We start from the raw sequence: 288,358 nt of genomic DNA on the forward strand, positions 1-288,358 counted from the left end.
CGAGACGGACGAGGTCGGGAAGAGCCGGAGACTGAGGAGGAGGCGGGGCGGCGGCGGAGGCGGGGCGATCCCGGTCGGGAGCGCCGCCGACTGGCAGCTGCGGCGACTCCCCCCTTTGTGTCTCCTCTGCCCGGAGCCACTGGAAGTGCTTCCCGGAGGGGCGCTGCGTGCCTCGCCGCCTCGCCCGCCGCCTCCCCTCCCCAGCCGTCTACATCCGCTCTTCCGCCGCCCCCCGCCCGCGGCCTCGACGCCCCAGCTGCGCCCGGAGCCCAGAGCTGCGGGCTGACGAGGCGGCGGCGGCGGCTGCTGCTTCGGGGCTTGTGATTCGCTGGTCCCCGGAGCCATTGACGGGCGAAGACGCGGCTTCCATGGTGGCATTTACCTCAGGCGAGACCGAGCGGCCGCAGTAGGAAAAGAGCGAGCGAGTCGCGCACCGGGCGGGCTGGGAAGGGCAGCCGCCGGCTCCTCGCCTCCGCCCGCGCTCTCGGGGGGCGCCGGGCCCAGCCTGCGGCCCCCCCGGCCCCCACTCCCCGCCGCCCTCCGGCCAGACCCTCACGGGATTCTTCCGCGGAGGCTGCGGACTCGTCCATGGAGCCAGACCCCCGTTGCCGCCCGTTTGAGAAGGAGGGTTTGTTGTCGTTGAAGCCGGAGTGAAGGCAGCGCCGGAGCGAAACTCGGCCAGGAATCCTGCGCTCCCGGAGCCGCGGGCGATGCGCCTCGGGCCGCCGGGGGCCGCCGCCTTCACCCGCCGGGCTTCGCCTTCGCCTTCGCCTTCGCCGCCGGGAACGAACTAGTCGCGTCCCTCGGCCCCCCACCCCGCGGCGCCCCGGCTATGTCTTCTCCCCGACCCGGCTGCTTCTTCGACATCGTGAAACTCCGAGGGAAATAATCGCGGCGGCTCGCTTCTCGTCCCCCGGCGTCTCCCCCCACGGACATGCCTTCCGCTCGGGGGGCCGAGGCACCCCGTCCCCGGCGAAGGAACGCCCCCGGCCGCGAGGGCGAGGACTGAAACGGGGATCCCCGCGGCGGCATGAGCGCTCTGCGGCCCGGCCCTCCCGCCTGCCGAGCGTCCTTCCAGACGGCGCTGTGACCCGGCCGGCCAGTCCGGCGGGGAAGGCGAGCCTCCCGGGCGGCCCGCGCCTGCGCCCGCCTCTCCTCCTTCCCGTGTTTCCTCGCTCCGCGCTCCCGCTTCGGGGCTCACCGCCCGGGGATGACGGCCTCGCGGCTGCGGCCCCGGCGGGTGCCCTGGCTGCTGGGGGCCGTCCTGCTGGTCAGCGCTGCGGCCGGTGAGTAGCCCGGCGGGCGCGTCGGGGCCACTCGTCCCGGGGTTGGGGGGGCGGGTGCGGGGGAGAAGGGGGGGCGCCCGCAGAGGCCGCGGCCTGCGCTCGCCCTTCGCGGCGCCCCGGGCCGGTGGGGAGGGAGCCGCGGGCACCGTGCTCCCTGCGCTCCTCGCCCATCCCTCCGGGGGGTCACCTTGTCGGGGGTCCTGTCGTTTCGAGTCTCCACTCCCCCCATTTCCCACCCCCTCCCACCTCCGTCGGCGGGGAAAAGACATGTTGGGTGTGGTTTCTTGACATTTTTAGCCGTGAGGTAATGCAAGGATTAAAAATAATATTTTAATCACCAGTGGATGGTGTCTATGATGAGGTCTTTGGGAACAGAGCTGTAGTTCGTTGTGGTGGTTGTTTTTTTTAAATTGAATATAAAGAAAGCGGATTTGGCTTACAGGAAAAAGGACATCGGCGATGGAGCACACACTGGAACCTTAGTTTTAGGTTTATTTAGATCACCCTTGGGGAATCCATGTTCCTTTCATTATTCAAACATGTTACTGAATGGGTTGAGGACAGCGTTGAGGAAGCCATGACTGCGAGGTTCCTAATAGGTCGGATAGTACTGTGAAGTGTAGTATCGTTAGCGTTACTTTACTCCAGAGCATTTGAGTCATAGTATGTCCCTCTTTCGGTCCGGACCCTGGTGTTTTCTATGCTTTGGGAATTGCTGTTGGGTTTAAAAGGGTGTTCGATCTCTTTACATTTAGTTGTCTGGCATTTATTGGCCGTCTTGTCAGTGGGACAACTTTGACCTCGCATCAGACTTCTTAGGAGATTTGAGTCTGAAAGTTCTTTGTCATTTTACCGAATTGTAAAGGGAAATGGTAGCCATCCTTCCCTTAGGATAGTTTGCTTTTAGTCCTAAGACACCTTAAAGAAAGCCTCATGTTCTTTTTTCAAGCAGTCTTTTGGTGATAGGTTTTTTTAGAAAATTTCAGGAGTAAATTGTACATATAATCCTTCAATTTGGTTTAGGGTGGCCAAATGGATTATGCCTTTAAAAATGAGTCAAGGACAACATGACAGTTTTCAATTACTTTCTTATTTTTATAAGTGTACTTTTCAAATTCAATAAATTTCTCATCGCCATGTTAGACAGGGATTGCTTGCTTATTTCCATTTAAAAAAATCTGCATTGAGAAAATACTAAAAGAAAATTTGAAGTTTCCTTTTGTGCTGTTGATATTTTTTTATTAATGTCTATTATGTTTATGACACATCTATATAGTTGTGTTAAAATAATTGGAATTTCTGAATTGAATATATTTGGGAACTTATATTTTAATATTATTAGCCACTACAAGTTCTTTTGGGATTAAAAAAATGATTTTTTATTAGATTTCTTTATATTGTGTTAGCTATTTAAATTCTCTAGGCATAGGTCACGTGGTTGCCGTAAAATATGTAGTGAGTAAAAGGCCTTAAGCTTAAGCAGTCATTCTAAGAGCAGAAATCTCACAGCACAGACTTTTAAGTGTTCTTTGTTATTTTTTACCTTTTTAGCATCTAGATTCTCATTTATTTTGTGATCAGAACTGATAAAATAAGAGAAAGAACATTGATTTAAAAATAAACTTAATGTCTATTTGGTAAATAAAATATTAGAATAATGTCCCTTAAAAGGGATGGATTAAAAGAATCACTGTTTAAAAAGTGGTTTAGACTTCTTTTTTCTTTAGTATTACATAGCAGCAGATGCCCACATTTGTGAAGCTGGATTTCAGAATTATAATAATAATAAAGCAGCTAGTATTTATTAAGTGCTTGCTGTGTGCCAGCAACTATTCTAATAGCTTGACAGGTATTTTCTCATTTCATCCTCAATTCTATACTGCAGGCTTAATTATGCTCTTTTTACAGAGAAGGTGAGTGAAGAACAGAGAATTTAAATAACTCTCCACACAGTCAGTAAATTGTGGAGTCAGGATTATAGCCTGGACTCTTACTTACAACATTAATGATAACAACTTCTCACTCTAATTGGGAACATGAGATAGAGTAGTGCCTTCACCAGATCAGCCTTTGCAAAGAAGTAGAGACACTTGACATGGTCTTTGTACTGCAGTGATTATGCATGGTTCTAAATGTGTAAAAGTTTGCTTTGCTTAATATTGGAGTGGCTAGTGCAGTTTCATAAAATGCAGGTAACTAAAGAGGGGCTGTGTAGATTTGGGGATACATAGATGCAGTGATGTAACCAAACAGGTATAAATAGTGCAGCTGAAAGGAAAAAATACTGGAAGGCACACTGATACCACATTCATCTTTGGGAGTCATGGTTAAATCTTTTATTTATTTACTAGAGGCCTGGTGCATGAAATTCGTGCGCGGGTAGGGTCCCTAGGCCTGACTGGTGATCAGGGCCGATCTGTGGGATGACCAGTGGGGTGATTGGGGACCACTGCTAGCACCCGCCTTGGCTGGTCTGGCACTGCCTGCTCGCCGGTACCGCCCCTGGCCGCAGCTGCCTTTCGCCTCCTTCTATGGGGCAACTGGCAGGGTTATCGGGGGGGGGGGGGGGGGGGGGGCCCTGCTTGCACCTGCCTTGGCTGGCCTGGGGCCTGTGGGATGGGGGAAGTTCCTGTTTTAAGCGTCTGCTCCCTGGTGGTCAGTGTGCATCATAGTGACTGGTTGTTCCGCCAGTCTTTTCGCTGTTCAGCCGATTTGCATATTAGGCTTTTATTATAAAGGATTTATTTATTTAAAATATATTTTTATTTATTTCAGAGAGGAAGGAAGAGGGAGAGAGAGTTAGAAATATTAGTGATGAGAGGGAATCATTGGTTCGCTGCCTCCTTTATGCCCCCCACTGGGGATTGAACCCACAACCCAGGCATATGTACCCTTGACTGGAATCGAATCTGAGACCTTTCAGTCTGTAGGCTGATGCTCTGTCCACTGACCCAAACCAGCCAGGGCAATCCTTTATTTAATTTGAATCCCTCTTTCCCACTTACTCTATCTAGTTCTTGGCTTCCTTAATTCTAAACAATGTCTATTCAAAACATTAGAATTTATAAAAATATGATGTGCTTTCTTGGTTTATAAATGAATTCTTTATTTTAATAAAAAGATACAGTACTTGCCCTAACCGGTTTGGCTCAGTGGATAGAGTGTCGGCCTGTGGACTGAGGGGTCCCGGGTTCGGTTCCGGCCAAGGGCATGTACCTTGGTTGCGGGCACATCCCCGGTGGGAGGTGTGCAAGAGGCAGCTGATCGATGTTTCTAACTCTCTATCCCTCTCTCTTCCTCTCTGTAAAAAAATCAATAAAATATATTTTAAAAAAGAAAAAGATACAGTACAATACCATACTTATTTAAGGGTCAGCTTCTGTAAGAAAAAAATTTTCTTTCTTTGAGAAAAAAAAGTTGTCACGCTTTATTTAGGTGGTAATAGTTACAGATAACATATCTAACTCTATATCCCACCCCACTCGATGCAATCCCTTGTGCAGGTTTAATTACCCTTTACTTCCAGTCTTAGTTCCTGTCCTTCTTATTCTTGACATTGTCAGGGCTTAGGAAACTTCTTTTTATCCCTTTAGTTGGCTTGTTGAATAATTAAAATGATTTACGAGAAAGTAATATTTTAGTACATGTGCATGGTAAATTCACATAAGCATGAAAATTCTGAAGACAGGCAAATGAGGTATATATGTCATTCTTTTTTAAAAATTGATTTTAGAGCGGAAGGGAGAGGGAGAGAGAGATACAAACATCAGTGATGAGAGAGAATTACTGATTGGCTGCCTCCTGAACGTCCCCCTACTGGGGACTGAGCCTGCAACCTGGGCATGTGCCCTTGATCAGAATTGAACCTGGGACCTTTCAGTCCGCAGGCTGACACTCTATCCACTGAGCCAAACCGGCTAGGGCTATATGTTATTCTGAACTAAGGAGGGGGGAAGTAGACAATTCATAAATGCTAAGGTTCCCTTCCTGAAGCAGGTTTTTCTATCTGAATCTTTTTAGGCAGGTAAAGGGGTGGTAAACTCTTTTTGAGTTTGTTGGGCTTTAATTATATCGAAATAATCAGTATGCTAAGGTGGCTCATTTTGGGGAGACTCACTCCTGACTCCTACACCATCCTTGGTCATCTAGGAGGCTAGGAAGCCCATGGCATTCTTTTTCCCCATGGCATTTTGAGTGGCCTCATTGTTGGGATCCATACGTGGAAGGGTCTCCAAGACACTCTTAAGGAACTCAGGGTCCTACATCACATCATAATTCTCTTCCTTCTTGACTAGCTCAGATGTGTCCATGGCTGAATTGGCATCAATGTCAGCTGATTCTTCCTGCATTTGAAAGAATTCACTTGACAGGTTTCAGTTTTAGATACATTTTTTAATGAACACATACATTCTCAAAAAAGATTAACTTATTTAGTTAGTGCTCTTGAGCAGTTAATGAATATTGTTGAGGAACTGGAAATTTAGTATTTTTTATTTTAGTGTTTTCAAGATGTGGGCACTACAACAGGATCACCTTTGCTTTTTTAAAAAAATATATGTTTATTGATTTTAGAGAGAAAGGGAGAGGGGGAGAGAGATTGAAACATCAATGCTGAGAGAGAATCATTGATCTGCTGCCTCTGCACTCCCCACACTGGGAATCAAACCAACAACCTGGACATGTATGCTGACCAGGAATTGAACCATGACCTCCTGGTTAATAGGTTGACTCTCAACCACTGAGCCATGCCAGCTAGGCACCTTTACTTCTTTTTTTAAATACATTTTATTGATTTTTTACAGAGAGGAAGGGAGAGGGATAGAGAGCCAGAAACATCGATGAGAGAGAAACATCAATCAGCTGCCTCCTGCACACTCCCCACTGAGCACATGCCTGCAACCAAGGCACATGCCCCTGACCGGAATCGAACCCGGGACCCCCGAGTCTGCAGGACGACACTATCCATTGAGCAAAACTGGTTAGGGCCACCTTTGCTTCTTAATAAAATGTGTATTCCTGGCCCCACAGTAGATGTACTGAATGGATCTCTCTGGGGCCTATATATATTTTTAAAACTTAAACCCCTAAAGATTCTCACTCAGGCAAGTTTGAGGACCACTGCTGTATATAATTAATTAATCTTATTTGGACTTTGAAATATTGTGATATTTTATCAGCTTTTGCTGGATAATAATTGGAAACCACAAAATCATAGTGGTATATACAACAATAAGCATTTGTTTTGCTTCGCTTGTCTCATTCTGGGGCCCAGGCTGGAGGGAAGGGTAACATCTCTCTGGGGAAACCTGTCTCATGGCAATGATAGTACAAGAGGATAAGCCCAGTCCCACCAGCCATTTCCAGACTCTGGTCCTATAACCTCTCATTGGCAAAGCCCAAAGACAAGGGGTAGCAAAGTACACTTTGCCTATAAGGAGGCCGTGGTATTATATGGATGTATGATACTATTGTGGGGGAATGAGGAAATGGGACCTTTGATCTACCACATATGATCAGGACTATGGTCCAGAAGGGGAGCTTCTCTTTACCATTTGAACAGTCAAACTCTTAATTAGGCCTTTGCATAAAAATTATATCCACTTGGGTCTCTACAAAGCTATACATGCTTGTGGGATGTTGTGCTGGTAGTGATATAATTGTTGGTTGTATGAAACATGGGGAGAGAGATACTTATTCCAACCTTTACTAAAGGTGAACCTTCTTATCAGTGAAAGGGGAGAATTTGTATTTTTCTCTAGTGAATAAATTCTAGCTACAAATAAAAGATACAGAGTGAAGTCAGTGTAAATTGGTTAATTTTATAATTGGCCAAAACACTTATTTTGGCACTCATATATTGCCTTGCTGTTGAATATCAGTTTTATGTATTTTCCTTGTCCTCCTAACTGATAATTGCTTCTAGAGGACAGGGTTCATATCTTAGACTAGAGGCCCAGTGCACGAATTTGTGCATGAGTGGGGTCCCTTGGGGTAGCCTGCAGGGATAGGGCCCTAGCTTGCACCCCCAGGCTCGCAGCCGCACCTTGCGCCCCCAGCCTTGCAGCTCTGCAGCCCTGCCTGGCACCCTGCTGTGGCCTGACGCTGCCCCCTCACTTGCCCCACCATCCCACCTGCAGGGGCGATCAGTTGGGGTTGGAGCCTCCTGCCTGGCTCCCTTAGCACCTGGGAGCCGGGTGGCGGCCCTGCCCCCTGCCGCCGCTGCTGGTCGCCATCTGTGGGGCGATTGGCGGGGCGATCAGGCCCCAGCTTGCACCCACCTTGGCCTGGCACTGCTCGCTCACCTGCTCCATCATCCTCCCTCGATCCTTCTCTTGTTGGGGCCCATGAGGGCTGGCAGTGCTGCCACTGCCACCCGCTGTCAGCGGTGCACCACTGACGTCTGCCATGTTCCATTCCTCTCTCTGGTGGTCAGTGCACATCATAGTGAGCAGTTGAACTCCTCCTGGTCGAACTTCTGAATGAATGACCGCCTGAGGGGACAATTTGCATATTAGGCTTTTATTATATAGGATTGTTTTGTAATCTACCATCTTGTTATGCACATAGATGTTTAAAAAATACTAAATGAAGCTCGGCTGGAGTGGCTCAGTGGTTGAGTGTCAGCCTATCAACCAGGAGATCAAGGTTTGATTCCTGGTCCGGACATATGCCTAGGTTGCAGCCTTGGTCCCCAGTGTGGGACATGCGGGAGGGAGCCGATCAGTGATTCTCTCTCATCATTGATATTTCTCTCTCTCCTTGTCCTCTCTGAAATCAATAAAAATGTCTTTAAAATTACTAAATGAATAAATAATAAAAAAGGAATTGGAGCCAGGAAGTAATCTAAGATTGCCCATTTACTCAAATAATGGTTTAGTAATTCTTTGTTCCTTCAACTGTAAGGTAGTTTTAAGTGGAGTAGTAGGAAGACCATTGTCTTGAGTTAATGAGACCTGGATTCTATGTGACTCTACGCAAATAGATTACTTAATATAGTTTTCTCAATTGTAATATTATGGGGTTGAACTAGATTGTTTGAAATGCAGATTCTTGCACCACCCCAGACCCACTTAATCTGAATATATGGACAGTGAGTTTTAGAATCTACATCTTAAAACAAACATTTCCCAAGTAAATTTTATGTACTCTAAAGTTTGAGAACTATTATATCTAAGATTCCTTTTAACTATCAGGTTTTACTTTATTTTATTTTTTACTTTTTGTGCTAATTATAACCTATTCTGGATCTTTTATGCAGTCAACATTTGTATCAGATATTTCTTATTTTATGCTTTAGGCAACTAGCATGTAATTCAGTGTTTTTGTTTTTTTTAATAAAATTTTTATTGATTTTTAGAGAGAGGAAGGGAGAGGGAGAGAGAAACATCAATGTGTGAGAGCAAACCATCCATTGACTGCCTCCTCTATGTTCCCCAGGGGGATCAAGGGTGAACCCGGGCATGTGCCCTGACTGGGAATCCAACCAGCAAGCTTTCATTTCAGTGCACTGGTCGACACCCAACCAACTGAGCCACACAGGCTGGGGTTCTTGCAGGAAATCTTTTAATGAACTTTTTTCATGTATTAAAACTAATGTTTCAGAACATATCTATATTTAAATCCTCATCCTTCTCTCCCCTCCCCTTCCACCTTCTCTCTTCTCTTTTCACATTCACCAGTAGTCAGATAGCAAAAACTTTTGGCTCCACCTTTAAAATATATTTAGAGTCTACCTCCTTTTTACCACCTTCATTGCTTCCACATAATCTAAAATCCATCATCTTCCTGTCACTTGTTACTTTTTTCAGTAGTCTGTTTTCTCTAAAATCTTTGCTTTATTACAGTTGCTTTCTTTTTTCTTTTTATATTTTTAATCCTCACTGGAGGATATGCTCTCATTGATTCTTAGAGAAGGATGAAGAGGGAGAAAGAAATAGGGAAACATCGATGTAAAAGAGAAACTTTGATTGGTTGCCTCCCGTACACACTGGGACTTGAGGTTGAACTCGAAATCTAGGTATGTGTCCTGACCTGAATTGAACCCACAACCTTTTGTTGCACCAGAAGAGGCTTCAACCTACAAGCCACCTGACCAAGGCTACAGTTACTTTTCAATATGTATTCTGGGTCATCCTTTTCAACCATAACAGATCATGACATTTCTCTGCTTAAAACTCTCCAGTGTCTCCCCATCTCACTCAGAATAAAAGTCATAATCATTAAAAATATTCTACACAAGCAGGCCCCTACTACTTTTTTTTCCTAAGGAGGAGAAATTAATATATTTTAAAAAATGTAACTATGAAAAAGTAGTAACAGTATATAAATGGAGAGTTTTCTGAGTTTATAGAATCTGTTATTCTTCACGCCTCAGTTTCCACCCAGTTTTTGTGGGTACAATTTTCATATATAACATTTGTAAATGAATTTGAAACCTCTTAGGACAGCCTTGCCTTTTCGGTTTGTCATGTCCTGGGCAGTCAGTCCTATTGGGACATGGAGCTGTCTGGGTCCAGGTTCTTCTCTAGGACACAGAGAATGAATGTCCTGTGGCATCTTGGCAGTGGCTCCTACTACTTTTGACCGCATCTGCTGATTTCTCTTCTTGCTAAACTTTTATTGTGCTTTTAACTTTACAAGAATTACAAATTCAGAAAATTAAATGTACTTGAATAGGTTAGATTTAAGACACTTTATATAATTTGATAGTGGCTATAATTAGTAAATCTACATATTGGGAGATAAGAGAGGAGATAACATGAACATTTCTTGAGACTTTGATATAGGGGGGAGCAAAAGTAGGTTTACAGTTGTGAGTATGGGGTAGTTTATTCTTGTATTATTTATTAATTATTGTATATCCCATATGTAAACCCACTTTTGCCCCACCCTGTATATCCATAAGTGTTTACTCTGTTATCTCATTAACCTCTGAACCAGTGGTTCTCAACCTTCCTAATGCCACGACCCTTTAATTCAGTTCCTCATGTTGTGGTGACCCCCAATTTCATGGTTACAAATTGAACATAATTAAAGCATAGTGGTTAATCACAAAACAATATGTAATTATATATGTGTTTTCCGATGGTCTTAGGTGACCCCTGTGAAAGGGTCGTTTGACCCCCAAAGGGGTCGCGACCCACAGGTTGAGAACCACTTCTCTAAACAGCCTGATTAGAACTATTATTTTCCCTTATTTTAGAGAGGAGTAAACTGAGTAAAAGGGAGACTTGGAATTCAGGCTCAGGCCTCTATAACTCAAAAGCAGAGCATTAATATAATATGTACAGTGTTAGCCCGAAGGTATAAAATACTCGGAATATTTTAGGCATCTGAAAATCTTATTGACATTTTGATCATTCAGCATTGCTTGCCCAGACTGAACTCTGCCTCAGTTATGGTTTCTTATTTGGCTGTAAATGACAACAGATGTTTTAGGTTTTGTGTGCACTGTTCAAATGTTGATGGATAATAAAAATTTCACTGAAGATTCAAAGCTTCAGTTTTGGGAAGAAGCATCAGTTAGATGAGAAGAGTGATGATGACATATTTAGTTGAGGATAAGTGTTTAATGTTTCCATCTGTTGTTAGTGATTAGAATCCCTAGGGGCCTTTTTAGTGTGAAGAGTAAATTTTTATATTTAGTTACTACACAAAGGGCCATATTGTGGTGACAAGAAAGGCAAGATGAAAAACAGCCAAATGATATCAAGAGATGAAATTATTCATGTTACTTACTGAAACAACGTTTTTTTGTGGGAGATAATTTTTCTGGGATATTTAATTATTTTCCCCCCTTTTCCAATGTGTTAGCTAGATGAAATGTCATGAAAAATGTTGATCTATAAATTCATTTAGCCTTTAGCATCAACTTTTTCCGTTTATCCAGCTCTTCCTTAGTAATCATTGTTTTATCCATTTATTTAGGTTTATCAGATATTCAGTTTTACTGATCCTTGCTGCTAATAAGAGCAAAATAGTAGTCTTAGATTTGTACTAAGTCAGTTTAGATTTTACGCTAAATAGCTAATAGGCTTTATATTTCACATCACCCTGTTAATGAAAATTAATTAAATTCATTAACTGAAAATAGATTAAATTCTAGTTATTTGCAAGTAAAAGCCAGTGTGTTAAGGCATGGTTTATGGAAGTTTATTAATTGCATTGGCTAGGTTATTCTAAGATAGCAGCGGTTATTTCTTTTTCTTATTCTTTTTTTAAAAAATATTTTTGTTGCCCTGGCCGGTTTGGCTCAGTGGATAGAGCGTTGGCCTGCGGACTGAAAGGTCCCAGGTTCGATTCTGGTCAAGGGCATGTGCCTTGGTTGTGGGCACATCCCCAGTGGGAGGTGTGCAGGAGGCAGCTGATCAGTGTTTCTCTCTCATTGATGTTTCTAGCTCTCTATCCCTCTCCCTTCCTCTCTGTAAAAAATCAATAAAATATATTTAAAAAATATATTTTTGTTGATTTCAGAGAGAAAGGGAGTGGGAGAGAGAGATAGAAACATCAATGATGAGAGAGAATCATTGATCGGCTGCCTCCTACACGTCCCCCACTGGGGATCGTCCCGCAACCCCGGGTATGTGCCCTTGATCAGAATCGAACCTGGGACCCTTCAGTCCGCAGGCTGATGCTCTATCCACTGAGCCAAACCAGCTAGGGTGCAGTGGTTATTTCTTGCTCACCCATTGAGGACTGGTAGGGTACTCTGTTCATCATTCAGGAATCTGGGATGATAGAGTGTCACCATCTTGAAAGTTGCTTGTTGCTGTGCCACAGGTAAAAAACAATGTATAAGAAAATCTTGCATGACAATTATGTGCTCTGCCCAGAAAAAAATTCATATCGCTTCTATTTACAACTCACTATTCAGCCTCATGGTCTCCCCCAACCTCTAGCAAATGTGATCTTTCTATTTGTAAAAGGAGTTTGGGACATAGAACTAATGGTGACTGTAGGAAATAATAAGATAAATTTGTATTCGCTTTGTTTTTTAAGATTTGTTTTTTGCTTTTGGGACTTTGACTTTATTTCTTTAATTTTTTTTTTTTTTACAATCCTGAAGTTGTAATACAAAATCTTTGAAATGATAATGAAAATAAAAAGACCCATTCCTTCTTTACTTTTTCTCTAATCCCATTCTGATGTAGCCACTGTTAACAGTTTGGTGTATAATCTCTCATACTTTTTTGGTATGCACTATAAATAAACATTTTTGTATAATTAGAGGTTGTTTTTTATTTTATTTTTAAAATTAAAATTATTGGGCTAACATTGGTTAATAAGATTATATAGGTTTCAAGTGTAGATTTCTATGATACATGATGTGCATTGAGTGCTCAATACCCAGAGTCAAATCATCCTCCATCACCGTATATTTGGCCCCCTTACCCTTTTCATCACCAGTCACAATTCGATGCAAAAAAGACTTTCTTTTGTGCCGTTGAAGCAACATTTTACTGATAACTTTTTGGGTTTCCATTTGTCTTTCGTTCAGTTGATATGGCACTCATTTTCCTTCCTTTAAAATCTTTCCCATTGCTTGTAAATGATCGGAAACTGTTTGCTGAGCAATGTGTACTCTTTCTGCAAATTGTTTTTGAGTTTGACTCGCATTTTCATCCAATAATGCTTTTAATTGTTGGTCTTCAAACTTTTTTGGTTGGCCTGGACGTTCTTTGTCTTTCACATCGAAATCATTACTTTTAAAGCATTTAAACCAGCGTTCACAAGTATCTTGAGATGGAGCATGTTCACCACAAGCTTCCCGAAGTACACGATAACTTTTTCTTCAAAATAAAGTAATGAATTAAAACTTCGCGCACATGCTCTTTTTTGGGGCACAAAATTCTACATTTTTTTTTTTTTTTTTAAATATATTTTATTGATTTTTCACAGAGAGGAAGGGAGAGAGATAGAAAGCTAGAAACATCAATGAGAGAGAAACATCGATCAGCTGCCTCCTGCACATCTCCCACTGGGGATGTGCCCGCAACCCAGGTACATGCCCTTGACCGGAATCGAACCTGGGACCCTTCAGTCCGCAGGCCGACGCTCTATCCACTGAGCCAAACCGGTTTCGGCCAAAATTCTACATTTTTAAGTGTAAAAATATCTATGATGTTAACACCTTCAGCAAATTTGACATGAAGTTTTGAAGCTTGTTGTCAATACAACAAAATAACATATCAAATCGCATATATATCAACATATGTGTAATTCCATCTATTGAAAAAATCCGCATTATTAACTGGTACACCTACTATATTGAAAAGAGAACTCTGAACAGTTAAGTAAATGGCAGTATCAGAGGGAAGTTTATACAGTCAGCAGTACTACAATTACTGTGGGTTGCATTTTTCATCCTGTTACTTGGGTGAGCTGATTCTTGAAATCTTTTCAGCTCATTTTACTTATTTAGGTCACTAATTAGAGAATTTGTTGTCTAGAAGGTGGCATCTAATTAAGGTGTTTGGAAAGATTCCTGTGAGACTCGAGTCATGTCCTCAATAATTATCTTGAGAATTATGTTGGAGAAGCATTAAATTTCGGTAGCTAATGAATATTTCATTACTGCTTAAAGAAACCTATTGTATAAAAAATTTATGAAAAATATGTGACATTAATAAAATAATACTTGAATACAGAGGATTATATTAAATGCTATTGCAAGTAACAAAATGAAATAGCTGTTTAATAACAGTAACATCCCTCTTTATGAATGCCTACTGCATATCAATCATAACAGTATTTTTACATATATTCTTTTCTAATCAGAGTAGTTGAAAGGTAGAAATTTTTTCTATTTTAGAATTAGGAAAACAGACTAAATCAGGGGTGGGCAAACTTTTTGACTCGAGGGCCACAATGGGTTCTTTTTTTTAAATCAGTCATTTTTGTTTTGTTTGTTTGTTTGTTTTTTTAATATATTTTATTGATTTTTTACAGAGAGGAAGGGAGAGAGATAGAGAGTCAGAAACATCGATGAGAGAGAAACATCGACCAGCCGCCTCCTGCACATCCCCCACCGGGGATGTGCCCGCAACCCAGGTACATGCCCTTGACCGGAATCGAACCTGGGACCTTTCAGTCCGCAGGCCGATGCTCTATCCACTGAGCCAAACCGGTTTCGGCCACAACGGGTTCTTAAACTGGACTGGAGGGCCGGAACAAAAGCATGGATGGAGTGTTTGTGTGAACTAATATAAATTCAAAGTAAACATCATTACATAAAAGGGTACGGTCTTTTTTTTTTTTAGTTTTATTCATTTCAAACGGGCCGGATCCAGCCCGCGGGCCGTAGTTTGCCCACGGCTGGACTAAATACTTTGTCTAGTAATGTATACTTCTAGTAATCACTAATTACTTACTGAATTATTTATTGAATACCTCCTTGTGACAGGCATTATGCTAAGTTTTTTAACTTTATTTCATGTGATCCTTACATCAGCTTTGCTGAAATAGATATTATTTTTTTTTCTTTGATGAGGAAACTGAGGTGCACAGAGGTTAAATAAATCACCCAAAGCCATATACTTAGAAAGTGGCAGGACTAGAATTCAAGCCAAGTTCTTCTTAATTTCTGAGAGTCTCTACTCTCAACCATATTTTCTCTCAAGATTGTTTTGTGTCATCAGAGAGAATCAATCACATTGAGATGCCTTTCAAATTTGAAATTCTGTGAATTGTTCTCTGTAAAGTAATAAGGTTAGGATAAATTAATAACTTTACATCAGTTGTGTAAATAAGTGTAATAAAAATATTTGATTCATTAAGAGAGACTTGATCACTTCTGTTTTCCTGTGATATACATTGAATATGAATACCTCAACTGTGTTAGGGTATGAAGAAGTATGAATCATGGTGCCAGTATCTGACAAAGTTACCCTGTTATAGGACAACACCATAAATACAATGGTGTATGCTCAATTGCTGACAGGATCAAAAATGCAAATTTGAAATAAGATATACAGAATGCATATAGGCAGTAATAAAAAAAAAGGGATAATTTGAGCAATGGTAAGTCATTGTGGCTGTAGAGCTCACAGTTCTCTTGAGGGTGGGCTAAGGGAACTAGCCTGATTATGGAGATACTTTTTAGAAGAGCAGCCAGGTGGCCGGCATGGTGACCTAATGTGTGGTAAATATAGGTGTGAGCAGGGACAGAGACTGAGAGGCCTAGTCAAATGGGCCTGACGGTATGAAAAATGAGGAGGGGAAATTCAGCAACCTGGGTAAATCCTCTGTCATTCTACTGAGCCCTGGATGAGCTGAGGGTGGTGGTTAAGGATGAGGTTATTTGGTGTGTATATATTGTGCCTTATTTAAGATTGGCTCAGTTCTGCTCAGCTCTGAAGACTTGAGATCTGCCTAATGTGTATCATCGTTTGTGTGGTAAGGCTTGTGAGGGGAGTATAGATGGTTAAGGAGGTAACAATAAAAGTAGTGGTCCCGAACAGAGGTATGCATGTAAGAGCTTGCTGATACTGTTTAGAGTTGTAATTACCAGCTGTGTTTCTCTCACTGCTTTTATTCTTGATAGTTGGAGTTTTGGGGATATCTTGCTACATCTACTTGTTTGACCTCAGAATTTAAATCAGATAAGAAAGAGGAAACACTTGAAATGAAAAACAAATAATAATAGACACAGGCTATCATAAAGAGATGTAGGAAAAGAAGTTCCATTTTAATTATTAGGTAATGTGTTTTATGATATATATTAAATGGTTCATCAGAGATATTGTATGCTTGAATTTTTGGGATTTTACAGATACAGCAACAATATATTTCCTTGAGGTGAGTGCCTTACAGTTTTCTTGAGCACAAAACTTTTTTTTATATTTTTTTTTATATATATTTTTTTTATTGATTTTTCACAGAGAGGAAGGGAGAGAGATAGAAAGTTAGAAACATCGATGAGAGAGAAACATCGATCAGCTGCCTCCCGCACATCTCCCACTGGGGATGTGCCCGCAACCCAGGTACATGCCCTTGACCGGAATCGAACCCGGGACCCTTCAGTCCGCAGGCTGACGCTCTATCCACTGAGCCAAACCGGTTTCGGCGAGCACAAAACTTTTGATATCTTAAATCTTTAGTATACTAAGGTTGAGAACAGAGTAAATAACTTTCCCCCTAAAAAGTACCATGTTTCACTAAACTTGAAAATGTTTTAAAAAATATTTTTAAATTCATTTTTAGACAGAGAGGAAGGGAGAGAAAGAGAGAGGAACATTAATGTGAAAGTGAAACATAGATCAGCTGTCTCCTGCATATCCCCCTACCAGGAATTCAGCTGAAATTCAGGCATGTGCCCTGATCAGGAATCAGATTGGCAACTTTTGGTGTGTGGGGCAACACCCAACCAACTGAGCCATACCGGCCAGGGGTAAACTTGAAAACTTTTGATCTATAATCTCAGGTAAGCAGATCAAAATAATAAGAGAAAACGATTCTTTGGTTTCAGTGTCTTATGACTACCTTTCTACAGAGAAAAATGTAGATAATTTAAATTAAAAACGCTCTATCCACTGAGCCAAACCGGCTTCGGCTCTTGGTGTTAACTTTCATTGCTTGGTTAAGGTGATATCTGACAGATTAAATTACAATTTTTTTCTTTGTAATTAAAAAGCAACTTGTAAAGAGATATTTAAGACTATGTGACTTGTTTCTTATCAGACTAGTTTCAGCATTCATTGGTGATTCTTGTCTAAACCTAATATTCCTTCTACATTTATTTTTTTATTTTATTTTTATTTTTTATTTTTTTAAATATATTTTATTGATTTTTTTTTACAGAGAAGAAGGGAGAGAGATAGAGAGTTAGAAACATGGATGAGAGAGAAACATTGATCAGTTGCCTCCTGCACATCTCCCACTGGGGATGTGCCCGCAACCCAGGCACATGCCCCCGACCGGAACCGAACCCGGGACCCTTCAGTCTGCAGGCCAACGCTCTATCCACTGAGCCAAACCGATTTCGGCTACATTTATTAATTGTCATGCTACCATAAGGAAAAACCATCCTTCCTCCTCAATTATTTTATTCATTTATTTAATGGTTATATTAAATCTAAGAAGAAATTTTAAATTTGTGTTTTATTCTTACATGGTGACTTTCATAACAAATGATACTGTGCCCAAGTCTCAAAATAAATGAACAAAGTAGTGTGTTTAGTTTTAAATTAAAAAAAAATTATTATTTATTTTTTAATCCTTACCCGAGGATATTTTTCCATTAATTTTTATCTTCTTTTTTAAAATATTTTTTTAAAAATTGATTTTCAGAGAGTGGAAGGGAGAGGGAAAGACAGAGAGAAATATCAATGTGAAAGTTATTTTTGATTAATTTTTATGTGTCCTTTTATTGAGGTAAAGCAGTTCAAACTTTTTATTTAAATTAATTCTACTTCTATAATCTATAATTCTAATACCAAATTTTGAACTCCTCAGTTAGGCTTGATTTAGGTAAAATAGTTTTGAACTAGTAACTTAAAAAAATACAACTATTTCAAAATAATACACATACATAAACAAATGAATTCAAATTGTATGAAAGGGCATACAATGATAGGAACATTTTATAACATTCTTATTATCTAAGCCAGGCAAAAGTTGGCATCTTTCTTTTAATTAGATGTCACTCAACCTATCAGGTATGCAAATGTCTTTTGTTTGCTTACAATCTAGGTCAGGGGTGGGCAACCCCTGGCACGAGTGCCAAACATGGCATGCCAGTAACTTTTGCTGGCACACGAAACCCTCTCTTATAATCTTCCATTTACAATTTTTGTCAACATTTGAATGACTTAAATGTTAAATTACAAGGAACTGGCAAGACACTTGATGTTATGTTTGGTTACATAAAGGCTTTTGAAAAGAAACTGGAAGTCTTTAAGAGGGATGTGGATGGTGAGAGATTTAGATATTTCCCAAACCTCAAGAGGCACATCAAAGACCTCCCAAAAGATGACAGAACAGACTGTCAAAGCCTTCAAAAGCTGTTTTTAAACATCATTGAGTCAACTATTGAGCAGTTCTTCTCAAGATTTGCTAAATTCAGAGAACTGGAAGAGACAGCAAAATTCATGAGGTTTCCAGACAGCGTGAAACTAGAGGAACTAAACTTACAAATGTTTTCATGCATAGACATGGCTGACTTTGAAATGCAGTTGATTGAATTTCAGAGTAGCTCAATTTGGAAGCAGAAATTTATTGACCTTAGAGTTGACTTGGAAAACATTGAAAACGATTAGAGACAGGAGTACCAGAGAGAAGTGTCGAAAACGAACTATTGAGGACTTGGAATGCCATTCCAGAAATTTTTTTCTGTTTAAAAAACTTTGCAGCAGCATTACTCTCCATGTTTTCATCCACATACGCTTGTGAATCTTTGTTCTCAGTGATGAATTTTGTTAAGTCTCGTAATAGGAGTAGCCTGACGGATGAAAGTAGTAGCTCGTGCATATCTCTGAAGGTCACAAAATATAAACCTGCTGTAAAATCTCTGTCATCAGTGGTGCAGCAGCAGAAGTCCCACTGATAATATCAAACGGCGTCATAAAGTTTTCTGTTGGACTATCAGTGTACATGTATACATTAAAAAATAAATGTATTTTTCATCATCATACACTGTGTTTTTGTTGCTCAAATGAATTTTTTTATTTCTTCAAGGTTCTTCACATACGTACACCTTAAGAGATATCAAGTTGGCGTAACATGTTCTCAAAAAATTAGGGTTGGCACGCAGAAGAACTTTGAGTCAGAGATTTTGCTGGTTTTGGCACGCACTCACAAAAAGGTTGCCCACCCCTGATCTAGGTCAACTATAGAGTGAGGGGGAAATGGTGAAGATTGCCAACAGTGCCTCACATCTCATCTCTCCTTTGTGTGTAATCATAAAGTTGGATGGCACGTGGTGGCAATAAGGAACATGTTCTAAAAGTGAGTTAAATGAATTAAAGTGTTTTTTTTTAATCAGTTGTCAATTTTTTTATTTTTTTACTGTATACTAAGAACATTGCTGAAGCATTTCAAAGCAGAGGTATTGCAAAAGAGAATAGATAACGAATGACTTTATTTTGTTAATGAATTTTGGAGCTATCTTTCAGTAAGGCCACATTTCCTTCCAAGTTTTGCATACTAATTAAAATGGCTTCATCTATATAGGTTGCTAATTTTTAATTTATTATGCATATTTAGTCAATGTTTTCTTTGGTATAAGTCAGTAAGGTGATAAATCTTAATTATCTAACATTTTAAGTTGATATAAATCAACAGTATTTTCAGTTTTACTTGCAAAGCAAGAAAGTGAGCCAAAATGTTAATCTTTAACAATAGTACATATAGTTTACAAAAATTTATTGAACTAACAGATTATGTGGCAGTAACCAAGGAGTCTCAACATGTTAATTAAACCAGCTTCTTCTTTTTTTTTTTTTTAATATATTTTATTGATTCTTTACAGAGAGGAAGGGAGAGGGATAGAGAGTTAGAAACATCGACATCGATCAGCTGCCTCCTGCACACCCCCTACTGGGGATGTGCCCGCAACCAAGTCACATGCCCTTGATCAGAATCGAACCTGGGACCTTTCAGTCCGCAGGCCGACGCTCTATCCACTGAGCCAAACTAGTCAGGGCTAAACCAGCTTCTTAAAAAATAAATATAATTTAATTTTTATCATTGAATGATTTTAAGACTATCTACATTTTCCTTTTAGGGTTGTTCTGTAATTATGATGCAGTAAAATGTTGGAAATCACAGTGGTTGTTTAAAATGAACGTGCAGCAAAAAGGATTTAAGGGTGCTTTTTGTAAAGAGTTCTGTTGTTAGCACAATTTTGCCTGTGGTTCTTCTCTTTTAGGAGAAGGCTGTAATGCCTCAAATTTGCCAGGACTTCATTAAGCTAATGTTGGATTTACAGTCAAACATTCAGTTAGTCAAGACCCCAGCCAGCCTCCTGAGATCCAAGAGGAGCAGGTGGGAAAAGGAGTGAGGTAGGAGTGGGAAGTAGTAACTTGTGTATTTATTATGTCAAGTGGGGTTTGTAGACTTTTAGAAATTAATTTAAATCTTTAAAGCCCTCTAAACTTTTCTACATTAGCATTTTTATGATTGGCCTTTCTGTTTCTTCAGTTAATGAGAAACAATATTGATGGAAAGATTTGCATTTTTTCTTATGTGGTTTTCAACAAACTAATATTTATTTTTTACTTTAAATTGGAATTCTGATTAGATTGATACTGTAGAAAGTTAATTTTTAATTCATTTTAAGAAAGTAAGAGTATAACAAGGAAATCTTATTCAGATTCCTGGGATTTTATACACACACACACTCTTAAAGAATTTTTGAAATTGACTTTTAGAGAGAGGGATAGGAAGGGAGAGGGAGAGGGAGAGGCAAAGAGTGAGAGAAGGAGAGAGAGAGAGAGAGAGAGAGAGACAGACATTGATCAGCTCCACCCCTGGACGGCCCCCATCAGGTATGAAGCTCAAAACCCTGGCATGTGCCTTGACCAGAATTGAACCAGTGGCCCCTTAGTGCATGGGGTGACGCTCAACTTAGCCCTATCAGCCAGGGCTGTTTTCTTGAATTTGAATGAAGTGATATTGTGATTTCTAGGGAATCAACTGAAAGAATTTATTACCAGTAATAAAATTTGAGCTTTCAAAGTAAAAAAATACTAGTAGAGTTGTGAAAAACTTGTATCTCTCATCAAGATGTTGATAAGTAGTTAAAGACTTTTTTAGAGACTTCCAGTCAAGACAACAGAGTAGGTAAACTCTGTGCTCATCTCCTCCCATGACTTCATGAAAATTACAACTGAATTTTAAAACAACCATCATTTAGAACAGTGGTTCTCAACCTGTGGGTCGCGACCCCTTTGGTGGTCAAATGACCCTTTCACAGGGGTCGCCCAAGACCATCCTGCATATCAGATATTTACATTACGATTCATAACAGTAGCAACACTACAGTTATGAAGGAGCAACGAAAATAATTTTATGGTTGGGTCACAACATGAGGAACTGTATTTAAAGGGCCAGAAGGTTGAGAACCACTGATTTAGAACCATCTGAAGACTAGCTGAACAGAATTCTTATAATTCTATATAATAAAATCGTAGTATGCAAATTATCCCCTCGACCTGGAGGTTGTCTGAGAGTTCAACCAGGGGGCGGGGCCGGCTGGGGGAAGGGAAGGAGGCCCTGGTCAGTGGCAGCGGTGGCAGGTGGCCAGGAGAAGGGAGGGAGGCCCTGGCTGATGGTGGCTGCTGGGGGGAAGGGAGGGAGTACTCAGCCGGCAGCCGCTAGGGACCCTACCAGTGCTCAAATTTCGTGCACTGGGCCTCTAGTGAAGGATATAAACAAGAAGCCACGTTGAGACTGGTAGAATGGTTTTACTCCTGTGGTGATTAAGCAGTAGGAGGGATATCTCAACTGTGAAGATTTACCCTGAGGAGTGAGGGGCTCCAGCCCCACACTAGGTTCCCCAAATCGGGCCATCAGTGCCATGAAAAGGAGTCCCCATGACATCTTGCTGTGCAAATCAGCCAGTATTGCATGTGAGAAAGACAAAGGGCTGTGGGAAACCAAGGTGTTGGTCTTAAAGGGATCTTGCACAGACTCACTTGCTCACAAATTCACTTGCTTTAAGCTCCAGTGCAGGGGTAGCAGCTCAAAAAGTGTCAGGGACATACTAAAGTGATATAGGGGAGGAATTAAATTGACCAGGTTCAGGGTGAGGGCTAGAGGGGCCATTGTTCCTTTGTTGAGCCCTCCCCGCAACCAGCTTGCCAGGTGCAGGTGGACACCAAATCTTTGCTTCTCCATTAACCTGATTAATCCTCTTTACCCTGTCCTGGTGATTCCCTGCGGCCCCGACTCCCTCAACTCTAACGAGAGCTCTCGGGTTCCTCTACACAAGCAGGCATGCCTTGGCTCACTGTTTGGACTTTCCCTAAGTCTCTCAAAGGTCCACAAACACCAGACAAGTGGCAGCCTGCCTCAGTGTGCCTTGTTGATCTTGCTAAGTGGCCCCAAGCCCAGCACAAACAGTGACTGGTCTCAACTTGCATTGTAACTCCCATTAGGCGGCCCCAAGCCTGGCGTTAAGTGGCAGTCAGTCTTAGCCTGGAACGTGGTTTTAACTAGGTGGCCACAAACCCAGCACAAGTGGCCGCTGGCCTCATCTCACATCATGGTGTTCTCCAAAGGGTCCCAAGCCCAACATAAGTGGAAGCTGGCTTCAGTTCACAGTATCTCCGAGTCCAGCACAGGTGGCAAGCAATCATATATTACTTTGTAGCTCCTACCAAGTGATCCCAAGCCCCACACAAGTGGCTGCTGATTTTGGCTTTCATCAGAGCCCCTCCCTGGGGCTACAGGCCCAATATACCCAGGGCCTGCTTCAGACCATACCAGAGCACCACCCAACCAAGTAACACACCCAAAAGTGGACTTGGCTGTCACCAGAGCCCCACTAAGCGACTCCTTCTTTGTGGGGTTACTCCCCATAAAACAGCTTATCCACTGTATTGGCCAGCCCTCACAGCAGCCACCTAGAGGGTCCACCTCACCCATTGACATGCAAACAGAAATGGAGGCCCAATTATAACAGAAAGTCACAGAACCCACACAAGGGACACCCCTGGAGGATCCATCTCAGGTGACCAGGGAGACTGTGCCTCTGGGCTCCACAGGAGACTTCTCCATAAGGCCATTCTGTCAAGACCAGGAGAAATAAACACAGGGAGTGGACCATAATCAGGAGACAAAGGACATGCCCCAAATGAAAGAACAAGACAAGCCCTAGCTTGTTTGGCTCAGTGGAGAGAGTGTTGGCCTGCAGGCTGAAAGGTCCTGGGTTCGATTCTGGTCAAGGGCACATGCTTGGGTTGCAGGCTTGATCCCCAGTAGGGGGCATGCGGAAGGCAGCCGATCAATGATTCTCATCATTGATATTTCTTTCTCTCTCTTCCTCTCGCTCTAAAAATAAATAATAATATAAAAAAAAGAATAAGACAGAAATCCAGAAAAAGAGCTAAATGAAATGGAGACAAGCAATCTACCAGATACAGAGTTCAAAACACTGGTTACGGTGAGTTCGGGACGGCCCCGGTGAGGTTGAAACGGCCCTGATGAGGTCAGGACGGCCCCGGTGAGGTCGGGACGCCCCCGGTGAGGTTGAAACAACCCTGGTGAGGTTGAAACGGCCCCGGTGAGGTCGGGACGGCCCTGGTGAGATTAAAACGGCCCCAGTGAGGTCGGGACGGCCCCGGTGAGGTTGAATCGACCCCGGTGAGGTCGGCATGGCACCGGTGAGGTTGAAACGGCCCCGGTGAGGCTGAGACGGCCCCAGTGAGGTTGGGACTGCTCCAGTGAGGTTGGGACAGATAATGGGGACCAGTATAGACTGATGAACAGGGGTAGATGCAGAGGCAGAGCAACATTGAACAGACTGTCAAACTACAGTGGGAAGCCTGGGGAGGGTTTGGGAAGGAGGGGATTAAGAGATCAACCAACGGACTTATATACATGCATATAAGATTAACCAATGGACACAAGACACGGGGGGTGGGGGGGGTGGGTAGGGGCCGGGGGAATGTCAGGGGGGTGATGGGGAAGGAGACATATGTAATACTCTTTGTAATACTTTAAGAAATAAAAATTATAAACAAAACAAAACAAAAAAACACTGGTTAAAAGGGTTTTAATGAACTTAGAGGAAGAATAGATGAACTCAGTGAAAAGTTCAACAAAGAGAACACATAAAAAAGAACCAGTTAGAAATGAAGAAGGAGGGAGTCAGTAGTTGATTAGATGAAGCAACAGATCAAATCAGCTATCTGGAAGACAAGGTAACAGAAAACACCCAATCTGAACAGCAGAAAGAAAATATAATTTTTAGAAAATGAGATTTATTATTATTTTTTTTAATATATTTTATTTTTTACAGAGAGGAAGGGAGAGAGATAGTCAGAAACATCGATGAGAGAGAAACATCGATCAGCTGCCTCCTGCACACCTCCCACTGGGGATGTGCCCGCAACCCAGGTACATGCCCTTGACCGGAATCGAACCTGGGACCCCCCAGTCCGCAAGCCGACGCTCCATCCACTGAGCCAAACCGGTTTCGGCTAGAAAATGAGATTTTAAAGGGCCTCTGGGACAACATCAAGTTTATCAACATTCACATCACCAGGGTACCAGAAGGAGAAGAGAGAGCACAAGGATTGAAAACCTAGTTGAAGAAATAACTACTGAAAACTTCCCTAATCCTGGAAAGGAAATAGATATACAAGTCTGGGAAGTACAGAAAGTCCCAAACTAGATAAACCCAAAGAGGCCTGCAATTACAGAAGTAACAAAGGATCTGATAGGGTTCCTTGGTTGTTCATGTTTCTTAGAACACATTGCCTTCTGTAGCCTCTTGAGGTTGTGAACACCCTCCTCCCAGGATGGGAATTAATATAATTTTCTTTATATTTGTGGCTGGGGAAGAGATTTGTTTTTCTAAGGATCCTTGCTCGTCTTTTTTTGTAGATCATCATCATAAGGACCCCATGTTATAACCAATGAGTTAAGGAAATTGATTATGTGCTATTAACCATTTGCACAGAATAAAATTGATTAATAGGAATATAAAACCAGTCCAGAACAGGAGACTTACTGTGCTGTTTTCTGGGACATGAACATAATTTCATGAGTGTGGAATATTTTTAGCAAGTTAAAATTGCACTCTAGCTACAGCTAACTAATCCGTTATGGTTTGACCCTCGTTTTAAGGGGAGATCATATAAAGCATCAATGAATAAATAAACCTCTGTGCCGGAGATTGGCAGACTTTTTGGATTGTGGTGTCATTCCAACTTAGAGTTTAGTACATGTTAGGGGCTATGACTTGGTAATTCAAGTGTTTCACTTTATTACTATTGTGCCCTGGCTGCTATGCAAGGATGGCAAGAATGGTCTAATAAACTTAGAGATGTGGTGATGCTGTAATTGATATTAGTAGTAGCTGGGGTGTGGGTTAGTATACCTGAGCAGTCCTGTTCAGTCATCCTTTTCCATGCTTATATTTGTCCATTTGAGACAAGTTGTTGGTTATTGTAAATATACTGGTATGATCAAACTAGTTCAGGTACTTCATCCCCGCCCCTACCTCCCCCCCCCCCCAATATATTTTTATTGATTTTAGAGAGGAAGGGAGAGGGAAAGAGATAGAAACATCAATGATGAGAGAAAATAATTGATTGGCTGTCTCCTGCATGCCCCACACTGGGGATCAAGCCCACATCCCAGGCATATGCCCTGACTGGGAATCGAACCGTGACCTCCTGGTTCATAGGCCAATGCTCAACCACTTAACCATGCCCACTGGGCTAGTTCAGGCACTTAAAAAAAAATTCGTTATTATTGAAAGTATTATAGATGTCTCTGTTTTCCCCCATTAACCCTCTTCTGCCCACCCATTCCCCCAGTTCAGGTACTTATTAATACTGTTTTTACATTGTATTCTGCTTATATATTATACACTGGAGTTGTACAACTAGTGTTTTTTTGTTGTTGTTGTTAATCCTCACCTGATATTTTTCCATTTAATTTTAGAGAGAGTAGAAGGGAGAGGCAGAGACAGGGAGAGAGAAACATCCATGTGAGAGAGACACATTGATTGGTTGCCTTCCACATGTGCTCTGGGGATCCTGCTCTTGATAAGGAATCAAATCCGGGACCCTTCAATCCGTGGGCCAACACTCTATCCACTAAGCCAAACCAGCTAGGGTAACTAGTGGATTCTTTTAACTCAGAATTTCATAAGGAAAACATAGAGGATTGATTGAGAAAAAATTAGTCTATTTTATAAAAATAAAGTATAACTCTTGACTATAATAGTATTTGGGATGATGAGTAAAATGCTGAAAGATTTAATGGCTGGGTCTTGATGTCCAAAAGTTTGTGGGTTATAAAATACCTTCTGTGAAGTACTTTTTAAAAGCTTTGCAGTTTTAGGTGGCAAAATAATTTCATATGCTCATTTCCTCACAGAAACCAGTATTATGGTTTCTTCTTAGCTCTAACTATCCAATATTCACCCGTCTGCACCAGTAGGTTCAGTTGCTTCTCATAAAATATGGGTTTTGACAAATCTTTGCTGTTAGCTTTTCATTATCACTAGATGTTGATTGTACTGGCATAATAGTATATAAAATCTAGGGAGAAAACAAATCAATTTGAACCATAACAGAATTAATGGGTCTTCCCAAATGCTCTCATTTAATTAGATAAATGTATGTAAAATATTTATCACTGCCTGGGACAGCAGATGCATGCAGCAAGTTTTTTAAAATAAACATTTAGATTCTTTTAGACATTAGTATTAATTATATTAGGATTTTCAGGCACTAATCAGTGTTCTATCTTTGAGATTTGAAAGAAGCAGGAAATAGGGCGTAGGACCTACAAGGAAATAGGAAGTCTACCAATGTTTTTATTTCACATTCCACTTCAACTATCTTGGAAACACAGGGTAAGACATCAAACAATGGTTTTATAAGTTTTTTGTTTGTTTCTTTTTATCTATCTCTTTATCTACTTTGCATTATATTTTTATTTTAGGATACTGGGGATGGAATATCCTATGTCTAGACATGTCTGGAATGTCTTGAATTGATTCATTAATATCAGGAACAGTATGAGTGTTTCTTTGTCAAGGAGATGAGTTTTCTTCCTATTCCCATTCATTAGTCAAAGAAACAAAGTACTCTTCTTTTTTTATTTCTTTTATTTTTTTATTGTTTAAAGTATTACAAATAGTAGTACATATATCTCTTTTTTTTTTCCCAATTGACCTTCCCCCAGCCTCCCCTACCCCCTGGCACATGCCCTCACCCCTTTCCTTGTGTCTTGCGTCCATTGGTTATGCTTATGTGCATATAGTACAAGTCCTTCAGTCCATCTGTTACCTCCCCCCGCCCCCCAACCCTCCCCAGCCTTCCTGCTGTCGTTTGACAGTTTGTTTGATGCTTCTCTGCCTCTGTATCTATTTTTGTTCATCAGTTTATAATGTTCTTTATTATTCATAAATGAGTGAGATCATGTGGTATTTTTCTTTCACTGACTGGCTTATTTCACTTAGCATAATGCTCTCCCAAAGTACTCTTCTTCAATGTTCATTAAAACAGATGTGTGATTCAAAAAATAAATAAGTCATTCAGATCAAACAGGATATGAAGAGAACGAAAAAAATATGTCAATAATAACAAAGGAACCTAATTGTCCTGTAAATGAATAATATAATAACACCGAAGAGGGTTAAGAAGTAAAGAACTAGCCTAAGTTTCTTTCTGAAAGAGGCATGGGTTAGCATTTCTGTTTTTTTTTTTTTTAAATATATTGTATTGATTTTCTACAGAGAGGAAGGGAGAGAGATAGAGAGCTAGAAACATCGATGAGAGAGAAACATCGATCAGCTGCCTCCTGCACATCTCCCACTGGGGTTGTGCCTGCAACCCAGGTACATGCCCTTAACCGGAATCGAACCTGGGACCCCTCAGTCCACAGGCCGACGCTCTATCCACCAAGCCAAACCGGTTTCGGCAGCATTTCTGAATTGTTATTAGCAATTCTACTTTAATATATACTTTTATTGAACAAATAAATAAAAATATTGTGGATAATAAGATCTAGGTTTTTAAATCTCCCCACTGAGAGGTAACAGTACTACAGAAACAGTGAACACACTGCTGCCCAGATCTTGGTTTCTAAATAACATTCTCCAATAAAAGGAATCCTGGAGAAATGACTGGTCCCAGGTCTGGGTCAGGGGAATAAAGAAGAACCTGGAATATTTAATGGAACCAGAATATAATGATGAGGGTATGTTAGAAAGATATAGCCAGATTGAAAGCACTTGCACTGTTCAGAGCTGGGATGAAATATGTAATGATAGCTTTGGATCAAAATCCATATAATAAACTATGAGTCCACACTATCATAAGAATACAATGGAGGAACAGCTCTTTTTATTTAAAAAAATAATAAAATTCACATTTTAGAGCAGTTTTAGGTTCATAGTAACATTGAGGGACAGCTCTTTTTAAATAGAATTCCAGTCAATAAGTGGAGAATGAATGATGGAAATAAAAATGTCATCGTTGTGAATAGAGAGTATTTTCAACCTAGAGAGGAGAGGTGCTGTATTAGAGTACGGAAAGCAAATGGTTGAGAAGAAAGAACATCTAGATGTTTGAGCCATGTAAATGAGAGAGATGAGATTAGTAATTAGGACCTCTAGGTGGAATGGTTTGAGGTTGTGGGGGAAAATTGGGAATATTTAACTTGCTGGTGTAGAGACTGCAGGATAAGATGGAGACTCAAGTTGTAAGGAAAGTTTTAAAATAAGACAGAGGAGAGAGCAAGCTGGAGGGAACTTCTGTGGGATATGTTGATCAAAGAAAGGTTTCGCTTAGAGAAGCTAAATATACGTTTCTTTTTAAAATATATGTACTTTTTTTTATTGATTTCAAAGAGGAAGGGAGAGAGAGATAGAAACATCAGTGATGAGAAAATCATTGATCAGCTGCCTCCTGCCTGCCCCCTACAGGAGATTGAGCCTGCAACCTGGGCATGTGACCTAACCGGGAATCGAACCACAACCTCCTGGTTCATAGTCAATGTTCAGCCACTGAGCCATACCAGCCGGGCCTGAATATGCGTTTCTGAGTATAATAAAGACCAGTCAAGGAATTTCTAAGAGAATTGTCTGTGTCAGAAATTTTTGAAAAGCAAGTTTAACCTGAAAACAAAAAAAGAATTAAATCAGTAAATCAGACATTATAAGACTCTACCTGGCATGTCAAACATTATAGATGGCTTCTCTTGTACACATTTATAGGTGCTTTTGTGCTACATCTTTGTCATTTTAGGATGGCTAAAATAAAAGCCTTTGAAAAACTTTGTGCTTTGGTATGGTATCCGTGCACAACATGAGTCATCTTCCCATTATAGTTAAGATTTTAAAAGAAAAAAAAAGAGAACTCACAGACATTGTCACTAGTATGGTGATTGCAGGGATGGGCGGTGGTGGAGGTGGAAGAGGGCATAGAGGGGATAAATGGTGATGGAAAGAAAAGATGCTTTTTTTTGTGCTAAATCTCACAAATCTTGGTGTTTCCAACTGTCACTGATTTACCAGTTTCTGTTTGATGCAAGAATCATTATAGATATTGAAATCTATACTTACTTTTCTGTTGTCTTTGTTTACATAGGCTTTTTTTCAGTTTAACTTGAAATTTTAGATTGAGGGATCTGTCACATGTTGCAAGCATAGAATGATATTGTAGGGAAAGAAAAATGTTTTCCTTCTATTTTTCTAGGTTCTCTGCTCACACTTTGTAACAAAAAAACAGATAAATTAGAAAAGCATACAAACTTAACATGAAACTTGAGCCTTTGTAAGGAAATGAAAGCCCAAAGAAGGTTTGATAGAAGAGTAGAAAGTTGAAAAAATGTGATAGGACAAAAGGAAAGAGCTAAATGTAATAACTTGAGGGAAACGTAGCAAAGGCCTATCTGTTTGGATTCCTCTTGGTGTCCCTCTGTCTGTAGAAATAAGGATGCTTCTTTACTAAAGGGAGGGTACCTCTCACATGAGGGTCTTATGATCTGCTTCAGGGGATACAGGGCAAGTCAGAGAGTCCTTTCTACACCTGCCACTTCTAAAATTTCTTCAGCTTAAAATGTTCAATATGCCAAGGTACCATATTTTGGAATAGCATGTCCCAACCCCATCAATATCACAGATGACAAATACTGTTTATGGTCAGCAACTTAGAACTCTTCACATTAGACTATTGGCCCAAAGACAGGTCATTGGAGTATAACTATTATTCCATAAGTTATGTATTACTAATTTAGTGTTATATATACTAAAATTCCTCTATGTTGGCACCTTTCTGTCTAATACCTTTGGCTCTAGCTTTATTTACTTACTAGAGGCCTGGTGCACAAGAATTTGTGCACTCGGGGGGGTCCCTCAGCCCGGCCTATGTCCTCTTGCAGTCTGGGACCCCTTGGAGGATGTCCACCTGCTGGTCTAGGCCTGCTCCCTGGGGGATCAGGCCCAAGCTGGCAGTCAGACATCCCTCTGGCAGCCTGGCAGCCCTCAGGGGATGTCTACTTACCAGCAGGGAGCAGACCTAAGCTGCAGTTGGACATCCTTATCGCTGCTGAGGGGGAGAAGATTCAAGATGGCGGCGGTATAGGCAGACTCGTCCCAGGTCCTGTCCCGGAGCAAATGGAGCAAGCAGCTGAAACTAATAACACCCACCCCGAATTGGCGAAATTACACAGCTGGTGAGACAGTTTGCAGCTGGGAAGGGCAGAGCTCCCCTGGAAAGGTAAAAAACCAGGGATCTGGGCAGGAAAGTTTGCCAGATCTTTGAACCCAGAGGGGCACAGGGAGACCGTGTGGCAGACAGCCGCGTCTCCTGGGACAGGCACAGCCCCTGCCTGGGGAAAGGAGATCCGAGGGACTGTTGGCGCCGGGGGATTTGAGATCTGGGTTCTGTAATTACGGAGGACTGAGCCTAAAAGGGGCAGCCTGAAGAGCTGACCAGACCATGCTGTGCCAGTAAGAGAGGAGCTTATAGAGACTCAGCCTTCCCCGTTTCCGCCGCCGGTGTTTGTTTGTTTTCACTGACCCCTGTTCATAGGACATTTTGGATACAGACACTCACCTGTGCTGACGAGAGGGAGAAGGTGCAGACGAGTGGAATCTGGGGAGAGGCTGAGGAGAGAAGGGGGGCCAGGAAAGGTGGCAGTGAATTGAGTGTTGAGTCACCCCTGAGCCCAGGACTAGGGCAGCCATTCTCTCTGGAGGTTAGAATTCTTCCCCCCAGCCCCCAGGCAAGGAGCACAGCCACACCTAGATTCCGCCCTAAATGAGATGAAGGATTAAACTAATATGATTAGTCCCTGGGAGTTAACAGGGTCTGGCCTATAGAGGGACTTTCAGTCCCAGCAACAACACAGAGCAGGGTACCAGCTCTGGGCAGTGGACTTCCCCAAACCAGTTTTAAGTGCAATAGAGAAGATAAACCCAAGCTACTGGATAGAGAGGCCATATAGCCTTGGAGGCCAATCCAGAAACACTGCCACCCAGAGGCTGAGCTGCAAACTGACTCTTAGGTAAATACAAATTAAGGCAGTCTGTGACACAAATACGGCCTGCTTTAAAATCAGGACTGTGGTTTACAACACGGAGGAACAGTGTATCGCAGGGAAATTCAACATTCTCCTGAATACCTGGCAGGACTAAGGCGAGTCAGACTGAAGAGTAGAAGAAGCGAAGGACCTTCACTACTGAAAATTTTTATTTATTTATTTTATTCTTTTTTCACCTTTTAACTAAGAAACCAATTTCTTTTTCTTTTTCCATCACCTGATTTTACCCTTTTAATTACTACATTTTTATTTTTAACCAGTATTATTACTGCTACCATTTTACCATTTTTTTAAAGTGTCATTTTATCTTCTCTTTATTTTATTTTGGGATTAGTGTTCTATATTCTATTTTCATCATTCCTTCAGCATCATTTTTATCTACCTCAATTTTACCTTTATGCTAAAACCCTCTCCCTCACTTTCCCCCTTTTGTTGTCCTGTTTCTCTTACTCTATTCCTGCTTTAGATTTTCCCTATTCCTTCTTTTTACCCCCTGTCAAAATTTCACCCTACTTATATATCCTATTTCCAATCCACTGCTCTAAATCCTTATACACCTCTCCCTTTCTTCACTATCCAAAATTTTTTTTCTTTTTTTATCTTTCTATTGTTTTGTTGCTGTTTGCTTGATTGTTGAGTATATTGTTTTTTTTTTTTAGGATTGGTTGTGAGGTTGTTTTGCTTTTTCTTTTTATTTTTTTCTGCTGCTTCCCCCCTCCCGGTTATTTTTGTGCTTCTGTTTTCCTTTGCCTCACTTGATATTATTGGTTGTTTGTAGTTTGCATTCATCTCCAGGGATCTGTTGCTGGAATTTGTTGGGATTAGTGGTGGTTTTATCGGAGTCTTCTCCTCATATAAATAGTCTCTTCCCCTCTTCTACTTCATTCTCTCTTTTCGCTCATTTTTTTTTCTCCCCCCCCCCCTTTTTTCCCAATTTCATTTTTGCACTCCTTTTTCTTTTCGTTTCTTTTTCCTCTTTTATCTTTTTCTCTTCTTTCTTCTTTATCCCCTAATTCTCTTAATTTGGGTGGTCACCTTTATTTGGGGTTATTAATATTGTGAATACATTTGTGTTCAGTGCCTGGTACATTGTGCCTTGTTGTGTTGTATTTTGTGCCTTAGCACTGCTGAGGAGGTGGGAGAGGCTCCCACCACCACCGCTGTGCTGGCAGCCATCAGCCTGGCTTGTGGCTGAGCAGAGCTCCTACTGTGGGAGCGCACTGACAACCAGGGGGCAGCTCCTGCATTGAGCATCTGCCCCCTGGTGGTCAGTGTGTGTCATAGTGACCAGTCATTCCCAGTGGTTCTGCTGTTAGGGTCAATTTGCATATTACCCTTTTATTATATAGGATAGAGGCCTGGTGCATGGGTGGGGGCCAGCTGGTTTGCCCTGAAGGGTGTCCCGGATCAGGGTGGGGGTCCCGCTGGGGTGCCTGGCCAGCCTGGGTGAGAGGCTGATGGGTGTTTGCAGGCTGGTCACACCCCCTTCACAGTGGGGGTCCTCACTGGGGTGCCTGGCCAGCCTGGGTGAGGGGCTGATGGCTGTTTGCAGGCTGGTCACACCCCCTTCACGGTGGGGGTCCTCACTGGGGTGCCTGGCCAGCCTGGGTGAGGGGCTGATGGCTGTTTGCAGGCTGGTCAAGCCCTCCCCAGTGGGGACCCTCACCGCATGGAGGTTTGGCCAGCCTGGGTGGGGGGCTGATGGCTGTTTTCAGGCTGGCCACACCCCCTTTAGTGTGGGGGGTCCTCACTGGGGTGCCTGGCCAGTCTGGGTGAGGGGCTGAGGGCCGTTTTCAGGCTGGCCAAGCCCCCCGGTGGCGGAAGCGCCCAGCCTCGTTTTTTCTTTTTTTTCTTTCTGGGATTTATTTACCTTCTGTAATCGAAACTTTGTAGCCTTGAGTGAAGCTCAGAGCGGCCAGGACAGGTGGGAAGCTTGGCTTCCTCCATCGCCAAGGGCAACCCAAGCCTCCTGCTTGCTCCAGCTTCGTGGCCATGGCTGGCTGAAAGCAGGTTTCTCGGGTTTATTTATCTTCTTAATTGAAACTTTGTTGCCTTGAGTGGAGCTCAGAGCTGGCTGCAGCAGGCAGGAGGCTTGGCTTCCTGCATCACTGGGGCAACCAAGCCTCCTGCTTGCTCCAGCTCTGTGGCTGCTGGCCGCCATCTTGGTTGGGTTAATTTGCATATAGCCGCTCTGATTGGTTGGTGGGCGTGGCTTAAGGCATAGCAAAGGTACAGTCAATTTGTGTGTTTGTCTTTTATTAGTGTGGATTTATTTTTATTAAATTCATTGGGGTGACATTAGTTAATAAGATCATAAGGTTTCAGGTGTACATTTCTGTGATATGTGATTTGCTTATTGCATTGTGTGCCCAGCACCCAGTCAAATCATCTTCCACCACCATATATTTGTCCCCATTTTCCCTTTTCTCCCCCCAAACCCCTTTACTCTGGTAACCACCATACTGTTTTCTGTGTCTATGAGTTTAAGTTTTATAGCCTTATACTAGGGGCCCAGTGCACGTATTCATGCACCTTGAAAGGAACTGTGGGCTGCGAGGCTGTGGTGGGCACAGGGGCAGGTCTTGGCCATCCTCCGTGCACCCACCCGGCCCCTCCCTCCATGGCCCCCGGTCCCCTGTTTGCCAGCAGCTCCACTCCCGCCACCGCCACCGCTCCCACGTGCTGACAGTGCTGGCCCGCACTGCTGACAGCACGGAGCAATTGGGGCCAGTGCCAGCAGTGGGTGCAAGTGGGATTGGCGCCATCAGTGGGTACGAGCAGCAGCTGCTGCCCTGATCACCCCTCAGGAGCAGGGGGAGGTAGAGAAGCCCGCAGGGGCAATTAGGGCCAGCAGCCGCCACTCGCACCTGCTGATGGCGCCAAGCGATCGGGACTGGTGCCGGGCACTTGCAGCGGGTGTGAGCGGCGGCTCTGATGCTGGCAGCGGGTGCAAGCAGGGCCAGTGCTGGCAGCAGGTGCAAGTGCCAGGTGGGACTGCGGCATGTGGGCCAAAGAATTTTCAGTAACCACTAGAGGCTCGCCCCGATGACAGCAACCAGCACTCCGATTTGGTCTGGTGCCCCCGCTCACCTGCTCCACCATCCTGCTGCAGCAGACGCCCGGCATGTTCCGCATGCAACCCCTGGTGGTCAGCACATGTCATACCAGCCGGTTGTTTGGTTGTTCTGCTGTTTGGTCTTTTTGCATATTAGGCTTTTATATATATAGATGAGTGAGCTTTTTCCGACTGACTTATTTTGCCTAGCATAATATTCTCAAGGTCTATCCATATTGTTACAAATGGCAATATTTCATCTTTTGTTATGGCTGAGTAGTATTCCATAGTGTATATGTACCCCATCTTTATCTGATCCTTTATTGAAGGACACTTTTGTTGTCTCCATGTCTTGACCACCATGAATAATGCTGCAATGAATATAGGGGTGCATATATCTTTGAGAATAAATGTTTTTGAGTTTCTCGGGTACATACCCAGAAGAGGAATTGCTGGGTCATGTGGTAACTCATATTCTTAAATTTTTGAGGAACCTCCATACTGGTTTCCATAGTGGCTGTACCAGTTTACATTCCCACCAGCAGTGAATGAGGGTTCCTTTTTCTCCACAACTTCTCCAATACTTGTTCTTACTTGTCTTGTTGATAATAGTCATTCTAACAGGTGTGACATAGTATCTCATTGTTGTTTTTATTTGCCATTTCCCTAATAGCTGGTAAAATTGAACATCTTTTCATATATCTGTTGGCCATTTGTCTGTCTACTTGGAAGAGGTTTCTGTTCAGGTCCTCTGCCCATTTTTTAATTAGATTGTTTGGTGTTGAGTTATGAGTTTTTTATATATTTTGGATATTAATCCCTTGTTGGAACTGTTTGCAAATATCTCCCATTCGGTTGCTTGCCTTTTTGTTTTGTTGTCAGTTTCTTTTGTTGGACAGAAACTTTTTAGTTTGATATAGTCCCATTCATTTATTTTTGCCTTTACTTCTCTTGCCTTTGGGGTCAGATTCATAAAATGTTCCCAAAGCCAAGGTCCAAAAAGTTTAGTACCTGTGTTTTCTTCTATGTTATTTATTGTTTTAGATCTTATATTTATGTCTTTGATCTATTTTGAATTAATTTTTGTACATGTGGACAAACTGTAATCTAATTTCATTTTTTTGCATGTGGTTTTCCAATTTTCCCAGCATGATTTATTGAAGAGTTTTCTTTTCTCCATTGTGTGTCTTTGGCTTCTTGGTCTAAAATTATTTGGCTCAGTGAATAGAGCGTCAGCCTGTGGACCAAAGGGTCCAGGGTTCGATTCTGGTCAAGGGCATATACCTTGGTTGCAGGCTCCTCCCTGGCCCCAGCCCTGGTCAGGGCACGTGTAGGAGGCATCCAATCAATGTGTTTCTCTCACATCAATATTTCTCTCTCTCTTCCACTTTGTAAAAATCAATGGAAAAATATCCTCGGGTGAGATTTAAAAAAATAAATAAATAAAAAATTTATTTGCCCATATATATGCAGTTTTATTTCTGGGTTCTCAATTTTGTTCCATTGGCCTGTGTATGTATTGCTTTTTTTCTTTTATCAGTACCATGCTGTTTTAATTGTTATAGCTCTGCAGTATAATTTGAAGTCAGGTAGTATGATACTTCCAGCTTTGTTCTTTTTTCTGAGGATTGCTTTGGCTTTGGGGTCTTTTGTGGTTCCATACAAACCGGATGATTTAATGTTATATGCACTAAAATTGCTCTATGTTGGCACGTTTCTGTTTAACACTGTTAGCTCCAGCTTTAGAGTAGAATTTTGTTGGAGCCTGTCTGGGTATGCAAATGTAGTTTTCTGAATAGTCTCAATAGTGAGCCAACATCTTCTACTTGTTACAGTGTTACTTAAATGCCTGTGGAAATGGACTCCAGCATAGTTCAGGCTTCTTCATTATCTACTAACTTAATTTTGAAATGGCTAATTTGTAACAGTGCTACCTTCCTATTGGCTTTATGCAAATAGGGTGAGTTTTCTTACTTTTAGCTTAGAATGTTTGTCTTTTTATATTTGAAGTTATATAAAATATCTATTCTAGGGAACTTTGCTAAGATTAAAGATTATCACTTTGAATTTTAGTAGCATTTTATAGTATTCAAAATGTTCTTACAGCTGAACTGGTTTGGCTCGGTGGATGGAGCATCGGCCTGCGGACTCAGGGGTCCCGGGTTCGATTCCGGTCAAGGGCATGTACCTTGGTTGCGGGCACATCCCCACTGGGGGGCGTGCGGTAGGCAGCTGATCGATCTCTCTCATCGATGTTTCTGGCTCTCTATCCCTCTCTCTTCTTCTCTGTAAAAAAATCAATAAAATATATTTAAAACACACACACACACACAAAAACCCCAAAATGTTCTTACATGTATTTTTTCATTTTTGTATTGTTAATGCACATAACCTAGTTTATTTTGACTCATGCAAAGGAAGTAAATGACTTTGAGACTGCAGTGAGGATAGGCTTAAGTATATGCCCTAGTATACCTTTAAATTATTATGTACTTGTATTACCTATTTAAAAAAGTACAATTAGCCCTAGCTGGTTTGCCTCAGTGGCTAGAGCATCAGCTTGCAGACTGAAAGATCCCAGGTTCAATTCCAGTCAAGGGCACATGCCTGGGTTGTGGGCTTGATCCCCAGCAGAGGGCGTGCAGGAGGCAGCCAATCAATGATTCTCTCTCATCGTTGATGTTTCTTTTTCTCTCTCCCTCTCCCTTTCTCTCTGAGATCAATCAAAATATATATTTTTTTAAAAAAGTACAATTACTATGGTTCCCATATAGAGACTTGTTTATGAGAGGATGTGGAAAAATTAGTAAATAGACTATCAAAGTTGTTCAGGCGAAAGATGAGGATAGCCAAAACTAGAATGGCGCATTGGATAGAGATTGATATATATACATGAAATCTAGAGGTATTTTGGAGGTAAAATTCATTGCACTTGGTGATTAATTGGATGTTATGTATTTCTGCAATGGAAGTTTTATAGTGAGCATGTAATCCTTTTGTATGCCCAAAATGAAGTTAAGTAAAAAGGAAAGAACTTCTAGCTAAATGCCTATAACAAGGTTTCATTATCTCCTGAGGCTTGAAACTTTTTCATTCCTATATTATCATTTCTCTGGGATAATTTCATTTCTTCACTTCACTTGTAACTTTATTTCCATTCTCATAGCACCTCTCCAGTTAAGAATTTTATTATGGCTCCACTGCATCATTATACGACATACCTTTTATTATTGCTTCACGCAGCATCTATTTATTCCCACTCTAGTTCTTCCATATTTTGAGCAGTCTAATGTTCCGTAGGTGTAATTGCAGTGTCAGTTTTTACATGCTCCAAGAACTATAGCAGCCTCCTATCTAAAGTCCAAAGTTTAGGATAGAGTATAACATTCTACCTTACTAACCTTACCTTTTCCTGTTACTCCTTCCCTTAACACATACACACCCCTCACACTCTCTATAGTTCATCAGAATTTAATGATTTATTGTTCTTTTTCTCTTTATTGATTAAGGTATTACAAATGTGTCCTTATCTCCTCATTGTCCCCCATCCCCCCAGTCCTGCCCTCACCCTCACCCTCACCCCGTTGTCTGCGTCCATCGCTTATGCTTATATGCATGCATACAAGTCCTTTGGTTGATCTCTCCCTCTTACCCCACCCTCCCTTAGCTTCCCTCTGAGCATCTGATCAGTGTTTCTCTGTCTAAAAATATGGAATGCTTCACAAATTTGCGTGTCATCCTTGCACAGTGGCCTTGCTAATCTTCTCTGTATCGTTCCAATTTTAGTATATGTGCTGCCGAAGCGAGCACGATTTATTGTTCTTATTCTGGTGGTTTTCTTTTCATAATGTCCTTGAATGCCTTTGTACCTCTTTTTAGTGATAGGTACTTATTTATTGCCACTTTTATTCTTTATGCCTATGTTTCTCTCCATCTCTGTTAAAATATTTTATTATTGATTGATAGAGAGAAAGGAAGGAAGGGGGGGGGGAAGAGAGAGAGAGAGAGAGAAGAGAAGAGAGAAACATTGATTTGTTTTTCCATGTAATTATGCATTTATTGGTTGATTCTTATATGTGCCCTGACCAGGGATCAAACCTGCAACCTTGGTGTATCCAGACAATGGTCTAACCCAGTGGTCGGCAAACTGCGGCTCGCGAGCCACATGCGGCTCTTTGGCCCCTTGAGTGTGGCTCTTCCACAAAATACCACGTGTGGGCGCGCATGTACAGTACGATTGAAACTTCGTGTCCCATGCGCAGAAGTTGGTATTTTGTGGAAGAGCCACACTCAAGGGGCGAAAGAGCTGCATGTGACTCGCGAGCCGCAGTTTGCCGACCACTTGTCTAACCAATTGAACTAACTGACCAGGGTGCCTTTTTACCTCTTGGCTGTTTTTTTGGGTTCATCACAAATCCTCCATCTTTCCTCATGCCTTAGCTATAAGTTTTTGTTTGTGCCTATATTATTTTATTTACTTCTGTCATGGTACTTTTCCTTCCAAAACTATTCTTTCATTTCCTAGCTAAATTATTAACATGACTACTTACCCTATAGCCTAGGCCACAAACACAGGGCTGATATTGGGGTCTTGATTATTCTCTTAATTTTCATTCCTGTTTTCAGAAGAATGTCCAACTAGAAACCAAGGTAATTCTATCATTATTAAACTCAATAGTATATGTGGCATACAGAAGTTATTTTCTTAACTCTTACAATAACTCTTAGGAATTTTTAAAATTCCCATTATACAGATAAGGAAACTAAAATTCAAAGAGAGTAAGTAAGATTAAATGTTAATTTTTTTGTGTGACTTCAAGGCCTGTGCAAAATTCATTTGACCCCCCATAAATATTTCTCTAAACCTTCTCTTCTCCTTTTTTCTCTCTGTTCCTCCCTTTATCATTTTTCTGTCTGGATTATTCCAGCAATAGCTTTCTAACTGGTACAATGCCTCTCTTCTTTCCCTCCCCCAATCTTTTTTTCATACTCTGCCAAATACAAAGCTGTTCATTTTATTCCCCTGCTTAAAATTCCTCAGTGGTTCCCTGTGGCCCACAAAATGAAGATCAGACTCCCTATCATGGCACATCCATCATTTGGTTCCTGCTTACATTTTCAGCATCATTTCTTACTACTTTCCCATTATGGCAATATTGAACTATTTATGGTTATTGGAACTTAACGAGTTCTCTCCAAGCTTTTGCTTTTGGAATTTTCCTCTTGCTTGAAATTTCCTTCTCTCCTGCTCTGCCTTTGGGAATCCTTCCTTAGCTACTACAATTCATTTTAAACAGTATTTCTGTGATGTGGACATTTAAAAATATTCCTTGATATTCTTTAGAAGGATGAGGCAGTATTAGGCTTGTCTAAGTCCTCTATTTTTTATTTTTATTTTTTTGCTTCTAGGAGAGCATTTATCACATTGTACTCTTACCTGTTAGAGAGTGGAATCCTTAAAAGCAGAATTTTTTTCTTGAGCTCAGGATGAGTATCTTTTAACTCTAGTCCCTAATGTTGTTTCTGACATGTATTTGTATTGATCTGCTTAATACAAAATTACATAACAAAGTAAGTACCATAGACTGGGTGGCTTAAACAACAGAAACTTATTTTTCTACAGTTCTGGAGGATTGAAGTCTGAGACCGGGTGCCAGCATGGTCAGGTTCTGGTGAGGGCTCTGTGTTCACTGTGTGCCGCCGTGGCCTTTCCTTGGTATGTGTGTGTAGAGAGAGGAATTGTTCTTTTCTTATACGACCAACAATGCTATTGGATTAGGACCCTACCTTTATGATCTCATGTAACTTTATCCTAAAAGCCCTATCTCCAAATACAGTCACAGTGGGGGTTTTACTGAATTTTGGGGGGTTTCACCACAGTTAGTATTCAATATTTGTTAAAATAATTGTTAAATTCTTTTTATTTTGTGATTCACTGTTTACACGATTGTCTTTGCCATTAGATTATACATTTCTTTTTTTAAAAATATATTTTACTGATTTTTTACAGAGAGGAAGGGAGAGAGATAGAGAGTTAGAAACATCGATGAGAGAGAAACATCGATCAGCTGCCTCCTGCACATCTCCTACTGGGGATGTGCCCGCAACGAAGGTACATGCCCTTGACCGGAATCGAACCTGGGTCCCTTCAGTCCACAGGTTGACGCTGTATCCACTGAGCCAAACCGGTTTAGGCTATACATTTCTTTTTTTTTTTTTTTAAATATATTTTATTGATTTTTTACAGAGAGGAAGGGAGAGAGATAGAGAGTTAGAAACATCGATGAGAGAGAAACATCGATCAGCTGCCTCCTGCACATCTCCCACTGGGGATGTGCCCGCAACCCAGGTACATGCCCTTGACCGGAATCGAACCCGGGACCCTTGAGTCCGCAGGCCGACGCTCTATCCACTGAGCCAAACCGGTTTTGGCTAGGCTATACATTTCTTAAGAGGAGGGAGGTACTGTTTCTACTTTTTGTATATTTTGGACTTTGAATATATAGATTTTCAAGAGTTGTTGAATGAGCTAAGTTAATTGCATTATAGAATGAGATTGATATTGTGTTATTTAAGTCAGGTGCCTAACAAGGGCTTCTGGGTTCCTAATTTTCAGTGACTTTTTTTTCTACTCCAAATCTCTTATTCTTTGTCTTCATATTTCAAGGTAATTATTGGTACCACTTTCTTACATCCTTTCAGATGTATCCTATTTATATATAAGTATTATACATATTTATCACTGTAGGGCAGTGGTTCTCAACCTTCCTAATGCCTTGACCCTTTAATACAGTTCCTCATGTTGTGGTGACCCCCAACCATAAAATTATTTTCGTTGCTACTTCATAACTGTAATTTTGCTACTGTTATGAATCGTCATGTAAATATCTGATATGCAGGACGTATTTTCATTGTTACAAATTGAACATAGTTAAAGCATAGTGATTAATCACAAAAACAATATCTAGCCCTAGCCGGTTTGGCTCAGTGGATAGAGCGTCGGCCTGCAGACTGAAAGGTCCCAGGTTCGATTCCGGTCAAGGGCATGTACCTGGGTTGCGGGCACATCCCCAGTAGGAGGTGTGCAGGAAGCAGCTGATCGATGTTTCTAAATATCCCTCTCCCTTCCTCTCTGTAAAAAATCATTAAAATACATTAAAAAAAACACACACAAAAAACCCCAATATCTAATTATATATGTGTTTTCTGATGGTCTTAGGCGACCCCTGTGAAAGGGTCGTTTGACCCCCAAAGGGGTCGCGACCCACAGGTTGAGAACCACTGCTGTAGGGTTTTTAATCATTAAAGATAATAAGTTATAGGAAATAATTAGCATGATGTAGTATAGTATAGTAGATTTTATATAAAAAATGTTAGTTTTCTTCCATTTCCTTCCAGGAAGAAGTGGCTTCTTAAGGAGAAAATTCCTTTAGGATTTATTTTCATTTTATAGTTTAAAATATTCTTAATTTTCAGTCTACAAAGGTTCTCCATATTCACATATAAGTAGAAAGTAACACCTAATATAAGGTAATGACTTACTTCTTACCAGTTATTTGAAGTTATTCTGTATCATGATGTTTCATTTTATTAGCACAGTGCTTGGTACTAAACCAGGGGTGATTTTTGTTCCTAGGACAGCGGTTCTCAACCTGTGGGTCGCGACCCCTTTGGGGGTCGAACGACCCTTTCACAGAGGTCGCCTAAGACCATCAGAAAACATATATATTATTATATATTGTTTTTGTGATTAATCACTATGCTTTAATTATATTCAATTTGTAACAATGAAAATACATCCTGCATATCAGATATTTACATTACGATTTATAACAATAGCAAAATTACAGTTATGAAGTAGCAACGAAAATAATTTTATGGTTGGGGGTCACCACAACATGAGGAACTGTATTAAAGGGTTGCGGCATTAGGAAGGTTGAGAACCACTGTCCTAGGACATTTGGCAGTATTTGGAGACATTTTTCGGTTGTAACAACTAGGGGATGCTGTTGACATTTATTTATTGGATAGAAGTCACAGATGCTGCCAAACATTTTACAAGATGCAGGACAAACCGCCACAGCAAAGAATTATCTGGCCCAAAATACCGGAAATGCTGAGATAGAAAAACACTGCATTAGCATTAATTGACTATAAGTCGTGGCCTCTCTTATTCTTTCTGTAATTGTTGTCTGTGTTGACTATTCATTTTGTAATTTTATAATTTTAAATCTAATGTGATACCAAATTAGATAATATTTAATATGTAACAGATATGTACATGTTTCTCAGATTTTAATTTAAAATCATTTTATCAGATAGTGTTGGCATTTGCTTTGCAAGTTTTCACTTTAATTAAAAAAACATACTAAAGGCAGCAGCAGGTCTGTTTTTCTTAAATTAAAATGATAAAGTGATTCTTAACTGTTCATTGTACTTTGCTACTTTGAAGTTTGACCTGACCATATTCTATAGCCCAGTGAGGTTGAAATTATATAACCATCTGCCAGCTAGGTAAGGCAGCAGCTGTCTAGGATGTTTAAGAGTGTTGCTTTACTGGATTGGAAGCAAGCAAGGTTTATGTGTAAATGTTATCTTTATTGGACCTCCAGGTTCTTTAGGGCTATGAAGTGTAATTTTTTCATTGGATATTGTCCTTTTGGTGAAGGTGGTTCCTGGTGGAAATGAAATCATGAGGACTAGGTGACAGGAACATCTCTAGGTTGATTTTCAAGAAAATGAGAATTTCAGGGGGAAAATGAGGGAATAGATAGAGGCAGAGACTAATGATGTCAACCTATATAATAAAAGCCTAATATGCTAAATGTCCAGTCAACCTGTTGGCCATTCAACCAATCAAAGAATAATATGCTAATGATATGCTAAGGCTGCTCAACCACATGCTATAATGTGCACTGACCACCAGGGGCAGACACTCTAACTGGTAGTTTAGCTTGCTGCTGGGGTCTGGCCGATCTATCAGGACTGAGTGAGATGGGCCAGACATGCCCTGGAGTCCTCCTGCGGTCCCTCCCCAGTTGGCCAATCTCCTGTGTCTCTCCTGTGGGGTCCCTCGGCCTGGTCTGTGCCCTCTCGCAATCCAGGACCCCTTGGAAAGTCGGAGAGCTGGTTTTGACCTGATCCTGTAGGCCAGGCCAAGGTATCCCACTGGCACACGAATTCATTTCATGGGCCTCTAGTATAATATTTGGCTTAATTTTTGCTTTGAGAAAGATATACTGCTAAAACTATAATGTCACACAACTAGTAACTGAGGAACTGAGATTTAAATCCATGCAATCTAGCTCTAACGTCTATGCTCTTAACCTTAACACAACACTGTACTCCCTGGCAGTTATCATCCTCCCTATGACCTTTTCACACCTCCCTGCCCCCCCATCTCCATTTGAAAACGGAGAGAGAGGGAAAATGATGAATTCATTGTGGAAAATTCTGAGTGTAAGGTGGTTTATGAATTACTAAGTTAAAACATCTGAACAACCCATGCCGGTTTGGCTCCATGGATAGAGCATTAGCCTGTGGACTGAAGGGTTCCAGGTTTGATTCTGGTCAAGGACACATGCTTGGGTTGCAGGCTCAATCCCCACTAGGGGTTGTGCAGGAGGCCGCTGATCAGTGAGTGATTCTCTCATCATTGATGTTTCTCTTTCTCCCTCTTCCTCCCTCTCTGAAATCAATAAAAATATTAAAACAAACAAACCAAAACAGAACATCTGAACAGTTATTTAATATACTAATCTGGAGTTCAGGAAAAAGGTTTAACTTTGAGATTTTAAATCATTAGTGAACAGTTAGGGAGTTGTTCAGAGGATGAAATGTAGAGTAAATAAAAAACAATTCAGAGTAGAACCCTGGAGATTATCAACATTTAGCAAGTTCATAGAGTTGGTGGAGGAGCTTGAAAAATAGGTTAAGAAGTGGCCAGAGAGGTAAGAAAATCAAGATTAAAAATTAAGGTTAAAAGCCTAGAAGGAATGTATGATGCCAGATGTCTTAAAGGCATGCCCTGCTGGCGTGGCTCAGTGGTTGAGAGTTGACCTATGAACTAGGAAGTCACATGGTTCGATTCCCCGTTAAGGCACATACTCAGGTTGTGGGTTTGATTTTCGGTCCAAGTGCATAGAGGGAACAACTCATCAAACATTCTCTCTCTCTCTCTCTCTCTCTCTCTCTCTTCCTCTCTCTCCCTCTCTCTCTCCTTCTCCCTCCCCCCTCCTCTTTCTCTAAGAATCAATAAAAAATAATATCCTCGGGTGAGGGATTAAAAAAAAATTTGAAAGGCAATTTGGGGGCTTAAGAGCATCCATATTTAATTTTTTTTTATATAAAACACCAAGTTGCTCTCTAGGAAAGCTGTGGCTAATTATGTAGATAAAGAATATTTTTAAGATATTCTATAATTTACTTTTCTTCTAAGAGTAGCTACTGAGAATGACCACTGATTGTAACATGAGAGAAAAACTGAGTCATCCAAAGCCTTCCCATGAAATTCTTATATATTTATTTGTTTATAATTTTCAGGGCCAGGAAACTTACCCTTTATCCTTTAGTTCCTCTGGCAAGTCAAATAATTTAAATGACATATAGCAAATTAATAGGAGAAAATAAAATTTTAATACATGTGCATGGGGCATTCATGTAAGCATTAAATTCCAAAGACAGTGAGGCAAAAAGAGGTATATGTGTCACTTTGGACAAAGGAGAAAAGTAGGGAAGAGGTTCCAGATTTGAAAGGGGCAGTAGACAATTCACAGGTAGCCAACTCAGAAACAGTGGGATAGAGGGGAATCCAGGGAACAGATATTTGCATAGAACTTTCCAGCCTGTCATATTAATTCATATGTGCTAAAGTGAATATGCTGTGGTGATTATGCTAAGGTTCCTTTCTTGAAGCAGATTTTTCAATCTAACTCTCTTTAAGAAGGAAATAGAGAGGTAAAAAACTCTTCCTGAGTTTGTTGGACTTTAATTGTTTTCAGCCAGAATAATCTGTCTGCCAGGGTGGTACTGTGGGAGACTCACTCCCGATTCCCACACAGTGTTATAACTTGTCTCTATTACTAGGACTTAAGAACTTTGAGAGTGGGGGCACTGTCTGTTTTGTTACGTATATAAACTGCATCTTATTACCATCATATCTCCAGGTTTAGGATAGTCCCTGGCATAGCTATAATAATAAAAGCGTAATGTGCTAATTAGACTAGGTAGCTGAACGACCTTCTGGACTTCCTTCCAGATGAACCTGCTGCAGCGGGGGCCGAAGTAGAGGTGGTTAGGGGTGATCAGGCAGGCAGGCAGAGTGGTTAGGGGCGATCAGGCAGGCAGGCAGGCAGGCAGGCAGGCAGGTGAGCGGTTAGGAGCCACCTATCCTGGATTGCAAGAGAGATGTCCAACCACAGGCGGGATCGGACCTAAACCGGCAATCGGACATCCCCTGAGGGGTCTTGGATTGTGAGAGGGTGCAGGCTGGGCTGAGGGACTCCTCCCCCCGCCCCCCCCCCCCAGGCCTCTAGTAACTTAATAAATATTGGACTGACTCTTTAGTAACTGATTGCCACTAAAGAATCAGGCCCCAGGATATATAAGTCTCTCGGAGGCTTGGGCCTAATTTATCTACAGTTTGCTGTTGCTCTGAATTAGGGGAGAGCAATCTGTCTCATCACTGTTTGGGAGAGCTTGGATTACCTGACATTTTATCAGCTCAGAGTTGTCGTTGAGTATGTGGGTTTTTGTTTGTTTTAATCAGCTTTTGGTTGCCTTTCTCTTTAGTTATGTATGCATGATGGAGTTAACATAGCAGACTTGCTATCCTTAGAAAGATCTGCTTACAAGATTGGCCCTTGACTGGCATCTGAGAAATTGGATTTTGGGAGCATTCCCACCATTTCATAACCGATAAGGGTTGTTTACTATGCCTGAACTGTTTGTACAAACAATATGATTTATTTTGAGCACCTCCTTTTCTTCCGAGAGTCTGGAACTTTTGTATGTGCTAGGCAGAGAAATGCCTACATAACCAGTCTCCCAATAAAAACTTGGAATACTGAGTCTCTAATGAACTTTCTTAGTTAGACAACATTTTACATGTGTTGTCACAATTTAGTGCTGGATGAATTAAGTGCATTCTGTAGGGCTCCATCAAGAAATGACTCTTGGAAGCTTGTACTTGGTTTCCTCTGGACATAACCTCATATGGCTTTTCCCTTTGCTGATTTTAGTTTGTTATTATTTTGCTGTAATAAATCATAGCCTGAGCACAGTGATGTGCTGAGTCCTGTGGGTCTTCCCAGTGAATCACCAACTCTGGGCTGGTTTCAGGGACTCCTGACATAGCATAAAATTTAGAAACATCCCAAAGAAGCGTCTTATGAAGACTGTAATCTTCTCACTGTACTCTCTCCTTGATATTATCAGAATACTCAGCAGAATGATGGTTTAACCTGTTGTAATCTGGATGTAAAAATATATACATTAAGGGACAATTATTTCATATTTGAAAGATTGGAAAATAAGGAACTTCCTTATTTGATTTATTATAATTGAATTTAGAAATTTGAGTTTACACCAAATTGTATATGGACATTTTTATTAAGTTAAGACACTTCATAATTTTCGTAATAGAATTGTAGTGATACTTTGAAATCTCAGTTGTGTTTGTCCTGAGAAAGTTGTGTTCTAGGAAAGGGATACTATTGCTTCAGTTATTCAGTTATGCGTTCCATTACTGCAGAGTTCCTGTGTTGTGTATTTTAGATAGTTTATTTTGACACTTAGATAAACAGAAGCCAAACACATGCATATCCAGAATTAGTCCCTGAACTTTGTTCCAGGGTAAAGATAAGGCATTTAGACTTCTCCAGTGCGGATAAATACATTATTGCTACTGAAAAATGAGTGTTATGTGATTCTTGGGTTGTTTAGATAGACAGTGAAGGTCTTAAAAAATTCCTGCCAACAAAACTTAAGGAAAATTTATATTCATCCATAAAACCTGCTTTTAAGAGGAGTATAGGTTAGGCACGAGATTCTGTAACCCAGTAAAACATTTCTCTATATAATTTGTTTACAACATGCATGAAAAATTCACCTGAAAGATGTTGTCCTGTTCTTGTTCAGCTTTATATTATGTTTCTGCCTTTTTAAACATGGATTAGTTAAGGTATAAATTGCATATGTTTAAGCTGTACAGTTTGATAAATTTTTATAGTTTGTAATGCTTGTGAAAACCCCCACCACAGCCAGCATACAAAACATTTTCTTTCCTTTCTTTTTTTTAACTAAAAAAACGCTATTTTACTTTTTTTCAAGTATTATTCTAAATATGTGTTTTACAGACAAGAGTCAATATGGGTCATAAATGTACTATAGAAGAAAGTGTTTTTATAGACATTGAAAATAATTTTTTAAAAAGAAAACACTCATATTTATCTAGATGTGGCTATGTTACACAGGAAGATTTCAGCATCCAAAGTACAAAGACAAAACGACTGTGGCTTTTCTTGCCACACAAAATATTGACAGTCTCCCCTGTAGCCTACTCTTAATTGTTAGTTGGGATGCCAAATAGACAACATACTGACCTCTAGGGCTCCATTGGACAGACAGGGCTCAAACATCAGAATGAATTCCACTTATGAACAACCTGGCCTTGAACCCAAGCAAATCCAGAGTCCAGCCAGAGGCCCATTAGAGATAAATACTAGTACAATTGTAGTGTCACTTTTTCAAGCAAGATATTTTTATCGTCCCCCAAAGATTGCACTTTGTAGTCTGTTTCCCCCCTGCCCTAGCACCAGGCAACCACTGATGTGCTTTAGATTACTTTGTATTTTCTATAAATTGTATCATATGATAGAGACTTCCGTGTAGTGTCTTGCATTCAGCATAGTGATATTGAGATTTATCCATCTTGTTACATGTATCAGTAGTTGATTCCTTTTACTGCCCAATAGTATTTTATAGATATACTAGAGGGCTGGTGCACAAAAATTTGTGCACTCGGCAGGGGGTGGGGGGCCCTCAGCCCGGCCTGTGCCCTCTCACAGTCTGGGACTCCTTGGGAGATAATGACCTGCTGGCTTAGACCTACTCCCGGGTGGCAGAGGGCAGGCCCAATCCCTAGGTGCAGCCCCTGGTTGGGCTCAGAGCAGGGCCGATTGGGGAGTTGGGGCGCCGCCCCCTGTCATGCACAGAGCAGGGCGGATTGGGAGGTTGCGATGCCACCCTCAGTCACACTCAGGGTGCACCGCCCCCTGTCACTCAAGGCAGAGTCGATGGGGAGGTAGTGGTGCCACCCCCTGTCAAGCACAGAGCAGGGCCAATCAGGGGGTTGGGGTGCTGCCCCCTGTCACGCACAGAACAGGGCCGATCAGGGGGTTGGGGCGCTGCCCCCTGTCACGCACAGAGCTGCAGGGCAATCAAGGTATTTGGGCGCTGCCCCCTGTCACACTGATCCCGGTGCCGGGAGGCCTCTCAGCTCTGCTGATCCCAGTGCTGGGAGGCATATTACCCTTTTACTATATAGAATAGAGGCCTGGTGCACGGGTGGGGGCCGGCTGGTTTGCCCTGAAGGGTGTCCTGGATCAGGGTGGGGGTCCCCACTGGGGTGCCTGGCCAGCCTGGATGAGGGGATGATGGCTGTTTGCAGCTGGTCGCACACCCTTCAGGGTGGGGGTCCCCACTAGGGTGCCTGCCCAGTCTGGGTGAGGGGCTGAGGGCTGTTTTCAGGCTGGGACTGAAGCTCCCAACTGCTCCTTTCTTTCTTTCTTTCTTGTTTTTTTTTTTTATTCTGGGTCAGCTTTAGCTCTGAGGCTCCAGCTCTTAGGCCTCCGCTCCTGAAAGCAGGTATCTGGTTTGTTTCGGTTCTCGAAACTCTGTATCAACTCCAGCTCTGAGATCCCAGCCGGCTGAAAGATGGTTTCCGGGGTTTTGTTTAGCATCTATTTTTGTTACAATGTTTGAAACGTCAGGCTCAGAGGCCTGCAGTGGCCGGCGGAGAACGTTGGAGTCCTCCGTCACTGAAGCAAGCAAGCCTCATGTTAGTTTCAAGCTGCCTGGCTGCCGGCCGCCATCTTGGCTGACAGTTAATTTGCATATTGCCCTGATTAGCCAATGGGAAAGGTAGCGGTCATACGCCAATTACCATGTTTCTCTTTTATTAGTGTAGATTTTGTTGAATCTGTCACCAATTTATGGGTACTTGAATTACTGGTATTTCCATTTTGTGACTGTTGTAAATAAATCTATTGTGTTCGTTTTTGCATGGACATAGAGTTTCATTTTGTTGGTGTGTCCTACCCTTTTTTATTTAAAAAATTAATGCCAGTAATCCTTTTTGTCCCTGGCAAAACAAGGTGAAGATAACACATCAATCATTCACTTATTCAATAAACATATATTAAATGCCAGGTATAATGCAGTGTGCTGAAGACACAGTGGTGCACAAGAGCTAAAGCCCTTTTCTCATAGAGCTCATAATTTGGTGAATAAGCCAGGCACATTATAAGTACTAAAAAGTGTGGAAATTGTCTGAAGTATAGAACGCTATGGAACATATGATAGATGTTGTACACTCCCTGGTCTGGGTTGATTAGGAAAAGAGTCTTTGAAGAAGAAATATTAATATAAATAGGAGTTAAGTACATAAGCATTCTAGTTAAGGGGAAGAGAGTGCACGAAGGCTCCTAAGAGGAGTGAGTTATTCCGTCCATTAGATTTACTTTGTGGATGTGACTTTCAAAGAGTAAGCCTAGTTTATATTAAGAAGAATGTTTTATGGGGAATTTTTCCATACAGCTTCAGGCTTTACTTTTGTGATATTTAGGACTTGTATAGTAGAATTAAATGTTTGTATGACTATCTCTGAGGAAATTGGCATGCTGAACATTTGTGGTAATAAGAAAGAAGTTGCCCTAGTCGGTTTGGCTCAGTGGATAGAGCATCAGCCTGCAGACTGAAGGGTCCTGGGTTCGAGTCTGGTCAGGGGCACATATACTTTGGTTGCAGGCTTCTCCCTGGCCTGGGCCCTGGTTAGGGCTCATGCAGAAGGCAACCAATCGATGTGTTTCTCTCACATCGATATTTCTCTCTGTTTTTCCCTCTCTCTTCCACTCTCCCTAAAAATCAGTGGAAAAAATATCCCTGGGTGAGGATTTAAAAAAATAATAATAAAGAGGTTGATGTGAGGAAGAGATAAAGAGAGATGAATGGAGTGTGAGAAGGATAAAGTGTATGGTTGGATATTTTGGTCTCTTATCTATCACTGATTATTACAACAGAAAGGATGCTCAATTTCACTAGTTATAAGGGAAATGCACATCAAAACCATAATGATATACCATCTCACATCTGTTAAAATGGCTGTTATCAGTAAGACAAGAAATAATAAGTGTTGGAGAGAATGTGGAGGGAGAAAGGGGAACCCCCTTGTACATTGCTGGCGGGAATATAAATTGGTGCAGCCTCTATAGAAAACAGTATGGAGGTTCCTCAAAAAATTAAATATAGAGTTACCATATGATCTAGTGATTTCTTTTTTGGGTATTTACCCCCAAAATTTGAAAACACTTATTTGTAAAGATATTTATGCCCTTTTGTTCATTGCACTTTTCTTCAAAATAGTCAAGACATAGAAATACCCTAAGTGTCCTTCAACTGATGATGATTGGATAAAGAAGTGGTGTATATACACAATGGAATACTAACTCATAAAAAAGATGAAATACTCCCATTTGCGACAACATGGATGGATCTCATCTCAGATATTTAATGACATATTTAGATGGTATTTATTTTGCCACATTTTACTTTGCTTAAATATAAGGAATATTACATGAATAATTCTTTAACCCAAGATTCCATAGCAAAGCCAGTTTCTCCCAGTACTAGAAGTACTTGATCTGAGGAAGTTAAGGAGTTTGTATGTTTTGTAAATGGACAAATGTATATGATGGGACACAATGTATTTTGTTTGTAGAGCACACGGTCTTAATTGCTTTTTGCAGACGTCATACTTTATTTTTCAAGGAAATTATTCTTATTTTAAATAAACAAAATTTCTGTTAAAATAGAAATATACACAAATGTTTATAGCAGTTTTATTTCTAATAGCCCCAAACTGGAAACTACCCAAATGACCTTCAAAGGGTGAAAAGTTAAACAGATTGTGGTATAACCATACCATGAATATTACTCCATGAAAATTAATGAACTATTCATACATGCAACAACTTGGATGAACCTCCAGGAAATTTTGCTTGGTGAAAAAAGCCAATCTCAAATAGATATGTATTGAATGGTTTCATTTTTGTAACAATCATGAAATAACTTAATTATCCAGTTGGAGAACAAATTGGTGGTTGCTCTTGGTTAGGAATGGGATGAAGAGATGGTGACTATAAAGTTTTAACATAAGGGAGTCGTGATAATACAGTTAAGTATTTTGATTGTAATAATGTGTGACAGAATTGCATATATTTACAGATATTCACATATACAGATGAGTGCTTGTATAATGTGAAATCTGGATAAGCTCAATGGATTGTGCTAATGTCAATTTCGTGATTTTGATACTGTACAGTTACTGTGTCAGATGTTCACACTGAGGAGAGATGCATTGGACTTTTGTCAGTATCTATTTCATTTAAACTACCTATGAATTTGTAGATATTTCAAAATGAAAAAAATTGGATGTAAAAGTAAGTAATTCAAGGACACCTTTGATTTTGATATATATATATATAATACATGACTATATTTTCATGAAAATTCAAGTAATGTAAGCTTACTTGGTAAAAAGGGGAAAGAGCAAATAGTTAACATTTTCAGGATAAGCATTTTTTTCTTCTCTCATAAAAGGAAATAAGTATTTTTCATTATATGCATAATATTTATTATAGATTTATGTCTGTACTGACAGTTAACGGATACAGACATGATCAAATTATGCTATACCTTTACACACTACTTTCTTGGTAGTGTTGTAGCATGCAGTGGGAAATTCAAGATAGCTGAGTATTCTAGATATGTTGCATCTGTTCCTGGGAATTAAATGCTGCATATGATTAGCAAATACTGATTCAGTAAGCATATGTAAACAAAAAATGATTACTTTATTCTCAGTAATTTGGCTAGATATGAGAGGGAAAATAATATTGCCTCTACATTCATACTACATTTACTGTTTCATTTATTGTAGTATGGTAGAAGGATGAGATGATTATTGCTTAGATTTTGGTAACATTTGAATGGGAATGTGCTATTGCGTACAATATATGTAGATATGAAAACTGTCTGCTCGTAACACTGTTGGAGATTAGTGCTATACAAAATGAGTTAAATAAACCCTATCTTGCTCTTGGAACAAATGAAGTCAGCCTCTGGCTTGGTTGGGGAGGCATATAGGTTAACAGATAAAATATAATGCTGAAACATATATGAGTTAAGTTTTGGGAATGCAGCACATCATTTAATAGTCTATAGACTTCACTGAAGAGCAGGGAAAATGGCATTTGGATAGTGAGAACATTATAGTAGGTCAGGAAAGGCCTTGGCATATTATGTGGTGGGAACTGAGCATAAAGAAGTGAGATGAATGGCAAAAGGTAGGATACCCATTAAGACTGTAGGCACAGCCCTGTGATCCCACTTCTAGGAATATATCCCAAGAAACCAGAAACACCAATCAGAAAGGATATATGCACCCCTATGTTCATAGCAGCACAATTCACCATAGCTAAGATCTGGAAACAGCCTAAGTGCCCATCAGTAGATGAATGGATTAGAAAACTGTGGTACATCTACACGATGGAATACTATGCTGCTGTAAAAAGGAAGGAACTCTTACCATTTGCAACGTCATGGATGGAACTGGAGAGCATTATGCTAAGTGAAATAAGCCAGTCAATGAAGGAAAAATACCACATGATCTCACTCATTCATGGATAATAGAGACCATTATAAACTTTTGAACAATAATAGATACAGAGGCAGAGCAGCCTCAAACAGATTGTCAAACTGCAGCAGGAAGGCAGGGGAGGGTTGGGGGGCAGGAGGTAGGGGGGTAAGAGATCAACTAAAGGACTTGTATGCATGCATATAAGCATAACCAATGGACATAAGACACTGGGGGATAGGGGAGGCTAGGGGACTGTCTAGGGCGGGGTGATAAAATGGACACATATGTAATACCCTTTGTAATACTTTAAGCAATAAAAAAAAAAAAAAAAAAATAAATGCGATTTTAATAAAAATTGTTTTTGAGAGGAAAAAAAAAAAAAAAAAAAAAAAAAAGACTGTAGGCACAGGGACAAAGACCCACAGTATTTGTGGCGGGCCATGAAAATATTTTAATTTCTTTTAAAATCAGAAGGAAAAATGGACTTCTAGGTTAAAGAAAATGTTTTAGTATATAATACTACTACATTCTCTTTATTTATTTTTAATTAAATCTTTATTGTTCAGATTATTACAATTGTTCCTCTTCCCCCCCGCCCCCCATAGCTCTCCTCCACCCAGTTCCCACCCCACCCTCTGCCCTTACCCCTCCCACTGTCCTCATCCATAGGTGTACGATTTTTGTCATTTTTGTCCAGTCTCTTCCTGCACCCCCACACCCCTTTCCCCCCAAGAATGGTCAGTCCACTCCCTTTTCATGCCCCTGGTTCTATTATATTCACCAGTTTACTCTGTTCATCAGATCCTTTATTCACTTGATTTTTGATTCACTTGTTGATAGATATGTATTTGCTGTTCATAATTTTTATCTTTACCTTTTTCTTCTTCCTCTTCTTAAAGAATACCTTTCAGCATTTCATATAATGCTGGTTTGGTGGTGATGAACTCCTTTAGTTTTTTCTTATCTGTTAAGCTCTTTATCTGACCTTCAATTCTGAGTGATAGCTTTGCTGGATAAAGTAATCTTGGTTGTAGGTTCTTGCCATTCATCACTTTGAATATTTCTTGCCACTCCCTCCTGGCCTGCATAGTTTATGTTGAGAAATCAGCTGACAGTCATATGGGTACTCCCTTGTAGGTAACTGACTTTTTTTCTCTTGCTGCTTTTAAGATTCTCTCTTTGTCTTTTGCTCTTGGCATTTTAATTATGATGTGTTTTGGTGTGGTCCTCTTTGGATTCCTTTTGTTTGGGGTTCTCTGCGCTTCCTGGACTTGTAAGTCTATTTCTTTCACCAGGTAGGGGAAGTTTTCTGTCATTATTTCTTCAAATAGGTTTTCAATATCTTGCCCTCTCTCTTCTTCTGGCACCTCTATAATTCTGATGTTGGTACGCTTGAAGTTGTCCCAGAGGCTCCTTACACTATCTTCATATTTTTGGATTCTTTTTTCTTTTTTCTTTTCTGGTTGGGTATTTTTTGTTTCTTCGTATTTCAAATCTTTGACTTGATTCTTGGGATCCTCTTATGTGCTGTTGGATCTCTGTATAATATTTTTATTTCAGTCAGTGTATGTTTAATTTCTAGTTGGTCTTTTTTCATACCCTCCAGGGTCTCATTAAATTTATCCATGGTTTCCAGAAAATTCTTGAAAAACTTTATAACTGTGGTTTTGAACTCTATATCCAGTTGTTTGCTTTCCTGCATTTCTGTCATTTGTGACCTGTTTCTTTGTCTTGGCATTTTTTATGCTTCCCTGTGTTGGTAGAGTGGCTTTGTGTGCTAGGTGTCCTGTAGGGCCCAGTGGCTCAGCCTCCCCAGTTACCTGAGGTGGACACTCTTGGTGCATCCCTTTGTGGGCTTTGTGCACAGTCTTGTTATAGTTAAGCCTTGATTGTTGTAGGTATCACTGGGAGAATTGACCTCCAGGCCAATTGTCCTTGAGAATCAGCTGTGTCTGCAGTGGGAGAACTTCTGTGCTGAAGACACCATTCTGGGGCAAGACTTGCTTCAGTGGGGCTTTGGTGCTCACTGAGTCTGCCCCCTGAGAGTGTCCCTTATGGATCTGAGGAGTTGTAATCTGGATGGTCCCACTCTGACCACTGGGTACACTGGCTCTTGGATTTAAGGAGGTGCTAATTTAGCCTCTGCCTGAGGCTACCCAGCATGAACTACGAAGAGATCTGCAGATTCCCCTTCCTTTTTGGGGGTTTGGAGGTGCCCAGATGAGGCCCAGCTGTGAAGCAGTGAAAGCCGCTGTGGGGCCTTGGGCCTTCTCTTGGAAGCTCTGGGTCTGTCTGGCCCAGCTGCAGTTTGTTAGGTAATTTTCAGATTGCAAAGGGCCAGGGCATTCATATGCAAAAGCCTCTGCCGCAGCCTGGGTGGGGCGGGGTCTCAGGGAATCAACAGGGCGGAGCAAGCAGCTATGGCTGATCCTCAGCCCTGCCCTAAGGGGCCCCGCGTTTCAGTGTCCCGGTAATCGCTGCAAGCACCTCTGAGGGAAAGCCGCCCTCAAGTTTCGAGTTCTGCCCGCTGCCATACAGTTTAGTTTCTCCCTGTATGAGTCCTGGGTCCCCAGAGACTTCCGGGAACTGGAGTTCAGAGCAGTCAGGAGCTTGTGACTCCCTCCCGATTCAAACAGACAGCGGTGTCCTCAGGTGCCAGCCCCTTTCCGCGCGCTCTCTCGAGCCTCCCTACCTCTGCACTTTACTTCCGCACCTCCTCTGAGTCTCAGTGTGCCTTTCTCTTTCCTTCTAGTTGTAGAATTTCCACTCAGCCAGCCTTCCTGTAGTTCTGGATTATGTCCGTTTTGTCTTTTAGTTGTATTTTTTAAGTTGTTGTGGGAGGCAGCAATTTCCGGTGTTTACCTATGCCACCATCTTGGTTTCTCTTCTAATACATTCTCTTTATACCAATGCATTTATAAAATATAATTTTTAAAAAATATAATTTTTAATAGTTTTTATGGAGAAAGGGACTTATGGAAACAGAAATTCCCAGGCCTCTAAAGTGATCAAGTAGCTCTGTTGGATATCCTCCTATATAATAAAGAGATAATATGTAATTAGACCAAACAGCAGACGACTGTCCAGACGACACTGGGGCTGCGAGGCAGCCGGGGTTGTGAGGGCTGAGCCCCTTGCATGAATTTCATGCATTGGGCCTCTAGTATATCATAAAGGACCTTATATGCACACATAGTGTTTGGATTTTATTCTAGGAGCATCAGGGAGCTAACAGATTTTTAGCATGATCAGCTCAGCTCTGTCTTTTATGATGATGCCTCTATCAGCAGTTTGGATGAGATTCTTTTTAGTTTAATGTAGTTATGTTAATCAAAATTGTTTTAGTGCTTATTATAACCAAATACCACCTGTTTAAAATGAGAATAATTAAAAAATAAATCCATCTCTAATCAGTATACCTGGTTAAGGATGTCCCTTAAAAGAGCTAATCGACCATACTTGACTGAATAAAGTTTGTCTAGCTGTTAACAAATTTAGAACACTGACTTGTAAATGATTAGGTCTCTGTATGTGATCTGTGACAATATAATGCTAGGCTATACTGTTTCTTGTACTCTTTGTCTCATCCCTACTTTTCCTACATTATTTATGAAGAATTCAAAACTTTGTACAGAGATATAGCTAAGACTCATTCCACAAAGAGCATTTAAAAAGCTACAAACACTGTTTTACAAAGTAATCTTTCTTTGTTTTGACCAGGGCAGTTTAGTTAGAATTCTTGCTAGAATACCTTTATATTGTATAAGAATTTGCTGAATCATAATTTGGAAGGTTACTCTTAAAATATCACATTATAATTGACCTGTACTAATGTCACTATCATAAAATAATTCCTGAAAAGTAGGCTCATGTTATTTTAAGAAAAAAATTATTTAGTGAAAACTGAGGGATATTAAAGATATAATTTAGTCCCTTCCAATTGTATCTCTATTGCTTTGATAATCAATTCAGCTTAGTTGGGGGCGGAGCAGGGGAGAGGGAAACACAGGGGAGATTGGATTTGCTTATTTTTGACTTTTTTTATAAGGAGGAATTTTAGGTTTCAATCATCAAATTATTTAATAAGTAGAGGTCCGATGCACAAAATTTGTGCAAGGGCTCGGCCTTGACTGCCGCCGCGGCAGCCAGTCCTCTACCTTGGTCCCTGCCCACTGCAGCGGCTGCCTCGGCCCTCGCAGCCAGGCTTTGTCCGGAAGGTTGTCTGGAAGGATGTCCGAAAGAATGTCTGGTCTAATTAGTATATTATGCTTTTATTATTATAGATGTCACTAAAAAGTTTTGATGTATTCAGGCCTTTAGCTACTTTTCAGTTGTAAAGGAGATCCAGGAAAAGCAAAAATTTTCATTTTTGTATCTATTCTTTCACAAGGATATACATTTTCTTTTTCTTTTTAAATTAAATGAGGCACTTATTTATGTATGATCTTTATACTTCCAAGTACAGTTAGATTCATTAACTCAGTAGTCAACGCAAAGTTCTAGTCAAAATGGATAGCAGAAAAAGAGAAGGGAAAACAGGATATTTTGGTTGTGGAAAACAAGAGATATTGAGTTCAGAAATTTATTCTGTCCTTTCTAACAATCAAGACAACAATCAAGACAAAAAGAGAAAACGAGTGGGTTTATAGCTTCACTATCTGGTATTAGGTAAGAAGCATTTAACTTAAGATATGGAGTGGGGAGTAGTACCTTCCCGCCTGGATGACCGGATTTCCCGTGCTGCACCACGGCCTCCACGTTCTCTTCCTGTCCCTGGGCGTCCGGTCACTGGGGGTCTGCGGGCTTCGGTGCAGAGATGGCCAAGTCCAAGAACCACACCACACACAAGCAGTCCTGAAAATGGCACAGAAACGGCATCAAGAAACCCCACCACAAAGATACGAATCTCGAATCTCGGGGAGGGTGGGAGGGCAGGAGGGGGGTGGGTGAGAGATCAACCAAAGAACTTCTATGCATGCATATAAGCATAACCAATGGACATAAGACACTGGGGGGTAGGGGAGGCCAGGGGATTGTCAAGGGCGGGGGGAAAAAAAAGGAGACATATGTAATACTTTTTGTAATACTTTAAGCAATAAAAAAAAAGAAAGAAAAAAAAAAGATACGAATCTCTTAAGGGAGTAGACCCCAAGTTCCTAAGGAACATGGCGCTTTGCCAAGAAGCACAACAAGAAGGGCCTGAAGAAGATGCAAGCCAACAAGGCCATGAGCGCATGCGCTGAGGCCATCAGGCCTGGTCAAGCCCAAGGAGATCAGGCCCAATATCCCAAAGGGCAGCAGCTGCGAGCTCAGTTGACTTGCCTGCATCGCTCACCCCAAACTTGGGAAACGTGCTTGTGCCCGCATTTCCATGGGGCTCAGGCTCTGCCGGCCAAAGGCCAAGGCCGAAACCAAGCCTCAGGTTGTGGGTGCAGCTGCAGCTCAGGCTCCCAAAGTGCCCAGGCTCTTGCTCCCAAAGGCCCCCAGGCCCCCAAGAAGGCTGCACAGTAGAAGCCTCTGACTGCCAATGTGAGGACAGAAGGACTGGTGGGACCCCTGGGCTGCTGACTGCATGGAGCTGGTGTCCTCCTGTGCTATTTGTACCAATAAACCTGAGGCAGGATCTGTCTGTCAAAAAAGAAAAGAAATGGAGTAGGACAGGGAAAAGAAGTTATGCCTCATAGGCATGTTTTTTCACATTACAGAGTTTATGTTTGTAGTTTGAATCTTTTAAGTATGAATTTGTGTTATATGTACTTTGTATGTAGAAATATTTTTAATTTTTATAATTTGGTAAAGTTTACAAATTAGGGGATAATCTAAGGAAATACTGGTATTTAATGTATAAGATAATCTAAAATATAATTAAGATTGTCATTAAAGGAATTTGAATATGTGAGTACATTTGGTTAAAAATATGGTAGAATCATAATTAGGTTAATACCTTAGAGTTATTTTTTACTATATTTTCTGGACATTTAGTTGAGATTAATAAATATCTTCTAGAAGATTGCCTGAAGTGGTTTTAAATTGTTGAAATCAAGTCACATTTATTTTTCAGTAATTATCATCTGATTACTAAATTTAATAATTATTGTCTGTGTCCAAAAAGACCATTATAAGCACTTGAGAACTCTGTATTACCTACTTGTGAATACCCTAGTGGTGTAGCTCAACACTTTGAAGGTGCTTTCTGTTGTGATATGACAGGGCTAGGAGTCTAAATTGGCTTGGGCACACAGTTGTTGGCTCTTTCATTCCTTCTCCAGAGTTTGGTCCTTGGTTTTGTGGGTTCAGAAACATTTTAATGAATCATCTCCAGTGCTAAGGTGCTAGTGAATTAAGCCACACTAAATAAGATACACCCAAAATTAAGAAATAAATCAGAAGCCCATGAGGAATATATTGGCCAAGTGTAATAGTTCTGGCTAGTTAAACACATTAGGAAAGTCTACTTTAAGAAACCAAATAAAGATCAGCTGTTGCTTTTGAAAACCTTTTACTTCTTTGGTATTCTCAGTAATGTTGGTAAATATTTGTTAGCTGATGAATTATGTGGCAAATGTTCTCTTGAAATTAGTTAAATTAGATTATGTTTATGGAAAAAGATTGATTGGTATTAAAACTAAATTGGGTTGTCCCTTCAGTATAAGGGATTATTGAGCATTTCTTCTTGCTATCATACTGATATTTTTAATAACAAAGTCATTTTCTTTTGATCACTAGTAGTCATAGCTTTTTAAAAATACATATATTTTTATTGATTTCAGAGAGGAAGGGAGAGAGAGAGAGAGAGAGAAACATCAATGATGAGAGAATCATTGATGGGCTGCCTCCTGCATGCCCCCTACTGGGGATCTAGGCTGCAATCCGGGCATGTGCCCTTGACCAGAATCGAACCTGGGACCCTTCAGTCCACAGGCCAACACTATACTGGTATCTACTGAGCCAAACCGGCTTGGGCAGTAGCCATAGTTTTTAAAAACAAATATATTAAGATATAATTTATATATATTGCCGAAACCGGTTTGGCTCAGTGAATAGAGCGTCGGCTTGCGGACTGAAAGGTCCCAGGTTCGATTCCGGTCAAGGGCATGTACCTGGGTTGCGGGCACATCCCCAGTAGGAGGTGTGCAGGAGGCAGCTGATCGATGTTTCTCTCTCATCGATGTTTCTAACTCTATCTCTCTCCCTTCCTCTCTGTAAAAAATCAATAAAAAAAAATATATTAAAAAAAAAAAGAATAGTGCTCAATTTTCAAAAAAAAAAAAAAGATATAATTTATATAACATGAAATTCACTCATTTTAGGTGAACAATTACTTTTTATAAATTTATTTCTTTAGTTATTTTTAAATACGTTTTTTTGTTGATTTTGGGGGAGGAAGGGAGAGGAAGAGATAGATAGAAACCTGGGGATTGAGTCTGCAACAGGGCATGTGCTCTGACTGGGAATCAAACTGACCTCTTGGTTCATAGGTCAATGCTCAACCACTGAGCCATGCCAGCCAGGCACTTTTTGTAAATTTATAGAGTTGTGCAACCATTACTACAGTCTAATTTTAGAACATTTTCATGTCCCCCAAAGGAAATCATATATCCATTTGTAGTCACTCTTCTCATCCTTAGTTTTCCATGTCTAATGATGCATATTTAGCTTCCCATAGCTGACTGTAAAATATGAGAAAAGTGAATATTATAGAATTTCCCAAAATTATTTAGCCTTCTTGGCTGGTTCATTTGTTTGTTTTAGAGGTTTGATAATTCAGAGCATGGACATTTTTTGTTGATGTTAATTCTCACTGGAAGATAATTTTTCCATTGATTTTTTTTTTTAAGAGGGTATAAGGCGGGGTGGGGAAGAAAGGAGAGAGAGATAGAGAGGAGAAACGGGAGGAGAACATCGATTTGAGATACCTCTATTGGTTGCCTGCAGCATGTACCCCGACCAGGGTGGGATGTGCCTTTGACCAGGAATCGAAGCCGAGATCCTCTGATGCACAGTCCAGCACTCTAACCACAGAGCCACACTAGCCAGTGCTAGAGCATGGACATTTTTTTTTTTTTTTTTTAAATATATTTTATTGATTTTTTACAGAGAGGATGGGAGAGAGATAGAGAGTTAGAAACATCGATGAGAGAGAAACATCGATCAGCTGCCTCCTGCACATCTCCCACTGGGGATGTGCCCGCAACCCAGGTACATGCCCTTGACCGGAATCGAACCTGGGACCTTTCAGTCCGCAGGCCGACGCTCTATCCACTGAGCCAAACCGGTTTCGGCCATTTTTTTTTTTTAATATATTTTATTGATTTTTTTACAGAGAGGAAAGGAGAGAGATAGAGAGTTAGAAACATCGATGAGAGAGAAACATCGATCAGCTGCCTCCTGCACATCTCCTACTGGGGATGTGCCCGCAACCCAGGTACATGCCCTTGACCGGAATCGAACCTGGGACCTTTCAGTCCACAGGCCGACGCTCTATCCACTGAGCCAAACTGGTTTCAGCGAGCATGGACATTTTTTTAAAAAAAAGTTTTTATTGATTTCAGAGAGGAAGGGAGAGTGGGAGAGAGAGAGAGAGAGAAACATCAATGATGAGAGAGAATCATTGATTGGCCACCTACTGCACACCCCCTACTGGGGATCGAACCTGCAACCCAGGCATGTGCCCTTGACTGGAATCGAACCCGGGACACTTCAGTCCGCTGGCCGATGCTCTATCCACTGAGCCAAACCAGCTAGGGCCATGGATATTTTTGGATATTTATTTATTCAGATACCAAAATTATTTAATAGGAGAAAGTGGTAATAATTTGTGTAAGAGTGGAGTTGCTTTTGGGAAATGAATTTTCAAGTTTGCTTCTTGTTTGGAGGTTATAAATTAATTAATGGAAAGAGAGAAGTAATTGAATAAATATGAAACTACAAATTTATTCGACCCTTGTTAGGAATTTAGTAGGAAACTTTACAATGCCTTTTAAAAAGACTTAAGATTTTACATAATAATGTTTTGCAAATTTTACCATAAAATTAATGTCATTCTTTTATTTATTTTAATTTAGCTTCTCAGAATCAAGAACGTCTATGTGCATTTAAAGATCCATATCAACAAGACCTTGGGATAGGCGAGAGTCGAATCTCTCATGAAAATGGAACCATATTATGCTCAAAAGGTAGTACCTGCTATGGACTCTGGGAGAAGTCAAAAGGGGACATCAATCTCGTAAAACAAGGCAAGTTCTACTTTTCTTACCTGAAATAACTTTGTGTTTTATAAAATTGAAGTTTATCTGAAAAGCATGGAGGTAGGTTAAAACCCTCTCCTGGAAAACAGTAATTTAAAAGTATATATCCATGTATATATATTCACTCACAAAGCCCAAATTTATAAATGGAATTGATTTTTAGGTGATTTAAATAATATCTTTCTTATTATAATAGTCTTATTGTATGAAATTTAGAAAATACAGAAAACTAAGAAAAACAAATACGTACAATTTCATACTCCTAAGAATTTTTTAAATTCTACTAATTTATTCTATTAGGTGTGTTTTCTGTGTCCCTCTATGTTTATATGTGTGTGTACTTTTTGTTACCCAAAGTTAGGATAAACTATAAATAATTTCACACCAATTATTCATATTTTTTAAAAAATTTTTATTGATTGATTTGGGAGAGTTATATCATGAATGTTTCCCCAAGACCGTGAGTGTGTGTGTGTGTGTATGTGTATATATAAAGCATCTTTAACCTCTGCACAATATTTCATTGTATACACATATGGCAGTTTACTTACACATTACTCTGTTGGTCATTATGTTTTCTGGTTTTCACTATAATACATACTACTTCAGTGAACATCTTTGAACATAAATCTTTGATCTTATCTAATTATTTCTTTGGAATAGATACCTCAAAGTAGAATTATTAGATTTTAAAACATGAATATTTTAAAGGCTTTTTAGAAAAATTGCCATCTGGTTTTCCAGAAATGCTATATACATTTACATTCCCTCCAATAGTGTGTGAGAGTGTTATTGATTCCTTGTTACAGTAGTATATTATTACTTTTTAAACTTAGATCAATTTAATGTAGACAAAAATGAAATCTACTGTTGCTTTAATAATTCTTATATTAATGATGCAGTTAAACATTTTGTTGTTGGCTCCCCCGCCCCATGAAATGCCTATTTAAAATTTGCCATTTTCCTATTATTTGAAAAAATTGTCTCCTATTGATTTGCAAAAGTATTTTATAACTGATGAGTACTCACTCTAACATTGATTGCAATTATTTCAGTTATTTCTTAGTTTGTTGTTTTCATTTAATTTTGTTTATCGTATTGACCCTTAACATTATAAGGGTCAATGTTTACATTTATATCAATTTGTAGGATGTTGGTCTCACCTTGGAGATCCTGAAGAGTGTCACCATGAGGAATGCATTGTAACTACCACCCCTCCCTCAATTCAGAATGGAACATATCGTTTCTGCTGCTGTAGCACAGACTTGTGTAATGTCAACTTTACCGAGAATTTTCCACCTCCAGATACAACACCACTAAGTAAGTAACTAAAGTAACTTATTTTTCCTTGTAACTCCTTTCTCAAGAAATTTGCAAAATTAAAAAATATATACAAACAGCCATGGCTGGTTTGGTTCAGTGGATTGAGCAATTGGCCTGTGGACTGAAGGGTCCCAGGTTCGATTCCAGTCAAGGGCACAAACCTCAGTTGCAGGCTCCTCCCTGGCCCGGGGCCCTGGTCAGGACATGTGTAGGAGACAACCAGTCTATGTGTTTCTCTCACATTGTGTTTTTCTCTATCTTTCCCTCTCTTTTCCACTCTCTCTAAAAATCAATGGGAAAATATCCTTAGGTGAGGATATATAGATAGATATATCATTCAGGTTTGGCAGGAGTGAGAGGGAGAGTTCCAGCATCATGAGACTATATTTAGATACACCTGAAATCCAAAAGCAGTGCACCAGGATTTCCAAGGTTTTGGTATATTACCAAGTGAGTCAACATATAGTACATTCCAGCCCCTGAGGAGGAGAGTTTGGCAATATTAAGAAAACTGCATGTGTGCTTACTCTTTCATCCAGTACCCCCATTTGTTAAGAATTTGAAGAGACACCTCCAATAGTATGAAAATATATATGCATAGTGTCATCCATTGCAGTATTATTTGTAACTGCATAATGGAAATTTTCCAAATGTCTAAGAATAGCAGATTACTTGAAATATATTACGGTACATACCTGTAATGGAGTACTAACTATGCAGCTGTAAGAAAAAAAATTAGTAAGATCTTTATGAACTGATATGGAGTGATTTCTAGAGATAATGTTAGATGAATAAAAAGCATATACAGTATGCTGTCTTTCATGAAGGTCAGTCAGAAAGCTTATCTTTACAAAAAGAAGCAAAGAAAGGATAAGCCAGAAAATAATGAAGTTTATTACTTACAAGGGATAGAGGGGGTGGAGTGGAAAGGATACAGGAAGTAGTGACAGTTCTCTGAGTATAGCCTTTTATATGTAGTTTTGACTTTTGGAATCATGTTACATATATATATATATATATATATATATATATATATATATGTAAAAAATTAAATTAAATCAATAAGGAAAGGAAGGGGGGAACCCCCAAACTAAAATAAAACTGAAACAAATGAGCCCAATTGTATCATAATCACACTTAAGGAAAAAGGAAAGAACTAATATACGGATTTTTGCAAAGATAATTTTGGCTATATATATTCTTTTGGGTGAGATGGGATATAAGAGATGGCGGAAGAACTGCAAACAAATACTGAACTCTTTTTAGGTTTGTTTTCAGTAATGTGGACAAAGCAATTCTAAAACATTTGTGGATGTATTATATTATAGGATTAAGAAAATGACTAGCCCTAGCTGATTTGGCTCAGTGGATAGTGTCAGCCTGGGGACTGAAGGGTCCTGGGTTCGATTCCAATCAAGGGCACATGCACAGGTTGTGGGCTCCATCCCCAGTAGGGGGGCGTGCAGGAGACAGCCAATCAATGATTCTCTCTCGTCAGTTATGTTTCTCTCTCTCTCTCGCTATCTCCCCCTCCCTCCCTTCCTCTCTGAAATCAATAAAAATATATATATATAAAATGACTATATGTGTTGATGTTCTTGGAGCCAGTGTTCTTACTGAAGAAGAGGAACACAGTTATATATGGGGAAGACAAGAGAATATTATGAGAATAGATTTTAATTCAAGGTGTCAGTATGGGTTTATGACTTTTAAAAATATGTATATGTATATATTATATGCATGTATATGTGGTCATGTATATATGTATATGTGTACATATATATTTGTGTATATATTTAAATACGTGTGTATGTAATATATGCATATATATATATTCACATATATTTCTTAGTTCAATTTGTTGAAAAGGACAAGAAGCAAAAGCACCCTAGTAGCAATGAACATATATGAAACCCTAATTTAGTTTCTAATACAACTAACTCTCCACTCAAAGAAACTTGGACTTCTTGGAAAAGTGGCTTATTTTAGGACAAGAGTAGGATAGATGCTAGATCAGTCTGAAACAGCTTCTAACATTAGAAAGTAAGGAAAGAAATGCCCCCAAATAGGATGGACACTTGTCACAAGGACACAGGAGCCAGCTTGAAGGAACTCCCACTGGCCAAATTAGAGATAATTTGAGTGCTAAAACAGTACAGTAATAAATTGTAAGCTATTGGAAGGAAAACAAATTAATGAGTCTATGCTGGTAGTAGAGAAGGGAAAAGAGAGAGCACTTGCTTATAGTAGAATGCCAAGTGCCAATGGATAGATGGAGGAGGGCAGCAGTTGGAAAATTATTATTCTGCTAATATCATTGTAAGGTCTGGATTAGGCAGCAATCATCGAAAGATCCAAATTTATGGGCAGGAGGATATTTGCATTGTTCTAAAGTATTTCCCACATATTAACAGAAAAAATTTAGTAATTATAAAGTGAGGAAATTGGACAACAGCATGATGAGGTAGTTAAGATTAACACAATTAATACAGGGCAGATGAACATCCGTGATATCCAGAGCAAGCCACAGTGTCGCTCATATAGTACTATTTTTTAGCCAAGAATACATACCCTGAATCTAATCATGAGGGAATATTAGACATATATTTGTATATATAAAATTAAATTACAATTTCCAGAATTGTAATTTCTGTATCTGATAACAAAAATGATGCCGGAAGCGTATATAGCATACTGTTCTTAATATGTTTGCTCCCCTTAGCGCTGTGTGTTTTAACCAAGGTCACCTCTCCGAGAAAGGTTGTTTCCCCAGGTAGGAACTTTTCCCTGAAGTCAGGGAGGGGATGCCTCTCCTAGAAAGGTTTTTTCCCCAAGTAGGAATTTTTCCCTGAAGTTAGGGAGGGGATGAAACTCCTTAACTAAGTGCCAGGCGGGTAGTTAATCACTTCAACTACAAACAATCATGCTTAAGCTACATAATCTTTACTCCCTGGAATGGAGATAAGATACGCCCTAACCTTTGTAATAGAAATTGACAGGATTAAAATCAACTGGTATAAATACAGATGTAACAAAACAATAAACAGCAGAACCTCTCTGGAGATCGAGACCAGAACTTGGCTGGAGATCCTGGCTAGGCTGCTGATCAACTGAACGCTGTCTCCGTGACATTCCTTCTTCGCCGACTCCGTCCACACCTTTGGGGACCCCTGGACCCGCTGGGGTTGGACCCCGGCAAAATAATAAAGTTCCTCATACATTATCAAATAGCTTTTGGTAAAAACAGTTCATATTTCCATCAGTGGTATACAAGAGTGCATATTTCATTTATTTTTATCAGCACTAGTATGAAAATAAAACTTTGCTGTGATCATTTTGAAAAATGATTTGCTTTGTTTTTATTAGTGAGGTTCATATATTTTTTGTTTTCTATTTTAAATTTTCTTTTTTTTTTTAAAATATATTTTATTGATTTTTTACAGAGAGGAAGGTAGAGAGATAGAGAGTCAGAAACATCGATGAGAGAGAAACATCGACCAGCTGCCTCCTGCACATCCCCCACCGGGGATGTGCCCGCAACCTAGGTACATGCCCTTGACTGGAATCGAACCTGGGACCTTTCAGTCCGCAGGCCGACGCTCTATCCACTGAGCCAAACCGGTTTCGGCAAATTTTCTTATATTTATTGCCCATTTGTACTGTTATTTTTCAAGAAGGAAGCTAACTAGCTTTGAAATAAATGATTTAAAATAGTCTGAAATCTAGTCATTTCATCCCTTCCTTGCCTGTTTCTGTTGATACTGATAGTTTCTGTTGATAGGGATAACAGGAGCTACATTTTAAATAATAATGTAATATGTTCTCCCATTCAGTGGGTTGTCTTTCATTTTGTTGATAATTTCCTTCGTTGTGCAAAAACTCTTTAGAGAACATATTCACCAGTGATACATCTGATAAGGGGTTAGTATCCAAAATTTATAAAGAACTTACGAAACTCAACACGAAAACCAAACAATCCAATTTTAAAAATGGGCAAAAGACCCGAATACACACTTCTCCAAAGAGGATATACAGATGGCCAATAGACATAAGAAAAGATGCTCACGTTACTAATCATCAGAGAAATGCAAATTAAAACCACAATGAGATACCACCTCACACCTATCAGAATGGCTATCATCAGTAAATTAACAAACAAGTGTTGGTTAGGATATAGAGAAAAGGGAACCCTTGTGCACAATAATTTTTAAAACATGCAACACCTAACTGTTTATTCAGGGACACTGATCTCTTTTCCCTTGATGGTCAAATAAAAAAAATGACAATAGCCAACACAACAATAGCTGTCCAGTGTGAATGAATCAAAATTATACCTATGTTTTTTGTCAAGTTGGCAAAAATATGTCTTTTCTGGGGAGCTGCAGAATTTTAGTTATTAGTTTATGTGTGCCATGAGATGGAAAAGGTTGAAAACTACTGCTCTAGGGAACAACAGAGGATACCTAATGTTCTCTGTTAATCTTTTTATGTCTCTACATTGCTTTCAGATGAACAGTTTACTTGCTGACTTCAAGCCATTCATTGCATTAGTGGAATTATATTTTTCTCATTAAGTATGCATTTACACAATATCCACCATCACATTTACTTGCCTTCTCACCGCTAGAACTTGCACATCCAGTAGGGTCAGACCCAGTAGCAATGGAGGAATGTACGGATGGCTGAGAATAACAAGATATAGCTCTCTTCCCTCAGAAAAATGTTGTTTTGTGTGTTTCTTTCCCACACACGGTTGCAGGTGAAGATCATTAGATACGTAAGTAATATAAACCAAAGCATATGGTAGCAGTGGATCTTTAAGAATAATGAGGAGGAATTGTCAGGGAAAACCTGACAGACTAACCACATGACCATAAGTGAATGTATTTTGTTGAGCCACAGAATTTCACATTAAAATCATTCAAGGATTACTTTGATGTAGAATTAGGGGATTGAAGCAAGATTACTCCACTTTCGTCCAGTTCTAAATTTTTTTTTCTTAATTACAGATTTTGTGTAGTCTTAAGAACTACCTTACATAGTTTTTTTGGAGGTAATTAGGGCACAAATAAATGAAATCTCCTTAGACTATTTATTCTGGCTGTTGTTTCCTAAAAAATTTAACAAAATGGGAAGTCTGATGCTTTTTGTTGAGACATGAATGAAATGTCTGTTTAAACATAATTAAATAATTAATTATTAAGGTTGGAAAAAGGTATGTGAGCATTGTTATGTACCATAAAAATTAAGGTTCTATTTGAACCATAAATCACCAATGACTTCTGGCAACGAGCTCTCTGTTCTCAAAAAAAGCTTTTTCCTCCAATCTCAGCATCTGAAGTAGACTATACATGTTGTTTTCCTCCATTTAGAAGAATTATTACCCTTTAAAATAAAAAGGGAAATAATGGAAAAAGAACTTCTGTGCTGGGGTCCAACCCCAGCGGGTCCAGGGGTCCCCAAAGGTGTGGATGGAGTTGGCGAAGAAGGAAAGACATGGGGACAGCGTTCAGTTGATCAGCAGCCTAGCCAGGATCTCCAGCAAAGTTCTGGTCTGGATCTCCAGCGAAGTTCTGTTTAGGATCTCCAGCCAGGTTCTGTGTCCATGGTCTCTTGCTAGGTTCTCCAGCCAGGTTCTCCAAGTTCTCCAGCCAGGTTCTGTCACCAGGTTCTAGTCAGGTTTAGGTTCTCTTGCCAAATTCTGTAGTCAGGTTCAGTCCAGGATCTTTTGCCATGTTCTCTCCAGCGAAGTTCTTCTGTCTCTAGAGAACGTTCTGTGTAGGTTCTGTGCCTAGGTTCTGACTTCTCTCTTCTGTCTCCTAAGTTCTGTCTGCTGTTGTCTTGTTTCAACTGTATTTATACCAGTTGATTCCAATCCTATCAATCTCTATTACAAAGGTTAGGGCGTTTCTTATCTCCATTCCAGGGAGTAAAGATTATGTAGCTTAAGCATGATTATTCGTAGTTAAAGTGATTAATTACCCGCCTGGCACTTAGTTAAGGGATTTTATTCCCTCCCTAACTTCAGGGGAAAATCCCTACTTGGGGAAACAACCTTTCTCAGAGAGGCGACCTTGGTTAAAACACATAGTGCCAAGAAGGTGAGCAAACATATTAAGAACAGTATGCCATATATACCAGGTCCCTTGAAACAGCAAGCATGGACCGGCTCCCGGCACTTCTGATATTTAGAAATAGATGCCAGTTGTTTTGCCAATCTGAGGTTCAGGTCTGAGGTTTCCATCAGAGTCCTTATAGCATGTGTTCAGCCAGAAACCACATTATCAGATAATTCTCCCAAGACAAAACTGACTATAAGTGAGGAGATTTATGGATTGATAACTCATATTCTAGGTCTTAATACCTCCATTATTATTTTTTCAAAGATTTCCTCTTATAATAGCAACTTTAAAAAATACTTGCTAGTAGTTCTGTGCCTATTTAGAATATAGTTAGAAGTAGACCTGAATCTACATATAATTTTGGAATTAAAGGAGATTAGGTACTTTTCTTCTTTTGAGATCTTATTTTCTGAGGCCTTTATTTTTTCTTAGAAAACCATTCCTCTTTGTATCCAGTATGACTTGGGAACCTTTTCAGGCACTGTTCTTCCTTTCCCCATCAACAAATGCTGTTCTTAGTTCTCTTTCCCCTTGGCCTGAAGATACTGGTGTTAGGTATTTATTTAATGGGTCTTGCTTCATAAAATACAAGTAAATGTAAGATTCTTAGGAAATATTATTCCAGATCGGATAAATCTAGTAGTGAAATTGTAACTCACTTTATCAGGATTATAATTATTAGACAGAATGAGCAGGCTTTTTAAAGTAAGCATAAAGGGAATTCAGGCATTTAATATATAGCGAAATCAATACTAAGTAACATTTTGAGCACTCAGTGTGTGCTTATATCAGTGTGTGCTTACGGTCTTCTTCTATATGCCTTAAACCTTTCTACTTAACCCTTACAGAAGCATATGAGATGGTTACTCTTATGTTCTTATTTTATGTTGCGAACACTTAGGCACAAATACATAATTTACCAAGTCATACAGCTAGTAAGTGGTAGAGCCAAAATTAAAATCTAGATGTTTTGCCTCCAGAGTATGTTATTAGCCATTACTTTCTATTTGTTTAGCCATTACTCTGTATACGCAGTTGTTATATAACCACTTAAACAGGGGACCTGTTTATATTTGTTTGTTAATTCATTTGGGAGGGGGAGAAAAAGGATATTTTGAAAATACTTGATTACATTTCCTAAAATTCAAGGACCACTTTATGATTTCTTCACATTACAAAGGTTTTCTATATTTACATTACACATTATTTAATATTTTTGTTTGATCATCTCATTAAAAAGCATATATTTTAAAGGGAAACATCATCATACTGTAATGTAAAGCCAATATCATAAATAGAGGGTAACTTTATAAAGTATTTATTTAAAAATTAGTAAGATGAAAACAAAACCCTCATATTAACTAGCCAGATATTGTTGCTTGCCAAATTGTATGATACGTAAAGCTCCCTTTCTCTGTTAAAAGGGAGAATAGCAAATGTTTGAAAGTTATAGAGATCCACTGTTACCAGGTTGAGATTTTCTACCTCAGTAAGTGGACAAAAGAGAGAAAACTTTTACTGATACATGTCCACATACTACCTAAAACCAGAAATCTGACACTTTAGGAAAGTGAACTGTTCCCTGCCAGTGTGGATCAGTGGTAGAGTGTGGACCTGTGAACCAGGAGGTCACGGTTCAATTCCCAGTCAGGGCACATGTCTGGGTTGCAAGCTTGATCCCAAATAAGGGGTGTGCAAGAGGCAGCCCATTGATGATTCTCTCTCATTATTGATGTTTCTATCTCTCTTTTCCTCTTCCTTCCTTTCTCTGAAATCAATAAAAACTTTTTTTTTTTTTTTTTTTAAAGGAAAGTGGGCCCTGACCAGTTTGGCTCAGTGGATGGAGCGTCGGCCTGCGGACTGAAGGGTCCCAGGTTCGATTCCAGTCAGGGGCATGTACCTTGGTTGCGGGCACAACCCCAGTGGGGGGTGTGCAGGAGGCAGTTGATCGATGTTTCTCTCTCATTGATGTTTCTATCTCTCTCCCTTCCTCTCTGTGAAAAATCAATAAAATGTATTTTTTTAAAAATAAAAAATAAAAAAGGAAAGTGAGCTGTATTATTATTCGAAGTCTCTTCCAACCATGAGAGACTTTGCAGTACCTACTCTGTTTAAAAAGAAAGTCAGCCTTTAGTTTAAATAAATGAATTTATATCTGCAGTATTCTTTCACTTGCTTAATTCATCCTAATGTGTTTGTAACTTTCCAGAGTAGAAAGAAGTGTATAATATTGCAAGATTTGGACACTTATTTTGTAACAATTCTTGATAAGATTTCTGGAGTTGGTATAATTAACCTCCCTAACTATAAAGTAAACAAAATAACCAAGTTAGAAAAGCTGGCAGAAAATTTGTCTTTTATAAAAGACAAACTAAATAAACCCAGTTCATTGCATTTAGTGTTAAAGGTTTTTGGATGACCGTAGTATAAGAATATACTTGTATTTTAAAAGAAAATTATTCATTAAGTTGATGAGGAAAGATTGAATTGCATCTAGAACTGGGTTTAAGAAATCACATTCTCATTTACGCTGTGCCGTTAAGATTAGAAATTCCAATCCCAGTGTCTGGCAGCAGATGTCTTCATCTCACGCTGAGCTGGAAAGAAAGCCTACGAGAAGCTGATGTTGGCAGAGCCTCAGATAGGCTTGTAGCTATTGTGAATATAGAATAATTGTTCAGTTTTTACTGCTTCTGTGATTGCTTTAAACTGATTGAATAGATAGGAAATGGCTAAGTATAGCTAAAAAAAAGACTTTGCTTAGTACTTTATGAAGCATTTTAGCAAGAGGCAAAATAAAATGTTTCTTTTTATACTTGTTAAAAGTATTAGAGGAGAATGTACAAGAGAAATAAAGAAGAGTATGTATCCTTTGAAGATATTCTTTAATGCAGTAGTAGCAAGATTCTATTTACACGTGTTATGTAGTGTTGGTCAGACAGCTTTCATTCTGAAGTTTTGTTAGCTCTGTGCTATTGAATATCAATTCCGCCCCATACCTACCTGCTTTGCTCCTATTTTCTCAAAAAAGAGAGTGGAAAGGAGAAAGGAAGAGTGAGAGAGAGAAAAAAACATCAGTGTGAGAGAGAGACATTGATTGGTTGCTTCCCAGACTTGCCGGGGATAGAACCTGCAACCTAGGTACGTGTCCTTGACTGGGAATCGAACCCTCGACCCATCGGTGTGTGGGCTGACACTCTATCCACTGAGTCACATCGATTAGGGCAGTAATTTTTCTTTTTTGTTAGGTCAGTGTTTTTAGTTGATGATTTTTGAAAGTGTTGGATCTATCAAAGTATTAGAGCTATTGAAGAATCACTCATTTAAAAAGATTAATGTGGTTTGTGTTGCAATTTGATGTAAAATATTTTTTTAACTTGAATTGCTTTTATCTCACCTTTACCTCACAAAGATTGTAACTGAGGTTTTTTGTTTGAAAACCATGAAAAAGTTGGACTGAAAAGAAAACTTCCTGGAATTGCTTCATTGCTTTTAAGCAGGACACGTGGGTGCCTGTAGGACAGGTTTTCAGACAGGAATATATACAGGGACAAAGAAGGGAACATAAAATAGTTAAGTTAAAAAGAGAGAGCTCAGGTTGAAGAACTAATGGGATGGGAAAAAGCAGTGCCTATGTTGGAGAATGATACAGTCCCAGCAACAATAATTCTAAACTCCGTTTGTCTCACCACTGCCCTAGATTTTCTCTCACTTTAACTCTCTACTCTTGCTACATACGGAGTGGGATTTGTAGGAACTGAGGATTTATTTATGGACAGTCTGGGTTAGAATCATCAATGGTGATCTGATGAAAACACTATCCCTTTTACTGTCCTTTCATGGAACACCAGATGTGTATGTTTAGAAGGTCCCCTTTAAAGAATTGTCAGATGAGGGTAGGGGATAACAGAACAACCTGGGAACTATGGAAGAGATGAATTTCAAGGATTCCAATGGTTTCAGATAAAGATTTCCTCTGCTATCTGAAAGTATAGTGTTCCTATGAAATATTTTGTAGGCCGAACTGGTGTAAAGCAAAGAAGCAATTACCTTAGGACACATCTTGTTGCTAACAGATGCACAAAATAAATCAAGGTAAAGCACAGATGTTCACAGACATGGTTCAGAGCTATGGCAGTTGATGCTGAGCTGCTGAGTGTAGTTCCCGAGGAAGGAGGTTAGAGTGCCACTCCCCGCTCAGGTCTGCGCTGCCTCTGTAACGGCTCACTGCACAACAGACGCTGGGCTCTATATTCACTTACTGGCTTTTTCATAAAAGTGAAAATCCTCTTCAGATTTCTTTTGGCTAATGAAAACAGGTATTAATGTAAACATTTTGTAAAAGTAGAGTGGCATAAAGCAAACTTTAAAAAAGCTTTTATTTCTGCTCAGTCCCTATCCAAGAGTGCATCTTATATTAACTCTGGCTTTCTTGGCTCCTAGCTACTGCCTCTGCTGCCCCAAAATTAGAAACAGCAAGAGGATGTGCAGTCTTTTCATGTGTCTGCTTTGTTTAATATTTTTCTCTTACCAACAAAATTGGATACTTTAAAAGTACTGAATAGAACAAACTAAATATATTCATTTATGGAATGTTTCTATGATGCTTAATAGGGATTAGCTGTAGTGATTATTTAATTAGCATTATAAATTCCAGATTCATTACAAGGAAAAATAACTGCATTTGTTACATAGAAAAGAAACCCTGATTGAATTTTATATGCACACAGCAGCATGATTAACTCTTCAAAGCATTATTAAACAAAAAGCAAGGCACAGAAATTCCATTTACATAGAATTCAGAAATAGGCAAACTTAAGCACACAGAGAATGTAATATTATTAAGAAAAGTGAGAAAAAATGGTTAGCACAAGTCCGGATAGTGGCTATCTCTGGGGAGGAGGAAAGCTGTTATGACCAAGAAGGAGCAGGTAGTTGGGAAGGTGGTTTTGGGGATTATGGATGTTCTATTTCTTGGCCCAGCTGGTAGCTATGTGAGTGTTTATTTACTTCATAATAATTTATTAAACTGTACATTTGTATTATAAACACTTTTATGTGTATGGCTTATGTTTTATAATTTAAAAATGCTTTGAAAGAAGGAACAATATGGGAAAAACTAGAAAACTAATTTTTTTCTACATGTAGTCATGCTTTCCTTATCAAAGTGAGTACAAGTTGTTATAATTTAAAGAACATCAAATGGGGGAGGTAGTTATGTGTACAGTGCCAAACATATTTTTTGGTCTAGTCAGCAAATAACTAGAAAATATAACTTCCATTTTTTATAGTCAAATTATTTCATGGTCATTTTCTGAGAATAATGGCTTTTTGTATGATACTTTTTAAGTATCATTTTTATATAGACCAGTTAGGAAATTTGACTAGGGATCTCTGAATGATTAAATTCTTTGGTTTGATTTTGTATTCTGAGGATTTTTATTTGATTTTAATAACGAATAGCGCAGTGATTAGATTTCTATTTTTCCTAATTATAATGGATTTTTAAAAAATGTAGCATAGGCTGCAGATTAATCTTTATCTTCTATTTTTTGTTTTTACTAAAAATTCTTTTATATATATATATTATTGATTTTTTTTACAGAGAGGAAGGGAGAGGGATAGAGAGAGTCAAAAACATCGATGAGAGAGAAACATTGATCAACTGCCTCCTGCACACTCCCCACTGGGTATGTGCCCGCAACTGAGGTACATGCCCTTGACCGGAATCAAACCTGGGACCCTTGAGTCTGCAGGCCAACGCTCTATCTACTGAGCCAAACTGGTTAGGGTTTTATAAAAATTCTTAATCTATTTGCTTAAATGCTCTTTTTACACTTACTTAATGACTTTATTCTGATGAAATATAATTAACTTTGTTGGTTTTAATCTGTTCTTGAATAAAAGAAATACAATGCTGAAATTCAATCTCTTTTAATCACAAAACACCTATTTTAAAGAAATTAAAATTATAAACCTTACTAAGCTAGAAGTTAATAAGAAAGCTAGGCATTGAATGTCTTTCCTGTTGTCTTTTTAAACTTTTTGTTGTTGTTTAATTCAACTGTTTCTCTCTCCCTTAGTTTTACATTTTATAATTCAGCCATAAAATGTCTGGGCTTAGCAGATTATGGACTGTTTTTGTTTATTGTTGTTATTTGTTTTTTACAAACAAAGTCTATTCATAATGATTGAGGCAAGTTAACTTTAAGTCTTAAGTAGTATTAAATACCAACTTGAAAAAAAGAAATATGCCTCCTATTAATTTGTTTTTAGGACATTAAACATAAACATTACTGTGATCATGATTGCTGTATATTTGCCATTCTAAACATAATAATTAAAATAAAATTGTTTATTTCTTATAGAAATATTTGTTCAAAACATTGAACTGTATAATATATCATTATCACAGAAACAATATTTGGCAATCTAAATTATTTTGCTAAGGAATTCATTTAATTGTAATCACATTAATTGTTTTGATTTTAATGTTTTCCCTCTGCTTTTATGAAAAGTACATTGCTTAAAAAATTAAAAACAAGAACAAATTCCTAATTTGCTTTTTCATGCAGAGTTGTAAAAGATTTAGGAGCCAAATAACCATCAGTTATTTAAGAATTCTTTTGTTGCTTGCTGCACATGCAACGATGTTGTTCTTTCTTTGACACAGACCCAGACAAAGGCTGAGTGTAGCAAGGAAGCAAACAGCACTGCCTCCAGTAGTGGCCCCTGCCTGGCTCCAGGGTTTGTAAACAGAAACATCCTAGGCTCCAATGAGGCAGACAGCAGTTCCCTGTCTGTTCTGCGTTCAGGAAGCGCTTGCTTGTATAATCGGAGCCATTGCACGCAGGCATACATAGCAGTGTTTACATTTGGCTGAGTATTTAACTGAGAGAGCTAATAGGGAGGAAGGAGAGGGTTTATTAGAGCTAGGGGAACAAAACAATTTCAGACATAGTGTATATATAGCATATATGCAAAAAAAGAAAGAATTTTAAAAAGGAACAAAAAATAAAGAGTTTTCTGGTTAAAGGCCTCTTTTATTGCACACATATATGAATATACACTGAAATATTTTTTTCTGGCAGTTTTTCAGGGGTCTCATATTTTTAGACCATGTGACATATCCTGGAAAGTTTTCCATTTGAAATATTTAACCACTAGCATGTGTGTTTTTTTAAAAAAAATATGTTTAAAGATCTACTTAACACTTTTTCATCCTCCCTGTATATGAATTAATATTTCCTACTTCAGATTTTGGGTTAATGAATATTTTATGTAAAAGTTATGTTGCATTTTCTTTGTAAATTTGGGAATAAAAGTAAAGAGAATACTGAGGTTCAAGAAACATTAAAAGAGTTATACAGGATTTTGGGATTAGAAGGACCTTAAAGTCACCTAGCATAATCAACTTTAAAAAAATAGTTTAATAGGGGGGCAGGCAGTGGTGGGGAAGAAAAAAAAAGTAGTTTAATATGTTTTAATAGTGAAGTTATAGGAACAGCATAGAAGAAAAACATTAAAGACATCTAGTTGCATGTAGGAAAACTCAGGAAAAGTATAGTGAATGGACAGAATCGATGTTATGATAAAAATGCTACTTAGTTGCTGTCATTAAGAAATTTAATTGTTTTTAAAAATCCAGTTGTTGTCATTCTCTAGAAACATTTATGGGAGTGGGGGGAAGGATGGGGGTGGAGGGTGGGTTCCAGGTGCAGCTGGAGGTCAAAATTTTCTCCTATGCTTCTGCTGTATGCTTTGTGGTTTTGGTCTGCTGTCTGGGTAAAGCAACTCAGTATCTTGTTAGAAACAGGATAGGTCCACTTTGAGATAGGTCTGTGGTTACACAGTTGACCTTCCATATTCCTAGATTTTACATCTGCAGATTCAACCAACCATCGATCAAAAACAGTATTTTCTGTCTGCTGTTCTTGGAACACTCACTAATTGGATCATGTTATTCTTTTTAGCTACAAATGTATTTTTCCACATGAAGACGGCTATCGTATACTCTTAAATTTTCTCTTTTTGTATACCAGACACTTCCATTTTTCTCTACCCATCACATTTCAGTGTTCTCATACCTTCATGTCTTCTGGACATACTCCAGTTTGTGGACATCCATCCTAAAGGGTGTTTCTCTGGGCATGATCTGATTCATGGAAGGAACTAACACATAAAATGGTGTACCTGCTCATAATAGCCCTGTGATTTAGATATGTATGTTCCCTTCCTGCAAGTGAATAAACTTAGGCTCAGAGAGGTGAAGAAATTTTCTGAAGGTCATACAATAAGTGGAAGAACTGAGTTTTCTTTGTGTTTAAGATAATTGATTTCAGAGAGGGAGGGTAAGGGAGAGAAAGATAGAAACATCAATGATGAGAGAGAATCATTGATAGGCTGCCTCCTGCACACCCCCCAACCTCCCACTGGGGATTAAGCCTGCAACCTGGGCATGTGCCCTTGATCAGAATTGAACCCAGGACCCCTCAGTCCGCAGGCCAACACTATCCACTAAGCCAAACCGATGAGGGCGAAGAACTGAGTTTTAAGTCCAGTTCAGGTTTAACTACCAGCAAAGCCACACTCTCTTAATCATAATATTAATATTAGTAAACATAACTACTATTATTGCATAGATAATACATTCTCAACACTATACTGAGTACTCAGATTTCCATCTAAGCCACATAGAAGATTTGTGAGGTAGAGATTATTATTTTTACAAATGTGAGAATTGAATATCAGAAAAGTCAAATAACTTGCTAAAGGCCACTGAGAGAGTGGTGTAGAGTCAAGATTTAAACCCAAATGTGAGTCCAGCCGGAGTGGCTCAGTTGGTTGAGCATCTCCCCATGAGCCGAAGGTCACTGGTTTGATTCCTGAACAGGACCTCTGCCCAGGTTGTGGGTTCAGTCCCCAGTAGGGGGTGCTCAGGAGGCAACCAATAAATGTTTCTCTCTCACATTGATGTTTCTGTCTCTCTGTACCTCTCCCTTCCTCTCTCTAAAATCTTATTAGAAAAAGACACCAAATGTGATTCCAAGACTATTCTGTTAAATATACTCTTCTGTCTGTGCTGTTCCATGATGTAGTTAATCCATAGTAATAAAAGCATAATATGCTAATTAGACCAGACGTCCTTCCAGAAGACCTTTTGGACAAAGTCGGGGCTGCGAGGGAAGCCTGGGTCCTGGGTGCCAGAGGGAGGCTGGTGCTGGCAGCCGGGGGAAGGAAGGCCTACTCTTGCATGAATTTCGTGCATTGGGCCTCTAGTATTTAGGAATGTAACTAACAGGTATTTCAGTGTCCTAAATATATATAATCTTATAAAATAATCTGATGAAATATATACTTTTCAGTTATTAAAATTTATTAATTTTTTATTTCCTTTGATGCAAAAACATTGCAGATTCAACTATATAGTGATACAGTCTTTCTGTCACTATTTAACAAAATACTAAAAAAAAATAACTATATTTTTACATTAAAAATTTTTAAATTACATTTGACATTCACTATTATATTAGTTTTAGGTGTACAGCATAGTAGTTAGACATTTATATAACTTATGAAGTGATCCCCCAATAAGTCAGCTACCTACATGACACCATACTTAGCTATTATAATATTATTAACTATATTTCTTATGCTATATTTTAAATCACTGTGACTATTTTGTAACTGCCAATTTTTACTTATTTCCTTTACCATATTTTTGTTTTGTTAATCCTCACCTGAGGATGTTTTCCCAATGATTTTTTTTTAAAAAAATATACTTTATTAATTTTTTAGAGAGGAAGAGAGATAGAGAGTTAGAAACATCGATGAGAGAGAAACACCGATCAGCTGCCTCCTGCACACCTCCTACTGGGGATATGCCCGCAACCAAGGTGTACATGCCCTTGACCGGAATCGAACCTGGGACCTCTCAGTCCACAGACCGATGCTCTATCCACTGAGCCAAACCGGTTTCGGCTCCCAATGATTTTTAGAGAGAGTGGAAGGGATGGGGAGAGACAGAGAGAGAGAAACATTGATGTGAGACATATCGATTGGTTGCTTTCCGCATGCCTTGACCAAGGCCCGGGATCCAGCCTGCAACCAAGGTACATGCCCTTGACCGGAATCAAACCCGGGTCCCTTCAGTCCATGGGCCCAATGCTCTCTCCACTGAGCCAAATTGGCTAGGGCTCCATCACTATTTTAATCATCCCTCTCAAACCCCTCTTCCATCTGGCAACCATCATTTTTTTCTCAGTATTTGAGTTTATTTCTGTTTTGTTTATTTCGTTTTTTAGATTCCACTTATAAATGAAGTAACATGGTATTTGTCTTTGTCTGACTTATTTCCCTTAGCGTAATACCCTCTAGGTCCACCCACCTATCACAAATGGCAAGATTTCATCCTTTTTTTTTTAATGACCAAGTAATATTCTATTGTAAATATGTACATCTTCTTTAATGATAACTATATTTAAAATTTTTTTTTCTTTTAGGTCCACCTCATTCATTTAACCGAGATGAAACAATAATCATTGCTTTAGCATCAGTCTCTGTATTAGCTGTTTTGATAGTTGCCTTATGCTTCGGATACAGGATGCTGACAGGTAAAAATATAACTTCTTATTCTGTTGTTTATTAAACATGCCATTTAGTTGATACTTATTTTCTCCTTTTTAAAATCTTTATACTAAAAAACATTCTGTGGTACAGTAGCTCCCATTTTTCTCTCTTAACAATCCTTTTCCCTTTAGTGTTTATGAAAAGTTTCAAACATATACAAAATACTTATCACCCAATTGCAACAATTATCACATCTATACATCATCCATCTATAGCCCCACTCACTACACCTTTCTATGCCACTGGATTATTTTTAAAAAATCACATGCCATCTATGTATAAATACTTCAGTATTATTGCTGAAATAGAAGGACTTAAAATATATATAACCACAATACCGTTTCCAAATTTTAAAAAGTAACAGTAATTTCTCAGTATTATCAAATGTTCAGTTGTTTCTAATAAACTTTAGGTTCTATGAACTTTTAGGAAATCAGCACTCATTCATTTATTTGAATAACTAATAAAACTACCTTTAATGTCTTGGCAGTATTTTTGAAGGTTTTAAACTAGGTCTGTTACTGGAATCATCTTCCAGAATTCAGATTTCATGTTATTCATCACTTATCTTAATTTATAGATAATTCTTAGTTTACTAAATAGTTTTACACCCATTGACATTAGGTATAAGCCTTGCTGCCTACGCTTCTGTAGCTCTTCTTTTTAATGGTAATATAGTAAAAAGTATAGTAAAATCTTCACTTTAAGAGAAGCACACAGTAACTACTTCTGCCTATTCCTATAGGAGACCGTAAACAAGGTCTGCACAGTATGAACATGATGGAGGCAGCAGCATCAGAGCCTTCTCTTGACCTAGATAATCTGAAACTGTTGGAGGTAAGATTGCTCTTAGATTATGGACCATTCTTTTGCTCCCATATCTGAAACAGTGACTTTATTCACTCACTGAATCATTTGTTTATTTATTCAATAAGCATTTATTGAATATCAGTTTAGTGCCAAGACTATTCTAGGCACTGAGAATGTAGCTAAACAATATAGATAACCCTCTTGAGACTTACATTGTAGTGGGAGAGAGTCTATAAACAGGTAAACCAATGTATATTATTTCAAGTAATAGTAAGTGCTATGGAGAAAAATAAAATGGACAAGAAGGTTAGAAAGTTATGGAAAAGGGGTTATTAAAGAAAGTATACTTAGAAAGGAATTGACCTTTGAGTACAGACTTCAACAGAGTTTGGGAATAAGGATGTGAAATTCTGAGAAGTATGTGCCAGGCAAGGAATCCATATTAGATTCAAGTAAATATTCCTTGTCTGTGAATATATTATATATTTGTATAGGTTCATGGGACTATTATATAATCTATAGAACTTAATTTTTATTTGGCAATTTCTCAGAAGTTATGTTAAAAGTTAATTTTTTTTCTTTTAATTTCAGAGAGGAAGGGAGAGGGATAGAGAGATAGAAACATTAATGATGAAAGAGAATCATTGATCGGCTGCCTCCTGCACTACCCCACACTGGGGATCAAACCTGAAACCCGGGCATATGCCTTGACCAAGAATTGAACTGTGACCTGGTTCATAGGTCGGTGCTCAACCACTGAGCCATGCTGGCTGGACTATGTTAAAAGTTTTATCATTATGAATGTTTTATTCTTTATTAGGATAAATAAATAAACTATGATCCCCAAACCAGAGACTGTAATATAATAGATATATAAATCTGATCCTCAAACTACAGAGACTGTTAAATAGTAGACATGGTAGATTTGATAATGTAAAACTTTTTAAGAACCTTACATTTGGGAGAAAAATATAAAAACAAAGTTAAAAGCCAGGTACAAAAAAAGTATTTCAACACAGAAACAAAGAATTACTACAGAGCTAGTATAAGTCATATGAAGAAATAATTCATTAAAAAAATGGACAAAGAAATGAACTGTCAATTCACAAAATAAATGTGGCTAGTAAATGTATTATAATTAAATGTACAATTTACTACATTGGAAAAAAAAAACTTATTAAAAACCATAGGATTTTATCCTGGATTTAGCAAAAAGACACTCCCGAACATTGCTGATTTAACCAGGTATTGATAAACCTTTCTAAAGAACAGTCTGTTTGTTAAATTTTAACTTAGAAACAGTGAGTGAAATATAACAAATATCCTTAAATTAATGATAGTAAATCCCTAACCTATTTCAATAAAAAAGTGAGGCGCGTGTGGACACCTGCCCGGCCCCCGCCTGGGCGCAGCCTGGGGGCGGCCGTGGGGTCCAAAAAAAAAAAAAAGTGAGAGAAATCCCCAGAAGCCAAAAAATGAAGAGGACAGGTTGCATTTTGCTGGTTTGTTGTGCATTTAGTAACTTTTAATTTTATATCATGGGTATTGTGAATATGAATATGCTACAGACCCTATGTTCTTTAGATTCTTCTGAAGTGTGTTTACTTTCAATGTTTGTTTTAGTAGGCAGTTATCTTGGTTGGACACACTGCAAACTCTTAGACTGAAGCTCAAATCTCAGTTCAGTTACTTTGTCTCTAGCAGGAATTTGTCCCATGCATTCACTCCATTTCCCTTTCTCTGATTCTCCTTTCTGAAAATTTCCCTTCACTTTCCAGCAGCTGTGATTACCCCAAATTCTGTCCTCTGGTTCCTGGGGCCAGAAAGATTATAGATTTTCTATTCTGTTTTTAGCTCCAATGCACAGAGCTGACTGCAGCCTGCCCTCAGGCTAAAAGCTATAAAAGGGGGTAACTCGTGCCATTCCTTTCTTCTAAGTGTTGACTCCCCTCACCTATCTAACTCCTTTTCTTCATTCTCCAGCACTTTTAGTTTCTTTTTACATTTTTTTTCAGAGTTTCTTGTTGCTGTCTTTGGGAAGGCTGGGTCTAGTAGTTGCTTCCTGAGCCATATAAAATGTGGACTTGATTAGTTCCTTGTCAGTGGCATAATTTAACCTTTAAGCAATAGAGAACTGTGGCACACTTAGGGATGTACACTTTATTTAGTAAATTTGATTTTTCCATTGTGATTTGAATTAATACCTTGCTTGCTTCAAAAACAAATTTGCAGCTGATTGGCCGGGGTCGATATGGAGCAGTATATAAAGGTTCCTTAGATGAGCGTCCAGTTGCTGTAAAAATGTTTTCCTTCGCAAACCGTCAAAATTTTATCAATGAAAAGAACATTTACAGAGTGCCTTTGATGGAACATGACAACATTGCTCGCTTTATAGTTGGAGATGAAAGAGTCACTGCTGATGGACGCATGGAGTATTTGCTTGTGATGGAGTACTATCCCAATGTAAGTTCTTCATTCAAATAAACTGAGATTTATACAAGTAGTTAATCAGATATTCAGTAGAACATCGCTGGTTTGCAAACTAGTTTAAGGGTCTGCAATGAGAAAGGGATCTCACACAGAATGTGAATTAACTGTCACTAGTTAACTGTTCAGTACCCCCTTATCTCTCCATCCCTTCCCTTCCCCGACCCTCTCACCCTTCCACAAGACTTTCTTGATGAAGGAAGCAGTGCTTTGATTGACATTCATTCTGGTGCAAGCTCCATATCCCAGGCTGGTTGATAATTAATACCTTGTGGACGAGCACTTTGAGTAGCACTGGCACATACATATTTACAAAAATTTCCTATTCCCTATTTATAAAACATAACAATATAATTTGTATTTGTACTGATAAGAGATATAGTGTAAAGAAAGAGTCTAAAAGACTCATTTTCTATCTTAATTTGAAATTAAAGAAGTATTTAAAATGAAATAACTTCATAATTTTAAATATTGGAAAAATCAATATTGATCATGTTTAAATTCTTTTTTTTCTTTCTCTCTACCCAAGGAAATGTCTTACTCCTTCGAGATCCTGAAATGCCATAATTTATTAGATATCCATGGAATCCTAACCTATGCAAGTCCTTTATAAGACTTATAACTTATCTTCTAATCAAGTAAATTAATTGCAGTTTTTTTCTCTTTTTTTATTTTATTTTGTCTTCTAAATAGGGATCTCTATGCAAGTATCTTAGTCTCCATACAAGTGATTGGGTAAGCTCTTGCCGTCTGGCTCATTCTGTGACTAGAGGACTGGCTTATCTTCATACAGAATTACCACGAGGAGGTAAGACAGTGAATAGAAGAGGAATGATACTCATGTGGAGTCCAAATTAAAGGGAAATTTTATTCGTATCTTCAAAGTAAAAGTGTATTTTATATATAGCAGATTTATTAGCCAGCCATTTGAAAGATCTGACATGAGAACTGTATTTTAAATCTAATAGAAAGAATGAGAAAAATAATTTCAGAACTCTAGAGGGGTCATGGATACCATTAAGAATTTGATTAAAGCTCTGAACACTGTCCCTGCAAAGATACCCGTATAGGTATACTTTAAAAAATGTTCTTGTAATACAATTGCTCCCTGGCTGGCATGGCTCAGTGGTTGACCATAGACCTATGAACCAGGAGGTCATAGTTTGATTCCTGGTCAGGGCACATGCCCAGGTTGTAGGCTCAATCCCCAGTGTGGAGCATGTAGGAGGCAGCTGATTAATGATTCTCTCTCATCACTGATGTTTCTGTCTGTCTTTCCTTCTCCCTTCCTCTCTGAAATCAATAAAAAAATACATTTGTTTTCTGACTTTGTTACAAAATACACCTCATATCATAGGCAGCTCTAAATTAGCTTTGCTGTGAAACTGTCTTTGTGCTTTCTCAAGCTTTCATCCCTTACAGCATTTTCCTGTCGTAATACAGCCCAGAACATTGTTTTTTCAGTGTCTCTGACCTCTGTAGTGAAGAGAATTCTTAATGTATCAATTTCTTAGATCTTTTTCCAATGTATAATAGCATGGGTCGTCTTTTCTAGCTGCTGCTTCATATATAAATAATTGCTCCTGAATAATTTAGCAATTCATTTATCTTGACATCTTGCTTTTCCTGAATACAGAATTGACCAGTGTTATTACCTGTGTAGCAACTTGATGCACTCACTCACTTTAGTGCTTTAGCACATTAACCATTTGGACTGTGTTTCCTTATTCTTACTCTTAAATATTGTTATAGCTCCTTTAATAAGCTGGCTTAGCACAGAACTTAAAAATATCTTCCTAATCAATCTTGTCAAGGCTTTCAAGTCAAACATTGGCTGAAAAGAAGGATTGCCATCAAGTAAGAGTTTTATTTAAGTGCATATCTTAGTCTTAAACATTACTTAATATTTTCACGAGTTTACCTTTAAAAAAAAATGAATATATATGTATATGCTATTGCAAGAAAGTATGGTAGCTGTGTGAACTTAAGATTTTACCTATTATTTTAAAAATAGTCCAACTATACTATACTATTTCAAAACATGAGGTATTGAGTTAAAATTTTGATTTCTTATGTTCTTTTTTGTTATTAGGAAATAAATAGGTAGAAAAAAAAACACCACTACCTTTTATAGTTATGTTGTAGTCCCTGTTACTTGCATACTCATTTCATGTCCAGTAGTGCTATTTAAGCATTAATGAATATTTGAAATTATCCAAACAGATCATTATAAACCTGCAATTTCCCATCGAGATTTAAACAGCAGAAATGTCCTGGTGAAAAATGATGGAACTTGTGTTATTAGTGACTTTGGGTTGTCCATGAGGCTGACTGGAAATAGACTGGTACGCCCAGGAGAAGAAGATAATGCAGCCATAAGTGAGGTGCGTGTATACAAGAAGAATCATACAGACATACTTTGAAAACATTATGAATTGCATTTAAGAATCCACTACCTTGATAACTCCTCATGATAATTATCCTTATACTAGGGGCCCAGTGCACGAATTCGTGCACCTTGAAAGGAACTGTGGGCAGTGAGGCTGTGGTAGGCACAGGGGCGGGTCTCGGCCCATCCTCCACACCCCTGCCTGGCCCCTCCCGCTGTGGCCCCTGGTCCCCTTTTTGCCGGCAGCCCCACTCTTACCGCCGCCGCACCCATTTGCTGACAGCGTTGGCCCTGCTTGTACCCTGAAGGCACGGAGCGATTGGGGCCAGCGCCAGCAGCAGTGAGAGCAGGGCCGGTGCTGTCAGCGGGTTCGAGCGGCAGCTGCTGCCTCGATCGCCCCTCAGGAACAGGGGAGGTGGGGAGAAGCTCTCAGGGGTGGTCAGGGCCATCACCCGCCACTCACACCCACTGATGGCGCCGAGCGATTGGGACCAGCATTGGGCACCGGCAGCGGGTGCAAGCGGGGCTGGCACTGGCAGTGGGTGTGAGTGGCGGCTCCGGCACTGTGCGAGTGGGGCCGTTGCCGGCAGCAGGCAGGAGAGGTGGCTGCCAGCCCTGATCTCCCTTCAGGAGCAGGGGGAGGTAGAGAAGCCCTGAGGGGTGATCTTGGCCGGGAGCCGCTGCTCTCACCCATTGACGGCACCCAGCGATTGGCACCGAGTGGGGCTGGTACCAGCAGTAGGTGCAAGTGCCAGGCCGGACCATGGTGCACAGGAGCAAAGAATTTTTAGTAACAACCAGAGGCTCGCCCTGATGGCAGTGACCAATGCCCCGCCTTGGTCTGGCGCCCCTGCTCACCCGCTCCACCATCCTGCCATGACCGACGCCTGCCATGTTCCGCGCACATCCTCTGGTGGTCAGTGCACGTCATAGCTACTGGTTGTTCAGTTGTTCCGCCGTTCGTTCTGTTTGCATATTAGCCTTTTATTATATAAGGATTCCACCAATTATAGCATTTTAGAAATTACAAAATTAAGAAATACCAAAGACACTGCATAGAGTTCATCAGTTTATTATGGAAGTCACTGCCATTCAAGTTCATTTTTTATAAGCATTAGGAAGAAATTTATAGGAACTGATTTTTGAAGTAGGAGTAAAATTATCAAGGTGAGACAGGACCTAGTCACCTTCTGATAAATCACTATTACAATGTGGAGCATATCCTTCTGTGGCCTTTTTCTCTGCATTTACATATATAAGTCTATACATACATTTATATTTTTTGTGACTTTTTAAAAATATTAAGTGGTATACATATTGTTTTGCATTTTTCTCACTGTGTCTTAAAGGTGTTGTTTTTTATGTTGATATGCAATGGAAGATCTAGCTCATTATTTTTTATTGATTCTGTGCAATAGGATGTATTGACCACAGTGTAATTATTCAAGGGCATTTTATAGATTAAAAAAATCAGGTATGAACAGTTTCAGTAACATAGTTAGGGTACAATAACTTACTAACATCTTGTTGATATGAAATGGATGTATAATTTCTGTCTAATGCAGCCGTGGGCAAACTACGGCCCGTGGGCCGGATTTGGCCCGTTTGAAATGAATAAAACTAAAAAAAAAAAAAAGACTGTACCCTTTTATGTAATGATGTTTACTTTGAATTTATATTAGTTCACACAAACACTCCATCCATGCTTTTGTTCCGGCCCTCTGGTCCAGTTTAAGAACCCATTGTGGCCCTCGAGTCAAAAAGTTTGCCCACCCCTGGGACTCTAATGTATGTCCTTCATTCTCATTCCGAAAATTGTTGCTCTAATTTTTCAGGTTGGTACAATCAGATATATGGCACCAGAAGTTCTAGAAGGAGCTGTGAACCTGAGGGACTGTGAATCTGCTTTGAAACAAGTAGACATGTATGCTCTTGGACTAATCTATTGGGAGATATTTATGAGATGTACAGACCTCTTCCCAGGTAAGAGATCTATCAAAAATTTATATATGAATTTTATGCAAAGCAGTTATATCTGCTTTTTCTACCTATATTAAAAAAAGTCAACTTTGTGTTTTTACTCTCTCTTTTTTAATGTTTTTTTGTTGTTGATGGTATTACAGATTTTTACTTGCATTTAAACCTTTAGTTTAGTGCCATCTAGTGTTCAGAAACATTATTAGCCAGAAGGAAAAACTTACTAAAAGGACTCCATGTTTGTATTGAGTGCAATTTAATTAATTGCTCACAATAGCTTATCTAACCATATTTAGTTTGGTCTCTGATTGCTTTAGCAGTCATAATTTTCCTTATGCACCCTCAGAGCATTTGATAAGCTACACTTACATTCTGTCCTAAATTGACTCAATAAGGAATTAGAAGCAATGAATAAACCACTGGAACACTTTTTTCTTTCTGTCTGTTTTTTTATTCTCTCTTCATGCCTTCCTACATTCCTTCATCCTTTCAGTGAAAGAACATTCATCTAATGTGAATGCTATGCTTTATTTGAGGCTTACTTGAATTAACCAGATGAATTTATGTTTTTTCCTTTTGTTAGTATTTTTTACATCACTGTCATGTAGAATCGTAACTGCATAGGGTACAGAATGATTTGATATAAATGGTCTCTATTTTATAAGAATAACACTATTAAAAATATAGAGAAAGGAAAAACAGACAATTGAATCACCATTGGACAAATTTATGAAATGGAACTATTTCATAAAAACAGATTAATAGTAGAGTTGAAATTTTTTGCTTTAAAAACAGTAAGTATTTAACAATAGTTTATAATTCTAAAAGAGGGGTGGGCAAACTTTTTGACTCGAGTGCCACAGTGGGTTCTTAAACTGGACCAGAGGGCCGGAACAAAAGCATGGATGGAGTGTTTGTGTGAACTAATATAAATTCAAAGTAAACATCATTACATAAAAGGGTACGGTCTTTTTTTTTTTTTTTTCAGTTTTATTCATTTCAAACGGGCCGAATCTGGCCCGCGGGCTGTAGTTTGCCCACGGCTGTTCTAAAATATGATGAAATTAATTATTTAGATTAACCAGGGTCTGTCATTTCTTATTTGGAAGTATATTTTTTAGTTAATTGGAAGTACAGTGTACTCAGTTGAAGTGTTTTTCTGCAAATTGTAGGAACTGTAGTAGAATCATAGTATTATTGGAACTTTGGAACTTTTTATTTCTAGTATTGAAACTTAGGCCACAGATTTTTAAAAATATCCTAACCCAGAATTATTGTTTTATAGAAGTATGTCTGACTAAATGACACTGCCATCGCAACATTTTTAAGCAACTACTGCATTCAAAGAATAACTATTGCTTTTCATCTGGTAAATAATAAAGAACAATATTAGATGTTTATAAAGGGGAAAGGCAAAATTTTGGAAGAATTATAATAGAACTAGAAGGAGTTTTTAAAAGAAAAAAGAGATAGGGTATTACTGTTTAGTAATACAGAGTTTCAATTTGGAAAGATAAAAAAAATTCTGGAGATTGATGGTAGTGATGGTTGCACATCATGAATATTCTTAGTGCCATAGAACTGTACACTTGAAAATGGTTTAAATGGTCAATTTTATGTTATATATATTTAACCACAATAAAAAAAATAAAGGAAAAAAAAGAGAGTTGCATTAAGATACCTTATAATCTTGAATATAGAAATGAGGAAGAAGATGCACATGTGAGAGAAAAGGTAGAAGAGGAATCTGTGGTTTTAATTAACAGAAGAAAGTTTAAGGAATTGAGAAATATTCAGAGATATGAGAAATAGTGAGGATGGCAGTCAGGAACTTAGGAAAAATCCTGGCTTACACTGGAAAGATGAGTAAATTATGGAGGCTTTTGGATAAAGTATTGAAGACAACTTAAGAAAAATTTTAAAAGCATTTAAAAGAAGAGGCTATTGATAGAACTAAGGTTAAAATGATTATTTAAGAATTGTCTACACCAGTGGTTCTTAACCTTCTGGCCCTTTAAATACAGTTCCTCATGTTGTAACCCAACCATAAAATTATTTTTATTGCTACTTCATAACTGTAATGTTGCTACTGTTATGAATCGTCATGTAAATATCTGATATGCAGGATGGTCTTAGGCGACCCCTGTGAAAGGGTGGTTCGACCACCAAAGGGGTCGCGACCCACAGGTTGAGAACCGCTGGTCTACACGGACCTGGTCATTGGGAACTTAAGAGTGGATGTACTCCTTTAAGAGAACATATGAAGAGAGGAAAAATTGTTGAATAAAGACTGAATATTGCCTGGCTGGCATGGCTCAGTAGTTAAGCGTGGACATATGAACCCATTCAGGGCATATGCCCGGGTTGTGGGCTTGATCCCCAGTGTGGGGCATGCAAGAGGCCAGTGAGTCTCTCTTATCATTGATCTCTCTCTCTCTCTCTCTCTCTCTCTCTCTCTCTCTTTCTTCCTTCCTCTCTGAAACAAAAATATATATATTTTTTAAAAGACTGAATATTAGGCCCTCCCCAAATAGGTTAGTTATGAAGACATATGGTCAGAAAAAGTGAGAAAACTGAGAAATTATAGTATCTGAAAAGTCAGTGTTAGAAAGTGTTAAGAACCAAGATTGATAGCAATAAATGTAATTGTAAGGTCAAAAGGAAATAGAACTGACAAATAATCTTTGAATTTGAATAATAGGTCACTGGTATTCTCAGAGGAGTTTCTGTGAAATAGAGAAGATAAATACTACAGAGTATAGGAGGGGAACATATTAATAAAGCACAGATAGAGGATACAGGGCACTTAAGTTTTAACAGTGAAATGGGGTGGAAGTTAAAAAAAGAAAGAAGCCGAAACTGGTTTGGCTCAGTGAATAGAGCGTCGGCCTGCGGACTGAAGGGTCCCAGGTTCGATTCCGGTCAGGGGCATGTACCTGGGTTGCGGGCACATCCCCAGTGGGGGATGCGCAGGAGGCGGCTGATCGATGTTTCTGACTCTCTATCCCTCTCCCTTCCTCTCTGTAAAAAATCAATAAAATATATATATAAAAAAAGAAAGAATACCCTAAACCAAGCCACATCCACCAGCCAATCAGGAGCAAATATTCAAATTAACTCGACTAAGATGGCAGCGGCCATGGAGCTGGAGAGAGCAGGAGGCTTGGATTGCCCCAGGCGATGGAAAAAGCCAAGCTTCCCGCCTGCCCTGCAGGCCCTGAGCTCTGCTCAAGGCTACAAAGTTTCAATTATAGAAGATAAATAAATCCCAGATACCTGCTTCTAGCCCGCGGCCATGGCCAGCCTGAAAACGGCCATAAGCCCCTCACTCAGGCTGGCCAGGGACCCCAGTAGGGCCCCCCCACCCTGAAGGGGCTGTGGCCAGCCTGAAAACAGCCCTCAGCTCCTCACCCAGGCTGGCCACACCCCCATGGGGTGAGGGTCCCCACTGGGGTGCTTGGCCAGCCTGCAAACAGCCATCAGCCCCTCACCAAGGCTGGCCAGGCACCCCAGTGGGGACCCCCACCCTGATCCAGGACACCCTTCAGGGCAAACCAGCCGGCCCCCACCCGTGCACCCGGCAGCCCTCGGGGGATGTCCACTTGCCAGCAGGGAGCAGGCCTAACCTACAGTTGGACATCCTTAGCACTGCTGAGGCGGCAGGAGAGGCTCCCACCACCACCGCTGTACTGCCAGCCATAAGCCTGGCTTGTGGCTGAGTAGAGCTCCTCCCATGTGAGAGCGCACTGACCACCAGAGGGCAGCTCCTGCATTGAGCATCTGCCCCCTGGTGGTCAGTGTGTGTCATAGTGACCAGTCATTCCCAGTTCTTCTGCTGTTAGGGTCAGTTTGCATATTACCCTTTTACTATATAGGATAGAGGCCTGGTGCACAGGTGGGGACCGGCTGGTTTGCCCTGAAGGGTGTCCTGGATCAGGGTGGGGGTCCCGCTTGGGTGCCTGGCCAGTCTGGATGAGGGGCTGATGGCTCTTTCCAGCTGGTCACACCCCCTTCAGGGTGGTGGTCCCCATTGGGGTGCCTGGCCAGTCTGGGTGAGGAGCTGAGGGCCGTTTTCAGGCTGGCGGGTGATTGAAGCTCCTAATCTCTCCTTTTTTTCTATGGGATTTATTTACCTTCTATGGCTGTCACTGGAACTGAGAGCCCGCTTTAGCTCTGAGGCTCGGCTCCAGCTCTGAGACCTCGGCTGCTGAAATCAGGTATCTGGGTTTGTTTGGCTTCTATAATTGAAACACTGTTGCAGCTACAGCTCTAAGGCCCGGCTGGCTGAAAGCAGGTTTCTGGAGTTTGTTTCGCATCTATAATTGCAACATTGTTTTTTAGAGTGCAGCTCAGAGGCCGGCAGCGGCAGGTGGGGAACCTTGGCTTCCTCCACCTCTGGAGCAAGCAAGCTTCCTGTTCACTTCAGCTGCCTGGCTGCCGGCCACCATCTTGGTTGGCAGTTAATTTGCATATCGCCCTGATTAGCCAATGGGATGCATGTCGGAGGTATGGTTAATTACCATGTTTGTCTATTATTAGATAGGATGGACACACTATGGAAGCTGATTGCAAAATACAGGTGGAGGAGGGTAGAGGGGGATAAATGGTGAAGGATGGACTTGGAGGGGTGAATATGCAATATAGTATACAGATGATGTGTTGTAGAATTGTGCACCTGAAACCTGTATAATTTTGTTAACCAGTGTCACTCCAGTAAATTCAATAAAAGGGAAAAAATATTAGCAAAACAAATGAATAAGGTATTTCTATTACAAAGGAAGAATGAAATGCTGCCAAGTTTATACTCAGGAGGGAGAAAGGAGAAAAAAGGAAGGCAAGAGAAATAAAAAAGAAAGAGAAAAGTATAATTTAAGTTAGGGACTAAAATTCCTAACTGCTTAGAGGCATAATTAACAAGTAGCAAGTGTTGTGAGAAGCAAGGAATGGCATCTGATAGTCTTAGATATTTATCTATTTTGGACAGTTTGAGAGAAAATAGGATTATAAAACTTCCCTTAAGCAATTCAGTGATTATAAAGTTTAAGGCAGTCATTCCAATGCCTAATACAAAGTTAGCTCTACACAACTAACTATGAAACAATTAGATTTAGAACCATGAAAATTTAGTAGAAATTTAATAATTCTTAATGTTATTCAAATCACAAGACAAAATTGTGCCTCAGATTCATTTAGCAAGTTTTCTCATTGTTATTTAGACCTGATTAAAAAAATTAGTAAAATTGTGTATTTTTACTTGTTCTACCAAATCAATATTTGAAGAAAAAAATAGCTAATAAATAACACTGGGAGGGTATTATGTGGGTTGTGTATATATGTCAAAGAGATATACTAGTAAATATCTTACAGTTCAAAGGTGGTATGGATTGAGGTTTTATCATATGAGGATTCATGAAAGTTTTATACTAACTGGCAATGTTAAGTCCTTTAGTTTTGTCTTTCAAGTTCATTGTTGATGGTTATTGATAAAAAAATAAGTATCAGCTGAAATGTTTAGAGTATGTGAAAATATCACTTGTATTTATAGATAGTGCAATATTCCAAAAAATTTTGGGCTATGCTTCATAGATTATAGAATTATTCTTTGTAAATATCCTATATAATAAAAGCATAGTATGCGAATTGCCCCCTCGACCTGGAGTTCATTCGGGAGTTTGACCAGGGGGCGGGGCCAGCCAGGGGAAGGGAGGGAAGCCCTGGCCTGCGGCTGTGGTGGTGGTGGCAGGTGACTGGGGGAAGGGAGGGAGGCCCCAGCAGGCAGCCTCTAGGGACCCTACCGGTACATGAATTTCCTGCACTGGGCCTCTACTGTATATATATATAAAAGCCTAAGTGACCAGCTGGTAGCTGTGACATGCACTGACCACCAGGGGGCAGACACTCAACGCAGGAGCTGCCGAGCAACAGCAACTTTGTAGAGTGCCCTCTCGCACTCGGGGGATGTTGGACTGCTGGTTTCGGCCCAATCCCTGCAGGCCAGGCCGTAGGACCACACCTCTAGTTTCTTAATATTGGTGGAGGATAGTGTTTATAAGTTCTTTTTAGTATTCAAATTGAAACATAAAACTTAAATTACATGTTTTTTCTATCTCAGTCATTATAACTTTTGTATTATTTCTAAGTGTGTGAAATAAGGAAGGTGAATATTGCCATTTTGCTAAGGAGAAAACGGAAACACAGAACAGTTAAAAATGACTTTTGCAAGGTAGAAAGGAAGCCAAGATTAGGAACTAAATGCCTTATCATGGTGTCTTCCTTCTAAATTATCCTGTCATTTTAATTGGGGTGGGGGTTGGGGAGGGGGGTGGCAGTGGCGAGGAGACAGAAAGGTCTCTATTTCCCCAGAGGTATTTGCCAAGATTTTTACTAGATGATTTGTTTTCTGAATGTTGGTCCCAGAGGTCTTCTGTGTAGCTCAATATGTTTATTAAGTTTACTTTGATCACATTTTGTAAAAATTATAAGCCTCTCATTACAAGCCCCGGATTGTGCTTCTTGGGCAGTGGTAGAATACTTAATGATACTTAAAAATCCTTGCTCTAAAAAGGAAAGAAAAATCCTTGATCTAGAAACTGTTTGATAAGAAACTGTTTAAATGCTTTTAAAGATCAGTATATTGATTTCCCTGTCAAATGGTCATTGTCATACAAGTTTTTGTGACATTTGAAACAGATTTTATCAATCTAGCTGTATTATAATAGAGCAAATGATATAATTAGATATAATTAGATGACTGTACAACCCTCCCAGTTATGTTCGTGTTTGTTGTGCTAGATCCTGGGCATCTCCTCATATTCAGTATCCTTGATCCCTATATGCAATAAGAATTCAAGCATATTAATATGTATATATGAAAAAATCTCTTCCCTCCAAATTTTGTAATGCTAGAACCATTTAAAAATACCTTTTCAACATTGAAAGTACTGTTTAACTTATTATTATTATTATTTTTTTTTTAGGTAGTAGCAAAAATTTACTTAGCTACAGTTACATACTTGTCTGTTTCCCTCACATAGTAATAGCCAGGTTCTTTAGGTATTGAACTTGGAATTTATTTATTTTTTTTGTTTAACTTATTAAAAAACATTTAATTTACCAGAGACTATTCTAAGTGAAACATTTATTAATACTGCATTAAACCCACAAAGGGGTTTCTTCAGAATTTCCAAATATGGGAAAGGATTAAGAAAAAAAAGAGTGTGAGTTTCTTTGCTTGCTTAGTATCTAATACTCCTGTAATTATATCATTTTATGATAATTGGACATTTTACTCTGTCCTTTTAAAAAAATTCACAGGTGAATCTGTACCTGAATACCAGATGGCTTTTCAGACAGAAGTTGGAAACCATCCCACTTTTGAAGATATGCAGGTTCTGGTGTCTAGGGAAAAACAGAGACCTAAGTTCCCAGAAGCTTGGAAAGAAAATAGCCTGGTAAGAAAAACTAATTATTAAAAACATGACTTAACGACTATGTTTTAATGTTGTTTGAAGCAAAAAAGGACGGTTAATAATGTTAATAGTTTTTTAGACTTGTCTAATGCCAAAATTCCAACCTACTTGATTTTATTTTTAAATCAATTTACTTGATTTTTGTTGTTAGGTGTTTTAAAATTTTTCAGTATAAAAAGTCCCCCTTTTTGGTTCAGTTTCAGTTTTTTCCAAGTATAAAATAGTATTTAAAGAGTCTATTATGTGTTGTTTGTCAGAATGGGTAACAACTGGAATAATTAACAAGTTAATATTTGAAATGTTATTGAAATTCCATCTTACTCTCTTGAGAATGGTACTAAAAGTGTTTAATTAGTGCAGACTTACCAATTCAGTGGCTAAGGGAAATTTAAGCTGCACCAAAAAGAAAGCAAGGTACAGCCTATAAATACTGCATATTAAATGCAGCTCACAACATTGAAATATCTTCAGAGGCTCCTATCATTTCAGTAGATTATTGCCATGATACTAAAAACATCTTACAAACATTTACATACACACACATACCCACTCTCTGTCTCATATAAGTTTTTTACATAAGTGGGAGTATCTCATTATTTACTATCATTTCTGAAGCTTTATTCTTTTAATATGGACAGTTTTCATGTCAGTACATATAGATGTTTCTCTTTATCCCCATTTGACAGTATGCTATTGTGTGCTATATCATAATTACCCCTTATTGATGACAGTACCCTGGATTTCATATTTTAAACAGTTTTTTTTAAAAGAATTAAAATTATGCTTATGTATAGTAAACAAAACCCAATTAAATAGAAGGATATAAAAAAGAAAATGGAAAAGACTACCCGTCCCCACCACCATTCTTCAAAAATAACTCTCATTAACATTGTTCTGAAGTTTTTGTTCTATTTATTTATTTATTTATTTATTTATTTATTTATTTATTTATTTATTGTTTTTAATTTTCTCTTCTAGAAGTTACCATTATAATGCTACTATATTTATTCTTATTTCTTTTTAAAAAATAAGTCTTCATTCAGATTATTACAGTTGTTCCTCTTTTTTCTCCCCATATCTCCCCTCCACCCAGTTCCCACCCAACCCCATGCCCTTACCCCCCCCCCCATTGTCCTCGTCCATAGGTGTTAGATTTTTGTCCAGTCCCTTCCCGCACCTCCCACACCCCCTTCCCCCGAGAATTGTCAGTCCACTCCCTTTCTGTGCCCCTGATTCTATTATATTCACCAGTTTATTCTGTTCATTATATTTTTTATTCTCTTGATTTTTAGATTAACGTGTTGATAGATATGTATTTGTTGTTACTTTGTTGTTCATAATTTTTATCTTTTACCTTTTTCTTCTTTCTCCTCTTCTTAAAGAATACCCTTTAGCATTTCATATAATACCAGTTTGGTGGTGATGAACTCCTTTAGCTTGTTCTTTTTTTTTTTTTTAATAAATCTTTATTGTTCATATTATTACAGATGTTCCTCTTTTTTCTCCCCATAGCTCCCCTCCACCTGGTTCCCACCCCAACCCATGCCCTTAACCCCCGCCACTGTCCTCATCCATAGGTATAAGATTTTTGTCCAAACTCTTCCTGCACCCTTCACACCCCCTTCCCCCTGAGAATTGTCAGTCCACTCCCTTACTATGCCCCCACTTCTATTATATTCACCAGTTTATTCTGTTCATCAGATTTTTTTTATTGACTTAATTTTTAGATTCACTTGATGATAGATATGTATTTGTTGTCCCTTTGTTGTTTTGTTGTTCCTAATTTTTATCTTTACCTTTTTCTTCTTCCTCTTCTTAAGGAATAACCTTCAGCATTTCATATAATCCTGGTTTGGTGGTGATGAACTCCTTTAGTTTTTTCTTATCTGTGAAGCTCTTTATCTGACCTTCAATTCTAAATGATATCTTTGCTGGGTAGAGTAACCTTGGTTGTAGGTTCTTACTATTCATCACTTTGAATATTTCTTGCCACTCTCTTCTGGACTGCATGGTTTCTGTTGAGAAATCGGCTGACCGTCGTATGGGTACTCCCTTGTAGGTAACTGTTTTTCTCTTGCTGCTTTTAAGATTCTCTCTTTGTCTTTTGCCCTTGGCATTTTAATTATGATGTGTCTTGGTGTGGTCATCTTTGGATTCCTCTAATTTGGGGTTCTCTTCACTTCCTGAACTTGTAAGTCTATTTCTTTCACCAGGGGAAGTTTTCTGTCATTATTTCTTCTAATAGGCTTTCAATATCCTACTCTCTCTCTTCTTCTGGCACCCCTATAATTCAGATGTTGATATGTTTGAAGTTGTCCCAGAGGCTCCTTACACTATCTTCATATTTTTGGATTCTTTTTTCTTTCTGCTTTTCCAGTTGGGTGTTTTTTGCTTCTTCATATTTCAAATCTTTGACTTGATTCTTGGAATCCTCTGGTCTGCTGTTGGGTGTCTGTATATTATTCTTTATTTCAGTCAGTGTATGCTTAATTTCTGACTGGTCCTTTTCCATTTTTTTTTGCATTCTCATTAAGATCCTTGAAGGTCTCACTAAGTTCCTCGGAGGTTTGTAGAAGATTATTGAGTAACCTTATAACTGTGTTTTTGAACTCTAAATCCAGTAATTTGCTTTCCTCCATTTCTTTCATTTGTGACATGTTTCTTTGTCTCTGCATTTTTTATGCTTCCCTGTGTTGATACAGTGGCTTTGTGTGGTAGGTGTCCTATTGGGCCCAGTAGCTCAGCCTCCCCAATCACCTGAGGTGGAAACTCTTGGTGCACCCCTTTGTGGTCTTTGTGCACAGTCTTGTTGTAGTTAAGCCTTAATTGCTGTTGGTATCCCTGGGAGGAAATGACCTCCAGGCCAATTGATTGCAAGGACCTGCTGTGTCTATAGTGGAAGAACTGCTGTGCTGGAGACACCCTTATGGAGCAGGACTTGCTTCAGTGGGGCTTTGGTGCTCACTGAGTCTGTCCCTGAGTGTGTCTCTTATGGATCTGAAGAGTTGTAAGCTGGTGTGGCCTCACTTTGACCACTGGGTACACTGGCTCTTGGATTTCCAAGGAGGTGCAAAGTCAGCCTCTTCCTGAGGCCACCCAGCAGGAGCTACAGAGATATCTGCTGATTCCTCCTCTTTGTTTGGGGTTTGAAGGTGCCCAGGTAAGGCACAGCTGTGAAGCAATGCAGGCTGCTGACGAGCCTTAGTCCTTCTTTTGGAAGCTCTGGGATTCTCTGACAAGGCTACAATTTGACAGGTTTTTAGGCGGAGAAAGGCTAGACCATTTGTATGCAAAAGCCTCTGTACACAGCTTGGGTGGGGTTGTAAATTGGGTGGGGTGGGGTTTCAGGGAATCACTGGGTAGTGCAAACCGCAATGGTTACCCATAGACCAGGGGTGGGCAAACTTTTTGACTCGAGGGCCACAATGGGTTCTTAAACTGGACCAGAGGGCCGGAACAAAAGCATGGATGGAGTGTTTGTGTGAACTAATATAAATTCAAAGTAAACATAATTACATAAAAGGGTACGGTCTTTTATTTCAATAGTTTTATTCATTTCAAATGGGCCGGATCCGGCCCGTGGGCCGTAGTTTGCCCACAACTGCCATAGACCCTGCCCTGGATAGGTCCCTGGGTCTCTGTGTCCTGTGGCCCCATTGTAGGAACAATGAACGCTGTGAGCACCTCAGAGAAAGCTGCCCTCGTGGTCCGGTCAATGCCAGACAGTCCAGTTTCTCCCCATATGAGCCTGGGTCCCCAGAGACTCCCTCTGGACTGAAGAAGACCTCAGTTGCCAGCTCTTTCTGCGTGCCTCCCTACTTCTGCACTTTACTTCCGCACCTCCTCTGAGTCTCAGTTTGCTTTTCTTTTTCCTTCTAGCTGTAGAATTTCCACTCAGCCAGTCTTCCTGTGGTTCTGGATGATGTCTGTTTTGTCTTTTAGTTGTATTTTTTTTTTCCTATGTCCCTGATTCTATTATGATCACCAGATTATTTATTCACTTGATTCTTAGATTCACTTGTTGATAGATGCATATTTGTTGTTCATAATTTGTATCTTTACCTTTTTCTTCTTCTTCCTCTTCTTAAAGGATACCTTTCAGCATTTCATATAATACTGGTTTGGTGGTGATGAACTCCTTTAGCTTTTCCTTATCTGTGAAGCTCTTTATCTGACCTTCAGTTCTGAATGATAGCTTTGCTGGATAAAGTAATCTTGGTTGTAGGTTCTTGGTATTCATCACTTTGAATATTTCTTGCCACTCCCTCCTGGCCTGCAAAGTTTATGTTGAGAAATCAGCTGACAGTCCTATGGGTATTCCCTTGTAGGTAACTGGGTTTCTTTCTCTTGCTGCTTTTAGGATTCTCTCTTTGTCTTTTGCTCTTGGCATTTTAATTATGATGTGTCTTGGTGTGGTCCTCTTTGGATTCCTTTTGTTTGGGGTTCTCTGCGCTTCCTGGACTTGTAAGTCTATTTCTTTCACCAGGTGGGGGAAGTTTTCTGTCATGATTTCTTCAAATAGGTTTTCAATATCTTGCTCTCTCTCATCTTCTGGAACCCCTATAATTCAGATGTTGGTACGTTTGAAGCTGTCCCAGAGGCTCCTTACACTATCTTCGTAATTTTGGATTCTTTTTTCATTTTGCTTTTCCAGTTGGGTGGTTTTTGCTTCTTTGCGTTTCGAGTCTTTGACTTGATTCTTGCGCTCCTCTGGTCTGCTGTTGGGTGTCTGTATAATATTCTTTATTTCAGTCAGTGTATGCTTAATTTCTAGTTGGTTCTTTATCACAACATCGAGGGTCTCATTAGATTTCTTGAGGATCTCACTACATTTATCGTTGATCTCACCAGTCTTTTCGAGGGCCTTACTAAGTTTATCGGCAGCTTCTAGACAGTTCTTGAGAGACCTTAAAAGTGTGGTTTTGAGCTCTATATCTTCCATTTCTGACATTTGCGTCCTGTTTCTTTGTCTCTGCATTTTTTTATCTTTTCTTGGTGCACCCCCTAGTGGTCTTTGTGCACAGTCTTGTTGTAGTTAAGCCTTGATTGTCGGCAATACCAGGGGTGATTTGACCTCCAGGCTAACTGGCTATGAGAGTCCTGTTTTGTCTTTTAGTTGTATTTTTGAAGTGGCTGTGCGAGGCAGCAATTTCAGGTGTTTACCTATGCCGCTATCTTGGTTTCTCACATTCATGAATTTTTTGAAGTTCCTTTTAAAATAATGTGTGTTAGTTATGCACATGGGTAGTAAACATTATGAATCCTTGCACATTAAAAAGTGTTTCTATCTTGTCCTCACATTTGAGTAATAATTTGGCTAGGTAATAGTTTCAAGATCAAAATCATTTCCTCACAACTTTGAAACCACTACTCACTTGTCCTCTAGCATCCAGATGTGATAATGAGAATTCCAGCACCAACTAGTATCATTCAATTGCTTTTTGTTTTCTTCTCTTATTTTCTTTTCTCTATAAGCTTTTAAGCCTTTTACTTCATCATTGGAATTATGTAGGCATGGATCTTTTCACACCTTTCGCTTTACACTGGACAGGTTTTCAGCTTGAAAATTTGGAAGTTCCTTCAATTCAGAGGAATTTTTTTACATGATTAAAAAAATTATTTCCTCTTTATTTCTGCCTTATGGAATTCTCATTAGACAAATATTGGACCACCTGCCATTTAGGTCTCAGTTCTTCTCCTTGCATTTTTCAATTTTTTGTTGTTGTAAATTATTTAAATTTACTCAGCTTTACCTTTGAAATCATTTATTTGTTTTCACCTTTTCCATTCTACTTGTTATCTGTTCATTAAAATTTTACTTTCCACAGTCATACGTATAATTTCTAGATATTTTTATTGTTTGCTTTTTCCAGAGCAATCTGTTCTTGTTTTAAGAATATAATAGGAATTTTATTATTTCTGAGGGTGTACATTTGAATTTTTTTTTTTATATATATTTTATTGATTTTTTACAGAGAGGAAGGGAGAGGGATAGAGAGTTAGAAACATCGATGAGAGAGAAACATCGATCAGCTGCCTCCTGCACATCTCCTACTGGGGATGTGCCCGCAACCCAGGTACACGCCCTTGACCGGAATCGAACCCGGGACCCTCCAGTCCGCAGGCCGACGCTCTATCCACTGAGCCAAACCGGTTCCGGCTACATTTGAATTTTTGACACTTTATGCAGTTTTCTTGATGTATAATTAAAGAACAAAAATGAAAACATTTTAATTATGTAATTTAAATCTTTTTACTATGTATTTTCACATTTTAATTTTAGGTTGTCTTGGTAGGATTAGAATATTTTCATTCTGGCCCTGTCTGGTTTGGCTCAGTGGCTAGAGCTTTGGCCTGCAGTCTGAAGGGTCCTGGGTTCGATTCCGGTAAAGGGCACATGCTCTGGTCGTGGGCTTGGTCCCCAGTGGGGGGCGTGCAGGAGGCAACCGAACATGATTCTCTCTTATCATTGGTGTTTCTGTCTCTCTCCCCCTCTTCCTGCCTCTCTGAAATCAATTAAAAAATATTTTTAAAAGAATATTTTCATTCTGGATCATGACTTATATGGGGTGTTGGCACATCAGAGAGAGGCTAGAAAGATGTTATATGTTTCCATACAGATTTAGATTAAATATTTTCTCCATTGGTCATCTTTGTCAGTAGATTACCTTCAAGGAAGGCTTCTGCTTCAAATGAGATTGCAATTTTCTTTAAGTATGAGGGAATTAAAGACCTATTGCCAATCACGTATGCCCAAGATTGCCTCCAAACTGGAGTCCTGCTATAGGAAGTGGGACAGAACTTAAAGAGGTCCCTGGCAGCAGGTGAGAGGCTGAATCCTTTACAGCCTCACAACAGAGCACCCCTCAAAGAAAAAAATCTCGTGAAATTTTACCTCATCAAATACTTCATCTTCTTTAACTTGTTTATTTCACCAGAGAAATTGGACTCTGATTTTGAAGTATTTCTTGGCAACCCTACCATTATGGGATATGCATCATATGCATATTTACTTGAAAACTTTTTACTCCAAATTTAGACTAGGTTTCTAAGTAAGGGATGAAGTAATTCTTGGTTCAGTTCCAATGAATCCATTTAATGTGTTACAGTCTGTAGATCTGCCTGTCTGCAGTGACAATCCAGTACTAGAGTTATATAGCAAGTGCATGGTTTATAAAAATAGAGAGGAATTCCCCTGTGTGGAAAAGAAAACACCTTTGCTTCATAGTTGCATTGAAATAAAAACACACACATTTTTATAGTAACAAAACTCAAGACTCTTGCCAGAACCGGTTTGGCTCAGTGGATAGAGCGTCGGCCTGCGGACTCAAAGGTCCCAGGTTCGATTCCAGTCAAGGGCATGTACCTTGGTTGCGGGCACATCCCCAGTGGGGGGCGTGCAGGAGGCGGCTGATTGGTGTTTCTCTCTCATCGATGTTTTTACCTCTCTATCCCTCTCCCTTCCTCTCTGTAAAAAATCAATAAAATATATTTTAAAAAAACAAAACAACTCAGACTCTTTCAAATATTAATGAATGTAAAAACTAGTTTTAAAAACTACCAGAGACCCAAGCATAGTTCAGTCAGTAATTGGGGGAAGAATAATTTTCTGATTAAAATGAAAGTATAGAAAATACTTTCTGAGAAAACTATATGAAAATGTTAGCTATAGTTACCACTGAATATTAGATTTATGAATAACTTTTCCCCCTATACTTTTAGAATTTATAGTAAAAATGAACTATTGTAACAATCACACAAGTAGTTTAAGGCTGCTTTTTATATTAAAATATTTTAAATTAGGAAAACAAAAAATTATAGGTCCTAGTTTTTTAAATAACTTTTTCTTTCATATGTAAAACAATAAAAATATTTATTTAAGAAAAGAATATTAGTTTCAGTTTTATAGTAAGAGTACCAGCTCAGTTAAAGGCCTGGTTTCAAATCTTGGCTCTACTTGCTAGTGATAAATTAAAAGATCTGTTTTTACTTATCACATTAACAAAGTGTTGGTGATGGGAAAGCAGATACTTTTTTTGTTGTTGGGAGTGCCATCAATTTGGAGGGTAATCTGGCAATAACAAATTTTAAATGTATTTTACCCTTTGATCCAGCAATAATATCTCCAGGAATTTGTTCCTCAACTGCACTTACACACATGTAGAAAAATGCATGTGTAAGATGTTCAATGCAGTGTCATTTATACCAGCAAAAACTGGAAACTATCCTCTTATAAGGATCAGGCTAAAAACTTATGATATAATGGATACTATGCAGCATTAAAAGAATTAGGAATATGTATATGTTCCTGATTGCTAAATAAAAGTAGTATGGCTAAGTGAGTATAGTAATTCTCATTTGTATGTTAGAAAAAAAATATTAAAAAACATGTAGCCTTGTAATGCATAGAGCTTGCTCTTATGTATATTTCTTCAAGGAGTTACGTTAAAGCTTCCATGCTTACTTGCTACTCACCATTTCAGAAATGTGACCCTTTATAAATCTCTGAAGTCTAAAAAGTTTTATTATATTTATGTAAAATATTTGTTAAATAAAAATACTTTTATCCTACTTCATATCATTAAAAACTCAATACTTTTTTCGTTAAAGATACACTGTTTGACATGTGCTTTTTTACAGGCAGTGAGGTCACTCAAGGAGACAATCGAAGACTGTTGGGACCAGGATGCAGAGGCTCGGCTTACTGCACAGTGTGCTGAGGAGAGGATGGCTGAACTTATGATGATATGGGAAAGAAACAAATCCGTGAGCCCAACAGTCAATCCGATGTCTACTGCAATGCAGAATGAGCGGTAAGATCCACAGGGATTGGCATCCATCAGTCAGTATTGAAAACTGAGACCAAACAGAATAGGAAATAAACATTTTTATCAGTATAATAGTGCAGTGATTAACTAATCCAATCTAAAGTCAAAATTTTTCTTTCAATATTCTTGCTATTTTACTGAAGATTTTTGATATAAATGCAAGATGGAATCTGTGGGGTTTTTAGTATCTTAAAGATACAGTGAAAGAGGTTAGTTTTTCCTCTATTAATGCACCAACTTCCCTACAATAATAAAGGTAAAACGTTTTCGTAGTTCCAAAAGTTTATAAGCACTTCCTCAGATATTATATTTATTCTTTGTTATTAATCCTCCTGTCCCTGCTGTTCGTTTGTTTAATGAAAATGGAATATGATCTTGCCTATGTATTGAACCTGTTTCATTGGAGACGATTATTTCCAGACTTCTTTTTTTTTTTTTTTTTTAAATATATTTTATTGATTTTTTACAGAGAGGAAGGGAGAGAGATAGAGAGTTAGAAACATCGATGAGAGAGAAACATCGATCAGCTGCCTCCTGCACATCTCCTACTGGGGATGTGCCGCAACCCAGGTACATGCCCTTGACCGGAATCGAACCTGGGACCTTTTAGTCCGCAGGCCGACGCTCTATCCACTGAGCCAAACCGGTTTCGGCTATTTCCAGACTTCTTATCCAATGTTCTTTCTTATAGAATATACTACTACTTTTATAGGAGAGCAGTTCATAAGGTCTTTCTATCCCGGCATGAACATTATTTTATACTTGTGTTTTTGTTAGAGCTATGGTGTTTGGTTCTAAATAAAAGGGCTATTTATTTATTTATTTATTTATTTTAGCAAAGGTGGAAATTTATTGAAGAACAGGTACAGACTCCCTCGTGGGGAAGAGGAAAGACTCTCACAGCAGAGACTTGCACGTGGGGAGGGGGAGTCCCCTAAAAGCGCTTATTAAAAGATTCCTAAAACTTGGAACTTTCAGACTATATCACCTGTGTTTCTTTGTTTCATGTTTGGGGAAAAGTGTTCTCACAAATTTGTCATTTTATCTAATATATGTTAAAAATGTTTAGAGAGGCATCAAAGAAAAAGTTACCAGAGAAAATTGAGATAAAAGTATACTTGAGGCCCTGGCTGGGTAGTTCAGTTGGTTAGAGCGTCGTCCTGATAAGCCAGGGTTGCAGGTTTGATCTCCTGGTCAAGGCCCAAACAAAACAAGGAACCAATGAATGCATAAATGGGTGGAACAACAAATCTCTCTCCTCTCTCTCTCTCTCTCTCTCTCTCTCTCTCTCTCTCTCTCTTTCTCTCTCTCTCTCTCTCCCCCTCCCTTCTTCCCTCCTTCCCTCCCTCTCACCCTCCTCCCTTCTCTCCCTCCCCCCTCCCCTTCTTTCTAAAAAAGCAATCAATAAATAAAAAAATACACCTGATTCTTGAATAATTTTCTGTGCTCTTTTCTATTACAATTTTAAGACCAATTTGAATAGACCTCAAATTGGGTTTACACTACTTATAATTAGGTAAATTAACTTCAGCATATAAACCCTTATGCTTTATATATCAGCCAGTCAAGGAAGGTCGAGACTAGCAATTCTAAGTATACATTTTCTCACTTTATACATACCTAAAGGTAGATAATCTGCTTGCTTCTCACCTTACCTTTGTCTTATCTGTGTGCTCTAGTATGCTATTTGTCTCTCTCTCAAGAGTCAGCTACTTTTAAGTGTTTTTGAACTTTTCTTGAATTGTAAGAAGAAACCCTTGATGCTCCCCTTTGCTTTGCCATTTTTTTTTTTTTTTTTTTGCCTTCTGTGTCATTTAGTTCTACTCCTTACATGCGTTCTCTCATGCCCTGTCCCTTCTAAGTAGTTTCCCCTGAATTGTAGTTCATGCCATCATATTCCACTCTAGGTTTCATTGTATTGACTCTTACCTTCCATACTTCCTAGACTTCCTTTTCTTGTTCAGTACAACACCTTTTTACTTCTCCCCTTCCTGTCACTCCCCTCACAACCTCATCAGTCTTTCTTTGTAGTACTTCCTCCTTTAGCTGTTGCTTTTCTCCTACAACACTTGTATCAATGTTCCCAATGTTTATACTTTTATTGTTAAAGCTACCCCTGGTTTTTTATTTTAAATAACATACACATATTACAGTGATGCTCAAGAACCATCACTTTCAAGGTGTGATGATGACTGAAGAACCCTTGATAACTGGAGAACATTTCTGAATCTTTGATCATTTATCTGAGTGTCACATTAATACTCTAGGACAGTGATGGTGAACCTATGACATGCGTGTCAGAGGTGACATGCGAACTCAGTTTTTTGGTTGATTTTTCTTTGTTAAATGGAATTTAAATATATAAAATAAATATCAAAAATATAAATCTTTGCTTTACTATGGTTGCAAATATAAAAGAAAAAATTCTATATGTGACACGGCACCAGAGTTAAGTTAGGGTTTTTCAAAATGCTGACACGCCGAGCTCAAAAGGTTTGCCATCACTGCTCTAGGATCTAGGGCTTTCATTGATATGGCTCAGTCTACCCCAAGAGAATACATTCTATTGCTAGGCTAAGCCTCCTCATAGAAGCATTTTGGAACAACCTATTAGTTGTTGCTGTTTGGTCATTGGAACTTAACTGGTAACCTATTCGTAGAGTAGCCACTATCTATATAGAATTGTGATAGCACAAAGGGAACATATGCCATGGTTCCTTCTTTCATGAAACTTTGTTGTGCACATATACAGTTCATAAAGATAATTTGGTAATGTTCTAAAACTATAGGAGAGATTTTTTTTTAAAAGATATTTTTATTGATTTCAGAGAGAAAGGGAGAGGGATAGAGAGAGAGAGAGAAACATCATTGATGAGAGAGAATCATTGATAGGCTGCCTCCTGCACGCCCCCAACTGGGGACAGAGCCCACAACCCAGGCATGTGCCCTTGACTGGAATTGAACCCAGGACCCTTCAGTCTGCAAGTTGACGCTCTATCCACTGAGCCAAACCAGCTAGGGCTAGGAGAGATTTTATAAGCCAAAGTAATGAACACCCATAAAAATCATATCTAGATCCATATAGGTTTTTCAGTAGGCTCAAATAATATAAAGCATTTAGTAAGTTATCGACAATTGATTATTTGATTAGAATTTTTAAATAACTTTGAGGATGATGTGGGTTAGAAATAAAATAAAAAGCAGTTTATACTTTAAAAACAGAGATGTTAGATGAGGAGAACCAGTTTGTCATAAATGTACATTCTCAATGTCGCACTTTTTTCTTTGTTTAAGCAATCTGTCACACAGTAGGCGTGTGCCAAAGATTGGCCCTTATCCAGATTATTCTTCTTCCTCATACATTGAAGACTCTATCCATCACACTGACAGCATTGTGAAGAATATTTCCTCTGAGCATTCGATGTCTAGCACACCTTTGACCACAGGGGAAAAGAACCGAAACTCAATTAACTACGAACGACAGCAAGCACAAGCTCGAATTCCCAGCCCTGAAACAAGTGTCACCAGCCTGTCCACCAACACAACCACCACCAACACCACTGGCCTCACTCCAAGCACTGGCATGACCACTATATCGGAGATGCCATACCCAGATGAAACAAATCTTCATGCCACCAATGTTTCACAGCCAATTGGGCCAACCCCTGTCTGCTTACAGTTGACAGAAGAGGACTTGGAGACCAACAAGCTAGACCCTAAAGAAGTTGATAAGAACCTCAAAGAAAGTTCTGATGAGAATCTCATGGAGCATTCTCTTAAGCAGTTCAGTGGGCCAGACCCCCTGAGCAGTACCAGCTCTAGCCTGCTTTACCCACTAATAAAGCTTGCAGTAGAAGTCACTGGGCAGCAGGACTTCACACAGGCTGCCAATGGCCAAGCATGTTTAATTCCTGATGTCCCACCTGCGCAGCTCTATCCTCTCCCCAAGCAACAGAACCTTCCCAAGAGACCTACTAGTTTGCCTTTAAACACCAAAAATTCAACAAAGGAGCCCCGGCTGAAATTTGGCAGCAAGCACAAATCAAACTTGAAACAAGTAGAAACTGGAGTTGCCAAGATGAACACCATCAATGCTGTAGAACCTCATGTGGTTACGGTTACCATGAATGGCGTGGCAGGTAGAAATCACAGCGTTAACTCCCATGCTGCCGCTGCTCAGTATGCGAATGGGGCAATACCATCTGGCCAGACAGCCAACACAGTGGCACACAGGGCCCAAGAAATGCTGCAGAATCAGTTCATTGGTGAGGACACCAGGCTGAATATTAATTCCAGTCCTGATGAGCATGAACCTTTATTGAGGCGAGAGCAACAGGCTGGCCATGATGAAGGTGTTCTGGATCGTCTTGTGGACAGGAGGGAACGGCCGCTGGAAGGTGGCCGAACTAATTCTAATAACAACAACAGTAATCCATGTTTAGAGCAAGATGTTCTTACACAGGGTGTTCCAAGCACAGTAGTAGATCCTGGACCATCAAAACCCAGAAGAGCACAGAGACCTAATTCTTTAGATCTTTCAGCCACAAATATCCTTGATGGCAGCGGTTTGCAATGTAAGTGAGGGGGTTGTGTAATCTCTCCTGCTTGTCTTTTGGGACCATTTAAGTAACTACTTAGAATCAGATTGTGTTTCAACTAACAATTATCTAGTTTTATACTTTCAGAAATAAAATAAGCCATTTGGCTGGACCTAAAAAGTAATTAGACTATTGTAAAGAAAAAAAAAAATTTGTTATTGATAATTAAAAAATCAGTGTCACAATAGAATAATTACCAATTCAATATGTGTCTTAAGTAGCTACTAGTTTATAATGCAACTCATATTTGCAGTGAATGATTAAGATTAAATAAATATCATTTTAAAACCTCCAAGTAAAATGATGCCAGTACAACTTTTGAAAGTTTGTTGAGCATATTAATATCTATTATATACACATTTAGATTTTACCAGACTTAAAAAATCTTAAAAGTCCAGAGAGAATTCAGAAAAGTCACTATAAAGTTGCTCTTGGTTTTTTAGTGTCATTTTTTTCAAGAGTTATGTATTGAGTCTCCCACATGCCTACAGCATTGTGCTATGGGCCCCCTAACAATTTAAACAAATAACTTAAACAACTTGATACTTAGTTTCTGGCCCTAAAAGGATTATAACACAAAACAAGAGAGCTCACCAAAATCTTTAACAGTCATTTACAAAATAATTTCTCTTTTAGACAGACAGCACTTATGAAGAAAAACAAAGTCATGTTTTATGTTGTCAAAGACTACAAAATGGGCTGAAAGGGATTTAGCTCTCAAAAATCAATCAGTAGAATCTAGCCCGTGCTTGAGTGGTTTCTATTGTAGACCACTTGACCTATGGCAGGGCTCCACGTCAGTAAAATGTTTTGCTGTGTATGGGGAATTACTAGAAAATTTGTATTCTAGGACTTCTGTCATTCTTCTGTAAACTGTCATGTGCCAGTGCCTTAGTCATTTGATGCACTTTGAACATTAAATAGAATGATTAAATGCATTTTGCTAAGTTAGGATTGATACCAGTAACCAAAGGACTTGAGAATGCAGCTAAGAACTTTGCATTTTCTCCTCTTTTTGCTTTTAGTGGCTTTTAAATATTTTCTTCATTGTCCTATAGAATAATTCAATTATAAAAACATTAGGCTTAAAGAGCCTCAAAAATAATTTAAGGTTCGCCTCGAAAAATACTGCCTGGAGTCATCAACTTTAAGAAATGTCTATTAGGACCTCCTGTAGACATTAGTTTGATCTCTTCTTGAATTGCAACTCTAAGTTTTTACTTTTTTAGTACTTTCTTTATATATAGTTCATTTTTCTGTACTTTTATTTTTAGTAGGTGAGTCAACACAAGAAGGCAAATCAGGATCTGGTGAAAAGATCAAGAAACGTGTGAAAACTCCGTATTCTCTTAAGCGGTGGCGCCCCTCCACCTGGGTTATCTCCACTGAACAGCTGGACTGTGAGGTCAACAACAATGGCAGTGACAGGGCAGCCCATTCCAAATCTAGCACCACCGTTTACCTTGCAGATGGAGGCACTGCCACCACCATGGTGTCTAAAGATGTAGGAATGAACTGTCTGTGAAATGTTTTCAAGCCTATGGAGTGAAATTATTTTTCGCATCATTTAAACCTGCAGAAGACGTTTTTTAAGAACTGCTTTATCCTCCTGTCAGTACCCCACCCCTGCAACAGGACTTGCTTTAAATAGATTTCAGCTATGCAGAAAATTTAGCTTATGCTTCCATATTTTTTAATTTTGTTTTTTTAAGTTTTGCACTTTTGTTTAGTCTCACTAAAGTTATATTTGTCTGTTATGACCACAGAATTATATGTGTGTGTATCAAAAGTGGTCTTAAAATATTTTTTTAAGAAAAAAAAGCAAAAACAATGTATTGCTGATAATCAGTTTGAAACAGTTTCTAAAGGTCATTAAAACAGAAGCAAATTAAGACAGATTTGACTTCAGTGGTGTCCGGTATCCATGTTTTATTTCTGGGCACAAGCTAGTTTATTTTATATGTTGATCCGTTCCTAACATATTATCTGTTGGACATTCTTTTCTCTTGTGTTTTGTTTGAATGTGCAATAGTCTGTAGCCACAAATAAGCTTTCTTGTAAGCTCTCTTCCTAACAGAGCACACATTCTTCCATTATATGAACATTTTTCTCCCCCCAACTTTTGTCAGGTTTGTTTTATGACAGTGAATTTTGCAGAAGAGAAAGCAACTACCTGATTTTTTGCTTTCTCTCTCCTTGTGGAAAATGCAGAAACATTGTCTCAAAGGGCTCTAAAGAAGGAACAACCAAAACCTAATTTGAAATGCTATTTCTTTTAACCTTCCAAATCCTAAATGTTTCCTTCCAGGCATTTTAACAAATGTATTTGGTTCTGGTTTTAGAAGTTCATAAGAGAGCATAGAACAAAGTAGAAGTCCTAATATTAGCCTTTTTCCATTTTATTTTATTTTTATATGTATGGTATGTTCCATTTTCATTTATTTAAGAAGCACATTTTTATCAGAAAACTTATAGAGCTATACTTATATGGAATTTTTAAGTAGGTAGATGGTTAAGACAATATAGTGTTATATCCTTTATTCTCTAAGTAGGCCACCTTTGACTCAAATAAAATTACATTTCCTGATTAAAATAACTTCAAAAGTAATTCCTAGTTTTGAACCTACAGTGTCTTTTTATCCTCTTCACAAGCAAAGCCCGATGACTGTCTGAAAAAGATTCCTCTCCTCTCCCTGTGACCTGTCACACTGTGTGGAAAAAATTGTTTGACTGGCATGCCAAATCCCGGTGGAAGGAAGGGTTGCTGCCAAACCTGTCATCTCTGAGCAGACTTAGACTTCCCTCTCTCTTTTCAAAACTGGGTGTGTGTTTTTTTCACTAATCCTATTTTCATAAATTCTCCTTTTGCCAATTTTTCACATGATTTTTGATATGTGAACAGCATTTGTTATTTACATTATATTCAGAATATACCTTTTAGTGATAACATGTTATGTATCCAAGTCATGTTGTTTTTAAAGCTTCTTTTGCCTCTTCATTACTCATAATCATTTCTAAAACAACAACCTCCGCATTTTTAAAAATAAAGCACTTTATGTCAAATAAGGGACTGTTTTTTATAAGCACAAATTATTTTCTATCAATTTGCAAACAGCGATGATCTCACTTATTTTTTACAGATTCTCAGAGTACTTAGTACTTATTATCTAATTAAGTTCTGTGATTTCTCTGGGAGATAAAAAGCTACGAGACAAACAAAAATTCTGAACAATATTTTCTCATCCAGATTCCTCTGTCTTCATCATTTAGCTAAAAACAACCTAAATTTCCCAGTTTGACTTATATCAGATTTCCAAAACACTTGACTTGTATATAAGCCTTTTCTTGTTTGCCATCTGCGATGGTCTTGAGTTGGGTGTTACAGCACTTACCATTTATTCAGCTAGATGGCTGAGCACAGTTTTGAATTCTTAGAATGAAGATTCTTTTACTAGTGCCCAGGATTTCCAGCTTTTGTGTTTTAATGGCCCTTATCTTGATTCAGACCCTTAACATATTTTTCAGTCTACGGCATAAAATATTTTTCATCCAGTTAGTCTTTTATAATGTAACAAATTATTTATATCTTTCCCAGGAAATTTTACTTCGTTCCCTTGCTTTTAAATGTCTTTCAATTGTGTTTCAGGGCATTATTTTCAAACATTTGTAGGACATCTTTGAATAAAAATAAACGATAGTCCTTCTTCAGTAGGAGGGTAAGTGACCATGTGAAGTCTGACTGATTTTTTCCTGACAGAAGAAGAGTTACCATACATTATACTGTACTTTGTGCTCAAGCAAGTCGATTGTTTTTCAGCATTTTTTGATACTTAGTAATAAAATACTTTTAAAAGTTAACATACCAAATTAAAAAACTCCTATAGTTTCCCATTTTCCATGATGTTTAAAACAAATAATTTCCTTTCCCAATTTGTTTAATAGACTCCTGAAAAAGTAGAAAGTGTAGGTCATTTTAATAAATTTTAAATTAAATTGTAGATCAGACTCATTTACTTTTAGGATCTATTTATAATATACAAGCAAACAAAATTACTTAAAATGCTTGTTTGCCAATTTTTTTCATCTAATATTAAAGGTGTCTTAAAGCTAATATTTAACTGCTATCACACATTTTGCATGTATAAAAACATTTGATTCCTTTTGAATAAAAGGCTGTTAATGAAAAAATATTAAATTCATTTGCAGGATAGTATTACAATCTTAAAAACATTATAATAGGTAATTAAAGAATAATATTAATTCCCTTAACTATTGTTATTATATGTCAGAACTAAGCCCTTGAAAGAACCTGATTTGAATTGTGTTTAGTCAAAAATGACTTAATTATAATTCTTAAAAGTGGTCCCCCTTTAAAAATGTATAATTCGGGGGAAACCCTGATATCAGTGTAAAAAGTTTTGGGAAGGTGCAGGAGTGAAATAATACTAATTGACCATTTGTTGTAGACTGAATGTTGGGATATACATACACCATCTCTTTTAGTCCTCATAGCAACTATATAAGAATTACAGTTAATATATCCCCTTTACAGATGAGTAAACTGAAGCTAGGAGAAACTAAGTAATTTGCCCAAGGTCCACACCTAGTAATAGGCAAAGATGGATTTTAACTTAGGTTTGCCTGTCTCCACATCTCTCATCCATACCGTATTGCCTACACACTATGACAGGATGTATAATGTCCTGACATTTTGTAAGAAATTAGTCATTATGGCTTATATATAAGCCAAACCCAGATACCTTAATGATTTTAAAAGTCAGGCAACCATAAGACGACGTGTGGACATATCTATGTTGATTGTGCTTGAGAAGTAATTACTAATTCAAGACAAAATTCATCCCACCTCTGCCATCATGAATCTTCAAATCACTTCAATCCTAACATCTTTATATTGAAGAACTAAGGTAAAGTAAAATTTAAGGGAAAAGTGAAGATGGCTTATGGGAACAGACACTTTTTCATAGATTTCATAGTATGGATTCCATACTTGATTTGGAGAAGTTGATTTAACATAGACTTTTAATCTTATCAACCCTTTGTCTCCACCTTGAAAATTTCTGCTTTTAGTGACTTTGGAAAATGTTACTAATCCAGAAAACGAGTTAAGGGGGATGTAGGAAGGTTACAAGGATAATGTCCTAATAAAGCAATTTGTATAGTTTTCTTATATGTATCCACATGTTCCAGAAAATGTACGTTGATTCTGAATGTGAAAACAATTAAAAAAAGGTAGGAACACGTAAAGTACGTGTTTCAGTGGGAATTATCACAAAATTTGGGAAGTATTTTCTTTAAAAGATTTTAAAATTTAGATTCTATAGCCAAATGAAATACCTGGTAGGCTTAAGCTCTTTACTGAACTTTCCATTCCCTGTAAACCTCTTTTCAAAGTCACTTACAATGGAAAAATATTTCAATAAACTTTTTGGTGTTTTCTCATATTTATGGAGATAAATATTTCATTGGCGGTAGTTAGATTTTAGAACTTGAGATTACTTGCATTTCTATACATTTTATAAATTTATGTTGAACTTATTACCAATTAAATGCAGGTTATTACATAACTATTCACAGATTGCTTTATATAATACTTTCTCTTCCAAGCTGACTCCTTAAAGTTACAATCAACATTAGTTGATTGTCTAGATTAGTGACTCTAGAAATTACATAACAGTCCTACGTACGCCCCAGGAGTCTTTTTCAGACTAGGATGTTTCTAAATATTCATACCTTTTACTGTCAATTTGCTCTTCAGCAGGTAAAATTGCATTTTAACTTTTAGATTCTGAACTATGCAAACTTCGGCCAAAAGTACCTTGCGTGACCCGCTCCTACATATACTTTAGTAAATCTGGCAAATCACAGTTTGAGCTAGTTACGCAGATGTTACTATCAAAAGAAGGTTTTTCTGTAGGTTCCCAGATTAAACTTACATCGAGGAAGGAAGGCCCAGGGCCCTCTGGTGCGCCAACACATTGCTTTCCATCAGTCACCTTAGTTTGTATCTGACTGACTCTATCCCTTGGTTATCTGACTTGTGATCTGTGTCAGGAAAGGGTTTTTAAAAATATATATATATTCTGCTTATCTCCTGTTTTTATTTTTTATCCATTTTTCTTATCCAGTAGTTAAAAAAAAAAAATGTTGGTTATCTTCTTCAACATTGTTATTCTTCAATATGCTTCAGGCATCTCATTTAACACCCAAGTCTCAGTTTTTCAGACAAAATTGCTTTAGTTTCTTTAGCATTTTATCCTCAGTCCTATTTCAATAACTATTTATATTTAAGAACACCTAAAATTATATTTTGTTATATTCAAGTTTATTACTCTAGTTAATAGTTCAATAGGATGGAATTGAGAATTAAGATGTTACCATTTGACAATGGATCCAACCATCAGATTGTCAGAAAATCACTGAGTTCAAGTTTTGTATCTAACATTTTCTCAGTTGCTGAGTTTTATGATTTTATATTCTAATTAGTTACAACTAATGCATACAGAATTGTATATAATTTTCCATTAAAAAATTCTAACCTCTATTACAGCAAGCTTAGCCTTATGATTGAGCCACACAAAACGTATGTTTTACATATTTCTTTGTATCAAATATTAAGACACAAAGTGCAACTTTAAGTTTAAAAAGCAAACCCTACAATATCAGGTATTATCTATGAACATTTTTGCAGACCATTTTTGAAATATTTACCATTGTTTTGCAACATAGACTAGACAATAACTTTCATTTAACTTTTAAGTGACTGGTTAAATTGAGTGTGTGTGCATGTAAAATTTAGGATTTTATCTCATGGCTGATACATTTGAAAGTAAATACTTAAGAATGTATGCTGTGTATTAAAATTATGCCCCAAATAAATCTATTATGTCTTGAAAATTCCAATTCCGTTATTACTGTGAGGTTCGTAGTATTACTATGAAGCATGTGACAGTCATTTTCTAAACTTAACTTGAAACCCAGATTTTAAAATCTGGGTAAGAGAGGAGGAATCTTTAGAAATAAATCATGTCATTAGGGTATCCAGTTTATGATTGAATTTTAAAGCAAATAACTTTTAAACTACAACTTGAGGTTGTTTTTTGTTTTGTTTTAAAAGATAATGTGGGTTTAGATTTCAGAAACATCTTCATGTTTAGACTCACTCTATAGACATAATATTACTTAAAAACTCAGGGCCCTTTCATCCCTCTGCACATTGCAAAACTTCAATTGGTAGTAAACAAGCAATTAGATCCAGTTGAATATTTAAAATGTTTGTTGTACACACAATTCATTTAATGTTTCATCTTATGATTTGACTTAATTTACATATAGACAATATCAGATTTCATTAATCATAAAATGTGCCCAATTCTATAATTACTGAAGAGAAATGGAAACAGTCCAACTAGTTGACTACATACTGCAGCATATTTATGTCTAGAGTTAAAGCATCGTCTTCAAACTAATGTCCTTTGGTCAAATGGTTATCATGATGTGACAAATTATTTTATTTTATATTATTTTTTAATGGGAGAACTTAGTAACATAGTTCCTCTGAGATAAAACATTTTTTCAGGAGGTAAACAGTATAAAACTGTGTTCTAAAAGTGAACTAAAGACTTTATAGCTTCAGTAATAGCTTGGGTGATTTTGAGAAGGTAACCTATAGTAACCTATTAGGTCCAAATGGAATTTTTCTTTAAATCAGTTAAGTTCAAGCTCCAAATTGGTATGATGTACACTTAAAATCCTAGCAGTGAAGTTATTTGTAACCAGTCTCTTGTCTCAGGCTCTCCACCTTATTACCAATTCTTATAAGTATGGTAGGAAAGCATTTTTAAAGAAACTTAATAAGAAAACTAAATTACTAAAAGATGCAATTCAAAGATAAGTTCTGGTTTAACATTGAATTGCTTGGCTTCTGTGGCTTTTCTTTTTCTGGTCACATTTATTTATTTAAACAGTTTTGTATGCCTTGTTGTCATGGAGATTATATTGTATAAGTGTTTGTATAAGCTGGAATCATCCTTAATTTTCTGTTGGTAATTTTTCAGATGAAGATAAGGGGATAATTGTATAATACACTAATGTAGGGTGTTGTAGCTGAAACATGGAGATGTGTAGCTACTATGCTTTTTTCTGAGTAGACAGGAGAAACAAGCTACAGAGTATTCATTTCTGAGGATGCTTTTCTGGAATAAGAAAGGCTGAAAAATATTGTCAATTCCTCAGAACCATCTTTCTTGTTAACGGGTAACTTTTGTTGGTGTGTTTTGCTCTTACATTACAGATAGAACATCATATATGAATTTGTGAATCAGTTCAGTTATTTTGCTTTTGTATAAGCTGTCTGAGACCTTGCTATGCTGTATAAGTTGTGTTTGATGGATCAGTGTATGAAATAAAGCAAATCACTTTTCTTTTGTATTACCTATGGATGCCACTATGAAAGCTGACATTAAGCCACTAAAGAGTTTTCTATGAATAATTGTAAGTAAATGCTTTGCTATATATAAACCTAAATAAAAAGGTTGTATTGATACAGACACATTGGAGAAGGAGATTTTAAGACAGTTCTTTAGGTTTAAAAAAGGCTTGCTGTAAATGGTGCATTATTCCATTTATTAAAGATCATATTAATGACAACAGTAATCGTATCTTTTTTTTTTTAATCCTCACCTGAGGATATGTTTTACTGATTTTAGAGAGAGGTGAAAGGAGAGGGAAGGAAGGAGGGAGGGAGGGAAAGAGAGAGATCCATGCATAAGAGAAACATCAACCAGTGCCCCCCACCGTACTCACCCCCACCAGGGATTGAACCAACAACCTTTCTGTGCATGGGAGGACACTCCAAACAACTGAACCACACCAGCCAGGGCAGTAACTGTATCTTTTGATTTTATCATGTCACCGGAAGTTATGATTGTTAGTGTGATATTTTAGGTATTTTACAACTAATATTAAGTGTTCTAATATGACTTTTCATTCAGTATGATACATAAAAAATCACCTAACATTACAGTAATAGTTGTATACCTACTATATGCCAGACACTGTTAGTTATTTTATATATGTTGTTAATTCTCACAGTAATCCTACAAAATACATATTACTGTCCCCATTTTATAAATTAAAAAACTGAGGCTCAGAGAAGTTAAATACATTACCTTAAGCCACAGAACTGGTAAAGATGAGATTCTAATGTATTTTCCATTTTGCTTTGAACTACAGTTTTCAAGCTCTGGTTATGGCACAAGAAACTCAAAAATGAAAATGGCTCGGTGGTAGTATCCAAGAACATGAAGCAATTTGAGGTTACTGAAATGCAACCAGGTACAAAAACAACTGTCTCTATTGGTCCAACATTCTGTTTGTGCTTCACACCATTAAATAATCCTTTTAGATTTTTGTACCTTTAGGGGGCCTTATTAAAACGGAATATGAGTTTGTGAAGGCAACACATTGTTTCTGACTCTAGATTAATTCAGTATATTAACTAAGTGTCCTGGAGTAGAATCCTATATCAATTCACAGGACAACCATGATTTAAGAGTTCTGGACCACTCTTACCTAGAGGCCAAGGGAATTTTTGTTTGAGGAAAAGCATGGCCTACTCCCATAGACTCTGTTGTCACCTGAAATAATCTAGTATTTTAGAGATAATAGATCTGGAGTACCTTTTTGGTTTTGATTCACATGCCAAATCTTACAATGTAAGATCGTGTTACAGGTGTCACTGCAATTCTCTACAGAAGCCACTACGTAACATCCCAGAGGGTAACCAAATGTCCTCAGAGAAAAGAGATAACCTGGGAGATATGCATAACAGTGACCTGCTGGTCGTTTCAATAATGACTGGCCACAAGGGACCTTACTCTGGCTGGCACCTACGCCTGTCTGACCCATCTTCCAAGTTTACATCCTTCCCTGCAAAAGGACTAACTTAAGCTAGCGATTAACCTTCTTCTTTACTTGCTAGTGTTTTTCAAATTAAAGGCCAAGTTCTATAAGTGGACAACTTTCATTTTGTTGGTATAATTATTCACTTTCTTGAAATTGAATCTTCACTGCTGTTTCGATACCAAAAAGTATGATATAATTCCCCCCCAAGAACTTAAATCATCTTGTGGAAGGGAGAAGGCCTATCCAGGAAATGGTTACATCCCAGCAAGATGATATGCATGTGCTCAAATAAGTGGTAAGCTATATGTTCAATATGTGTTTGAAGAGCCAGGGAAGACTTCAGTGAGAAAATGATTACTGAGCAGGGTCTTAAAAGGACAGGTGGGATTTCAATAGGAAAAGTGAAGGCAGGATATTTGAAGTGACCAGAGATAAGGGAGAATAGGGACTGGAAATAAAGTAGAACAAGTAGATCCAAACAGATAAAACTATTTTTAAAAAACAGAATATGATTATATTTAACGCACAACCTTATATTTGATACAACCAAAAAGTAAAACACCAGAGTAAAATAGTAACAAAATACATGGTATATCATTTGCAGTGCATGAGAAATGGTTAACATCTTTAGTTATAAACAAGCTCTTAAAATCCAGTGACACTATAATGATGCAAGGAAGCTGGAAAAATGAAATGAAAAGGTACAAGTGATGATTAAGCAGTGAGCATATATGATTTTGCTGAGCAGTGATGGAGAATAACTTCTCTGCAGTGTCAGTGAGCAGAATAAAAACAATGACACCTAATAGTCTACAGCTTTGAACAGTTTGTGCAGTTTGAAGTCTCAAACGGGGGGCAGATAAAGAGAAGGACCTAGAATGAGGGGAAAGCTAACTTTTGCAGATAAAACTTTTTAAAGCTAGACCCAGGTGTCTGGATTTGCTGTCATAGACAATAGGGAGCCAAAGGTTTCTTAGGAAGGAAGACTTTGATAGAGGCAGTTTGAAAAAGTTTAGCCTGACCAGTGTGCATGATAGATTAGAAAGGAGAGTGATTGGATGGGGTCACAAGAAAAATTGCAAATAAAATGCAATTTCCATTATGACCAATAAGTTCCTTTTTCAGAGGGGCATCAAAAACCTTTTTGAACACCTGATGTGTAGCAAGCACTGTAGTAGGAGATAAAAGACACAGTGTCTCCTTCAAATTGCTCTCAGTAGATTTGGAGAAAATGATAGTACAGATTATAAGTATTATGACAGAGTGGAAGCCCAGGGTAGTATGGAAGTGCATGACAAGAAACTTAGTCCAAAAAAAGAAATGAAAAAAAAGAAAAGAAAAAGAAAACACAAAACAAAAAGAAAAGAATAAAAAAAGAAACCTAGTCCAATCTTATGAGTCAGAGGCAATTTCTCCTTTCTGAGTTAAGGTTCCTAACCTAATTCCTATTTTAAAATATGAAAGGAATTAGTTAAGAGATGAGCAGTGCCTCTCTAAACAGAAGTTGCAACATCACAAAGCCCTAGAGGCCTGAGAGGGTGGAGTTTCTGTAAGGGGATGGGAGGATGTTAGATAAGAGTAGGGGTTGGGAGGCTAAATGAAAATATGAGAAGAAGACCTAGAGGAGCCAAGATGACTCCGGTGGGACTGTATCACAGAAGGACTTGCATGCTATGCTAAGAGTTTGGATTTATCCTGAAGTCAATGGAAGAATTAAACAGGGGGTTTCAAATTATGTAACTCAGCAGGTAGTCTACAAAGAATGGGTTGAGCCCAGCTAGCATGGTTCTGTGGTTGAGAGTCAACCTATGAACCAGGAAGTGATGGTTTGATTCCCAGTCAGGGCACAGTGTGGAGTGTGCAGGAGGCAGCCGATCGATGATTCTCTCATTGATGTTTCTATCTCCCTCTCCCTTCCTCTCTGAAATCAATAAAAATGTCTTAAGAAAAAAAAAAAAAGAATGGGCAAGATGGAGTTAAATATAGAGAAGGAGTTGTATAGCATCGACAAAAGATAATGAGAGCCCAAACCAAGGTTGAGTCAGTGGTGGTAGAGATAAGGACATAGATTGGGTTAGGGTTAAAGAGAATCAGTGGGGCCACTAACATGAATGAACACTGGAGAGGTAAATACCTTAACTTCAAGGTCTAATTTGGCAAAACACTGATCATCCCTCAGAGAAATTAAAAATCCAAGGAGTGTGCATCTAACAGAGGAAACTGCCTTTATAGGTTTTAAAAACAGAACAGTTTTGACATCATGTGTTCAAATACATGGGTTCCAAAAATATATGCAGACAGCTTTTACCTATTATCCGTAGAAGTTCAATTTGTTCTTGTTGAGTTAGTGCCTTATTAGACCAATTTGTTACACAATTTTACTAGGACATTTTGAGGCTGGCCCTGTCCCTGCCCTATAAAAATGAGTATCAGAAACTGCCTTACAAGGAACAACAGAAACAAAAAGGTATCCTAACATGGTGGGTGGTGGGAAGATAATGAGAAGGTTGTGTTGAATGTAGACATGTGACCTTCCAAGAAGAGCTACCCTTCTCTTGCCCAGTGCTTACCTCTCCCATCCAGTTCTCAACCAGCTTAACTTCTCAACCCTGGAGTTCTTCCTTCCCTCTCTACTTAATTAGAAGGGAGGTAGAAAAGTCCAGAAACTATTTCCTATTCAAGGAAACAAACATCCCACATGTGTGTTTGTTTTCTTGGTAATTGTGATGAATGGAACAGATAAAAAGTGTTGACTGTAAACAAAAAGCCAGCTTTTATTCAGAAACAACAGAGTATTGCAATCTGCAACACACAGTGATGGGGCAGGGGACGGGGAGGGGGGAGCATGCAAGTCTGGGGAAGCAAGGGAGAGGAAGCTCTTTTATGGACGGAAAAAAGAAACTGAGATGGCAGTTACATACAGAGATTCTCCCGTTGGGCTTTTCATGACCTAGGGTGTGAGAGCTCCCCCTTCTGGCCTCCCTGCTTCACTTTAAATGATTTTGTTTATTAATTTTTACAAAGGGAAAATTTCCTTTGCTTAGCAACCTTTCCCTAGATCGAAGCAATCAATAATTTATGTAAGAGGCCATGGGAAATAAATTACTAAGGGAAATATACTTAAAGAAACAAATTATTCTCTAAGAACATCAGAACTACTTGGGTTTTTAAAATAAAAATTTTATTTTGTTTTTAAAGTAAATAAATTTATTAAACTACCTTTCATAACATTGGTGATGCCTTCTAGGAGTCACATCTTCTTACATTTAGAAAAGAAAAAAAATTTTCAATAAAATTTGAAAGTAGAAACTCTTACATCTATCTCCTCTTAACTCCACGGCACCAAAATCCCACTTATTACATGCCAATGAGCTGTTACAATTGGCTTTCAGTCCTCCTGTTTTCATTTCTCCCTAATCCAAGCCAACTTATACTCTGCTGCCACTCATCTTGTCACAACTCTTGTCAGGTTACCCATGAATGATTCAAGCTCCTCAAGCTGAAATGCCAAAATGTCTACCATGCAGCAACCACTTACTCCTCCAACCTTTTGCCACTCCACTCCAGAGTGTATAGCTGCTGTTTACCTCATTTCCTTACTAGGTTGTCAGCCTTTCGCATCAGGGAAGGAGTCTTACCAGTTATTTTTTCTGAAGTAAAAATTTTAATTGATTGATATGCTGATATCAAAATAGTTCTTATAGTTTTTTTAATTATTTTTTAAAATATGTTTTTATTGATTTCAGAGGGGAAGGGCGAGAGAGCAAGAGACAGAAACATCAATGATGAGAGAGAATCACTGATCGGCTGTCTCCTGCATGCCTCACACTGGGGACCAAGCCTGCAACCCAAGCATGTGCCCTTGACCAGAATCGAACCCAGAACCCTTCAGTCTGCAGGCTGATACTCTATCCACTGAGCCAACCCAGCTAAGGCTCTTATAATTCTTTTAAAAAGTAGATTATCTTTTAATTTCTATTAACCAGGCATCTTAGTCCCTCTGAGTTCTCTATGTGTTTGAAAGTAACTTAACTACAGGTCATTCAATAAGTTATTCTGTGAGATTTCTGGCACATTTTTAAGGTTAAAATTGACCAATGATAGCCGAGAGAGAGAGAGAGAGAGAGAGAGAGAGAGAGAGAGAGAGATTGATTTTGTGTGTGTGTGTTGGCTGTTGTAATTTTTTTTATTTAACAACCTAAGGGAAAAGAGGTCAGTGACCCTGACTAGTCGGGTACTGCATGTTTTAAAAATTCTTGCAACAAACAGGTTGAAAATCGCTCATTTAAGCCATTGATTTGGGTGCCACTGATACTGGGAAATTTCCTACAACAAAAAGGGATTCAGAGCTTGATTAAGTCAAAGGTCTACTTTTTCTGGACAACTCGGCAAATTCTTTCCTGACGTGCTGTATTGAAACCTCATCTCTTTTGAGCTCTGCTTGCTTCAGTGCTTCCTGGTAGATCTCTTTTGCTTGTGCATATCATTCTCTGTGCGTCAGGCCTGCAGCCAGGTTACTCAGCACCATGTGCAGCTCAGGATGTCCTACTTGCCTTGCCAGATCTGACGCCCTCTGCACATATGCACAGGCCTCATCAAAGTGGCCTTGTGCATCCAGGGTGGTAGCCAGGTCACTCACTAGCACAATGGTCTGTGGGTGTCTTTCTCCTAGTATTTCTCCAGAAATATGAAAAGCTTTTTCATACATCCTTTGTGCCTGCGATGATGCTTGGAGAACAGAAGGTAGTGAGCATAAGCATCTAAGCACATGCCGAGGAGGAGGTGGGTGTTGGCTTTCTCTTCCACTGACAAAATGTCTTCCGCTAATTCCTTTTCTCTTTCAATTTTTTTCTCTAGAGTTGAGATGCAGAATTCATAGCCAGCAAGAGCAAATTCCTGTCGATTCTGAGCAGCATAGATACTGGCCAACTTTAGAGAGATTTCAATTATTGCATTGTCTTCCTGTTGCATGCCCCCTCCAAGCAGGTAACTCATTGTTGCTTTAAAAAGTTTTTCTGCATTTTTTAAAAATATATATTTTACTGATTTTTTTACAGAGAGGAAGGGAGAGGGATAGAGAGTTAGAAACATCGATCAGCTGCCTCCTGCACACCCCCAACTGGGGATGTGCCCGCAACCAAGGTACATGCCCTCGACCCAGAATGGAACCTGGGACCCTTCAGTCCCCAGGCCGACGCTCTATCCAGTGAGCCAAACGGGCTAGGGCTTTTCTGCATTTTCAAGCTGACCCCATATAAATGCTAAGTTGGCCATCAAATCATAAGTGTAAATGATGGCCTTCTTGTTATCACTCTGAATGGCAAGACGAAGTGCCTCGTGCAAAATTAGCTCAGCCTCTTCTGGCTCATCTCCATGATGCTCAACTTGGCTCGCTTCAGCAGCCGGATGAGCTCGGCCTCGGCCTCCTCCCCGGCTCCTCCGCCGCCGCGGGCCTCGAGAACCACGCAAGCGCTGCGGGAAGGGACTCCGCGTCAGCGCCGCCCACGCCCCGCGCGCCCAGCCCCACCGCCCAGGCCCGCGACCCTCACCTGCCAGCAGCGGCAGCAGGCCCGGCCCCGCCCTGCGGAGCGACTCGGGGCGGCGGCACCCCCACCGCTGGCGCCCGGTCTCCTGCCGGCCCCGGGGCAGGTGCGCCCAGCAGCGCGGGCCCCGCCGCCGGAGTCGCTCCGCCGGAGGGCTCGGCCCAGGCTGGCGCCCAGGAGCCGGAACAGGCCCGGGCCGCGTCCTCTGCGCCCGGCAGGGGCTGGTCCCGCTCGCAGCGCCATCAGCGCACCCCTAGACAGACAGAAATTTTAAGTAAATGAGTACCACTAGTATTACCATAAAATACATCCAGCAGGTATGGTTTTAATAATAAAGTAAGTGGGTTTAGGAAGTAGGTCCTTCACTGAAATGCTTTTACCTTTTGGTTTTTTGCTGTAGTGTTTGTACTCCTTACCTTCTCTGCCCTGTTAACCACACAGTAAACGCGCTCTTCCTCGGGGCCCAGCGGCAGGTCTGTGCACCACTTTGACCACCAGGCGGCTCTCCTTTCCCGTGCTAAGAACTGGAGGCCTCCATTCTTCCCAATGTCTAGATGTCTCTTGTCAATTCATGTTTCCTTATTGATTATGAGTAATCAGCAGGAAGGCTCTGTGAACACTCTTTTTTTTTTAAAATTCAATCTTTATTGTTCAGATTATTACAGTTGTTCCTCCTTTTTCCCCCCATAGCTCCCTCCCCTCCACCCAGTTCCCTCCCCACCCTCTGCCCTTACCTCTCCCACTGTCCTCATCCATAGGTGTACGATTTTTGTCCAGTCTCTTCCTGCACCCCCACACCCCTTTCCCCCCAAGAATTGTCAGTCCACTCCCTTTCTATGCCCCTGGTTCTATTATATTCACCAGTTTACTCTGTTCATCAGATCTTTTATTCACTTGATTTTTAGATTCACTTGTTGATAGATATGTATTGCTGTTCATAATTTTTATTTTTACCTTTTTCTTCCTCTTTTTAAAGAATACCTTTCAGCATTTCATATAATACTGGTTTGGTGGTGATGAACTCCTTTAGCTTTTTCTTATCTGTGAAGCTCTTTATCTGACCTTCAATTCTGAATGATAGCTTTGCTGGATAAAGTAATCTTGGTTGTAGGTTCTTGCTATTCATCACTTTGAATATTTCTTGCCACTCCCTTCTGGCCTGCATGGTTCCTGTTGAGAAATCAGCTGACAGTCGTATGGGTACTCCCTTGTAGGTAACTGACTGTTTTTCTCTTGCTGCTTTTAAGATTCTCTCTTTGTCTTTTGCCCTTGCATTTTAATTATGATGTGTCTTGGTGTGGTCCTCTTTGGATTCCTTTTGTTTGGGGTTCTCTGTGCATCCTGGACTTGTAAGTCTATTTCTTTTACGAGGTAGGGGAAGTTTTCTGTCATTATTTCTTCAAATAGGTTTTCAATATCTTGCTCTCTCTCTTCTTCTGCCACCCCTATAATTCAGATGTTGGTACGCTTGAAGTTGTCCCAGAGGTTCCTTACACTATCTTCATATTTTTGGATTCTTTTTTTCTTTTTTCTTTTCTGGTTGGGTATTTTTTGTTTCTTCGTATTTCAAATCTTTGACTTGATTCTTGGGATCCTCTTGTCTGCTGTTGGATCTCTGTATATTATTCTTTATTTCAGTCAGTGTATGCTTAATTTCTAGTTGGTCTTTTTTCATATCCTCCAGGGTCTCACTAAATTTATTGGCAGTTTCCAGAAAATTCTTGAAAAACTTTATAACCGTGGTTTTGAACTCTATGTCCAGTCATTTGCTTTCCTCCATTTCTGTCATTTGTGACCTGTTTCTTTGTCTCTACATTTTTTATGCTTCCCTCTGTTGGTAGAGTGGCTTTGTGTGCTAGGTGTCCTGTAGGGCCCAGTGGCTCAGCCTCCCCAATTACTTGAGGTGGACACTCTTGGTGCACCCTTTGTGGGCTTTGTGCACAGTCTTGTTGTAGTTATGCCTTGATTGTTGTAGTTATCACTGGGAGAATTGACCTCCAGGCCAGTTGGCCTTGAGAATCAGCTGTGTCTACAGTGGGAGAGCTTCTGTGCTGAAGACACCCTTCTGGGGCAAGACTTGCTTCAGTGGGGCTTTGGTGTTCACTGAGTCTGCCCCCTGAGTGTGTCTCTTATGTATCTGAAGAGTTGTAATCTGGATGGTCCCACTCTGACCACCGGGTATACTGGCTCTTGGATTTAAGGAGGTGCTAATTTAGCCTCTGCCTGAGGCTACCCAGCAGGAGCCATGAAGAGGTCTGCAGATTCCCCTTCCTTGTTTGGGGTTTGGAGGTGCCCAAATGAGGCCCAGCTGTGAAGCAATGCAAGCTGCTGTGGGGCCTTGGGCCTTCTCTTGGAAGTTCTGGGTCTGTCTGGCCCAGCTCCAGTTTGTTAGGTAATTTTCAGATTGCAAAGGGCCAGGGCATTCATATACAAAAGCCTCTGCTGCAGCTTGGGTGGGACGGGGTCTCAGGGGATCAACAGGGTGGAGCAAACAGCTATGGCTGATCCTCAGCCCTGCCCTAAGAGGCCCTGCATCTCAGTGTCCCGGTAATCGCTGCAAGCACCTCTGAGAGAAAGCTGCCTTCGAGTTCTGAGTTCTGCCCACTGCCAGACAGTCCAGTTTCTTTCTGTATGAGTCCTGGGTCCCCAAAGACTTCCCGGAACTGGAGTTCAGAGCAGTCGGGGGCTTGTGACTCCCTCCCGATTCAAAAAGACAGCTGCGTATTTGTCCTGTTCTGGCAAGAAGGGGTAACCTGTAGACATTCTGTCTCTTAGCCAAATCTTCTCAGCCAATAAAAAGCACTGGACTCTTCTAATGTAAAGAGTGTTCACAGAGGAGAAACCAAGATGGTGGCATAGGTAAACAACAGAAATTGCTGCCTCCCACAACTTCAAAAATACAACTAAAAGACAAAACGGACATCATCCAGAACCACAGGACAAATACCATAGCCAGGACCTAACAAATATGATCTTCTTATGACTTCACTTTAGTCTTGCAATGAAACATAATTTACAGTTCCTAAGACATTGAAAGAGGTGTCTAACCCAGAATTGTTAGAATATTTTCATACTAGCATTTACCAGGATTCTATCAAAGTTTAGCAGAATTCTATGAAGGAATTTCATAAGCAAACTTAGGTTTTAGATTTTTTAAATCATTGATTTTGGCTTTCTTGATATTTAATTTTTGAGAAAACTATTTCTGATTTTGTCTCCTTATTTTGTCTTCTCTGATTATTTTCTATCTTAAAAATTGCATTCTTGCTCTAACCGGTTTGGCTCAGTGGATAGAGCATCGGCCTGCGGACTCAAGGGTCCCAGGTTCAATTCCGGTCAAGGGCATGTACCTTGGTTGCAGGCACATCCCCAGTAGGAGGTGTGCAGGAGGCGGCTGATAGATGTTTCTCTCTCATTGATGTTTCTGGCTCTCTCTCCCTCTCCCTTCCTCTCTGTAAAAAATCAATAAAATATATTTTTAGAAAAATTGCATTCTTATCAATATTCAGAATTGTTTAACAGCCTTCAGTATTACTCTGTATATAATAAGAAGGGGGAAAAGGAACCGCTTTTCTATTACTATAAAGCTTTTTAAAAAAATATATTTTATTGAGTTTTTACAGAGAGGAAAGGAGAGAGAGAGTTAGAAACATCGATGAGAGAGAAACATTGATCAGCTGCCTCCTGCACTCTCCCCACTGGGGATGTGCCCGCAACCAAGGTACATGCCCTTGACTGGAATTGAACCTGGGACCTTTCAGTCCGTAGGCCGACGCTCTATCCACTGAGCCAAACCAGTTTCGGCTACTATAAAGCTTTTGTGTTCTTTAAGTTTCCATTAAGATGCCTTCAGATGCTAACAGTTCTCCAATTATCAGAACTTATTTGCAAATTTTAGGTGGTAAATGCATCTACTGATATTTCTTTTATGAAAGATGAAAATAAAATAGTGAGGGAAGAATGAGACATTTTGATAAGCCACAATACCTCCAAAATGGTCAGGGGAATTTTGAACTATCATAAATCATATCTGACGCAAATATGACTTCAGGTTACCTATTTTAGAAGTGTTGAATAATTTTCTTTTCTTTTTTAAAAAAAATATTTTTATTTATTCAGAGAGGAAGGAAGAGGGAGACAGAGATAGAACCATCAATGATGAGAGAGAATCATTGATCGGTTGACTCCTGCATGCCCCCTATTAGGGATTGAGCCTGCAACCAGGCATTTGCCCTGACCAGGAATCGATCCATGACCTCCTGGTTCAGGGGTTGCGCTCAACCACTGAGCCACGCCAACCTGGCAAATGTTGAATAATTTTCAATATTATTATTATTATTTTTTTTATGTAAATCTGAGCCACTATTTCTTCTGTTCTTAAAAGAGAAATTATTTTCCCCATCTTCCAAAAGCAATGGATTTGAAGGCTATTTCTACCGTAACAAACAAATTCAGAACTGCCATGTGATTTAAAACAGGACCTCTTCTAGCAGCATCAGGAATGATATCCTCCCATGTACTGTGTAGGCAAACACCAAAAAGGGCAGTAATTTACATTTGACCTATGGAGGGTGGGGTGAGAAGTGCCATCCTTTCAAAGAGATTTACTCAAAATTATTTTCTTTTCCCCAGCTCAAAACTCATTTGAAGGATTAAAATAAGAAATCAGAACTAGGATTACTTTAATTCACAGTTTGACTAAAATTCTGGAAATAGCCTCTCCCAAGGTATGTAGAATCTCAGTAAATCATGCTCTATCTAGATCTTCCTCTTAATTACTTTTTATTTTCTACAATCAAAAGGAGAATACTTTAATCCCTATTGTCTAGGAAAGGAATAAAAACCATGATGAGCCTAGAGCTCAATGTAGCCAGCCAGCAGGGTTTTGTTTGGCCTGCAAATATTTACGATTTGCTGTTATTTGAACATCTTTTAGGTGGGACTTGCAATCTCTCCAAAGCCAGTAATTCCCGTCTTCTACCCAATAAGCTTTACCCATTTCTATTACCTTCCTAATAGGTCAGCTTCTGGGTTGTGCCCCCTGTCCCAGGAAATTCCATCTCAGCCATAATACAGATCTAGGACTTAGAGGAAATGCTTGGCCTATGGGAATAAACTTGAGCGGAGAGGCAGCCTTGGCTAAAACTGCGGAGTAAGGCAGTTTGTTTGCTCCCTCCTTGTGTGAGCACTTCTTTTCCTCCATAGAAAAGTCCACTGCTGTCTTATTTCTCCATTCCTTCCCCATCTCCCATTGAAGCCTGCTCATGGGTAAGGTCCAATATTCATTCATGGGATAAATGACGACTTAAAAAAAATGTATAAAGCCATGCTATCCTGCCCCGCTGGAGTGACTCGGTTGGTTGAATGTTGTCCTGTACATTGAAATGTTACCAGTTGGATTCCCAGTCAGGGCACATACCTGGGTCGGGGGTTCAATCCCTGGTCGGGCATGTGAGGAGGGTAATCTTCTCTCTCTCTCTCTCTCTCTCTCTCTCTCTCTCTCTCTCTCTCTCCCTGCCTCCCTCTCTCCCTCTCTCCCCACCCTCCTCTCTCTGTCTCCCTTCCTCTCCCTAAGCATGTACTCACATGAGGATTTTTTTTTTAAAGTTATGTTATCCTGTCCCAACATGTCTTTCTTGAAGTCAAAACAAACTTTGCACCACCAAGCAAAATCATCCCATACTTGAACCCTGCTTGGTCGTTTTATAAAGACTTTTCTCTCTTACTGTTGTTGTTTTTCTTTTTCTTCTTTAACTTGGGAAGAGAGATGGTTAGGGAAAGTAGAAAAAGAAGGCCACTCAATAAAGGAAAGTAGACAGAAGGAGTTTCAATCCAGCCTTTTAGAATGGTAGGAACTGAGAAGATAGGGATTCAAAAAATCATTTGCTCTAAGTCTCTTGCTTCACGGCAAACAGTCAGAGAAGTGTGGAGCTGAGTGCTATACTGACCTTCTCAGAACTTAACTATGTGTCCTTCACTTTCACAGTCAAGACTTCTTTTTACTCTTTCTCACCTAAACTTTTTCTGGTTATATTTATCCTGGGATATTTATTCTTTTAGTTGCTCATGTAAAAGAAAACAGTTGGTGATATTCTTTTAAATAGATATATTTCAAAACTAAGGTAAAAATCTCCCCTATAGTTTTTCTCCAAACTGTAATATCCCCGTCTGCCTTCCTGTTAGCCTCTTTAAAAATTATTTTTTAAATTGATTTCAAAGAGGAAGGGAGAAGGAGAGAGAGATAGAAACATCAATGATGAGAGAGAATCATTGATTGGCTGCCTCCTGCACGTCCCACACTGGGGATTGAGTGTGGTGCATGTGCCCTGACTGGGAATCGAACCATCACATCCTGGTTCATAGGTCTGCACTCAGCCACTGAGCCACAGCTGTTCATTTTGAAATGCTCTCCTTATTTATTGCTATCCTACTCTGATATGTTTCCACTTAAATTATGGGAGCCCAAATCAGACCTTTAGTATCTTCAACTTTAATATACAATAAATAACTTAAAGTTTTATTTTGGGGGAAAGGTTATTGATGCTACTAATCCTGCTAAACTGGCTTTTTTAGACCAAAACTTGAGTGAAATTCAGTCTAGAATTCAAAATATGTATGTTTTATTATACAACATACAGCTATGCCTTTGTTTAATCAAATCTACCTGGAAACCTGCTTTATAACATAGACAGTGATTCTTCAATTAAAAGGATTCACCAATACAGTGGGGCCTTGACTTACGAGTTTAATTCGTTCCATGACAGAGCTCGTAACTCAAATTACTCGTATGTCAAATCAACAGTGAACGAGTGAGACACGTGATGCTGGGCTGATGTTGTGGCGTTCACTGTGACTGTTTGCTGCACCAACTAGCGGTGGGGTATCTGAAGCTGGCTCATAACTTGAATTTTAGCTCGCAACTCCAAGCAAAAAATCAGCTGAGAGACAGCTCGTATCTTGAAAAACTCGTTAGTCGGGACACTCGTAAGTCAAGGCCCCACTGTACTTAAAAAAATTGATTCTAGTCTTTTTAGTTACACATTTATCACTCAAATTAACACGTACTCCTATAAATTGAGAGAGTGAAAAGAAAACTGTGAAAATTGAAGGGATATCAAAGCTGGTAATTTTATAGAAAGTTATGCTATGTTTCTGTGTCATGTTACTCTACATTATGTTACTCTACACTTCTCCTTCCTGCATCTTCATCTCCACCCAAAAGAAAAATTTAAAGGGTTTCATTTCTGCTATCCTCTACTTAAGTAAATAAATTCCTCCCTAAACAGATAGTAGGTAAATAGAAAGGAAATGAACTGCTTAATTTAAAAAAAGGAAAAAGTAAACACAGTACTTTTTAGGCTTCAAGATAATTAAGTTGATTTGGACTCTGACTTTACTTTTTAAGATTACATTTTAACTAAAACAGACAAAGCAAGAACTTCCCTTATAATTCAAACAGTTCCTTGAATTTTTCAGATAAGCCCCACCCTTGGCAGCACTGGCATCTCAAAGGTGTGAGGCAACACCTTTGTAGCTGCAATGGGAGAAAAATATTTCCTTACCGTGTGTGTGTGTGTGTGTGTGTGTGTGTGTGTGTGTGTATGAGAGAGAGAGAGAGAGAGAGAGAGAGAGAGAGATAAAAACTGAGAGAGACAGAGAGACAGACATTAAAACTGAGAAAACAGAAACAGTGTGTGGAATTCATAAAGCTCAAAGCCCAGAACCCCTTTGAGCCCTAGAGCAGTGGAAAATCCATCTCACTTACATGGTTATCCAAAAGTTAGAAGTGACAAAACATAGGGAATTTACTGTCCTAGAAACATAGCAGGGTACAGCCACAAGGGTAAAGGAAATGGTGGTTTGAGTAGGCTGCTGAAACCACCTACTTTTTTGCTGAAAACAAACAAACAAACAAACAAACACAACCAAAACCATTTTCTCCCCGTCTTTTCCCAGGGAACTAACTGCAGGAGATTCAGTGCTTCTCTCTCTACTCCCCAATTCTGTACTTTTGTCTGGTAAACTCAGGAGTCTCCATTTCCAAAATGGGTGGCTTAGTTCACAGAATTTATGGGTCCTTTTAAAATCGTTGCTTTGTGATTATGGTCTAGGCCAGTGGCCAGCAAACCGCGGCTCTCGAGCCACATGCGGCTCTTTGGCCCCTTGAGTGTGGCTCTTCTACAAAATACCACGTGCGGGCGCGCACAAACAGTGCGATTGAAACTTCGTGGCCCATGCGCAGAAGTCGTTTTTCAGCCTGGGCGAATCTATTTTGAAGAAGTGGCATTAGAAGAAGTGGGGGGTGTGGGTTGGTCGGGCAACAGGAGACGCAGCGCAGGCGGGCCGGGGGATAGGCAGCGCGGGGGAGGTACATTGTTTTGAGGTACGTTCACTGAGGTCGACCCCTTCCAACTCTCCCATCCACACTCGTCTATCTGAAATTAGTACACAAGATGAGTGTGGATGGGAGAGTTGGAAGGGGTCAACCTCAGCGAACGTACCTCAATCAGACTGAGGACGTTTTTTTTGTTTTGTTTTTTTTTAATACATTTTATTGATTTTTTACAGAGAGAAAGGGAGAGGGATAGAGAGCCAGAAACATCGATGAGAGAGAAACATCGATCAGCTGCCTCCTGCACGCCCCCCACTGGGGATGTGCCCGCAACCAAGGTACATGCCCTTGACCGGAATCGAACCTGGGACCTTTCAGTCCGCAGGCCGACGCTCTATCCACTGAGCCAAACCGGTTCTGGCCAGACTGAGGACGTTTTTAGCAAAGGCCAGCTTAGGAGTACCCTAATTAAGTTAATAACAATGTACCTACCTATATAGTTTAAGTTTAAAAAATTTGGCTCTCAAAAGAAATTTCAGTTGTTGTACTCTTGATATTTGGCTCTGTTGACTAATGAGTTTGCCGACCACTGCCCTAGACCCTAGACCTGCACTAGGATTGGGATCCTTGCTTGACAGTAAAGCTTCTTCCATTCATTTCTCAACCCTTAGTTTCTTAGTCATTTTTTTTTTTTACAAGAGTTCTTCCCTGTTACCTGATCTGATATCCTTTTATCCATTGTTGTGTCCTCTATCTGTGCCAGGAATCCATCCCTTCTCCTCTCTTCTATAGCTCCTGAGAATCTCCCACTCCCACCCCAAATGCCATGATTTCTATTTTTCACTACAGGTCTCTCCAACACTGTATCTCAGGTACTTGGCACATGGTGGCAATTAGTATAAATTTGTTAGTGAATGAATAAATAAATTGTTGAATTTGAGTCATTGATGTTTTTCTAAAATGTATTATTTAAAATATATATATATATACACATATATACATTATATATTATTGATTTCAGAGAGGAAGGAAGAAGAAGAGAAAGAATCATCAATGATGAGCTCCTGCATGCCCCCTACTGGGGATTGAACCCGAAACCCAGGCATGTGTCCTGACCGGGAATTGGACCATGACCTCCTGGTTCATAGGTCAACACTCAACCACTGAGCAACACGAGCCAGGTGATGTATTTTTCTTTTTGTTTCTTTAAGAGAGAAGGAAAGACAGAGAGAAAAGAATAAACTGGTTGCCTCCTGCATGTGCCCTGATCAGGGCCCCGGGCCAGGGAGGAGCCTGCAACCGAGGTACATGCCTTTGGCTGGTATCAAACCCAGGACCCTTCAGTCTGTAGGCCAATGCTCTATCCACTGAGCCAAACTGGCTAGGGCTGTATTATTCTTTAGCATCAGTAACATGAGGCTGCTTTTCTGTTTACAGGATCATTCATTCATTGTCTTATCCCTGGGAATACAAAGATAAATACAAATAGAATAAACATTTCCTCCTATGCTATTCAAGAACTTAAGGCGTTTCCCCTTTTGGGATAAGTTTTGCCAGCCCAAAGGGGGTCTATTAAATTCAACATCTAGGAGTACAAGCTACTGTCAAATGTAATAATTAAGACTCCCGGTCTGCCAGTCCAGGAGTGACAGGATTCCTTTCTTTTGTGAAATACAGCATTCTCATTGTTTTCTCCTAAAAGAGACACTTAAGTATGCTTCCCACCAGGTTTGAAGCTGGTGCCTAATGTGGTGAAAATATTATTGAGCCGAGCGAGGAAATCCAATGCCCTGGGCTCTGGGCTGAATGGCAGCCGTGTTTCCAAGGGCATTCTCCTTTGTCTGCTGGGATCACAAATGACATGTTTGGACACAAAGCCTCTTAGGTGGAAATTACTACATGTGCAGGCGTTCCTAATTTGGAGCGAGGTTTATTATTTCAAAGTCTTTTTTCTAGATTAGACTTCAGTGAAGTTTTATAGCTAAGTCTCAGCCCTATTTTAACGTGTTTTTCCGCCCTCCCGTGCAAAAAGCCCCCTCTCCGCGAGGAGGCGCTCCTCCCGCTCCCTCGCCTACTGGGGATGGAGGGAGGGAAGGAAAGAGGCGGCGCCTCCTTTCCTCCCTTCTCCCCAGCAGGCGCTCCTCCCGCTCCCTCGCTTTCTCTCTCTCTCTCTCTCTCTCTCTCTCTCTCTCTCTCTCTCTCTCTCTCGTATTCGAACCTTAGGCCCTTCCATCCCCAGGCAAAAGCTCTATCCACTGAGCCAAACCAATCTACACTCTTCTCCTCTCTTTTTTATTAGGGCCTAAAGTAGAGGGTTTCAATCAACTTCTTTTTTCTGGGAGAGTCCACTAAGACCACTTGTTGAGGTGAGAGAGCTGAAGCACTCACATTTGCCTCTTGTTGAGCACTGAGAAAGAAAGAATTCTCCCGGGCCCTTGTAGTTCAATTGTGAAATCCCTACATGAGGAGAGAGAAAAGGAGAATATGTCATTTTGTGCCATGTCTCTAATATTCAGAAATATTCCCCCTAAAAAATTGGGGAGAAGAGACAGGGAATAAGGTTATGTGTGCCTAGCTCCTGATAAGCCTTCTCAAACTCTGAAAGAATAACAGGATAACTCCCTGTGGACTAGAAGTCATCTCTGGTCAGCCTTGGTCTTTGAAGAAAGTCTTGGCTTAATAGTCCTTTTCTAGAGAGCGGGTTGCCTAACTTAGTGAAGAAGTTGCACTGTGTGCATGTTTTCCATCTCATTCCTCTGACCTCATCCTCTTAGATTTCCTCTCCGCAAAGCCAATTGAACAGTTGTATCTCAGACTCGGGCTCAAAAACCTCTCGAGTGTGTTGTCACACCGGTATCCTACTCTCACCTCACCCAGCAGAGCCATGTGTACATGTTTATCTAGATTAAAAGATGGTGAGAACATCAAGGGACACTATTGGGAGAGCTATGGGTATATTGACTACTTATTATCTCATCCTAATCTCTAATTTATTATTGCAGTTCTTCCAGAGCAGTCCAAATAAGAACCCAGAGGCTTGAAATAGTGTACAAGCTGGGGAATTATGATGTGTTCCAACCATAAAGTGAAAGAAAGGATGGAAGGAGATGAGGCTGGAGAAAGGGCTCCCAGGGTGGCCATAACAAAGCACTACAGACTGGGTGGCTTCCACAACAGAAATTTCTTTCTCACAATTCTGTAGTCCGGAAATACAACATGAAAGCATCTGTAGGGTTGGTTTCTTCTGAGGCTTCTCTCCTTGGCTGTAGATGGCCATCTTTTCCCTGTATTTTCATATAGTCTTCCCTCAGTGTATGTCTGTGTCCAAATGCCCTCTTCTCATCAGGACTCTAGTCAGAGTGCATTAGGGCTCACCCAAATGACCTACTTTTTAACTTAATTATCTTTTTAACTCAAGCTCTAAATGCAGTCACACTCTGATATCCAGGGGGTTAGGACTTCAACATATAAATTTTAGGGGGACGTGATTCAGCCCATAACACAACCTCATCCAAGAATTTGGAATTAATTAAATAACTTATGATGTATTCACACAATGGTATATCCATGCTTTCTAGTTCATGTACAAATTTCCAATATTGCTATTAGAATAGCCCCGAGCCCTGGCTGGTGTGGCTCAGTTGGTTGAGCGTTGTCCCATGCCTGTTTGAGTCCCAGTCAGGTTTGATACCGTGTTGGGGTGTGTATGGAAGGCAACCAAGGCAAACAATGGATGATTCTCTCTCATGTTTCTCTCTCTCTCTTTCTCTCTCCCTCTCCCTTCCTCTAGAAAAAAATCAATAAAAACATATTTTTAGCCCTAGTAGGTTTGGCTCAATAGATACAGCATTGGCCTGTGGACTGAGGGGTCCCGGGTTTGATTCCAGCCAAGGGCACATGCCTGGGTTGCAGGCTCGATCCCCAGTAGGGGGCGTGCATGAGGCAGCCAGTCAATGATTCTCTCTCATCATTGATGTTTCTATCTCTCTCTCCCTCTCCCTTCCTCTCTGAAATCAAGAAAATATATTAAACAAAACAAAACAAAACATATTTTCAAAAAATAGCCCTAGAAATATATATGTATGAAAGAATTTCATGATCTATGTTGAACAGGATACAAAATAATATGTGTAGTATGATTCTTGTTTTTTCTATGTGTGAAACACATGCACAAATGCCAGAAAAAATGGCTAGAAAAGTTAATGGCAATTAGATTTTGGGTATGCTATGGGTGATTTTCCTTTGATTTACATATTCATTGATTGCATAATTGTACATTTTTATTTTTTGCACAATAAGTTTGTGCAATATTTAAAAAGAACCCTCTAGGATGATACAAACACCCACAAAAAAAGAAAGAAGAGGGGAAATCTACCCAATGCCTAAAGCATGTTTTAGAGAACAGCTCTCTAGTGATACAGTTTTCCTGTAGCCATTTCTGCTTTCTTGCCACTAAGGTGAGTGTCAGTGGGATATGAAAGCTTACTCAATGTTCTGTCCTGTTGGTAATGGCCTGCTCGTTTAATGTGCAATGAAGTGCGCCGTGTGCTTTTATTCTTTTTTTGAGGCTGTTGGGAGATGTTTTTGCTCAATCAGAAGGCATTGCTAAAGCCAGTGGCTTTATGACTGAATGACTCATATTGGTTTAGGGCTTATGATCAGACAAGCTCTGAACTCTATTTTCAAATTTGTAGAGAAAAAACGTTTTAGTGGGGTGGGTTCCCAAAAAGAGAGGAGGGTGAATATGTTTAGAGTCCTGATCTTCGTGGTTTCTAGCTTCTTTATGGCACCCTCTCATTCATGGGAGACTTGATGGTAAGGGTTTTTTCTTCTCAAGTTTGTTATTTCCTCAGAGGCTGCACCTACCACTCCAGTTATTTTCTTCTAGGCCTGCCCGTCTTCTCCTTCCCCTCACTTCTGTAGCTTGGGTAATTTATGCACAAACTATGCACTGTTTGAGTAAAAGGACAATCCCTAAGCTAAGACATAATAAAGTAATTTGAGGTGATCTCTGTACACTTTGTGCAATATACCTACATGGCCATTAAAATTGTTGTTTGGTAAACTGAAATGTAGCTACTCCCCTACTAGTTACTTGGAGTCATGATAGATTCATGTATAATGCACATTTTACAGATCCCTGTATAAGTAGGTAGTAGACAACAATAGCAGAACTTGTAAATTTAGTCTCATAATAGAGTGGGTACCTTGTATGAAGCACCTTGCTTACACTCTGACAAGTTTTGAGAGCTCCTCTAGAACTGAGACTCCTCTGCAGCCACATGTTTCACATATTCTACAGGACACTTCCTGTCCTCAGTTTCTCAAATGAGATGCTTATACTGATTTGTCCATTTTCAGAGCAGGGTAATGGACAATCCATTCTAGATCCTTAGCATTTTGCTTTCATGCAGGATAAAATTTGAGTTAATGACTATTTATAACTCTGATTTACAATACTCTCAGTGAACAGCTTTGATATGATAGTGTCTGACCTACCATGCTTTGGCCAGAAAACATGAGTTAGGGATGCTGTTCAGTGGGTTCTTGCAGCGACCAGTTAGCCCTTATTACTTGTAATACTTGGGAGTTGGTGGAGATGTAAGAAGGAAAAACTAACCAGGAAGTTGCCTCCCAAGGTGCCTCTGGCAAAAACCCTTCTTGTCTGATCTTTGGTCAGACGGGCTAGTACTTAGTTAAGAGACAGTCTGTGAAGAGCGAGTCTTATAGGTCTTTCCTCTGGGCTGACAGCTAGCTTCTCAAGAGCAAGGGCCATATCTTCTTTGTCTTGAGAGTCCTAGGCAGGGGCCCAAAATAAATATCTGTTTAGTTGAATGCACAATCAGCCACCTACTTGTGAACCACTATCATTTTATATATTTTTTCTGTTACTAATCTTGGATGTGATAAAAATCTATTAGTGTAATTATTCTTGAATACTATTCTAATATTTGAGGTGAAAGAGACCTTAAAAATAATTTACAGTAGAATGCCTTCTTTTTGTAGATGGGAAACTGAGGCCCAGAGAGATTAAATGACTTGTCAAGAGATAGAAGCAGGTCCTCCTGGCTCCTAGTTTGCATCTAAACACCCCGAAGCCACTAAGAAGACGGCCTCTGCTTTAGATTATACTGTTGTTGTTATTTTTTCTTTTTCTTTCTCTTTCTTTTCACATGTGCTCCCCTCCATCCCACCCCCACATACTTGAACATGAGCTCAACATGCAAATCAGAGAACTTGGACATTTTTAGCAAAACCGTGTTGTGTTGTGGCCCAGCCTGGTGGAGGTGGAACTTTATCTTTCTGGAAAGATATTGTATTTATTCATGTTCTCTTGGCTTTTGTTGAATGTGGGATGCCAAGCGCAGGCATCTTTACTGCTCAGTGACTGTACCTTGCACTAGAGCATGAGGAGACCTGGGCTCTCACCTTGGCTGTGTCACCACTCCTGTGGCCTTGGGAAAATTAATTTTCCTCTCTGGGTCTCGGTTCCTCTTTATAAACCATGGAACGTGGATTCCATGAGCTCTAATATCCTATGATTCTACATGTTTCTACTTCTGAACTATGAAGAACTATTTTCTATTCTATTTTAAAGTAATAGCCACACCTAACCCCCATGGAATTTGCTCAGCCTTATATTTTTGTGAGGGTTGACAGGCCTTCTGTGCTGTGTTTGGTGTAACTGGAACAATTTCATTTTCATTTCAGTCATTATCTTCGTCTTGTCATTCTACCAAAGAAGTATTTGCCACCATGGTAAAGGTGATCTATGACTCAGTTCCTTTGGGTCTCGTTTCAAGTGCTCCTCTGAAAACCTCCAGAGCTCCTCCTCTGGGTCTGTCCCTCAGCTGGAGTTAGATGGTGTCCATGGATCCTGTCTTCTTTTGTTTCTTGCAGCACTGGGAGAGAGGATGTCAGGTCTCTCAGGATCGAGGATCCAGGGAGGTGCCTGGAAGGGGGAACGTTTTCTCTAAGTAGGGAAGAAAAAGCTGCCAGGTTGCTAACTGTAGGTAAGGAGTTAGTTGCAACCTGACTCCTCTCCCCTCTGTTATCACAGCAAAGTCCTTTAGACAAGTCATGGCAGCCTGTTCCTTGCCTTCTTCTGCCTGCATGCCTACACGCCCAGGAATGGAGAATCAAGAGATCAGCTTTCTGGCTGCTGTTAAAAGGATGCCCTAATTGTCAGAGGCAAATGGCTTGCCTTATTCTAAAAAATTACCTTGATGTGCAAAGCTGCAGAACGCACAGCGTTTTGTTACCTGCACTTAAAGGAACACAAGCCCCAGTGTCGCGTTACTTTGCCTCTAACAGACCTTTCTCTTTCGCATCCACTGTTTCACGCCATCAATCACTCAACAGCATCTATGAAGCACTTGCCTTACTAATAAGCAGGAAGGAAAGGTTGAAAAGGAAGGAAAACCATGAGAGAAGACAAGAATGCATAAAAACACTACCACACCAACCAGTATGAATCAACATGTTGCAGAGTATTTCCAGACATGTTTAGCAGTGCATTGGCGTGATCAAGCTTGGGTGGAGTTCATCAGAGTGCCTTTTTAGACGGATAATCCCTGTATATTTAATTGAATAGATTAACATTGTTACCTAGAGAACCAGGGCCATTTTACAAAGGGTTTACATGATAAAGACCCACTGAATCATAGTCCAGAGAACACAAAAGATGCAAACTAAGAAAACATATGGCAAGCTATGTGAAAAGGGCTTGAGTAGAGACTGAACGAGGAAGCTAAACAAGGGGATTTGTAGAGACATACCTGGAGGCCAAGTTGAGAAATTTGGATCTGATAAAATTTGCAATAGGGAGCCATGGGAGGTTCTTGAGCGTGGAAATGACATACGAAATTGTCTGAGGATGATTACTCTTTCTGCTGTATGTAAACTAGCATGGAAAAGCTAGTGGCAGGGCCCATCTAAAGCTGCAGCTGTGAAAATGAAGCGAAGATGAATTGCAGGGATGAGATGGAACCAATTAGCAGGACTTGGTCAAAGCTTGGACAGTAACAATAGCCAACATTCACCAAGTGCCTTCCATGTGCGGGTCATAGGGCTAAGAGCTTGTCCCGTGAATTAACGTGTTTAAGCCTCAACAGAACTGTCTGAGATGAAAGTAAATAACTTGCTCCAGATCGTGCGTGCAACTGTAAGTGTGAAACTGGAATTTGAATCCAGGTACTCTGGCTCCAAAGCCACTCTACTGCTATGCTAGACTGTGTTTCTGAAATAATTTTAAAAAAGGGGGGTGTGTGGAAATTGCTCTAGTGCAGTGGTTGGGAGTATGTATGACCTTTAGATTCAGACTCCCTGCAATTTCATCCTACCTGTGGCAGTGACTCCTGGACGATCTACTTAAAATTCTATCCCTCTTTTTCTTTACCTATAAAAATGGGGATAATAGTACTCATGGATAGAGTTGTTGTAGAGTGTAAATCTGTTATAGTGTGTATAGTACTTGGCCCAGTGCCACACATATAGCGAGTATTCAGTAAATGTTAACTGTCAATAAGATTGTCATTATCATCCTGTCTTACAATCTGCCAGAATAAGAACAAGGGGACATTTAGTTTAAGGTTATTTACCACCAACAACTCCCTTGCTCTTGGGTTACAGAAGCTTTTGGTTCAGTAGAATCACACGAAGGGAAGTTCCTAGTTGAAGAACTAACTGAAAATGCTAGTCTTGCAGAAGACTGAAGATAAATCGTGCCAGAAGTGGAGGAAAGAGAGGGAAGCTAAGGCTTTGGTTAGTGTGGAGGGAGGAGTGGAATCGCTCTTTTATTAACATATATTGAGCATGAATTTAACTTCCCTTTTGGTTTCCGCTTTTTCATCCCTACTATTAATAGGCTATGCACATATTGAGAAGTAATCTATGCTGCACCTCTCTCAGAACTTCATATACTTAAAATGCAGTTAGGAGAGAAGATTTTAAAAAGGACATTGCTTTAAAAAATATCACAAAAGAATAAAATAATAGGCGATTGTCATCCTTCATAGGTCAAATTGCTAGTCCTCCGAAGTCCTTTGCTCCCCAGAGAGATCTCTAAGAAGAGGTCTTTGTGCTCCAGCGTGTAATGAGTACTTAGGAGCTGAGTCAAACAAGGAGTCTTAGTTTTCTGGATACCAAGTCTGGGCAGGCCTATGCTCTCAAATACATGGGAGAGACAAGTGGTTAAGTTTCTTCACCTGTTAGCTGCCTAAGTCATCTCACAGGGTATCATGGCTCAGTTAATTCTCCCAGCTCACTGGAGACACATAGTTGGGGGACTAAACCACTTCGCATTGTGTGTAACAGGAAGTAGTGTCTTGGTACTTTGCCCTTTGAATTCACTCTGCATTATGGCATAGTTAAGAGATATTGAGAAAAGATTCCAGAAATCATTGGTAATATAAGTGCTCTTAAAATAATTTACTCACAAATACAGGGGTGGGCAAAAGTAGGTTAATAATAATAATTAATAATACAATAATAAATAATAATACAAGAAGAAACTGCGTACTCATACGCAGGGAAGGAGGGAGGAGGAGAGAGAGAAAGACAGAAACATTGATGTGAGAGAGATATATCGATTATCAGCTGGGGGCGGGGGACAAAACCTGCAACCCAGGTGTATGCCCTTGACCAGGAATTGAACCTGAGAGCCTTAGGTATGCAGGCCAATGCTCTAACCCAGTGGTTCTCAACCTTAGCTGCACATTAGAATCACCTGGGAATCTTTTAAAATCCTGATTCCTGGGCCTCATCCTCCAGAAATTCTGTTTCTTTGTTACTAATGTTGTGGCCCCACCCCATAACAAAGAAACAGAATTTCTGGAGGATGAGGCCTAGAAATAAGGATTTTAAAAAGATTCCCAGGTGATTCTAATGTGCAGCCAAGGTTGAGAACCACTGCTCTAACCACTGAGATGCCAGCTGTAAACCTCCTTTTGACTACCCCCGTATTTATTGACAATGGTGAGTATATGCATAGGACTGGCCTGTGGTACATAGTGGATGCACAAATTTTGTGGTCTATGAACCCAGTGCTTGGCCTGTACATTTGCAAATATACAGAATTTAACTGCATTTCTTTAAGCAAAATTCAACTATATCTACAGAGTAAAAGAATAAGTAAGAAGGAATGATTAGGTACAATGTAGATTGGATGTGTTTTTTTCCCCTCTTCTGTTTCCCTCTGTTATGAAATCCAAGCTCCAATTCAGCAATGGTAAAGTGATTGCTATTCCATAGCAACAATTGGTGTCTGTGAGTGCACGCTGAGTGGTTGTTACAGAATTTGAAAGGGCAAGGCGTATTTCACGTCCCAGTCATTAACTCTCTCCATCAAGCTGTTACCATAGAGACAGAAAACTTAAAGACTTCCTTACAATCATTTTGGAAGGGAAATGTCTATTTCTGGATGAGACTTAGATTCCCTGGAGTAGAGTTTATAAAGAGTTTTCACTGTCTGCTATGTAGTGAGGAACCTAGGACAAAATATGGAGCAACCTTATGGGGTAAGATGATCAGCAATTTTTTAAAAAAAGAAAAACTTACTTTGATTAGCATGGAGCTAGTTCCTACAGGTCAGTTATGACCTGGATATAATTTAGGTACCCTAGAAATAATATCCTCATGTTCTGTGGACTGCCTTTCTCTGGAGTGTGGTTAAATAGCTTCTTGCCCTAATTATTCTCATAACCTACAGGGCAATCACCATCCCGAGATAAATCTCCCACAAACCGTTGTCATAAACTCAAATATCAGTTACCAAAGATCATCTGGTTAAGCAACTATTTTCGTTGCTACTTCCTTAGGTCCTAATGATAAAAGACCAAGTGCCTCTTTATAGATTTCAATTTTTGCCTCTATTGCAATACCAATCAAATGGCTTTGGGGGGAATCTAATTTTGTCTTCTAGAAAGATGGGAAATTTTCAAATAGGCTATGTTGGCACTGATTCTGAAGGTAAGTAGAACCATGGAAAAGAAGAATTCATTTCAGTCTATTTTACTTCTTGAAACATTAAGGAAAGTACTTTATTAAGTTCTGCTGACATTTACAGCGTATAAAATGTGTTTGCTTGTTTTGTTTTTTTTTAAAACCACATTAAACTTTTTTCTTAGGATGCTTCCAAATTGCATTGGAATCTATCAAATTTTAAAGTGCATACTCTCGGATCCCACAATTTTACTTCAAGGAATTTCTTCCAGAAAAAAAATATTCCCATTAAATGAAAGTCTGTTTTAAATTTGAAGCTGTAATTCCTGCACTTGGCTCCAAAAATACCAGACAAGAGATTGGTGGGCTCTCTTCTGGAAAAATTTAACATCACAAGAGAAATGACATTTGGGACCCTATAATGAAGCATGTGGATTCCTGCTTGTTCACCCCAAAGTAAAGCCCACCAAGGGACAAGCCATTTGAGTACACAGAGTTAACAATTAGCGATTATGTGAAAGTAATTTGACATTTGACAAATGTCTCCATCATGAAAGGCAGACACCAAAACAAAAGAATTTTGGGAAAACAGAGACAATACAGGAAGACAAATAAATTATATCCATGAAACAATGGAACGCTATAATAATGACAGGATAAAGGAGCTCTTGGAAATGAAAAACATGATTGCTGAAATAAGAAATTCATAGAGGAGTTAGAAGGTGAAGACAAAGAAATTCCCCAGGAGATACATGGAAGAGATGACATAGAAATGGGAAATAGAAGAAAAAGTTAGAAGGCTAGTTTAGGAAACTCAATATTTCTTGGAAAATGGAGAGAGAGAGAGGGAGGGAGGAAGGGAGGGAGGAAGGAGACTATCTGTATCATTCAGAATCCCTAAAACAAACACAATTCACCCCACATGGTTCAGATAAAGAGATTTTTACAAAGCGACTCTTATAGAAGTGTGAGCAGGAAGGATTACGGGAACACATAAGGGTGGTACAGTGTCCAGATAGCAACAGTGAGAAGCTATTCCACTCCGAGGGCTGAAGGGGCAAGGTTGGAGGAGGTCGTGTAAATGCAGCCTAGTGAGAACTGGAGTCCAGGAGAAAGGGCCTCCCAGTGGGAGATATAGCTACTGCCTGAGAGACACTGCAGGAGATTCAGCTCTGCCTCAGGAAAGAAAGATTCTGACTTCTCTCTCTTCCTGCATTTTGATCTCCCATTGGCCAAACCTAACCAGAAACCAGCTGATGATATATATATACTCCAAAGAGGTCATTCAGGAAGGGAAGGGCTAGTATGTGAAGGGAAATAAAATGATTGAAGACTAATACAATAACATTTTCCCATCTGAAAAACAGCTGGTGTCCATCCTAGGATATTTAATAAAACCCCAGCATAGTGAGTTTTCAGAACACCATTAACACAGAGAAGATTCTAAGGAAAAACCACATCATACATAAAGGATGAGAAAGCGCAATGGCATTGGATTGCTCAACAGCAACAATGAATGCTATGTGACAGTGAAATAATGTCTTCAACCGAGGACATTTTTCCAAGCCATCTAAGGATGAGATAAAGACATTTGAAAACTTGCAATGTCTTAAAAAAAAATTTACCTTCTGTACACCATTAGGAAGCTATTACAAAAAAAAAAAAAAAAGCCATACACAGGAAATAAACAAAACGGAAGACCTTGGGTAGAAGGGACATAATGTACACACACCCAAGAAGTGAAGGGAAATTCCAGGTTGGCAGCTACACAGAAGTCCTGGAACATACCTAGTTTAAAAAGAACGGAAGAAAGGAAGGCTCCATTAAGATTTCTTTCTTTTTTTTTTTTTTTTTTTAAGGAAAAAACAAACCACTAATCATTTTCAAAGAGACTTAATCCTTTGGAGGGCTTGGGAGGGGTAATGACAAATCAGCCTTCTAAAGCTGTTTGGTTTCCTGTTCTGTGCAAACACATTGCTTTTAGGCAACATTAAATTTTAAATGCTCTCAAAAGAATGCAAAATGTAAATGCAAAGATATCATTAGACTATTGTATGTTATATCAAAAAGATGAAATGAACCTAAATGTCCATCAATAGGAGATTGGTTAAATTATGGTACAGCCATGCGCTGCATGGCAACGTTTCAGTCAACAATGGAAGCTGAAAGACAATGGAAGCTGAAAAATTCCTATTGCCTAGTGCAGTGGTCGGCAAACTGCGGCTCGCGAGCCACATGTGGCTCTTTGGCCCCTTGAGTGTGGCCATGAAGTTTCAATCGCCCTGTACGCGCGCACCCGCACGTGGTATTTTGTGGAAAAGCCACACTCACGGGGCCGCAGTTTGCCGACCACTGGCCTAGTAGCATCATAGCCATTGCAAGGCTGTAGCGCCAAGGATTGCTCTTGTGTTTGTGGTAATGCTGGTGTAAACAAACCTACTGTGCTGCCAGTCCTATAAAAGTATAGGCGTACCCCCGTTTATTGCAATATTTGCTTTATTGTGGTGGTTTGGAATGGAACCCACAATATCTCAGAGTTATGCCTTTATAGCACATGCAATGTATTATTGATTAATGATAATAAATGGGGACTGGTTTTTGTATTTATTATACTACACTTTTTATCTTTATTTTTTGATATATTGTTATTGATTTCAGAGAGGAAGGGAGAGGGAGAGAAAGAGAGATAGAAACATCAGTGATGAGAGAGAATCATTGATTGGCTGCCTCCTGCAAGCCGTCTATGGGGGATCAAGCCCGCAACCCAGGCATGTGCCCTTGACCGGAATCGAATCCAGGACCTTTCAGTTTGCAGGCCAACACTCTATCCACTGAGCCAAACCAGCTAGGGCATTATTTTTACTTAGAGTGTACTGTTTCTACTTACGAAAAAAAATGTTTGCTGTAGAACAGTGCCATAATTACACCGGCAGCAGCCTCATGCATTTCATGTTTATGTGTTTCTTGATTGCATCACTTTCTTTTGTGCTTGATTTAATCTTGTGTTGTTTTGTGCAGTCACATGCTCTACAGGTTTGTAGCCTCGGAGCAATAGTCGATTCCATGTAGCCCAGGTGTGTAGTGGGCTACACCATCCAGGTTTGTGTACATGCAATCTGCAATGTTTGCACAGCGATGAAATTGCCAACTGGTGCATTTTTCAGAACACATCTCCATCGTTAAGCAGCACTGGACTCGCCTGCCAAATGATGGAATACTATATATATGAGAGAATCTAGATAAATACTGAGTGAAAGATGACCTAGATATATACAGTATTTAAAGGAAAAAGATGGGCTTTAAAACTTGTATGTGATCCTGTTTTTTAAAGTAAAAATTCTCATGAATGTAGGTTACTTTATACATAGAAAAATGAAAGATTGGGGAACTGTGAATTTTATTTTCTAAGTAAATTTTTTCTATTCAGTTGTTTATAATGAGAATGGAATTTGTGTACTCAGAAAAATCAACATATGAATTTTTAATAAGATTACTTTGGGGCTTAGAAATCAATTTTTCTATACTTGCAGTTAATAATATTCATTCATTAAACTATTGTGTTTTGTAGTGGAGAGATAGAGGTGAGTAAAATATATTTCCTGCTTTCAATTTTATCACAGTCTAGTGGAATGGTTTTTAAACTGCCCTGTGTTTTAGGGGTGGAATAAATGATTTGAATTTCATTTTCGAATGTATTTTAAATATTGAAACACCTGTAATAAAATCAATTAATTTAATATAATACTACAAGTGGTTTTTTGGGACCACCACTGGCTAATGTCCACCATCAGGTAAACTATTTTTTGTGTGTGTAGCTGTTAGTGTTAAATTTTTCCTGTCATCGCTGAGCTACATTTAAATTTATTGTAAACCTGTCATTACTTAGAAAGGTTGCAGCTTTACATTGGTCTTTTAAAAAAATCAGCCTGCATATTTCTGCTTATAGAAAAATCTACAGGTGAGTATGCAACCACAGCACGTATATGCTGAGCACAATGAAATATACAGCAAAGTTCAAGTTCATCTGCTTGATATATAGTCTTATGTGCAATAACAAACAAATGTATAACATGTCAGGTTGGGTAGATAAGGTTTTTCAGATTTTTAAATTCAGAGCTTTATAAGTTCTTGGTGTTTTTCTGGCTTTTATAGTAAGGCATGGGTGAAGTTGTTGGCTATTTTTTGTGAATCAATTTTTAAAACATTTTATTATAGGCACTTTGAAACAGACAAAAAGTAACCCCTAGAATAATGAACAAGTCTGTACTTATCACCCAACTTCAACAATTATCAATATTCTGCCATTCTGTGTCCTCCAAATCTCAATGTTTCCCACTTTATTACTTATTTCCGACAAACATTTTCCATGATTCCTGTTTCCACTTTTTGAATCTGCCTGGTTGAAGATCAATTAAAAGAACACTGCTACCATTTGCAATTACATATTTTTGTGGACAAGGATTTTCTCAATATTATTTAACCTAAACAAAATCCAGAAATATTTTGGGTACTGATGCTTATATGAGACTGTGATGATCATTAATAAATCCCAATTTCAAACTTAAGGTTCACTAAAATAAACCGGTTTTCTGAGATTAAGTTTTTACATTCAATTTTTTTTTTCTAAAACTAATATGTGAAAAAACATTAAAGAAAGCTAATATGTGAACATGCATCGAAAACCTCAAAAATAGTAAAAAGGGTATGCATAAAGAAAGGATCTAAAGTCCTTCCCACCATATCTTTCTCTCCCCGCCCCTCCCAGTTCCTCTTTTCAGAGGCCAGTTTCTTGGGAGAATTTCCAGAAATATTCTATGCATGCACATACAAGCATGTATATAACTGTAACCCTTAAAGGAGGAGCAAAGCACCGTTGTGTACCATGCCTTTGTTCATTAACATATCTTTTAATACAGGAAGATTTTCTTTTTTTTTTTTTTAATATATTTATTGATTTTTTTACAGAGAGGAAGGGAGAGAGATAGAGAGTTAGAAACATCGATGAGAGAGAAACATCGATCAGCTGCCTCCTGCACATCTCCCACTGGGGATGTGCCCGCAACCCAGGTACATGCCCTTGACCTGAATTGAACCTGGGACCTTTCAGTCCGCAGGCCGACGCTCTATCCACTGAGCCAAACCGGTTTTGGCAGGAAGATTTTCTGAAAGGATACAAAACTGCTGGTATAATGGGAACCATATCTCTGACAGCACAACATCAGTGAACAAAGGGAGGAGGGAGCCAATATCTTGCTTTGGCAAGTGGAAAAGGCCATATGATATTTCACCTGAATTTGAATGGAAAAGTTTGCATGGCAGAATAGCAGAAGATTGCTTTAAGTTGTAATACCACTTCTGAACCTATGTTTTTAGGTGTGTTTTTTCTCTCTCTTCACAGTTTATGCTAATTGGCAGGTACAACATATCTCCAGCAGCTGCTGGTCTGTTGAAAGTCAGTCCTACTCTGGTGAAGGAATGCTGGAATATAAATTAAAAGACGTAGGCTGTAGTTTTAGGCAAGCCATGGAACGTCTTTAGTTTCCTCTTTTATATAACGAAATACCATGAACTTGCTTTTCTCACCTAGCCTTTGAGACTATCTGCTGAACTAGAGAGAGCACCATCCTATGGTGAAAGCAAATGGACTTTGGTTTCTGAGGGACACGGGATTGAAATCACTGTTTTGCTGCTGTGAATGGTACAGTTGCTAAACCATTCATTCCATTCAGAAGAAATTATTGAGAACCTACCATATGCCAGACCCTGTCCTAGGCATGGGGACACAAGGGAGAACAAGACAGACAGACAGACAGACAGGAGCTTAAATTATAATGTTTTTGAGCACTTAGAGTGTACCTGGCACTGTGCTAAGACCGAGAAGTAGCCGTAAGTCCTTAGGTGATCTCATTTGCTCACACAGCCACAAATAACATCTATCTGCCCCAAATCCCAAATTTACACCTCCCGGACTGACCTCTCAGAACTTGTCTTATATGTACAGCTGCCTTTTCAATGTCTCCTTTTAAATAATTCATAATAGACTCAAACATAATACATCCAAACCTAGACTGATTTTGATCCAAAGACTGTCCCTCTCTCCTCTCTTTCTATCTCCGTAAACAGGCCACCACCCACCAAGGTGTTCAAGCCAGAGACCTGGGGACACTCCTGACAGCTCATCTCCCTCACCCTATCACCTGCAAGACAAATTCTACCTGGAAGGTAGATTTTTAATCCAACCACTGTTTTCCTCTCTGCAACGCCCCTTGCTCGAACTTCTTTGCAATAGGTGCCACATTATTTTCCTTGCTGCTTCTTGCTCCACTATAAGCCATTCTCTGCACAGTGGCCAGAGTGGATTCCCAGTGTGAAAGCAACATCAAACAGTAGTGATAACAAACACAAACAAAACAAATTTAAAAACCAGAAAATGTAAGTATTCTTTCAGTCCTACACCTTTCTGGGAAGATCCTACTCTGGGTTCTGGAGTAGAGATGCAGAAATGGTGAGGTCAGAAAGGATAGAGCAAGGATGGACTTTTGAAGGCGAGAGAATGAGGCCAAAGAAGATCCAGGTCCAGGTCTCACTAGTTTTTTTGTTTTTTTGGGGGGGGTGGGGTGGGGTGGGGGAGGGTGTTTGTAATATTTAGAGAGAAGAGAGATTGGAGACTGTTGCTGTGCTGAGTAGAACTTAGATGGATCAAGATTTTTAAAATCATGTTTACTGAGACTCATGCCCAGAAATTTCCCTTTGTACCTTTCATAGACTTCAGTAAATATTGGATTGCTTTTCATTTTTAGTTGTTATCTGTTGTTTCTTTTGAATGAGATGCTATGCTGATACAGGCAATGAGTGGACTCAGCTTTATGCAAGATCACCATTGCATCTATAAATAAATAAAATTTGAATCCCTTACCAGGGCCTAAAAGTCTCTATATCATCTAGCCCAGGGGTGGGCAAACTTTTTGACTCGAGGGCCACAGTGGGTTCTTAAACTGGACCGGAGGGCCGGAACAAAAGCATGGACGGAGTGTTTGTGTGAACTAATATAAATTCAAAGTAAACATCATTACATAAAAGGGTACGGTCTTTTTTTTTTTTAGTTTTATTCATTTCAAACGGGCCGGATCCAGCCCGCGGGCCGTAGTTTGCCCACGGCTGATCTAGCCTCTTCAGTCTTATCTCTGAACTACTCTCCCCTTTGTTGACCCTGGTCTTACCTGGGTTCCTTAAACACACAGAGCATTTTCCTTTCTCAGTCTCTATACAAGTATTTCCTGTTTGGAATGCTCTTCCCATGAATAGCACCTTCTTATATTTCAGGTCTCATCTTAAATGTCACCTTTTCAGAAAGTCCTTCCCACCTAGCTTAGCTATATCTCCATTGTTCTCCTTCTTGGCACTCTATGGCTTCCTTTACAGGACTTTGCAATTGGTAATTTACTCACGTGTGTGGTAATGTGTGTGTGCATCCATGCCTGTTTTGTTCATTGTTTCCAACAGATGTATGTTCAAGAGGACAAGGAGCGTGTGGGTTGTTCATTGCTGTAGAGCCAATGTCTCTCACAGTGCTCTGCGTATAGAAGGCAGCCAAGAGCTTAACATTAAAAAGAAAAATAGATACTGAACAGATCATTGTGTTATAATAACTACAATAGGGAAGCATGGTAAATGTTGTAAATGTGAGAAAGCTAGTTTAAGAGGCCCCCCTGATCTAAAAACTTTGATCAAGAGTTGGCCAAGTGATGAGAGTGAGGACTGTTGGCGGCACAGGAAATAAATGTGAAGGCCTCTGGATGGGAGTTTGGAGTATTTGGGGGAAATCACAGGAGACCAGCATGGCTGGAGCTCAGAGGGGAACAGGTGGGCCTATGGATTATGTGGTAAACCTCAGGATTGGGCGCATCTTCCTAAGAGGAATGGAAAGCTCCAGGCTGTAGAGTGAGATGATTAAGTTTGTGTGTGTGTGTGTGTGTGTGTGTGTGTGTGTGTTTGTTTTTTTAATCCTCACTGGAGAGTATTTTTATTTATCTTAGAGATGGGGTGGGGAGAGAGAGAGCAATGGGTTGCCTCCCATACATGCCTGACTGGGGACAGAACCCACAACCTAAGTATGGGACAATGCTCCAACCAACTGAGCCACCAGACTGGGACAAAGTTTGTGTTTTTAAAAGACCACTATAGATGTATGGGGACTGGATTGCAGGTGAGAAATGGGGAACTTGGGAAAGTTGGGTGCTTGGAGAAGTAAACTGGGGCATAAATGATCTAGGGAGACTGGCTAGGTAAGTATAAGAGCGAGCACAGGTCAGAGAAGATGAGAAGCATGGCTAGAAGAGGTGGTGAGTTTGGAGGATAGTGGTAGATTCACAAGAGATTTAGAAGCTGGAGTAGTTAAGATAAATGAACCTGCCTCAAGGAGCCAGAGAGCCAAGATGACTTCAGGGTTTTAATTTAGACCACTGAGTAGATAGGGGATCCATATACTGAGATAATAGAACACTGGAAGAGCCACCAGTTGTTGCTGGGTGAATGGTGGGACGATGACAAATTCAGGTGTGGACAATGTTTGAGGCATCTGTGAGAAATACAAGGAGAGATGTCAAGCAGCCAGTTGAGTAGATGGCAATGTGATGGTCAGTAAAATTTTATGTACAAATGAAGCTCTCTGGTTAGGCAATGAGTGGCGGGAAGCCTTGGGATGGAGTCCTGAGGTTCTCTCACCCTATTAGGGTCAGGTTGAGAAGGAGCCAGTGAAAGTGATCAAGGCGTAGTCAGAGAGGTAAGAGTAACACAGGAGTGGGTAGTGCTATAGAAGGCCTTGCTGAACTAGTCGAGACCAAAGTCTCAGTGAAGCAGCAGATTTTAAGTAGAGGATATCACTTTGCAATTTAAGTTCTGATAATTCGGCCCTTTTATTAGGAAATCATATATCAATATTTCTTGGGGGGGGGGGGGAAACACCGCCCCAAATCCCACATTAAAAATGACTGTTTTATTTTCATATCAGTATTTTATCCTCCAATATATACACTAATAAAAGAGAAATATGTAAACTGGTCATCACTCCGCTACACCCACCAGCCAATTAGGATGAGTATGCAAATTAACCCAACAAAGATGGTGGGTTAATTTGCATACGCAGGCACAGAGCGAAGACTGAAGGCTCTGGCCGGAGGGAAGACTGAAGACGACTGAAGACTGAAGAGGCTTGGCTTCTCCGCTGAGGCTGGACCAAAGGCCTGGGTCCCGGGTGCTGGAGGAAAACTGGTGCCCGCAGCCAGGGGAAGGAAGGCCTATTGCGCAGATCTTCGTGCAACGGGCCTCTAGTTTGTTTATAATGCATGAACATTTTTGTATTATTGCAGCTACAATGAATTTTTGTATATATGCAGCTGAATGCATAATTTTCATTTTTTCTATTTTAAAATGAAAGGAACTTAAGACTTCATAATTATCATTTTAGTGGCTGTAGAGTGTTCCATTCAATGACATTAATTTAGAGATTTATAAAAGGATATGGCTAATTCTACTAAAACCATGGGAAGAAAAAAAAACCTACAAAGTTTTTCTTAAAATCCACCTTCCTTTACCATAAGAAGATCATTTTAAAGAGTTAAAAAAGCACAGAAGCAAATGAGCCTATTAATTTTGTCTTCTGGAGTTTAAATAGAGATAAACCAATTCCAACGTGTTGCTTCCTCAGCTTCATATAGTCACATTTCAACCTTGGAGAGCAAATGGAAAATCTGAATGATATTCTAAGAACAGGGTTAAAGGTTTAAGCCAGAGGGAGACATTTATTTTGTTGATCCTTGAAATACAAGGACACTCTTCATAGCTGTACTATCAAACTGAAGACCAATACATCACCTTGATGCATTGTTTTGAATCTTCAGTGACAGATAATGAAGTCAAGTACATGATGCTTTTATGCATTGCCATTAAATCTTAAACTCAGACAAAAAGTTCTAAAGTATCCGAGTGTTTGTTTTTTTTTCATTCTTGAATGATTTCATATCTTCCAAGTTTTACTTGCAAGTCATCACAAATATCCTTTAGTACAAAGGGGGCTGAAATGGCTAACATCTGCTTCAGCTGACATGCCCTCACTTAGGTAAGCCCAAGACTGTCAAGATGAAAAAGAGCATTTTCTGTAGCTATAGAGTTTTTGGTTTCCACAGGAAACATGACTAGAAGCAAAAGGTGAACTCATGATTGAGCCAAGGACATTTTAACTTTTTAAAAAAATATATTTTATTGATTTTTTACAGAGAGGAAGGGAGAGGGATAGAGAGTTAGAAAGATAGATCAGCTGCCTTCTGCACACTTCCTACTGGGGATGTGTCTGCAACCAAGGTACATGCCCTTGACCGGAATCGAACCTGGGACCCTTCAGTCTGCAGGCCGACGCTCTATCCCCTGAGCCAAACCAGTTAGGGCCATTTTAACTCTTTGATCTAACAAATTTCTGTGCTGACGTTAGTACTTTAGCTCAGAAAAGCTAAAAGTCTCTTGCTTTCAACAAATAGGTCTCTAGTTTGGTAACATCAAAAGTTATGGGGAAAGAGGCAGGGTAGAAGGTGTCAATGGAGGAAAAAAGGGGACATATGTAATACTTTTAAAGTACATATATTTTTATTGATTTCAGACGAAGGGAGAGATAGAAACATCAATGATGAGAGAGAATCACTGATTGGCTGCCTCCTGCATGCCCCACAGTGGGGATGAAGCCCACAACCCGGGCATGTGCCCTGACGGGTAATCGAACCATGACCTCCCGGTTCATAGTGCAACACTCAACCACTGAGCCCTGCCAGCAGGCTGTAATACTTTCAACAATAAAGATGTAATTTAAAAAAAGTGATTGATCAGGAAGCCTAAGACACTAGGGCTGCTGAACTCTTGCAGTTTAATTCAGTAAATATATAGAGCTCCTACTTGGTACAGGACATGAAGTCCTTATTTAAAGGCTTATCTTCTCTCCTGTGTTAAGACTAGCCTTATCGCTCTGCATGGATCTTGCAGGCTGGTTCCTGTATGTCCTGTCTAGTGAGAAGCTATTTTTGTTTTCACTCCAGGTTGTGGGAATGGTAGTGATGTCAGGTCTATGCAGCCAACGAGGTATTTTCTGGGACTTGGGGCCTCTCTGCGGTGGGGGAGAGGAGGAATAGGGAAAAGGGAGAGACGTGGGCCCCTGAATCACTCGGAGACCCTGGAACCGCGAGTGCCTTCTACATACCACATGCTCGTTTACCCCGTGGCTGATAATCACAACCATCGGATGGAAGGGGAGGCGTTGCGGAGCTGCATTTTACAGGTAAGGGAACTGGCCAGGGACCTGTGAAAGGTCACGGAGGCGGTGGTGGGTCTGGGATCTGAGGCTTTAGGTCCTCACAGGCTTCCCACCGCAACGCACAGGGACCCAGTGGAATTTCGGGTCCAGAGGAAATCATCCCGCACCTTCCACTCCCACATTTTTACAAGATGAAATCTGTCTAGAATGGACATTTAATAAAGTCGCAAAGGGGAAGCAATTTATAGCCCGAGAGGTGAGTCTGTGCGGTAAGATTCCACCATTTTTTATTTAAAAAAATTTTTTTTTGTCTTCACGAGGAGCCCCTAAGATTATGTTAGCACTGACGTTGCTGCCTGTCTTCCCGAGTGCTTGCCCGGCACACAGAGACCTGTTTCCTGCACCAGAAGACAACGTGGATGGCCAGCCCAGTTCTGCCTCAAATAATGACCGTGAAGACCAAACGAGGCCCTTGGTAAACCGAGGCCCTTCACAAACTTGCAGGGTAGCGGACATCTTCCCCAGGAACCCGGGGACTGGGCAGCAGCGGATGAAAAAAAAATCTCCGGTGACTCGAGGTGCAGGGGCGGTGGTAACAGCGTTGGACAACCGGACCTCGTGGATACAACCTACAAGTGCACGCTGACCAGCAGGCCTGGCCTCCCGGGACTTGGCTCTTTGTAAAGATGAATTAAAAGGGACACGAGGTGCAACATGCCATTCGGATGAACGCAATCTCTCCTCCTGTGAGCCCTGCCCAAACGTTGATGGCTTTAGGACAGAACAAAAAGATCCAGAGAAAAGGCCAGGGACCCGGCCTCGGTCGGGGCACACGGAGGGGAGAGGAGGCGGGTGAGGACAGACTCGGGACATCCCCGGGGACGGCTCCGGCTCGGGACATTCTCGTTGGCAACGTTCCAGCCCGAGCGCCCGGGGCTGCCCTGCGTGGACCGGAGGCGCGCGGGGCCAGGCGCGCGCACGCGCACTCACGTGTACACACACTGGCGCGCGCGCACGCGCTACACATACACACGGCCGGCTCCCCGCTCCCCCCGCACCCCATCCCGGGGGCGGGCTGCTCTCGTTAAAGAGCGGACGGTCTCCGCGCAAAGCCAGGCTCTGTTAGGCCCCGGGGGCCAGGGCCCGAGCTGCCGGCAGCCAATGGGCGCGGCGGAGCGGCTCGAGCGCGGCTGACGCTGCACCAATGGGCGTGCGCGGGGGGCGGGGGCAGCGGCGGAGACACTATTGTTGATGAGGAGAAGCGGCGGCGGCGGCGGCGGCTGCACCACCTCCTCGCTGCCGGCCGCGGCCCGGGCGCCCCCCGCACCCCGGATTCCGGCTTCGTCACCCCGTCGCGGGGACCTTCTCTTCGGCCTCGAGAACCTTTTCCCCTTCAACCCAGCAACGGCCCCCGCCCCCGTCTCGCCCAGTCACCGGGGAGGGTGGACCATGTCCCAGCGGATGAGGCGCAATGGGTCCCCCACGCCGGCCGGCGCCCTCGGGGGCGGTGCGGTCGCCACGACCGGGGGAGCCGGGAGCCGCCTGCAGCCCATGAGGGCGACGGTTCCGTTCCAGCTGAAGCAGCAGCAGCAGCAACATGGCAGCCCCACGCGGAGCAACGGCGGCGGCGGCGGCAACAACAACTGCGGCGGCTGTGGCGGCGCCTCAGGCCCCTCGGGCGGCGGGGGCCTGCGCACGGCCTCGCGCAGCACCAGCCCCACGCGCGGCGGCGGGAGTGCGGCCGCGCGCACCAGCCCCACCGTGGCCACGCAGACGGGCGCGTCAGCCACCTCCACGCGAGGCACCAGCCCCACGCGCGGCGCCGCGCCCGGAGCCCGCGGGAGCCCCCCGCGGCCGCCGCCCCCGCCGCCGCTGCTGGGCACCGTCTCGTCGCCGTGCTCGTCGCCCACCCACCTGTGGACGGGCGAGGTGAGCGCGGCCCCACCCCCGGCCCGCGTCCGCCCCCGGAGGCGGTCCCCGGAGCAGAGCCGCTGCTCCCCGGAGAGGCGGAGCCCCAGCGCCCCGGTCTGCAAGGCAGGTACGTGCTGGGGGCCGGGCGGCGCGGGGCAGGGGCCGGGGCGCGCGTCGCTACCGCGCGGGGACTGCGGCGCTGCGGCGGGGCCGGGGCGGCCGGGGGCGGGGCCCGAGTGGGGCGGACCCGCCTGCCCCGCGGCGGCCCCCCCATCCCACGCGAGCCCCACCCCCCCGCGGGTCCCCGCCCGCCTCATTCATCCCTAGCCTCAGCCAGTTCGCGCTTGTCCGCGCCCGCGGCGGGGCCGCCGCTCACCTGTGCTTGTTCTGATGTGTGTGGACGGTAACCCGGGGCCCTGGCCGCCGGCCGCTTCCTGCGGACCTGCCCACCCTCCGCTGGCGGTGGGGCGGGGAGCGGGTTGTCCCCTCGTCCGAGTGACATGGTTCATGTGAAGGTGGCACGCGGCTGCTGAGTATTTCTCTCCCCACACAGCCCCAGATTTGCGGGGCTGAAAACCTCAGCGTGGCAGCTGCGGGTCCCCGCAGAGTCTGAGGCCGGGAGAGTGCGAGCGTGTCCGGAGCCTCGGGAAGGGGCTGGCGCGGAGCGCAGGGAAGGAAGCAGGTTCCTCTGGAACAGCGGTTCTCAACCTTCTGGCCCTTTAAATACAGTTCCTCATGCTGTGACCCAACCATAAAATTATTTTCGTTGCTACTTCATAACTGTAATGTTGCTACTGTGATGAATCGTCATGTAAATATCTGATATGCAGGATGGTTTTAGGTGACCCCTGTGAAACGGTCGTTCGACCGCCAAAGGGGTCGCGACCCACAGGTTGAGAACCGCTGCTCTGGACGGTTATGGGCTTTGTCCCAGGGTCTGCGTGTCTTTCTCATATACCGACTGATTCTGTGCTTAGGATGTAAAACCATTCCTTTGTTTTTCTAAAAAAAAAGAAAAAGAAAATCTGGGGTTTTTCTGTGATCATTTTCTGGACCTAAAATTGGTTTTTCTCTACACCTGAGCAAGGTCCCTGGAAAGGTCTTGAACTGAGTTGTTGGGTTCTCGTGGAGTCATTCATAAAGAGAAACTCAGTAGAGACATTCGGATTGGGGAAACAGAGGTAAAATTTATTATCTGATTGCCTTCCTGTTAGGACCTAGTGAAGAAAGATATGGGTGGTTTTTAGTTTGCGTGTTAATACTGTCAACATAGACCTTTGTCTTTCCTTTTTCTGGGGAATTTCTGTTAAAATCTTTCAGGCAGAATGGCTGGGAATTTCAGGAGACTTTGTACAGTACTTCCTAACCAAATAAAACAGATGAAGTGATTTCAAAGGTTCATTCAGAAATGCAGGGAGTAGGGTGAACCTTTCCTACTATTTATTTTATCATATATTATTTTACCAGATTTTTTGGAGAGAATTGCCCTGAAAAATGATCAATAGTGTTTTCTAATTAGAGCAAGAGTACTGATTTAAATATTTTGAAAATGCAAAGTGCTTTTTAAAAACTGATTGTTAAAAGTACTACAACATCCTCTTCAAAAAATAGCTACCACTTTACTGAGCTTCTGCTATAATGGTGGGTGATTTACTTACAAGTTCCCATTTTAATTTTCACAGTAGGTTTTAAAGAGCTTAAGTAACAACTATTAGAGTTGATATTTGAACTCTGCTACGAGATACTTCAATCCTATCTTTTACCGTATATCAAGGAGGTAGCTTTATGATGTATAAGATAGAACCTGGGAAATATATATATAGCACAGCAAAGTTGCATGTGCTTAGTTTTTGAAGTAACTCTTTGAGATACCTGGTGACCATAATTGCCTCAGTTTACTTTCAGCCCTCTGGAGCTGGCATAGTGCGTGGCAGGTAGAAGGGAAGGAGAGCTGCTTAAGTGGGCATAGAGGTGGAGGTAGGTTGGTAGGGGGTGGTGGCTGCATTCTGAGAATGCACTCTGGCTACCCTCTTAACGGTTTGACCCTTGAAGCAGAGCGGCAGTCTAGGGAGAGAGGGTAAAATTAGGTATTGGCAGTGTGTGGAGAAAGGTGCTCTTTCCTTCTGATTTCTAGAATGGAGTTGTTGGATTTCCAGGGATCTCAGGCTCCTGATGTGCACATTCATCATGCTTCCCTCAGATCTGTTATTCCATAGAGTATTCATGCTGTTAAATTAACCCTCTCATTACCCACCCTCCAAAAAAACCCCCCAAAACTAAAACAACTTTTTCCTCTAATGCAGCACTCTCAACTGAAAAGGGATACCATCTGTTACTAAGTTATGCTGAAGTGAATGTCTGATAGCTTCCTTCCCAGGATTGTATTGTTTCACTCTAGTGAATTTCCATGCAGAGTAGAACAATTTTCAGATTTCAAGTCTTCGTAGCACAAACTAGACCATTTGCATTTTGCTTTTTTTCTCAGACTAAAACTGGAAAGAGAGAAAAGGAAAAAGTATTTATTTATTTTTATTGATTTCAGGAAGGGAGAGGGAGAGATAGAAACATCAGTGATGAGAGAGAGACTCCAGCTGGTTTGTCTCAGTGGATAGAGTGCCAGCCTGCGGATTGAAGGGTCCCAGGTTCGATGCCGGTCAAGGGCACATGCCTGGGTTGTGGGCTCATCCCTAGTAGGGGACATGCAGGAGGCAGCCAATCAATGATTCTCTCTCATCACTGATGTTTCTATCTCTCTCTCCCCTCTCCTTTCCTCTCTGAAATCAATAAAAATATATTTTAAAAAACGATGAGAGAGAATCACTGATTGGCTGCCTCCTGCATGACCCCTACTGAGGATCGAGCATGTGTCCTTGACCAGAATCGAATCTGGGACCCTCGGTCTGAAGGCCGATGCTCTATCCACTGAGCCAAACCGTGTAGGGCTATTTTACTTATTGATTGATTTTAGAGAGAGGAAGGGAGACGAGAGAGAGAGAGAGAGAGAGAGAGAGAGAGAGAACATTGCTTTGTTATTCTACTTATTTATGCTTTCCTTGGTTGTTTCATGTGCCCTGTCTGGAGATTGAACCCCCAACCTTAGCTTTTTGGGATGATGCTTTGATCTCTAACTGAGCTAAAAAGCCAGGGCCTAAGGAAGAGTCTTTTAGATTAGAGGTCAGTTTACAGCCTCAGTGGAATTTAGAAATCTTTACTGGTAGAGGGGAAGTGTCCACCTTATATAGTTTTGTAAACCTCAACTGACTCAAATTCCAGGGTCCATGTAGATCAGCCTACCACTTTCTGGGTGTCTCTGGAATGAACTGGATGCCATAACCTTATTAGGGATCCAGTATCTAAAAGTCCCTGAGTTGAAGGTCTCAGGATCCTTAGAGGGTTGGATTCCTACACAGTTGCCTTATTCCTCCAGGTTTAGAGCTAATCATTGGCTCTGAGAACTCCCCTTTTCTTGGCTACTATTTGGCAGTGATTTTCAACCAGTGTGCCGCAAGAATTTTTAAAACATGCAATACCTGACTAGTCACGGGCCCTGAACTCTTTTCCCTTAGATTGTGAAATAAAAAAAATGACAATAGCCAACACAACAATAGCCATTTGGTGTGAATGAATCAAAATTATACCTATTTTTTTTTTGTCAGATCAGCATAAAATATATTTTTTTGGTGTGCCACAGAATTTTAGTAATTAGTTTATGTGCCATGAGATAAAAAGGGTTGAAAATCGTTGTGATAAGGTAATCCAAGCACCCATTCTGACAGATAATTAATTTTTTTCAATTACATCTCATATTATTCTGTATTTGTTTCAGATGTACAACAAAGTGGTTTGAAAATCATGTATCACTGCTTCAAGTACCCACCTGGCCCCATACAGTTATCATTGATATTACTGACTACATTCGCTATGCTGTAATCTACATCTCTGCGACTGTACTGTTACTACCAATTTCTACTTTTTCACCCGGCTCTCCAACCCCTCTCCCCTCTAATAACTGTCATTCTGTTCTCTGTATCTATGAGTCTGTTTCTATTTTGTTTATTTTGTTCATTAGATTTCACATATAAGTGAAATCATATGGTATTTCTCTTTCTGAGTTATTTCACTTAGCATAGTACTCTCTAGGTCCATCATGCTGTCACAAAATGTAAGATTTCATTCTTTTTTTAAGCCCGATTGGTATTCCATTGTGTAAATGTACCGCAGCCTTTTTATCCATTCATCTCTGAATGGGCACTTGAGTTGCTTCCATACCTTGACTATTCTAATACATAAAAAGCCAGGGGCCCTCATGACCGAAACAACTGGATGGATGACCAAACAGCAGGCTGCGTGGGGCGAACAGGCAGGCAGGGGGTTAGTGAGGGATGACCAAACGACTGAACAGCCAGCTGCATGGGGCAACCAGGCAGGCAGGAAGTTAGTGAGGGATGACCAAACGACTGAACAGCCAGCTGCATGGGGCAACCAGGCAGGCAGGAAGTTAGTGAGGGATGACCAAACGACTGAACAAACAGCCTGCGTGGGGCAATCAGGCCAGCAGGGGGGTTAGTGAGGGACAACCAAGTGACTGAACAACAGGCTGCGTGGGGTGACAAGGCCTGCAGGGGGCGCAGTTGGGGGCGACCAGGCTAGCAGGGAAGGGGCAGTTGGGGGTGACTGGGCCAGCAGGGGGGCATTTGGGGGCGAACAGGTTGGCAGGGGTGGAATTTGGGGGCGACCAGGCCAGCAGTGGGGGGCAGTTGGGGGCGACCTGGCCGGCATGGGGGGCAGTTAGGGGTGATCAGGCCGGCAGGCAGAGGCGGCTAGGGGTGATCATGCTGGCAGGGGGACAAATAGGGGCAATCAGGCAGGCAGGCAGGGGAGCAGTTAGGAGCCAGCGGTCCTGGGTTGTGAGATGGATTTCTGACGGCCGATCCTAGGGATTGGGCCTAAACCGGCAGCCGATATCCTCTGGGGAGTCCCGGATTGGAGAGGATGCAGGCTGGACTGAGGGGACCCCCACCCCCCATGCATGAATTTTGTGCACTGGACCTCTAGTCTATAATAATAAAAGCATAATATGCTAATTAGACTGGACAGCCAAACTACCTTGCTGATGTACTTCTGGATGAAGCCGGAGCTGCGAGGGGTGAGGGAAGCCACGAGGCAAGCCGCCGCATCTGTGAGGGCCGAGGCAGGTTGCCGCAGCTGCGAGAGCTGACCCCTTGCACAAATTTCGGGCATCAGGCCTTTAATTGTAAATAATGCTGCAATGAAAATAGGGGGTGCATATATTATTTTGAATTAGTGTTTTAGGTTCCTTTGGATATATTCACAAAAGTGGAATCACTGGGTCATAAGGAAATTTCGTTTTTAATATTTTCTTAAAATCCTCACCTGAGGATTTTTTTACTGATTTTTAGAGGGGGGGAGGGGAGGGAGAGAGAGAGGGAGAGAGAGAGAGAGAAAAACATTGATTGGTTGCCTCCTGCATGAGCCTCAATAAGGCCCAGGGATCAAACCCATAACCTAGGCATGTGTCCTAAATGGGAATCAAATCCGGGACCTTTTTTTTTTTTCTCTTAAATTAAATCTTTATTGTTCAGATTATTACAGTTGTTCCTCCCCCACCGCCTATAGCTCTCCTCCACCCAGTTCCCACCCCACCCTATGCCCTTACCCCTCCCACTGTCCTCATCCATAGGTGTACGATTTTTGTCCAGTCTCTTCCTGCACCCCTACACCCCTTTCCCCCCAAGAATTGTCAGTCCACTCCCTTTCCATGCCCCTGATTCTATTATATTCACCAGTTTACTCTGTTCATCAGATTTTTTATTCCCTTGATTTTTAGATTCACTTGTTGATAGATATGTATTTGCTGTTCATAATTTTTATCTTTACCTTTTTCTTCTTCCTCTTCTTAAAGAATACCTTTCAGCATTTCATATAATGCTGGTTTGGTGGTGATGAACTCCTTTAGCTTTTTCTTATCTGTGAAGCTCTTTATCTGACCTTCAATTCTGAATGATAGCTTTGCTGGATAAGGTAATCTTGGTTGTAGGTTCTTGCTATTCATCACTTTGAATATTTCTTGCCACTCTCTTCTGGCCTGCGTAGTTACTGTTGAGAAATCAGCTGACAGTCGTATGGGTACTTGCTTGTAGGTAACTGACTGTTTTTCTCTTGCTGCTTTTAAGATTCTCTCTTTGTCTTTTGTTCTTGGCATTTTAATTATGATGTGTCTTGGTGTGGTCCTCTTTGGATTCCTTTTGTTTGGGGTTCTCTGTGCATCCTGGACTTGTAAGTCTATTTCTTTCACCAGGTGGGGGAAGTTTTCTGTCATTATTTCTTCAAATAGGTTTTCAATGTCTTGCCCTCTCTCTTCTGGCACCCCTATAATTCGGATGTTGGTACGCTTGAAGTTGTCCCAGAGGCTCCTTACACTATCTTCATATTTTTGGATTCTTTTTTCTTTTTGCTTTTCCTGTTGAGTATTTTTTGCTTCTTCGTATTTCGAATCTTTGACTTGATTCTTGGAATCCTCTTGTCTGCTGTTGTATCTCTGTATATTATTCTTTATTTCAGTCAGTGTATGCTTAATTTCTAGTTGGTCCTTTTTCATATCCTCGGGGGTCTCACTAAATTTATCGGTGGTTTCCAGAAAATTCTTGAAAAACCTTATAACCGTGGGTTTGAACTCTATATCCAGTTGTTTGCTTTCCTGCATTTCTGTCATTTGTGACCTGTTTCTTTGTCTCCACATTTTTTATGCTTCCCTGTGTTGGTAGAGTGGCTTTGTGTGCTAGGTGTCCTATAAGGCCCAGTGGCTCAGCCTCCCCAATTACCTGAGGTGGACACTCTTGGTGCATCCCCTTGTGAGCTTTGTGCACAGTCTTGTTGTAGTTATGCCTTGATTGTTGTAGGTATCACTGGGAGGAATTGACCTCCAGGCCAATTGGCCTTGAGAATCAGCTGTGTCTGCAGTGGGAGAACTGTGCTGAAGACAGCCTCTGGGTCAAGACTTGCTTCAGTGGGGCTTTGGTGCTCACTGAATCTGCCCCCTGAGTGTGTCCCTTATGGATCTGAGGAGTTGTAATCTGGATGGTCCCACTCTGACCACTGGGTACAGTGGCTCTTGGATCTAAGGAGGTGCTAATTTAGCCTCTGCCTGAGGCTACCCAGCAGGAGCTACGAAGAGGTCTGCAGATTCCCCTTCCTTGTTTGGGGTTTGGAGGTGCCCAGATGAGGCCCAGCTGTGAAACAATGCAAGCTGCTGTGGGGCCTTGGGCCTTCTCTTGGAAGTTCTGGATCTGTCTGGCCCAGCTGCAGTTTGTTAGGTAATTTTCAGATTGCAAAGGGCCAGGGCATTCATATGCAAAAGCCTCTGCGGCAGCCTGGGTGGGGCGGGGTCTCAGGGAATCAACAGGGTGGAGCAAGCAGCTGTGGCTGATCCTCAGCCCTGCCCTAAGGGGCCCCGCGTTTCAGTGTCCCGGTAATCGCTGCAAGCACCTCTGAGGGAAAGCCGCCCTCAAGTTCTGAGTTCTGCCTGCTGCCATACAGTCCAATTTCTCACTGTATGAGTCCTGGGTCCCCAGAGATTTCCGGGAACTGGAGTTCAGAGCAGTCAGGAGCTTGTGACTCCCTCCCAATTTAAAAAGACAGCGGCGTCCTCAGGTGCCAGCCCCCTTCCGCGCGCACACTTGAGCCTCCATACCTCTGCACTTCACTTCCGCACCTCCTCTGAGTCTCAGTGTGCTTTTCTCTTTCCTTCTAGTTGTAGAATTTCCACTCAGCCAGCCTTTCTGTGGTTCTGGATGATGTCTGTTTTGTCTTTTAGTTGTATTTTTGAAGTTGTTGTGGGAGGCAGCAATTTCTGGTGTTTACCTATGCCACCATCTTGGTTTTAAAATCTGGGACCTTTTGATGACACTCCTACAACTGACCCACCACTGGCCAGGGCCCATTTTTAATTTTTTGATGAACCTCCTCAGTGTCTTCCATAATGGCTACACCAATCTGTGTTCCCACCTTCAGTGCCTGCTGTGTCCATGGCAGTGTGGTTTGTCATTAGAAACTGAGAAAGGCTTAGAGAAAGGTGAGTTGGCAACAGTGTTAACTGTAGATAAAATAATGAAAAAGGTGAGGTTTGTTTTTGTGCCTTTCCTCTTTTTACCTCATTTTGTCTTAATAAAATGTCAAATATCCTGTCTAATAAAATAGTAATATGCAAATTGACCATCACTCCACACACACGATGGCCACCCCATGTGGTCAAAGATGGCTGTCCCCAGGTGGACACAAGATGGCTGGCAGGGGAGGAGAGTTTTGGTGGACCAGGCCTGCAGGGGAGGACAGTTGGGGGCGACCAGATTGGCAAGGCAGGGCAGTTGGGGGTGATCAGGCCGGCAGGGGAGGGCAGTTAGGGGAAATTGGGCTGGCAGGGGAGCAGTTAGGCGTCGATCAGGCTGGCAGGGAGTGGTTAGGGGGTGATCAGACTGTCAGGCAGAAGCAGTTAGAGGTAATCAGGCAGGGAGGCAGGCGAGCGGTTGGGAGCCAGCAGTCCTGGATTATGAAAGAGATGTCCGACTGCCTTTTTAGGCCCAATCCCACTGGGCAGTTGGACATCCCTCAAGAGGTCCCAGATTGGAGAGGGTGCAGGCTGGGCTGAGGGACCCCCCCAGCCCCCCGCTTGTGCCGGGGTCCAACCCCAGCAGGTCCAGGGGTCCCCAAAGGTGTGGACGGAGTCAGCGAAGGAGGAATGACATGGAGACAGCGTTCAGTTGATCAGCAGCCTAGCCAGGATCTCCAGCTAAGTTCTGGTCTAGATCTCCAGAGAGGTTCTGCTCTGGATCTCCAGCGAAGTTCTGGTTAGGATCTCCAGCCAGGTTCTGTGTCCATGTTCTCTTGCTAGGTTCTCCAGGTTCTCCAGCCAGGTTCTATAGCCATGTTCCCTTGCTAGGTTCTCCAGCCAGGTTCTGTCCAGGTTCTCCAGCTAGGTTCAGTTACCAGGTTCTAGTCACTTTCTCTTGCCAATTTCTGTAGTCAGGTTCAGTCCAGGATCTTTTGCCATGTTCTCTCGCTAGGTTCTGTCTCTAGGTTCTGAGGCCAGTTTCTGTCCAGGATCTTTTGCTATGTTCTCTCCAGCGAAGTTCTTCTGTCTCTGGAGAACGTTCTGTGTAGGGTCTGTGCCTAGGTTCTGTCTTCTTAGTTCTGTCTTCTAAGTTCTGTGTTCTTACATCTGTATTTATACCAGTTGATTCCAATCCTATCAATCTCTATTCCAAAGGTTAGGGCGTTTCTTATCTCCATTCCAGGGAGTAAAGATTATGTAGCTTAAGCATGATTGTTCGTAGTTAAAGTGATTAATTACCCATCTGGCACTTAGTTAAGAGGTTTTATTCCCTCCCTAACTTCAGGGGAAAATCCCTACCTGGGGAAACAACCTCTCTCAGAGGCCTTGGTTAAAACACATAGTGCCAAGAAGGTGAGCAAACATATTAAGAACAGTATGCCATATATGCCAGGTCCCTTGAAACAGCAAGCATGGACCGGCTCCCGGCACGCTTGTGCATGAATTTCGTGCACCGGGCCTCTAATCCTATCTAATAAAAGAGAAACATGGTAATTAGCATACGACCGCTACCCTTCCCATTGGCTAATCAGCGAGATATGCAAATTAACTGCCAGCCAAGATGGTGGCCAGCAGCCAGGCAGCTTGAAACTAACATGAGGCTTGCTTGCTTCAGTGAGGGAGGAAACCAACGTTCCCCGCCTGCCTTGCCGGCCTCTGAGCTTGCAGTTTAAGAAACATAGTAACGAATATAGAGACTAAACAAAACCCCAGAAACCAGCTTTCAGCCGTCCGGGATCTCAGAGCTAGAGTTGATACAGAGTTTCGATTATAGAACCGAAACAAACCAGATACCTACTTTCAGTAGCTGATGCCTCAGAGCTGGAGGCAAGCCTCAGAGCTAAAGCTGGCCCAGAATAAAAAAAAAAGAAAAAAGGAGCGGTTGGGTGCTTCTGTCACCCGCCAGCCTGAAAACAGCCCTAAGTCCCTCACCCAGGCTGGCCAGGCACCCCAGTGGGGACCCCCACCCTGATCCAGGACACCCTTCAGGGCAAACCAGCCAGCCCCCACCCGTGCACCAGGCCTCTATCCTATATAGTAAAAGGGTAATATGCCTCCCAGCACCGGGATCAGCATGACAGGGGGCAGTGCCCAAACCCCCTGATCGGCCCTGCTCTGTGTGTGACAGGGTCCGCCCCCCCCCCCCCCATGGGCCCTGCTCTGTGTGTGACGGGGTAGAGCCATAACCTACCCATCGGCCCTGCCCTGAGTGTGACAGTGGCGGCGCCCCAACCCCCTGATTGGCCCTGCTCTGTGGGTGACGGGGTGGTGCCCCAACTCCCCTATCGGCCCTAGACTGTGAGTGACAGGGGGGAGCTCCCCAACCCCCTGATAGACCCTGCTCTGTGAATGACAGGGTACGGAGCCCCAACCCCCCCGATTGGCCCTGCTCTGTGCGTGACAGGGGGTGGCGCCGCAACCTCCCCGTCGACCCTGCCTTGAGTGTGACGGGGCGGTGCCCCAACCCCCCAATTGGCCCTACCCTGAGCGTGACTGAGGGTGGCATCGCAACCTCCCGATCCGCCCCGCTCTGTGCATGACAGGGGGCGGCGCCCCAACTCCCCAATCGGCCCTGCTCTGAGCCCGACCAGGGGCTGCACCTAGGGATTGGGCCTGCCCTCTGCCACCCAGGAGCAGGCCTAAGCCAGCAGGTCATTATCTCCCGAGGGGTCCCAGACTGCGAGAGGGCACAGGCTGGGCTGAGGAACCCCCCCCCCCCCCCGAGTGCACAAATTTTTGTGCACTGGGCCTCTAGTATATGTTATAAATGGAGAGGTAGCATAACATGGAGGTTGGGAGCATCGGCTTTGGGTAGACAGTCTGGATTTAATACCTGTGTTTTGCCACCTAGAAACCATGTGTTTTGGAAAGTGAATAACTTTCTGACCCTTATCTTTCTCATTTGTATGAAAAAGGTAATGATGGATGTCATTTTCACCTGGTGGTAAGGATGACATGAGAGAAAATTTTAAAATAGTACTGTACCTCATCATAAAAGTTGGCTATTGTGTATCATATTAGTTTGCTTCTAGTTTTAGTGGATATAACATAAATTGCCAATGTAGGCTTAGTTTTCATGGTTGTATGAAATTTCATGTTAGAGAGAATATTGCCTGTGAACATCCAGAAATGTTTCTCAGAGTGTGGTCTAGTTTATCTTTATCAGAATTACTTAGGGTCCTTTTAAAAATGCAGGTTACCAGACTCTAGTACAGACCTTAAAAGCCTGATCTCTACCCACTGTGATTTTGCTGTACTCTAAAACAAAAAAAGTGACTAGAAGCACCAAAAGAAAATCTGAAAACTCATCATTAGAAAAAGTGGCTTTCGTACAGTATGTGTAAAAGTTATTTTTTGCAGTGTGGCTGATACGTAGATAGCAAGTTGTGTTTTTGCTAATTTCTCCCTTACTTTGGATGCATTATGTTGTGTATGAATTTGGTTGGTTGTTGGGGTGGAGGAAGTGGCAAGAGCAACAAGAGATGGAGGTCTCTAGACTAATAACCAGGTCAAAGTAGGGTATCAGAACTTAATATTTGCAGCATCTTAGACTTGTACTGTACTTTCGTTGTTGTTAATCCTCACCTGAGGATATTTTTTTTATTTTTAAAAAATATGTTTTTGTTGATTTTTTTTTCTGTTTAGAGAGAGGAAAAGAGAGGAAGAGAGAGGGAGAGAGAGAAAAAAAACACATCAATGATGAGAGAGAATCATTGATCGGCTGCCTCCGGCATGCCCCACATGGGATTGAGCCCACAACTTGGGCATGTGTCCTGACTAGGAATCGAACCATGATCTCCTGGTTCATGGTTTAACCACTGAGCCACACTTGCTATGGTTTCCCCCCTTTTGAACAAATACTTATGTCTAGTATATCCTTTCTTCTTTTTAAATGATTTTGTGGATAACAGGAACTACAGCCTTTAAGTCAGTAGCTGATCAGGTTTTAGAACCTTTATAATGTAATACCTAGGGCCATGGTTTGGGAATCTCTACTGTCATTGAAGCAACACAGGAACCAGTTGAACTAGTACAGGTGGTTTGGGAGTTCCAAATTCCTATGACTGAAACTTTTATTGCCACACCCTATTGTAGTTAACTTCTGTAAAGATTTGATTTTCTTTTCTTTTTTTATTGAGGTATAATTAACAAATAAAATTGCAAGACATTTAAAGTGTACATTGTGATTTGATATCCATTGTAAAAGGATTCCTCCCATCTAGTTTATTTCGTCACCTCACATATTTTTCTCCTCCTCCTCCTCCTTTTGCTATGCATCTTCCTTCTTCTTTTGTGAGAACATTTAAGTTCTATTTCTTAGCACATTTCAATTATACAACAGTGTTGTCAACTATAGTCACCATCTGTATATATAAAGAGTGAGGGTCCATAACGTTCAAAATGACCAAAGGGACGATCAAATTCCAGGCTGCATGCGCTGCAGGCTCAGGTGGAGACAGAGAAAGGCCCTAGGCAGCAGCCGCCGCAGGCCTCACCAGCAGCCGAGCATCTCTCTCTCTCTGAGAGGTCAGCAGTTCAGACCCGCCTCTCTGATCAGGCCGGGAAATAAGCTCAGAGATGCTGACTGGCATAGAAACCGATCAATCAGAACCAAATCTGGGAGAACTGCGAAGAGCCAATGGCTGCCTAGGAGGCGGAGCTTTTGGCGCTGACTGGCATAGAAACCGACCAATCAGAACCTAATCTGGGTGAATTGCAAAGGCAGAACCTAAGGTTGGGGCTGAGGAGGGATTTTAAGGGCAACAGCTGTTTGGTGTAAGGTGTAAGAAAGCAGTTCAATTTTTTAATGACCAGTTTGGCAGTACAGTGCATATGGCTGGCTATCAGTCCAGATATAGGGATTATGTATTTTTGTCTGCCAAGAGCATCTCCTCCTGCTGAAAAAGCCCCTACCCCCTATTTAAGCAATCCTATATAATCTACACTAATAAAAGAGACACATGGTAATTGGCGTACGACCGCTACCCTTCCCATTGGCTAATCAGCGAGATATGCAAATTAACTGATAGCCAAGATGGCGGCCGGGCCTCTAGTAGATATATAAATCCCTAATACATATAGGGGATTTATAGACCGAATGGCGGGACAACCGAACAACCAGTTGCTGTGACGTGCGCTGACCACCAGGGGAGTGCGTGGAACATGGCAGGTGTCAGCAGCAGGCGGCAGAGCATGGAACATGGTGGGCATTGGTTGTGGCAGGATGGTGGAGCAGGTGAGCGGGGGTTCCAATTGCTGCACACTGTCAGTGGGTGAAAGCAGGGCCAGCGGTGGCAACGGGAGCAGGGCTGCCAGCAGACAGGGAACTGGGAGCCACGGCAGGAGGGGGCCTGGGAAGGAGCGTGGAGGATGGGCCGAGACCTGCCCCTGTGCCCACCAAAGCCTTGTGGCCCACAGTTACTTGCAAGGTGCATGAATTCGTGCACTGGGCTCCTAGTACATAGATAAAAGGCTAAGTTGGCTTGCACATGCACGATACATATAAAACTTTCGCTGGTTCCAGTTGCGCAGGTGTGTTTTGATCTGTCATTGTCAATCGTGTTTGGTTGACACTTGAATTATAGAGAAGGGTGAATAGCGATATTAAAATATTTCTTCTAATTAATTTCCTTTCAATGTGCACAAATCTGTGCACCGGCCCAGTAGTAGTAGTATAATTTTATGAATGCATATATTTATGTTTAATATATTTAAGCTTCTTAATTTTCTTTAATTTACAGCATAAATTAAGCCTACACATCAAAAAAAAAAAAAAAGGAGATATGAGGGTGTTTCTTCTGCATCACCTCTAACTTCCTATTACCTCTAGTATTTTGCTTTTGGTTTACATCTAAGTATATAACTATTTGTATCTTGAAATGCAAAATTTTTTGCATATGTGGCTTTAATTAGAACTCCTGCAGCCTGGTTAATATGGTTTCTTGCAGTGTATTTACTGTAACAAAATCTCACTAAGGTAAGGATTTTTATAGAAGTAGGTTAAAGTGTAATTTTAACTTTATCTTAATTGCCTTATGTCCTTTTGAGTATAGATGGTATAATGATGAATGAGAATTTTACATATCATACCAATTTAATTTTAAAACCTAGATGAACACTTTTTAAGTTGATAGACATACATTTGTCTTTTCTGTGTGTGTGTGTGTGTTTGTAGGGGTAATTGCAGTTGTAAGAAATAAAACAAAGAGATTTTTTGTACACTTGGCCTGGGTTCCCCAATGACATTTTGTAGAACTATTACTCTACAACGTTATAGCCAGAATATTGACATTGTGCAATTCACTGCTTCATTCAGATGTCTTCAATTTTACTTGTATTCTTTTGTGTGTGTGTGTAATTCTATACTTTTACTCTTTTTTTATGTTTCTATATCTGCCACTTCAGTCAAGATATTGAATACTTCCTTATCACAAAGGTCCCTGCTTCTCTCCCAGTACTTTTATTTTTCCTCCCTTATCTCTAACCCCTGGGGATCCCGGGTTGGCAGGTGCTAATGCACCAATCAGCCACTGGTCCCCCCAGGCCGCCCCAAGCCTGTGGGCCTGTGCCTAGGCCAGGAGTGGCCGGGGTCCCAGAACATGACAGAGGATGCAGGTTGGGCTGAGGGGTCTGGCCCCACCCCTCACCCTCACCCCCGAGTGCACAAATTTTTGTGCACCGGGCTACTAGTCTATATATAAAAGGCTAATATGTAAATTGTCCCCATGGGAGTTTGACGGGAGACTGATCGCTTGCTATGATGTGTGTGGACCACCAGGGGGTGGCGTGGAACGAAGGAAGGCCCCAGCTGGCAGCTGGGGAAGGGAGGCTCTGGCCGGCCCTGATCGCCAGCCAGGCTTGAGGGACACTACCCGTGCATGAATTTCGTGCACCAGGCCTCTAGTAGTTTGTAATTTCTTTTTGTTATATATATTTTATATTTTAGTTAGGAAACTCCTGACTGTTTTAAAACTTAGGTTCTACTTTTTTTCTTCTTTCATCTATTTTTAAAATAAATATATTTGCCTTAAATTTAGGTGACAAAACACGACCGCCTTCCTCAAGCCCCTCTACTATTATTCACCGCACTTCCTCTCTGGATACACTTGCTGCTCCATACCTTGCAGGGCACTGGCCTCGTGATAATCATGGTCAAACTGCTCCTTGCATGAAGGACAAAGCTACACAGGTAGGTGTATTACAGGTCTTATCCTGAATTGTTTTATTCTGAGACTGTTTCTCATAATTTTTATTTTTGTTTCTCATAATTATTTGTTTTGGTCTGTGATCAAATTCTTAAAACATCCACGTATCTTAGAATAATCTGAAGCTTATCAAAAGAGCAGATTCCCAGGCCTGATCTCCAGATATTCTGTAGTAGATTTTGGTTGAGGCTTGAGAATGTAAAGGGTGTCCCAAAATTCACGCAAGATTTGAATTTTGCGTGAGCATTAGCAACAACAACAAAAAATAAAAGCCTAATTTTACTTGGTTCATTGAATCAGATTCTAATATCTGTTGCCTTTTGATTTCAATCCCTTCAATTTGATAAGCATTACCAAGTACCAGTTATGGCCCAGAAGCAGGGACAAAGAAGACCAATGAAGACCATGGCTTTGCGTGTGTGCCAGCAAAGCCGTGGAGGCCATTTACCCGATGTGTTATTCCATACATAACCCTATACTGTATACTTTATGAATCAGTAAAAAATTTACAATTTTTAATTATAAACCTGTGTTTTCTATCAAAATTACTTCTTGCATGAATTTTGGGACACCCTATACATTTTAAAGATTTCCCCCTACTGGTCTTAAGTGGAATTTTTCATATATTACTACCTCTGAATTACTGTCACTGGCTAACTACTTTTTGTTTATTAACAAAAGTTTTTCTACCTTTTCAATTACCTATGGTTGTTTTTTTGTGAGCACTTTCACACCCTTTGTAACATTAGCACTCTCGATGGCCTTTTTATGTTTTAAAAACATTCTCTCCTTTGTTGCCTGAGAGATACTTTTTGTCATGCATGAATGGGCTGTCAGGTTGAAAACTGAAGTTTTGTTCCACAACCAAGATGTTTTTTCCGTGAACAACTTGGTCGAGAATGGAATTGTTCTAGATGGGAGACGTTTGACTGAATTGTATTACTTATTCTTAATTTCTGAGTGGTTATTTTATGTGGTTTCTATGTCCTTTATTGATGCTTATATCTCTTTGTTTAAGGTCTCACTGAGATAACCATTCTTCCCCTAAAGTCTAGAGCAGGGGTGGGCAAACTTTTTGACTCGAGGGCCACAATGGGTTCTTAAACTGGACCAGAGGGCCGGAACAAAAGCATGGATGGAGTGTTTGTGTGAACTAATATAAATTCAAAGTAAACATCATTACATAAAAGGGTACCGTCTTTTTTTTCAATAGTTTTATTCATTTCAAACGGGCCGGCCCAGCCCTCGGGCCGTAGTTTGCCCACGGCTGGTCTAGAGCATCTTTAAAACCATTGTCTTAAATTCTGCTTCTGGTATTTTGATTGCTTCATTTAATTTAATTCTTTGGGTATTTTTCTTACTCTTTAACTTGGGGTATATTTATTTATTTCCCCATTTTGTCTCTGTGTATTAGGTAGATCGGGTACAACTCCCAAACTTGTTATGGTGGCTTTATGATGAAGGTGTTGGGCTCAGTGGCAAAACCTTCCAGAGCACCTGAGCTCCATGCTCCAGGAATATTTCTTGTGTGTTATATGCACCCTCCTGTTGTAGTTTAGTTTTGAATGCTGTTTAGCCTTTTGTGGGTGGACTTAACCCTTCAGGCTGGCTGACCATAAGGATAAACCTCAATCACTGTGTGAGATGTGCAGGGGCTGTCCCCTAAGGTGAAGTTGTTTCCAGCAGGGCCTAGTGCCTACCAGAATTCCTTTTTGGGTATGCCAATTGTTTGGTTATTTGGGTTGAGCTCTGGTGTGATCTGAAGTCCACCCTGGTTGTGTTGGTTCTGGGCCCACTTGGGTGGGGTTCATGTCAGATGTTATGCTTAACCAGCATTGGGCTACCTGTCTGGAGCTACTATATTTTTCACCTTTGTGGCTGCATCTCCTTGGCCTGGGTGTTTGTGGGAGAAGCCAGTCTATATATATAAAAGCCTAATATGCAAATTTTCCCCACAGGAGTTCAGCCGGGAGACCAGTCGCTTGCTATGACATGTGCTGACTACTAGGGGGTGGCACAGAATGAAGGAAGGCCCTGGCCAGCAGCTGGAAGCTGGGGAAGGGAGGGCCCTGACTGGCAGCCGGAAGGCCACGATTGGCCCTGATTGCCGGCCAGGCTTAGTTACCCTACCCGTGCACGAATTTCGTGTGCTGGGCCTCTAGTATGTGTATAAGAGTCAGTTTCCTTCAACTTCGAGCTGGGGGCATGTAAGAGGACAGGTTCTCTGAGGTCCACCTGTCCTTGTCAGCTACTCCACCTCTCCCTGGGGTTGCCTAATCTTCCTCCAGAGTCTTCTGAAGGATGATTAGAGAGTGTGCCCAGGCTGCCTGCAACCCACAGCCCCTTCCACAAGTTGCAAGCTTGGTAGGGGTGGGTAACCAGGGTTGGGAGGATGGAGCTAGTGCAGTGATGGCGAACCTTTTGAGCTCGGCGTGCCAGCATTTTGAAAAACCCTAACTTAACTCTGGTGCCATGTCACATATAGAAATTTTTTGATATTTGCAACCATAGTAAAACAAAGATTCATATTTTTGATATTTATTTTATATATTTAAATACCATTTAACAAAGAAAAATCAACCAAAAAAATGAGTTCTCGTGTCACCTCTGACACGCGTGTCATAGGTTCACCATCACTGAGCTAGTGTCCCCTCTTGGAGGTCATGTGGTCAGGCACTTAATGAGAGGAAAAGTGGTCCCTACTCCAGAGCCAAACCACTCAGTCTCTGCTAGAGTCTCCAACTCTGGTTCACCCGGGAGGGGCATGCCGCAAGTTTAAGTTGGGTGCAGCCAGCCATCCTCTCTGCATGAGTCAGCTCTGCTGGGCAGAGCCACTGGACTCAGGAGGACAGATCAAGAGTCTCCCGTTGGGATTGATGCTGGCTCAGCTCGCAGGAGTGGGCTAAGCACTTTTTCCTGGTCGCAGACAGTAGCCTCTGAGAGACTCACACTCTGATATCTCAGCTCTGAGCAGCTCTCCCTTCCGCCTGCGGAACTGAGCTCAGCTAGGTTGGGTGTCTGGGACTTGGAAGGGCAGGTCCAAACAGACTCTCATTGGGGGGTGGTGCCTGCAAGCCTGTAGTAGGGGGGCAGGCACTTCTTCCCCTTCCTGGGGAGGGTGTGGTGAGCTTGCAGAGAAGATAAATGGGGCTTCTGGGGATATAGCTACACAAACCAGCACCCAACTTTCTAATTCTTAAACAAAAGCTTCCCTGGGAGCCCTGGCCTGGTGGCTTAGTTTGTTGGAGCGTTGTCTGGAAAGTTGTGGGTTCAGTCCTTGGTCGTGGTGGGATAGGAGGCAATAAATTGATGTCTCTCCGCACCCCCCCCCCCCATCTCCCTCTAAAATCAGTAAGCATATCCTGGAGTGGGGATTACATAAAAAAAAAAAATAAGTAAGTAAATAATTTTTAAAAAGCTTCTCCAGGAGGCTATGAAAGTGCCAGCTCTGCACAACACTCTGATCCCCCCTGCACAGCTGAACTCAGCAGGACAAGGCCGGCCAAGTAATTCAACAGGTGGGGTTGGGTGGCACTGGCTGTGCTCAAGGCGGGGGAGATTGGCCCCCTTTCCAAAGGCACACAGTCTAGTCACTGTCTAAGTCTCTGTCAAGAGCCTCCTGAGAAAAAGGGCCCAGCACAGCAGAGTGGTTTCATCAGCAGTTGGGGACCAGGCAGTGTAATCCCAGGCTGGTGCTATAACAACAGGAGTGCTCTGACCTGGGAAGGTGTCTGTGTCTTTAGCAGACTCACTTGTCTCCCAGGCAGACTGAACCCCCACCGGTTTTCACCAGCAGATGCTCATCTATGCAGGTTCCTCTTTCCATCACTGTTGCTCTGTGTTGGGGATCCTTCTGTGGGTTAAGACCCCACGCTCCTGGGGGAAAGGAGTTTCTGTTTCCTATCTTTTTGAAGTTCTCACTGAGATCATTGACCATTCTTATTACCAGAGTTTTGACCTCTGCACCAGATACATTGCTTGTCTCCAATTTGTTTAATTCTTTTTTTGGAGTTCTGTTCTTTCATCTGGGACATGGTTTTTTGTCTCCTCATTTTGGTTGCCTCTCTGTTTTGGTAAGCGTGTTTTTATGTAGCAAGTGTCCTGTGTGGCTCAGTGGCACATGCTTTCTGTTCACCTGAGCCAGGCACTCAGGTGTGTTCCTCGTGTGGGTCCTATGTGCCCTCCAGTGTAGTTGAGCCTTGATTGCTGTTGGCATGTCGATGGGAGGGAATTGACCCTCAGACTGATTGGTTTGAGGACTGGTTGCGACTATTGTGGAGGAGATACTGTGCAAAGGCTAATCCTATGGAGCTGGATTCGCTTTAGTGGGGTTCTGGTGCCTGCCCAGTCTACCTTTTGAGTGTGTTGTTTGTGGAAGTGGTGCTCTGATGGAGTCTGAAGTTGGGCACTGGGTATGTTGGTTCTCAGGCCTCTTGGAAGGTGCAGGCCAACCAAGATCAGCCACTGTCTGTGCTCTGCTTGGGGGCCTCCTGCTCTGAGCTATAAAGTGACCTGCCAATAGTTGCTCCTTGTGTTGGATTTGGTGGTGCCTGAGAGAGGCCAAGTTGTGCACCAAGTCTGGCTACCACAAGTGTCTAGCCCAGGGGTGGGCAAACTTTTTGACTCGAGGGCCACAATGGGTTCTTAAACTGGACTGGAGGGCCGGAACAAACGCATGGATGGAGTGTTTGTGTGAACTAATATAAATTCAAAGTAAACATCATTACATAAAAGGGTACAGTCTTTTTTTTCAATAGTTTTATTCATTGGCCCGCGGGCTGTAGTTTGCCCACGGCTGGTCTAGCCTGAGGCCACTTACCAAGTGATACAGGGCACATTGAGGCCAAATTCCATATGTTTAGGGTTTGTGAGCCTTTAAGTGATTTTAGGAAAGTCTCCTATATTATGAGCCAAGACAGGCCATTTGTATGGAAAACCACTGGAAGAGGCTTGCTTGGGCCCACAAGTTGGGTGGGTCAGGGTCGATGGTGTTAGCCAGGGTGATGGATACTCAGATGTAGTGCCTGCCTGCACCTGTAGGGGGAGAACTTAGCAAAGGAATAATGGTCTCTGTTAGCATTTCTAAGAGAATGCTGCACCTCTAGCCCTTGATGTAAAGACAGACAATTTAGTACCTTCTCATGTATCCCTGGTGGCTTTTGAGCTGCCAGCTTAGCACTGGAGTTCAAAATGAGTGAGCCTGTCAGCAAATAAGTTTGTGCAGGCCCTTTAAGAGGAATGCTGGGACTCCAGAAGCCTCCATCGCAGCTACAATCTCTGCTGATTTTCACAGCCAGAACTTAGGGGAACTTCTCTTCCTGGCACTAAAACCCATGGGCTGGAGGACCTGATGCGGGGTTGGGAGCCCTCACTCCTTAAGGGGGAACCTCTGCCCCCAGGATAACCCTTCTGATTTATTTATTTATTCTTTATTTTTATTGATTTCAGAGAGGAATGGAGAGGGGGAGAGAGAAACACAAATGATGAGAGAGAATCATTGATTGGCTGCCTCCTGCATGCCCCACACTAGGGATCGAGCCCACAACCTCAGCATATGTGCCCTTGACCGGAGTCGAACCCAAGACCCTTCAGTCTGCAGGCTGACGCTTTTATCTATTGAGCCAAACCAGCTAGGGCTATCCTGATTTTTAACTGCTTCATGTGGGTGAGACCAGCCCATTCTTCTTTACCCCTCTTACTAGTCTTGACTTGTATATTTTTAGTTATAGGGCTTCTGTTCAACTAGACTTCAGGCAGTACTCAATGATGGTTCTGTAAATGTAGTTGTAACTTTGAGTGGTTATGGGAGGAGGTGAGTACAGCTGCTTCACCATCTTGACCCACCTGTATCAACTTTTTGTTTTGCTTTTTATTTTAATTTTTAGTGCTTTAAAATTAATTTTCTATCTTCTAATTTTTTAGTATTTTATTTTTTTAGCTTCCTCAATTAAAGTCTTAGTTCATATGTTTTTAGTCTGTCTTATTTATAAATAAATGCTTTTAAATCTATAAAATCCCCTCCCTATATGTGTCACTTTAGAATTCCTTATGAACCAGAAACAAGAAATTTGTGCTCACCTGTGTAAAAACAATGCATGGTAGTAAGATTGCAAAAATTAATCTTTAGTGACCATTTTTTTAAAATCTCAGATTATTTAAAATTTTAACAAAAGCAAAAAGCAGTAATGTCAGAATGCAGATGCATACTTTGGTCATAGTCCATGTCTACATCCCCCTTTAGATACTGAGGTACTGAATGTACAGATCACCACAAAAAATTGAATTTAAGCCTAAATAAACCATTTCGGAAACTTACAGACCACACCAATTTTTACCTTCACCAATAAATGTTTCTAACCCCAAATTAAAGTTACACAGAAAATGAACTTCAGTAGTGAGAGTGACTAATACTAATTTTTATGAAACATGATATGAATTAATTTTTCCTTTAATCTTGCGAAAATTTCTCCGAATCCCTTACTCCTGCCTGTGATGAAACATAGTTTGTGTGTAGGTGTGGCCAGGTCTGTTATAAGAAGAAATTTCCCTACCATTGTTCTTTATTGAAATTGTGCATACTAAAAAAATGTCACAAGTTTTCTTTTAATCTTCTTTTCTAGAAATGAGAAATTTCCTATAAACTTGCAGTTTACTGTGGACTTGATCAGTTAAACTTTCTTTCATGAGTGAATAAGAAAAGGATTGTTAAAAATATCATCAGAAACAATCAAAATAATAAAGAATTCAATTAAGTAATTATAAGGCATAAACATAAATATTTATTAATGTTATGATGCAGCGATTTGTGGAAGGGAGAGAGTGTGGAGGAGAGAGAGAGAAACATCAATGTGAGAGAGAGAGACTTCTATTGGTTGCCTCCTGCACGGGCCCTGACCAAACCAGGGGTCGAGCCTGCAACCGAGGTACATGCCCTTGACTGGGAATTGAACCCTCAATCCTTTGGTCTGCTGGCCAGTGCTCTAACCACTGAGAAAACCAGCCAGGGCAACAAATGACAATTTTATATATTTCAAGTCCACAACTCAGTGTTTTGAGTTATGTGTATGTTGTGAAATGATCATGACAAGTTAACCTGTCCACTAACTCACATAGTTAGTTACTTGTTTTATTCTTTTTTAGTGTGGAGAATTCTTAAGATCTACCCTCTTAATAATTTTCAAATTTCTCTGCCTTCTTGCATATATAATTTAATCCACAGCTTGCTTCTCTGGTATTGAAAAAGTAGCTTTAATTGTTTCTTTTTTAAAAAATATATTTTTATTGATTTCAGAGAGGAGGGGAGAGAGATAGAAACATTAATGATAAGAGAGCATCATTGATCAGCTGCCTCCTGCATGCCCCCTACTGGGGATTGAGCCCACAACCCAGGCATGTGTCCTGACTGGGAATCAAACCTCGAACTCCTGGTTCCTAGGTCGATGCTCAACCACAGAGCCACACAGGCTGGGCTAGCTTCAGTTGTTTCAAGCTTTATACCTTACACCATAACATCCAGGACAAGAAAGAGTGTCTCTTTTCCTTACCATCACACTTAAGAATTAGACTTCATATGAACTGTATTACCTTAGAGCAGATACCTAGCCCTGAACCATCACTCTGAGCTCTAGGATAAGTGAGGTCTAAATGATGATTTGGCTTAAATTATAGATTACCAGTCCATCCTTTAGCCTATTACATTATCAGGGATGCTTTCTCATATTTACCTTAGGCTGATGAGGTTTAAAGTACAGATGAGAGTGGAATCAACCAACCATAAACCACATGGCTGCTCTGCATGGTGACAAGGTAGATTAGCACCTAGAGAAGCAGCAACCAGTCTAATTCAGTTAGGAAGAGTGCAGCGGTCCCACTGCTTACTCTCCCTCATCCCATTATTTTGACCTTTTCCTCCCTCTCCCATCTCAACTTTATTTTGCAAAAATTTTGATATGTGCAGATGTACTAGGTTCATAAGGATGTTCTCTTTGCCAGTCCCCCCCATCTCAGCTCTCTAAACAAACTAGAACTCAGTCTCTTTTCCCTAATTTAATCCAATAAGTTGCTGTACTAAGAAACTAAGATCTAACAATGAAAACAGTGAACTTGTGGAATCAAATTAGGAAGGCAAAACTTTCAAGCTCAGAAGGCAGTGATCTTTCTTTCCCCACTACTTTATACTCTATGTCCCTGCTGCATAAAAAGTGCTTAAGAATTATTTTTGGAATTAATTAATGAAGTAATTGAAGTCTAGTCATGGATATATCAACTTATACTGCAGTTCGTGCTAAGTTGAACAAAGTGACATTCTGCCTTCTTATTTTAGTTCTCACACTATAAACAGCTGTCCCTTTCATGGTCTATTTAGTGCCACATTTTCTACATTTTTTTTTCTTTGTGTTGGTAATTTAGATGTTTAAAATATCCTTGAAACAGTACAGATGAGCTCTCTAGTGTTCCTAAGCACAAATAGACTGTAATATGCCTTACAGAGGAAATGCATAGGTAGATATGCTTTGTTCTGGCATGAGTTACAGTGTTGTGGGCCGTGAGTTCAGTGTTAATAAATCTACAGTACAGTCTTTAGGCCTGGAAAAAAGCAAAGGGATTTGCCGATCTGTATGTGGAGCTGCTCACAATGCGCTAAAGTAACATTTATAATGCTACTAGAGGCCTGGAGCACAAAAATTTGTGCACTTGGGAGGGTCCCTCAGCCCGGCCTGTGCCCTCTTGCAGTCTGGAACCCCTCAGGAGATGACCACATGCTGACTTAGGCCTGCTCCCCAGGGGATTGGGCCTAAGTTGGCAGTCAGACATCCCTCTGGCAGCCCGGGAGCCCTCGGGGGATGTCTACTTGCCAGCGGGGGCAGGCCTAGCAGTCGGACATCCTTAGCGCTGCTGAGGAGGTGGGAGAGGCTCCCACCACCACCGCTGTACTGGCAGCCGTCAGCCTGGCTTGTGGCTGAGCAGAGCTCCCCCTGTGGGAGTGCACTGACCACCAGGGGGCAGCTCCTGCATTGAGCGTCTGCCCCCTGGTGGTCAGTATGTATCATAGTGACCAGTGATTCCCATACCCTCTGCTGTTAGGGTCAACTTGCATATTACCTTTTTATTATATAGGATAGAGGCCTGGTGCATGGGTGGGGGCCGGCTGGTTTGCCCTGAAGGGTGTCCTGGATCAGGGTGGGGGTCCCGCTGGGGTGCCTGGCCAGTCTGGGTGAGGGGCTGATGGCTGTTTGCAGGCTGGCCAAGTCCCCCAGCAGGGATCCCCACCCCATGAGGGTGTGGCCATCCTGGGTGAGGGGCTGATGGCTGTTTCCAGGCTGGCCACGGCCCTCAGCCACCCAAGCTCCCAGTGGAGGCTGGTTGGAAGCAGGTATCTGGGATTTATTTAGCTTTTGTAATTGAAACTTTGTTGCCTTTTGCAGAGGCCACAGCCGGCCAGGGCAGGCGGGAAGCTTGGCTTCCTCCTTCGCTGGGGCAACCAAGCTTCCGGCTTGCTCCAGCTCCGTGGCTGCTGGTCACCATCTTGTTTGGATTAATTTGCATATAGTCGCTCTGATTGGCTGGTGGGCATGGCTTGAGCATAGCGAAGGTATGGTCAATTAGCATCTTTGTCTTTTATTAGTGTAGATGATTAAGCTATGAAATAGATGGAGAAGGGACTGGATTTGTGAATTCATGATAAAATGACTATTTTTGTTTTTTTAAAGCATAATAGCCCAGCTGTATAGCTAAAAATACTTATAATTACATTGCCCAGGGTCAGGAAAATGTGAAACAGTCTTGGCTGGTGTTCTATTAAAAAATGCAACCCTAACCCTTGTGGTTCAGTTGATTGAGCACCATGCCATGCACCAAAAGGTCACCAGTTCTGTTCCTTGTGGGTTCGATCCCCAGTTTGGGTGCTTGCAGGAGCTGGCAGATTGCTGTTTCTTTCTCACATTGATGTTTCTTTCTCTTCCTCTCCCCTTCTCTCTCAAATCAATAAAAATATTAAAAAATATTACATGCAATAAATAAATTATTTGAAATTATATCTACGTTAAAAAAGGTGACTTTAAACAGAAACACACATAAAACAGAGATGTGTGTGTATTCTTTAGTTGATCAAAATGTTTTAACCAGAAATTTACAGGAGCATAACCTTATATTTTCCCTAGGAGCAGTGGCTCAGAATTCATTACCTCAGTGATCACAGTGTCTTTAACACAACCACCATAAATAGCAAGCATGTACTGTATGTACTCTCCTTGCTTTGGTCTCACTTCAGTCTTGACTGTCAACATGCTGTTCTCTTTTCTTGACCATCTTCTTTTTGCTTCTGTGACACACTTATACTGCTACCTCTCAGACTACGCCAATATCAGTTCTTTTCAAATTTTAATGTACCTATGAATGCCTTTTGATTTTGCTAAAATGTAGTTATGATTCAGTAAGTCTGAGGTGAGGTGCAAGAATATAGGTTTCTAACAAATTCCAAGGTGATAACTCTGCTGTTTGTCCCTGAGCCACACTAAATAGCAAGGACTATATTCTTCCTTCCTCTTTTGTTGAAAATACTTGGAGCAAAACTTTCACACCAGTAGGTCTCTATAGTTAAATTATTAGAATGGTCAGAGGTGCCCTAGCCCGTTTAGCTCAGTGGCTGGAGTATTAGCCTGTGAACTAAAGGGTTTCAGGTTTTATTTCAGTCAGGGCATGTACCTCAGTTACAGGCTCAATCCCCAACCCAGGTTGGGGGTGCATGCAGTAGGTAACCAATCGATGTGTCTCTCACATCAGTGTTTCTCTCTCTGTCTCTACCCCTCCTCTCTCTCTAAAAATCAATGGAAAATTAACCTTGGGTGAGGATTAAAAAAAAAAAAAAAGAATGGTCAGAGGCAAAATTGTGTTTCTCCTCAGGAACTCAGAGAAGTAAGTTACTAAGGAACTAGTAAAGGGTGAAGACTTAACAAAAAGAGCATAAAATGTCTCAATTACAACAAACATGTCAGGAAGATAAAGAATAAGAAAAGACTATATATTTGGCATAAATTTAACACAGACTTTTATTGAAAACATATTACATTTAGTTAATACACTTTGTAAATGATACAAACTTTAAAAAAGACATAGACTTGAGAGAAACCAAGATGGCAGCATAGGTAAACACCTGAAATTGCTGCCTCGCACAACCACTTCAAAAATACAACTAAAAGACGGAACGGACATCATCCAGAACCACAGGAAGGCTGGCTGAGTGGAAATTCTACAACTAGAAGGAAAGAGAAAAGCATACTGAGACTCAGAGGAGGTGCTGTGCGGAAGTAAAATACAAAGGTGCGGTGGTGCATGCAGAGAGGGCTGGCGGCTGAGGACATGATTGTCTTTTTCAATCGGGAGGGAGTCTCAGGCTCTGAGCTCCAGTTCTGGGCGAGTCCGAATTATAGGGGTGCCAGAAGAAGAGAGAGAGAGAGCAAGATATTGAAAACCTATTTGAAGAAATAATGACAGAAAACTTCCCCTATCTGGTGAAAGAAATAGACTTCCAAGTCCAGGAAGCGCAGAGAACCCCAAACAAAAGGAATCCAAAGAGGACCACACCAAGACACATCATAATTAAAATGCCAAGAGCAAAAGACAGAGAATCTTAAAAGCAGGAAGAGAAAGACAGTTACCTACAAGGGAGTACCCATACAACTGTCAGCTGATTTCTCAACAGAAACTTTGCAGGCCAGAAGGGAGTGGCAAGAAATATTCAAAGTGATGAATGGCAAGAACCTACAACCAAGATTACTTTATCCAGCAAAGCTATCATTCAGAATTGAAGGTCAGATAAAGAGCTTCACAGATAAGAAAAAGCTAAAGGAGTTCACCACCACCAAACCAGGATTATATGAAATGCTGAAAGGTATCCTTTAAGAAGAGGAAGAAGAAGAAAAAGGTAAAGATACAAATTATGAACAACAAATATGCATCTATCAACAAGTGAATCTAAAAATCAAGGGAATAAATAATCTGATGAACAGAATGAACTGGTGATTATAATAGAATCAGGGACATAGAAAGGGAATGGACTGACTATTCTCGGGGGGGAAAGGGTTGTGGGGGATGTGGGAATAGACTGGACAAAAATCGTGCACCTATGGATGAGGACAGTGGGTGGGGAGTGAGTGCGGAGGGTGGGGTGGGAATTGGGTGGAGGGGAGTTATGGGGGAAAAAAGAGGAACAAATGTAATAATCTGAACAATAAAGACTTAATTAAAAAAAAAAAAAGACATAGACTTTGTTCTTAAGCTTAAAAATCCAAAGGGGGAAAAAAAGGGCCTGCATAAACTGCAACAAAGGATAAAAAGTGAGAAGTAGATTCAGCAAAGTATGCTGAAAAGTATGGTGGGATTTCAGACACTGCTTCCACTTGTGAATCAGGGAAGGCCCCCATAAAGAAGTGACATCTGAAATGGGACTGAGATTCATCAATTTTTTAATATGTAGCGGTTGCTAGGATCTCATGTTATCCAGAGTTAAAATAAGACTTTTCATCTCTGAACCAGGTCAGAAAGCAAGTCCTGCAAAATTACATTTAGCTCATATTAATAATGGGTCATTAAACATAAATAAACAATAACAGTTGTACCAGGAGAGTTGATAGCATATTATCACCATGTGTGTTCAAATATATCCTGAGTCCTTCGGCTGCTGGAATCTCATTTCAAAGGATGAAGAGTGGGAGGAGGTTCACAGTGTGACCTAATAAGAACAGAGTTGAAAGTTACTCTGCATGAGGTGGAGGTGAGAATTGAAGAGTAAAAGAAAAGGGACTGAGGAAAGAAGGACTAAGAAGAGAGAAGGAGCAGGAGGGGAAGAGAGAGGGAAAGAGGGAGGAAGATAAGTAGGGAGTGGATAAAAGAAGAGGAAAGATGGGCATAAAAAACTCACCAGCGCTTCCTTAGCCAAAATGCAAGAGCTGTCAGAAGCACCAGGGGAACCATCACTGCCAAGATGATCCAGCCCATGGAGCCTTGATGATGTTCTGTGGGTTTGGGTGCACACAAGGTGTCATTTCAAATCCACCCCCTGTTTACTGCATTTCCCTGGTCTGCCTTTTTTCTTTGGAATGTTCTCATTAATCTCCTTTCTTCCTCTTTCTTCTCTCATCCCTCTTCAGAGATGAATCTTTCACCTCAACATCTTCCTACATCTGCAGGTCTCTCATTTTCAGCTTTTATTTATTGTATTAATTATTTTCATTCTTTTGGGTCTGGAGTCAATAATCCCAAATGTTTTACTTGGCTCTCCTGCTCTGCTTGTGGACCATTATCTACTCCCATTCCCAGTGTGGTCCCCAGTTTTTCTTACCCAAGTAGAGGAGGATGTCCTGGCCTCCTAGGCTGCTATGTCTCACCCGGCAATATAGGCCAGATGTCTCAGTGGCTCCCACATCCAAGAAAACCTCAAGGTACCATGTCCCATCAGCATTGGGCAAGATATCACTTTGTTGAGTGCCCTGTTGTACCTGTTCACCTCTCATCCACTTTACCGAAATTGGCTTTGGATGGAAGCCAGAGACATGGCAAACCAGCATCTGACTGCCAGGACCAGGCTTGGGACCATTGGACAGCCAGGCCTCTGGTTTTACTGCAGAGAACAGGAGAGATATTCAGATAAGGACACTAACACAGACTTGGAGGTTCATATCTTCACACCAGTTTAGACAGACAATCTATCCCACGCTGGGAATTGATAGACGTGTCTGTCTAAACTTATGTGAAGATATAAACCTCTTCAATGTAAAGGGGAGGTAGGAAGGTAAAGTTTAGAATAGAAAATGCTTGGAGGAAGGATGTGAGACTGACCTTTTCTCTGGAGATCTGCCTTCCCTGCATCAAAGACGCCCAAAAGGAAACGTGGGCAGGTGTCCCAGAGCATCCTCTGTGTTATTATATTGGTGACATGGTACTGATTGAATAGTCTACACACCTCCTGAGCTCTATTGTCACCCTTTGAAGATGGCAGCCATGAATTGTTCTGGAAGTTCAGGAGTTCTGATCCTTGATAAGCAAATTTCAGGAAGACTACCTTGCCTTCCCGAGGGTGCAGCTCACAGCCTCCTGTTATTTGTACCTCAAAGGGATCTAGGGAAGAAGGGTTGTAAATTAGAGGAAAGAGGGAGTAAAGGCGAAATTAGTGGAAGCAAAAAAGGAAATATAAGAGAGGATTTTGGGATATTAGAGGTAATGGAACAAAGTTTAGTTTGATCAGAAGTTCAGAAAATGCATAATTGGTGCTAGTTGAAGGTGGGGAAAAAATGACATATTTTCTGGAAATTGAAGGGAGCAAATTGAAAGAAGGTGACATAAATGATGAGAGCAAGAGAATAAAGAAGGATTTAGTGTGAGAGTTGTGATTATAATCTAGGGCAGCAGTTGCCAACCGGTGGTCCATGGACCACTGGTGGTTCGTGAGGTCCAAAAGGTTGGCGACCGCTGATCTAGGGTGAATGCAATGCCATAGGTTACAATGAATGGACAGACAGAAATTGCTGAAGTGATTGAATGCAGGGAAAAATCGGAATAGGAAACTCACTGAGACATCCACATCCCACCCACAGTGCACCTCCACATTTTGGGAATTGAACTTACACTCAAACTTCCATTCACTGACGTGCTTGCGAATTACAAACGGCAGTTCGGTGTGTAACCTTCGGAAGAACTTTTCCATTTCTGTTATTTCCTTCTTGCTGAAGTTGCCCTTGGACCAAGGCCGCAGGAAAATAAGACTGTAAGAGTTACTGTTCCAGCCAAGAATCTGCAACTCACCCAACCAACCAGAGCCCCAGTTTTGTGTCCAGGAATGATTGTAGAAGGATGAGATATGGATCATGTGGAGGGAGATCTGCTCCTGGAAGGCTGTGTCAAAAGAACAGACATAATGTGGAGAAAAAAAGATATTGGGAAGGAGAGAGAATGAAGAAAGGTGTCAGAAAGGGAAAACTCAGAATCTGGAGATAAGGGAAGCCATTGTTATCTCAGCAAACATTCACCTGCCCAAGGCCCCATGCTTTACAAACAACCTTCAGAAAAGCACAGGGTCCTAGAGTATGGTATATTCAGAATGGAACTGTGCTGACATTCTCACTCTCCAGGTATGCCGTGAGGACAATGTGCATATACACCGCACGTTCCCCCCACCCCAACCCTGAACTGGGTAGTTGCTAGAATTCTTACCATCTTCATTGTCACCAGCTGCGAGGAGAACTGCTAGCAATGTAATCTGCAGAAACAGCATTTCAGTTACAGATGTTATTTCTTTCTCTCAGAAAGTTTGTCTTCGATTTGTGTTTTAAATAAACCTACCCCACAATACCTCTATTCTGACTAACTTGTTCTACCAACAAACCACCAAAAAAAACCACACACAAAAAAAACCCAACAAAAAACACACACCAGTGCTCGTTCCCTAAACCCTAGACACCAATTCAGCCTCTCATTTCCCCTCCAGTTCTGACTGTCTTCTCTGGCTTTCATTATCTCACCTCATTACCAGCCTTCAGTCTGTTCATCTTTCTCTAATTCAGCCGCTATAGAATACATAAGTCTTATGTGGCATTGAAAAGTCAATTTACCTCTGGGGACATTTTATTTTCATTCATACAATAAAAGCATAAAACTAATTGGCTTTTCTATTCCTACCTGATGTTCTTATGCCCCTGCTCTTTTCTGTAACTCTTTCCTTTTCTTGCCAAATTTAAATATTCCCCGAATAATCTCTTCTTCTATGTAAGCCACATCCCACCTCATTCATATATCTGACATCTCATTAGTGGCTTTATTTGATTTTCAGAATCTCCTATGCCCTGTATAACAGTATAAACTACTACTCCATTATCCTTAGGGAAGAACCAGTGGCCATCACAGAGACCACAGGAACCTGGAAACATAAAGAAAAATCTCCTCTGACTTGCACTGATATATACCCAAATGAATATTTACCCAAAAGTCACTCAGCACCTGCCTGGAAATAAGCACCTTGCAACCCTCATGAATATCTAGTGGTCTACAAGGCAATCACTTTATTCAAGGAGCTTTTATTCTACTTAAGAAGAAAGCACATAAACCAAGAATTATAAATCTTGGTGTGATGGATTTTATTATAATGTAGAGAGTCTAAACAAAAACAAACCTTCTCAAAAGAATATTTTGTAAAGTGGCAGTCCTTAACTGATGTTGCCCACTCAGAATCTTGACTTCAGTGGTTTGCTCAGGGTTTAGGTCTGTATACCTCTGCTGTACTGCATCCCCAACTCTAGCAGAATGCCTCCTGGCAAGGTGCTCAATGAATAATTTTGAATGATTAAATAATTTGGTTCAGGCATCCAATTTTTTTAATTACGCAGATTTTTAACAATTTTTTAACACATCAGAAATAATTACTTGTATTTCTACTTGGTGAAATGAGAATCTCATGAAGTTTTATTTTGAATTAAAATATATGCTTATAAGCATTATGTTTACACAGAGGGTTATGCTGTAAATCTCCCATTAGCAATAATTTTTAAAAATCAGTGATAGAGGAACCCAGATGGTGGCATAAGGTAAACACCTGTACATGCTGCCTCTCACAACCACATCAAAACTACAACTAAAAGACAAAATGGCTATCATCCAGATAGCCAGTGGCTGACTTTGCATCTCCTTGGAGATCCAGGAGCCAGTGTATCCAGTGGTCAGCTGGCTGAGTGGAAGTTCTACAACTAGAAGGAAAGAAAAAAGCACATTGAACTGGCTACAAGGTGTGGAGGCACAGAAGAGCGGAGGTACGAAGGCGCGTGAAATGGGCTGGCAACTGGGTGTGCTGTTTTTTTCATTCAGAAGAGAGATACAAGCTCCTGACTGCTCTGAACTCCAGTTTCCTGTGATACTCTGGGGATCCAGACTCCTATGGGGAGAAACTGGACTGTCTGGCATTGGGTCGGAAAGTGAGGGTAATTTTCTTGCAGAGGTGCTCTCAGGGATCGTTGTTAATGCGTGGGGGCACGGGAAGTGGAGACGGCAGACTGGCAGCCATTGCTGTTTGCTCCGCCCTGGTGAGTCCCTGAGACCCTGCCCCACCCAATTTATAACCCCACCCAAGCTGTGCACAATGGCTTTTGCATATGAATGCCCTGTCCTTTTGCAGCCTAACCTAGCAAACTGCAGCTGGGTCAGAGAGCTCCAAAACTTCCAAACCCCAAACAAAGAGGAGAAATCTGCAAATCTCGCTGTAGCTCTTGCTGGGTGGCCTCAGGCAGTGGCTGACTTTGCATCTCCTTGGAGATTCAGGAGCCAGTGTATCCAGTGGTCAGTGTGAGACGATACCAGATTTCAACTCCTCACATACATAAGTGTCACACTCAAGAGGCAGACTCAGTGAGTGCCAAACCCCCATTGAAGCAAGTCCTTCCCCATAAGGGTGTCTCTAGCACAGCAGTTCTTCCATTATAGACACAGCAGGTCCTCACAGCCAATTTGCCTGGAGGTCATTTCCTCCCAGTGATACCAACAGCAATCAAGACTTAACTACAACAAGACTGTGCACCCAGCCCACAAAGGGGTGCACCAAGAGTGCCCATGTCAGGTGAATGGTGAGGCTGAGCTACTGGGCCCTATAGGACACTTACCACACAAGGCCACTCTATCAACACAGGGAAGCAGCCAAAATATGAAGGCAAAGAAACATGTCATGAATGACAGAAATGGAGGAAAGCAAGCTACTGGATATAGAGTTCGAAACCACAGTTATAAGGTTATTCAAGAATCTTCTCGAAACCTCTGAGGACCTTAGTGAGACCTTTAAGGATTTTTTTTTTTTAAATGTATTTTATTTTTTTTTTACAGAGAGGAAGGGAGAGAGAGAGTTAGAAACATTGATGAGAGAGAAACATCGATCAGCTGTCTCCTGCACACCTCTTACTGGGGATGTGCCTGCAACCAAGGTACATGCTCTTGGAGTCGAACCTGGGACCTTTCAGTCCACAGGCTGACACTCTATCCACTGAGCCAAACCAGTCAGGGCAGAGACCTTCAAGGACCTTAATGAGAATGCCAAAAAAATGGAAAAGAACCAGTTGGAAATTAAGATACACTGTCTGAAATAAAGAAGATTATACAGAAATTTAACAGTAGAATAGAGGATCCCAAGAATCAAATCAAGGATTTGAAATACGAGGAAGCAAAAAAACACCCAACTGGAAAAGAAAAAAGAAAAAAGAATCCAAAAATATGAAGATAGTTTAAGGAGCCTAGGGTACAACTTCAAGTGTACCAACATCCGAATTATGGGGGTGCCAGAAGAAGAGAGAGAGCAAGATATTGAAAACCTATTTGAAGAAATAATGACAGAAAACTTCCCCTACCTGGTGAAAGAAATAGACTTACAAGTTCAGGAAATGCAGAGAACCCCAAACAAAAGGAATCCAAAGAGGACTACACCAAGACACATCATAATTAAATTGCCAAGGGCAAAAGACAAAGAGAAAATCTTAAAAGCAGGAAGAGAAAAAAAGTCAGTTACCTACAAGGGAGTACCCATATGACTGTCAGCTGATTTCTCAACAGGAACCATGCAGGTCAGAAGGGAGTGGCAAGAAATACTCAAAGGATGAATAGCAAGAACCTACAACCAAGATTATTCTACCTAGCAAAGCTATCATTTAGAATTGAAGGTCAGATAAGGAGCTTCACAGACAAGAAAAAGTGAAAGGAGTTCATCACCACCAAACAGATTATATGAAATGCTTAAGGGTATTCTTTAAGAAGAGGAAGAAGAAGAAAAAGTAAAGATAAAAATTATGAACAACAAAGTGACAACAAATATATATCAAGTGTATCTAAAAATCAAGTCAATAAAAAATTTGATGAACAGAATGAACTGGTGATTATAATAGAATCAGGGCATAGAAAGGGAGTGGACTGACTGGCGTGGGGGGTGCAGGAAGAGATTGGACAAAAATCTTACACCTATGGATGAGGACAGTGGCAGGGGGTAAGGGCATGGGGTGGAGTGGGAACCGGGTGGAGGGGAGCTATGGGGGGAAAAAAGAGGAACACCTGTAATCTGAACAATAAAGATTTATTATAAAAAACAAAAAACTGTGATAAGCCCTAGATGTTTTGACTCAGCAGATAGAGTTGGCCCGCAGACTGAAGGGTCCTGGATGTGATTCTGGTCAGCGGCACATGCCCAGGTTACAGGCTTAATTCCCAGTGGGGGGCATGCAGGAGGCAGCCGGTTGGTTATTCTCTCTCATCATTGATGTTTCTATTCCTCTCTCCCCCTCCCTTCCTCTGTGAAATCAATAAAAATATATTTTAAAAAACTTAATAATTTATGGGAAATGAAATTAATAGAATATTCTGGAGTTATTGTCCAAGATATCTTTCTTATTGGCCATGCTTTGGATATTCCATGATTGTCTTATCATATATAAACTGTTTTTTGCTGGGCATGCTGATGCTCCTCTTTAATGCTATTTATAATAGCATTATAAATAAAAGGCTCTAAAATCTTGTTTTTCTTTGTAACTTCTAGATAAATATGCTTTGGCTATTATTTTGTTACTAGAGGTCCGGTGCATGAAATTCACCGGGGGTTGGGGGTCCCTCAGCCCAGCCTGCACCCTCTCACAATTCAGGACCCCTTGGGTGATGTCTGACTGCCGGTTTAGGCCTGATTCTTGTGGAACATCCTTCTTGCAATCCGAGACCACTGGCTCCTAACTGCTCTCCTGCCTGCCTGATTGCCCCTAACTGCCTCTCCCTTGGCCTCTGTGGCTTAGTCTGGAAGGACGTCCAGAATGACGCCCTGAAGGTTGTTTAGCTGTCCAGTCTAATTAGCATATTATGCTTTTATTATAGATTTCTTTTTGCACAAGTACACAAATTATCTGAGGCTAATTTAAGAAACAAAATATTTTGGAAAATTTAGATTATCTCAACCTACAACTTAAAAAACAAAATGAGAGACAGTAAGAGTTAATTTGGGATCAAAGAATTATAATTGGGGGAAGCACAGATTCAAGCAGAAACCAACATAATGTCCTGATTATAGGATGAGAGCAAGGGGATTTTATGAGGAAAGAATGGGATAATTTCATGAATACAAAAAAGGTTTCTGTTGATGCTAATAAGCTGATAAGCTAAATTACTCTTTAGCTATTGTAGGACTTCAGAACACTTCTTCCCAAAATGTACCACTTTAGCATTTAAATTACTTTGAGCTGAAGGCAGTTAAGATCCTGCAGGTTTATGAGAAACTTTATTTCTCTCTTTAAAAATTTACATTAGAGGTCTTGCCCATACTAAGCTATCACCAGAAATAACTTTAAAAAACAAAACAAAACAAAAACCAATATACCTGGCAGGACAAACTATTAATTACTGAACATCTCTTATTATCCTTCAACTAGAGAACCAGTGCATGAAGTTTGTGCACTGGTAGGATCCCTAGCGGCTGCTGGCTGCTGGCCAGGTACTCCCTCCCTTCCCCCTGCTGGTGCTGCCCCCACCCCCTGGTTGAACTCCCTGTCAGTGGGACAATTTGCATAGTATCCTTTTATTATATAGGACTAGGGGCCCGGTGCACGAAATTCGTGCACTGGGTGTGTGTGTGTGGGAGTGTCCCTCAGCCCAGCCTGCCCCCTCTCATATACTGGGAGCCCTCAGGCGTTGACCCCCATCGCCCTCCAATTGTAGGATTGGCCCCTTGTCCAGGCCTGACGCCTCTGACAGAGGCGTCAGGCCTGGGCAGGGGACCCTCATTTCCCCCCATCACTGGTTCTGCCCCCAGCCCAGGCCTGACACCTCTGGCCCAGGCATCAGGCCTGGGCAGGGGACCCCCAGACCCCTCCAATCCCCGGCTCCGCCCCCCACCCAGGCCTGATCACCCTCCGATCACCAATCACCGGATCGGCCCCTTGACCAGGCCTGAGGCTTCCAGCAGAGGTGTCAGGCCTGGGCAGGGGATCCCCAGCTCCCCGCGGTTGCAGGCTCCGCCCCTGCCCAGGCCTAACGCCTCTGGCCGAGGCGTTAGGCCTGGGCAGGGGACTCCCAGCTCCCCGCGATCTCCCGCTCTGCCCCTGCCCAGGCCTAACGCCTCTGGCCGAAGCATTAGGCCTGGGCAGGGGACCCCCAGCTCCCTGCGGTTGCAGGCTCCGCCCCTGCCCAGGCCTAACGCCTCTGGCCTAGGCGTCCGGCCCGGGCAGTGGGGACCCGCAGTGACAGCGGGGGGCGCTGCGATCACGCGGGCTCCGCCCCTGCCCCTGCAGGACGCCTCTGGCTGAGGCGTCCGGCTCGGGCAGCGGGGACCCGCAGCTGCAGCGGCCCCGCGATCGTGCGCTCCACTTCAGGCCCAGGCAAGGGACCCCTAGCTCCCGGGACTGCCAGCTTCGACCGTGCCCAGCTCCCATCGCTGGCTCCACCCCTACTTCCTGCTATCACTGGCCAGGGCGGCAAAGGCGCCTGATTCTCCGATCATGGCTGGGGGGCAGGGCAAAGGCGGCCCTGGGGCCGCCTTTGCCCTGCCCCCCAGCTCTTAGCTCCCCCCTGGGTTTCCGATCACTGTCAGTGGCAGGGGGCTTCTTCCTGCTTTCCCTTTCGCCTCCCTGCATTGTGCCTACATATGCAAATTAGCCGCCATCTTTGTTGGCAGTTAACTGCCATCTTAGTTGGCAGTTAATTTGCATATAGCCCTGATTAGCCAATGAAAAGGGTAGCGGTCATACGCCAATTACCATTTTTCTCTTTTATTAGTGTAGATGACCTTTTGAAGCCCCAAGCTACCTTACCTTATCTTTACCTCAGACTTGCCTTATATACCTCACTTTAACTGTGAACAACAAAAGGGCTATATAATAAACCTGACAAGTTCAGTGACAGAAAGTAAGCTCACAGGGTGACCTGATCATACATTTCTAACTAGGCAGGCCATAGCAGGTAGTCATGCTCCTAGTCTATATAAAAGGTTTATCTTTTCCTTAGCAAGCTCTATCCATTGTTCTTGTGCATCTAGAACAGTGTGCATTTTGAAATGTTAGAAGTAATCTTTCCCAGACCCCTCTCTAAGGGGTAACCACCATCAAGAGAGCACATAATTTTGTTAATATCCTGTCCCACTTTCATGTAATCTTCCTTAAGTTTCCTCCTTGATTTGAAATTTATAAAAAGAACTCCAAAACTCTCATTCTCTGGAGCATTTGAGAGTTTGCTTCTCAGAATGTCATCAGTTTGACTTAAATAAACTCATAAAAATTCTGTACAGGTTTGGATGTTCTTACATCAACATACATTCCTTGAATTTCTTATGTATGTGGGTTCTCTGACTCTCATGTATGTGTGGTACCCATGTGGACATATTTACTAAATTTGATGATTTTCTCTTGTTAATCTGACTCATGTTAATTTAATTATTAGACCCATGGAAAGAACCTAGGAGGGTAAAGTTTCTTCTTCCCCTACACTACACATAGGTGGTTACTAATTCTGTCTTCAGAAAGAAAGTTTTGGACAACAAAAAAGGTCTTCTATACAAAGTAACCTCAAAGGCTGATCTGATCATAAGTCTTAGTTGAGCAGGTCCTGGTTGGTAGTCATTTTCCAGGCATATAATCTCTTTAGTAAAAAGTGTATCTTTGCCTCAGTAAGCCCTGTCTATTGTTTCTGTACATCTAGGTTAATACACCTTTGAATTAAGCTATAAACACCCTCAAGAGAGCATGCGATCATGTTAATTATCCTGTGTTCCAGTCCTCCCACTTCCATGTAATCTTGTTTCCTTCTTAATTTTAATGCTTAAAAGAAGCTGCAAACTGTTATTCTTTGAAGTATTTGAGATCTTGCTTCCTAATATATGTCATCAGTTACACTCATACTTTTATGAAAATTCCCTACAGGTTTGGACATTCTTACATTGACAGAGTCTATAATAATTAGTCCTTGTGGTCAAAATGTCTGCTTTCTAGTTAGCCTTGCAGTTGTTTGAAAGACAATACTGGTTTGGCTATTCCAAAGATCTGGCCCAGTTTAAGCATTCTAAAGTTTTAAGGAGTAAAATGTGAAATGTAGTTCCTTTGGAATGGCTGCTCTGGTTTCATTTTAAAACTAGAGGCCCGGTGCATGAAATTTGTGTAGGGGGCTGGGGATCCCTCAGCTCGGCCTGCACCCTGTCCAGTCCAGGACCCCTTGGGGGATGTCCGATTGCCTCTTGCAATCCAGGATTGCTGGCTCCTAACTGCTCTCCTGCCTGCTTGCCTCATCACTCCTAACCACCTCTGCCTGATCGCCCCTAACCACCTCTGCCTGCCTGCCTGATCACCCCTAATTGCTCCCCTGCTGGCCTGATTACCCTTAACCACCTCTGCCTTGCCCCGCACCCAGGACCCAGGATTCTCTCCTCCGGCCAGTTGCAGGCACCTGGGAACCGGACTTCCCTCCCTCTGGCTGGTCGCAGGCACCCAGGACCCGGCCTGGCTTCGCCCGGGCCGGCCGCAGCCGCAGGGGACCGTGGGCAGGCAGCTTCACCCGGGCTGCAGCTGCAGGTGCCTGGGACCATGGGGTGGGTGGCTTGTCCCTCTCCTGGGCTGCAGGCGCAGATGCAGCCTCTGGTGCCTGGGACTGCAGGGCAGGCGGCTTGTCCCTTTCCCGGACTGCAGACCCAACCTCTGATGCCCGGGACTGCGGCGGTCTCTCTCCAGGCCGCAGGCGCAGCCACTGGCACCCGGGACCATGGGGCGGGCAGCTTGTCCCTCTCCCAGGCCACAGTCTGGCTGGTCCCCATTCCTCTCTCGCGAGCTCGTTTGTGCCTGGCTGGTCCCCATTCTTCTCTCCCCAGTGTTGAATGTCTGAGTCGTTACTGTGTGAGGGTGTGATGACCATTGCATATTAGCTCTTTATTATATAGGACTAGATGCCTGGTGCCGGGGGGTGAGGGGGTTATCCTTCAGCCCCACTTGTGCCCTCTCACAGTCTGAGACCCCTCGGGAGACAACGGCCTGCTGGCTTAGGCCCGCTCCCGGGTGGCAGAGGGCAGGCCCAATCTCTAGGTGCCTGCCCCGCAGCCCCTGGTCGGGCTCAGAGCAGGGCCAATTGGGGAGTTGGGGCGCCGCCCCCTGTCATGCACAGAGCAGGGCGGATCAGGAGGTTGTGATGCCACCCTCAGTCATGCTCAGGGTAGGGCTGAATGGGGGGTTGGGGTGCCGACCCCTGTCACACTCAAGGCAGGGTCAATGGGGAGGCTGCGGCGCCACCCCCTGTCACGCACAGAGCAGGGCAGATCAGGAGGTTGTGGCGCCACCCCTGTCACATACAGAGCTGGCCAATCGGGATTGGGGTGCTGCCCCCTGTCACACACAGAGCTGGGCCCATCAGGGGAGTTGGGGCTCCGTACACTGTCACACACAGAGCAGGGTCGATCAGGGGGTTGGGGAGCTCCCCCCGTCACCCACAGAGCAGGACCGATCAGGGGGTTGGGGAGATCCCCCTGCCATGCATAGAGCAGGGTGGATCAGGAGGTTGCCATGCCACCCTAAGTCACGCTCAGGGTAGGGCTGATTGGGGGGTTGGAGCGCCACCCCGTCACACTCACGGCAGGGCCGATGGGGAGGTCACAGCTCCACCCTGTCACACACAGAGCAGGGCTGATCAGGGGGTTGGGGAGCTCCCCCCTATCAGGCACAGAGCAGGGCCCGTCAGGGAGTTGGGACGCCTTCCCCTGTCATGAACAAAGAAAGGGCAGATAGGGAGGTTGTGACCCCGCCCTTGTCACACACAGAGCCGCAGGGCGATCAGGGGGTTTGGGCGCTGCCCCCTGTCACGCTGCTCCAGGGGCCAGGAGGCCTCGTGACTCCGCTGCTCCCAGTGCTGGTAGGCCTCGCGGCTCCGCTTGACACCAGGGCAGTGAGGCCTTGCTGCTCAGTTGATCCTGGTGCTGGGAGGCCTCATGGCTCTGCTTGACACAGGGGAAGTGAGGCCTCGCGGCTCCGCTGATTCCGGTGCCAGGAGGCCTCGCAGCTCCGCTGATCCTGGGTTCGGGAGGCCTCATGGCTCCGCTTATCCCAGGCTGGGAGGTCTCGCAGCTCCACTGATCCCGGTGCCAGGAGGCCTCGTGGCTCCACTGATCCCAGTGCTGGGAGGTCTCGTGGTTCTGTTGATCCCAGGTTCGGGAGGCGTTGTGGCTCCGATGATCCCGGTGTTGGGAGGCCTTGCGGCTCCGCTGATACTGGTGCTGGGAGGCCTCATGGCTCCACTTGACACAGGGGCAGTGAGGCCTCGCGGCTCTGCTGATCCCGGTGCCGGGAGGCCTCGCGGCTCCTCTGATTCCGGGTTCAGGAGGCCTTGTGGCTCCGCTGATCCCAGGTCTGGAGGCCTTGTGGCTCTGCTGATCCCGGTGCTGGGAGGTCTTGCGGCTCCGCTGATCCCAGTGCTGGGGGGTCTCGTTGCTCCGCTGATCCCGGTGCTGGGAGGCCTCGCAGCTCCGCTGATCCCGGTGCCGGGAGGCCTCACGGCTCCGCTGATCCCGGGTTCGGGAGGCCTTGTGGCTCCACAGATCTCAGGCCGGGAGGCCTCGCGGCTCTGCTGATCCCGGTGCTGGGAGGCCTTACTCCACTGCTGATCCCAGTGCTGGGAGGCCTCACGGCTCCGCTGATCCTGGTGCTGGGAGGCATATTCCCCTTTTACTATATAGGATAGAGTCCTGGTGCACGGGTGGGGGCCGGCTGGTTTGCCCTGAGGAGTGTCCTGGATCAGGGTGGGGGTCCCGTTGGGGTGCCTGGCCAGCCTGGATGAGGGGATGATGGCTGTTTGCAGCTGGTCACACCCCCCTTCAGGGTGGGGGTCCCCACTGGGGTGCCTGGCCAGTCTGGGTGAGGGACTGAGGGCTGTTTTCAGGCTGGCGGGCGACTGAAGCTCCCAACCTCTCTTTTATTTCTTTTTTCTTTTTTATTCTGGGATTTTATTTAACTTCTATGGCTGTCACTGGAGCTGAGAGCCATCTTTAGCTCTGAGGCTCAGCTCCAGCTCTGAGAACTCAGCTGCTGAAAGCAGGTTTCTGGACTTTGTTTACCTTCTGTATTTGAAACTTGGTTGCGACTCCAGCTCTGAGATCCCCGCTGACTGAAAGCAGGTTTCTGGGGTTTTGTTTAGCTTCTATATTTGTAACAATGTTTCTTAGAGAGCAGCTCAGAGCCCAGCAGGCAGGCGGGGAACCTGGCTTCCTCCGTCACTGGAGCAAGCAAGCCTCCATGTTCGCATCAGCTGCCTGGCTGCCGGCCGCCATCTTGGTTGGCAGTTAATATGCATATCTCGCTGATTAGCCAATGGGAAGGGTAGCAAAGTTACGGCTAATTACCATGTTTCTCTTTTATTAGATTAAATGGCTCCATTTAGACAACTTTTCACAATTACAACATAGATAGCTGGAAAGAAACTCTGTACTTACAATTATAATCAAAATTACAAATTTTCTTGAACCATTGGAGAACTGAAGTGTCAAGGCAATCAACTCAAAATATAGGGACAAACAGACATCTTCAAGGAAATAGGGATGCAGATGCTTGCTTATTTATGCCAGATGTCATATAAGCTAGTAAGAATAACTCAGCTAAAATTAATACTGGGGCTCAGAATTGGCTGCCCCGAGATCTTCCACAGTGACATATTATTTTGAACTAAAAATCACCTGAGTAGCAGCAAGAGCAGGAAGAGCTCTGTGACCCTCCTTTATCCACTTAAAAGAAGGACGCAAATTTCCATGATAGGTGCCCTCCCCATTCCTGAAGCACCAAGAGATAACTTTTTCACAAGTGTTATAAAATCCAGAGTAAAAAAGTGTGTATAAACAAACCTTGTAATGCCTTTACTAATTTACTACCTGAGCTCAAATTTTGTTTAGATTCCTCAAAAACAAATACCCAAACCTGCTTAGAATGAGCACTAGCTTTATTTTTCCTGTAAATTTCTGACAAGTTTATTGTTTCTTCATCTAAAAGGTATAAAATGTTACCTAGTTCATTCTCTTCTTTGAGCCTCACATTATGATCTACTCCCTCTGTCCCATAATAATAGTAGGAGTTGATGAATGTAATTTGTCCCATAATAATAATAATAGCAAAAGAAAATAAATATAGAACGCAACATTTATTATCAAAAAACTAGATTAAATTAAACAATAAATTAAAAATAGTACTCCTGATTTTTATTTTGAGTGTTCAGATAGTTTCTGGATTTTTCAATAATTTTGTTACTGCATTTTAAACTTCTAGGTAGGATCCCTTGGCTGTGAAGCTTTGCTTTTCCTATATGCGTAAGTTTAAAATTATTGGAGCCATCATTCTTCATTGCTTCCAGCATAACTTGTTGAAGTGACAGAAACGTATTATCCAGTATTTCGGGAGAAATATTATCAAAGGCTAATATGGTGCCTCTTCTGCTAAGAGGAATATGTCTGTTTTTCAAGTTTTTCTCCATAATCTTTGCATTTACGTCCACAGTTTTGTTTTTTCAAAGAATCAACATTAGCATAAGATTCTCCTTGACAATTATTTTCGGAAGCATGTTTCCAAATTTTTGATATGGTCATTCTGTTGCACTTAAATTGTTTTGCATCTAATGTAATTGCACCTTTCTGCAACTTTTCCTTTTTCTTTTGATGCATCAAGAACTGGACAATCGCAACTCGATCTTTGCTTGAAAACTCTCCTTTTTTCATCTTACTTTTACAATGAGTTTATATTCAACTGAAATAAAACAATTGATTTCAGTCAGCGGATGAAATTAGAAAAATAGTTATAATTTGTAATAATTAGATTAACCTAAATATTGAAAGATGTGTCAAAACAAATGACAGATGTCAGAAAACATTGATTTTGATTGAAGGCTTCGCAGTTTTGCACTACAACATAACTTACAGCTGCATTTGCCAATAATTCCCGTTTAAATATTCACTTGCTACTATTATGGGACAGAGGGAGTATCATTTTATAATTCTCCCATGTGCATGTATTAAAGTACTTTTTTCTCGTTAATTTTGTCCAGTCCATATCCGTTAGAAGTAAAGAAGGGTAGATTGGGAGAATTATCACTTACTCTACAATATTAACACATTACTAAAGGCTAATAGGAGTATATAGAACACCTGAGAATTAAAAACATGGGTAATTCACTTACATTTCTAAAATTCTTCCATAGTCCTCACCAGAGACTCCTGAAAGATTGGAGTCAAGAATAGGGACCAGCCCTAACCGGTTTGGCTCAGTGGATAGGGCATCAGTCTGTGGCCTGAGGGGTCCCAGGTTCGATTCCGGTCAAGGGCATGTGCCTTGGTTGTGGGCACATCCCCAGAGAGGAGTGTGCAGGAGGCAGCTGAATCGATGTTTCTCTCTCATCGATGTTTCTGACTCTCTTTCCCTGTCCTTTCCTCTCTGTAAAAAAATCTATAAAATATATTAAAAAAAAAAAGAATAGGGACCAGAAAAACTTCTCCTGATGCAAACCTGAGGCATGAGACCAGCAACTGCATGAGAACAGGAAAAACTTTCCACCAGATCTTTCTACCTTATCTCCCAACCAAAAAAAAAAAAAAAAAATTCTTAGCCTGGTTGGAATAGGACAGAAAGCTCTATAGCTTTCAAGGTACAGGTAAAGATGCCCTGCAGCTAGGAAAAGGAGAAAGGACAGTAAAACACCCTGTCCTAGACTGTATGAGGTTTCATACTATTGAGAGAAAGGCAGGACCCCTTGGAAGACTTAATTCCAAAAATCAAAAATCAAAGCACCTGTCTATAAATGAGAAATTTGAGTAAACACATAGTAAAGAGTTTCTTCACCCACTTTCTAACATATATATGGCTAATATGAAAAGTGTCCCCTCAGGAGTTCGACCAGGAGACCAGGAATTCGATGGCTTGCTATGACATACACTGACCACCAGGGGGCAGTGCAGGACCAGCAGCAGCCGTGGGGTGCTGACTGAGTAAGGGAAGCAGAAGGCTAGGAACCATGTGGGTGTCAAGGGAATGAGGAATCGGGGAACTTGATTGGCCCTGATCACCGGTCAGGCCTAGAGATCCTACCTGTGAACGAACTTTGTGCACTGGGCCTCTAGTATATATAAAAGCCTAAGCGACTGTTACGACCAAATGACCAGAATGACTGGTCAACCAGTTGCTATGATGTGCACTGACCACCGGGGGCAGACATTCTGGTGGTCACTGTGCTCCCACAGCCAACCTTCTTCAGCTGGCCAACCGCCCACAGTCCCTCCCCCCGGTTGGCTGGCTCCCATCGGCCCTTGGTGCTAAACCATTCGTAGACAACCTGCTTCTGGGTTGGGGTTTTGTATATAGCAGAGCAGCTCCCTCTCTGTGATCTATTGAAAGTCAGCCCTCAACACAAGGGTTTGTCTTGCTCCCATCCTCTCCCTTCCCCGGGGGGCCTCGGCAGTGAGGGAAGGATAAGTGGGGGAGGTGGGGAACTGCGCAGTGGCAGGGCAGTGTTGGCATCCGGTGTCTGTTCCTTCTGTGCCTGGCCCAGCGACCGTCGCCTCCTGTCCCACATCTGCTGGGGCCTTCAGGCCCCAGGCTGAGATGGGGAACCGGGAATGGGTGGTGGCAGATGCAACCCCTTCCCTAGGGGGGCCGATGGCCGGCTCCCTCCTTGATGCCACCGGCCAACCTCCCACGATTCCCCCCCACCCCTGTGCACAAATTGCCTCTAGTCTGATAATAAGAGCCATGACAAAATATATTAGAAAAAGAGAAAAGATTAAATGCAATCAGTACTAAAAGAGACCAGAATTAAGAGATAAAAACAGGGGTGAAGAAAGGCAACCAGAACCAGTAAAAGAAAAAGAAAAAAAAAGAATTGGTAGAGAAGGAGTTGTCTATTCAGGTCACTATTAATTGTGTGCTCCCTGGACACAGAAAGCCCCAGAGGAGAGAACCGAGATAAATGGGATATATCCTGATTAGAACTCAGCCAGGTAGGGAACCCAGCTACCCTAGGGAAGTCCATCATTTTCCCCTGTGTCTTCAGACCTTCCTGGGATCCCTCCTTTTGATCCACTGTACTGGTGCTTAGACTACAGGCATGCTTATGCTCTTTCTAACAGCTGCTATGTGGTGCTTCCTCAAATACCATCAGAGCTCTGGAATTTCTCTGTCCTCTGAAGCTCTCAGAACCCAGACGGGAGCTCCCCTCCCACACAGTCTCACACACTCATCCGAACTTTCACTCCCCAGCAGCAGTAACCTCAACTTCCCTGCTAGAGAAATCCACTGCCTCTTACAGTCATGTGCCTTTTACTGTGCTTCTTCTTTTCCCTCCCACTTGGCTTCAGGCTTCTCTATCTTCTTTCTGGCTTTCAGCCTCTATGTGTACCTGATGTGAGTGCTTCTTGCACTAAAAGGATCTGAGGATGGAGAGTCGAGATAAATTCCTGGATGAGACACCTGCTGGATGCAGTGAATTGGAAAAACACATCAGCATTCTGCCCTCAGTTTTTTTTAATCTATAAAATAACTGGGTTGAAAGAAATAAATGTTTTCTAATCTTTCACCTTTCCTTCTAGCATTCTGTGTGTCTTACTGGGGTCCCTTTTCTCCCCATCCATGTGCTCTTTTTCCCCCACTCTATTTTCCCCTTCTTTTTTAAAACTTTATTTTTCAATTACAGCTTACATTCAGTATTATTTAGTAATAGAGGCCCAGTGCACAAAAATTTGTTCACTCGGGGGGTCCCTCAGCCTGACCTGTGTCCTCTCACAGTCTGGGACCCCTCGGGGGATGTCCACCTGCTGGCTTAGGCCCGCTCCCCCGGGGGGATCGGGTCTAAGCTGGCAGTCAGACATCTCTCTGGCATCCCGGGAGCCCTTGGGGGATGTCCACTTGCCAGTGGGGAGCAGGCTTAAGCTGCAGTCGGATATCCTCAGTGCTGCTGAGGAGGTGGGAGAGGCTCCCAACCACCACCGCTGTGCTGGCAGCCGTCAGCCTGGCTTGTGGCTGAGCAGAGCTCCCCCTGTGGGAGCGCACTGACCACCAGGGGGCATCTCCTGCATTGAGCGTCTGCCCCCTGGTGGTCAGTGTGGGTCATAGTGACCAGTCATTCCCAGTCATTTTGCTGTTAGGGTCAATTTGCATATTACCCTTTTATTATATAGGATTAGTTTTAGGTGTATAGCATAGTGGTGAGATAATCATATCCTTACAAAGTAGTCCCTCCAATATTTTCAGTACCCACCTGGCACCAGACAGAGTTACTACAATATTATTGACTATATTCCCTATGCTGTACTTTACATCCCTGTGACTATTTTGTAACTCTTGATTTGTAATTTTTTTTTTTTAATACAGGTTTATTGATTTTGGAGAGGGAGAGAGAGCAACATCCATGATGAGAGAGAATCATGATTCGGCTACCTTCTGTACGCCCCCTACTGGGGATTGAGCCCATAACCTGGGCTTGTGCCCTTGACCAGGAATTGAACCAGGGACTGCTCAGTCCTCATGCCGACACTCTATCCACTGAGCCAAACCAGCCAGGACTGATTTCTAATTCTTTTTTCTTTTTAATTATTCCTTTTTAAAAATATATATTTTTTCTTTATTGATTAAAGTACAGTGGGGCCTTGACTTACAAGTTTAATTCGTTCCGTGATGGAGCTCATAACTCAAATTACTCGTATGTCAAATCACTGTGACGTTTGCTGCGCCAACTAGCAGTGGGATATCTGAAGCTGGCTCGTAACCTGACTTTTTTTGAGCTTGCAACTCAAAGCAAAAAATTGGCCAAGAGACGGCTCATATCTCAAAAAACTCGTTAGTTGGAATACTCGTAAGTCAAGGCCCCACTGTATTACATATGGGTCCTTATCCTCCCAATGCCCCCCCACCTCACCGCTCATGTCCTCACCCCCTTAGTGTCTGTGTCCATTGGTTATGCTTATATGCATGTATACAAGTCCTTTGGTTGATCTTTCCCTTCCCCCGACCCTCCCCTGCCTTCCCTCTGAGGTTTGACGGTCTAATCCAGTGGTCGGCAAACTCATTAGTCAACAGAGCCAAATATCAACAGTACAACGATTGAAATTTCTTTTGAGAGCCAAATTTTTTAAACTTAAACTATATAGGTAGGTACATTGTTATTAACTTAATTAGGGTACTCCTCAGGCTTAGGAAGAGCCATATTCAAGGAACCAAAAAGCTGCATGTGGCTCGCGAGCCGCAGTTTGCCGACCACGGGTCTAATTGATGCTTCTCTGTCTCTGGATCTGTTTTTGTTCATCAGTTTATGTTGTTCATTATATTCCACAAATAAGTGAGATCATGTGATATTTATCTTTCTCTGACTGACATATTTCGCTTAGCATAATGCTCTCCAGGTTCATCCATGCTGTTGCAAATGGTAGGCGGTCCTTCCTTTTTATAGCAGCATAGTATTCCATTGTGTAGATGTACCACAGTTTTCTAATCCATTCATTTGCTGATGGGCATTTAGACTGTTTCCAAATCTTAGCTGTTGTAACTTGTGCTGATATGAACATAGGGGTGCATATATCCTTTCTGATTGGTGTTTCTAATTTCTTGGGATATATTCCTAGAAGTGGGATCACTGGGTCAAATGGGAATTCCATTTTTCGTTATTTAAGGAAACGCCATACTGTCTTCCACAGTGGCTGCACCAGTCTGCATTCCCACCAGCAGTGAAGGAGGGTTCCTTTTTCTCTGTGTCCTCACCAGCACTTGTCATTTGTTGATATGTTGATGATAGCCATTCTGACAGGTGTGAGATGGTACCTCATTGTCGTTTGATTTGCATCTCTCAAATGATTAGTGACTTTGAGCATGTTTTCTTATGTCTCTTGGCCTTCTATATGTCCTCTTTCGAAAAGTATCTATGTAGGTCATTTGTCCATTTTTTGATTGGATTGTTTATCTTCCTTTTGTTAAGTTGTATGAGTTCCCTAAAAATGTTGGAGATTAAACCCTTATCAGAGATAACATTGGCAAATATTTTCTCCCATGCAGTGGGCTTGTTGATGGTTTCTTTTGCTGTGCAGAAGCTTTTTATTTTGATGTAGTCCCATTTGTTCATTTTCTCTTTAGTTTCAAGTGCCCTAGGAGCTGTATCGGTGAAGAAATTGCTTTGGCATATGTCTGAGATTTTGTTGCCTTTGGATTCTTCTAGTATTTTTATGGTTTCCTGTCGTACATTTAAGTCCTTTATCCATTTTGAGTTTATTTTTGTGTATGGTGTATGTTGGTGGTCTAGTTTCATTTTTTTGCAAGTATCTGTGCAATTTTCCCAATACCATTTATTGAAGAGACTGTCTTGATTCCATTTTATGTTCTTGCCTCCTTTGTCAAATATTAATTGAGCATAGTGGTTTGGGTCGATTTCTGGGTTCTCTATCCTATTGCATTGGTGTATATGTCTGTTCTTCTGCTGATACCAGGCAGTTTTGAGAACAGTGGCTTTGTAATAGAGCTTGATATCTGGTATTGAGATCCCTCCTACTTTGTTCTTCTTTCTCAGGGTTGCTGCAGCTATCAGGGTCTTTTTTTATTCCAGATAAATTTTTGGAGAGTTCGTCTAATTTGTAATTCTTAATCGCTTTGCCGGGGTCCAACCCCAGCAGGTCCAGGGGTTCCCAAAGGTGTAGATGGAGTCGGTGAAGAAGGAATGACACCGAGACAGCGTTCAGTTGATCAGCAGCCTAGCCAGGATCTCCAGCCAAGTTCTGGTCTCGATCTCCAGAGAGGTTCTGCTGTTTATTGTTTTGTTACATCCGTATTTATCCCAGTTGATTTTAATCCTGTCAATTTCTATTACAAAGGTTAGGGTGTTTCTTATCTCCATTCCAGGGAGTAAAGATTATGTAGCTTAAGCATGATTGTTTGTAGTGATTAACTACCCGCCTGGCACTTAGTTAAGGAGTTTCATCCCCTCCCTAACTTCAGGGAAAAATTCCTACCTGGGGAAACAACCTTTCTAGGAGAGGCATCCCCTCCCTGACTTCAGGGAAAAGTTCCTACCTGGGGAAACAACCTTTCTCGGAGAGGTGACCTTGGTTAAAACACACAGCGCTAAGGGGAGCAAACATATTAAGACCAGTATGCTATATACGCCAGGTCCCTTGAAACATATGCTGTGCAGATGTTTCTATCCTGCAGCGACTGTGTCAAGCAGGAAGGATGGACCGGCTTCCGGCAAATTCCCCCTTTTTTATTTTTTAAATGATAGCGCATGCAAATCGGTGGCCACCTCTCAGATTGGGCCCTTTAAAACTCGGAAGAAGACTGGCAAGCAATGACAGTGAGCATAACTATAAACATAGTGGATGGAGCACACAAGAAGCCCCATTCCTGTATAAGGTTGCCAGCCTCTTCAGTCAAGGGATTTCAGCTGTCCTCAAGTTGTTGGTTTGATTGTCTTTGTTGGTCTGGCTAGCGGGCGGCGTCATGGGCGACGGGCTTCCTGAAGTGTCAGTGAGTTGAAGGGCTGCATCAAAGGGTCCATCAGGGCCGTGGTTGATGGTGGTGTCGGTGTCCGAGGAGGAGTAAGCTGTGCCCTCTGGATCCAGCTGATATGGAAAATGGAGGGTAGTAGAAAAAGAAGAGAAAGCAAAAGAACTACAAGGCATGGAAGTGTTTAGAAAAAAGAGGGAGAAGAAAGGGAAGAAGGCAGCATCCTGACACAGCCCTTTCCTTCAGCTTCCCCTTTCCCTGTGGTCCCAGGTAGAAATGGGAAACAAGTCCTGTTGCAGTGAGAGGGCAGCTGCTGTCAGCCAGTCTCTGTCTTTACCTGGGTCCCGATCTGAGCTGGGCATGGGAAGCAGGAAGCAGCCATGGGGACAGGAGACCTTCCTCAGAAGGGGCGAGTGTTCAAGCCCCTGCACCATTGGGGAGGGGGGTCTGTGCCCCACCTTTGTTGCACCCCAAGTTTTCTCCTACTGGCCCCCGACTGTGCCTGTCTTAGGTTGCCCCACCCTGTGGAGTCTTACCCGTCGTTGACTACCAGCCATCTCTGGGCCAAGTAGGGTGATGTGAGGTTCAGTTTTGTCTCCTTGGTAGCCTATGCCCCTGTGGCCTCCATGCCCAGCAACTGCCTTGGGATCCCCTTGCCTGGTGGCGGGGCTCTGGCATTGATCATAGGGAACTCAGGTTTCTTCTCTAGAGAGGGCCCAGCTTACGCCATTGGGCCAGAGACAGATCCATGGTACCAGCCACCATGAGGCTTCAACCTCAGCATGAACAGAGAGCTCAGGCAACAGCTATGGGCAATTGGATTATAAGAAGAGGGTCCCTCTTGGCACAAGGGTAAAAGGTGCCAATACAGGACAAAGGAGAGTCCTGGAACAGGGCTTTCTCAGCCCAGGATGTCAGGCTCTTGGCACAAGACAACTCCATGTATGGGGCATATACCAAACACCCCTAGTCACGGCATAAAAGGGAGGTGCCCTTCCTGGAACAGTAGGGTAGGGAGATTCTAGAAAAGGCTGTGTTCAGGAAAGAAGGAGAAAGGCCAAAGAACCAGCAAACAAGTAGTTAGATTTTTTAAAAAAGGAAAAAGGAAAGGAGATGTGGGGCAAAGCTGGGACATGTGGAAAGACAAAACGGAGGCACATGTGATCCTCCCAATGGACAGATTGTTCCAGCTCAGGGCTGCACATCTGCTGCAGACGGGCACTGGTCAGGTGTGCTATGATGAGGCAGAGATGGCGGGCGGTGAGACATAAGGTCGGACTAGACGGTCTGGAATCCACACAGGTGAGTCTGCGTCCTGTGGAAATATACAAGCATATCCTCTCCCCTGGGTTAAAAGTACATCAGGTCCCTTCCAGGCTCCTGTAAGCAAGTCTCTCCATTTGACGAGTGCTTTAGGTTTAGTTAGATCAGGGTTCCAATGCCTGTACATCGGGGAATTTCCCTCAGAATCTACATTTAGTATATTAATTACAAATAGAGTATGTTGTAGAACATGATGAGGAGAGGAATATTTAAACTCATTTTCTTGTAATATTTTGTAACAGGAGTAAATCAAACACCTCTGGGGCTATGTAATAGAACTCCCATTTGAGATAAGATATCTCTTCCCCATAATGTAAAGGGGAGAGTCGTAATTACATAGGGACAGAATGTTCCTGAATGTTGATCTTCATCAGCACAAGTTAAAATCTGAGAACTCTTTTTTACATTAGATGCCTTGCCTAGTCCTACTAGGGAAGTGGAGGTGGTGTGCGTGGGCCATGAAGAGGGCCAATCCTTCTCTGCTATGCAGGAAACATCTGCTCCTGTATCCAATAAACCTTCAATTGGTTTTCCCTGAATTTGTAAAATTTTTGTAGGTCTAGTAGCATGGATTTCTTGTATCCAAAATGCTGCATCACTAGATCCAAAGCCTCCGGCCCCTCTAGCTTCCTGGGTAACAGCTGTCCCTATTTTATGTATTGGTAACAGGATTAATTGGGCAATTCTCTGGTTGGGCTGAATCTGTATAGTTGTGGTGGGTGGGGAAAGTAAAATCTGTATTTCTCCTGTGTAATCTGCATCAACAACTCCTGGGATGACTAAGATCCCCTGTAACGAGGTGGAGCTCCGTCCTAATATTAAACCTACAGTTCCCTCAGGCAGTGGCCCAGACACTCCTGTAGGAATGGCTGCTACTGGCGAGTCTGGGGTTAGTACTGCATGGGTGGTTGAGTGGAGGTCCAATCCTGCACTGCCTGGGGTTGCCCTGAAGAGGTCACTGACTGATCGAAATTTGCAAAGGGGTTGAAGGTTGATGCCCCTATTATTGCAGGGGCCTGGGGCTGGCCCCTTCTCAAGTTTCCCGATTGAGGTGATGGGATATAACCTCCTTGGGAGCTATTTGTAGAGTTTAAAGGCCGACCATTTCTATGGTATTTTGATCTACATTCCTTTGCCCAATGGAATCCTTTCTGACATCGGGGACAAACGGTTTTTGGAGGATTAATATTATTCCCTAATGTATTTCCAGGCTGTCGAGGAGCTTGCCATCTGGCCTGAGTATTATTATTTTTATTTGGGCATTCTCTGCTAAAGTGCCCAGATAAGCCACAAGAGTAGCAGTTCATATTTCTTTTATTACCTGTAGTATTGCTGGCTTGTCCTATAGCCTGTACATATTGAGGGTATGTCTCCCCTTTGAGAGCTGCAGCTATAGCTACACCCTGTATAAATGCTGGACTTACATCAGCACACTGTTTTATAAAATCATTTATAGTTCCTGTTCTGCGAATCGGCCTTAATAAAGCCTGACAGGTATTATTAGCATTTTCAAAAGCCAGTTGTTTGATTAGGATATCGGCTGCCTCTTTGTTATTGATTACTCTCTTGACTGCCTGCATGAGGCGAGAAAGGAAATCCTGATATGGTTCCTCGACCTTCTGTTTAACCTCTGTAAGGGTGGTGGTTTTTCCTGCTGTATAAGGTAGGGATTTCCAGGCACTTACTGCACAACTGGTTACTTTGGTAAGTGCCTCTGTGGGCATATTCATTTGCTCCTCAGCCGTGTTAAAATCACCTTCTCCTAATATCATGTCTAGGGTTATTCTTTTTCTGTTTTTTTCGCTAGTGGCTACAGCTTTCTTAGCAAGATCTTCATATTCAGTTTTCCATAATAAGTAATCGCCTCCTGAGAGACAGGATTTACAAACCTGTGACCAATCATAAGGAGTCATCCATTTACTGGCTAGGGTTTCTACCAAGGTTTGTGTGTAAGGAGCTAGAGGTCCATATTCAGAGCAGGCCAATTTTAATTCTTTAAGTACTTTGTAAGGTATAGGCTCCAAGGTGGGGTTTCTATTCCAACCAGACTCATTCTCATATGTAACTGGGAAGCAGAGTGAGAATTCAAGATCTCCATTAGCTTCAGCTTCTCTTATCGCCCTTTGAAATTTAGACATGGAGCTCATAGGAGCCACAGGACCTGGTTTAGGCTTCCTTTCTAATTTGGGGAGCCTGTTTTGAATGGGAGGGCCATTCTCCTCTCTACTGACTGGAAAGGACCAACGGTCATGTTTATGATATTTATTCTCCTCCCGATCAGTAGGCATAGCTAAATTGCTTTTAGATTGAGCTGAAGACAATGATGATGTGTCCTCTCTGGGTGGAGCCGAGGGACTATTTAAATTTTGAGAAAGTTCAACCGTTTTTGCCTCTGGTGCCAAGGTGTCACAGATTGAATCCCAGAGGGAAAGGAAACATGGCAGGACCTTCTCAGATTCATGGTGTTTCTTTAATTGCTTTCCTACTTCAACCCAAGTTTTTAAATTAACAGTTCCATCCTCTGGAAGCCATTGACATACTTCTTCTATAAAACTTTCTGTCTCACTCGGAAAAACCTCAACTCCAATTCTGCTAGTAAGCATATGCGTTAAAAGATTAATACAGAGTCTTTTTTCTTTAGACTCAGTATGACCCATATTGTCAATCTAAGTTCTGTACTAACTACCCGCTTACCCTACTTATCCTCTATAGGGGGGGGGGGGGTCTGAAGCACCCTATGGTGCAGTCCTATCCGTCCCAAGTACGGGGGGACTTACCTAAGGGAATCCTGTTCGGGCGCCAGATGCCGGGGTCCAACCCCAGCAGGTCCAGGGGTTCCCAAAGGTGTAGACGGAGTCGGTGAAGAAGGAATGACACCGAGACAGCGTTCAGTTGATCAGCAGCCTAGCCAGGATCTCCAGCCAAGTTCTGGTCTCGATCTCCAGAGAGGTTCTGCTGTTTATTGTTTTGTTACATCCGTATTTATCCCAGTTGATTTTAATCCTGTCAATTTCTATTACAAAGGTTAGGGTGTTTCTTATCTCCATTCCAGGGAGTAAAGATTATGTAGCTTAAGCATGATTGTTTGTAGTGATTAACTACCCGCCTGGCACTTAGTTAAGGAGTTTCATCCCCTCCCTAACTTCAGGGAAAAATTCCTACCTGGGGAAACAACCTTTCTAGGAGAGGCATCCCCTCCCTGACTTCAGGGAAAAGTTCCTACCTGGGGAAACAACCTTTCTCGGAGAGGTGACCTTGGTTAAAACACACAGCGCTAAGGGGAGCAAACATATTAAGACCAGTATGCTATATACGCCAGGTCCCTTGAAACATATGCTGTGCAGATGTTTCTATCCTGCAGCGACTGTGTCAAGCAGGAAGGATGGACCGGCTTCCGGCATCGCTTCACGTTTTTCACCCACTTCTCCAATCCCCTCCCCTCTGGCAACCATTATTCTGTTCTCTACTAGTTGTTTCAATTTATGTTTTTGTTTTTGTTTTTTATATTCCATATATAAGTGAAATCATATGGTATTTATCTTTCCCTGACTGACTTATTTCACTGAGCATAGTATCCCTCAATGTCAAGAATTGTGTTATGGGGTGTTAATTCCCCCACATTTGCAGTTTTGAGCACCCACAAATGATCATCAGCTTCTCACAGGTGTCCCAACCACGTCATGTAAAAGCCTTAATTAGTAAAACAATGTGAAACACATACAGTGCAACTAAAGTTTGGTTCCGTTGCCTTGTAATCTCTAAGGGGGGAGGGGAGCAGGGGGAGTGGGCTGAGAAAATGTGAGACAGGACAGAAGAGGTGACTGATACAAGCAGGTTTTTAAAATTTATTTTATGAGTAAACACATAAAATATATGTAATTTTTTTCATAGAAAATCAATTTTTTTCATAGAAAATCTTCGATATGCCATTGTGTTCAGTAACTGTTTAACATACAGTGACACCTATTCAAATACAGAAAACTATTCAAATACAGACATTCACAAGCATCAAGTTTCAACTCTTTAATGCTGTCTAAGGAGAAATTCCTGTGAAATTCTATGTTGCGCACCTTCACTCCATTCTGAATTAAAAACCCAGTGTCTGATGTGCAGCTGTTCACCGGCAGTAACAGCTGTTCATCTGTTGGGACCGTTACCCTAACCCACCACTTTGGAAGATAAGGCAAACTCAGTATGGAACCTTGCAAGTAAACTATTGATGTGGGAAGCTTGACTCTGATGTACTTATCCCATGTAGCTTCCCCATACTTAAAGTCAGCCTCACATGAAATCTCTCTATTGCATTGTAATCTGAAAGTCTTAATTCCTCCAGTTTTTGTTACTCTCCTTTAATCTCCAAATTAAAGTATGCATAAGAAATTATACCAAGTAAATTCCTGTAACCAAGTTAATTTCATTATTCTAAAACCATAGTTACATAATTTCTGCTTATTTTATTAAGAGTATATTCAGCCCTAGCCGGTTTGGCTCAGAGGATAGAGCATCGGCCTGCGGACTGAAAGGTCCCAGGTTTGATTCCGGCCAAGGGCATGTACCTTGGTTGCGGGCACATCTCTAATAGGAGGTGTGCAGGAGGCAGCTGATTGATGTTTCTCTCTCATCAATGTTTCTAACTCTCTATCCCTCTCCTTTCCTCTCTGTGAAAAATCAATAAAATATATTAAAAAAAAAAGTATATTCAGATGAATCAGTCCTTTTTCATATAAAAATTATACATGGTAAACACTAATTAGAAATCAAATGTTGAATTTTACTTGTAAAAGGTTTGCTTTTGAAAGTTATCTTTTATAGCCATTATTTCTACAAAAATGCAATTTTCCCTGGTTGACTTGTATAGATCTAAATATTACTGTATGCAGTTATATCCATTAAGTCTTTTATTTTGTTTTGTTTTGCTGCTATTCATATTTAAAGTTTATATAAAGCAAAAATAGTTGAGCTCATTGTCCTTTGTCTTAGATTAGTTTATTATATTGCTAATTTGGTTTTCCAGCAAACTTTGCAAATTAACTATGCAGGCTCTGAACTGATAAAAGAGCATATAGAAATGTTCTCTGTTATATAGACTATCATGTCCCCTACAAATAAAGATAGTTAAGCTTCTTGTTATTTATTTGTTTGTTTGTTTTGTTGTTTCAGTCTTCTTGTTTTATAGTCCTTATAACTTTAATGTCTTATTTTGTCATATTAATTCTTAATAAGATTGGAACATTCACTACAATGATTAATACAAATGGTGAGCACAGGCAGACATCCCAACCTTCTTCCCAGCCTTAGAAGAAAAGCCAAAAAAGTCACCATTTAGTAGGATGTTAGCTGTTGCTTTTAAATTCTCTTTATGAAATTGAGAAGGTGCCTTTTCATTTCTAGTTTATTGGACATTTTTGCCTCAAAAAGGTGCTGAATGTTTCAAATGTTTTATTTCTACCTATAGAGATAAATATGGTTTTCTCTTATATTCTGTTACCGTGGTGAATTATAATGCTAGATTTTTAAATTTAAAATAAATCTTTCTTATCTGGGATAAACCCAGATAGTCACCATATAGTAACCTTTCTATACACTCTTTTTGTTCTTACCTTTTAAGGTGGAAGCTTAGATTACTACTGATTTTAAACATTCCTTGTTGTTATTTGATGTAAATATTTGAACTTTGAGGTTTCTCTTGTACATTTTGAAGTATCTCACATAGTTTAATATGTTACGTTTTCATTATCATTAGGTTCAAAATATTTTCTAATCTTTTAAATCTTTCACTGACGAGTTAATTTCTTTAGAATTGTGTTGATTACTTTTCAAATATTTGGATACATATTTTCTTGATGTCTTACTATTACTGAGTTCAAATTCAATTCCATGTGATCAGAGAATATACTCAGTGATTTGAATCCTCTGATATTTACTGAGACATCTCTATGGTCTAGCTCTAGCATATGGTCTATGATGATAAATGTTTCGTGCATGTTGGGATAAAGAATCCATATGTTCAGAATTTGTAAGGTGTAATGTTCAATGAGTATATATTGGGTCACATTGGTTATAGTGTTCAAAACTTCTATCTATCTCCTTATTGGTTTTTTAAAATATTTTTTTTCTGACAGAGAGGAAGGAAGAGGGAGAGAAAGAAACATCAACTTTCAAATATACTATACAGCTGTGGGAATTAATAACCTTTATGTTGTACATTACATCTCCAGTACTTATTTCTCTTATAAATGTATGTTTGTACCTTTTGTGCAGCTTCATCTAAGTCCCCTACCAACCTATCCCCTGGCTCTGATAACTACGAATCTGATCTCTTTTGTATGTTTGTTTTTTTTTAGAATCCACATACAGTATTTGTCTTTCTCTGTCTCACTTTTTTCATTTAGCATAATGCCCTGAAGGTCCATCCATGTTGTGGCAAATGTGGTATACATTATTGTTAAATGATTCTTTCATTAAAATTTCCCTTCCCCCTTTTTCTCATTATAGACAGAGAGTGCATGGGCCGAAGAATATTCTGAAAAGAAGAAAGGGTCTCACAAGCGTTCAGCATCCTGGGGCAGTACAGATCAACTTAAGGAGGTCAGGAAAATGATTCCAAGAAAGTGGGTGTGGAAACTTGATTCCTTCGTTGGCTAGTTCCTTGAAATTGTGGGCAGCAGAGATTTGTCAGTTTCCATTGAGTGTGGGGTTTGTGTGTTTGTTTTTATCTTAGTTCTGTTTACTTGAGAATTAACAACAGAAAAACACTTATGTTAATTGAATAAAGATTTGAATGGAGAAATGTACACATTACTTATCAGATAGTGTATTTTTCCTTTTTAAAAAAAGAGCATCTATACCTATTAATATATAAATATCAAATACATAAATTTTAGTGACATAACAAATTCACATATATTATTTCTGTATATTACGGTAGTGATTCTACTATTTAGTAACCCAGTAGAACTAAGTTGATTTTGCCCCTGTGCTATGATTACCTGATTACCATTTTCTGTCTACAATTATAACATTTTCATTTTACATATAATGTAGAAAAAAAGACCAGGAAAATTCAGTCCAGAAATAACATGGGATATTGATTAAAATTTTATTTGGTATTTTTAAAGATTATATCTGTGAGTGCATTTTGTGACTTGAATTGATATTCAAATAGTTTAGTTTTTGGAGCTGTTGAAGGTCACAAGTTTGATAAAGAAATCTAAATAAAATGTGATTTATGAGGGCAATGAGAGAATAACTATGAATTTTTAATTCTTTGTGAAAGTTGTAATATAATTTATTCTGAACGCTGAAAACTTCACTTCTTTAGTACTTGGAATATCTCTTTATATATACATGTGTATCCTCCTATCTAATAAAAGAGAAATATGGTAATTGGCGTACGACCGCTACCCTTACCATTGGCTAATCAGGGCGATATGCAAAGTAACTGCCAGCCAAGATGGCGGCCGGCAGCCAGGCAGCTTGAAACTAACATGAGGCTTGCTTGCTTCAGTGATGGAGGACTGCAACGTTCCCTGCCTGCCTTGCCGGCCTCTGAGCCTGCAGTTTCAAACATTGTAACAAATATAGAAGCTAAAAAAAAACCCAGAAACCAGCTTTCAGCCGGCTGGGATCTCAGAGCTGGAGTTGATACAGAGTTTCGATTATAGAACTTACACAAACCAGATACCTGTTTTCAGCAGCTGAGGCCTCAGAGCTGGAGCCAAGCCTCAGAGCTAAAGCAGGCCCAGAATAAAAAAAAAAAAAAAAAAAAAAAAAGGAGCAGTTGGGAGCTTCAGTCCCACCCTGAAAACAGCCCTCAGCCCCTCACCCAGGCTGCCCAGGCACCCCAGTGGGGACCCCCACCCTGATCCAGGACACCCTTCAGGGCAAACAGGCCAGCCCCCACCCATGCACCAGACCTCTATTCTATATAGTAAAAGGGTAATATGCCTCCCAGCATTGGGATCAGCGGAGCTGAGAGGCCTCCCGGCACCGGGATCAGTGTGACAGGGGGCAGCGCCCAAACCCCCTGATCGCCCTGCGGCTCTGTGTGTGACAGGGGGCGGGGCCACAACCTCCCTATCGGCCCTGCTCTGTTCGTGACAGTTGAAGGCGCCCCAACCCCCTGATCAGCCCTGCTCTGTGCCTGATAGTGGGGAGCTCCCTGACCCCCTGATCACCCTGCGGCTCTGTGTGTGACAGGGTGCGGCGCCCCAACCCTCCCCTCCCCCCCACGGGCCCTGCTCTGTGTGTGATGGGGTAGAGCCATAACCTCCCCATCGGCCCTGCCCTGAGTGTGAGAGTGGCAGCGCCCCAACCCCCTGATCAGCCCAGCTCTGTGGGTGATAGAGGGCGGCGCCCCAACCCCCTGATCCGCCCTGCTCTGTGTGTGACAGGGGGCGGTGCGCCAACTCCCCTATTGGCCCTACTTTGTGCGTGACGGGGGAGCTCCCAACCCCCTGATGGGCCCTGCTCTGTGCGTGACGGGGGGGGGGGGGAGCTCCCCAACCCCCTGATCGACCCTGCTCTGTGAGACGGGGGAGCTCCCCAACCCCCTGATTGGCCCTGCTCTGTGCGTGACGGGGCAACGTCCCAACCCCCTGATTGGCCCTGCTCTGTGCATGACGGGGTGGTGCCACAACCTCCCCATTGACCCTGCCTTGAGTGTGACAGGGGGCGGTGCCCCAACCCCCCAATCGGCCTTACCCTGAGCGTGACTGAGGGTGGCATCGCAACCTCCCAATCCGCCCTGCTCTGTGCATGACAGGGGGCAGCGCCCCAACTCCCCAATTGGCCCTGCTCTGAGCCTGACCAGGGGCTGCACCTAGGGATTGGGCCTGTCCTCTGCCACCCGGGAGCAGGCCTAAGCCAGCAGGTTGTTATCTCCCATGGGGTCCCAGAGTGCGAGAGGGCACAGGCCAGGCTGAGGGACCCCCCCCTCCCCCCCGAGTGCACAAATTTTTGTGCACCGGGCCTCTAGTATATAATAAGATTTTGTTATACAGTCTAAAAATTCAAAACTTTTATTAAGACTGAATTTTTCTGGTTCTTATTAAGCAACGATGTTTTATATAGTATGGGAAACACTCTGATGCATGTATTATTTTCCCCTTTGCAGATTGCAAAATTACGCCAGCAATTGCAGAGAAGTAAGCATAGCAGTCGACATCATCGAGATAAAGAAAGACAGTCACCATTCCATGGCAACCATTCAGCCATTAACCAGTGTCAGGTAGGAGCACAGATAACACAAAATGCAGACAAGATCTTTTTATTTTGCAGGTGATTTGTTATTTTATAGGTGACTATGGGACAAAATAGCCAAAAACACATTTGAAACTGATTAATACTGAATCATAACCTTCATAAAAATAAACCGAAAAAAAGAACTAGAATATTAAATTGACAAAATGGTATTTTCCTTTGGTGATCTGTGATAAGACTTCTAAGAGACATAGCTAATTTTTCATATTTTGACTTAACATACTTTGTATCTATCAATTTAGTATGTTGGAGGCAGAATAATAGAGATACGCACTGGCTGTGGAATCAGACCTTGGACAGGTAACCTGCTCTAAGTCTCGGTTTCCTCATCTGAGGATTGAGGATAATAATGGTACCTGTCTCATAAAGTCATTTACTAGGGGAAACGTTTAGCTGCTCTGGTTCCTTAATAGAATCCTATAAACTACTCGATGGCTCGCACCGGGAACATTTCTCTTTAACTGAATTGAAATTGGATGGGGTCCCTAGGCAAGGAGAAACAAGAGAAAGTTTGCCAACACCTTTTCTAGGTTGATACCTTCTGATGATTGTCAAGTATATTCGGATTGTTTTCAAGAGAAAGTATAGGTAGAGGTATATATTTTTTCAAACTAATTTTGTCCTAAAATATTGGTACATGGGTCAAATTTGATTTCATAAATTTAAAGTTTGGTTGTAATTTCCAACAGCTCGGCAGGGCAGGGTGATGGAGTCATGAGGGTGGGGTTAGTGCATTTATCCAGGCTGATGCAGTATGGAGGGGAGTGCTTGACCCAGGAAAGATGTCTTCTGTGAGTGTTATCTGAGAGGAACTTGGCATAGAGGCCCTGGCAGCGGTCCCTTCAGCTCTTTCCCTGGAGCCTCACTCCCTGTTTGTCCTCCCACATCTCCAGTTTGCTCTGATCTTCCCTCTCTCTGCTGGAGCCCAGACTAAGTGGCCACGAATGAGATTTTGTGTGCTGTTCCTTTAAGAGGGCACCTGGGTTTTGAGCAGAGTACTGTCTCTCCCTGGCAGACAGAATCCCCATTAATTTTCACAGCCAGATATTATATGGGCTCATCTACCCGCATGCACATGCGTTTGGTTGAGACCCCTTGCTCCTCAGGGGATAACTTTTGCAGCTGAGATGTCCCTCCAGATTCCCACCTGCTGTACATGGATGTGGGGCCAGCCCTTTTCATGTCTCTGCCCTTCCTATCAGTCTCAAAGTGGCTTCTTCTATAAATCCTTGTTTACAAGACTTCTGTTCAGCTAGTCTTCAGTTGGCTATTCAGGTGGAGTGTTCTGTAATTTAGTTGTAATTCCAATTTGGACCTGGGAGGAGGGTGAGTGTAACTTCCACCTACTCTACCTCATATTTTTTATTTTAGCCATTCGAATAGATGTGTAGTAGTATTGTACTTGATATAAATTTGCACTGTCACATTTTTCTAAGACTATTTGCTATATGTAAATCCTCTTTAATGAATGTGTATTCAGGTTTTTTGCCCATATATAAATTGGGCTGTTTGTTTTATTATATATTTGAGAGATCATTATATATTTTGGATACAAGTCCTTTGTTGGCTTTGTGAATTCCAAATATTTTCTCCCAGTCTGAATTAGTTTTTCATTCTCTTAACAGGGTCTTTCACAGAGAAAAAATTATTTTCAAATAATTTTGAAGAAGTCCAGTGTATCATTCTCCCCACCTCAGCTTTATAGCGATATAATTGATATTTAACATTGTGCATTTAAGTTATTCATTTTGATGACTTGATATATGTATAATATTGTAAAAATATTACCGCAATAAGGTTAGTTAAGACATCCATCATTTCACATAGTTACCTTTTTATTTCTTTTCTGGTGAGAACTTTTAAGATCTACTGTCTCAGCAAGTTCCAAGTATACAATACATTATTAACTATCATCATCATTAGATCCCCAAAGCATATTCATTTTATAACTAGAAGTTTGTATTCTTTGACCATGTTTACCCATTTCTCCTACCTATCTGTTCCTGGCAACCATCCATCTACTCCTGTTTCTATGAGGTGGGTTTTTTTTTGTTCTGTTTTTTTAAAGATTCCACGTACAAGTACCATCACACAGTATTTGTCTTTCTCTGACTTATTTCACTTAGCCTAATGTCTTCTAGGTTCATCCAAGTTGTTGCAATTGGCAGGATTTCCTCTTTCATGGCTGAATAATATTTCATTGTTTGTGTGTATAACCCTATTTTTTTAAAATATATTTTATTGATTTTTTACAGAGAGGAAGGGAGAGGGACAGAGAGTTAGAAACATCAATGAGAGAGAAACATCGATCAGCTGCCTCCTGTACACTCCCTACTGGGGATGTGCCCGCAACCAAGGTACATGCCCTTGACCAGAATTGAACCTGGGACCCTTGAGTCCGCAGGTCGACGCTCTATCCACTAAGCCAAACCGGTTAGGACTATAACCCTATTTTTTATCCATTTATTTGTTAGCAGACACGTTGTTAACATGTCTTGGCTCTCAGAAATAATGCTGCAGTGAACACGAAGTGCAGATACTGTGAGGAGTAAAAAATGTTTTTGCCGATTAATTTAGCAGTATGAATCAAAGTCCTGAAAATCTTTCCTGTACATTGAGCCAATAGTCCCTCCAGCCCCAGAATTTATCCTAAGGAAATATTTATATTTGTATGCAATATTTATCTAAGAGGATGTTCATAGTGGCATTTTTTTTTTGAGTAGTGAAAAATTGGAAACTATTTGTCCAATAGCAAAGCATTTATTTCTTAATACATTTATACAACAAAATACCATTCAGCTATGAATGTTATTTGGTAAATAATAATTTTAAAGCATAGGAAGATGTTAGAGATAGAGGAAATGAAAAAAAAAAATAACACGTTACAATCTGAGGTGGTTGTGTTCCCCTATTACATGAGGAAAGTGGGGCAGAGGGGCTCAGCAGTAAGCAGTGAAGAAGCGCTGCCTCGGCACTCCAGATTGAAGCTTCCCCTTAGATCTTTCTCACCAGTTCCTTGCCTGTTCCGAGGATTGTTAATGCGTTATGCTTAATTTTTAAAAATATCAATTATAATGGTGAGCAGGAATAAAAGACGAGGAATACAGGTTTAACACTAAGTTCTCTGTCAGAGGATAGGGTTGTCCATTGAATGAAACTAGTGATAATTGATCAAAGGCCCTGTTACCTTTTTGCTTACCCACCTTCCTCAGAAAGACAAGTTTTTCAAAGAAACCTCCAAGTGAATGGTAGGTTAATCACATTTCTTTACCAGGCAGCAGGGCAATTTACAAGAGATCTCAGGCACACTGTTGCATTGAACTTTGGCGGATATTTTTGCAGTTCTTTTTTTTTAATCCTCACCCAAGATATGTTTTTATTGATTTTAGAGAGAGAGGAACATTGATTGGTTGTCCCCTGTACTCTCCCCCACTGGGTTTTGAACCCGCAACCTAGATATGTGCCCTGACTGGGAATCGAACCCACAACCTTTTCAGTGTATGGGACAACGCTCCAAGCAGCTGAGCCATCCAGTCAGGGCCTAGGCAATTCTTGTCTCATATTTAATTTTGAGTATTTTGTCAAGAAATCAAGTAATATCCTGTAATTATGTTATCAGTTACTTCTTTTCAAAAGCAATAACTGTCAGTGAAAAAAAAATGGTTTTTTAAGTTAGAGATAGGCTTTGGAAAAAAAAGAAAATAAATCATATCATTTTCATTCCTGAACAAAACATTAAAATCATTACAATGGAAGTATAAGTAAATTTTACAGGAACCTTATTCTCATCGCAGTCTTGCTATAAATACAGTTAATTGTGTCACTAGAGGACTTTAAAGTTATGTCTGAAATTAGAACTCTGTTACAATCATAAAATAATTTCTGAGATTGAAATTCTTTTAGTATTCTTTTATCCGTTTTCCCTTTATAGTTCCTCATAGATGTGAATATACTTCTGAAAGTCTATCTTGATTGTCTGGGTTTTTATCTTTAAATTGTATTTAATGTACAGTATACTGAGAAGGAGATTTGGTCACTCACACTTTTTACGAGGCCTATAGACTGTATTTTTTTTTTTAAAATATATTTTATTGATTTTTTACAGAGAGGAAGGGAGAGAGACAGAGAGTTAGAAACATCGATGAGAGAGAAACATTGATCAGCCGCCTCCTGCACATCCCCCACTGGGGATATGCCTGCAACCCAGGTACATGCCCTTGACCGGAATCAACCCCGGGACCCTTCAGTCCGCAGGCCGACGCTCTATCCACTGAGCCAAACCGGTTTCGGCAAGACTGTATTTTTATTTTATTTTAGAGTTACTCATGTCGACTAAAAGTATGTTTCAAATGAGTGTTAAACCTCTCTTCTCCCTGCTTTATTTCCTCTTCTCAAGGCTCCTGTTCCAAAGAGTACTCTTATTCCAGCAATTCCCATCACCAAATCAACAGGCTCGCGGTTCCGGAACAGTGTGGAAGGATTGAATCAGGAGATTGAAATAATAATTAAAGAGACAGGGGAAAAGGAAGAACAACTTATAGTAAGTAATCCTTACTCATTAACTCTTCTACCTATTAAAAAATTTACGATTTTGTTTTTCATATTTACTTAGGTTTCTTCCTTCTTGTTGAGAGAAAATGACAATTTTTATCTTTTGAAAAACTAAGTGAGTGAAAAGTTTTCATTTCTTTGCATGTCATAGAGAAAACTGATATGACTTAAATTTGGATCCTTGAACAGAAGCTATTTTTTATTTATCTGTATTTGAAAAGCACCAGACAGGTGGTGTAATTCTAATTATTATAACTCCATTTAAGAAAAGATTAGGCTACTAATTTGTTGGGGAGAGAGGGATATGACATCAGATTCTAAGCGTGAACTGTTTCTTCTTTTTTTAAATACTCTAGGACAGCCGTGGGCAAACTATGGCCCGCGGGCCGGATCCAGCCCATTTGAAATGAATAAAACTATTGAAAAAAAAGACCCGTACCCTTTTATGTAATGATGTTTACTTTGAATTTATATTAGTTCACACAAACACTCCATCCATGCTTTTGTTCCGGCCCTCCGGTCCAGTTTAAGAACCCATTGTGGCCCTCGAGTCAAAAAGTTTGCTCACCCCTGCTCTAGGATATGTTGAGAGAGAGAGAAGCATTGATCACTTGCCTCCCATATGCACTCGGACTGGGGATCAAAACCCACAACCTAGGTATGTGCCCTGACCCAGAATTGATCCAATGCATAAATTTTTGATGCACTACAATGCTCCAACCAAGCCATCTGGCCAGGGCTACCTGTTTATTGTTTGTCACTTACTATTTCAAAGGTTAATGAGAACATCATGAAGTGCAGTTCTTACCTATCATGCACATAAGACTGTGTACTCTTCTACTAACTTTAATACACATAAGAATGACTCATGTAAGACACAATGAGAAAATTTCTTGTTTGTATTTAAAACCATGTCACAGAGTATACTAAGCTTTTTTCTTCAGTGATTGAATTGAAGAGTTTTAAGTAGTATTTCATTGATGCTTAAGATTAAAGGTTCGTGTAGATTAGAGAAAACACAACTCCTCACATTCTCTTCTCCATGCTGCATGATAGGGAAACTTTCCCTCATGTAATAAATGTAAATGAGACACAGGTAAACAGGTTCCTGGTTTCCCTCAAAAGTAAACCCACAAGCTTTTTTAAATTGTTCCCCTTGATTCCCCTCTATAATTAGCACTGTTGTGATGAACTTTTTCCTCATGTAGCAGAGTTTCTTTGAAAAAACTCAGAATTGGCGGGGGGAGAAGGTACAGGGCCTAATATCAGGTATCTCAAGTTCCCACAATAGATAACCTTTTCTTCTGATAATGGAATTGAGTGTTACACCTAGAATTCTCATTTTACCATGGCCCCCTCTTCATAAATTTTAAAACTATTTAGCACATGATAAGTAACTTTAATTTATCATTCAGTAAGCATTGGCCACCTGTCAGGTGCCAGTTCCTGGAAAGAGTCTGTCCAGGCTGCTCGGTGTCCAGTGGGGGAGTCAGATTAGGCAGGGATGTCACTAATGGAGCAACACAAAGGCTTCTTTCTCATTAGGCTCATAAGAAGTGGATTTCTGACTTAGTCTTCTGGAACAACAGGGGAAGGTCAATATTGGGCACATTTCTGGGTGAGTTTCAAAATCAGTGATTAAATGCGCATATTTTTACAACTTTTATAACAGCCACAAGATATTCCAGATGGCCATCGTGCGCCTCCTCCCCTTGTACAGAGAAGTAGCAGCACACGCAGCATCGACACGCAGACTCCTGGTGGGGCAGACAGGGGGAGCAACAACAGCAGCCGCTCCCAGTCTGTGTCCCCCGCGTCATTCCTCACCATCTCCAATGAAGGCAGCGAAGAGAGCCCTTGTTCAGCTGATGACCTGCTTGTTGATCCCAGAGATAAAGGTATAGTACAGGAGGAATTTACCACCAGATGATAAGGGAATACCACCTGTGTTATCATTTATTCTATTTTCTAGCAGAACACACACACTTAAAACTGCACTAAGATAATTAGTTTGAGGTGTTTCCAAACAGATTTTTAAAAATTGGGAGTACAAAACAGTAGGTTTTATTGTGGTGTGTTCGGTGATGGTCAAGTTGGGTGGGTTTATGGGTTTTTATTCCTTTTTTTTATTCTTTGTGCTTGTTAATACAAGTGTCTTATTAATGAGAAACATTCTTTTGGGTATAAATGAGATGAACATTGGTCCTAAAGAGCACTTTATTCTCTGTCATTTAGTAGTAATGTTTTTACTACCCACTATTTTTTAATTAAATGTGAAACCTTTAAGTTAGTGTTTTTTAGGATCTATTCTTGTGATATTTCTAGGAGGAATAGAGCTGATTTATATCATGCAAAATGACTATTCAAGGGAAGCCTGGAGGGCTACTTACAGTATTAAACTACTTATGCAACTTGAAAAATAACGTGGTGACCTAAGCAATTTGAATATTAATTACTAGTATTCTTACCTTTTAAAACAAATAGGACCTTTCATAAGTCTGTATCAGGGCAATATTTTGGCCTGCGGAGATAGGGCCCCAACTTGTGCCCCCAACCTCACAGCCGCCTGGCATCCACCTTGGCCTGACGCCATCCCCTCATCTGTTCCACCATCCCGCCTGTGGGTGATCAATTGGGGCCAGAGCCCCATACCCCCCCCCCCCATGCTGCCGCTGGTTGCCATCTGTGGGGCAATCGGCGGGGTGTTCGGACCCCTACTCGCACCTGCCTTGGCCTGGTGCCGCCCGCTCACTTGCTCCACCATCCCACCGTGATCCCACTCTTGTCAGAGCCCTTTGGGGCCAGCAGCTCTGACACCTGCTATGTTCCATGCCACCCCCTGGTGGTCAGTGCACGTCATAGCGAGCGGTTGAACTCCCGGTCTCCTGCTTGAATGACCGCCTGAGGGGACAATTTGCATATTAGGCTTTTATTAATAGGATTCTACAGCTCAGTTCAGTAGTCATTTATTTAGGAGCTCATACAGTGTGTTGAACATCTTAAAATGTTTCATTGTTACAGCTGACCGTTAATACCAAACACCTAAGTTATTGAGACCATAGCACATGCAGAGAACATAAGGTTTTCTGAAGAAGTCACTTCAAACTATGGGCCATTGTAAAATGTTATTATTTGAAGCCTTTTATGCCAGCTTCTAGGTTAAATAAAGTACGACTGTTCCAAGCCAACACCCAGACCAATTAAATCACAGCCCCTGGGGGTTGTAGGAATAGGCACTAGGAGATGCTCCGTGATTCCAATGTGCACACAAGCTTGACACCCACTCAGTTACTTTGATTGGGCCATGTGTTTCTTGTCAGGAATCTGCATAATAATTCTTAAGTTTATTGTGAGGATTAAATGAGGTAGTGAATGCAAACCATTTAGCTTACTCTTGGTACTTAGGCTTAATCAAATGTACCCTCCAACATTTAAAACGTCGTGGCCATTAAAATCTGCCCTTTGACAGCATGTCATAAATTTTATGTCCTGCTGCATTTGATTTTAGGAGATTTATGACTGACTAGCTGCTCTGAATTTCTTTTGTAAGAAAACAGAGCCACTGTGCTACTCTTGGCAAGGAATTTGTAGCTTAGCGAACACAAGCTGAAAACTCAGAACACTTACGTAATGTATCAAGAAATTTTAAGTTAATACATATAAACCGAGGACATCAGCACTGAACAGGAATACCAGAGTAAGAAGTGTTCCCTTTGATATGATTAATTTGGAAAGGTTTTAAAAACTTTGAGCCAGACTTTGAAGGCAGTTGTGGGAAATAAGCAGAGGAAAATCTCTTAACACATGCATGGAGAAGTTCATAGGCAAAAGGTAGTCTGGTGTACAGTGCAGATGGCTCTGACATCCTGGAGCAGATATGGTAACTGGAGGAGCCGAGAAATCAACTGAGAAATTCTGAAGGGCAGCATAAGAGAGAATAATAAGCAAACAGTTACTTGTACTGGGAAGAATGGTAGTGCGATTGGAGTCTGTGCTGTGTATGGAATAAAAATAAATCAGAGACAGGCCTAGGAGGTGGTGATTATAAGTGAAAAGGACATGAAAATCTTTGATTTATTTATGCATTTATTTAACAAACATTATCTTCCCTTTACCAGGAATTAGATATTGGGTTGGTATTGATGAGTAAAACACTGTTTCTATCCTCAAGTAGCTCATTAGGGGGGGTGGGGGGGCGCGAGGCAAGAATAATTTATTACAGTATGACTAAGGATTTATGAAGTAGTATTTCTTAGTAATCAAGCATGTCGTTTATTGCAGAGAATGGGAACAACTCTCCTTTGCCCAAATATGCAACTTCACCAAAACCCAACAACAGTTATATGTTCAAAAGGGAACCTCCAGAGGGCTGTGAAAGGGTCAAAGTCTTTGAAGAGTGCTCGTAAGTACACCCCTCCCCCCAAATTCAAGCTTTTATTGTGAGAATTTTTATTATGAAAATTGAAGAATAGTACAGTGATCACCCATATAACCACTCCCTGTGTTCTGAATTAAAATGTTGCTGTATTTGCTTTGTTTGTGGTAGTGTTTTTGCTGAACTGCTTGAAAGTAATTTGCAGGCACCATGACTCTACACCTTAAATACAATTTAATATGTGTTTCTTAAAAGTAACCACACTACTCCTACATAACCAAAATACCATTATCACTCCAAAGAATTAACAGTAATGTTTAATATCCAGTTGTCATTCACCGTTTCTCACTTCTTTCCACTGTATCATTTGTGGCTGTTATTTTTGAACCTGTATGCAGTCATCATCACACTTTGAATTTAGCAGTATATTTATTCAAGATATACCACAGAGGTCTGAGAAAATTGAGAGAATGAGGATTGATCAGAACACATTGATTGGACCAGTTGATTAGATTAAGCTGTTCAGTCAGTCCAATTGGATTGTGTTGATTGGGTCAGCTGATTAGATTAAATTGCTTACTGGTCAGGCCACATGCCTGGTTTGTAGGCTCATTCTCCAGTAGGAAGTGTGCAGGTGGCAGCCAGTTGTTACATTCTCACATTGAAGTTTCTCTCCCTCTCCCTTCCTCTCTAAAAATCAATAAAAATATTTCTTTAAAAAATAAATAAAATTAAACAATCAGAGTTTAAAAATTAGTCTCTTTTTGCACTAGCTTTATCAAAATTAGAGCAAATGCACTGGATTCACTGGCATTAAAGCAAAGGTCAAGAATTGGCTCTAATTAAAAATGTTTTGCTTATTTCATTATTCTTTAAAGAGTAGTCTTCTAAGTCTTACTTTTAGTTTAAGGGAAGTAACTGACTTCAACTAGAGGTAGAGTGGGTAGTTAAAGTATTACATAAGTCTCCTTTCCCCCCCATTGACCTCTCCCTGGCCACACCTCCTCCCCTTCTGTGTCCATTGGTTATGCTCATATGCATGCATACAAGTCCTTTGGTTGATCTCTTACCCCCTCGCCTCCTGCCTTCCCTCATAGGTTGGACACTGTATTCAATGCTTCTCTGTCTCTGGATCTATTTTTGTTCATCAGTTTATGTTGTTCATTATATTCCATAAATAAGTAAGATCATGTGATATTTATATTTCTCTGACTGGCTTATTTCACTTAGCATAATGCTCTCCAGTTCCATCCATGCTGTTGCAAATGGTAAGAATTCCTTTTTTACAGTAGCGTAGTATTCCATTGTGTAGATGTATCATAGTTTTTTAATCCACTCATCTGCTGATGGGCACTTAGGCTGTTTCCTGATCTTAGCTATGTGCTACTGTGAACATAGGGGTACATATATCCTTTCTGATTGGTGTTCTGTTTTCTTGGGATACATTCCTAGAAGTGGAATTACTGGGTCAAATGGATGTTCCATTTTTAATTTTTTGAGGAAACGCCATACTGTTCTCCACAGTGGCTGCACCCAGTCTGCATTCCTACCAGCAGTGCATGAGGGTTCCTTTTTCTCTGCATCCTTGACAGCACTTGTCATTTGTTGATTTGTTGATGATAGCCTTTCTAACAGGTGTGAGATGGTACCTCATTGTTGTTTTGATTTGCATCTCTTGGGTGATTAGTGATTTTGAGCATGATTCATATGTCTTTTGCCTTTTGTATGTCCTCTTTCAAAAAGTTTCTATTTAGGTCCGTTGCCCTTTTTTTTTTTATTGGGTTGTTTATCTTTCCTTTGTTAAGTTGTATCAGTTCCCTGTAAATGTTGGAGATTAAACTCTTATCGGTGATAACATTGGAAAATATGTTCTCCCATGCAGTGGGTTTTCTTGTTGTTTTGTTGATGGTTTCTTCTGCTCTACAGAAGCTTTTTATTTTAATGTAGTCCCATTTGTTTATTTTCTCTTTAGTTTCCATTGCCTTAGGAGCTGTATCAGTAAAGATATTTCTACGACATATGTCTGCTATTTTGCTGCCTATGGCTTCTAAGTTTTTTATGGTTTTTCCATCTTACGTTTAAGTCCTTTATCCATTTTGAGTTTATTTTTGTATATGGTGTAAGTTGGTGGTCTAGTTTCATTTTTTTGCATGTATCCAATTTTCTTTCTTTTTTTAAAGAATTTTTGAGTTTATTTGAGCCAAACTGTCGACATATGCCAGGAAGCAGAACCTCAACGAATTGAGATAATTGCATGTATCCAATTTTCGCAACACCATTTATTGAAGAGACTGTCTTGCCTCTTTTGTCAAATTGTATGCTCTTGCCTCTTTTGTCAAATATTAACTGAGCATAATGGTTTGCGTCGATTTCTGGATTCTCTATTCTATTCCATTGGTCTATTTGTCTCTTCTTGTGCCAGTACCAGGCAGTTTTGAGAACCGTGGCTTTGTAATATAGCTTGATATCTGGTATTGTGAGCACTCCAACATTATTATTCTTTCTCAGGATTGCTACAGCTATTTGAAGTCTTTTTTTACTCCAGATGAATTTTTGGAGAGTTTGTTCTAGGTCTTTGAAATATGCCGTTGGTATTTTAATGCAGAGTGCATTGAATCTATAGATTGCTTTGGGTAGTATGGACATTTTAATGATGTTCATTCTACCAGTCCATGAACATGGTATGTTCTTCCATTTGTTTATGTCTTCCGCTATCTCTTTTTTCAGCATCCTGTAATTTTCTGATTATAGGTCCTTTACCCCCTTGGTTAAATTTATTCCTAGGTATCTTAATTTTTTGTTGCAATGGTAAATGGAATTTTTTTTTAGTTTCTCTTCCTATGAGTTCATTATCCATGTATATAAAAAGTCAGGGGCTATCACGACTGAAACAACCGGACAGACGACTGTACAGCAGGCTGCGTGGGGCGACCAGGTTGGTGGGGAGGGGGGGGAGGTTGGGGGCAATCATGCCAGCAGCGGGGGCAGTGAGAGGCAACTAGACCGGCAGTGGGGGGCAGTTGTGGGTGATCAGGCTGGCAGGCGGAGGCAGTTAGGGGCGATCAGGCCAGCAGGGGGGCAGTAGGGGCAATTAGGCAGGCAGGCAAGTGAGCGGTTGTGAGAGGGATGTCTGATTGCTGGTTTAGGCCCAATCCCGAAGGGATTGGTGAGGGTGCAGGCTGGGTTGTGGGGACCCACCCCTGTGCACAAATTTTGTGCACCGAGCCTCTAGTCCAGCCGTGAGCAAACTACGGCCCACGGGCCGGATCCGGCCCGTTTGTAATGAATAAAACTATTGAAAAAAAAGACCCGTACCCTTTTATGTAATGATGTTTACTTTGAATTTATATTAGTTCTCACAAACACTCCATCCATGCTTTTGTTCCGGCCCTCCGGTCCAGTTTAAGAACCCATTGTGGCCCTCAAGTCAAAAAGTTTGCCCACCCCTGCTCTAGTCTATTCTACATAATAAAACCTAATATGCCAAGTGTCCTATCATTCGTTCGACCAGTTGCTGACTACCAGGGGACAAACGCTCCACCTGGTAGGTTAGCTTGCTGCAGGGGTCCGGCTGACTGGGACTGGGCAAGATGGGCCGGACACGCCCTGGAGCCCTCCCCACAGTCCCTCTCCAGCCCTGATTGTGCACCCGTGTGGTCTCTCAGCCGGGCCTGCACCCTCTGGCAATCCAGAACCCCTCGGGAGATTTCAGAGGTTTAGTCCGATCCCCACAGGCCAGGCTGAGGGGCCCCACCAGTGCACGAATCTGTGCACCAGGCCTCTAGTCTTACCTAATAATAGACACACATGCAAATTGACCATACCTTCGCTATGCCCCAAGCCACGCCCACCAGCCAGTCAGAGTGACTATATGCAAATTAACCCAACCAAGATGGCGGCCGGCAGCCACGGAGCTGGAGTAAGCAGGAGGCTTGGTTGCCCCGGCGATGGAAGAGGCCAAGCTTCCCAGCTGGCTGCTGCCTCCTCTCAAGGTAACAAAGTTTCAATTATAGAAGGTAAATAAACCCTAGATACCTGCTTCCAGCTGCCATGGCCACGGAGCTGGAGCGAATAAAAAAAAACAACAAAAAAAGGAAAGGCTGAGATCTTCGGTCGTCGGGGGGCTTGGTCAGTCTGAAAACAGCCATCAGTCCCTCACCCAGGCTGGCCAAGCACCCCAGTGGGGACCCCCACCCTGAAGAGGGTTTGGGAAGCCTGAAAACAGCCATCAGCCCCTCACCCAGGCTGGCCAGGCACCCCAGTGAGGACTCCAACCCTGAAGGGAGTGTGGGCAGCCTGAAAATGGCCCTCAGCCCCTCATCCAGGCTGTCCAGGCACCCCAGTGGGGACCCCCACCCTGAAGGGGGTTTGGGCAGCCTGAAAATGGACCTCAGCCCCTCACCCAGGCTGGCCAAACCCCAATGGGGTGAGGGTCCCCACTGGGGGGCTTGACCAGCCTGCGAACAGCCATCAGCCCCTCACCCAGGCTGGCCAGGCACCCCAGAGGGACCCCCACCCTGATCCAGGATACATTTCAGGGTAAACCAGTCGGCCCCCACCTATGCACCAGGCCTCTATCCTATCTAATAAAACAGAAACATGGTAATTGGCCTACGACCGCTACCCTTCCCATTGGCTAATCAGCGAGATATGCAAATTAACTGACAGCCAAGATGGCGGCCGGCAGCCAGGCAGCTGGAAACTACCATGAGGCTTGTTTGCTTTAGTGACAGAGGAAGCCAAAGCTTCCCTGCCTCTCAGCTGCACTCTAAGCAACTATGTTACAAAAATAGAAGCTAAACAAAACCCCGGGCTTCAGCCAGCAGGACCGCAACATTGTTTCAAATACAGAAGGGTAAACAAAGGCCAGAAACCTGCTTTCAGCAGCAGAAGTCTCATAGCTGGAGCCGAGCCTCAGAGCTAAAGCTGGCCCAGAATGAAAAAAAAAAGGAAAAAAGGACAGGTTGGGAGCTTCAGTCAACCGTCAGCCTGAAAACGGCCCTCAGCCCCTCACCCAGGCACCCCAGTGGGGACCCCCACCCTGATCCAGGACACCCTTCAGGGCAAACCAGCCGGCCCCCACCTGTGCACCAGGCCTCTATTCTATATATTAAAAGGGTAATATGCCTCCGAGCACTGGGATCAGCGGAGCCGCGAGGCCTCCCAGCACCGGGATCAGTGGAGCAGCGAGGCCTCCTGGAACCGGGATCAGCGTGACAGGGGGCAGCGTCCAAACCCCCTGATCGGCCCTGCTCTGTGTGTGACAAGGTGCGGCGCCCCAATCCCCCCTGCCCCCCACGGGCCCTGCTCTATGTGTGACGGGGTAGAGCCATAACCTCCCCATCGGCCCTGCCCTGAGTGTGACAGTGGCGGCGCCCCAACCCCCTGATCCGCCCTGCTCTGTGTGTGACAGGGTGCGGTGCCCCAACTCCCCTATCGGCCTTACTCTGTGAGTGACAGGGGGGAGCTCCTCAACCCCCTTATCATCCCTGCTCTGTGCATGACAGGGGGGAGCTCCCCAACCCGCTGATCGACCCTGCTCTGTGCGTGACAGGGAGCGGCGCCCCAACTCCCCAGTTGGCCCTGCTCTGAGCCCGACCAGGGATTGGGCCTGCCCTCTGCCACCTGGGAGCAGGCCTAAGCCAGCAGGTCGTTATCTCCCGAGGGGTCCCAGACTGCGAGAGGGCACAGGCCAGGCTGAGGGACCCCTCTCCCCCCCGAGTGCACAAATTTTTGTGCACCGGGCCTCTAGTTCTATATAATAAAAGGTAATATGCAAATTGACCCTAACAGCAGAATGACTGGGAATGACTGGTCACTATGACACACACTGACCACCAGGGGGCAGATGCTTAATGCAGGAACTGCCCCCTGGTGGTCAGTGCGCTCCCACAGGGGGAGCTCTGCTCAGCCACAAGCCAGGCTGATGGCTGCCAGCACAGCGGTGGTGGCGGGAGCCTCTCCTGCCTCCTCAGCAGTGCTAAGGATGTCCAACTGCAGCTTAGGCCTGCTCCCTGCTGGCAAGTGGACATCCCCCGAGGGCTGCCGGGCTGCCAGAGTGATGTCTGACTGCCAGCATGGGCCCGATCCCCCGGTGAGCGGGCCTACGCCAGCAGGTGGACATCCTCTGAGGGGTCCCAGACTGCAAGAGGGTATAGGCCGGGCTGAGGGACACAACCCCCCCCCCCCCCGAGTGCACAAATTTTTGTGCACCTTGCCTCTAGTCTACACTAATAAAAGAGAAAAATGGTAATTGGCATACAACACTACCCTTTTCATTGGCTAATCAGGGCTATATGCAAATTAACTGCCAACTAAGATTGGCAGTTAACTGCCAACAAGATGGCGGTTAATTTGCATAATGTAGGCACAATGCAGGGAGGCGAAAGGGAAAGCAGGAAGAAGCCCCCTGCCACTGACAGTGATCGGAAACCCAGGGGGGAGCTAAGAGCTGGGGGGCAGGGCAAAGGCGGCCCCGCCTTTGCCCTGCCCCCCAGCCATGATCGGAGAATCAGGTGCCTTTTCCGCCCTGGCCAGTGATAGCAGGAAGTAGGGGTGGAGCCAGCGATGGGAGCTGGGCACGGTCGAAGCTGGCAGTCCCAGGAGCTAGGGGTCCCTTGCCTGGGCCTAAAGCGAAGCCCACGATTGCGGGGCCGCTGCAGCTGCGGGTCCCTGCTGCCCGGGCCGGACGCCTCGCGGGGAGCTAGGGGTCCCCTGCACAGGCCTGACACCTCTGCCGGAGGCCTCAGGCCTGGTCAAGGGGCCGATCCGGTGATTGGTGATCGGGGGGTGATGAGGGTCAACTCCTCTGGCCGAGGCATCAGGCCTGGGTGGGGGGCGGAGCCGGGGATTGGGGGGATATGATGGTCCCCTTGCCCAGGCCTGAAGCCTGGGCCAGAGGCGTCAGGCTTGGGCGGGGGGTGGAGCAAGCGATCAGAGGGAGATGGGGGTCCCCTGCCCAGGCATGATTCCTGGGCCAGAGGCCTCAGGCCTGGGCGGGGGTCAGAGCCAGTGATCGGGGGCAGATGGGGGTCCCCTGTCCAAGCCTGACACCTCTGGCGGAGGCGTCAGGCCTGGGCAAGGGGCCGATCAGGTGATCGGAGGGTAATGGGGGTCTACGCCTCTGGCCGAGGCATCAGGCCTGGGCAAGGGGCAGAGCCAGCAATCGGAGGGGTCTGGGGGTCCCCTGCCCAGGCCTGATGCCTGGGCCAGAGGCATCAGGCCTGGGCTGGGGGCAGAACCAGTGATGGGGGGAAATGAGGGTCCCCTGCCCAGGCCTGACGCCTCTGTCAGAGGCGTCAGGCCTGGGCAAAGGGCCGATCCTGCGATTGGAGGGTGATGGGGGTCAACGCCTGAGGTCTCCCAGTATGTGAGAGGGGGCAGGCTGGGCTGAGGGCCCCCCCCCCACACACACCCAGTGCACGAATTTCGTGCACCGGGACCCTAGTATATATATAAAAGCCTAAGTGACCGGTCGACTGGCCAGTAGCTATGATGTGCACTGACCACCAGGGGTCAGACACTCATTGCAGGAGCTGCCCCCCGTGGTCAGTGCACTCTCACAGCCAACCTTCCACGGCCGGCCAACCTCCCGCGATCCCTCCCCCCGGCCGGCTGGGTGGTCAGTATGCTCCACAGCCAATCTCCTGCAGCCGGCCAACCTCTCGAGGTCCCTCACCCCTGGCTTACCTCCCGCAGCCCATCCACCCCAGACTAGGCAAAATGGCCCCTATCAACCCCAGTCACTGGCCAGGCTGAGGGACCCCATCCATGCATGATTTTGTGCACCAGGCCTCTAGTTGGTGTATAAAAAAACCCGTAGATTTTTGGGTGTTAATTTTGTATCCTGCTACATTGCCAAATTCATTAACTCTAGTAGCTTTTTCGTGAAGTCTTTAGGGTTTTCGACGTACAATATTACGCCATCTGCAAATGACAGTTTTATGTCTTCATTTCCAATTTAGATGCCTTTAATGTCTTCTTCTTGTTTGATCACTATGGCCAGCACTTCCAGTACTCTGTCGAACAGGAGTGGTGAAAGAGGGCATCCCTGTCTTTTTCCTGTTCTTAGGGGAAATGGTTTAGTTTTTGTCCATTGAGTATGATGTTGGCTGTAGGTTTGTCATATAAGGCTTTAATTATGTTGAGGTATGATCTCTCTATTCCCACTTGGCTGAGAGTTTTTATCAGAAAAGGGTGTTGAATTTGGTCAGGTGCCTTTTCTGCATCAATTGATGTGATTTTTGTCTCTCAATTTGTTTATATGATGTTTCATGTTTATTGATTTGTGGATGTTATACCAGTCTTGCATCTCTGGAATAAATCCCCCTTGGTCATGGTGTATGATCTTTCTAATGTAATGCTGGATCCGGTTTGCTAGAATTTTGTTGAGGATTTTAATTTCAGCATGTATGTTCATCAGGAATATTGGCCTGTAATTCTCTTTCTTTATAGTGTCTTCATCTGATTTTGGGATTAGGGTAATGCTGGCTTCATAGAAAGAGCTTGGAAGTGTGCCTTCCTCTTGAATTTTTTGGAATACTTTTAGGATAGCTTTTAGTTCTTCTTTGAATGTTTTGTAAAATGCCCCTGTGAAGCCATCGGTCCAGGGCTTTTGTTTGCTGGAAGCTTTTTGATTTCTGTTTCAATTTCATCAGTATTTGTCGGCCTATTCAGGTTTTTTGATTCTTCCTGATTGAGTTTTGGAAGGTTGTATTTTTCTAGGAATATGTCCATTTCGTCGAGGATGTCCAGTTTGTTGGGGTAGAGTAGTTCGTGATATTTTTTTACAATCCTTTGTATGTCTGTGGGGTCAATTGTTACTTTACCTCTTTCATTTCTGATTTTGTTTATTTGGGTCCTCTTTCTTTGTTTCTTGGTTAGCCTGGCTAGATGTTCATCAATCTTGTTTATCCTTTCAAAGAACCAGATATTTTCTTCTATTTTTGGTCTCTCTGTCATTTATTTCTGCTCTGATCTTTATTATTTCCTTCCTTCTGGCTCCTCTGGGGTTTTCTTGTTGCTCTCTTTCTAACTCTTTAAGTTGCAAAGTTAGATAATTTTCTACCATTTTTTCTTGTTTTTTAAGGTAGGCTTGTAGAGCTATGAACTTCCCTCTCAGGACTGCTTTCTCTGTGTCCCATAGATTTTGGATTGTTATGTTTTCATTGTCATTTGTTTCAGGATGCATTTTATTTCTTCTTTGATCTCTTTGGTAACCCAATCCTTGTTTAATAGCATGCTATTTAGCCTCCAAGTGTTTGATTTTTTTTCATTGTTTTTATTGTAGTTGATTTCTGATGTTATGCCATTGTGATCTGAGATGATGTTTGGTATGATTTCTGTCTTCTTGAATTTGAAGAGACTTTGCCTGTGTCCTAAAATGTGGTCTGTCTTTGAAAATGATAACTTTTTAAGGAAAAATAAAATTTTTAAACTTTCTGAGATTTTTTGTTTTTGTTTTGGTAGTTATGGTTCTTAAGTTGAGAAGAAAGGTTTGGTATCATATGAATACTTAACACCTTCTATTACCATAAGTATAAGTCATACACTCCCAGGGGTCGGTAGTGTGATTCTTAGGTAATATGCTTCTAGAAGTTAAATGTTAGAGGTCAGGAATGATTCCTCTTGGTGGGTTGGGGCTTTTTGGTGCTTTTTACTGTTAATGTCCTGTTTTCTTGATCTAGGTGCTAGTTAGACAGAGTTACTATTTATATTATTTTGTGTAAATATTTTCATAAGTGTTTTCATGAAAGCCACAGGAAATTAAACCTTTTAGATTCATTAAAAAATATCAGTCAGGCCCTAGCAGATTTGGCTCAGTTTATAGAGCATCAGCCTGCAGACTGAAGGGTTCCCAGGTTTGATTCTGGTCAAGGGCACATTCCTGGGTTGCGGGCTCGATTTCGGGGTGGGTGGGTGGGGGCCGTGCAGGAGGCAGCCGATCAGTGGTTCTCTCTCATCATTGATGTTTCTCTCTCTTCTCTGAAATCAATAAAAATATATATATATATATATATATATATATATATATATATATATATATATATATATATATCAGTCACATAGTTCATTTGTATTTTAGGAATGTGGGTTTTCATCCTGAAGATCCATTGACAGCCACATGTCTGAAGTGATTTTTTTTTTTTAGTTTATTTTTATTTTTTAATCCTCACCCAAGGATATGTTTTTACTGATTTTAGGGGGAGAGAGAGAGAGAGAGAGAGAGAGAGAGAGAGAGAGACAGAGACAGACACATTGGCACACACACTCCTGATTGGGGGTTTAATCAGCAACTAGGTATGTGCCCTGTCCAGTAATTGAAACGGTGACATTCTGGTACACAGGATAACACTACAGCCAACTCAGTCATACCAGCCAGTGCTGTCTTAGGTCATTTTTAAGAGGATAAACTCAGCCCTGGTGAGTGTGGCTCAGTTGCTTGGAGCATTGTCCCATATACCAAAAACGTGGCGGTTCAATTCTGGTCAAGGCACATACAGGTTGCAGGTACAGTCCCTGATCAGGGTGCAAGGCAACTAATCAGTGTTTCTTTCTCTCATCTATGTTTTTTCTCTCTTTCTCCTTCCTTCACTCTCCCTCCTCCCCGCCCCCCTCTCACCCACACCATCTCTAAAATCAATTTTTAAAAATAAAATTTAAGGTTTAAAAGAAGATAGCTTCTACCCTAACCGGTTTGGCTAAGTGGATACAGCATCGGCCTGCAGACTGAAAGGTCCCAGGTGCAATTCCAGTCAAGGGCATGTACTTTGGTTGCACACACATCCCCAGTAGGAGGTGTGCAGGAGGCAGCTGATCGATGTTTCTCTCTCATCGATGTTTCTAACTCTCTATCCCTCTCCCTTCCTCTCTAAAAAAAATCTGTAAAATATATTTTTAAAAATAAAATAAAAGAATTTAGCTTCAAACAAATTAAATAATTAAAAACCTAGGACTTGCCCAACTGGTGTGGTTCAGTGCTTGAACATGGACCTATAATCTCTGTCAGGGCACATACCCGGGTTGTGGGTTCAATCCCCAGTAGAGGGCATGTAGGAGGCAGTTGGTCAGTGATTCTCTCTCATCATTGATGTTTCTGTTTGTCTCTCCATCTTCCTTCATCTCTAAAGTAAAAAAAAAAAATTTAATAAAGAAAATTAAGCCTACCCGGTTTGGTTCAGTGGATAGAGCGTTGGCCTGTGGACTGAATGGTCCTGGGTTAGATTCCAGTTAAGGGCACGTACCTTTGTTGCAGGCTCCTCCCCTGCCCTGGTCATGGTCAGGGCTCATGCATGCAGGAGGCAGCCAGTCGATGTGTTTTTCTCATATTGTTCCTCCCTGTCTTTCCCTCTCTCTTCCACTGTCTTTCTAAAAATTGATGAAAAAATATCCTTGAATGAGGATTAAAAAAAAGAAAAAGAAAAACATACTCTCAGATAGTAAAAATAGAGGAGTGTGTCCTCTTAACAGCAGCATATCCAAACACATTTGTGGGCCTAAAAGTACTCAATGAGTTAAGTTTCTATTTTATTCAAGAAACAATTTAAATGATGTAATTTTTAAATTTAATAATATGTTTCATGTAACGCAATGTATCAGACATATTGTCATTTCAACATGTAGTCAATGTAAAATGTTATTCATGAGGTATTTTTGCATTCCTTTTATGTACCAGGTTGCCAGAATCTGGTGTATATTTCACACTGATGACACATCTCAATTCTGACTGGCCACATTTCCAGTGTTGAATAGCCACATTTCGTGACTTTTCTGGTGGACAGAGCAGATTTAGACCCTTCCAGGGGAGGCGTGGGGCTAGTATCTCCATAAGTCCCACACAGAGATAGGGCATTGCCATCTATTGAACACTTAACTGTGTGCCAGGCATTGGGATTTATTTCCTTAAGTCCCAACGACAAGCCTGAAAGGTAGGGGGTGTTCAACCCATCTCATAGCTGAGACAACTGAGGCTCAGGGTGGTGAAGTCATACAGAGGCTGGAACCAAGGTCCGCTGCCCCAGGCCTCTGCCAGAGCCTTCAGGGGGAGGCTTAGGCCAGGAGAGGACCAGTGAGGTGGCAGCTGGAGCGGGGCCTGTCTTCATGAGCCCACTCCCTCATGTAATGTCTTTATTCGTAAATTATTACATTTGCCAGACCTGTTCATGGGTAGTATTCACTGTTCATCGGTAAAATCTGCCTCCCAAAGCATTGCTTTTTGACACTCCTTTCTTTTTGCACCCACTCCCAAGGCCTGTTTCTTCATTCTTTACCACCCAGCTCAGGTGTGACTTCCTTTGGAAGGCTGCTTGTCTCCAAACTCCCTCTTCCTTTGTGCACTGGTTGTCACTCGCTGTGCTCCTTGTAAGCCTTTTACAAGCTATTTTATCACATCTCTCAGACCCTCTTGCAGGGGCTCTTTACCTGTTTTGTGCTATGGACCTTTTTGGCAGCCTGGGAAAGCTTATAGTGCACCGGGCTCGCCAGGGAACTGACAGCAGCAAGGTGAATGGGGTCCTCCCGGCGTTCTGAAATACAGATTTTGAATCATGTGTCTAATCCCGCTTTGGTCCATAACATTTGAAGCTTTTGACGTAGCTTGAATTTGTATTCCCTGTATGTGTCTGTTATCTGCTTTTAAAAAATAATAATAAAGGAATGTATTTCCACTGTTCTGTGACTTAAATGCATTGGGTTGTCTGTTCTATATCTAGGCCAAAACAACTTCACGAAATCCCAGCCTTTTATTGTCCTGACAAAAACAAGGTGAATTTCATTCCTAAAAGCGGCTCAGCTTTCTGCCTCGTCAGCATCCTCAAGCCACTTCTTCCCACGCCAGATCTGACCCTCAAGGGCTCTGGCCACAGCCTGACTGTCACCACTGGCATGACGACCACTCTGCTGCAGCCCATCGCCATGGCCTCCCTGTCTGCAGAGCAAGACCGAGTCTCCCGAGGAACAAGTACAATCCTGCCCTCGGCCTCGCTACTCACACCACCCGAACCGATTGAGGAGGCTGAAGGGTAGGTCCCAGTGCTGGTAGCCACTGCTCCCTCAGATCTCCTGACTGTGATGGCACCTTGCGCTCAGTTGGCTGTGCCGTGCTCAGGCTTCCAGGGTGACTCCCAGCACAGCTTCTGGAAGAACACCCTCTGGTGGCCGGCTCGCTGGAAGGCCAGCCCTCAGTGCTTAGCCTGCTTTCTCCTAAAGCGCCAGTTGAAACAGAAAGGTCTCATCCTTTGCTTTTGGTGGGCTGATACCACTTTTTTTGTTGTTTTGTTTTCAAATTAAACTTCTTTAGAAACAAAAACACAACAAAACACTGACCCCTGCAAATGATTCCTGGAGACGTGAATGATGCTGCAAGAACCATCTTTTATATGATAATGACTATTTTATAAAACCAATGTGACATTTTCTGAAACGTAGCAAACAGATGTTCAAAAGATTCTTTGGTGGCCTCTGTTTCTTGTTTCCCTTTCTCAATGTGTGCTTTTCTCAGCTGTTTTCAGCTTTGGGACCAAAGGGATTGTTGACATTTCCACAGCAATCTTATTCTCATGACTGTGTTCTCCTCCCAAACAAGAATTGATAAGTAAATGCGTTGAACAAGTATATAAAAAAAGAAATAAAAAGCAATATTAGTACATGATGTGATTTATGTTTTTTGATGTCAGAAGTTTGTGCTTTGGGTGAAATATTTGTAAAACTGCTGTTCTCTTCACTACTCCTGTGTACATTCCACCATGTGCTCAGAAAAATTGTAGTCTGGAGATGAGTGCTTAAACAAGTTCTCACCCATCATTGGAAATTGGTTTGAAAATACATGAGCCAGTAGGAAGCTACGCAGTGTTGATTGCTAGCTAGGAGTAATAATCCCCTTTGGTTTTCTGCACAATATTTGTCAGATGATCTCCTTTTACCACAGGTATCATCCTACCTTTCATCATCACTGTATCATAGTCCCAGAGATCCTAAAATGATGGTGCATGGATTTCCTTCTTTGCTTTTGTGATGTTGTTGTCTTGTGGACTTGGTCCGGGTTGGTAGTTTGCCAGGAGCCTAATCCATTGAATAGCAATCCGTAGTCACAGAGTCTCTCGACTGACATTTTCTTTATGTAGTTGGCACTGAGATGGTACCTACAGGTTTTGCTAGTTGTCTGTCCAACATTCCACACAGTGGGGAAAACAGGTAAAGGAGGGCTTTGGGGCATAAGCAACAGGGACCTTTGAAAAATCCATCCAGTTTTGGATTTAGGCTCATCCTAATACAGTTACTGCCAGTGTCACGTGACAGCGGTATTTCATGTCTGGGAATGTGGTAGTAAAATTAAGGAGCAGCTCTTTTAAAAAGTGAGTTCCAGCAAACTGTGTTAGAAACAAGCATCCTTCTGAGGTCTTCATATACTACCTTAAGATGCAATTATTTCATGTTCTTATACATTTTAAAGGGAGAAAAAATTTAAGTACTTGTAAAATGGATACAGTTGAGAGGGGTACTATGTCAGTTTATCCAGACATATCCCATCAAGGAAAACCTAGTGGTAGCAATACATCTTCTGAAAGGACTTCTTATACTCATGCAACTTTAAAATATCTAAGTAATGAAAAGCATGCCCTGTTAAAGTTAAAATGAAGATGTATTTAGGGAAGTTAGATAAATTCAAACATAAGTCTGTCAGGTTAGTTGGTGAGACTGATGAATTTTGGTACCTTTTTTGTTTAAAATTAATTTACTTGGAATTTGTACATGTGGCTTCTAAGTCAGTAACAGCCCAGTTATTCGGGATCTAAATGTTCTATTTGGTTTACTGAGAACTTTGATTCTTTGCCTTTGACTTTACTATTTCACCACAGAGAACTGCTCTATCAGCAGTACAGGAAAGGTAAAAATGAAGTCAGGTGAGTTAGTGTAAAAGGCAGGAAGAAGAAGTTCAAGACAAGGTTAAAAAACACACATGCCTGTTTTTGGATGACTTGCCTTCTGTTAAATCCGTGTTCTTTTCTTTGCGTCACACTTAGCTTTCTTGTGTCTCCGTCCGTACAAGTTACGAGGGTATTTTACAGCTAGAATGCCACTCGGTAAAGTTTTTCCTTTTACTCTTTTGTGCATGTTGGTCTAATTCTCATTTTTCTGTAGAGTTTCGTATATCCTTAACCTAAAGTAATTTAAAATTGGAATTGGATAACTTTATTATTTACATAGTCTTGTAAATGGAACTTGTAATGTCTGGTTGTAAAGAGAATGTGAATTTGTAGGTAAATGAATTGTATGGCAACCAAGCATATCCCGTGGATTTGGGAGAAATAGAGCCTGAGATTTGAAGAAGAAAAAAAAGGTACAAATTAAAAATAACTTTAACTGCCAGTGCCAAAGGGCTAATTTTAAACATAGGAGCTTTATCGCAGTCTAGAAAATATACTAATCTTAGGTCCATTCCACTTTATTTAACCCTTAGTTCACAAGGGGTTGATTTTTTTTAATCAGTCTCAATACTGTTTTCTAAAATTACATTCTACAATTGTTATTCTATAGAAAACTGTACAGTAAGTAAATTAGAATAACTTCAATGGGAATATAATTTAATTTTTTTATAATTTTAAATAAATGTGTTTCCATTGTAGTAAAAGAAATAGGTGGCATGTATATTTTGGCAAAAGGAGCTACTCTGTGATTAATTACTTTATCAGTCTTAAGTTATTTTTTTTTACCCTTAAAGAATTTGTTGTGATAAAGACATGTAAATTACTGGTTTTGATCATGACTGAGTCTGTTGCTTGTCGTGTTTTTTTGTGAGCAGTTATGTTTTTAAAAAATACCTGTTTTTCCTTTTTGTTTAATGTGAGTATGGGTGCCAAAATTATTTTTGCTCTAGATTTTTCATGTCGTTTAAACTGTTTATCTTACACTTATGGCCAGCCAAATCCGCCTTTTAGAAGGTGCTATTTCTACCTGTGGAAGAACTGGCAACAAGACAGGCTTTTTCTTTTCAATGGTTGGCTTTTACTCGAAGGTATTAAAAAAAAATGGAAGAATTTGTAGCGTTGGGTATGTCGAAGTTTAGGACTGGTTTGTCAAAGATTTTCTTTTGTTAAAGGAAATAACAGGAAAATTGCCACTACTGAATTTACTGTACTATTGTAAACTTAAGATTCATTCCTTGATGCATTGACCAGTGGAGGTAACTGAACCAGTGGAAGTGCTGAATTTGCATTAAGATAAGAATACTTAACTCCGCACTTTAAGGTTTAAGTTTTACTCTGCCTTAAATTAATTATAGGCAGAGCAGCCCTGTACAATGTATTTTGTTTATGCAATCCTGTTGAAGAATATAATTTATGTTTTTTTAAAGTTTGTATCTTTCATCTCTGTTGAAGCTGTTTAAGTCTTTTTTAAATGCAATTTTTAAAATTTTTGTTTTTCTAATAAAATTCTCCCTAAAAGAACAGCATTTCCAATGGTAATAAATAGTTACTATGTACTTATGTATTCCCTGTGTCTGAACACTTGTTGCTGCCTCACAAGAAAATAGAACTTTTATGTTAAAATAAAGTCTGTCTTTCTTGAGTTTTTTCCTGTGTACTTTTATGGATATTGCCTCAAATTTTCTTTTTATACACCTCGAGCCTGAATTAACTTTAAATAGTATATTCTTTTCACAAATTGCTAGAAAAATGCGTTTGTGTTAAGTAGCAGGATATATAATATTTCACTTGTTATTTCCTTGTTTTCTTCTTCCTTGCTCTAGAGCTTCAGGTACCTGATCTGAGTGGTAAATGCTAAGCAAACTTAACATAGGCTTTTATTGAAAGCATATTATATACAGTTATACACTTTGTAAATGATACAAATTTTAAAAAGACAGACTTTGCTCTCAAGTTAAAAATTAGAAGGTGAAAAGGGGCCTACATGACTGCAACAACGGATAAAAAGTGAGAAGTCATTCAGCAAAGTCCACTGAAAAGCGTGGTGGGAGTTCAGATGCTGCTTCCACTTGTGAATCAGGGAAGGCCCCCATAAAGAAATGACATCTGAAATGGGCCTGAGATTCATCAATTTTTCAATATGTAGTTGTTGCTAAGATCTCATTTTATCCAGAGTTAAAATAAGACTTTTATCTCGGAACCAGGTCAGAAAGCAAGTCCTGCAAAATTACCTTTAGCTTAATTTTAATAAACTAATCATTAAACACACAAATAACACATAAACAACCAAAGTTGTACGTGGAGAGCTGAGCGGACATTGTCGCCATGCTGCGTTTAAATATGTCTGGAACCCCAGGGCTGCTGGAATCTCATTCCAAAGGAAGAAGAATGGCAGGAGGCTCACAGTGTGACCTAATAAGAATAGAGATGGAAGTTACTCTGCATGAGGTGGAGGTGAGAATTGAAGAGTAAAAAGAAAGGGACTGAGGAAAGAAGGACTAAGGAGAGAGAAGAAAGGTGGGAAGACAAGTAGGGAGTGGATGAAAGAACAGGGAAGATGGGCTCAAAAAACTCACCAGCGCTTCCTAAGCCAAAATGCAAGAGCTGTCAGAAGCACCAGGGGCACCATCACTGCCAAGATGATCCAGCCCACGGAGCCTTGATGATGTTCTGTGGGTTTGGGTGCACACAAGGTGTCATTTCAGTCCCACCCCCTATTTACTACATTTCCCTGGTCTGTCTTTTTTATTAGAGTGTTCCCCTCATTAATCTTTGTTCTTGTTTCCTCTATCCTCCCTCTTCAGAGTTGAATTTTTCACCTAACCCTCAACATCTTCCTACTTCGGCAGGTTTCTCATTTTCAACTCTTTTATTTGTTGAACTATTTTCATTCTTTTGGGTCTGGAGTTAATAATCCCAAATGTTTTACTTGGCTCTCCTGCTCTGCTGTGGACCATCTACCCCTACTCCCAGTGTGGGCCCCAGGGTTTCTTACCTAAGTAGAGGAGGATGTCCTGGCCTCCTAGGCTGCTATGTCTCACCCGGCAATACAGGCCAGATGTCTCAGTGGCTTCCACCTCCAAGAAAACCTGAGGTATTGGGCAAGATATCACTTTGTTGAATGCCCTGTTGTACCTGTTCACCTCGCATCCACTTTACCCAAATTGGCTTTGGATGGAAGCCAGAGACATGGCAAACCAGCATCTGATGGCCAAGACCAGGATTAGAGCCAGTGGACAGCCAGGCCTCTGGTTTTACTGCAGAGAACAGGAAAGATCCTATATAATAAAAGTGTAATCTAATTGTCCGACGATTCATTTGACCCTTTGTCTGGCTCTTCCACCAATCGCTATGACACGCACTGACCACCACTGCGCAGGTTAGCTTGCTGCTGGGGTCTGGCTGATAGGGACTGGGTGAGACCGGCTTGACACACCCTGTAGCCCTCCTGCTGTTCCTTCCTGGCAGGCCCATGTCCCGCGGTCCCTTCCGTACAGTGGACCTAATCACCCCCGATTGCCAGCCAGGCCAAGGGACCCCACCTGTGCACGAATTGGTGCACTGGGCCTCTAGTATTAAGATAAGGACTCTAACACAGACTTGGAGGTTCATATCTTCACATCAGTTTAGACCAGTGATGGCGAACCTATGACACGCGTGTCAGAGGTGAAACGCGAACTCATTTTTTTGGTTGATTTTTCTTTGTTAAATGGCATTTACATATATAAAATAAATATCAAAAATATAAGTCTTTGTTTTACTATGGTTGCAAATATCAAAAAATTTCTGTATGTGACACGGCACCAGAGTTAAGTTAGGGTTTTTCAAAATGCTGACATGCCAACCTCAAAAGGTTCGCCATCACTAGTTTAGACGGACACATCTATGACATGCTGGGAATTCACCCATTATCTTTCCCCTTTTGACTCCTTATCTCAATTTAAAGGGATGGTGAGAAGGCTTAATTTTAGAAAATTCTTGGAGGAAGGTTATGGGACTGACCTTGTCTCTGGAGATCTGCCTTCCCTGTATCAAGGATACTCAAGAAGAAACGTGGGCAGTCACTTAGAATGCTCTGTACTTCTCTCTTGGTGACATGGTACTGATTGAATACTCTGCTCACATCCTGAACTCTTGTTCCATCCTTTGTAGATGGCAGCCATGAATTGTTCTGGAATTGCAGGAAATCTGATCCTTGATAAGCGAATCCATAGATGCCTACTATGGCTCTCTCAGGGTGCAGCTCACATCCTAATGTTATCTGAATCTCAAAGGGATCTAGGAAAGAGATTGTAAATTAGAGGGAATAAAAAGATGAAATTAGTGGAAGCAAAAAAAGGAAATAGATGAAGTTTGGGGGTTTTGAAATAATGGAACAAAGTCTGGTTTGATCAAAAGTTCAGAAAAAGTGTAATTGGTGGTAGTTGAAAGTGGAAGAAATAATAACTTTTTTTTGGAAATTGAAGTGAACAAATTGTTGAAAGAAGGTGACATAAATGGTAAGAGCAAGAGAATAAGGAAGCACGTAGTGTGAGAGTTGTGATTATAATAACCTAGGGCAGCGGTTCTCAACCTGTGGGTTGAGACCCCTTTGGCAGTCGAATGACCCTTTCGCAGGGGTCACCTAAGACCATCCTGCATATCAGATATTTATATTACGATTCATAACAGTAGCAACATTACAGTTATGAAGTAGCAACGAAAACATTTTTATGGTTGGATCACAACATGAGGAACTGTATTTAAAGGGGCAGAAGGTTGAGAACCACGGACCTAGGGTGAATGAAACGCAATAGGTTACAATAAATGTACAGACAGAGAATGCTGAAAGGATTGAATATACGGGAAAATTGGAATAAGGAACTCATTGAGACACCCCCCCCCCCCCCCCCCACGCAGCACATTGCACCTCCCATTTTGGGAATTGAACTTATATTTAAACTTCCATTGACTGGCATGTCTGTGAATTACTTGAGGCATTATAATAGAGAACCCATGGAAGAATTCTTCCAGTTCTTTTATGTCTTCCTGGCTTAAGTTGCCCTTAGATGAAGGACGCTGTAAAGTAATACTGCCAGAGTTGGTGTCCCAGCCATGAGTCTGCAAGTCACCCAACCAAGCAGAGTTCTGCATTTTCACCCAGGAATGGTTGTAGAAGGATGAGCTGTGGATAATTCTGAAGGAGATCTCCTCCTGGAAGGCTGTAACAAAAGAACAAATAGAATGAGGAGAAGATAAGGCATTGGGAAGGAGAGAGAATGAAGAAAGGCGCCAGGAAGGAAACACTCAGAATCAGGAGATTAGGGAAGTCATGGCTACCTCAGCAGACATTCAGCTGCCCAGGGCCCCAGGCTTTAACAAAGAACCTTCAGAAGGGCACAGAGTCCTGGAGTATGGGATACTCAGAACTACGCTGACACTCTCCTCAGGTATGTTCTGAGGACACCACACCACAGAAACACACACACACACACACACACACACACACCCCTTTTGCACCCAACAGGGCAGTGGCCAGAGTTCTTACCATATTCATTGTCACCAGCTGTGAGGAGAACTGCTAGCAATGGAATTTGCAGAAACAGCATTTCATTTACTGATGTTATTTCTTTCTGAGGGAAGTTTGTCTTTAGTTTCTGTTTGAAATAAAACTACTCCACAATACCTCTATTCTGACTTCCTTCTTCTACCAACAAACCACCACCACCAAAAAAAAAAAAAAAAAAAGTGCTCCTTCCCTAAACTCTAGGCACTGATACAGCCTCTCATTTCCCCTCCACTTCTGACTTTCAACTTCTCCCCTTGCTACCAGCCTTCATTCTGTTCATCTTTCTCTAATTCAGCCTGTTTGGACTAAGTGTTATGTGCCATTGAAAAGTCAGTTTACCTCTGGAGACATTTTCTTCTCCTTCAGACAATGAAAGCATAAAACCAAATGGCTTTCCAATTCCTACTGATGTTCTGTTGTCCCTGCTCTTCCCTGTCACTCTGTCCTTCTCTTGTCAAATTAAATTTTCTTCAAATACTCTCTTCTGTCTGAGCCCCACCCCATCGCATTCGTATATGACATCTCATTGGTGGCTTTATTTGATTTCCAGAATCTCCCCGGTGTAACAGTATAAACTCCTACCCCATTATCCTTAGGGAAGAACCAGTAGCCATCAGAGACACCACAGGAACCTGGAAACATAAAGAAACATCTCCTCTGACTTGCATTGATATATACCCAAATGAATGTTTACCCTAAAGTCACTCAGCACCTACCTGGATACAAGCACCTTGCAACACTCGTGAGTATCTAGTGGTCTACAGGCAATCACTTTATTCAAGGAGCTTTTATTGTACTTAAGAAGAAAGCACATAGCCCTAACTGGTTTGGCTCAGTGGATAGAGCTTAGGCCTGCAGACTGAAGGTTCCCAGGATTGATTCCAGTCAAGGGCATGTACCTTGGTTGCGGGCACATCCCCAGTGGGTGGTGTGCAAGAGGCAGCTGATGGATGTTCCTAACTCTGTCCCTCTCCCTTCCTCTCTGTGAAAAATCAATAAAATATGTTTTTTTAAAAAAATAAGCACATAAACTAAGGACTATACTCCTTGGTGTGTGGGGTTTTATTATAATGTATAGACTAGACAAAAACAAGTCTTCTTGAAACAAAGCGGGAACCCTTAACTGATGTTGCCCACTCAGAATCTTGGCCTCAGTGTGTTAGGTCTATCTACCTCTTTTGTACTGGGTCCCCAACTCTAGCAGAATGCCTCCTGGCAAGGTGCTCAATGAATAAGTTTGAATAATTTGGTTCAGGCATCCAATTATTTTCTTCATTAGATTTGTAGCATAATTGTTTAAAGGATCAGAAATCATTATTTGTATTTCTACTTGGTGAAATGAGAATCTTACAGTTTTATTTAGGATTAAAATATGTGCTAATAAGCATGAAGTTTACACAGAGGTTATGCTGTAAATCTCCTATTATAATATTTAAGAAACAGTGATAATTTGTGGGAAACTAAATTAATAGAATATTCTGGAGTTCTTTATCCTAGATTTCTTTCTTATTGGCCCTGCTTGAATGTTCCATGCTCTTTTTGTTTGGTTGTTTTTTGTTTTTTGTTTTATCGCTTAAAGTATTACAAAGGGTATTACATATTTGTCCTTTTTTCCCCCCTCCCCTTGACAATCCCCTGGCCTCCCCTACCCCCCAGTGTCTTATGTCCATTGGTTATGCTTATATGCATGCATACAAGTCCTTCGGTTGATCTCTTACCCCTCTCCCTCCTGCCCCCCAACCCTCCCCGGCCTTCCCGCTGCAGTTTGACAATCTGTTTGAGGCAGCTCTGCCTCTGTATCTATTATTGTTCATAAGTTGATAATGGTCTTTATTATCCATGAATGAGTGAGATCATGTGGTATTTTTCCTTCATTGACTGGCTTATTTCACTTAGCATAATGCTCTCCAGTTCCATCCATGCCGTTGCAAATGGTAAGAGTTCCTTCTTTTTTACAGCAGCATAATATTCCATCGTGTAGATGTACCACAGTTTTCTAATCCATTCATTTACTGATGGGCACTTAGGCTGTTTCCAGATCTTAGCTATGGTGAATTGTGCTGCTGTGAACATATGGGTGCATATATTCTTTCTGATTGGTTTCTGGTTTCTTGGGATATTATCCTAGTAGTGGGATCACAGGGTCAAATGGGAGTTCCATTTTTAGTTTTTTGAGGAAACTCCATACTGTCTTCCACAGTGGCTGCACCAGTCTGCATTCCCACCAGCAGTGCACGAGTGTTCCTTTTTCTCCACATCTTCTCCAGCACTTGTCGTTTGTTGATTTGTTGATGATAGCCATTCTGACAGATGTGAGATGGTACCTCATTGTTGTTTTGCATCTCTCGGGTGATTAGTGACTTTGAGCATGTTTTCATATGTCCCTTGGCTTTCTGAATGTCCTCTTTTGAAAGGTGTCTATTTAGATCCTTTGCCCATTTTTTTTATTGGATTGTTTATCTTCCTTTTGTTAAGTTGTATGAGTTCCCTATAAATTTTGGAGATTAGGCCCTTATCAGATATGACATTGGCAAATATGTTTTCCCACGCAGTGGGCTTTCTTGTTGTTATGTTGATGGTTTCTTTTGCTGTGCAGAACCTTTTTATTTTGATGTAGTCCCATTTGTTCATTTTCTCTTTAGTTTCAAGTGTCCTAGGAGCTGTATCAGTGAAGAAATTGCTTTGGCATATGTCTGAGATTTTGTTGCCTTTGGATTCTTCTAGAATTTTTATGGTTTCCCATCATACATTTAAGTCCTTTATCCATTTTGAGTTTATTTTTGTGTATGGTATAAGTTGGTGGTCTAGTTTCATTTTCTTGCATGTATCTGTCCAATTTTCCCAACACCATTTATTGAAGAGACTATCTTGGCTCCATTGTATGTTCTTGCCTCCTTTGTCTAATACTAGTTGAGCATATCGGTTCGGGCCGAATTCTGGACTCTCTATTCTATTCCATTGATCTATATGCCTATTCTTGTGCCAGTACCAGGCAGTTTTGAGAACAGTGGCTTTGTAATACAGCTTGATATCTGGTATTGAGATCCCACCTACTTTGTTCTTTCTCAGGATCGCTGCAGCTATTCGGGGTTTTTTTTTATTCCAAATGAATTTTTGGAGAGTTCGTTCTAGATCTGTGAAGTATGCCATTGGTATTTTAATGGGAAGTACGTTGAATTTATAGATTGCTTTGGGTAGTATGGACATTTTAATGATGTTGATTCTACCAATCCATGAACACGGTATGTTCTTCCATCTGTTTATGTCTTCCTCTGTCTCTTTTTTCAACGTCCTATAGTTTTCTGAGTAGAGGTCTTTTACCTCTTTAGTTAAGTTTATTCCTAGGTAGCTTAATTTTTTTGGTGCGATGGTAAATGGGATTGTTTTTATAATCTTTCTTTCTGAAAGTTCACTATTGGTGTATAGAAATGCCTCAGATTTCTTGGGGTTAATTTTGTATCCTGCTACATTGCCAAATTCATGTATTAAGTCTAGTAGTTTTTTGATGGAGTCTCTAGGGTTTTGTATGTATAATATCATGTCGTCTGCAAATAAGGACAGTTTTACTTCCTCTTTTCCAATTTGGATGCCTTTTATTTTTTCTTCTTGTCTAATTGCAATGGCTAATACTTCTAGGACTATGTTGAACAGGAGTGGTGAGAGTGGGCATCCCTGTCTTGTTCCTGTTCTTAGGGGAAATGGTGTTAGTTTTTGTCCATTGAGTATGATGTTGGCTGTGGGCCTGTCATATATGGCTTTTATTATGTTGAGGTATGATCCTTCTATTCCCGCTTTGCTGAGAGTTTTTATCAAAAATGGGTGTTGGATTTTGTCAAATGCTTTTTCTGCGTCAATTGATATGACCATGTGGTTTTTTTCTTTCAATTTGTTTATGTGATCTATCACATTTATTGATTTGCGGATATTGTACCATCCTTGCATCCCTGGAATAAATCCTACTTGGTCGTGGTGTATGATCTTTCTGATGTGCTGCTGGATCCGATTTGCTAGGATTTTGTTGAGGATTTTGGCATCTATGTTCATGAGGGATATTGGCCTGTAATTCTCTTTCATTGTGTTGTCTTTACCTGGTTTTGGTATTAGGGTGATGCTGGCTTCATAGAATGAGCTTGGAAGTGTGCCTTCCTCTTGAATTTTTTGTAGTAGTCTGAGGAGGATAGGTTTTAGGTCTTCCTTGAATGTTTGGTAAAACTCCCCTGTGAAGCCGTCTGGTCCTGGGCTTTTGTTTGCTGGAAGCTTTTTGATGACTGCTTCAATTTCTTCCATAGTTATTGGCCTATTGAGATTTTTAGATTCTTCCTGATTGAGTTTTGGAATGTTGTATTTTTCTAGGAATTTGTCCATTTCCTCCAGGTTGTCTAGTTTGTTGGAGTAGAGCTGTCCATAGTATTTTTTAACAATCATTTGTATTTCTGTGGGGTCTGTTGTTATTTCGCCTCTATCGTTTCTGATTTTGTTTATTTGGGTCCTCTCTCTCTGCTTCTTGGTGAGCCTGGCTAGAGGTTTGTCAGTCTTGTTTATCCTTTCAAAGAACCAGCTCTTTGTTTCATTGATTTTCTGTATTGTTTTTTTGGTCTCTATGTCATTTATTTCTGCTCTAATCTTTATTATCTCCTTCCTTCTGCTCACTCTGGGCTTTTCTTGTTGCTCTCTTTCTAATTCTTTGAGTTGTAGAGTTAGATGATTTACTACCATTTTTTCTTGTTTTTTTGAGATAGGCCTGTAGAGCTATAAACTTCCCTCTCAGGACTGCTTTCATTGTGTCCCATAGGTTTTGGATTGTTGTGTTTTCGTTGTCATTAGTTTCCAGGATGTTTTTAATTTCTTTTTTGATCTCATTGGTAACCCAATCAATATTTAATAACATGCTATTCAGCTTCCAAGTATTTGAGTATTTTGGGTTGTTTTTATTGTAGTTTATTTCTAATATTATGCCATCGTGGTCTGAGAAGATGCTTGGTATGATTTCAATCTTGAATTTGGCGAGACTTTGTTTGTGACCCAATATGTGGTCAATTTTTGAATCTGTCCTATGAGCACTTGAGTGGAATGTATATTCCGTGGCTTTGGGGTGAAGTGTTCTGAAGATGTCAATTAAGTCCATCTGATCTAGTGAGTCATTTAGGATTGCTGTTTCTTTGCTGATTGTTTGTCTAGAGGATTTATCCAGTGATGTCAGTGGTGTATTAAAGTCCCCTACTATGATTGTATTGTTGTTGATCTCTCCTTTGATATCTTCCAGGAGTTTTTTTATGTATTTGGGTGCTCCTGCATTGGGTGCATATATGTTTACCAGGGTTATATCTTCTTGTTGTACTGATCCCTTTAATATTATGAAGTGGCCTTCCTTATCTCTTGTTATGGCCTTCACTTTGGGGTCTATTTTGTCTGATATAAGTATTGCTAGCCCAGCTTTCTTTTCCTTTCCATTTGCCTGAAAGATATTTTTCCATCCCTTCACTTTCAGTCTGTGTGAGTCCCTTCTAATGAGATGGGTCTCTTGTAGACAGCAGATGTATGGGTCATGATTTTTTATCCATTCAGCCACTCGATGTCTTTTGGTTGGAGCATTTAGACCATTTACATTTAAAGTTATTATTGAAAGGTACTTGTTTGTAGCAGTTTCTTTTTGGGTGTGGCTGTTTTCTTTCTGAGCTTTTTATTTCTTTTTTTTACACCAGTCTCTTTAGCATTTCTTGCATTGCTGGCTTGGTCGTGATAAACTCCCTTAGCCTTTTCTTTTGCCTGTGAAGCTTATTATTTCCCCTTCAATTTTGAATGATAGCCTGGCAGGATAGAGTATTCTTGGATTCAGTCCTTTGCTTTGCATCACTTTGTAAATTTCTTTCCATTCTTTTCTGGCCTGATGTGTTTCTGTTGAGAAATCATTTGATAATCTAATGGGAGATCCCTTGTATGTAACTTTCCGTCTCTCTCTTGCAGCCTGTAAGATTCTCTCTTTGTCCTGACCATTTGCCATGGTAATTATGATGTGTCTTGGTGTGGGTCTTTTTGGGTTCACCTTGTTTGGGAATCTCTGGGCTTGTGTGACTTTTTTCTTCCCCATCTCAGGGAAGTTTTCTGATATTATTTCTTCGAATAGGTTTTCTAATCCTTGTTCCTCTTTCTGTTGTTCTGGCACCCCTATTATTTGTATGTTGTTTCGTTTCGTGTTGTCCCAAAGCTCCCTTAGACTCTCCTCCTGTCTTTTAATTTTTTCCTCTAATTACAGTACAGTTTGGCTGTATTTTGCTTCCTTGTCTTCTAATTCACTAATTCGGTCCTCTGCTTGTAGTCTACTGTTGATACTTTCAATGGTGTTTTTTATTGCAGCTATATCGCTCTTCATTTCTTCTTGGGTCTTACATAAGTTATTGATTTTTTTCATCTGTTTCTTCTTGCTTCTTGCATAAGTTGTTGATTTTTTCCTCCATCCGGTTTATGCACTCTAGGACCCTTAATCTGAATTCTTTTTCTGTCATGTTGCATGCCTCTGTATCGCTTAGCTGCTTTTCTGGCGAGCCCTCCTTTTCTTTCCTTTGGGGGTTTCTTTGTCTACCCATATTTGATCTCACTGACATATCTAGATGTTGAGTCGTTCAGTGGCTGCTCCCTGGGTGGCAGTGGTTCCTCGGTCTGTGGTTGCTCCCCGGGTGGTTGCGGTAGCAGCTGCTCCTCAGTTGGCAGCAGCTCCGCTGGTGGGTGCTGTTCACAGCTGTGGTGGCTCTTCTGGCTGGTGGGGGTAGGCTTCACGTACAGCTGCTGTTCCTCAGACAGAGGGTGTGATGATCAGGAGGCTGCTGTTGCTTGGATCTGGTGCTTTGATTTAAAGGCACAAAATACCACACAACAAGGCACAACGTACCAGGCACTGAACACAAATGTATTCACGATATTAATAACCCCAAGTAAAGGTGACCACACAGCTGCTGTTTCTCAGACAGGGTGTGGTGATCAGGAGGCTGCAGTTCCTTGAATGGGGGCAAGCTACACAAGCAGCTGTTACTCCTTCGAATTGTTACTTTTAATCTCTTAAGCGGCCTCAGGGCAAGGTGTTTTCCAAAAGGGTGTGTCAACTGTCTTCACCCCAGACAAGGCAGATGTCTATTCCCCCCAGGCAAGGCAGATGTTTATGTGGTTGTGTGAGGGAATGACTGAGCCGAGGAAACTTGGGGTGTCTGCCTTCCGAGTTCTATCCCCCGAGTCCCCAGTGCTGGCCTCTGTTCTCACAGCTCCAGTCCTCTTCGCCCTCCCTCTGCCAGAGCACAAGGTGGGTGGCTGTACAGGGAATGTTTGTGCCTTGGCCCTTTAAGAAGGTGCCTGAACTTTCAGCTGCCACTCCCTGGCAGACAGCACCCCACTGCTTTCCACAGCTTCATGCTATGTGGATACCCTCCTCAGCTTGGCACTCTCTGCTGGGGAGCCCAGCTCTGGGACTAGATCCCAGAGTTCTCCGTGGCACCTCCCCCACTCCCAACACCAGCTGAGACAACTCTCTGGGACTTCAGTTGCCCTCTGTGGGTCACGTCTCTGCCCCTCCTACCAGTCTCTATGCGGGCTCCACCTTCGGTCCTTGGGTATCAGGGTTCTCTCCTGTGAGTTTTCCGTTGATTATTCAGGAAGCCTTCTCGCATTTCAGTTGTAATTCCAGCCTGTTCCTGGGAGCATGGCCATGCAGCATCCTCCTACTCTGCCGCCATTTTTAATCTCAGCCCATGCTCGTTTTTATCATAAGTTGATCTTTGCTGGCCATGCTGACCCTCAATCTTATAATGTTTAAATGGCTCTTAAAATTTTGTTTTCCTTTGTAACTTGTAGATAAATGTGCTCTGGCTGTTATTTTGTTATTTATTTAAGTACAAGGAAACAGAAATTATCCAAGGCTAATTCTTAAAATATATTGGGAAAAATTTAAGATTATCTTAACCTAAAATTAAAAAGCCAAAATGTGAGGCAATAAGGGTTTATTTGGGATCAAAATATTGCAATTTGGAAGCACAGATTCAAGCAGAAATCCCCCTAGAGTCCTGATTACAGGGTGAGAACAAGGGAATTTTAGGAGAAAAGAATGGGATAATTGCATGAATAAAAAAAAAAAAAAAAAAAAGGTTTATATTGGTGCTAACAAGCTCATAAGCTAAATTACTCTATGGTTATTGTAGGGGCTCAGAACAGGCCTCCCCAGAATGTGCCACTGTAGCATTTGTAGTATTCTGAGCCTTAGCATTTGAATTATATTGAGCCAAAGACAACTAAGACCCTGCAAGTTTATAAGAATCTTTTACTTCTCCCTAAAATAATTTAAATGAGGGGACTTGCCCATAATAAGCTTTTGGCAGAAACATTTTTTAACCAATCTACATGACAGGACAGACTACTGGTTACTGAACATCTCTTATTAACAACCTTTTGAAGCCCAACCATTCCTACCTCATCTTTACCTCAGAATTGCCTCTCATACCTCAATATAAAAAGTGTCATGTGGTAAATCTGACAAGTTCAGTGACAGAAAGTAGCCTCACAGGGTGACCTGTCATAACTTGTTAACTAGGCAGGTCACAATGGCTATTCATGCTCCAGGTCTATAAAAGGTGTATCTTTGCTTTAAGCAAGCTCTGTCCATTGTTCTTGTGCATCTAGGTGAACACACCTTTGAAATGTCAAAAGTAATCTTTTCCAGACCCGTCTCAAGGGAGCACATACTTTTCTTAACTGTCCTGCCCCCCTTTTGGTGCCCGGGACTACACTCCATGAACTGAGCCACATTGGCAAGGGCAGGATGCCCATGTTTTCCCCTGTGTCTTCAGACCTCCCTGGAAATCCCTTCTCTTGATCCATTGGTGCTTAGGCTACAAGCATGCTCATGTTTAACAGCTGTTTCCTCAAACACCATCAGAGCTCTGGGATGTCTCTGTCCTCTGAAGCTCTCCTCAGAACCCAGACGGGAGCTCCCCTCCCACACAGTCTCACACACTCATCTGAACCCCCACTGCCCAGCAGCAGTGACCTCAACTTCCCTGCTAGAGAAACCCACTGCCTCTTACACTCATGTGCCTTTTACTGAGCTTCTTCTTTTCCCTCCCACTTGGCTTCAAGCTTCTCTATCCTCTTCCTGGCTTCCTGCCTCTATGTGTATCTGATGTGGGTGCTTCTTGCCCTTCACAGCAAGTCTCTTGCCCTGACAGGACCTGCGGACGGAGAGCCAGGACACATTCCTGATGAGACGCCTGCCGGGTGCAGGGAATTGGAAACAACACATCAGCGTTCTGGCTTCAGTTTTCTTATCTGTAGAATAGCTGGGTGGAAAGAAGTAAATGTTTTCTAATCTTGTCACCTTTCCCTCTGGCATTCTGTGTGTCTTCCTGGGCTCCCATTTCTCCCCATCCATGTGCTCTTCCTCCCCATTTTGCTTTTCCCTCTTTTCTTTAAACTTTACTTTTCAATTAGTTTATGTTAAATATTATTTAGTATTAGTTTTAGGTGTACAACACAGTGGTAAGAGAATTATATCCTTATATAGTGTTTCTATTTAGGAGTATTAATTTGAGTTGTATAGCATAGTGATGAGACAATTATGTCCTTACAAAGTGTTCCCTCCAATATTTTCAGTACCCACCTGGCACCTTATATAGTTATCACAGTATTATTAACTATATTCCCTGTGTTGTACTTTATTTCCGTGTGACTATTTTGTAACTCTCAATTTTACTTTTTTTAAAAAAATATATTTTTATTGATTTCAGATGGGTAGGGAGAAGGAGAGAGAAATATAGAAACATCAACGATGAAAGAGAATCATTGATTGGCTGCCTCCTGCACACCCCACACTGGGGAGGGAGCCCACAACCCGGGCATGTGCCCTGACCAGAATTGAACCATGACCTCTGGTTCATTGGTTGCTCAATCACTGAGCCAGGCCTGCTGAACTCAATTTTATTTCTTAATCTCTTTACTTTTTTTCACTCATTCCTCCAACCCTCCCCACCTCTGGCAACTGGCAGTCTGTTTCCTGTATCTATGAGTTTGTTTCGATTTTGTTCTTTAGATTCCATGTATAAGTGAAGTCATGTGGTATTTATTTTTCTCTGACTGGCTTATTTCACTTATCATAATACCTTCTAGACCCACCCATGCTGTCACAAATGGTAAGATTTTGTTCTTTATTATGGCTGTGTAACATTCCATTGTATATCTGTGCTACCACTTTCTTTTTTTTTTTTTTTTTTAGTATATTAGTTTTATTTATTTATTTATTTTATTTATTTAGGACAGCATAGGTTTTTAATACATTAGAATGAATGGAAGTTTTCTACAAGACCTATTATAAGGAGTACATGTCACAGAAATGACTAATGAGATGTGTTAAATTGAGGTTTGGGCATAAATATAGAAATAGCTCTGTACTTATTCAAAGTGGATAAAGCATTATATGATGAGATAAAGATTACGTAATTACAGCACAAAGCACAGTGTTGTGCCACCACTTTCTTATCTGTCCTCTATCGATGGGCACTTGACTTGTTTCCATATCTTGGTCCTTCCTTGTTTCTCCTTCTGCATGTCTTAGCAGTCATTCTCCATTTAGCCCCAGCACAGCTCCCAGCCTCCTCTCCATTTATCATAGTCCCTGTCCATTCCGTATCACCTCAGTCTTTCCTTCCTGACTCACTTTCAAACCTAAAACATTGTTTTATAGTATGACCCTGAGATTCCTGTGTGTAATATGTAAATCACAGTTAAGGATTTTATTTCTGGAATGATGCCACAAAACATAACTTGAGAAGACCGTGATAATTCTCATGTGAGGGAAAGTACAGGGATGGAAAGAGTCTCAAATGTTTTATCTTTCCAACCATGTGGCTCAGTGGTTGAGCACTGAGCCATGAACCAAGAGGTCACAGGTTCAATTCCTGGTCAGGGCACATACCCAGGTCGCAGCCTCAGTCCCCATTAGCAGGACGTGCAGGAGGCATTTGATTGATATCTCTCCCATTGATGTTTCTATCTCGCTCTCCCTCTCCCTTCCTCTCTCTCTAAAAAAAAATCAATGAAAACATATTTTCTTAAAATCTGTTTTACCTACTTTTTATTTGCACTACTTACATGGCTTTGTTCAATTAGAGCACCAGAATATTGGCTGCAATGATTATGTCAGACCTTGGCAGTGAGACCCGTATATCCATGAAAAGATTTCAACTGGTTTTTAATTTATAAAGATACCGAATGTATTAAATCTAAACCTACATAACAAGCAACAATACCAGTGTGTTAGATATAACCTAACTCCTCAATTAAAAACTGATGAGAATTCTTGGTCTGAGAACATTGATTGGTTATACTGCTTAATAGCTCTCACTGTTCTAGCAATCACTAGATAGTGATAAAAATTCACATACCTGTCAGGTGCCTCTTTTGGTAGATTACATTTAATATTTTCTTTCTTTTTATAATTTATTTTGTCAAGGCTCTTATTATCAGATAGAAAGTAGGTGAAGAAACTCTTTGCTATATGTTTTTAAGACGATTTTGATATTTCCCTAATATGTTCTGAAAATGCTGCCTAAATATTTAGTTATTATCCTGCAATGCCTGTTATATACTTGTACCTACTTTGCTTAATGACTAATCATCTAGAAGAAAACTTTGCCAACACTAGATATATTGGTTTCCTAGGGTTGCCATAGCTACTCACAGAGTGAGTGACTTAAACAACAAAAATGTATTTCTTAGAGTTTCAGAGGACGGAGTTTGACATCAAGGTGTCAGCAGGTTGGTTTCTCCTGAGGCCTCTCTCTTTGGCTGTTGGACTGGCCATCTTCTTGCTGTGTGCTCACATCACCGATCCGTGTGCACACACCCATCCCTGGTCCTGGTGTCTGTGTGCCCAATTTTTTTCTTAGAATGATACCATTCAGAATGATACCATCACAAAGGCCTGGTTTTAATTGAATGATCTCCATAAAGGTTGTTTGTCAAATACTGTCACATTCTGAGATATTGGGGGATAGGAGTTTGGCATATAAATTTTAGGGAGAACAAAGTCAGCCCATACACTGGATATTTTCACTTTTCAAAATCTTATTTTCTTCTTTACTTTTCAAAATCCTCTTGCAAATGTGTTTTCTTTTTAACAGAGGTGTCTCACAGATATTTAGACTTCAGAGACAGTAAGTAACCCTTAGCTTCCAAAAAGCCTGTACTTCTGTACTGTTTTCTTACAATTTTCCTCTTCTTTTACATGATACACTTGAAGAAAAACAACAACAACAACACAGTAGGAAGAGTAGTGGTTATCAAGATCTATTAAATCTAAAGTAAGTAAGATTACTCTGTTACATTACATTGGCATAAGGACAGACTCACAGAATACTGGAACAAAATAAGGAGTTCAGCAACAGGTCAGTATACATATAGGCACTTAAATTACAACATAATTGGTGCTGCATATCATTGTTTTTCGTCAATTGACGAACATGGAAAAAATTAACTTTCATCCCCATTTCATATCACACACAAAAATCAAGTCCAGGCATATTGTATATCTAAATGTAAAAGGTAAGCTTCTTAAAGATAAAGTGGTTTTCAAAGTGTGATCCTTAGACCACCAGAATCGGCATCATCTGAAAGTTGTATAAAAATGCAAATTTTTAAGCCTCTTTCCTGACATACAGTAAAGAACTAGACATTCTGGGGGTATGTAAAAAAAAAAACAAAAAAACTAAACACCTCCATGATGCTGCTGATTCCCACTCAAGTTTGAGTATCACAGTTTAAGGAGAATATCTCATGACCTTGGAGAAGGAGTAAATAATTTATAGGAGTAAATAACAGTCATCATAGAGAGCAATGTTAGTTAACTAGAGGCCTGGAGTACGAAATTCGTGCAGGGGGCGGGCCCCCTCAGCCCGGCCTCACCCTCTCACAATCCGGAACCCATCAGGGGATGTCCGACTGCCGGTTTAGGCCCGATCCTGCAGGCAGTCGGACATCCCTCTTGCATTCCGGGACCGCTGGCTACTAACTGCTTGCCTGCCTGCTTGCCTGATCACCCCTAACCACTTCTACCTGCCTGCCTGATCGCCCCTAGCTGCTCCCCTCCCGGCCTGATCACCCCTAATCACCTTTACCATGGCCCCAGCACCTGGGACACAGGTTTCCCTCCTCTGGCTGGCCTCAGGCTCCCAGGACCTGGGTTTCCCTCCTCTGGCTGGCCGCAGGCTCCCAGGACCTGGGTTTCCCTCTCTCTGGCCGACTGCAAGCACCTGGGACCTGGGTCAGCTTCGCCCAGGCTGGCCACAGCCACAGTCACCCAGGACCATGGGCGGCTTTGCCCACGCCTGCCGCAGGTGCCTGGGACCCCAGATGTCTTCGCCTGGGCCCATCTTTGTCAGGAAGGACATCCGGAAAGGCTGTCCAGAAGCAGTCTGATCTAATTAGCATATTACCCTTTTATTAATATAGATGTATCCCATTAAAAATTCTTTACATCACAATACAAGTTTAAGAGAGTAAAATGTAAACAAGAAACTGGTAGAAAATATAAACAATACATATATTCAGCAAAGGACTAGTATACAGACAGTATAAAGAACTTCAATAAGAAAAAGACCCCATTTGGGGCAGCATCCGGGAGGCGGTGTGGAGACCTGAGGGCCATGTAAGTGGGCGCTGGGTGTGGGGTTCAGTCCTCGATGGAGTCTCCCAACCATGGCCACCAGGTCATCCTCTCGGGGTCCCTGGGACAGTCCCTCTGCGGGAATGGCTTGCTGCTCAGCTTCAACTTCCAGGTCCTGCCTCCAGAGCCCTGGGCACAGCCCAGAAAGACTCAATGATTGTGGAAAAAGTGCAATAAAATGTGAAATGTGGGCCCGGCAAAAAAAAAAAAGACCAACATCCTTCCTCACTTCCCCGCCCCCCTTCCCCCCCTACCCTGCCCACACAAACACGAAAATAGCTAAAAATTTAAACTGGTACCTCACACAAGAGTGTATCGAAATGGCTAATAGGCATATGTTAAGTACCATTAATCAACAGGAAAATACAAACCGTAAACAACAATTAGATAACTAAAAATACCCACACAAGAATGGCTCAAATTAAAGGGGTTAATAATCTATAGTAATAAAAGTGTAATATGCTAATTAGACCAGACGTCCTTGCAGAAGAAGCCGGGGCTGCGAGGGAAGCCCAGGTCTGGGTGCCAGAGGGAAGCTGGTACCAACATCTGCCGGGAAGAAAGGCCTTCTCTCACATGAATTTCGTACATTGGGCCTCTAGTATCAAATATGAATGAGGTTGTGGAGAAAATGAAAGGTAGACTGGGAGAGGCACTGTGAAAACCTGTTCACCAGTATCTATTAAATGTAAAAATATGCACCTCCTATGACCCAGCAATTCTATTTCTATGTATATTCTTATGAGAAATGAATGTTTATGTTATCAGTATACACACACAAAAATGTTCAATGATCCCCACTCCACAAAGTCAAGGACTGTCCTTGAGGTGTTAATGCCCCCACATCTGCAGGTTTGAGCTCCCACAGGGTGATAATCCCTTCTCACAGGTGTCCTGACCACATCCTGTAAAAGCCTTAGGACGCAATGGGAAAGACTTGCAGTGTAGCTGAAGTTTGGACTGTTGCCTTGTAGTCGCTGGGGGTCGGGGGGGAAATGGACTGAAAAAATGTAAGGCAGGACAGAAGAGGTGACTGATACAAGCAGCTTTAAAAAAAATTATCTTTATTACAAGCAGGTCTTTATGAATAAACATATAAAATATAACATGTACACAAAACCAATTATTTTTTATAGGAAATTTTCCATAGGCCAGTCTGTTCAGTAACTGTTTAACTCCCAGTTATTCAAATACAGACACCTATTCAAGTACAGACATTCACAAGCATCAAGTTACAGCTCTTTAACGCTGTCTAAGGAGAACTTCCTGTGAAACTCTATGTTGCTCACCTTCACTCTATTCGAAATTAAAAACCAATGCCTGCCTGGCTGGCGTGGCTCAGTGATTGAACGTTGACCTATGAACCAGGAGGTCACAGTTCAATTGCAGTCAGGGCACATGCCCAGGTTGCAGGCTGGATCCCCAGTGTGGGGTTTGCAGGAGGCAGCCTATCAGTGATTCACTCTCATCAGGGTTTTTATCTTTTTCTCCCTCTCCCTTCCTCTCTGAACTCAATAAATATATGTTTTAAAAAAATAAGGCCAGTGAGTTAAAAAAAAAACCCAAAAACACCCTTTGCCTGCTGTGCAGCTGTTCACCTGCAGTAACAGCTGTTCATCGGTTGGGACCGTTACCCTAACCCACCACTCTGAGAAGATAAGGCAAACTCGATATGGAACCTTGCAAGTGAACTATATTGATGTGGGCAGCTTGACTCTGGTGTACTTACCCCATGTAGCTTCCCCATAGTTACAGTCAGTCACACACAAAATCTCTCTATTGCATTGTAATCTGAAAGTCTTAATTTCTCCAGTTTTTGTTAGTTACTCTCCTTTAATCTCCAAATTAAAGTATGTACAAGAAATTACACCAAGTAAATTCCTGTAAACCAATTTAATTTCATTATTCTAAAGCCACAGTTACATAATTTCTACTTATTCAACTTGCATTATATTTTACTAAAAGTATCTTCAGACAGATCAATTCTTATACATATAAAAATTATACACAGTAAAAACTGGCAAATCAACTCTTGAATTTTACCTGTAAAAGGTTTGCTTTTGACAGTTATCTTTTATAGCCATCATTTCTACAAAAATTCAGTTTCCCCTGATTGACTTGTATAGATCTAAACAGTACTATATGCAGTTGTATCCACTAAGTATTTCACTTTGTTTGGTTTTGCTGCTATTTATATTTATTTTAAGATGTAGATAAAGCAAACATAGTCCTTTGTTTTGGATTAGTTTATTACATTGCTAATTATGTTCTCCAACAAACTTTGCAAACTGTGTACTCACTATGCAGACTCTGAACTGATGAAAGAGCATATAGAACGGGAGTAAATGTTCTCTGGTATATAGACTATCATGTCCTCTACAAATAAAGATGGTTACGCTCTTGGTTTATAATCTTATGGCTTTAATTTTTTATTTTGTCATATTCTTAATTAATAAGATTGGGGCGTTCACTACAATGATGAACACAAAAGGCCTTAGGAGAGACGCCAAAAATGTCACCATTTAGTGGGATGTTCGCTGTTTTGTTTTCCCCCTTTATGAAATTGAGAAGGTGCCCTTTCATTCCTGGTTTACTGGAAGTTTTTGACAGGAGAAGGCGCTCAATGTTTCAAATATTTTATTTCCATTTATTGAGGTAAAACGTGATTATTCCCCTCTATTCTGTCACCATGGTCAATTATAATGATTGCTTTTTAAATTTAAAGAAATCTTCCTCATCTGGGATAAACCCAAATAGTCATCATATAATAGCCTTTTTATACACTGCTAGATTCTATTACATTTTTGTTAGGAATTTTGTATCTATGTTTATAAGAAATATTGGTGAATAGTTTGATTTTCTTGCAATTATCTTGTAAGTTTTTAGTGGTCGAAATATGCTGACGTCATATAGTAAATTAGGAATGCCTTCATCGTTTTCTAAAACGCTTTATTATAAGGCTGGTAGTTCTTCTTCTTTAAATGTTTGGATTCAACAGTCTTTCTGAGCCACAGGTTTTCTTTGCGGGAGAGTTTTAATTACAAATTATTTTAATATTTATTATTATTTATGTCTGTCCACCATATTTTATATATGATATTTAACAATTATATTACATATTTTATTAATATCAACCTAATCAGATGTTATCCTCTTACCTCAGTTAAAACTGTTTTTTAAGAAACTTTTTAAAAACAATTAAATCTTTATTATTGATAATATTACATATATCCCACATTTCCCCCCAGTGACCCCTTCTAGACTGCCCCTGGCCCCCCTCCTTTCCCCCTCGCACCAGGCCTTCATCACCCTATTGTCTGTGTGCACAGGTTATGCATACAAGTTCTTTGGTTGATCTCTTCCTCTGAGTTTCTCCAGTCTGTTCTATGCTTCTATATCTCTGGATCTATTCTGTTCATCAATTTATTTTGTTCATTAGATTCCACACATGAGTGAGATCATGTGATACTTGTCTTTCTCTGACTGGCTTATTTTGCTTAGCATAATACTCTCCAGGTCCCTCCATACTGTCTCAAAGAATAAGAGGCAGTATGGAGGGACCTGCTGCATAGTATTCCATGGTGTAAATGTACCCGAGCTTTTTTATCCACTCATCTACTGATGGCAGTTGGGCTGTTTCCAGATCTTAGCTATTGTAAATTGCCCTCTTGTGAACATAGGGGTGCATATATTCTTTCTGATTGGTGTTTCTGGTTTCTTAAGATATATTCCTAGAAGTGGGAACACTGGGTCAAATTGCAGTTCCATATTTAATTTCTTGAAGAAATTCCATATTGTTTTCCATAGTGGCTGCACCAGTCTGCGTTCCCAGCAGCAGTGCACTAGGGTTCCCTTTCCCCACATCCTCGCCAGCACTTGCCATACTTTTTATCATATCAATCCAGATAAATAATTTCATATGAATATATTTCTGCAATTTTTTTTAATCCTCACCCGAGGATATATTTTTATTGAGTTTAGAGAGAGAAAAAAATTGATTGCTGCCTCCTGCATTGGCCCTTACTGGGTTTCCAACCAGCAACCTCAGTATGTTGTCCTGACCGTATTCCAACCTGAAACCTTTCATGTAGGGGACAACGGTCCAAGCAGCTGAGCCATCCGGCCAGCTGCAATTCTTGTCTTTGCAATTCTTGTCTCCTATTTTATTTGTGGTATTTTGTCAAGAAACCAAGTACTACCCACTAATTATATCATCAGTTATTTCTTTTCAAAAGTAATAACTGATGCCTTGGCCACTTTGCTCAGTGGTTGGAGCATCGTCCCATACACCAAAAAGGTGGTGGTTCAGTTCTGGTCAGGGCACATGCAGATTGCAGTTCAGGCCCTGATCAGGGTGCAAGGCAACTAATCAGTGTTTCTTTCTCACATCAATGTTTCTCCTTCCTTCCTTTTCAATCTCTCTCCCTCCCTCTCTCTTTCTCTCTCTCTCTGACCCCCCTCCCTTCTCTAAAATCAATTTTTAAAAATAAAATTTAAGTTTTAAAAGAAGATAGCTTCAAACAAATTAAAATAATTAAAAACCTAGGATTCGCCCAGCTGGTGTGGCTCAGTGGTTGAACATCTATGATCCCTGTCAAGGCACATGCCTGGGTTGTGGGCTCAATCCCCAGTAGTGGGCAGGTAAGAGGCAGGTGATCAGTGATTCTCATCATTGATGTTTCCATCTCTCCCTCTCCCTTCATCTCTAAAGTAAAAAAATATATATTTAAAAAAGAAAACTAGCCCTACCTGGTTTGGTTAAGTGGATAGAGCGTTGGCCTGTGGACTGAAGGGTCCTGGGTTCGATTCCGGTTAAGGGCACGTACCTTGGTTGCAAGCTCCTCCCATGCCCTGGTTCTGGTCAGGGCTCATGCATGCAGGAGGCAGCCACTTGATGTGTTTCTCTCAAGTTGATGTTTCTCCCTATCTTTCCCTCTCTCTTCCACTCTCTCTCTAAAAATCAATGAAAAAATATCCTCACATGAGGATTTAAAAAAAAAGAAAAAGAGAAACATACTCTCAGATAGTAAACATAGAGGAGTGTGTCCTCTTAACAGCAGCATATCCAAACACATTTGTGGGCCTAAAAGTACTCAATGAGTTAAGCTTCTATTTTATTCAAGGAACAAGTTAAATGATGTAATTTTTAAATTTAATGTTTCATGTAACCCAATGTGCCAGACATATGTCATTTCAACATGTAGTCAATATAAAACATTATTCTTGAGATACTTTGCATTCCTTTTACGTACCAGGTTGCCAGGATCTGCTGTATAGTTCCCTCTGATGACACATCTCAATTCTGGTTGGCCTCATTTCCAGTGTTCAGTAGCCACATGGGTTCCATGACTTTTCTGGTGGACAGTGCAGATCTAGACCCTTCTAGGCGAGGCGTGGGGCTAGCTAGTATCTCCATAGATCCCAGAGAGAGGGCCTTGCCATCTATTGAACACTTACTCTGTGCCAGGCATTGGGGTTTATCTCCTTAAGTCCCAATGACAAGGCTGGGAGGTAGGGGGTGTTCAACCCATCTCTTATCTGAGACAGCTGAGGCTCAGAGGGGGAGTCACATAGTGGCTGGAAACCAAGGTACGCTGCCCAAGACCTCTGCTGCCAGAGCCCTCAGGGGGAGGCTTAGGCCACGAGAGGACCAGCGAGGTGGCAGCTGGAGCAGGGCCTGTCTTCATGAGCCCACTCCCTCATGTAATGTCTTTATTCGTAAATTATTACATTTGCCAGAGCTGTTCACGGGTAGTATTCACTGTTCATCGGTAAAATATGCCTCCCAAAGCATTGTCCACTTGACACTCTTTTCTTTTTGCACCCACTCCCAAGGCCTGTTTCTTCATTCTTTACCACCCAGCTCAGGTGTGACTTCCTTTGGAAGGCTGCTTCTCCCCAAACTCTCCCTCTTCCTTTGTGCACTGGTTGTCACTCCTTATGCTACTTGTAAGCCTTTTACAAGCCATTTTATCACATCTCTCAGACCCTCTTGCAGGAGCTTTTTACCTGTTTTGTGCTCTGGACCCTTTTGGCAGCCTGCAGCAAGGTGAATGGGGTCCTCCCGGCGTTCTGAAATACAGTGGGGCCTTGACTTACGAGTGTCCCGACTATGACTTGTTTGAGATACCAGCTGTCTCTCCTCCGATTTTTTGCTTTGAGTTGACAGAGTAATTTGATTTAATGAGCTCCTTAACGAGCTTGGTCTCAGAACGAATTAAACTCGTTAGTCAAGGCCCCACTGTAGAGATTTTGAATCCTGTCTAATCACGCTTTGGTCCATAACATTTGAAGTTTTTGATATAGCTTGAATTTTGTATTCCTTATATGAGTCTGTTATCTGCTTTTAAAAAATAATAAAGGAATGTGCCGGGAGCCTGTCCATGCTTGCTGTTTCAAGGGACCTGGCATATATGGCATACTGTTCTTAATATGTTTGCTCACCTTCTTGGCACTATGTGTTTTAACCAAGGTCTCTGAGAAAGGTTGTTTCCCCAGGTAGGGATTTTCCCCTGAAGTTAGGGAGGGAATAAAACCTCTTAACTAAGTGCCAGGTGGGTAATTAATCACTTTAACTACGAACAATCATGCTTAAGCTACATAATCTTTACTCCCTGGAATGGAGATAAGAAACGCCCTACCCTTTGAAATAGAGATTGATAGGATTGGAATCAACTGGTATAAATACAGATGTAAGAAGACAGAACGAAGAGAGACAGAACCTAGGCACAGAACCTACACAGAATGTTCTCTAGAGACAGAAGAACTTCGCTGGAGAGAACATGGCAAAAGAGCCTGGACAGAAACTGGCCTCAGAACCTAGAGACAGAACCTAGCGAGAGAACATGGCAAAAGATCCTGGACTGAACCTGACTACAGAAATTGGCAAGAGAACCCGACTAGAACCTGGTGACTGAACCTGGCTGGAGAACCTGGACAGAACCTGGCTGGAGAACCTAGCGAGGGAACATGGCTACAGAATCTGGCTGGAGAATCTGGAGAACCTAGCAAGAGAACATGGACACAGAACCTGGCTGGAGATCCTAAGCAGAACCTCTCTGGAGATCCAGACCAGAACTTGGCTGGAGATCCTGGCTGGAGATCCTGGCTAGGCTGCTGATCAACTGAACGCTGTCTCCGTGTCATTCCTTCTTCGCTGACTCCGTCTACGCCTTTGGGAACCCCTGGACCTGCTGGGGTTGGACCCCGGCAGGAATGTATTTCCATTGTTCTGTGACATAAATGCATTGGTTTGTCCGTTCTATATCTAGGACAAAACAACTTCATTAAATCCAGCCTTTTACTATCCTGACATAAACAAGGTGAATTTCATTCCTAAATGCGGCTCTGCTTTCTGCCTCATCAGCATCCTCAAGCCTCTCCTTCCCATGCCAGATCTTACCCTCAAGGGCTCTGGCCACAGCCTGACAGTCACGTGATCTGCCTTTGCCACAGGTATCATCCTACCTTTCATCATCACTGTATCACAGAGATCCTAAATGACGGTGCATGGATTTCCTCCTTTGCTTTTGTGATGTTGTTGTCTTGTGGACTTGGTCCAGGTTAGTAGTTTGCCAGGAGCCTAATCCATTGAATATCAGCAATCCGTAGTCACAGAGTCTCTCGACTGACATTTTCTTTATGTAGTTGGCACTGAGATGGTACCTACAGGTTTTGCTAGTTGTCCATCCAACATTCCATACAATGGGGAAAACAGGCAAAGGAGAGCTTTGGGGCCTAAGCAACAGGAGCCTTTGAAAAATCCATCCAGTTTTGGATTTAGGCTCATCCTAATACAGTTACTGCCAGTGTCCTGTGTCAGCAGTATATCATGTCTGGGAATGTGGTAGTCAAATTAAGGAGCAGCTCTTTTAAAAAGTGAATTCCAGCAAACTGTGTTAGAAACAAGCATCCTTCTGAGGTCTTCATATACTACCTTATGATGCAATGATGTAATGTTCTTATACATTTTAAAGGGAGAAAAAATTTAAATACTTGTAAAGGGGATACAGTATAGAGGGGTACTATGTCAGTTTATCCAGAAATATCCCATAAAGGAAAACCTAGTGGAAGCAATACATCTTCTGAAAGGACTTCTTATACTCATGCAGCTTTAAAATATCTAAGTAATTGAAAGCATGCCCTGTTAAAGTTAAAATGAAGATGTATTTAGGGAAGTTAGATAAATTCAAACATAAGTCTGTCAGGTTAGTTGGTGAGTCCATTGAATTTTGGTACAGTGGGGCCTTGACTTACGTGTGTCCCGACTAACGAGTTTTTTGAGATACCAGCTGTCTCTCAAGGGACTTTTTGCTTAGAGTTAACAGAGTAATTTGAGTTAACGAGCTCCTTAACGAGCTCAGTCAAGTCAAGGCACCACTGTACCTTTTTTAGTCAAAACTAATTTACTTGGAATTGGTACAGGTGGCTTGTAAGTCACTAATAGCCCAGTTATTCGGGATCTAAATGTTCTGGTTGGTTTACTGAGAACTTTGATTCTTTGCCTTTGACTTTACCATTTCACCACAGAGAACTGCTCTGTCAGAAGTACAGGATAGGTAAAACTGAAGTCAGGTGAGTTAGTGTAAAAGGCAGGAAGAAGTTCAAGACGTTAAAACACACACATGCCTGTTTTTGGATGACTTGCGTTCTGTTGAATCCGTGTTCTTTTCTTTGCCTCACACTTAACTTTCTTGTGTCTCCATCCCTACAAGTTATGTGGGTATTTTACAGCTAGAATGCCACTTGGTAAAGTTTTTCCTTTTACTCTGTTGTGCATGTTGGTCTAATTCACATTTTTCTGTAGAGTTTCATATATCCTTAATCTAAAGTAATTTAAAATAGGAATGGGATAACTTTCTTATTTACATAGTCTTGTAAATGGAACTTGTAATATCTGGTTGTATGGAGAATGTGAATTTGTAGGTAAATGAATTGTATGGCAACCAAGCATATCCCGTGGATTTGGGAGACATAGAGCCTGAGATTTGAAGAAGAAGAAGAAAAAAGGTACAAATTACAAACAACTTTAACTTCCAGTGCCAAAGGGCTAATTTTAAATATAGGAACTTTATGGCAGTCTAGAAAATATACTAATCTTAGGTCCATTCCACTTTAATTAACCCTTAGTTCACAAGGGTTGATTTTTTTAAAAATTAAATCTTTATTGTTCAGATTATTACATTTGTTCCTCTTTTTCCCCCCCATAACTCCTCTCCTCCCAGTTCCCACCCCACTCTCCGATCTCACTCCCCATCCACTGTCCTCATCCATAGGTGCATGATTTTTGTCCAGTCTCTTCCTGCATCCCCCACACCCCTTTCCCCCCCAAGAATATTCAGTCCATTCCCTTTCTATGTCCCTGATTCTACTATAATCACCAGTTCATTCTGTTCATCAGATTATTTATTCACTTGATTCTTAGATTCACTTGTTGATAGATGCATATTTGTTGTTCATAATTTGTATCTTTTTTCTTCTTCTTCCTCTTCTTAAAAAATACCTTTCAGCATTTCATATAATACTGGTTTGGTGGTGATGAACTCCTTTAGCTTTTCCTTATCTGTGAAGCTCTTTATCTGACCTTCAGTTCTGAATGATAGCTTTGCTGGATAAAATAATCTTGGTTGTAGGTTCTTGGCATTCATCACTTTGAATATTTCTTGCCACTCCCTTCTGGCCTGCAAAGTTTCTGTTGAGAAATCAGCTGACAGTCGTATGGGTATTCGCTTGTAGGTAACTGAGTTTCTTTCTCTTGCTGCTTTTAAGATTCTCTCTTTGTCTTTTGCTCTTGGCATTTTAATTATGATGTGTCTTGGTGTGGTCCTCTTTGGATTCCTTTTGTTTGGGGTTCTCTGCGTTTCCTGGACTTGTAAGTCTATTTCTTTCACCAGGTGGGGGAAGTTTTCTGTCATTATTTCTTCAAATAGGTTTTCAAGATCTTGCTCTCTCTCTTCTTCTGGCACCCCTATAATTCGGATGTTGGTACGCTTAAAGCTGTCCCAGAGGCTCCTTTCACTATCTTTGTATTTTTGGATTCTTTTTTCATTTTGCTTTTCTGGTTGGGTGTTTTTTGCTTCTTTGCATTTCAAATCCTTGACTTGATTCTTGCGCTCCTCTGGTCTGCTGTTTGGAGTCTGTATAATATTCCTTATTTCAGTCAGTGTGTGCTTAATTTCTAGTTGGTCCTTTATCACAACATCAGGGGTCTCATTAGATTTCTTGAGGATCTCACTATATTTATCAGCGGTCTCACCAGTCTTTTCGAGGGCCTTACTAAATTTATCGGTGGCTTCTAGACAGTTCTTGAGAGACCTTAAAAGGGTGGTTTTGAACTCTATATCCAGCATTTTCCTTTCTTCCATTTCTGTAATTTGTGTCCTGTTTCTTTGTCTCCGCATTTTTTATGCTTTCTCGGTGCACCCCCTAGTGGTGTTTGTGCGCAGTCTTGTTGTAATTAAGCCTTGATTGTTGTAGGTAACACTGGGGTGGGGGGTTTGACCTCCAGGCCAACTGGCTGTGAGAATCAGCTGTGTCTGCAGTGGGAGAACTTCTGTCCTCTAGGGAGGTGCTAATCTAGCCTTTGCCTGAGGCTATCCAGCAAATGCCTCTGTGCAGGGCTTGGGCAGGGCGGGTCAAAGGGGATCAACAGGGTGGGCGGAGCGAGCAGTTATGGCTGCTCTCAGTCCCATCCCCAGAGGCTCTGCCTCTCAGTGTCCCAGCAACCGCTGCAAGTACCTCGGAGAGAAAGCTGCCCTTGAGTTCCGACCTAACAGTCAGTCCCGCTTTTCCCGTTTGATTCTGGGTCCCCAGAGACTCACCCAGAACTGGAGCTCAGAGCCTGAGACTCCCTCCCGATTGAAACAGACAACTGCACCCTCAGCCGCCAGCCCACTCCACATGCTCCTCCGCACCTTTGTATTTTACTTCCCGCACTGCGCCTCCTCTGAGTCTCGGTATGCTTTTCTCTTTCCTTCTAGTTGTAGAATTTCCCCTCAGCCAGCCTTTCTGTGGTTCTGGGTGATGTCCATTCTGTCTTTTAGTTGTATTTTTGAAGTGGTTGTGCGAGGCAGCAATCTCCGGTGTTTACCTATGTCGCCATCTTGGTTTCTCCCCTGATTTTTTTTTTTTTAATGGGTCTCAATAGTGTTTTCTAAAATTACATTCTATAGTTGTTATTCTATAGAAAACTGTACAGTAAGTAAATTATAATAACTTAAATGGGAATATAACTTAAATTTTTTAAAATTTAAAATAAATATGTTTCCATTGCAGTAAAAGAAATAGGTGGCATGTATATTTTGGTATTTTGTCAAAGGACCTATTCCGTGGTTATTTACTTTATCAGTCTTAAATTATTATTTTACCCTTAAAGAATTTGTGAGAAAGACATGTAAATTTACTGGTTTTGATTATGACCGAGTCTTTTGCTTGTCATGTATTTTGTGATCAGTTATGTTTTTAAAAAGTATTGTTTTTCCTTTTTGGTTAATATTGTGAGCATGGATGCCAAAATTATTTTTGATCTAGATTCTTCACGTTGTTTAAAATGTTTTTTACACTTATGACAAGCCAAATATGCCTTTTAGAAGGTGCTATTGCTACCTGTTGGATAACTGGCAACAAGACGGGCTTTTTCTTTTCAATGGTTGGCTTTTACTCGAAGGTATTTAAAAAAAAAAAGGCAGTATTTGTAGCCCTGGGTATGTCCAAGATTAGGACTAGGTTGTCAAGATTTTCTTTTGTTAAAGGAAATAACAGGAAAATCGTCACTACTGCATTTACTGTACTATTCTAAACTTAAGATTCATTCACTGATGCTTGGGCCAATGGAGTGAACGGGACCAATAGAAGTGCTGAATTTCCTGTGTAATTTTGTGAATATTGCCTCAAATTTTCTTTTCCTACACCTGAGCCTGAATTAACTTGTAAATAATATTTTTTTTCACAAATTGATAGAAAAATGTGTTTGTGTTAAGTAGCAGGATATATAATATTGTCACTTGTTACTTCCTTGCATAGTCCTTCCTTCTCTAGAACTTCAGGTACCTGATCAAACTTAACACAGACTTTTATTGAAAGCATATTACATACAGTTATACACTTTGTAAATGATACAAATTTTAAAAAAACATAGACTTTTCTCTCAAGCTTAAAAATCAGAAGGTGAAAAGGGGCCTACATGACTGCAACAACGGATAAAAAGTGAGAAGTCATTCAGCAAAGTCCACTGAAAAGCGTGGTGGGAGTTCAGGCGCTGCTTCCACTTATGAATCAGGGAAGGCCCCCATAAAGAAGTGACATCTGAAATGGCCTGAGATTCATCAATTTTTCAATATGTAAAATTGATAGGATCTCATTTTATCCTGAGTTAAAATAACAGTTTTATCTCGGAACCAGGTCAGAAAGCAAGTCTGGCAAAATTACCTTTATCTTATATTAATAACTAATCATTAAACACACACATAACAACATATAAACAACCAAAGTTGTACATAGAGAGCTGAGCGGACATTGTCGCCATGCTGCGTTTAAATGTCTGGAACCCCAGGGCTGCTGGATCTCATTCCAAAGAAAGAAGACTGGCAGGCGGCTCACTGTGTGACCTAATAAGAACAGAGATGAAAGTTACTCTGCATGAGGTGGAGGTGAGAACTGAAGAGTAAAAGGAAAGGGAGTGAGGAAAGAAGGACTAAGAGGAGAGAGAAGAAAGGTGGGAAGACAAGTAGGGAGTGGGTGAAAAAACAGGAAGATGGGCACAAAAAACTCACCAGCGCTTCCTAAGCCAAAATGCAAGAGCTGTCAGAAGCACCAGGGGAACCATCACTGCCAAGATGATCCAGCCCATGGAGACTTGATGATGTTCTGTGGGTTTGGGTGCACACAAGGTGTCATTTCAAACCTACCCCCTGTTTACTGCCTTTCCCTGGTCTGCCTTTTTTATTTGAGTGTTCACCTCACTAATCTTTGTTCTTGTTTCCTCTCACCTCCTTATTCAGAGTTGAATCTTTCATCTAACCCTCAACATCTTCCTACTTCTGCAGGTTTCTCATTTTCAATTCTTCTATTTGTTGAACTAGTTTCATTCTTTTGGATCTGGAGTCCATAAATCCCAAATGTCTTACTTGGCTCTCCTGCTCTGCTTGTGGACCATCTACTCCCATTCCCAGTGATGGCCCCGGTTTTTCTTACCCAAGTGGAGGAGGATGTCCTGGCCTCCTAGGCTGCTATGTCTCACCCGGCAATACAGGCCAGATGTCTCAGTGGCTTCCACATCCAAGAAAACCTGAAGGTACCATGTCCCATCAGCATTGGGCAAGATATCACTTTGTTGAGTGCCCTGTTGTACCTGTTCACCTCGCATCCACTTTACCGAAATTGGCTTTGGATGGAAGCCAGAGACATGGCAAACCAGCATCTGACTGCCAGGACCAGGCTTGGGACCAGTGGACAGCCAGGCCTCTGGTTTTACTGCAGAGAACAGGAGAGATATTCAGATAAGGACTCTAACACAGACTTGGAGGTTCATATCTTCACATCAGCTTAGACAGGCACATCTGCCACATGCTGGGAATTCATCACCCATTATCCTTCTCCCTCTTGACCCCTTATAATCAATTTAAAGGGAAAGCGGGAAGGTATAATTTTAGAAAATTCTTGGATGAAGGATATGGGACTGACCTTGTCTCTGGAGATCTGCCTTCCCTGCATCAAGAATACTCAAGAGGAAACGTGGGCAGGTGTAGCTGAGCATCCTCTGTATTATTTTGTTGGCAACATGGTACTGATTGAATTGTCTGCTCATAGACTGAGCTCTAATTTCATCCTGTACAGATGGCCACCATGAATTGTTCTGTAAGTGCAGGAGCTCTGATCCTTGATAAGCGAATTGATTGAAGGCTACTATGGATCCCCCAGGGTGCAGCTCACAGCCTCCTATTATCTGTATCTCAAAGGGATCTAGGGAAGAAGGTTTGTAAATGACAGTGGGGCCTTGACTTACCAGTGTCCCGACTAACAAGTTGTTTGAGATACCAGCTGTCTCTAGGCAGATTTTTTGCTTTGAGTTGACAGAGTAATTTGAGTTAAGGAGCTCCTTAACGAGCTTGGTCTTGGAACGAATTAAACTCATAAGTCAAGGCCCCACTGTAGAGGAAAGAGGGAGTAAAGATGAAATTAGTGGAAGCAAAAAAAGGAAATAAAAGAAGTTTGGGGGATTTGAGGTAATGGAACAATGTTTGCTTTGATCAGAAGTTCAGAAAAAGTGTAATTGGTGGTAGTTGAAGGTAGAGGAAAAATGAATGCTTTCTTTTTTTGGAAAAGAAGTGAGCAAATTGTTGAAAGAAGGTGACATAATTGATGAGAGCAAGAGAATTAGAAAGTATGTAGTATGAGAGTTGTGATTATAATAACCCAGGGTGAATGAAATACAATAGGATACAAAAATATACAGACAGAGAATGCTGAAGAGATTGAATGTGGGGAAAATTGGAATAAGGAACTCATTGAGACACACACCCCTCACCCAGCACATTGGGTCTCCCCATTTTGGGAATTGAACTTACATTTAAGCTGCCATTGACTGGCATGTCTGTGAATTTTGTGTGGCATTTCAGTGGAGAGCCTATGGTGGAACTTTACCATTACATTTATCTCTTCCTTGCTCAAGTTTCCATTCGACCAAGGATGCAGGAAAATAATACTGTCAGTGTTGTCCCAGCCATGAGTCTGCACATCATCCAACCAAGCAGATTTCCAAGTTCTCACCCAGGAATGGTTGTAGAAGGATGAGCTGTGGATAATTTTGAAGGAGCTCTTCTCCTGGAAGGCTGTGGCAAAAGAACAGGTAGAATGAGGGGAAGAAAAGGCATCGGGAAGGAGAGAGAATGAAGAAAGGTGCCAGGAAGGAAACACTCAGCATCGGGAGATTAGGGAAGCCATGGCTACCTCAGCAGACATTCAGCTGCCCAGGCCCCAGGCTTTACAAACAACCTTCAGAAGGGCACAGGGTCCCAGAGTATGGGACACTCAGAACTACGCTGACATTCTCCTCTCCAAGTATGTTCCGAGGACACCACACCACACAGAAACACACACACACACACACACACACACACACACACACACACACACACCCTTTTGCACTCAACAGGGCAGTGGCCAGAGTTCTTACCATCTTCATTGTCACCACTTGCGAGGAGAACAGCTAGCAATGGAATTTGTAGAAGCAGCATTTCAGTTAAAGATGTTACTTCTTTCACAGGAAAGTTTGTGTTTAGCTTCGTTTAAATAAAACTACTCCACAATACCTCTATTCTGACTTCCTTCATCTAACAACAGACAAAAAAAACAAAACAAAAAAAAACCACACCAAAAAAAATAACAACCAGTGCTCCTTCCCTAAAATCTAGACAACAATTCAGCCTCTCATTTCCCCTTCACTTCTGACTCTCTTATCTGGCTTTCAGCATCTTTCTTGTTCAGCCTTCTTTCTGTACATCTTTCTCTAACTCAGCCTCTATGGGATAAGTCTAATGCACCATTGAAAAGTCAGTTTATCTCTGGAGATATTCCCTTCTCATTCAGACAATGAAAACATAAAACTAAGTGGTTTTCCAATTTTTACCTAAAGTTCTGTTGTCCCTGATCTTTCCTGTCACTGTTCTTTTCTTGCCAAATTTAAATACTCTTCAAATACTCTCTTCTTCTATCTAAGCCCCACCCCATTGTATCATATCTCTGACATCTCATTGGCTGCTTTATTTGATTTTCATGATCTCCTATGGTTGCCCTGTGTAACACTGTAAACTACTCCTCCATTATCCTTAGGGAAGAACCAGTAGCCATCACAGAGACCACAGGAACCTGGAAACATAAAGAAAAATCTCTGTTTGACTTGCATTGATATATATTCATTTACCCAGAGTCACTGAGAACCTGCTTGGATACAGGCACCTTGCAACACTCATGAATATCTAGTGGTCTACAGGCAATCACTTTATTCAAGGAGCTTTTATTCTACTTAAGAAGGAAGCACATGAACTAAGGACTATAAACCTTGGTGTGCTGGGTTTCATTATAATGTATAGACTAGTCAAAAACAAGCCTCTTGAAACAAAGTCCCAACCCCTAACTGATGTTGCCCACATAGAATCTTGGCCTCAGTGATTTTCTCAGGGCGTTAGGTCTATATACCTCTGTTGTACTGGGTCCCCAACTCTAGCAGAATGCCTCCTGGCTAGGTGCTCAGTGAATAAGTTTGAATGATTGAATAATTGGGTTCAGGCATCTAATTATTTTTTTCATTAGACAGATTTTAAACATTATTGTTTAAGGTTGTGGTGAGCTGACATGGCCATGGCATACTCAGCCCCACATTGGGCACCTTATGTGCTTCACCAGCTCAGACAGACTCGGTGACCCTCAGAGGGGTCGGTGAAGGATGGAGAAAAGACAGACAAGAGAAGAAAGCTGCAGCTTGGTGGGACACTGTCCTCTCTGATGGAAAGCCTCTCTGATGGAGAGCTAATGACAGCGCCACGGAATACAAGCCGTGTCTTTTTTTTTATAGCCAGATTCCAGGAGGCAAAGTAAGGGCGTGGTCAAGATGTTTACAACATTCTCGTGGGTTTTGATCCTACTCAATTACAGGCACCTGAACTCTATCAAGCCTACCGCACTCAGGCCACATCCTGGGATCATAGGTACAAGCTCACAACCATAGCCGTTGGCTATAAGTGTGCGGGGAGGGCTCCCCCCTCCAAGCTGGGCCTTGCACGTGGCAATGAGAATATTGTGCCTTCTCATTAGTCAGAGGCTTGAATCTGTCCAAACACTGTAGCCGCTCTCCACATAAGGTATCGGAAATCTTTGCTTGTATTTCTACTTGGTGAAATGAGAATCTTATACAGTTTTATTTAGGATTAAAATATATGCTAATAAGCATGAAGTTTGCACAGCATTATGCTGTAAATCTATTATATTTTAAAAAACAGTGATAATTTGTGGGAAATTAAATTAATAGAATATTCTGGAGTTCTTTATCCAAGATTTCCTTCTTACTGGCCCTGCTTGGATGGTCCAGCTTATTTTATCATACACTGGTCTTTGCTGGCCATGCTGACCATGTTCTTTCATGCTTATCGTGTTTGAAAGGTTCTTAAAATGTTGTTTTACTTTGTAACTTCTAGATAAATGTGCTCTGGCTATTATTTTGTTATTTATTTATGTACAAGTAAACAAATTACCTAAGACTAATTGTTAGAATATTTTGGGAAAAAGTTAAGGTTATCTTAACCTAAAATTAAAAAGCCAAACCGGAGGCAATAAGGGTTTATTTATTTATTTATTTATTTATTTAATTTTTTTATTTTTTAATAAGGGTTTATTTGTATTGCAATTTGGGAAGCACAAATTCAAGACGAAACCATAGTGTCCTGATTACAGGGTGAGAGCAAGGGAATTTTAGGAGAAAAGAATGGGATAATTGCATGAATACAAAAAAAAAAAGACACACAGATTTGGATTGGTGCAAACTAGCTGATAAACTAAATTACTCTATGCCTATGGTAGGAGTTCAGAACAGGCCTCCCCAGAATGTGCCACTTTAACATTTGTATTATTTTGAGCCTTAGCATTGGAATTATGTTGAGCCGAAGACAACTAAGAACCTTCAGGTTTATGAGAAACTTTTACTTCTCCCTTAAAGAATTTAAATGAGGAGACTTGCCCACAATAAGCTTTCAGCAGGAACATTTTTTAACCAATCTACATGGCAGGACAGACTACTGGTTACTGAACATCTCTCATTACCAACCTTTTGAAGCCCCAACCATTCCTACCTCATCTTTACCTCAGAATTGGCCTCTCATACCTCAATTTTAAAAAGTGCCATGTGGTAAATCTAACAAGTTCAGTGACAGAAAGTAGCCTCACAGGGTGACCTGTCATAACTTGCTAACTAGGCAGGTCACAATGGGTAGTCATGTTCCAGGTCTATAACAGGGGTATCTTTGCCTTAAGCAAGCTCTGTCCATTGTTCTTGTGCATCTAGGTGAACACACCTTTGAAATGTTAAAAATAATCTTTTCCAGACCCCTCTCAGGTGTAACCACCGCAGGGGAGCACATACTCTTGTTAACTGTCCTGCCCCCTTTTGGTGCCCGGGACTACACTCCATGAACTGAGCCATACTGGCCAGGGCAGGACGCCCCTGTTTTCCCCTGTGTCTTCAGACCTCCCTGGAAATCCCTCCTCTTGATCCATTGGTGCTTAGGCTACCAGCATGCTCATGTTCTAACAGCTGTTACGTGGTGCTCCTCAAACACCATCAGAGCTCTGGGATGTCTCTGTCCTCTGAAGCTCTCCTCAGAACCCAGACCGGAGCTCCCCTCCCACACAGTCTCACACACTCATCTGAACTCCCCTTCCCCAGCAGCAGTGACCTCAACTTCCCTGCTGGAGAAATCCACTGCCTCTTACATTCATGTGCCTTTTACTGAGCTTCTTCTTTTCCCTCCCACTTGGCTTCAAGCTTCTCTATCCTCTTCCTGGCTTCCTGCCTCTATGTGTATCTGATGAGAGTGCTTCTTGCCCGAAAAGGATCTTAGGACAGAGAGTCAAGACACATTCCTGGATGAGACACCTGCTGGATGCAGTGAATTGGAAAAAACACATCAGCATTCTGTCTTTAGTTTTCTTATCTGTAATATAACTGGGTGGAAAGAAGTAAATGGTTTCTAATCTTGTCACCTTTCCCTCTAGCATTCTGTGTGTCTCACTGTGCTTCCACTGCTTTCCATCCATTTGCTCTTCCTCCCCATTTGGCTTTTCCATCATTTTTAAAAAACTTTACTTTTCAATTAGTTTATGTTAAATATTATTTAGTATTAGAGGCCCGGTGCACAAAAATTTGTGCACTCAGGGGAGAGGGGGGGTCCCTCAGCCCGGCTTGTGCCCTCTCGCAGTCTGGGACCCCTCGGGAGATAACGACCTGCTGGCTTAGGCCTGCTCCTGGGTGGCAGAGGACAGGCCTTATCCCTAGGTGCAGCCCCTGGTCGGGCTCAGAGCAGGGCTGATTGGGGAGTTGGGGCACCGCCCCCTGTCATGCACAGAACAGGGTGGATCGGGAGGTTGCAATGCCACCCTCTGGCATGCTCAGGGTAGGGCCGATTGGGGGGTTGGGGCACCGCCCCTGTCACACTCAAGGCAGGGTCGATGGGGAGGTTGAGGCGTCACCCCCTGTCATACGAAGAGCAGGGTCGATCAGGGGGTTGGGGAGCTCCCCTCTGTCACGCACAGAGCAGGGCCAATCAGGGGGTTGAGGAGCTCTACCCTGTCACTCACAGAGTAGGGCGGATCAGGGGGTTGGGGTGCCGCACCCTGTCACACTCAGGGCAGGGCCGATGGGAGGTTATGGCTCTACCCCATCACACACAGAGCAGGGCCAGTGGGGGTGGGGGGGTTGGGGCGCCACACCCTGCCACACACAGAGCAGGGCCGATCAGGGGGTTGGGACACCGCACCCTGTCACACACAGAGCAGGGCCGATCAGGGGGTTGGGGAGCTCCCCCCTGTCACGCCCAGAGCAGGGCCCATCAGGGGGTTGGGGCACTGCACCCTGTCACACTCAGGGCAGGGCCGATGGGGAGGTTATGGCTCTACCCCGTCACACACAGAGCAGGGCCCCTGGGGGGCGGTTGGGGCGCCGCCCTCCTTCACCCACAGAGCAGGGCCGATCAGGGTGTTGGTGCGCTGCCACTGCCACACTCAGGGCAGGGCCAATGGGGAGGTTATGGCTCTACCCCGTCACACACAGAGCAGGGCCCATGAGGGGGCGGGGTTGGGGCGCCACACCCTGTCACACACAGAGCTGCAGGGCGATCAGGGGTTTGGGGAGCTCCCCCCTATCAGGCACAGAGCAGGGCTGATCAGGGGGTTGGGGCGCCTTCCCCTGTCACGAACAGAGCGGGGCGGATAGGGAGGTTGTGGCCCCACCCCCTGTCACACACAGAGCCGCAGGGCGATCAGGGGGTTTGGGCGCTGCCCCCTGTCACGCTGATCCCGGTGCCGGGAGGCATATTATCTTTTACTATATAGGATAGAGGCCTGGTGCACGGGTGGGGGCCGGCTGGTTTGCCCTGAAGGGTGTCCTGGATCAGGGTGGGGGTCCCCACTGGGGTGCCTGGCCAGCCTGGGTGAGGGGATGATGGCTGTTTGCAGCTGGTCACACCCCCTTCAGGGTGGGGGTCCCCACTGGGGTGCCTGGCCAGCCTGGGTGAGGGGCTGAGGGCTGTTTTCAGGCTGGCGGGTGACTGAAGCTCCCAACCACTCCTTTTATTCTTTTTATTTTTTTTTATTCTGGGCCAGCTTTAGCTCTGAGGCTTGGCTCCAGCTCTTAGGCCTCCGTTGCTGAAAGCAGGTATCTGGTTTGTTTGGGTTCTATAATCTAAACACTGTTTCAACTCCAGCTCTGAGATCCCGGCTGGCTGAAAGCAGGTTTCTGGGGTTTTGTTTAGCTTCTATATTTGTAACAATGTTTCAAACTGCAGGCTCAGAGGCCGGCAGCGGCAGGCGGGGAACTTTGGAGTCCTCCGTCACTGAAGCAAGCAAGCCTCACCTTCTCTTCAAGCTGCCTGACTGCCGGCCGCCATCTTGGCTGGCAGTTAATTTGCATATCTCGCTGATTAGCCAATGGGAAGTGTAGCAGATGTGTGGCTAATTACCATGTTTCTCTTTTATTAGATAGGATTAGTTTTATGTGTACAGCATAGTGATGAGACAATTATATCCTTACAAAGTGTTCCCTCCAATATTTTCAGTACCCACCTGGTTCCATACAGAGTTACTACAGTATTATTAACTATATTCCCTGTGTTGTACTTTACATCTCTGTGACTATTTCGTAACAATCAATTTTACTTCTTTTAAAAAATATATCTTTATTGATTTTAGGGAGGTAGAGAAAGGGAAAGAGATATAGAAACATCAATGATGAAAAAGAATCATTGATCGACTGCCTTCTGCATGCCCCACTCTGGGGACGAGCCCACAATCGGGTATGAGCCCTAACCAAATAGAACCATGATCTCCTGGTTCATAGGTTGTTGCTCTATCACTGAGCCACGCCAGCCGGGCTCAATTTTACTTCTTAATCTCCTCCCTTTTTCACCCATTCCTCCAATCCTCCTCCCCTCTGGCAACTGTCAGTCTGTTCCCTGTATCTATGAGTTTGTTTCAATTTTGTTCTTTAGATTCCATGTATAAGAGAAATCATGTGGTATTTTTTTTCTCTGACTGGCTTATTTCACTTATCATAATACCTTCTAGACCAGCTGTGGGCAAACTACAGCCAGTGGGCCGGATCTGGCCCGTTTGAAATGAATAAAAGTAAAAAAAAAAGACTGTACCCTTTTATGTAATGATGTTTACTTTGAATTTATATTAGTTCACAAAAACACTCCATCCATGCTTTTGTTCCGGCCCTCCCGTCCAGTTTAAGAACCCATTGTGGCCCTCGAGTCAAAAAGTTTGCCCACCCCTGTTCTAGACCCACCCATGCTGTCACAAATGGTAAGATTTCATTCTTTTTTATGGCCGAGTAATATTCCATTGTATATCTGTGCTACCACTTTTTTACCCATCCTCTATCAATGGGAACTTGACTTGTTTCCATATCTTGGGTTTTTTTTTTAATTAAATCTTTATTGTTCAGATTATTACATTTGTTCCTCTCCCTCCCCCCCCCATAACTCCCCTCCTCCCAGTTCCCGCCCCACCCTCCTCCCTCACTCCCCACCCACTGTCCTCATCCATAGGTGCACGATTTTTGTCCAGTCTCTTCCCGCATCTCCCACACCCCTTTCCCCCCAAGAATAGTCAGTCCATCCCCTTTCTATGTCCCTGATTCTATTATAATCACCAGTTCATTCTGTTCATCAGATTATTTATTCACTTGATGTTTAGATTCACTTGTTGATAGATGCATATTTGTTGTTCATAATTTGTATCTTTACCTTTTTCTTCTTCTTCCTCTTCTTAAAGGATACCTTTCAGCATTTCATATAATACTGGTTTGGTGGTGATGAACTCCTTTAGCTTTTCCTTATCTGTGAAGCTCTTTATCTGACCTTCAGTTCTGAATGATAGCTTTGCTGGATAAAGTAATCTTGGTTGTAGGTTCTTGGCATTCATCACTTTGAATATTTCTTGCCACTCCCTTCTAGCCTGCAAAGTTTCTGTTGAGAAATCAGCTGACAGTCATATGGGTATTCCCTTGTAGGTAACTGAGTTTCTTTCTCTTGCTGCTTTTAAGATTCTCTCTTTGTCTTTTGCTCTTGGCATTTTAATTATGATGTGTCTTGGTGTGGTCCTCTTTGGATTCCTTTTGTTTGGGGTTCTCTGCGTTTCCTGGACCTGTAAGTCTATTTCTTCCACCAGGTGGGATAAGTTTTCTGTCATTATTTCTTCAAATAGGTTTTCAGTATCTTGCTCTCTCTCATCTTCTGGCACCCCTATAATTCGGATGTTGGTATGCTTGAAGCTGTCATAGAGGCTCCTTACACTATCTTCGTATTTTCGGATTCTTTTTTCATTTTGCTTTTCTGGTTGGGTGTTTTTTGCTTCTTCGTATTTCAAATCTTTGACTTGATGCTTGCGCTCCTCTGGTCTGCTGTTGGGAGTCTGTATAATATTCTTTATTTCAGTCAGTGTATGCTTAATTTCTAGTTGGTTCTTTATCACAACATCGAGGGTCTCATTAGATTTCTTGAGGATCTCAATAAGTTTATCAGCGGCTTCTAGACAGTTCTTGAGAGACCTTAAAGTATGGTTTTGAGCTCTATATCCTCTATTTCTGTCATTTCTGTCCTGTTTCTTTGTCTCGGCATTTTTTTTTAAAATACATTTTTATTGATTTTAGAGAGGAAGGGAAAGGGAGAGAGAGATAGAAACATCAATGATGAGAGAGAATCATTGATCGGCTGCCTGCTGCATGCCCCCTACTAGGGATCAAGCTCGCATCCCAGGCATGCGCCCTTGACTGGAATCGAACCCAGGACCCTTCAATTCACAGGCTGATGCTCTATCCACTGAGCCAAACCAGCTCGGGTGAACTATATCTTTTTAAAAAATATATGTTTTTATTTATTTTAGAGAGATGGAAAGAGAGAGAGAAACAGTGATGAGAGAGAAACATTAACATTGATCAGCTGCCTTCTGCACTCCCCTCACTGGGGATTGAGCCTGCAATCCGGTCATGTGCCCTGACTGGGAATTGAACCAGCGACCTCCTGGTACATGGGTCGATGCTCACCCACTGAGCCACCTGGCTGGCTGGGCAAGCTCTATCTTCCTTTTTCCTTTCCAGCTCCAGTGGGAGAAAAGATGTATAGTTGTAAATTGTCGTTGTCTAGAATTTAATAAAGAGAACTGCTTTTAGGAAAGGGCTTGATTGCCCATGTGATATGTTTAGAGATTCCAGTTTTGCTATCTCTATAGAATATACAGGCACACACACAGAGATACTCATTATAACGCTCAGAAACAGTGCTCCTTATTCCCTTGTGTCAGCCAAGGGCTGTGACTAGAAACATCTCCCAAAAATGTTTACTAGCTAAGAACCAACTTAATATAAAACTCTGCATACACTAATTAAATGTTTAGGTGCAGTTACCTGGCAGACCAACTTGCACTATTATTCTGGCTTATTCCACTAAAATGTGTATGTTGTGTAAGTATTTAGAGTAGGTCTTACTGTGCAAACAAAAAAGTCCTGCAGTTCTGTTTCTGCATGGCATGGCAAAGTCTGGGCCCCTGCAGCCTATGGAAGCAGTGGAAAGAAAAGGGCTTCAGAATTACAGGACATCGCTCTTGAAAAGTGGGCTTTGCAAACTGGGGCATCAAGAAATTGCTTTGCCATGGCCCCATGTCTCAGTTGGAGCATCCCATACACCAAGAGGTTGTGGGTTCAATCCCCAGTTGGGGCTCACACAGGAGGCAACCAATCTCTCTCTCTCTCTCTCTCTCTCTCTCTCTCTCTCTCTCTCTCTCTCTCCCCCCCCCCCGCTTCTCCCCCCACACCCCCTCTTTAAAATCAGCAAACATAACCTTGGGTGAGGATTAAAAAAAAGAAGTTGCTTTATGTCCCTGGGGCCTAATGGCTGAAGAATCATCTTGATGTTTGAGCCTATGCCATGTTCAACACAACTCAGTGTTCAGATTTTGTTTGCCACCCAGAGGGCCAGACACTGGGTTGTGAACTAGGAATGATCCTGCAGGCTGTTCTAATAAACCTGATTCTCTAGAATTGAAGCCCTTGTGTGTGGCTGGCAAGAGGGACATCCTTGAGCAAGGTATATTGCAGCCCTATAGTGCAAAGCCTGTGGAGGTCTTCTATTTCTGCGTACTGAGTGCCTATAATATTCTTTTTCTTGATTAGGCTCTGACCTCACAGGTATGCTTAGTTTGTGAAAATATACTGAGCTGTCACTTTTGATCTGTGCACATTTTTGGGGCGCATCTTATACTTTAATAAAAAGCTTACAAAATCATATTTCTTATGTAACTTTACCCAAAACTCATATGGAGAACATTTGCTGTAATTTGTGTGGGGTGGTCAAGTTCCATATCCCTGGAAGAAAAAAAAATGCAAATTTGCTTTAGAGAAATGTAAATTAAACTCAGAATTTTCACAAATAAATTATTCCAAGAATACAAGAGGGAGCGAGCCACCAGGGGAGAACAGAAGCACTGTTTTTCAGAATCACACCCATAATGACAGTCAATGCTGGAATTACCAGAGGACGGCTATGAAATAAGTGTGATAGGTATGTTTGAAAGTGTGATGAAATAGGGAATATCAATATTGCACTTATTAGTAAAGATCCAAATGGTAGTTCTAAAAATTTAAAGTACATTTTAAATTAGAAAAATCAATAGCTTTAAAAATATGTAATTTAAATGTCTACTAGACACAAAAAGTGTAAATAAACAAGCGAAATTAATTTTAATAACATTTAACCCAATAAATTAAAAATATTACCATTTCAACATCCAATCAATACAAGATTATTCATGAGATAATTTACATTTTTCATACAAGTCTGCAATTTAGAATGTGTTTTATACTAAAAATGTATCAATCTGGAGTAGTCACTCTTGATCCATTCTGTATACACACACACTGTATTTACATATTTCTGCTGTATATTGATGGGCATGGGTCCAAGATGAAGCAAAACTGTTTATTTAGATTCCTATGTAATGTTAATTTAATTGAACAGATGTGTTTAATTTATTGAACCATTTTCCTACTGAGAGATATTTTGTTTAGTTTTCATATTTCAAATAAGTCTGCAAGGAGCATCATTTATACAAAACCTATTTGCACTGTGTATTTCCGAGGCATAGAGTTTAGATACGGACTTGCTGTGCAATGGATGGTTTTAACAGCAGATTAGGCACAATTAAAGTGCTACTTAGTGAACTGGAAAAGAGATCTGAAAAAAATACCCAGAATGCAGTACAGAGAGATGAGGGAATGGAAGATTAAGATGCATGAAGGACACAGTTACAAGTGTCTAAACAAAGACAAAAGAAAGACGGGGAGTAGAAATGTTTCTAAAGATAATACCTAAGGTGTCTCTAGAACTGATAAAAAACACCAGTTTCCAATTAAAAAATCCCAATGAATCCCAAGAAAAATAAATGAAAAGAAACAAAATAGATCCAGAGACAGAGAAGCATGGAACAGACTTAAGAATCTCAGAGGGAAGGTGGGGGTGGGTGGGTGAGGAGCGATTAATCAGGGAACTTACATGCTTATATGCACAGCCATGGACACAGGCAATAGTATGCTGAAGGCCTGGGTGTGGGATGGAGAAGTTAGTGGGGGGAAAAAAGGGGGAATCTATAATACTTTTAATAATAAGGATAAATTTAAAAAGAAAAGAAAAAAGAAACTCACCTGGACACATGATAGTGAACTTTAGTACACTGAAGACAGGACAGAAGATTTTACAATCAGTTATAAAGAAAGAAAGAAATATTAGGCCAACAGTTGGCTTCTGGAACAGCAGTGGAAGACAGGAGTCAGGGAGGAAGATATATAAAGTGCTGAGAGAAAATACTTGTCAATCTACGCACACACTTGAGAAAGAGCAAGAGTGAAATAAATTTTCCTACAAAAACTGAGTTTGCAAGCAACAGACCCTCGTGAAGGGAGTGCATCTGGAATGTATTCAGATGGTGTGTCTGAAATGAAAATGAAATAAATAAAAATTAAAATAATGAATATGTTGGTAAATCTAAACAAACATTAATTAGATAAATTGGGAGTTTTAAAAAAATCAAAATAGACCTGAATTCTGGACAACAACCAAATCTCATTTGAAAGGAGGAGTGACAGAAGCTGTGTTTAAAGTTCATCTCCTGTTTAGGAGAAGTATTAAGATATTGACTAACTTTAAACATCTTAATCTAAGAATACAGGTTAAATTTCCAGAGAAATCCCTAAAAGAAACAGTAATTTAATGTGGAACTTCCGAACTGGTAGATGTTAAAAAATGAAATGGGGAATATAAATCTCAGTTGAAATGTCTTAGAGAAAAGGCAAACACACACATAAACAAAAAAAACACAGAATAACGAGGTGGAAAATAAGCCAAGAAACATAAAAATAAATGTATCAGCACTCAAAATTAATGAAGTAAAGAAACTCCCAGAAAAAATTCAATGTTTTTTTTCCCCTTCTAGATAAAAAAACAAATAAAATAAATGAATGCTTTTAAAAAGATAGAGGTCACAGAAAAGTTGAAAAGTAAAAGAGTAGAACAAGTACATGTCAAATACTAATTTTTAAAAAGTTTTTAGGGCTATAATAATACAACATAAAATTGAATTAAAGTAAAAAATTATAGAAGAGAAAGAGGACCATTTACATAGTCACAAACATTGTTTTCATCAAGAAGATAGGCTATACCGCAGCATAGTATTCCATTGTGTAGATGTACCACAGTTTTCTAATTCATTCATCTGCTGATGGGCACTTAGGCTGTTTCCAAATCTTAGCTATGGTGAATTGTGCTGCTATGAACATAGGGGTGCATATATCCTTTCTGATTGGCGTTTCTGGTTTCTTGGGATATATTCCTAGTAGTGGGATCACTGGGTCAAATGGGAGTTCCATTTTTAGTTTTTTGAGGTAGCTCCATACTGTTCTCCACAGTGGCTGCACCAGTCTGCATTCCCACCAGCAGTGCAGAAGAGTTCCTTTTTCTCCACATCCTCTCCAACACTTGTTGTTTGTTGATTTGTTGATGATAGCCATTCTGACAGGTGTGAGATGATACTGCATTGTCGTTTTGATTTGCATCTCTCGTATAATTAGTGACTTTGAGCATGTTTTCATATGTCTTTCGGCCTTCTGTATGTCCTCTTTCGAAAAGTGTCTATCTAGGTCCGTTGCCCATTTTTTTATTGGATTGTTTATCTTCCTTTTGTTAAGTTTCATGAGATCCCTGTAAATGTTGGAAATTAAACCCTTATCGGTGGTATCATTGGCAAAT

General features: G+C 41.4%; 4 protein-coding genes and 2 pseudogenes across 7 annotated transcripts; 3 read left to right on the forward strand and 3 right to left on the reverse strand.

The window, feature by feature from the left end:
• Nucleotides 1–380: 380 nt before the first annotated feature.
• Nucleotides 381–114,827, forward strand: BMPR2 (bone morphogenetic protein receptor type 2). 2 transcript variants are annotated; one of them, XM_081096158.1, is made up of 13 exons: nt 381–1,286; nt 62,551–62,721; nt 63,883–64,053; nt 80,681–80,791; nt 81,553–81,644; nt 83,850–84,080; nt 84,798–84,912; nt 86,328–86,488; nt 88,329–88,476; nt 95,785–95,921; nt 104,580–104,752; nt 108,062–109,341; nt 110,640–114,827. In XM_081096158.1, exons 1-13 carry the CDS (start codon nt 1,211–1,213, stop codon nt 110,888–110,890), a joined length of 3,117 nt encoding a protein of 1,038 aa, XP_080952284.1. In that variant the 5' UTR covers nt 381–1,210; the 3' UTR covers nt 110,891–114,827. The 2 variants fall into 2 exon arrangements, with proteins under 2 accessions (XP_080952284.1, XP_080952285.1); XM_081096159.1 differs by having other exon boundaries at nt 110,643–114,827.
• On the forward strand, nt 56,744–58,996 carry LOC308522485 (large ribosomal subunit protein eL29-like; annotated as a pseudogene). Its single transcript has 2 exons — nt 56,744–58,408; nt 58,593–58,996. The product of its transcript is annotated as a large ribosomal subunit protein eL29-like (transcript).
• An 8,816-nt stretch (nt 114,828–123,643) lies between the features above and the next one.
• LOC308522486 (tetratricopeptide repeat protein 19, mitochondrial-like) lies at nt 123,644–125,075 on the reverse strand (annotated as a pseudogene). Its single transcript has 3 exons — nt 124,839–125,075; nt 124,521–124,761; nt 123,644–124,304 (listed from the first exon to the last, which is right to left on the reverse strand). The product of its transcript is annotated as a tetratricopeptide repeat protein 19, mitochondrial-like (transcript).
• A 29,682-nt stretch (nt 125,076–154,757) lies between these two features.
• FAM117B (family with sequence similarity 117 member B) lies at nt 154,758–243,193 on the forward strand. Its single transcript, XM_081096160.1, has 8 exons — nt 154,758–157,439; nt 172,478–172,629; nt 214,936–215,028; nt 217,556–217,669; nt 222,098–222,241; nt 223,925–224,150; nt 226,534–226,654; nt 239,338–243,193. The coding sequence occupies exons 1-8, from the start codon at nt 156,653–156,655 to the stop codon at nt 239,648–239,650; spliced, it is 1,950 nt and encodes a 649-aa protein (XP_080952286.1). The 5' UTR covers nt 154,758–156,652; the 3' UTR covers nt 239,651–243,193.
• Nucleotides 243,194–244,123: 930 nt separating this feature from the next.
• Nucleotides 244,124–247,139, reverse strand: LOC308522487 (T-cell surface glycoprotein CD1a-like; the record flags this gene model as incomplete). Its single annotated transcript, XM_081095972.1, has 5 exons — nt 244,124–244,221; nt 244,641–244,808; nt 245,554–245,829; nt 246,624–246,752; nt 247,079–247,139. 5 exons carry the CDS (start codon nt 247,137–247,139, stop codon nt 244,124–244,126), a joined length of 732 nt encoding a protein of 243 aa, XP_080952098.1.
• A 25,833-nt stretch (nt 247,140–272,972) lies between these two features.
• LOC308522488 (T-cell surface glycoprotein CD1a-like) lies at nt 272,973–274,548 on the reverse strand (the record flags this gene model as incomplete). Its single annotated transcript, XM_081095973.1, has 3 exons — nt 272,973–272,980; nt 273,987–274,265; nt 274,476–274,548. The coding sequence occupies 3 exons, from the start codon at nt 274,546–274,548 to the stop codon at nt 272,973–272,975; spliced, it is 360 nt and encodes a 119-aa protein (XP_080952099.1).
• Between the last annotated feature and the right edge of the window lie 13,810 nt (nt 274,549–288,358).

This window comes from Myotis nattereri (assembly GCF_964212035.1).
Source record: "Myotis nattereri genome assembly, chromosome: 7".
Taxonomy (NCBI): Eukaryota; Metazoa; Chordata; class Mammalia; order Chiroptera; family Vespertilionidae; genus Myotis; species Myotis nattereri.

Excerpts from the sequence above, each read along its gene's own strand:
- FAM117B (XM_081096160.1), top strand. The coding sequence starts at position 156,653 with ATGAGGAGAAGCGGCGGCGGCGGCGGCGGCTGCACCACCTCCTCGCTG. Across the intron at positions 172,630-214,935 it reads TGAAGGACAAAGCTACACAG|ACAGAGAGTGCATGGGCCGA; the intron begins GTAGGTGTATTA and ends TTCTCATTATAG. Across the intron at positions 224,151-226,533 it reads TGTTGATCCCAGAGATAAAG|AGAATGGGAACAACTCTCCT; the intron begins GTATAGTACAGG and ends CGTTTATTGCAG.
- BMPR2 (XM_081096158.1), top strand. The coding sequence starts at position 1,211 with ATGACGGCCTCGCGGCTGCGGCCCCGGCGGGTGCCCTGGCTGCTGGGG. Across the intron at positions 64,054-80,680 it reads TCCAGATACAACACCACTAA|GTCCACCTCATTCATTTAAC; the intron begins GTAAGTAACTAA and ends TTTTTCTTTTAG. Across the intron at positions 86,489-88,328 it reads ATAATGCAGCCATAAGTGAG|GTTGGTACAATCAGATATAT; the intron begins GTGCGTGTATAC and ends CTAATTTTTCAG.